Source organism: Mustela erminea, chromosome 7, assembly GCF_009829155.1.
Source record: "Mustela erminea isolate mMusErm1 chromosome 7, mMusErm1.Pri, whole genome shotgun sequence".
Lineage (NCBI taxonomy): Eukaryota > Metazoa > Chordata > Mammalia > Carnivora > Mustelidae > Mustela > Mustela erminea.
Genome location: NC_045620.1, coordinates 13,928,345 through 14,150,214, shown reverse-complemented (window position 1 = coordinate 14,150,214; position 221,870 = coordinate 13,928,345). Strand labels below are relative to the sequence as shown.

General features: G+C 53.1%; 2 protein-coding genes across 4 annotated transcripts; one reads left to right on the top strand and one right to left on the bottom strand.

Annotated features, from left to right (window-relative positions):
* The first annotated feature begins 17,934 nt into the window (after positions 1–17,934).
* Positions 17,935–28,922, top strand: CD40 (CD40 molecule). Its single transcript, XM_032350476.1, has 9 exons — positions 17,935–17,985; positions 21,142–21,217; positions 21,558–21,683; positions 22,142–22,288; positions 22,617–22,710; positions 25,669–25,730; positions 27,582–27,668; positions 27,792–27,820; positions 28,349–28,922. Exons 1-9 carry the CDS (start codon positions 17,935–17,937, stop codon positions 28,508–28,510), a joined length of 834 nt encoding a protein of 277 aa, XP_032206367.1. The 3' UTR covers positions 28,511–28,922.
* A 40,334-nt stretch (positions 28,923–69,256) lies between these two features.
* CDH22 (cadherin 22) lies at positions 69,257–189,801 on the bottom strand. 3 transcript variants are annotated; one of them, XM_032350474.1, is made up of 13 exons: positions 189,461–189,801; positions 184,787–185,014; positions 137,545–138,200; positions 129,357–129,651; positions 116,148–116,267; positions 107,948–108,115; positions 104,114–104,307; positions 101,343–101,596; positions 92,204–92,340; positions 80,538–80,659; positions 80,306–80,423; positions 73,741–73,992; positions 69,257–70,610 (listed from the first exon to the last, which is right to left on the bottom strand). In XM_032350474.1, exons 3-13 carry the CDS (start codon positions 137,797–137,799, stop codon positions 70,045–70,047), a joined length of 2,481 nt encoding a protein of 826 aa, XP_032206365.1. In that variant the 5' UTR covers positions 137,800–138,200; positions 184,787–185,014; positions 189,461–189,801; the 3' UTR covers positions 69,257–70,044. The 3 variants fall into 3 exon arrangements, with proteins under 3 accessions (XP_032206365.1, XP_032206364.1, XP_032206366.1); XM_032350473.1 differs by lacking the exon at positions 184,787–185,014; XM_032350475.1 differs by lacking the exons at positions 184,787–185,014; positions 189,461–189,801 and adding an exon at positions 155,180–155,194.
* Between the last annotated feature and the right edge of the window lie 32,069 nt (positions 189,802–221,870).

The following is a 221,870-nucleotide window of genomic DNA, read 5'->3' as shown; positions in this document are numbered from 1 at the left end:
TTGAACTTCAACAATTCCTTAACATTTCAAACTTTTATCTTTTTAACTCTGCTAGTTTTGCAAAGTTTAACTGTGTTGAGACTTACAACTACTTCTGTAGTCCCTAGACCAGCAAGCAGCATCAGTAACACCTGAGAACTTGTTAGAAATGCAGAATTTCAGTCCTGCACAAGACTCATTGAATTAGAAACTCTGAGGGTAGGACCCAGCCATTTGTCCTTTCCCAAGCCCTCCTTGGTGATTCTGATGCATCCTAAAGTCTGAGAACTACTGCTGTAATGTATTCATTTTATTTGCTGTGTAGTATTATTTTGTATGAATCTGCTGCAGTTTGTTTATCTGTACTAAGGAATGGTTAGATTTTCTTTCGGCTAAAAGTGTGCTGCCCTGTACACATTAGTACGTTATCTCTTTGGGTACATCAAGGACACACACTTAGGAGTAGATTTGCTGACTCTGTAGTATATATCACATCTCGAACTTTAGGAGGGTTAGCCAGACTGCTCTTCAGAGAAGTATGTGTGGTGCATTAATGCATGGTTCTGCCTGCAATGTATAAGTACCATTTCTAGATACCCTTATCAACTTTGGATATTTTTGGATTTTATTCATTTACTTATTTTTTGCTTATGACTATAGGTATGCAACAATATTTTTGTTGTTTTAGTTTGAATTCTCCTGAATTTAGTGATATCAAGCGTATTTTCTTATCCAAGTTTTTCCCGAGTTTCTTCCTTTATGAACTGCCTGTCGGTATTTCTAGACCATTTCCCATTGGGTTTATTTCTGGTTTTCTTATTGATCCATAGGAGTTGTTCATCTATTCTGGATACCGATCTCATGTTAGGGTTAGGTCTTCTCTCTGTGATTTTTCATCTTACTTTGTTAATGGTATCTTGTCATTCACAAATTTTACAGTTTAATGTACTCATGTGTTTCAACCTTCCCCTTTATAATTTGTGGTGTTCTATGTCTTGTTTACGAATTCCTTCCCTTGGGGCACCCGGGTGGCTCAGTAAGTTAAGCATCTGCCTTGGCTCAGGTCATGATCCCAGGGTCCTGGGATCGAGCCCCACATTGGGCTCCCAGCTCAGTGGGAAGCCTGCTTCTCCCTCTCCCACTCCCCCTCTTTGTGTTCCCTCTCTCACTGTCTCTCTCCCTGTCAAATAAATAAATAAAATCTTAAAAAAGCGAAAGAATTCCTTCCCTTTGCTAATGTCATATAGATGGTCTCCTTGGTAAGTACTGTTATTATGTCAGTTTTACAGGTGAGCCAGTTGAGGCACAGAGAGCTTCTATATTATATAGCTTGTCTAAGGTCACAGAATGCTGGAGATGAACAGCTTGGGCTCCTGACCTCTGAGCTGCATTACACTCCCTGGTTTAGGAACTTCTTGCCGTCTTGCTCTGCTAATTGTCTCATGAGAACACTTCTCAGCCTTTTCTGTAGACACATAGGGTGTGCAGAGCTCAGATGTGCTGCCGGTTAAGGCAATTCTCATTCAATACACAATGAAGCACTGTGGCTCTAGATGTCAAAATCTCTAAAAATATGTTTTAAAATGTTCAAATAATTTCAGATTTACAGAAAAGTTGCAAAAAATAGTACAAAGAGTTCCTGAATGTCCTTTTCCCAGATTCCCCAAATATTGAACGTTTTACCTTGTTTGCTCTGTAGCTGTCTCTCTGTTTGTTTCTCTTCCTCTGTGTTATCTCTGTGTCATCTAATCCACAGCCTAATTTGAATTTCACCAGTTGTTCCACTAATGTTCTTGAGAGCAAGAGAAACAATTTGTTTCTGGTACAGGACCCAGTTTCGGGTTACATGTTGCCTTTATTTTCATCTCTTGGGTTTCCTTTGATCTGTGACAGTTCTTCGGTCCATCTGTGTCCTTCATGACCTTGACATTTCTAAAGAGTACAGGCTACTTAGTTTATAGAACAACCCTCACTGAGGCTTGTCTGATGTTTCTCCATTGTTAGATCCAGGTTCTACATTTTTGGCAGGAAGACAGAGAAGCGAGGCTGTGTCCTTCTCAGCCAGCAATTTTCTTTTGAGTAGAACCCTCTGTGATATTATGTGCATAAAATGCATTTTCCAGGCAAAGTGATTACTATCTCTTCTTTCCAATTCCCAAAGGGTTCACACGACCTAACAGAGGCCAAGAAACTCATTTCTCCATGCTGGTCTTGAAGGGATTCCTTGCCAATAGGAGATAGTGGAGGAGAGAGGCATTGGGAGTGGAGGCGACTGCCAGCTTAGCTGGGACCTGCCAGTGCGGCCCTAGCCATCTATCTGGTGGACCATGAACACAGACCTCTGATGCTCCAGCTTTCTTGGCTCAAACCTATTGAAGGAATTTACCATTTATGAAGTCTTGGTAGATCAGTACATAGGCTGTAGAATCAGACTGGCCTATGTTCACAACTCTAATCTTCTACTACCTAGCTGGCAGACTTGGATGTGTTCTTTAATGTCCCATGACTCCTCTTCTTCATCTGTAAAATGGGAATGATGATAATATGTGCCTCATAAGGTCAATATGAAGTATGTTAAATGAGGTAGTATGTACCACGCATAAAGCTCTTAGAATTATGCCTGATTCGTGCAGGCTCAATGGGTCATAGATGTCTTATAATGCCATGGTTTGTGTCTTTCTATAGATTTATTTGTATTTGCAGTTTGTTAGAAATCCTTATAAGACAGGGCGCCTGGGTGGCTCAGTGGGTTAAGCCTCTGCCTTCCGCTCAGGTCATGATCTCAGGGTCCTGGGATTGAGCCCTGCATCAGGCTCTCTGCTCAGCAGGGAGCCTGATTCCTCCTCCCCCTCTGCCTGCCTCTCTGCCTACTTGTGATCCCTCCCTCTCTCTCTGTCAAATAAATAAATAAATAAATTTTTTTTTTTTTGAAAAAAGAGAAATCCTTAGAAGACAAAGGCCCTTGGGTTTTCATGGGCTACTCTGTTCACAAGTGGAATAAATAGAATAAATGTCACTGGGAGTTGAATGAATGAATGAATGTGTCCTGGTTCCCCAGGACGTTGGGGTGGGGGTGGAAGGGACTTTGTTGTGATATTGAGTTCCTGGTGAACCCCAAATGAACTAATAGCTCCTCAGAGTAAGATTCTGCCAACAAAGTGGGTCAGAATGGGACAGCCCCAACTTGGCAAGGTCTGTTGTACGTTGAAAGGAGTGGCTCAGGGAACTGCAGAATAGCCACACTGAGGTCCCTCCCTGCCATCAGGGAGACCAGCCTCTATGACATGCCCATCAGTGTTAGTATAGCTCTGTACAACTGTGGGAATCTGGGTAATGACCTCCTAAAGATATCCATATCCTAGTCTCTGGAACCTGTGAATACATCACCTTACATGGCAATGGGGGCTTTGGATGTGTCATTAGGTTAAGGATCTCAAGATGGGGAGATAATCTTAGGTTGTCCAAGTGGGCCCAATATAATGTAATCACAAGGGTCCTTATGGGTGGGGGGTGGGAAGGTTGGAGTCAGAGAAGGAGATGTGCTGATGGAAGTTTGTTTATTACACAAACAAACAAACAAACAAACAAAAAACTCAAGTCTCTTCCCAGGTTTACAAACTGCTGGGCTTGGTGATTACAGAGATAACATACCTAGAAACCGTTTACCATGTTTCAGGGTCTCTCACAAATTACCCAGACTGAGACTGTTAAGTCTCCTTTATGAGAGTTGGGACTGGATAACTGGCCAAGTCAGTAGAGGCTGAGTCTGAAGGATGAATATTCCAGATTCAAAGCTTAGGGGCTGGGGGGAGGGTGTGGAGGTGGGAGAAAGACAGGGAGAGGGAGAGGGAGGGAGTGGGAGATGTTACTACACTGCTGGATTTGCAGGTGGAGAATGGGGCCATGAGCCAAGGAACACAGGAGGCCTCTAGAAGCTGGAAAAAGCGGGAAAACAGATTCCCCCCAGAGTCTCTAGAAGGAACATGGCTTTGCTGATACATTCTTTTTTTTAAAGGTTCTATCTATTCTTTTGACAGACAGAGATCACAAGTAGGCAGAGAGAGAGGAAGGAAAGCAGGCTCCCCGCTGAACAGAGAAGCCCGACGCAGGGCTCGATCCCAGGACCCTGAGACCATGACCCGAGCTGAAGGCAGAGGCCCCAACCCACTGAGCCACCCAGGCGCCCCAGCTGACACATTTTTAACTTCTGACTTTTCATCCTCCTGAAAACTTGGTAAATATACATTTTCCTTTTCTAATGTTGCCGTGATTTACTTTTCCCCTTTTAATACCTGATTATTTAATCCAATTAATATTGATTTTGAAGCATGATGTCACAGGTAGGTACAATTAGATTCCCTCTTCTTCCAAGCTATTTCAACACAAAATAACACCCCCAAACCACTTTTGTATTTGTTTATCATATAATATTCTTTTTAACAGGAGGATTAAATTTAGGGGTTTTCATTGCTTCTGTATCATTTCCTATTTTTTTTTTCATTTTTTTTTCCAGAAAATAAAAACCCAACGTGGGGCTTGAACTCATGACCCTGAGCCCCTGAGCAAGCCAGATGCCCTACTCTTTATTGATCCTATGATAACCCTTTCTTTTGGGGGCAGTTCACATTGTTTTAATTATTATTACCCTAGATGGCACATATTTAGTTGTTTTATTTCCAGAGCCATGTGAAACATACTTATGAAAATGTTTAAAGAGAATTATCTCTGATGCAGGTAAGTAAATCTTTTTTTGTGCTACTTGGATCCCCAGGGCAATCTGATTAATGCCTCCCTTCCCTTGAAATTCTCAAAGGATCCCTCTCCAAATTTGCCTATATATGTTGGGTTATAGAAATAGAGTATAAGTATAATAATCATAAAAATGGTGAAGGATGATGTCAGAGAGTAGGACAGATGAACCAAGTCCTGGGTCACTGTTTCCTGGTGATTCTGGTTCAGTGAGTTTAGGGTAAAACTTGAGAATATTACACAAACAAACAAACAAACAAAAAACTCAAGTCTCTTCCCAGGTTTACAAACCGCTGGGCTTGGTGATTACAGAGATAACATACCTAGAAACCGTTTACCATGTTTCAGGGTCTCTCACAAATTACCCAGACTGAGACTGTTAAGTCCCCTTTATGAGAGTTGGGACTGGATAACTGGCCAAGTCAGTAGAGGCTGAGTCTGAAGGATGAATATTCCAGATTCAAAGCTTAGTGATATGAAGCAAGTGTTTCATTCTTGTTCGTAGTTTCTGGGAACGAGGAATTCGGGAAGGGCTTAGTTGGGCAGTGCAGGCTCCAGGTTCGTCAGACGGTGTGGCTGCAGCTGGAACAGCAGGGGGCCGGAGCAGCTGGAGGCCGGCGGGACATCTTTCTCTCCTCACATGGCCTCTGCATGGGCCAGCCTGGGCTTCCTCACAACATGGTGGCTTCAGCGTAGTTGTGCTGCTTCCGTGGAGCTCGGTGCCCTGGGAGAGTGGCTGAAAGAACCCGAGAGGAGATGTGTTGCCCTCTCTGACATAGCCGTGGAAGTGGTATGCCTCCTAAGGCGGGCCAGATTCACGGACCCCTCTCAACGGGAGGAGTGGCGAGGGCTCTCACTCTGAGCAGAGACTGCGGGAGGGAGACAAAGCTGTGGCCGCCTTTGGGGAATACAGTGGGCCGCAGAGTTCTCCCTATCCTTATAGTTGGTACACCAGCTCCTTCCCCCTAATGTTTCTCAAATTGGTCCCCCCAGGCCACCACCGACTCCAAGCTGTTGTCACCCCTAGCTTATACTGCTTTCCTTGTCTCCAAACTTGGCTCCTGGCTTTCACCCTTTCTTCTTTCCCTTTCTTTTTCTTCTACAGAATGATTTTTTATATAACAGATCTGATGATCACTTCCCACGGTCCTTGGGACAATGATAAAGCTGCCTTCAAGGCCCTGTGAGATCTGGAACTTTGCCATCCAGACTTAACATTTTGCCACTATCCCTCTTGCTTTCCAACCTGCAAACCCACGGGTAACACTCTGGGCCCTACATTCACCACGGCCTTTCTGCCCCAGGGCCATTATACCTCCTGTTCCCTCTGCTTAAGTACTCTCCTAACCCCTTTCCTACATTTCCATCTTCCCTCCTCCTCTCTCTGTCACCTCTTTAGTGAATTCCTATTCACCCTTAAGGTTGTGAAAGTCAATAAAGGGAAACCTCATGCAGAGTGGAGTTGGGAAGCCCCGAAGGGGATGTTCTCACCCACAAACTTACCAGGGCAGCTTGTTTCACATTCCTAGACAGGAAGACTATCCAGCAGGAGGAAGGAAGATTTTCTCCTCGCCCAGCAACAGCCCAGCCCATGAGAAATGCCCATAATTCTGCCAACGAGGAGTCATCATCACCCTGAGCTCCTGCTTTCCTCCAAGGGGCTTTTGTTCAGAGCAGCCCCTTCCAACTTCCTCCTTTTTCTCCATAGAGTTAAGTTCCTCTGCTTTGTGTGGTTTGCCATAGCCTGCATGTCTCAGATTGCAATTCTTCCACAATTTCCAAATAAACTCATTTTGCTGGTAAATACCCGAGTATTTTACATTTAAGGTTAACAAGATGTTCTTTTCAATCTGAATCCCAATCCCCACTCAAAATAGAAAGATAGCATAGCCTGGTAGCTAGGACCATAGACCAGGGATTCAGACTACTAGAGTACAAATTCTGATTCCACTATTTAGTCACAGTGTGACTTTTGGGCATGTCACCTAACCTCTCTGTGCCTCGGTTTTCTCCTCTGTAAAACAGGGATAGTCCTGGGACCTCCCTGAAAGGATCATTATGAATGTTGCTGAGTTAACATCTGTAAAACACTTAGAACACTTAGTGTCTGCCGTGTACCGCACAGTAAGCATTAGCTAGCCGGTAGTGGTTTGTCAACCTGACACACGCTCTTGTAGGACTATGCTCTCCCATCTTGAAATTACTCTTCCAATCAGAAGCCATTTAATGAGATGTGAGGGGGAATCCTGGGGGTACCTCCTAATCTGTGACTTTGGACCCACAGTTGAGAATAAAGGGGCGCTAAGTATTTTCTTAAGCAGGCGGTTTTAGTCCGGGGTTCATGAACTTGAATGGGAAAAACCTGCTTCTTTGTTCTCATTTACCTCTAACTGAAATTAAGCAATTCTTTCCATTATGAATGTAAGCAACAGAGGTATTAGCAGAGCCCGCTACATTGTCTCCAGTGGAATTCACAGATATTTCATATCACAGTACAGTTATTGCAGATGTCTTATTGTTTGCACTCATCATTACTTTGAAATTATGGAAAGCTTAGACTTGCCGCTAGATCTTACTATGTAATCCATTAATGAAGAAGCTCATACAGGGCTACAGGACACATTTGTCTTTTTACCATTTTGATGACTGTATTTCAATATAATTGGTTTTCTTTGTACCGCTATCATATTTTATGCATTCACAAATGTTTTTCTAAGAAAGGTCCAAAGGCTTCTATGTATGGTCAGAGGATTCTGCAAAACACACACACACACACACACACACACACACACACACACTTAAGAATCCTGCTCTAAAGAAAGAAGTTAATGTCTGGGATGAGAAGCTCTCCTTAGGACAAAATAAAAGGTGAATGCTTTCTTTGAGTCAGTCCCTCTCCGAGGACTTTATATATACATCCTTATTTAATCCTCCCAACACCTTAAAAAGTAGGCATTAGGGGCACCTGAGTGGCTCAGTGGGTTAAAGTCTCTGCCTTCGGCTCAGGTCATGATCCCAGGGTTCTGGGATCGAGCCCCATATGGGGCTCTCTGCTCGGCAGGGAGCCTGCTTCCTCCTCTCTCTCTGCCTGCCTGTCTGCCTACTTGTGATCTCTGTCTGTCAAATAAATAAATAAATAAAATCTTAAAAAAAAAAGGTAGACATTATTATGATCCCCTGTATATAGGCAATAAAATTGAAGCTCAGAGAGGTTGGGAAGTTACCCAATGTCACAGGGCAGTATCCCAGTGGTAGAGTTCGTGCTTTTAAGGCCAACATCCTGCTTTTCACATAAATCTAGTCCTTCACTATTCTGCAAAGTAATTATCCCATTCCTCCCTTTTGCAAGTGTGGAAACTGTCTCAAATAGGGTAAGTTACTCTTCCTCACAGTTAAGCAACACAGTCTGTCAAACCCACATCTGTCAGGCTCCAGAGCTCCCGCGTCCACCGTGCCCTGAAGAGTTAACTAAAGGTGCCATGGAAATGTAGCTTGGACAAGCTGACGGTTTACCAGATACATGGCTTGGGCAGACCTTTCCATGCCATCCATCAGCATTAGATGGTTTGGAGAGAAATGACTGCTTTTCCTACTCCAGCTGTGGGGTTACAGAGCAGTGTGGGGCGCATCTTCATGGATGTGAAATGCACACCAGCATTTGGAAAACTCCGTTAGCCGCTATTGTCTAGACAGAGAGTGAAAGGGGAAGCAGGAGATGTAACAATACACGAGTAGGAAGTTCTGTATCAGGCTCACACTAAAGCGGAAAGAACCATTATTTTGAAATCATTAAAGATGAAGTTGGTAAGGATCAGCGTGGTCTTGTGACCTGTGAATCTAATGAAATGAAAATGAGGTAATGGTATGTTTTATAACTATTGAGGGTCTGAGAAGCTGGAAATTATCTCAGCGTGAACACTTGAAGGGAACGGGGAACAATGGAAGCCATCTAGAAAAGGATCTCTATTCAACTTTATTTATAGTAGGTATTCGTCTTGTCTTTCAACACCAGGACCACAAAGGAGTGTGTTTCACCTTGCTGGGTGTATGAAAATACAGCCACTGTCACAGTCCCTGTGCTTCCTGCCATCGAACCCGGAATGTTCAAAGGAGGGAAAGCTGGGTGCCGACTAGCAGGGAGACGGGACAGGAGCCAAGGGAGGAGAAGAAGGGAGAAGAAAAGAACCTAAGAGATTCTTCTCATCGTTGCCCAACCCCCATTCTCTAGACCTGAGCTGTGTGATTAGCTGTGTGTGACTATGTGTATTAAGAGTAAATGAAATAAAAAACCTAGTTCCTTGGTTGCACTGGTCATATTCCAAGTACTTAATTGGCCCCTGTGGTTTGGCTAGTGGTCCTCACGTTGGATGCAGATATAGAGAATTTCCATCAGCACAGAAAGTTCTGTTGGACAGCTTTGGTAAATACCCAATTCCTCCTGTGAGTCTAGGGACATTCAAAGTCCAAGGCAAGTGATACCCTATGACTGTAACATCCCTGGGCCCCGGGAAGACAGAGGATTAGGGTCTTTCGAAATGGCACATGAGTCCCACGTTCCTATGTGACCTTAGGTGAGCTACTTGTACTCTCTAGGTTGCAGTTTTCTTATATTTCTAATACTAATGATTAATATCACTTCCACTGGATATTATGAGGAAATGGCAAAATTAGTTTCATCCTTATCATAACCATGGGAGCTTTCAGGCCTATTTTACAGAGGAGGAACCAGAGATTTAGAATGTACTCAAGGCCGCAATCAGGAGCAGAACCAGGCTTTGGACCCAGACCTCTGCCTTCAGAGGCCACGTTCCTACCCATCAAGCTAGTTTCTCATCTGCAAACCAAGGGCGCTTAGTTGAAGTCTTGCAGAAACAGAAACTGAGACAAGGATTTGAGGGCAAGTAGTTAATTTGGAAGATGACTCCATGAAGCACCTGTGGGGAAGTGAAATAGGGAGGGAAGGAAGCCCTTGTGGAGTGGGTTCATATGCTGGTTACATCACGGACAACTGAGGCTTCCTCTTGATGGTGGAGATCATGGAGAACACACACCTCTGAGTTATCCCACCTAAGGGAGGAGGGAACTGGGGTATTCATTCATCAGTTCTTTGTCTGTCATTGGTAAAAGGCTGCTCCCAGGGACATTCCCCCAGGCACTTCTGTCCTGCTCCCCTCAAGGGCTAAATATGAACTTGTGGCCATAAAAGGCCCTTCAGGAGAAGGTCACAGGTGCTTGAAGGACGGACAGAAACAGTGAATGTGGAGGGCATAAAAGGGGGGTACCAGCAAGGTGCTCTTTCTGTTCTAACAAATTAATAGCTGGTGGTATTGGTATTAGGTATTTTACATCATAAAACCCAAAACTATAAAGATTAGCAGTCTCCTAGAGCATGGGTATGGGAAGAGCTTGAAAATACAATTGGACATCTGAGCTCATTTTCAAGGTGGGTGACATAGTAAAGGGTTACTATTGAAACCATACAAAGGGCTATTCATTAGGGTTGGGACCTGCCTGGTTCAATACCATAATCCTAACATGTGACATATAGTGAATTCCTTGATGAGTATTTGTTGAATGAATACATGGATAAGTGAAATTGATAGGAAGAAGACATTTGGTAGAACAGGGCGAGGGATATATACAGTTAGCTCATGAAAGAGGAAATCCAAATGGTTAAACATTTGGGAGGATGCTCAATTAATTTGGAAAATATAAATTCAAGCAATGAGCTATCTCTCTTCACGCATTAACTGTCAGATATTGAAATAGATGATAACATCTAGTGGTAGAATGCAAAGTAAAGTCCCTTCATACATGTGAATTTCCCAAGTGTTTTGTAAATACTGTTCCCATTTACAATATACATACCTGCAAATTCCACTTCTAGAAGCCTCTTCTGTAGGAATAGAAGCACAAATGCCCAAGCATAGGGGTACAAGTATGTGTTGTTATAGCATGCTGTTCAGTGGTAAAACCTGGATGTAGCCTGAATGTTTATCAACAGAAGAACCACTGAATCAGTCGTGACAAGCCCACACCTGGAATATTATGCAGCTGCTACAAAAGGAATGTGTTAGATCTGTGTCTGCTAACCTGGCATGATTTCCACAATAGAGTTAAATGAGAAAAGGGTGGAAAATTGGCAAAGATTCCTTTTCTTATGGTATGAGGAAACATATATTTTTTAAAGATAGCACAAGGATGGGGCGCCTGGGTGGCTCAGTGGGTTAAAACCTCTGTCTTCAGCTCAGGTCATGATCCCAGGGTCCTGGGATCGAGCCCTACATCAGGCTCTCTGCTCAGCAGGGAGCCTGCTTCCTTCTCTCTCTCTGCCTGCCTCTCTGCCTACCTGTGATCTCTGTCTGTCAAACGAATAAATAGAATCTTAAAAAAAAAAAAAAAAGAAAGATAGCGCAAGGAGTGGGAGGGGCAAAGGGAGTGGGAGAAGCAGGCTCCCTGCTGAACAGTGAGCCTGACAGGACACAGGGCTCAATCCTAGGACCCTGAGATCATGACCTGAGGTAAAGGCAGTTGCTTAATCAAATGAGCCACCCAGGTGCCCCTGAACAAGGATATTCTTAAATACGTAGAAAGATCCCAACAAAGCTGTGATTGGGAGGGGAGTGTAAGCAGAAAGAAAAATATGGATATTTACAGAAGTGGAAATAATACTTACGATCTAATGGTACAACATAACGTAAAACAAATCTATCTAGGGTATCGTCAGGAAAGAAAAATCTGAAGGTACATATTGTCAAGGTCAACAAGGAGACATGCACAAATAAAACATTGATTTATTTTGGGGTTGGGACCATGGCTGAATTTTTGGTCTGTTTTAAAGTATCTGTTTCATACATATATTTTGAGTGGGGAAGGTTTGATTATTCATTGGCCTTTGGCTCTACAAAAAGTTGCAGAACTGTATCTTTTGATCCCGATTCCCAAATTTTCTCTTCTTTCCCCCCATTAATCCACCAAAAGGAGGTTGCCCTTAGGTATCCCCAGGGTTTGGCATTCTTAAGGCACTCAGACTTTTGACTTTTGAGAATAGTTCCCCTATACTATTGGGCCAAGAGAGTATCTGTTTTCTTTAGTTCTGGGGCCTTGCTGTGTGCCCAAAATTAGGAGGAGGAGGAGAAAGGAGAAAAAGGCCATCCTGTGCAGAGAATGATAACTAGTGGTAATGTTGTGATGGAACATTGCAGTATAGACATTGCTTTGGTTGTTTAGCATATGAGCATCCTTCCTACTTGATAGGAATGGTGGGGGGCAGGACCTACCAGGAGCCAGGAAGGCACAGATAGTTCTTCTTACCCACCCCCCCCCCGGCAACCAGAATATGGGGAGTGAGCCAAGTATAGCCACTCCGAGGTCCCTTCCCAAAACGTTGAACCTAGAGGGGATGATGCTCAAGTTCAGGGTCACTTACTGGTTGTATTATCTATTGCTGTGTAAGAGAGTCCCTTAAAACTTAGTGACTTGTGTCGCTCAGTCATTAAGCATCTGCCTTCGGCTCGGGTCATGATCCCAGGATCCTGGAATCGAGCCCTGCATCAGGCTCCCTGCTTAATAGGAAGCCTGTTTCTCCCTCTCTCACTCCCCCTGCTGTGTTCCCTCTCTCTGTCAAATAAATAAAATCTTAAAAAAAAAACAAAAAACTTAGTGACTTGAAAAAATAAAACATTTATGAGCTCACAAGACTGCAGTCAAGCTGGCAGTCCAGGCAGTCAAGGCTGGACTTCACTTAGCTGAGGCTTGACTGGGACTCGAGGGGCCACTCCTCTTACATGGCTGATGGCCAGAAGCTTCAGATCCTCACTAGGTGGGCTTCTCTATAGACTCCCAAGTGTTCTCCTGAGAGGACAACTGGCTTCCCCAGTGGGCCTGACAAGAGAAGGAAGGAGAGAGGGGAAGAGGAGAGAAAGAGGAAGGGAAGCAAGAAAGGAGGAAGGTGAGGGAGAGAGAGACTATTCTACAGCGCATGTAGGCCTTGACATCTCAGTTTTATGACCTGATCTTGCAAGTGACATGCCATCACTTCTCCAGGATTTTATTGGTTATGTGACCAGCCCTGGTACAGTGAGTGGTGGTGGTGGTGGTGGGGGCCACCGGAAGGTACATAGGCCAGGAGGTAGGGTCGCTGGGGGCTGTCTTGGGGGGTTGGCTAACACAGAGCTGGTTTGTAAGACCTGTTCTGTAGCAGAGTCTTGACTATGTCCTGCTTCCTGTGGCTGCTGCTGGAGCTGGGTCCTTCAGCCTTCCCATCAGTTCTATGAGCCACCTGACACCCTCCAAAGATGTTCTCTTCTTAAGTTCATCAGCTCTGTCTTCTCTTGCTTGCAGTGATGACCCCGACTCGAACAGGTGCCAGGAGAGAGGACAGCAGTGGGGAAGGTGGGTTGGAGCAGAGGAACTCACTTTAGGTAAGGTTATCAGAGAAGGCCTCACTGAAGAGGTGCCATGTGGCCAGAGACCTGAATGATGAGAAAGAGTCAGCAGAGGAACAGTGTGGGGAGGGGCCTCTTGGGCAGAAGGAGCAGCACAGACAAACGCTCCAAGGTGGGAACTGAGAGGTCTAGATGACTGGGGTGTAGCCAGCAAGTAGGTGAGTAGAAGGAGTGGTCGGCAGAAGCCAGATCACGCAAGATCCTGAGACCATGGTAAAGAAATCTGATCCCCCCCCCCCCAACCAAAGCATCGTGTACTCCAGACATCAGAGCCCGAGAAGACTTGAGGACCAGACCCGAGGTCTAAGAATCAGCAACTGCCAAGTCAGTAAGTGGATTTCACCAGATCGTGATAACGAACGTCTATATTTTGTTAACTCACTCATCTGTTTTGCAAGCGCTTGGGTTTTCTTAATCTATAGTTGGGTTCTTTTCTGAGTTTCTTAGTTCCCTTTGATAAATCCCGACCCAATTCTGTTGAGCTGAAAGCAGAGATTTTTTGTTTACACTTGTGCCTGGGAATCCTGGCTAGAGAGCCTGGTCATCTGGTGGAGATAAGAACTCCCCAGACAGTGTGAGAATGAGCAAGTAGATCCTGACAGATCCCTACAGTCTCATCAGTTTATAGTCTCACATTCACTCAACAAACACTTGCTCGGCATCCAGCATGTGCCTGGGCTCTATGTGGGCATCAGGCTACAAAGATCTTCCTCTCCAAGAACCAAGTTAGGTAGGAAGGATGGCCCAATCCAAAGGTTATTGAGTGGAATCTCCTAGTTACTTAAGATTTGGTACTATGTCCCACAATCAAAGCAAACAGGCCCCGTGTACCCTGCATTCTAAATGAAGCCAGATGCATTCCCTGCAAGGTTTACTAAAGGGGGCAGAACTGGCCCTATATCCCCTAGCTAAAAGCTCACTTCCTTTTCCTTGCCCCATAATACCAGGGAGGGAGAAGTTCTTAGGTTTATTGAAGAGTATAGTTTTTATGGTGAAAGGTAGTTCCCTTCTCTTCCCCTCTTCAACTGGGAGTCCCTTCTGGAGATTGAGAGGGGAATGCAAGAAGGGAATACTGGAATGCTATTCCGCAATGGGAGTCTACTTGGCAATGGACTTGCTGATGTTCTCTTGTCCCTATCTGAACAGGGGAAAAGAGAGGTGGGAGAGAGGAGTCACTGTGGAGCAGCTGGCCAGGACATGTGAGTTTCTCTGAGTCAAGCAGACCCTGTAGTAGTTCCCTAAACTGACATTCTCACCCAGCTGGGCTTGTTGCTGAGCAACAGGATGCCATCAGAGGTAGAAGGCTCGGTGGTGGGGCAAGGTAGGGAAGCTCAAGCCTGAGCTGGATGGCCACTGTCAGAAAACTGTGCAGTGGAGAAGCCCACAAGAAATAGACTCACGTGGCCCATGAGAAACCATTTATGAACACTTGCATTCTGGGTTAGCTAGAGAAGCAGGGTCAACCAACAGGGAGGGGTCTATCGCAGAGCTATTCCCGCTCCTTCCTGTCAGTTTCAGTATGGGGGAGGATGCAGGATGCATGTTTCCCAACCAGGCTATATCCACCCCCCCCAAATCTCCCCACCTTTTATTCAAGCAGGAAGGATGCTGGCTCAAGCCAACCCTTGGATGAATAAGGGAGAAGACAAAATGAGATTTAAATTGAGTTTGAGAATAAAGCTTTCAAGGATGGAGGTTTAACAACAGAAAGTGATCCAAAAGTAATGCAATCTGCCCAAGATGTCATTAAGGGATGGAAAAGGGAAATTCAGCACAGCATGGCTGAAGGTAGAGATTAGACGGAAAAGCTTCATTATTATGCCCCATCAAGTTGAGTCGCCTCAGCACACTGGTTCCGTGAGTAAACAGAATAATTGAAATACAGCGTGGTAGGGCTGGAGTCCTGCTTAGGTAAGCAGCCACAGGATTCTGAGAGGGCACAGGGAGGTAGGTGGGCACATTCCAGGTGGCTTGTTCCAGAAGGTTTCCAGAGAAGGGCACCTGAGTTGAAAGATGAGAAAGGGTGGATCTGAAGAAAGGAAAGCGGAGAAGGGCTTTCTGGCAGAGGTCACAGCACAGCTTGGAGCAGACATTTGAAGACAGGAGGACAGTAAGAGATGCAGGTCAGTGAACCCATGGCCTTGAGGCTCCATGAGCTTAAGGAACCAGGTTCTTTGGGGAGTTGCTTCAAACCGAAGAGGAACACAATGGGGTTTGTGTATTAGAATCATCTGCTCACCAGATTCTGGTTGTGCTGTGGACTTAACCTCCAGGCCTGCTTTTTACCCATCCATGTGGCCCTGGGACACCCCCCCCACTCCCCTGCAAAGGCCATTTCCTGTTTTTCCAGAATCCTGGGTCCCCACTCTCGCCCTACTCCTATCATTGAACCCACCCTCCCCGTAAATCATCTTTTCTCCTTCCTTTTCCAGCGTACTCTGTTCAGTCCAGGGAGATTCTATGCCTTCTCTTGGCCTATCCCCGCCAGCACACGTCTGCTTTGGATATGCATATACTAAAATATCTTCCCTTTATCTTATCTGGTCTTCGCCCCATGGGGCAACCCGAAGGCTACTATTTATTCTTTCACACATTAATTTAAGCTGCTTTAATTGCGGCTATGATACGTTTTATATAATATAATTAATGTTTTAATTCTGTGTACTGGCTTCCCAAGGCAGTTTTGTGAAGGGCCCAATTTTGGAATCAAGCAAACAAAGAATAAGTAATGGCTGAAGTTATTATAGCAACGCCCTCCCCCCTCCCAAAGGAATTAAAACTCTACTTGCTTTATGAGGCGGATTAAAAAGGGAAAAGACAGTTTAATATTTTCTTCATCCCAGGCATGTTTGGGTGGCTTTTATGAAGTCCTCTGGACTCTGATTTCAAGGGTTCCTGGCTTATTGGTGTCTGACCACCAGCTCGAGGTGTGTCGTGACTACCAACCTGCTTGGCACCTCCTGTCCCCACATCGTTCTTGATGGAGGGTGTGCTGGGAATGAGAAGCAACAGAACCCACTTACTGACACATTCTTTCAGCCAGTGCATATTGGTATCCTATTATATGCCCAGGACTGGGGTGAATTCAGTCCTGCCCTCAAGATGCTTCCAGTCCAGTGAGGCCAGACCGGTGCAGTTCTAGTCCAGCACACCAATGCTGCAAGAAAACAGGGGGAGGGACTAAGGTAGAGCAGCTACCTCTGTCTTGGGGAGTTAAGCTGAGGCTTAACTGAAGAGGAAGCAAAATTTAAACTGGTTAGGAAAGGAGAGGGGAAAGAAGGAAATAGCAAGACACAGTAAGAAGAAAAGAGTGTTTGAAAATGGGGAGGAAAGTACTGTGGAAGCCAGTGTGCACGGGAGGGCATGCCAGGGAGTGAACGTGGGCAGACAGGTGGGGGTAGAGTGCAGAAGGGCTTTCTGTGTCGTGAGAAGGAGTTTGGACCATCCTGAGGATGGGGATCCCAAAGAGGTTTTTCAACAGGGAAGTGTCCTGATCGGATCAGATCTGGGGTTTGCAAGGAAAACTGCAACAGGATGAACAATTGGGGAGGAGGTTGTTGGGTGTTGCCTGGCTCATAGTAGGGGCTCAACAGGTACCTAGTGAATGACTGAGGCCAGCCCAGGTGAGAGATGATGGGGTTCTGAATTAGTGGCACGTGTTGGAAAAGAGGGTGCCTTTTTTAGCAGAAGCCAGGAAGGTGGGGTTGGTTAGCAGTCTCTTCCTCTCCCATCTTCCCTGATCTATGCAGCCTGGCCTTCTGGGCTGGCCCAGAAACGCAAAACTTGTTGGGCCATCACCCTAACAGCTGTCTAGTTCAAGCTCCTCAGGTTCCATCCGGGACAACCAAGGTTCAACGGAACGCAAGCCATCAGAGGCGGAGCCTAGAACAGAATTCAGGTGTTCCATGCTGCTGAATAGGGAGCGTTAACGTTGGCTGAAGAATAGCTTGGAGGGCCAGAATGCGGGAAATGTAGGCACAATCGTGCGGGGGTTTCTGTAGAACGAGAGGGTCCGCAGTCCCCTGAGATACTCGTGGGGATCCCCGCTCCCCGAAAGGCTGATGTTCTACTCTAATTGCCTGTCTCCAGCCGCTGGACGGGAACGCGGGGACGCATGGATGCACGGATGGATGGCTGGGGAGGCTGGGACGCTGCGCCCACTCGAGGGAATTTCCTCTGAAAGAGAGCGAAACTTTAAACTGGAAAACTCTTTTCCTTGAAACGCCACCCGAGCCCTCCTCTTCCCCACACCCCAGCTGCGGCCTTCCCGCTTTCAGGGATGGGGGGAACTTCCTCAGGCCTCTCCATCCGCGGTGGGGACACTTTCGGTTCTGCCGGAATTCCCGGAGGCTGCCGGGGGAGAACATTTGGGGGTGGTGTCCCTGGGGCGTCTTCGCAGCACGTGGGGATCGCTCTTCTCTCCTTTAGCTCTCGGGGAAGACTGCTAGCTCCCTGCGCCCTTCAGCTTGGCCTCTTAGCCCTAGCGGCGAGGAGAGGAGGCAGTGCTGTTCCTGGGACTACGCGCCCTTCCCGGCGCCAAAAGCGCGTCGCTTAACTCCGGGGAGAATTAGACTCCTAGGAATGTCCAGGGGAAATCCCGGTGCGTGTAGTCGTCAGGAGCTCCGCCCCCCCCAACGAAGCTGACCGCGATTGGTCCCCGAAGACCCCGCCCGTTTCCTGGGGGTGGGGCACGGGCTAGGGGAGTTACTAGAGGCCCAGTGCCCGCGCCCCTACTCCGTCGCCTGGCATTCACCTCGCCATGGTTCTTCTGCCTCTGCGCTGTGTCTTCTGGGGCTCCTTGTTGACCGCCGTGAGTTGAATTTCTGCTCCGACCCGACAAGGGACAGGAGAGGGAGGAAGGGGAAGAGAAGCAATATTTCTGGGAAGGGACCTTCCTAGCTGATTTTGGGAGGACAGATAGGTGGGTAGAGAAGCCGGGGAAGGTAGCCCGGGGTCCTGGCTGTACGAGGTAGGCTGCCTCTGTCTTCTTCCAGGTTGGGGTCCTAGGTAGTCCACAGGGGGCGTGTAGTGGGGGCACTGCAAAAAACGTGCACCTGTGGTGTAGATGGGGATGGGATTTTGGGAGCCTCAAGCCTTTATTTGGTCAAAAGGCTGCAGTCTAATTTTGTTGCTTCAGAGGTTGGCTGCACAGAGACTGGCAAGGGGTTTCAGAAGCCAGAAGGGAGGCTGGACAAGGGAAGAGGCGGGTCTGGTCGGTTTCCTGTCCCTTTTCCACTGTGGACAGATGCCAGCCTCTATGAGGGGTTATCATATCCTGGCCACCTGGGGCTGCCTTCTTGTGGGAATAAGGGTGGGGGCAGAGGGCCAGGTACTGCTGTGAGAAGGGAAGGAGCTTTTCACTCTACCATGCCCACCCCCAATCCTGGGTGATCCAACCTAGGAGGCATACCTCCTGAATTTAAGATGATATAGAAGACCTTTGCTGGGGGAGATGCGTTGCGTAGTTCATGGGACCCAAGAAGGGGCTAGAAGACCAGCAGGGGTTTCTCCAGGCACCAGGAAGTCTCAGTTTATGCCCAGCCAAGCATGTCTCCGGGATTTTCAGAAGCCCACACTTGACTCACTTTTTGTTTAAATCTATTTTGGTAGTTCCTCATTCTGGAGGCTGGGGATCCCCCAAGTACCTGACCCTCTCATCCCAAACCCTCTGGCCTCCCCCTACTTTCAAGGGCTGTAGTTTCTGGCATGAAGTCTGAGTAGGAAAGACCCATGGAGGGTTTGGGGAGTCAGCAGCAGGGGAAGAGAGTCAGTGGGGAAGCTGCTTTGGTCCCAGAACTTTCATTTTCACTCTATGCCATGGTTCTTAGGGAGAAAGGATGCAGGAAGAAGGTGGAGCTGGAGAGAGGAGGAGGGGGAGGAGGTTGTAGGAGGTTACTGGAGGAAGAGCCAGGCGAGGTAGCGTGACGGGTGATCTAGGCTTCTTAAGAACATACTGCCAGTTTGGGCTCCAGGTAGAGACTGGGTGGTGACAAAAAGAGCAGGGACTACTTGTAAGAGCTTCCCATGTGTCAGGCTCTGAGCAAAATCCTTTATAGGCATTCATGGTCGGATTTTTTTCAACTCCCCCATCACACAGTTAAGCCAACTGAGGCTCAGAGAGAGAAAATAGCTTGCCAGAGTTCTCATAGCTAGGTGGAACCTGGATATAAATCTACATCTGCCTGACTGCAGAGCCTTCTTCTCCGAGCCTTGGTCCTGAGCTGCTTTGTGTCAGAAGGACTGGGGCTATGGAGTGGGAGCTGGAGATTGACAAACTTTCAGAGAAGGAGCTGTATTTCCCATGGGTTTGAAAATGACAAAAGATATCCGCTGCTCTGGGAGTCTGGTGGGAAGGTCCACAGGGTTGCAGGAAGAACATTCACAGGATGTGGTAGAAGAATCAACAGACCTGTATATTTCCTTCCCCATTTGAAACAAGAAGCTTCTCTGCAAGTAATCGTCTCGCCCAAGCTGAATGAGAGCCACCAATTAGGCAGAATCCAGGGTGTTCGTCATCCCAGCAGATATCCATATACGTGTGATAATTAAAACTGCCATTGAAATGAGCTAGCTACTGTGCCGGACTGTCTATGGATATTCATTCTGATTTTCACAACCTTATCTGTGGAGCAGGCGCTACTCCCATTTTAGAGATGTGGAAACTGAGGCTAAGAGAAACCAAACTAGTAAGTGTTACAAAGGCAAGATTAGAGCCTTAAGCGGTTTGACTCTCAAGCCTGTGCTCTTTTCACTGGCTCTTCCTGAAGTGTGGCATGATTTTAGGGAACACACAGATATAGAACTAAACAACAGAAATTCACTTTACACTTCTATTACAATCCTCTCTCTCTCTCTCTCTCTCTCTTTTTTGAAGGAGGAAATCTCTGGAGCTTGAATAGAGTTAAAACCTCTCCGGCACTTGCTACTTGTCCTTTTTTTTTTTTTTTTTTAAAGATTTTATTTATTTATTTGCCAGACAGAGAGCACAAGTAGCAGAGAGGCAGGCAGAGAGAGAGAGAGGAGGAAGCAGGCTCGCTTTAACCCACTGAGCCACCCAGGCGCCCCTCTAATACTCCTTAAAAAAAAAAAACAAAACCCAAGCCAAGGGCAGACCTGAAGAGGAGGGGCTTTGCTGGGTTTTTAATAACATTGTTGCATTTCTGTTGAATTTATTTTTAGGGTTACCCTTTATTTATGAGAAGTGATACTGGCTCTTCTCTCATGTCAATGATATAAAGTTTACATTTAAACCCGATGTATTTAAATTAATGAGAGGGAATTAATAGCATGGGTGGTACCTGGATGAAGTAAAAACAGCAGGGGCAAGACCCAAGTTGTTGGAGAGGGGGCAGTATTGAGACCTGAGCCCCGGCAGATTCTATCTTTGTGTGACCCTGGGCAAGTGCCCCACCTCTCTGGTCCTTAGGCTAGTCGCCTATAAAGCAAAAGCATTGGATTGGAATCCTTCCAGCTTCACAGTCCTGGCATTTCATGAGGAAGGGGTTGGATCCGCGGATGATGAGTGTTTGGAGAGGAGAAAAGGGTGGGGAGCAGATGAAGAGAAGGAAGGGGCCAAGTGCTAAATATAGCCCCAGCCAGAACTAGGACCAGCTGAAGCCAGCTAGCTTCATGACTCCAGAGGAGGTTCTGGAGTCCTCCTGTGTTTCTGGGTCTTTGGGAAGAGGAACAGCTCAGGAGTCGAGCCAAAAGGCAGATCTGTTTGGTTCAGGGAATATTGTGATGTTTCAGTGCAATCACTTTGTGAAATGCCAGACCGATCCTCTGGGTCCTTTTATAATCACATCAGTTGGCAGTTTAGTTAAAAACAAACACACCAAGTAATACGCAGTCTCCATTTTTCTGCTCCAGACTTCAGTTCTAACCTCTGTCCTGGCTGATTTCCACCTCTCTGCCAGCTGTAGCAGAGATTGCAAGACCCCCGCCAATCACCCCATTCTGTTTTTAGGTCCACCCAGAATACACTGCATGCAGAGAAAAGCAATACCCAGTAAACAACCAGTGCTGTGATTTGTGTCCTCCAGGTGAGCTGCCAACCCCCTGGCCCTGTAGTGGGACCAGACCCTTCCTGGTTCGCTGGCAGACACAGACTCCATGTGTCCACTGTCCACTCCAGTCTTAAATGACCCCTGGAGATTCTTCCCATCCCTGCCCTGCTGTCAGAATGTTCTGTGTTCCCTCTCTGTCTATCCAGCCCTAGGGTTCCTATCTCTTCTATGGCCTCCACCAGACTATGAAGTCTGGAAGGGTCCAAGACAGTCATCTTTAAGCACCCCCCCACACACACCCCAGCCTGCTCAGTTTTGGATAAGTGTCTGACTAATTGAGCTGGCTGGAACCGCCTCATCTCCCAATGTTTTCCAGGACAGAAACTGGTGAGCGACTGCACGCAGACCATCAACACAGAATGCACTCGTTGCAAAGAAGGCGAATTCCTAGGCACTTGGAACTCAGAGAGACACTGTCACCAGCACAAATACTGCGACCCCAGTGCGTGGGCTGCTGGGGAAGGGGTGCGCTCGAGCTAGGCTGACAGTCTAGCTCATTCCTGACAACGGAGCCCTTACTTTTTTTCATAGCCAGAGTCTGCTCTGATTGGCTGCAGTCTGGGATGTCCGGGTTGTTAAATAATTTGATACTTATCCCTACGTGGAAGATGGTTTAAGAAAATAAAGGCGGGGGTGCCTGGGTGGTTCAGTTGGTTGGGCGACTGCCTTTGGCTCAGGTCATGATCCTGGAGTTCCAGGATCGAATCCCACACTGGGCTCCCTGCCCGGCAGGGAGTCTGCTTCTCTCGCTGACTCTCCTCTCATGCTCTCTCTCTCTAATAAATAAATAAGAAAAATATTTTTAAAAAAGAAGAGAAAAGAAAAGCGGGGCATGTGAGGAGCAGGTCGTCCAAGCACGGCTGGTAAGGTGTCTCTACCCTTCCTACCATCTCTGTTCAGACCTAGGGCTCCGGGTCCAGAGAGAGGGCACCTCAGAAACAGACACCACTTGCACGTGCCATGAAGGTCTCCACTGTACCAGCGAGGCCTGTGAAAGCTGCACCGCGCACAGCCTGTGCCCCCCTGGCCTGGGAGTCAAGCAGATCGGTACGTGGCCTGTCTGGGAGTCTGCTCTGCAGGCAGGAGATGGGAGCTGAGGCTCCAGGTGAGGGGTTGGGCACTGGGCACTCAGTCTTGATCCCCCTGCCTTGGGATCTCTGCTTGGTGAGCAGAAAACAGAATGTTTCTCATCCTGCTTCCAGCCCTGAGCATCTGCCTGGGGTGGACGGTGGGAGGAGGCTTCTACCGGGGAAGCTCTGGGCTGGGGGACAGCCCTTGACACAGGCAGTTTGTCCTGCCCTGCCATTCCACCAGTTCCTTTGCGAGCTGGACAGGTGGTCCACTGTGATGATGAGTGCCGCCTCCTCCCTTCCAGCTACAGAGGTTTCTGATACCGTCTGCGATCCCTGCCCCGTCGGCTTCTTCTCCAATGTGTCATCTGCTTTGGAAAAGTGTCACCCTTGGACAAGGTACAAGGATCCATCCCTTGTGTTTCCGGCCCTAAGAGGGGTGTGGGACCACTTCCATTCTCTCTGACTACCTGTCCTTCAGCCGCTGCTCCCCATGTCCACACACTTTTGCAGTTAGAGAATTCTGGAACATCCTCGTGACCACTTCTCAGCATTTTTTTGCCCACTGTCTCGGTGGTAACAGATGCTGCTGATCTCTAAGCCTTCATGAAACTCGCTTCTTAGGGGCACCATGACACCTCTCTTGCTTTCCTCTACCCCTCCTACCTGGTTTCCTTGGCCTTTGTTCTAGGCTCTACTCTCCAATCACTTTGCCTGCCTTGCCTGAGCGTCTCATCTCTGTCCATGGTTCCCAAACCACATCTCCTGTCCAGATCTGTCTCCTGGGTTCCAGACAGTCATATGCCATCACTGGGGGGTCCAGCTCCATGCAGGTGACCCACAGGTGCCAAATGGGCTTGCTTGCCTGCCCTTTTATCCTCTGGAAAGATACTCCCACGGGTCTGGGTCCTTGTCCCACGGTCCCTCCCAAATCAGTCACCAGGTCCTGTTTCGGGATTCCTTCTTCTTACCTTCACGGTCATCACTGTGGTCTGAACAGTGCCTTTACTCCCCACCGGCCTCCCTGCCTCTGCTCTCTCCCGCCCACCCTCTTGCCACAGTGAGCTTTCTGCAGTGAATTTCGGATCCTGGCGCTCCCGATGTATAACGCTTCATGGCTCCCTGTGCATTTAAGATGAAACCCAGACTCCTTTGCACAGGTCCCAACCTTCAACACGTTGTTGGTTCTCTTGCCTCCAGCTCTCCTGCTTGGAACACCCTTCAGCACGTGCCCGATTAATTTTTACATTTAACTTAAAAAAAATGGGTGAGACAAACTCCTGGGACACGAGGCACAACGAAACCTAGGGTGACCAGTCTCCTTTTACCCTGTTCCTCGGCCACTCAGTCCTCCCTGGAGGTAGCTACTCTTCCTGCGTGTCCTTCCAGAGATTCTATGTGCAAACAAATAAATGCATGCACGTGCAAACACATATATTTTCCACACAAATACCAGGATTCCTTACAATTCTTTCTCATTTGTTTCCTGTCTGCCTTGCTCCAGAAGACTGCCAGTTCCTTCCGTGTAGAGAATTGGCCTTGGTGGTTTTTTTTTTTCTTCCAGTGATGCATTCCTTATGCCTACATCAATGCTTGGTGCACAGTAGATGCTCAATAAATCTTTACTGAGAACTGCTGAATGCTAACTGGGGGCGGCTGGGTTAGTGGAATCAGAGCACTGGATCCCAGCGTCAGTGCAGCTTAGAATGGTTGTGACCCCACATAAGTTATGATCCTTGTCTGAGGCCCAGTGCCCTCATTTAGAAAATGGGAATGACCTTCACTTCACAAAGCATGAGGAAAAACACGTAGGAGTGTCTTGTAGATGCCCAGGCACCCTTATGTACACACTTTCTTTGTAGCTTCTCACCTCCCCGCCCCCCCCGCTTTAGGTGTGTTTTTCTTGGCAATGTTCTCTTTTGTCCACTCCTCCCTACTCCGCCTAGAGCTATATCTTTTTTTTTTAAAGATTTATTTATTTATTTATTTATTTGACAGACCATAAGTAGGCAGAGAGGCAGGCAGAGAGAGGAAGGGAAGCAGGCTCCCTGCCAAGCAGAGAGCCCGATGTGGGGCTCGATCCCAGGACTCTGGGATCACCACCTGAGCCGAAAGCAGAGGCTTTAACCCACTGAGCCACCCAGCCGCCCCTAGAGCCATGTCTTCATCATCCCATATCGAGATGCATGTGCGGGCCTCCCGGCTCTACTTGTCTGGAATTTCTCCTCCTGGGAGCTCTCTGGCCCCCTGAGTCCTGTCACTGTATGGTCTTCTGGTTGGATGCTGACGCAGTATTACCAGCTGAATCCGGGTGAAACCTTCATGGCTGATCACCAGTGATCTGCTTCTAAAGCCCAGTTTTCTGTAGTTCCTTCGCGCTGTCTGGCATGCCCCCCACCAAATCCCTCAAATCACGTTGTCCTGCTTTGGTTTGAAGGTGCTGCTGCTCTAAATTCACATCCTTCATGGGGTGCCTGGGTGGCTCAGTGGTTAAGCCTCTGCCTTTGGCTCAGGTCATGATCTCAGGGTCCTGGATCGAGCCCCGCATCGGGCTCTCTGCTCAGCAGGGAGCCTGCTACCCCCTCTCTCTGCCTGCCTCTCTGCCTACTTGTGACCTCTCTCTCTCTGTCAAATAAATAAATAAAATCTTTAAAAGAAAATTTACATGCTTCAAGGCCACTCAGATCTGCTTTCCCTAGGGCAGCCTTTCTGGATGACCCTTAACCCAGAGGCTCTCAACTGAGCAATTTTTCTCGCCAGGGGACACCTGGCAATGTCTGGAGACATTTTGGTTGTCACAGCTGGAGAGGGGCCGCTACTGGAATCTAGTGGGTGGAGGCCAGGGGTATTGCTAAGCAGCCTGCAGTGCAAGGAGAGCCCTGCAGCAGAGAGCCATGTGGCCCCAAATGTCAGTAGTGCTGAGTGTGAGAAGCCTGCCTTAGCCTGAACTCATCATCCCTCTCGTCCAGCCACTGTGGGCTTGGTCTCCCCTGCTCTGAGTGATTCCCAGTTCACTTCAGCCTATGGGAGAAAGCACTGCACTCCGTAGAGACTCTCTGATTATTCCTCCTTCAAGATGTGCAACAATTTTTTCTCTGCACTCATGAGTTCCATAAGAACAGAGTCTGTGTCATTCCCATAACAGCCAGCATCGGAGGGTGCACACAATATGTGCTCAGTGAACCTGAACTTGTTGGTTTTGACGGTCTCCCTCTGGGGTTGGAAATCTTATGGTTGGAGAAATCTCATGTCTTTTTTTTTTTTCTCTCTCTCTATGTCCGTGGTGTGTGTGTGTGTGTGTGTGTGTGTACGCGCACGTGCACACACACACACACACGCATGTCTGTCTGTGCACAGCTGTGAGACCAAAGGCCTGATGGAGATTCAGGAGGGGACTAACAAGACGGATGCTGTCTGTGGTGAGTCTTGGAGAATGGGTCCTGGGAGCAGGCTCGGGAGGCGAGGAGCTCAAGGCGAACAGAGGGGCACAGAGATGATGGGGGGTGGGTTGCGGGGAAGAGGGAGAGCAGGTGGTGAGAGGAGGGAGCAGTTTTGGGGTTTTGAGGCATCCCAGCTTTGCCACTTATCCTTGGAGCCTGGGCAAGTCATCTCCCTACTCTGAGCCTCAGTTTCTTCATCTGTGAAATGGGCTGATAGCAGCAGCTCCTTTAGCAGCTTGGGGGAAGTGCCTGGCATGGGTTCTCACGCTTTCGAGGTGTTCCAGCAATGCTCTTCAGCCACTCTGCGTTTCAACCACCATCGTGGTGGGACACTGTTCCTCTCAGGGCCTCGGTTTTGATTTTAGAATGAGGGGGTTGGCCCACAGCACAGATCACAGACTCCAATAACTGCAGGGACCAGGCAGGTGCTGTCGAGGAGTTGAAAAGTCACTGCTAAGACAAAGACATTTTCTCTGTTTTTTTTCTTAAGACCTGCTTTCCTCTGGGCAGGGCTGGGACTAGAGTGAGGCACTTGCCTTGGACACAGTGTTAAAGGGGGTGCGAGAAAAATGCAGTCATCAAGATCAATAACACTTGATACATTCTTTTTTAAAAAATCAAAGCTATTGTTAAAAAAAAAAACCCTTAGTGAACAAAATATCAAAATTTACATAAAAATGTGATCCAGCCCTGCCTCACTTGCCTCAGCCTAATCCCAGCCCTGGTTCCAATAAAACTTTATTTAAAAACAGCCAGCCAGGGGTGCCTGGGTGGCTCAATCATTTAAGTGTCTGACTCCTGATTTCGGCTCAAGTCATGATCTCAGTTTCCGCTCAGGGTGGTGAGATCGAGTCCCGCGTCAGACTCCCCCCACACTGTGGGGAGTCTGCTTGAGATTCTCTCCATTTCCTTCTGCACCTCCCCCTACTCGTGTGTGCCTTCTCTCTCAAATAAATAAATAAATCTCAGAAAAAGAAAAGAAAAGAAAAGGCAGCTGGCTTATTGGCCATAGTTTGTTGATGTAATTTTCAAAACATGACACTGAAATACTACTTTTCTTGATTACTGAGTTTTTTGGTGTCCCCTTAGATTTTGTCCCAAGGTGAATGCTTCACTTGCCTTCCCCTAGTCCCCGCCGTACATCTCTCATTTTCCCATTTAGGATAGAGACTTAGGTCCAAGAAATACTTTACTTCCCTTCATTCTTCTATAACAAAGACAACCTGCAGACGTAAGATGGACCTCCGCACCGGACAGAGGGCGGGGAGGTATGAGGCGTGGGGAGACAGAGTAGACAGCTACCTCTCCTCAGTTTTGGCAAGGGGTGCCAGGCAGGGCTGCTGGCCCATTGCGGCTGGATCTTCCAAACTTCTAAGAGAAACCAGATATCCTAATACTCAATATGCCATCTCCCAATTTAAAAAAGTTGGCAAGTATTTCAAGAATTCCTTTTTTTTTTTTTTTTAATTTGACAGAGAGATAGAGAGAGAGAGCACAAGTAGGCAGAGCGATGGCAGAGGCAGAGGGAGAAGCAGGCTCTGCGCGGAGCAAGGAGCCCAGTACGGGGCTTGATCCCAGACCCTGGGATCATGACCTGCTCCGAAGGCAGCCCCTTCACCAACTGACCCACCCGGGTGTCCCTCAAGCATTCTTTTTTAATGTGCTGGTCACACTAAACACATAGGGCCACATTCTCCCAGGGCCACCTGTTTGAATCGGTGGATATGAGATGGGCTCAGCCATTGAAGGATTTGAGAGTCCTTAGGCATGGGGGTTGGGAGGGGGGGTGCCGCTGGCGGGAAGCTGTCACTGAAGTCTTGATTTCTCCAGGTCCCCCACCTCGGATGAGAGCCTTGGTGGTGATCCCCATCACCATGGGGATCCTGCTCGCTGTCCTGCTGGTGTCTGCCTGTGTCAGTGAGTCCCCGGGTGGGGAGGCGATGAGGGAAGGAGGAGGGAGAAGGTACAGAAGGGGCCGCCTGTCTCCTGATCTGACTTCACCAACTCCCCATCTCATTTCTCTCCGCCCCCCCCCCCCAGGAAAGGTGGCCAAAGAGCCAGAAAATAAGGTAGGTCAGCCCTGGGGAACCAGCTCAGGGTTTTGGCAAGCTGGAAAGAAAGCCCGACTGAGTGTTGCCTCTGTGGCAGGAAAACTGCTTCAGCGTCTGCTCCTGTGGCGGGTAGGGGAAGGGACCAGGGCTGGGCTGCAGGGACCCCTCATCCCATTCACTCCTTGGCACCAGCAACCTCTGCCGGCTCCACAGCTCATCTCCCCACAGAGCAGCCCTGGCACCATGGGCAAGATCTGACATTTGCTGGCATTTAATACATGGGAAACCGTGTCTCTGGGGCCTTGGTGCCCCGTCACTGGCCAGGGGCTGGAAGGGGCAGCTCCTTGGATCTGCGGGCTCCCACTCTGGAAGCTTCTTGACACTCCCTGTGTGGCCAGCAGGGGGCAGGAGGTCTCCATTGAATCAGCTCTGACCCTCCCTTTGGGAAAGGGGAAGGGGCTTGTGTTTGGAGGGAAGGGAGCTCCTTCAGAGGGAAGGGCTATTCGGAGGTATTGGAGGGTAACCTCACGCCTTGGCTCCCCTAAGGTTATGTGGATGGAACACAGGAAGGACCCCGTGGAGGACATGGAGGAATCCCCTGTCCCTCCCCACTCCATTGCTCCGGTGCAGGAGACCTTACACGGGTGCCAGCCGGTGACCCAGGAGGACGGCAAAGAGAGTCGCATCTCAGTGCAGGAGAGAGTATGAAGCAGTGCGCTCCCAGGAGCGTGGCTGCAGGGGAAGACGGGCGCGTGGCCGCAGGGCCTGGAGCTGCGGCTCCAGCTGCTGCGCTGGGCGGCAAGAGGCGGGACAACCCCTGCGCATCGCTGAGGTGCAGAATCAGAGAACCTTCCACCCCAGCCCTGGAGCCCATTCGGTCTCTCAACTTGCTGTTAAAGATGGAGCTGAAACTTTTTGGCGGCCGTAGAGTAATATCCACCAAACCCTCCAAACCAGCACTTCAGCGCCCAGAGATGTACCCTGGTGGATTCTACGAGCCCAGGAAGATGCTTACGCGAATATCCATTGAGGCGTTGCTTGTGACAGTGGACAGCTAGAAGCCACTTAACTGTCCATCAGCAGGGGACTGGCAAAATAAAATTATAATTTATTTATACAACAGGATCTCCAAAACACTGTCGTGAAAAAAAAAATCAGGTTGCAGAATGATGCTTAGAAATGGAAACATTTTTTTTCTTAAAGCACATACCCCGGAACGATAGGATATGTCATCTACAGATACGTGTATAATCATAACATACCAGTGTGTATGTAGATTTGACAAGTGTTCTGGAAGGATACACAGAAAAAGCACAGCTTCAAGAGTTGCAATGTGTGGGTTGGGGAAGAAGAGTCGGGGAAGGGTTAAACGACGATTTGACTTTTTTCCCCCAAGAGGAGAGTGAGTTCATATAATGCTTATGTAATTAAAAAAAAAAAAGTCATCAAACATGTATAAAGGAAAACGGGGGTGGAAATGCTGGGTGACATGAGCTGTTTAACTTGCTGCCAGGCTTACAGAATTAGGGCACTTTTCTGAGGATAAGAACATCCCCAGGCTGTTGCCCTTCCCGGCGGTTTCCATGTGTGCTCACATTTGGCATTGTGTTTGCAAAGCACTCTCCTCATTTTATTCGTGTTCATAAAAAACAGCCTTGTGGGCAGGCAGGGTCCAGATCCCTCCCTCTTTAACAGAGGTGAAAGTGGGAGCCCAGAGAGGTGAAGGGATTGGCTTGGGGTCACACAGCAATTCTCAGTGATGGCACTCAGAGTTCATCACTCTTGGTCCTGGGCTGCTCCTTCCCTATCTTCCTGCTCTCTGGAGCCTACATCTGTAGCTCCTTCCTAGGGAGGTCCTCAGCCTCCCACTTCCTTCTGACCTCCCAACTGCTACAGGAGCTGCTGCAGCTTGGTCAGATGGTGCCCCTTCCCCCCCCACCCCCCAGCAGTATCTTAGGATAAAAATAAACCATCCTGTTCTCTTTTCCTGCTGTGCCAACTGAGGGGGAGCCTAGCCAGGAGGAACAGCAGATGGAGTGGGAGCAGAGGGGAAGGGAAGGAAGGGGAGGGGAGGGGAGGGGAGGAAGGTTGTAGGACAAGGAGAGGGAAGAGCCACACAAAGCCCGGCACAAAGATTCATGGCGAGGGTTCAACCAGGCTGGTTCAACCCAGGGAGCTCAACCTGTCCCCCCATTGAGAAGCAGCTTTGGATTTCCTTGGTGTGTCCTGCAGGCTGGACGGTGGGGGTGGAGAGGGCTTGTCACGGATGGAGACTGAGGGCAGCTGCGAGCCAAGAGAAGGGCACCTGGCTTGGCAAGCTTCCCAGAAGAGCTTTAAGAAGCATTGGGATGTACCAGGCAGAGATGTTTGGTTTAGAAAGCAGAACAGGGTGGTTGTGGGGTGGGGGGAGGGGAGCTTTGGGACCTCACCCTTATCCTCTTCCTAGAGTCCAAACAAATCCTAGTGTCACTCACTTCTGGGCCTGGCAGTATGGTGGAAAGAGGCAAAAGACCCTGCTCTGTCACCTGTTGTCTGTGTGACCTTGGGTGTGTCATTTTCATCTCTGAGCCGCTCAGTTTCCTCATCTGGTAAATGGAGACGATACCTGTAGTAGGTGGTATTGAGTCTTCTTTGTGTTCTCCTGGGTCAGAGGTTCTCAATCTTGAGCATGGATCAGAACCACCTCTCAGACTTATTAAAAGATTGCAGGGGCTCACAGCCAGTGTAATGTAAGAGTCGGTCTGGAATGGAGTGCAGCCATTTGCATTTTTAACAAGTTCCCTTGGTGATGCTGAGGCTGCTGGTCCATGGACTTCACTTTGAGAACTACTGCCCTCCCTGGGCATTGACATTTCCAGATAAGCAGTTGGTTTCCTATTGTAAGCACTTGGGATCAATTGCCTTGGGGTTTCCCTGGTCTCGAAAGCAGGCTTGGTGCAGGGGTGCGGAGGGTCCACTGTATCTGGGAGAGTTAATGCCCAGAATACTATCAACTAAATAGGAATGAAAGGTGGAGGACAGAGGCCCCAGCCTCCTTGCCCTTGGGAGGGACAAATCTGAAAGGCGGTGTAGGTTTTTCCAGGTTTTTTAGAGGGATCAAGCCCCAGGTGCCCCTCTGCCGCTGGCTTCCTTCCCTCCCCTTTCCCCCCCCCCCCCGCACGTGTTGAGTTCAACACTGCCCCACCCCCAAATAAGCTACCCGCATTCTTTCCAGAAACAGTCTGTTTCTGGGAGGGGCTCCCCCTAAGAGTCAGCAGAGCTCATGCATGGGAAGGTACAATGTTCTATATCTCAGCGTCCCTGACAAAGGGAAGGGGTTCTTGGCAGCTGTAGCAAGTTCTGGGTTCTAAATGGAGCTCAGCCAGAAACTTTCTATGTGACCTTGGGAAAGTTACTCTCTGGTTTTGGAAATTTTCCCTCCCGATGTGTGATGAAGGGCTGGTGTCCTAGGAGTTCTAAGGGTCCCGTCAATGCTAAAAATAAGTGAAGATTATCAACCCACTAGACAAGCGGCTCTGGTATGTGTTTGGGGGTGGGTGTGGGTGTGGGTGAGGGTGTGAGGCCTGTATCAGCCAGAAGGTGGCGCCAACGTCACGTGCGAAGACCCTGGCCGCCGGTTTTTGCGGACTTTCTAGCTACATCCCACCCTCACTTTGGAGAAGAGGCCTTTCCTGCCTCGGGCCCACTAGGCCTGAGCCTCCTGCTACCTGTACCCTGCATCTTCCTCCATTTCTGGCCTTTTGGAGGCCACCCTCTCCCTTGAAAAGCATTAACTGCATTCCTACTGGGCACGGAGTCGCTGAGAGTGCTCACGGCTTCAGTGCTCTCTATGTACTAAGCACCGTGCTGAGAATTTCCTAGGCATTGTCTTAGTCCAGAGGACGACCGTCCAGAATGCACGGTCTCATGACACCCATTTTACAGATGATGCTCGGAGGCTGAATGACTTGCTAAGTTCTGAAGATTAGAGCCGGGATTTGGGCCGAACTAGGCTGACCCCCAGACTGAGGATTTTGCCCCATGCTCAAGTAGGGGAACAGGTGCGTAAGAGTCAGTGTGACTGTGCAGGGGCAGGTGGAGAGAAACCCCGGAGCGGCTAACCTCCAGGGCAGGGGTTTCAAGGTGACCTGCATAGGACCCACAGAGTGAGGTAGGGCCCGGGTGAGAAGAGTCAGGAAGGCACAAGACTAGGACAAAGTGGGGAGGCTCTGCCTATTTTGGGGGGAGGCAGTGCCGATGGGTCCCTTTCCATGTTGCCCTGCAGGAATGGGAGTTGGATATTGCTTTGAATCCGGATTTCCATGTGAAATCTCCTAGTGTTGAAATGCTACCAGCTCCAAGGATTTAAAATTTTAAAAATTTAAAAAGTCGGTGAGAACCCAAGAAAGTGTGTCATAGGGGGTTGGAATTAAAAGAGACTGGGAACGTCATTGTGCCTGATCCTTTGGTTTATAAGTATGGAAACTGAGGCCCTGGGTAAGGTCCAGAGCTGGGTGAGGCCGCCTGTCCTGCCTCCGCATCCCAGCCCGGAGGCTGGAGGAAGCTCCTGGGGGCCCAGGCTCTACCCACATCTAAGGTATTGAAAAGCTCTAGAACTCAGAAATTGTCCTGGGTCTGCCTTGCGCTGGGTGTCTGAGTCCTTTTCATTCTGTGATACCCCCCTTCCTGCCCCCACTGCCAGCCCACCATCCCCCCAGGCAGGCAGATGCAAAACCCTCCCCGGCAGCCTGCAGGGCCTGCGGCGGCTTCCTTGGGCAGCAGAAGTTATTAAAGACTCTGCCCCAAGGATTTCTCTCCCCCAGAGTGATTCTGGAACAGAAAATTAAAACCCACTGGCAAGGGTGGGGAAATACAGTTTTAATTTACAAAAAAAAAAGGGGGGGGGAATCCCATGCTGTGGTCCTGGAGTCTGGGGGCTGGACAGGAAGGCCCTGCAGCTCTGTTAAGGGAGGGGGGCTCTGGGAGGTGCTCAGTAAGGTCAGTGAGCAGCTTCTGCCCAAACAGATGAGGCCGGTGGGCAAGGAACGCTTCTTCATTCCTGGCCCCCTCCTATCCCGCCGGCTCCCTGCCTCTCTCCCCACAGACCCGGGCGTCCTGCGGGGCGTCCTGCACCGCGACTTCCCTGCGGCTCGCCGCCTCCCTCCGGGACTCCGCCCACCCCACCCGCAGTCCCTGCCCACCCCTCCCCGCCTCTCCCTGCGGTCGGCTCGCTCCTTGCCCATCCGCCTCCTTCCCTCTCCGTGCAATTCCAGCTCCCCCTGTTCTCTTTCGAACAAATGTTATTTTGGCTAATTATGAAAATCATACCGGTGCATTGCACCGCCCCCATCTAAGCAATAAACAGGGAAATAAGACCACCTGTAACCCTCCCCACCAAGCCCACCTGTCACAAGGTACAGGTCCTCCAGGCTTGTTTTCTGTGCCAAATTTTTTTTTTTAACTTTGGCTATTATTACATACACTGAGCTGGAAGCAGCCTTCTCTGCCTAGCAGTATACGGTGGGCGTCTCTCCATGCAGATAAATATAGATCAACAACATACTTTTTAAGTGCTGCATAGGATTCCGTGTGGGGCCGAGCCTGCTTCATGTAAGGACACTATACGGATGGATATCTGCATGGCTTCTCTCTTTCCTTCTCCTCGTGAGGCCCTTCCTGCTGCCTCTCTTTCTCTGGGCCGGTCCTCTCCCGCCTTCTCCCCTAGGGTTCCAGCCTCCTTTCTCACCTCCTGCCTCCCATTCCCTCCAAGCCCTCACCCGGCTGAAGGGTGGGGGGCCCGCCGGTGTTTAACACCCGCTCCCCCGTGTCAGACAGGCGCCAGCTCATTAGGCCCTGTCCCCCCAAGTGAGGCAGGCAGGAGCCACAGTGGCAGCGAGAGGCCTAATTGAATGTAACTAATTATTCACTCCCTTAAATGGGCCTGGGAGGGACAGAATTACTCACTCTGAACTGGGGAGACAGGGAACTGGCCGGCTGGCAAACAAATCCCGGGGCCTGCCGAGCCAGCTCTCCTTGGAATACTAATTAGGCAGGAGCCACAGGATTCAACTGGGAACTGAGCGCCTCTGCGGTCCCCCCTCCTACCTGGGAAGCTGGGGTCGGAGGAAGATCCTTGGGGGAATCCAACAGGAGGCCTGGGCCCACCAGGGACCCCAGGGAAGGGTTAATGTGGGGAGGAGGACTGGGGAAGTGAGAGCTGGAGGCAGGCAGGGAGAGAGGCAGGAGAGCACAGCTGGTGGGGCCAGCGGCAGTGGATGTGCTGGACTAGAGTAGCCGGAGGCCAGGTGGCAGGGTGCTAGGAAACCTCCCCCCCCCCCCCAGAGCTGCAGGGACCCGCTGGCTCCTGGTTCCTAAACCCCTCGAGTGACCCAGGCCTCATCCCTGACCAACGACAGAAAATGTCTGTAGGCTGGGGACCTTGATGCTGCTTCTTCGGGCATCTGTCATTTTTAGGAGCTTCCTATGATGGTAACATCTCCTTCCCCAACCACGAATGAAAACCTTCGTCTTTGGCCTTAGTTGGGGTCTCTGCTCCCAATTTTTGAATTTTTGCCATTGGTGGCTTCCCTTCCTCCACTCACTTCTGTCCTCTTACCCGGCCCATCCCATATGACCTCCAAACCCTAGCCTTCCCCATCACCCAGGAGCATGAAGGTTGGAGGCAAGAGGGGCTGTGTGGCTTGGGCTGATAAAGGTGACTTGGTTGGGAGAGGGAGGAGAGGGCAGAGGGCCTGAACGTGGCCCCGGGGGCTCTGAGCTGCACCGTTCACGGCTGTTCCTGGAGTTGGGAGGTTGAAAGGTCAGTTCGGAATTGTGCACAAATGGGAAGAGAGATGGATCAGGCTACGGAGAGATGCAGAAAGTGCGCGTGCATGCGTGTGGAGGGCACGGTAATCATGACTCTGCCTACCGTTTATGTGACTCACAGAGCGTCTCATTTGATCCTGATAACAACCCTTGGAGGGAAGATGGGTCATCCTTACATTGGAACAAGGTGAAGCTCCGAGAGGTTGTGTTAGCGGTCCAAGGGAACGCTGGGCAGCCAGTACCCGATTTCTGGCTCTCCTAGATTCTGAGTCCCATACTCCCTTTTTCTACGCTGCTTCAATTCTGCTACTGCATTTGTAATCTCTTTCTAGCAGGTGTTGGTGTGGGCGTGCTACTATTCTGTGCGTGTGTGTGCATGCTGGTTAGATGTGTGTGTGCGTGTGCTCTCCCTCCTGAAAGGGGCTAGCTTTCCACGAGCCTCCCACTCCCTCCCAGCACGTGCCTCCTGCTGACCAGTAAGAGCAGGAAGGAGGCGGCAGCCCCCCCCCCCCACTGCTTCTTGGCCCCTCTTTCCTCTGCCAGCTCAGTGCCCTCTCAGCGGGAGAAGGCGTCCCCTTGTGGGGGGCGCTGGTGAGGGGTGGACGAAGGTGATCATCCTGCCAGCCAAGTGACAAATAACCTCCTTTGTAACAAGGGAGGAGAGAGAACCCCACCAGTTCTAGGGCAGGGAAACTCCCCCCTTTGATATGCTTTCCTGTTATACCCCCCTTCCCCAGGTGGCAGGGAGGGGACAGCAGTCACATTCTCCCCTCTCCACGCCCCCCCCCACCAAGTGTGGGACATTACACAGGAGCTTCATGGAGGGGCAGCAAATTTATGAGCCCAACACAGATTCCCCAATCACCTCGCTGGGCAATCCATCTTTCCGGAGCCAGGGACGAAATGAAATTATCGTGAAATAAATCTGTATAGATGATGGAGGTACTTGTGGGGGCGGGGGCGGGGGCAGCCACGAGTGTGAGCGGCAGAGGAAGCTGGGGCTCAGGCGGGGTGCCCTGTCCCTCCTCCTCGGCTGGGACCCAGAGAGAGGACTCTGCTGACTTTCCTCCCTTTCAGAGCTTCGGCTGGGGGCCTGTGCTTCTTCGTGTGTGCCTCCAACTCTTATCTGTGGGGCTGGAGGCAGGACCCTCAGGCTCATGATTGGGTCTGAGTCAACCATGCTTCTGGACTCCCGAGTCGGGGGTCCCTGAGAGGGGCAGCACAAACCCAACTGGGCAGCTGGGCCAGAGGCGGGGGGTGGGGGGTGGGAGTAACAGAGTCAGGGGCAGGCCCCCAGTCCTGGGTGACACTCCACATCTTCAGTTACGCACCTGCATGGAGGTGTTAACTCCGTAATTCCCAGGAAGGAGGCTCTGGAGAGCCAGGAAGGGACCGGTGTGTCCGGGCTGCTGGGAGAGCTCAGGGCAGCCTCCGTTTGACAACATGGTGGAAGTCGTTCAGTTATTTTAAGTTATTTTAAAATACTCTACGGCAGGACTGGTGTGTTTTAGTTGAAAGTCAGGCTGGGAACAGAGTAAGGGTTGGGGCGGCAGGTGCCCAAAGCCCTGGAGCCCCCCTCCCTCTCTTTTGGTCAGCATGGTCTGCCCACCCCCCAAAAAGACACTGCATGACCCTTGGGATTTAGGCCAGGTGCATCAGGGGAATGGGCCCGGTGCTGAAGGGCACACAGAGACTCGCTGAGCCCAGAGTGCCAGAGCATTCCTGCCTCCCCCTCCCGGCTCCCAGGGGACCCATGTCCACCCCGAGCACTGAGCTGGAAGTGGACGCAGCCAGCCGGCTGGGATGCAATCATTCGCCTCCTGAGCAAGGCTGGCCCTTGCCAGAGGGGAGTAACGAGGGCCGAGGCCTTGCTGGGGTCGCTGGGCAGGACAGGCTGTCCCCAGGTTGCCCCAGTCTTGCCCTGGGACCCACTTTGCTTCGCTTTCCCAGGAAGAATTTGGGGAATGATAAGAACCAGACAGCCAGTCCCTCAGCCCACCACCGATGTAGCAGGCGGGTGGGGGGCTCGTCGTGATGCTGCCCCGAGGTACATGGTGGCGGGGGGTGGGGGGGGGATGGCATCCAGACGCACTCTCACTCTGGAAATGAGATTTGCCTTGTTATCTGTGCTCGCTCAGGCCGAAGGCCTTGGGCATTTACTAACCCATCCACAGAGTTAAGAAGTGGGGAGGGGCTAGAAGCAGAAGGGTTGGGGGGAGCTGAAACAGGCTGGAGTGGATCGGATACCTGCTGCAGTGTGCACATGTGTGTGCATGCATACGTGTGGGTGCGTGTGTGTGCACACTCGTGTGCACCTGGGTGGTATGTGTTTGTGTGTTTTTGTCTCTGAAGGTGTGTATTGTCCTCATTTGTGGGGCTGTCCATGTGTAAGTGCTTTGCTTCCTGCCCATATGTGTTGTCATTTCTTTTTAGTGTGTGTGTGCTTATGTGCATGTGTGCACAACCACACACTCCTGGTGGTTTTGTTGGCCCGCACGCCCGTCACAGTCCAACCCCCTCTGAAGCCTACAAGCCTGGAGATAGCCTAGGGGATGTAGCCAGGTGGGCTGGACACCCAGGGTGCCGTCTGGGGCGAGCTGGGCCCTGGCAGTGGGGGCCGGCCTGGTGGGCAATCACTCAAGAGGCCAGGAGAGTGGAGAGTGGACTGATTGAGGAAGGGGAATTAGTGAGGAGATTTGCAGGGCCCTGCAGGGGGTGGGGGGCCCTGGCGGCTTGATTAGAGAGCAGGTGCAGCTGGGCATACCTGAGCCACAGCAGGGGCAGGGGGCAGGCAGCCTGGGGGTAGCAGGGAAAGTCCAGGGATGGAATAGGGGGGCACTGGTGACCTTGAGGGGAAGAGCTTGGGGTCCCGGGGGGAGGAGGGGTTGGCCTGTATAGAGCAGATATCACCATCACCCCCCAGTTCTCTCCTACCCAGAGCTCACAGCGGACTAAGATTCTGTCCCCAAATTCTCACAACACGGAGGTGGGCTCTGTTATTAGCCAGGTTCCCAAATGAAGAGATAGATGCCCAGAGAGGTGAGGGGACTTGCCTAAGCGGGCACAGCTATTAATCCAGGGCAACTGGATTTGAGGGCCCTCCTTTTAAGCGTTATGTCACTATGCCTGCCCCCCTCGCCTTTTGCTGTATCACCTGTAGGGAGAAGGGACAGGGGACAGGTTGCAGGGACAGAAAAAGAGAGATTGAGGAATGAACCTCACCAGCAAAGCAGACTGACTGGGAGATGATGAAATGCCCATCCCCGGAGGTATGCAAGGTGTGACTCACTGACAAAGGACTTCTGGCAGGATAGGACACTGGGTTCCATTTTCTCCACCACGGTAATGTGGATTTGAGTCAGAGCTCCTGGGTTTGAATCGCAGCTCCTCGTTTGTGTACTGTGTGACCTTGGGCAACTTGCTAGTCCTCTCTGTGCTTCCATTTTCTCCTGCGTAAAATGGAGGGGTGTGAGGATTGAATGGGAAGGTATGGAAAGTGCTTCGAACAGTGCCTGGCACATAGCAAGCACTCAAGAACTTTGGCGTGGTAGCATTTGGGGCGGAGTGGGAATGGATGGGAGGGTGTGGAGGGCCAAAGAGAGCTGGTGGGAGGGATAGGACTCGGGCTAAGCAGAAAGCAAGGTGGAAATGCAGGTATTGTCTCTGAGTCGGGGTGCAGGTGACCCCCTGAAGATCTCTAGGCTTTGTCTACTCTGTTTTCCTCCAGTCCTCACATGTCCTGGGGCCAGTCTTCCTCCTTTCTCTCTTCGCTTCCTGCCTGGTTGTGGAGGCCGAGAAAATTAAGGCCATCCCACCTCAAGTTTAGCTGATGTGGGAAACAGAGGCAGAAGAAAATCGTTAAAATTCCGTACCTACTGACAAGCCCTTGAAACAGACAGAGTGGCTCTCCCCTGGCGACTTAACTGCCCTCACCTTGAGATTTTGCAAAGGACAGTCGTAGCCTGACCGACCTCCTACCCCAACAGGTCTGACCAGGATCCTGTAAGCCTACTTTAACAATTCCTTTATCTCTAAACCTCCAAGATAGTGTCAAGAATCATTCCCAAGTATATGGCCCACTGATACACATCTAAAGGGTCTCACGAGAAGATTTTTATTATTGGTAATAAATAACCTTTCTCCCAACAATAGCTAGCCCCTCAAGGTCCTGGAGACCTTATTTCCAAAAATCCTTGGAGACTTAACATCATCCATAATCCCCTCTGTCCTCACCCACTGCCGAGTCCACCCCTACTCTGCCTTTAAAAACTCTGACTGTAATCTGGTTCGGGGTCCAAGTCCCTACTCCGCTGTGTCGGGTATACTTGGGCCCAAGCTTAAGCTTGTCATATAAATCCTCGTGTGATTGCCTCGGTGCTTGGCTCCTTGGTGGTCTTGGACGCGAAAACTTGGGCATAACATGGGCTCTCCTCCTCCAATCTATTCTCCACCCTCATTAATCTGACCCCATCCCTGCCCTCATCCACAGCCTTCCAGGACTCCCCTTTGCCTACAGAAGTGGTTCTCCAAGTGCGCCAGGAGAACCCGGGAAGTTATGGGATACCATCAGGCAGTACATGATCTGGGTCCCTTGGGAAGTCCCCAGTTCTCCTTCAGTGCTCGAGAGGACATCTCGGGTTGGAGGTGGTTTGTCTTTCACAACTCTCGCCATAGAGAGATCGGGCTGAGATCCAGAGCCTCTAGCAAACAAACCAGTGTATCTGGTTAGAACTCAATAACACAATGTGGTTTTTGTTTTGTTTTGTTTTGTTTTGTTTTTGTTTTAAAGACTTTATTTATTTATTTGACAGAGATCACAAGTAGGCAGAGAGGCAGGCAGAGAGAGGAAGGGAAGCAGGTTCCCTGCCGAGCAGAAAGCCCGATGATGCTGGGCTCAATCCCAGGACTCTGGGATCATGACCCAAGCCAAAGCCAAAGGCTTTAACCCACTGAGCCACCCAGGTGCCCCCACAATGTGTTTTAAAACTAGATTTTCCCAACCATTTCCTTCTCAAAACACCTTCTGCTTGGGTCTCCTTTCCACCATTGTTTCTTGTCTGCTTCCTCTTCACTCATGGGCTGCTCCTTCTCAGTATCCTGTGTTGGTTTTCCCTCTGCAGCTGGCCCTTTAGAGCTGGTGTACCAGGGGTTCTGGACTCTGTCCAGTCCCATGGCCTTGAACACCATCCATGATTCCCAGATGCCTCTCTCCAGACCCAGAATTTTCTGGCTGTCTTCTTGACATCTCCCCTTGGAGGTCAACAGGTATCTGAACCGGGAAGTCCAAAGCAGAGCCTGGAGTTACCCCACAGCCCGCCTCCCCTCTCCCCACTTGCGGGCTGTTGCTGTAGACCGCTGAAACCTTCAAGAGTGCTCCTTGATTGCGCTCTCTGGCTTGCCTGCCCCGTCCAATCCATCAGCCATGCCTGTCAACTTCACCTGCGGAACATATCCTGAAACAGCCACTTCTCTGTATTGCTTCTGGCCCTGGCCCGAGCCGCTGTCATCTCCCCTCACCTGCACATCGGGGTAGCCTCTGCACTCGTTTTGTGCTTCTACCTTGCACCCCAACAATCCACCCCACAGTCGCCGGAGCAGCTTTTAAAAACATTAATCAGATTATGTTGCTCCACTGCTTAAGTCTCAAAGGGCATTTTCTATGCTTACAGCAATTCCAAGCTCTTCACTGAGGTTTACAAGGTCCTGGGTGGACGGGGCTTTTTTGTCTGTTTCTTCCTCTTTGTCCCATATGATTTTCCCCTTATCCACGCTGTTCCAATCACAGCTCAGGTCCGCCTTATTCTCTCTGTTCAGAATTCTCTTAACCTTGACCTTTGCATGCCTGGTGCCTTCTCTTCCTTTAGCTGACTGCCCGAGGGCCACTTCCTCAGAGAGGCCTTTCCTGATCATCCAACAGCAAAGTCACCCCAAACGTAACCACAGGCACCCCGTCTTAGCAGAGGACATTTTTATTTATTTCCTTTATTTGGTTTTTGCTTTTCCCCAGATCAGTATACACTTGAAGTTTAAGTACCAGCCCATTGCTGTAATTCCCAGTGTCAAGAATGGTGCCTAGGTCATCAGAGATGATTAATGTTTATTGACTGAATTAATGGACTGCATTTATTTTTAGAAGTGCCTTTGATTTATGACATCTGTTACTGTTTTTTTTTCCATTTTAGATAGTGACAAACTTTCTTTTGAAGATAAAACAAAAAAGATCTGAGAAAAGACTTGTATGCAAAATGTATAAAGGACTCTTACAACTCAACCGTAAGGGACAGATAGCACAATTTAGAACTGGGCAAAGGATTTAAATAGACATTTCTCCCAAGATGACGTACAAATGGCCAATAAGCACAGGAAAAGCTACTCAACGTCATTAAGCATTAGGGAGATGCAAATCAAACCACAATGAGCCACCACTTCACACCCATCACAATTTAGCTACAGGAGGGCTAAAACGGAAGAGACAACACCAAGTGTAAGCAAGGAGGAGAAACACTGGAATGTGCTTGTCCATGAAATTGTAAAACAGCACAGTCACTTTGGAAGGAGTTGGACAGCTCCTCTTCCTCCAAAGGTTCAACATGCGGTTACGGGATGACCCAGTAATTCCACCCCTCGGAGCTGGGTACCCAAGAGAACCGAACACACACAAATGCACAAAAACTTGCACAGGAATGTTGATAGCAGTATTAGTCGAAATAGCCAAGAAGTGGCAACGGCTCAACTCCATCATCTGAAGACTGGATGTACAAGGTATGGTGGACCCATACCCGGGAACATTAGCAGTAGAAAGGGAGGGAGTCCTGATGTGTGCTACAGTGTGATGAATCTGGAAACCAGTTTGCTAATTTAAAAAAGCCAGTCATGGGGCGCCTGAGTGGCTCAGTGGGTTAAAGCCTCTGCTTTCAGCTCGGGTCATGATCCCAGTGTTCTGGGATTGAGCCCCGTGTTGGGCTCTCTGCTCAGCGGGAAGCCTGCTTCCTTCCCTCTCTGCCTGCCTCTCTGCCTACTTGTGATCTCTGTCTGTCAAATAAATTAAAAAAAAAAAAAAAGCTTTAAAAAAAAATAAAAAAGCCAGTCATTAAAGGCCACACATTGCATGACTCTGTGTGTATGAAGCATTCAGAATAGACAAATCCATAGAAACAGAAAAGAGAATTAGTGGTTGCCGGGGCTGTGGAGTTGCGGAACAGCAAGCGGAATGGGGAGTAACTGATAATGGGTACACAATTTCTTTTGGGGCTGTTAACAATATTCTGGGATTAGATGTGAGCCGTGTACAATTCTGTGGGTATGTTGAAAACCACTGAATTGTACACTTTCAAAGGGTGGATTTTAGGGGTGCCTGGGTGGCTCAGTTGTTTAAGCATCCGATTCTCGATTTCAGCTCAGGTCATGATCTCAGGGTTGTGAGATCAAGTCCCGTGTTGGGCTCTGCGCTCAGTGGGGTATCTGCTTGAGATTCTCTCTCTCCCTCTCCTCTGGCCCTCTGCCCGCTCACACTCTGTTTCTAAATAAATAAATAGAATATTTTTTAAAAGGATGGATTTTATTAATGTGGATTATATCTCAGTAAAGCTTTTATTTAAAAAATAAAGCAAAAAAAGTTACCATTCGAAGAAAAAAGCCAACTGTAGTACAGAAATACATGGCTTTTTGACAAAATTATGGAAGAGGAATGTGAGTGATTGAAGTTGGCTTATAGGCTTAATAAGGATAAAGTCCAGACATTTCAGTTTAACATTCAAGGCTTAACTCGGGCTTCGGACGATGCTCTTCTCTTTAATCCGGCCACATCAGGGTTCTCCTTATTTCTGAATCACTTAGGAATCTTTCAAGCTGCCTTGTCTTTGCAAATCTTGGCCTCTGGCCGGGATATCCTCTCTCCTCTTCTCTGCTTGGTTGAATTCAGTGCAGTCAATATCGGTGGGCTGTGGGATCGACACATGCCAGGCACTGTGCCTGGTGCTGGGGACAGATACATTGTGCAGGAACGGGACAGACACTGTCCGGGCCCTGCGCTGGTTCCCACACAGGACGAGGGAGACAGAAGCATCTCTGGCAACAGCCAAGCTGGAAGGGGGGGACTTGGGATGCAGGATCCTGCAGTGGAAGAAACGGAACATGGACTGAGGGACCCAGAGGGGACAGAGAGGGACATTTCAGCCAAGGAGTTAACCGGCAAACAATAAGGGGAAGAGTGTGGCCGGCCGAGGGAACAGTCTCAGAGCAGGTCTGAGGACAGAGCCTGGCAGGTCGGAGGAATTATCAGAAGGTGAATGTGACTGCAACGGAGACTGGGAAGTGGGGCGTGGCAGGAAATGATCCTACAGAGAAAGCTGGGCTCTGGCGGGCCGTGATGGAGACTCTGGCCTTCTCATTTCGGAGCTCAGATTCCACACGACACAATAGGATAGGCAATTTTTTCAAATCACTGATCACCTCTGCCATGCCACGTCCATCTGCTTATTGCCTCTCCCCCTGCTAGAAAGGACGTGGGCTCCGCGCTGCTCACTGCTGTGTCCCCCACAGCCAGAACAGCCCACGGCGCATGCAGTCACTCAACAAATCCTCACCGAGTGCGTGATTTACATGCCTGTCTCCTCTGCTTGACTGAGTTATTTAAGGTAAGGGGCGGGATGGATTCATTCCTGTGTTCTTGGGGTCTAGCCCAGGCCTATACATGCTGCTTAAGAAATACTTAAAGAATAAGGGAATGAATGAATGTCCCCTTGCCCCCAGTGGGCTACAAATTCCTGAAGGGCAGGGACTGCCTGATGTCTATCCCCAGTGCCCGATACGTGGCCTGGCAGAGAGCAGACACTGAGGAAAGGTTTGTTGAATTAAACAAGTATCTCCTCCAGAGGGGGGCCCCTGGCAGGCCTGCAGTGGGAGCCAAAACAAGCATATGATGATACTGGCCCCCAGGCAGGATGAGGAGATGCCCCGCTGGCAAAGGGTCTTAGGACCTGAGGGTCATTGGCAAGCCGACAAGATCAGCCTAGGTGTGTGGGGTGGCCAGAGAGACTAGGAGTCCCAAAGAGGGCTTTTTGGGAAGGGGGAGGCCGGCAGGTTCAGGGACCCTACCCCCAACCACCTCTTCAGTGCCCTAGCCCCGCCCTCTCCTGGAAACTGGCAGGCAGCTCCACCAATGAGGTGTGGGTGCTGCTGGGGCTTGGGGGTGGGGGTGGGATGGGACAGATGGTAGGAGACAAGGAAACCCCCATGTTCTCCTCCATCTGTTACATTTAATTGACTTCCCGCAGAAAGAAAAAAAATAAACCAGTTGCAAAGATGAAATTGCTAATTAAAAGGCCCTCTGATTAGATAGACAAATATTTACCAATTATGTTTGACCCTGTCTGTCCCCCTTCTGTCTGCAGACACACCCCCCCCCCCCATCAGCACCATAACGCATGACACCCAGCTGGTGGCTCTTCCAGCAATTGTTCTCCTGGGGCTTAGAATGGCTACGGGCGAACCATGGTGGAAGAGCCGCAAATCCTGGCAAGTAGTTGCTCAACGAACAGGGTGCCTGCTGCATGTTCAGGCCCGGTGCTGGGCTCTAGGGAATCAGAGCGGGATTTCTATGGACCATCATGCAGGTTGTGAGCTGCCCAAAGCCTCATCCCCGGGAGAGCGGGGCTTCCTTTGTCAACCTGGACCTCCTGAGGCCAGAAGGAGTTTTCCTTTCTCTGCCCACAGCTCGCCATTAGCTTGGCGAGCCACACTCACAGGATTGCAGCTGCTTTTATCTAATGCCTGCAGAGTGGGCTAGTGACGGCTCTGGAGAGAGGAATCGAATTCAGTTCCTGATCCAAGGGTTCCTGGAATAATGGGGGAGAAAAATGGGCTCATGATGAGTAAATAGTCATTTCACAAATATTTATTGAGCACCTAATGTTTGCCGAGCACTGTGTTAGGTGCTGGGGAAAAGAGATTTGAATAATACAGATTTCCTGCCTTTTGGGAGCCCAGATTACTTGAAAGAGATGGATATACACAGCTGGGTCTGCCCTTCCTTTTTTCCTTTCTGTCCTTCATTTCAAATAATCTTTAGGACTACCTGGGAAATGAGAGTAATAGCTCTGGGCTCACACTGCTCTACCATGCTCTGGCTGTGTGATCTTGGGCAAGTCACCTAACCTCTCTGTGCCATAGGTTTCCTCTCTGTAAATTGGCGATGATAACAGCAACAGCATCTCAGGGTTAATATGGTGATTAAATGAGTTAATGCATGTAACTCATGTCTGACACGTAGTCAGTGCTCAATAAAGGTTAGCTACTGTTTTTTTGTTTTTAAAGATTTTATTTATTTATTTGACAGAGAGAGACACAGCGAGAGAGGGAACAGAAGCAAGGGGAGTGGGAGAGGGAGAAGCAGGTTTCCCAGTGAGCAGGCACCCTGATGCGGGGGTTGATTTCAGGACTCCAGGATCAGGACCTGATGCTTGACGACTGAACCACCCAGGCCACCCCCCTTTTCTTTTCTTTTCTTTTCTTTTTTAAATTTTATTGTGTGTTCCTTGGGAACACAGAGCTACACTCATTCAGTTTCCCTCCCTTTGGAACTCATGGTGTGGAACACACACAGAGAAGTCCATTAACACATACAGGTTCACATACACTCAGGCTGTGCTGGAAGAAAGCTATGGTGAATGAATGAGTCTTAGCTTAGGAGTCAGATAAGGTGAGGTTGTTTTAAGCCCACGTTGAGGAAATGAATGATTGCCTGGTCAGGTCAAGTAGTGAGCTCTCCATCACTGGAGGTATGCTGCAGTGTGAGGTTGCCACAGAGAGGATCCCAGCTGTGAGAGAAAGATAGGTCAATTCTATCAGGCAGATACTGCTTGGGGTCGGACAGTCTCCACCCGGGACAGTGTGATAAGTTTCCCAGAGCCAGCTCAGTACTGGGTAATGTCCTAGAAGTTCATTCCACTAGCAAAGGGACAGCCAAGCTTTCTAGCACACACGCCCATTCCCTAGGACAAGGTGCTAAATGGTAGGACTACGGCAGAGGCAAGAACATGGCAGCCTCCAGCCCCTCTGGGGGGGTCCACGCTGGGGTTGGAAAGAGTTGGGACTGCTTGGTCTTAAAGGGGTGACTTGGGAACCCACTCGATAAAATGGGTAGAGAATGGGCCGGATGCTATCAGCGTCCATCCTCATTTCCCTTCTCCCATTCTCAAATGATAGGGAACAGGCAGGTCGCTCAGGACATGCCGTGCACTGAGCTAAGCCCGTTGGATGTAGCATCTCATTTAAACATCACAACAACCCAGGGAGCAGGCATTGCTATTGTCCCACCCACTTTACAGATGAAGAAGCTGAGGCCCTCGGAAGTAAAGTTAAGTTGTTCAAGTTCATCCAGCACGGAAATGACAGAGGCAGGTCTCAAATCCATGCCTGGCTGGAATGCCGGTAACACTGTCCAACTGTCCCTCAGTCCTCCAGGCTCTCCAGGACGGCCCCCACCCCGTGCCACATCCCTAGGAACACTCCCCCGCTCCCCGTTCCCCTCCTGGGCTCATACCATGAAAGTCCCATGCAGAGCCTTCTACTCTAGAGGGATATATATTATCTAAATTTGATAAGACAACTTAATTTCACTCCGTGTCTGTTACCGGCGATAAAACCAGGAGACTTTTATGACCCAGCGTCCTCGGCAAGATTGTCAGGAACTTATTATACAAGGTCTAACTGGATTTCTCTCTGCAGATGGCTGGGAGCCATGGGCTGGAACGCAATTCGGCAACACATTTGGGGGAATAAATGCAAAATGCTTGTTCCAGAGAGTTAGATAAGGCAGCAGGCCTCTGAGCTCCCCCAAGAATAGGTTCTGTCTTTCCTGGGCCCCAAAGGGTGCTTTGGGGAGGATTTGCCCTGTGGGAGGAGGAGGGGAAGGTGGGTTCTCTCTCCGCCTCATCTCTTCATCCTCCTCACCCCAGGGAAAGAATGTGAAGGCTCCTGAGGCTTGGGGTTCAGAACAGCACCTCCTGGAGAGTCAGCAGTTCTGGGCAGAGGTGGGGGTGAAGGAGTGGGGCCGAATGGGTTGGTGGAAGGCGAGACCAAAAATAGGAGATTGTGTGCGCTGGGGAAAGGGGAAGGAAGAAACAAAAAGTGGGGAGCCTGGTGGGTCTTCACCTGCTGCCCAGGGAATCACCCAAGACTCACACCTTACTGCCCTGAGTTGCCTGGCTCCTTCCTAAACACAGCAGGGCTGGAGCTCACATACTTGGCTACAGATACACCAAGGTTTTGAGGTTCACTATCAGTGTACCCCAATTCAGAGCTCACTTCAAATTCTGATATGTTCCGGGCTTGGGCCAACAGGCAGACTTGGGGCTCAGCTTCATCCTGATAATACCAAAGGTGGATGTGCAGACCCCCAAACCTGGAGCATCTCACCAGGGTCAGCCCCAAGTTCAGAGCTCACCGTCCAGCGCTGGCATGACCCAAACCCAGGCTTACGCACAGATTTAGCACAATTGCAGACTTAGACATCTTCCTAAACTAGACTCCAAACCCTAGCTTGGGCTCCCCTAGCCTTGGGTAAGCTACCAGCAGAATCTGAGGGGTCACCCCAGATACGCCCAGATAAGCTTGTACCAAGACTCGGGGATCCCTGCTGGCTCTGGTTCTCCCACTGCTTCACTGGCAAGGGCCTGGGATATTTCAGGTCTGTCCTGGCCCTTCTTACCAGGCTAGAGAGGCAGCACCTGTCACTCAGCCCACGGTGCTTCATCTTTTCCCCCTTTCAGTGGACTTGGAACTCCATTAAAGAAGTCTTGTCTCACCCTTTGAGCCTTCTCTTGCCTCTTCTTCCTTCTGGGATCCTCGTCCCAGCAGGGCCCTTGACCTCCCGGTTTTCAGAGGGAGGAGGGTCACATTAACTAAGCAACTGATGTGCCGGGGCCTTGCATGTCTGTGGTCTCATGGAACCTTCCCCGCAACCTCTCCAGCTCAGTTTTTATTATCCCCTTCTGTGGATGAGGAAATGGAGGCACAGAGATGTTAAGTCACTTGTTCAGGGGCACACAGCTCAGAAGGGTAAGGCTTTGTCTCTGCCAGGATTTTGCCCCAAGGCTTGGAGCAGAGCTTTGCACACAGGTGCAGGGCTGCGGACCTTGGGGGTTGTGAGGCTTGGACAGTATGCAGTAGGTGCTCATTCAGAAAATGGTGCTTTACATTATCAAGGGCTTACCACGTCTACACTCTAATAAGCAGGCCCTGGAAATTGCCTCCAACGAGGGTAGTGTCAGAACCCAAATCCCTCTGCTGAGAGTGATTTGATTTTTTTTTTTTTTAAAGGAGAAAGAAGTAATGTAATCCTCAAAGGATTTTTTTCTCTCTTGGCTCTAAAGAAAAAAATAAAAAAGAAAGAAAAAAGAAAAAAAAGCTAATATCTTCATTTCCACCCCCTCCCCTTTTAAGCTAATTTGTGGAAAATTAAAATGGGGAACTCACAGAGGCTGGCATTTTAATTGGATCTTGTCTGGCGTCCTCTCTAGGATTCCCTGATTAGCTTCCTCCATTAATTCCTCTGTGCTCTGTTTAGCCAGTTTCCTGCCCTCCGCAGTCCCCCGGGGGCGGGGGGGGGGGTCTCCTGACACAGAGAAGGGGGCTTCAGTCTGCTGTCCAAGCTGCCCTCCAGGCTCTGGGGTCAGAGTGGCCCAGATTGGAATTTTGACTCTGCCTGGTGATCTGGGAAGGCACCCTGCTGGCTAGGCCCAGGTCCTCATCTGGGATTCACCTGGACGATTTTACCAAGTACGTACAATCGATACCTGGTGTTTCCCTCTTCAGCCCACCTCCAAGGTCTGGGGGTGGGGGGGCTTCAGATGGCCAGAGGAGGGCTGCTCCATCCCGCCTTTATGGCCTGGGGCCAGAGCTTCCTCCCACATCCCTCAGCCATCCAGCCTCACTGTTTTTCTCCCTTTCAGGGATTTGAGTAATTAATAATGAAAACGATGTTGGGGCGCTGGGATGGCTCAGTTAAGCACCTATTGATTTCGGCTCAGGTCATGATCTCAGGGTTGTGGGATACAGCCCTGAGTTGGCGGAGTCTCCTTGTCTCTCTCTCTCTCTGCTCCTCCCCTTCTCACGCTCTCTCTCTCAAATAAATAATATCCTAAAGAACAAACAAACAAAAAATACATAATAAAAATGATGCTTCTTGAATGCCCATGTCCTATCAGGCATGTCACCTGCAGAAGCTTATTTTGTCCTCATGACAACGCAGAGAGGAGGGGACTATTATCATCTTCTCATTTGATGGATGAAGAAACAGGCTCAGGGAAGTTAAGTGATTGCCACATGGCTAGTTTAAGCGGCAGAGCCAGAATTAGAATTCAGGGGCTTTGGCTCGTGGAGACTTGGTCAAGCCAGCTTCAGTTTCCCAGACTTGGATTTAAGGGCATGTCTCCTGGTCCAGGGTTTCTGGCCCATCCCTCTACAGCTCAGATGGTAGCCCCTAGGAGCCAGCCTCCTGCAGGGATGGTGAGAGAAGGACCAGGTGGATCCGAGGGACCCCCGGTGCCCTGCATTCCCCCATCCTGCAGGCCCAGCCCTCCGACAGGGCTCCCTCTCTGCCCTGCAGGGCGGGAGCTGCCGTCAGTGCTAATCAGCCTGGCTGATTACTCAGTCCATGGGGAGGTGAGCAAGCGGAGATGCTAGGAGGGTTCCAGCCACGTAGCTCGCTCAGTGGGACGCTGGCACAACATGCTCTTCCTTTCTGGGTTTCCCTGGCTACGCACCGGCATGGGTGAAGGCAGTAGGTGTTTAACTCTGAAATGCAAGGGAAAGAGCCTAGCCTCCTACCTCAAAGAAAGCCAGGTGGCTGCACAGCTCCTGACCCGAGGGGCGGGCTCAGGCCAGCTGCCCTGAGCTGCTAGGGTAACTAATTTAGCCTGGTCTCACTTTTCCCATCCATCAGATGGGGAGAAGCTTAAAGTTCTGACATCGGCTTTGATATTTTGTTTATTTATTTGAGAGAGAGAGAGAGAGTGAGCGGGGGAGGAGAGCAGAGGGAGTGGAACAAGCAGACTCTGCTGAGCACAGAGCCCCACTCAGGCTCAATCCCACGACCCTGAGATCATGATCCCGGCCGAAACCGAGAGTTGGACGCTCAACTGACTGAGCCACCCAAGTGCTGTTGACATGTGCTTAAAATGATTGTTATGAGGATGCAAGACAGTCCTCAGAGTCTTTCCTGACATGTAAGAACCCAGTAAAGAGCAGCTCTGGCTAGGGAGTTTTGCTTGCATTATCTCATTTAATTCCCAGAACAGCGTGGCAATGGAGGCATTGTTACAGATGAGGAAACTGAGTCTTCAAGAGGAGGAGCCCCTTGCTTTGTCCCTCAGAGCTCCAAGCCCACTGCTGCAACAGAGAGACGACTCCCACCCTCTTGGGGCTCAAGTTCCAGCAATTTGAGTCACCCCCCCCAACTCCAGCGCCCCCCTCCCCACCGCCACAGAGGGATATTTCCTCACTCCCCTTGTAGTGGCTGGGGAGGAAATAAAAGAGGGGGGTCCCTACAAATGGATATCCTCGGGGTTCGGGTGCCTAATGATCCCCTCCTCATAAACATCCCATGTAAATTTCTTTCATAATTACACTGAAAGCTATCAAACTATCTAATTTAATTTCTTTGTGAAAATAAATAGCTAAAGTGGCCCTAGGTACCGGCATAAATACTTCAGGCAGAACGGTCTGGGATTGCTGCTTGTGCGGGCCTGACGGGCCGCAATACACACTTAATAAGTACGTATTTATTGGGCCTGTCCTTCCCCCGCTCCCGCCCCCACTCAGAAGAGGCAAGGAGGGATTCTGCTGACTCAGCCAGAAGGAGAGGAAGGCAATTGGGGCCACGGTGGCAATGTGGGAAGGAGGGGAGGGAGCCGAGGGAAAATATGCTGGGTAATTAATTATCCATCTTTGTACATCCATAACTTTTTATTAAACAAATATGCAAATGCTGCCTAACCGGCTGCCTTCGCTGGGTCTGCCGTGGGGATGACGGTTAGTCTGTGGCCAGGGCCGTGGGGAGGAATCCTGTTCTCAAAGTAGGTCAGGGCTGGGCCAGCCTCTCTTCTCTCCCTTACTTGCTAGGGCTCCCCTGGTCCATGGGGGCCGCCGGGCATTGTACTCAGATTTGCTTACCCAGAGCCGGTGGAGTCTGCCTTCTTCCTGCTGCTCCTCCGTGTTCCCGTCACTAGTCCCTGCTGCCAGAGCTCAGCATCTGGCAACATCCTCTTTTGTTCTGGCTTCTGTTTACTTCTTCTCCCTCTTGGCTGCTATGCCGCCACCATACCAGCCTTGGACCAAACCCACTCCACCCCAGGACCTTTGCACCAGCTGTTTCTCTGTGTGGAACGCTATGTTCCCATAGCCAGTTCTTTCTTGTCTTTCAGGTTTAAAGTCAATGTGGCGAAGGCTACTCTGCTTTTTTCCTTCATGGCATCTATCGCTTTGGTAATTTTCCTTTTTACTTATTAGTTTTGTAAGTTTAATTTTTTCCTTCCACTAGAATGTGACTTCCAAGACGGAACAGCCTTGTGTTATTGACTGCTGTATCTCCAGTGCCTAGAACAGTACATCGGTGGCCTTGCTAAATATATATTACCCGAATGAATGAACAAAGGAGGAAGAAAGAGCCTCCTCACTCTCCCTCTTTGTCCCAGGCACCCTCTGCCACTGCCCGTACCATTTAGGATGGTCTTTACAAAACACACATCTTACTGTGGACAACCTTCCATGGCTCCCTAGTTCTTTGGAATAATACCCACTTTCTTTTACCTGCCCCTTGGCAACCTAGCCTGTTTGCCTCTCCTGCTCTTTCTCTGCCCACCCCAGCTCTCTTCCTCCTACATACACTTTGGCCTTCGCACAAAGCACCAATCTTCCACACTTAGCCTTGGCACAAATTGTTCGAGCTGCCGAATTCTCTCCCGTACTTCTCCTTGCTTGGCCAACACCACTTTGTCTTTCTGTTCTCAGAGCGGCGTCACCTCCTCCAGGCAGGTTTCCTGCTTAATCTGCTTTGCCTTCCTCCATGAATGCACTTGCATCTCACTCTCTTTTCTGCTTCCCTCTAGATGGAGAGCTTCGGAAGGGCGGGGATGGTGTCTCGATTCTCATAATTCAATCATCGGACAATCGTGGAGCTGATCTGGATTAATAACAATCTGGATTAATAACATGGACTCTGGAGCCAGCCTCCCTGGATTCATACCCCAGGTCCCCTATTTACGGACTGTGCTAGTCACCCACTAAGACGCCCCCACCCCATGGAGTGGTGGCGTCTGGTACCCCTGCCTTTGCATAGCACCTTTTTCTTGAGTGAGGTTTGGACCTAGTGACTTGCTTTGAATAAACCCAGTACAGCAAGAATGATGGGCTATCATTTCCGAGGACGGGTCATAAACAACTGGAGGCTTCCGTCTTGGACACCCTCTCCTGCTTGAGGGAAGCCAGCTGCCATGTCGTGAACTGCGCTACGGGGAGGGCCACATGCCAAGGAGCTGATATCCCGGCCAGGAGCCAGGAGGCCTGAGGCACCAAGCTTAATAGTGTCTGGATTCCTGACCTCCAGAAACAGAGATAAAAAATGTTGATTGTGTTAAGCTGTTAGGTTTTGATCTAATTTGTCATACAGCAGTGGGTGACTCCATACTGACGGGGTGATCCGGGGCAAGTTACTTGACCTGTGTCTCAGTTTCTATGTCTGTAAAATGGGGTTAATAATCACACCTATCGGGGCACCTGGGTGGCTCAGTGGGTTAAGCCTCTGCCTTCGGCTCAGGTCATGATCCTGGGGTCCTGAGATCGAGCCCCGCATCGGGCTCTCTGCTCGGTGGGGAGCTTGCTTCCCTCTTTCTCTCTCTCTCTCTGCCTACTTGTGATCTCTCTCTGTCAAATTAATAAATAAAATCTTAAAAAAAATAATCACACCTATCTTGTCAGGTTGTTGTACAGACTAAAGGAGTTAGTATTTAGGACAGCGCCTGGTATACAGTAAATGCTATAAACGTGTAGCTATTATCACATTCTCAGCACTCTGGAGATGTCTAGTGAGCATGGAACAGAAGTAAACATGGTAAGAATAATAGTCACTGTTCATTGCTCTCTAGGCACGACGTTCCGGCTTCTCAAGATGGCACTCAAGGCCCTTTATGCCTCCTCTGACTTGTGCCAGCTTCGCGGCTGGAGTGCTGGCTATAGTGTTCAGCCTATCCCATCTCATCTCATCCTTACAGTATCCCTGTGAGGTAGGGACTATTTTATGATACACGTGGAGACCTGGGTACAGAGAAGTTAAGTAACGTGCCTAAGGTCACACAGCCAGAATGTGATTAAGTTCAACTTTGAGTCCAGGAATGTCTGGCTTCTGGTTCAGCCTATCTGCATGTCCTCAGTGCTTCCCACCGGCCCAGCACAAAGGAGGTGGTAGGTGCCTGGTCCCGAAGGGGTGCTTGCGCGCTGGGATGAATATCGCCCCTTCTCCTGCCTCCCATTTGTCAGGGGAAAAAGCAGCAAAAGAACTCACCCTTGCCAAGAGACGTGGAGAGTGATGTCTGCCCCAGGGGACGGTCTGGCCAACGAGCCTGGGGCATCAGCCCAAAGACCCTGCTCAGTGGCCTGCTTTCTAGAGGAGGAGGCGGCCCCGGGAGCCAGCGGGGAGAGCTGCCCATTAGCCCTAATTAGCAGCCCGTCTGGAAAAGAGCTGGGGCTGAAATTAAGATGCTGTCAGTGGGTCCCAGCTGGGTCGTAGCAGAGTGGCAGCTGCAACATTTCCGGAGCCTGAGCTTGAAACACTCAGCTGGGAAGACTTCTCTGCCTGATTCCACCTGAACCCAGCGGCCCCTGGGAAGCAGCCAGACCCTGTCCTGGTCAGGCAATGATCACCGAGACTCCCTCATCCATTGGAAGACTCGCAAAGCCCCTGCCACCCTACTGTCTCCTCCCACAGTGCCGGGAGATGGCACCTTTTTACTCATTTTGCAGAAGAAGAAACAGAGGCCCCGAGAGTTCTAATGATATGCCCAAGGCCACACAGCTAGGAAGTGGTAGAGTTTCAGGGGACCCTTGAACCTGTGCCCATCCGAGGCTGGGGGTGGATGGCAAGGAGAGGCCTCGAAATATGCTTACTGGGGCTTTGGTGGGGGTGGTCACCAGGAGGACAGGGGACAGTGCCTGGAGTCCAAGTCACTCACTTTGATTCCAATCCCTCCTCCCGTGCCAGGGCAGGGCAGAGCAGAAGTCCTTGTGCTACCCCCTTTGGGGGAAGAGACAGTAATGTGAGTAGCAGAGGTGGGGTGGGTTTGGGGCTTGGGAGGCCGGGGAAATGGGGTGGAAGAGTAGGAAAATCAAGCATCAAGAAAGCTCCAGATTGCCTCCAAATCTCCACTTCCTCTTTTAAGGCACTAAGAATAAACCAGGATTTAAAAATCAAACTAAAAAAAAAAAAAAAAAAAATCACAAAACCCCTAAAGCGGTTTTCCAAGAAATCGATGGCTACGCTTTGTGTAGCAGGTGTGTGGCGGGAGGTGGAGGGGGGTGGGGGAGGCGGTGCAGGGGGCGGGGCAAGCCCTGATGGACAGCAGGCGGGGCTGTGTGGTAGGAGCTGGGCCACCTTGTGTTGTTGTTATTGTTATTCATAATAATAACAGGTAACGTGTGGAGAGTTTAGCGTGGGCTAATACTTGCTGAGTGCTCTGTAAAGAGAAATTTTTTCCCCTTTTCAATTAACTTTGTCGGGATGGGTATGTATCAGTCCTTTCTTTTATGTTTTATAGTTGGAAACACCAGGTCCAGAGGGAAAAGACACTTGTCTTCGTGACAAGTGAGGAAGGGGAGTGAGATTTCAGGTCCACACTGGGCAGTGTCCTGAAATCTGTGTGTGTCTTGGCTACGGAGGACAGGAGCGCCCTGTCAGCTCTGAGGGAGTCCACGATTTCACCTCGAAGAATGACTTTGATCTTTTCCTAGGAGTAATAGGTTTGAAAGGGGAGAGAAGGGAGTAGGATCCTGGCTGTCTGGGAAACTTGTGGTGGGGTTTCCTGGAGGGGAGGTGGGGGCCTCACGGTGGGGGGCTGTACCTGACCCATCACAGAACTCGACCCTGACTGATTTCCCCTGATCCTGGGGCCTCCTCCGTTCTCCCACATCTAGACCAGGGTTTTGCCAACTACCACCTGTGGCTGGTCCTTGTCTGTGCTTCCCAAGAATGGTCTACGCCCACCGGCATGGTCTGTTCACACTACCATGGCACCGAGGAGCGGTTATTAGATACGGCATAGCTCCCAAGGTGGAAAATGTTTACTATCTGATCTGGCCCTTTACAGGAAAAGTTTGTCAATCCTCGACCTAGACAGTATAAGAATCCCCTTTTAGATCTCAGAATTTTAGACTATCAGAGCTGAAAGCAGCTGTAGAGTATGTTCCGTCTAACCGAGGCACAGCGTGGGGCAGGGATTCACCCAAAGACGCCCAGCCAATAGTGAAAGAACCAAGGCTTGCGAGAACCCTCCTCAGCTCTTGTGTTGGGCCACAGCGGTGGCCAGGTGGGTCAGTCCTGGGAAACCCTGACAGCCAGGATTTATAAACAGCATTAAATAACACTGAGCTACCACCTGGCGAGGGAGGGGGCTCCTTCTCAGCTCTTACTCCTTCTTCTCTGACCGGATCAGAGAAATGATGGGCCAGGCGCTGGAGTGTCTGGGGCACCTAATTCTCAATAACTTCCCTTTGTTATAAAGTGTGAGACAGACTGAGGGAGTCGGTGGGCCGTGATGTCAGAGTAGGCCATGGTAACAGCGTTTTACTCGAGTGTGTTTGTTTTTACGTCTCCGTCTATGTCCTGCGTTACTGTTTTTCCATTTAATGCATTGACAAACGTTTTGCTTCCCAAATAAAATTAAGTATAAAAAGGGGGTCATTGGAAGAACACGATTCAGTAAATAATAGTCCAGGTGATACATGGATATGGCAGAAATCATGAATATGGTATTCGAATGGCTGAAATGGGGAAAACCCAGATCGATTCAGTATTTCTAGAGCCAAAGTTCCAAGGTTCTGAGATTTAACAGCAGAATCTCATTTCAAATCGGACGTAGGGCGGTTGTGCAATGAGGTGCAGGCTGGCCACTGCACAAGGTTGCGAGGTCCTCCTCTGGACAAAGGGGGTTGCTTTTTCTAATTCACGGGAAGTTGTGCTGTGGGCTAGTGGACCCCCCGCCAGGCTCCATCAGCCCTGACTTCTGACTTGATGTACGTATCCTATGGGGCTCAACTCTGGGAGACAGCCAGGTGACGGACAGAGGTCAGAGGTTCGATGTTGCCAAGAGAGAGAGGTTGTTCTCTGTTGCCACGTGGTCAATGCTGTCTGCAGTGAGAGTGCTCTCACCCCAAGCTGCTGTGTGGCAATGACCTTGGTGGCACTGGGTGACCTGGCTTCAGGGGCTGACAGCCGCCACCCACAGGAGCCAGGCTCTGGAGTCAGATCAGTTTGGGGTCAGATGCTGACTTGCCACGTCCAGGCAGTGTGACTTTAAGGAACTTCCCTCGCCTCTCTGGGCTCATGTCCTCAACTGTGAAACGGGGCTCCTTAGTGATGGTCCTGACTCCTAGGGTGGCCCTGAGGGTCTAGATCAAGTGGTATGGGGAGCAAGTGGCCTGAAGTGCATGTGGAATGCATGGCAGGTGGACCAAGTGCTCCCCATCCCGGGGTGGCCCTCTCGGAGGTACTGGGCATTCAGCTCTGCCAGGGGTCATGGCTGGATCGGCACAAAGCTGGCACCTGCAGAGAGGCTGTGCTGAGGTCTGGAGCTGGTGTTCCCCCGCCTCAGCTCAGCTGCTCACCCTGCTGCCAGGCCGAGTTGATGGCAACGGGCTCCCCAGCCAGCAGGCAGCTACTGATGTTTTTATGGGCAGATCACAGGTAATGAGCTTTCCCTCCAGTACCTGGGGACATTCTAGAAAATGGTATTCGAATTGGACAGTGGGAGCAGGGAGAGTAGGGCCGGGGGGTGAGAGGCCTTCCCTGCCTCTGCCCATCTCCATCCCTACCCCATCTCCAGTGCAAAGGAGAGAATCAGGTGAAGCCATTGGGCTCGCATAGAACCACTAGGGGTGGGGCAGTAGTTGGCCTTGTCTTCTGTTTCAAGATTACTTCATATTGAACTCATCTTGGGGGCTGATTGCCTGGAATTACAGATGGCACTGACTTTCCTCCAAGGGTCATCCTTTCTTTCATCCTTCCTTCCTTCCTTCCTTCCTTCCATCCACCCATTCATCCATCCACCCATCCATCCATCCACCCATCCATTCATCCACCCATTCATCCATCCGCCCATTCATCCATCCACCCATCCACCCATTCATCCATCCACCCATTCATCCATCCACCCATTCATCCATCCACCCATCCACCCATCCATCCATCCACCCATCCACCCATCCACCCATCCACCCATTCATCTATCCACCCATTCATCCATCCACCCATTCATCCATCCACCCATTCATCCATCCACCCATTCATCCATCCACCCATCCACCCATCCATCCATCCACCATCCACCATCCATCCATTCATCCATCCACCCATCCACCCATTCATCCATCCACCCATTCATCCATACACCCATCCACCCATCCACCCATTCATCCATCCACCCATTCATCCATCCGCCCATTCATCCATCCACCCATCCACCCATCCATCCATCCACCATCCACCATCCATCCACATTCCATCCTCCATCCATCTACCCACCTGCTTGTCCACCCAACAGACAGTTATGGAACATTCTCCTTGGCTAGGTACTGGGTAAGTTCTGAGGAGAAGGTAGTAGGGTGGCCAACAGGGAAAAGAGGAAGTTCCTGTCCTTCCCTTTCACTCATGTATTCACCTACTCAAAGGATATTTATTGAGCTCCCGTCAAGAGCCAGGCACCCTGGCTAATGGAGATACAGTGATGACTAACAAGGACACGGTTCCTATGCTTGGGGCATTGGTGAGGATGTCTACCCAAGGCTTTGGAGATGCACACTGATGGGTACTCCTGAAAATATAGATGACAGGCTCGAAAGGCCACTGGTGAATCTTGGTGGTGCCCCAAAGTTACTGACAGTGTCCTCAGGGAATTGATGCTAGGCATTGTTGCACTCCCAAGGACATTGGTAATGACCATGGATGGTGCTCTTATTATAGAAGGGGCAGGTACTGGTGCTGAGCCCCAGTGGTGCTCTTGGGGACATTCACCATGAACACTGCGAGGGCTCAGTCTTTGCTTCTGCTGGAGATCTCAGTTCACCTTCCCCATTTTGGTCTCCCTTTCCCCAATCAGTGACAGCTCCTGCAGGAAGACAGACCTTGGGATGACCCTGTGGTCCACAACGTGATGTGATGGTGGTCATCCCACAGTGTCCTCCCACTGGCAGGCCGGGCTCGCCAGCCAGAGGCCAATTGATCCCCTTGCCTGGGATTCTCTCTGTGGCTAGAATGTCATTTTCCACAGAAAAACCCTCTTTCTTGCAATTACTGAGAATTACTTATAAAGAGAGAGAGAGTGTGCGTATTGATTACCACCCCCGAGAAGCTCAGGAATCATTTAGAGTAGATTAACCTAACTTTCTTTTGCCTTTTGGGAAGTTGGACTGTAAGTTATTTAAGGAGATTAATCAGCTCATCAGAGAACCAGACAATCTTCCCGCCTCTTCTATTCTTTCTGGGCTACCTGGGACCATGTCATTTTCACTCTGCCTTTGAAATATCTTTTTTCCACCATGCTGCGTGCATTTCCACCATTACCGCCCAGGTCAGTTAAGCGGGGTCCTCTGTGGGCTCCTCTTTGGGGAAAAGATAGGCACATCTCTAGCTGCCATTCGTTTACCGGAACGGCCCTATTGCCCAGACCCCATCTGGGCACAACCTCAGAGAGGCCTGGGCCACCCCAGGCAAGGCTCCGTCATCCAAGCCCTGCTCTGCAGCTGTCGCATAGGAACGGTCCAACCACTCCATTTCCAGCGGCTTTTCTGTGAGGCTCGCACATCAATTCTGCAGCTGTCAGTCCTCCCCATCCACACCCCTGAGTTTCCAGGTGCAGCTCAGGCCCTCCCCCTCCCTTCCAGGAAGCCATCCCAGACTGTGCCATCCTGCTCAGAGAGATGGAGAGGAGGGGCGTTGAGAGGGGAGTAAGGGAGCCGGAGAGAGGCAGCAGAGAAGACAAGACCGGAAGGAGGAAAAGGGAAAACAAGGGGGCCAGGGGAGGAGTCAACATCCGCCCGACTCCGCTGCACACCTGATGTCTTCGCCCCATGCAGGCAGAAAAAGTGTGGGTATGGATGGAGCCAGACAGACCAGAGTTCAGATACCTGTTCCCCCCCTTTCCTGGCTGTGTGACCTTGAGCAAGTCACTTCACCTCTCTGAGCTTCAGGTCCCTCATCATTTAAATGAGACCATAGCAGCTCCTACCTCCGAGGCTTTGCGATCCCCAAAGAGGTCATGTATATAACATGCTTAGAACAAAGCTTGGCACTTAGTAGGTGCTGGACTGATAGCAGGCAGCTGTCTCCAGACCCCAGACCTGACGAAGAGACCCCCCAGTGCATCATCTGTGAAGACTTGCTGTGTGGTCTGGAACTTTGTCTCTGTCTTGGGGACCCCCCCATTGCTACTCCCCATCCCCCTGTCCCCAGGTAGATGCTGATGGGGCCCACCAGTGCCCCTGGGTCTCTGGGAGGAGAGGCTGAGAGTCTCAGCTCCCGGGGTCTGGGCTGGGAAGCAGCTCCCTTTCAGAACACTGCAGACCCTCGCTGCCCCCTCTCTGCCATTTCTCTCCTTTTCTGGGAAAAAAAGTTTGAAGTCGAATGGGTCCCGAGGTGGGACATTTTCCAAATGTCAGTGCAATCTGTGGTACATTACAGCTAAATGTGATCATCTCAATGCTGGGCTCTGAATGTCAGCGCACCGGCCGGCTGGGATGGAGTGACAAACAGCAGATTGACGGCTGGGTTGCGCTGGTGGGAGTGGGGGTGGGGTGAGGCGGGGGCTGGGCTCCCCCTCTCCTGGGAAATCACCCCGGGTGGTAAGAGAATGGGGCCATTTCTGGGTTCTGCTGGCAGGGACATGGGTCTCCATTGGGACATGCAGAGGGCTGGCGAGGTGGCCTGTGTGTTTTGTGCATGGGTGTGTATGCCCTGCTCCTGTGTTTCTCCACCTGGACACAGTCTCGTTGTCATCGCGTGTCGGTGTCACACCTCAGCCACCCTGGGAGCATGTTCATGAGGAGAGGCTGAGGTCTGTGTGCGCCTGTGTTTGTGTGTCCTCCATCTCGAGGGGTCACTGTCTGTCAGTCCGTGTGTTCAAACTCAGAAGCTGAGCTCTGTGAGAGAGGGAGGTACACGTTGTCTCCCGAATTGCGCACGAAGCTGTGTGTATCGGGGTGGAAACAGACACGGGCTATCTCACGGTGCCTCTTCTGTGCTGTGTACACGCTCCTCTGTGTAGCTGCGTGTGTGTGTGCAATAGTGAATGTTTCTGTGTATGTGTGATAGTGTGTGTGTGTATGTGTGTGTGCGTGTGTGTGTCTAGGTTTGCAAATCCCCTCTCAACTACAGAGGTAGAGGGGCGGGGGCTCTCGGCTTCGCTGCCCTCGTGGTGGGGCGCCGTGATGGCCGCCTGCTCTGCAGAGCCTGTGATTGGCGGGGCGGGATGGGGATTAAATTGCCTCCAATTACTAGGGAGTGAGTGGTGAGCTGTGAGGCCACAGGGATGCTGGGTGCACGCCAGGATCTGCCAACCACAACGGGATTAAAAAGTCCTGTGTATGCAGACAGCCTGTGTGTGTGTGTGTGTGTGTGTGTGTGTGTGTGTGATGGGGGTCCGTGAATGCCTGTGTTCTTGTATTTTGTGTCTTTGTGAGTGGGTGTATAGACTTATGAGAACGCACACAAACAGATGTATGTCATGTGTGATTGCGAGGTCACAGATGTGTCCCTGGGCATCCGTCTCCACACGGCTGTCATTGTGCCTGTGTGGGTGTGCTAGCATGCGGCTGTGTGTCTGGGGGATGTGTGTAAGTTGTGGTGTGTTACCAGTGCGTGTCTCCAAGGCTCTGAGCAGGTGCCTAAGATTAAGATGCGTAAGAGTCTGCGTGTGTCTTTGTGTGTGCGGGTTCTGCATGAGTGTCTTTGTGTGCCTTGGTGTATATGGGTGGGTCTCTGAGGTTTTCTTTGAATGGAGAGAGAGAGAGAGAGAGAGTGTGTCTGTGGTTAAATGTGAGGTTCTGAGTGAGTCAGTGGCTATGAAGGAAGGACACTAGAGGAAACTCTACCCCATCCTAGTTGGCCTGGGGCTCCCAAGGCCTCCTCCATCAGATTGCACAAGCCTACACCAGAGGGCAGAGGACACACACAGCCCCAGTAAGGGAGCCCAGTGAGGGGCCTGTGGTGACAGTTGCTGCTGAGCCTGGGATGGGCGATGTCCCCTTAAAATGCATATGTTGCTGTCCTAACCGGCAGCACTGAGAATGTGACCTTGCTCGGAAATAGGGTCGTTGCCAATGTGATTGGTCAGATGAGGTCCCCCTGGAGTTGGCCAGGGCCCTCATCCTCCGTGACTGGTGTCCTCAGAAGGGGAAATCTGGAGGAGAGACACAGAGAGGGAAGCCAGTATGAAGGGACAGGGGAGAAGGCAGCACGCAGAAGGAAGCGGGGAGAGAACCTGACTCTCACAGACCTTCCCTCCCGGCTCTCCGAAGGAACCACCTCTGCTGACACCCGCGTTTCAGCCTTTCCTCCTCCAGGACGGTGAAATAATAAAGCCCGCTGGTTTAGACTACTCGGCTTCTGGTCCCTTGTTGCTGCAGCGCTACCAAACCGAGGCGGGGACCTGTAAGGTTAAAAGTGCTTTTCCTTCCAGCCTCTTCTGCTCCCAGAAGACCCATTTCACAGGTGTCTCTGCAGTCCTCAGCTGGCCGGCACATCTTCATTCTGCCCATGGGATCCAGTTCGGGGCCCTCAGCCCCAAGACGCCTTGTCTTTGATCCGCCCTTCCTCTGGGCTAGATAACCCTGCCTCTCTCCCAACACCTCTGCTGTCCCGGGATCTTAGCTTACCTCTCCTGGTAAGGCTGGGCTTTATTACCTTTCCAGGGGGAAGCACGTCTTCTCTCCATTTCCCCCCACCAACTCCCACCTGGCTCTGTGTTCTGCATACAGCAGGTGCCCACAAGAGATCTTGGCAAAGGACTCCAGGCTTGCAGCCTCTTTCTGGGCTTGGAGTGGAAAGAGGACTCACCCCACTGCTCACTCACCCACACGAAGCCTCGTGTCCATGTCCTGACAGCTGTTGTTAATTTTGCTCTTACACTGTGCTGTGGCTGAACAGGGCACGGGTGTCGGTCACTTTGTCCTCCAGACAACCCTGTGAGGTAGGTACTATTTTTAGCCCCATTTCCAAGGGAGAAATTGAACCCAGGGAGGGAAAATAAATGGTGTAAGACCACACCTTAGAATTCTTCATGTTAGATTGGGAAAGAACTTTAGGGATCATTTAAGTTATCCCTCTCCCCGTCCCCATTTTACAGCTGGAGAAACTGAGGTCCAGATGGGTCTTCTTCCTCCATCCATATCTGATGCTTTCTCAAGTTCACCCAGACCCTCTGATCCCATGACTCTGCACTCTGCTCAGGCCTCCCTTGTTCTTATGGCTCTCACTACCCTGGAGATGAGGGTGACCTGTAGCGCTCATGAGCCCCTCCTCTTTCCTGAGCACCAGTCCTGAATTTCCACATTTAGTGCATATGGCCTGTAGACCCCTCAAGCTCAACTGACTTCCCATGACCCCAGATCCTAGGCTTCTCCTGAGTTCCCTGGCCCATTACCAGCTCTACTGTCCTTATCCCTCAAGCTTGACCTTCTCTCTCCTTTGACGTTGGACCTTCTCTATCCCGCATCCCTATACACCCACCTACTCCTACTGGGTCTTCCTCTTAAATATTTCTCAAATCCATTGCTGGCCCAGATTCACTCTCAATATCTCTCACTTAGATTCCTGTGTCAGGTACTCGTATCTGCTAGAATTGGACTTGGCTGCTCAGGACAGAAAAACAAATTAACAGTGACTCCAACAATTAGAAGTTTATTTCTCTCTCATGGAATCCAGGTGTGGATAGGGGCAGTTCAGGACTGGAAAGGTGACCCCATGAAGTTGAAAGGACCCAAGTCTCCTTCCAGCTCATTATTTGGCTATCCCTGAGGTACAGCCTTTGTCCTTGTGGTCCAAGGTAGCTGCTTGAGCTCCAGCCATTTCAGCTGTGTTCACCCAGCAGAAAGGAGGTAGAGCAAGAAAAAGAGGCAAAAGGCATTGGCCAAGAGTCTTTTGAGGAGGTTTGAGGAGGTTGCCAGAAGATGGCATGTAATAATTCTGCTTCGATTATACTGGCTACAACTTAGTCCACACAAAACATGGTTGTGATGGAGGCCAGGAAATGTCATCCTTGTGATAGATGACCATACCCAGCTAAAAATTGGGGATTCTTTGATTAAAGAGGAAGGTGAGACTCTGACCTCCTTATCTCTTCCCAGGTCTCCCTCTCTCTTCTCCCACCCTCTAACCTACCTTGGACACAGCAGCCAGGGGGATCTGTATAAGGTGCTAATCTGTAGGGGCACCTGGGTGGCTCAGTGGGTTAAGCCTCTGCCTTCGGCTCAGGTCACGATATCAGGATCTTGGAATCGAGGCCACATCGGGCTCTCTGCTCAGCGGGGAGCCTGCTTCCCCCTCTCTCTCTGCCTGCCTCTCTGCCTACTTGTGATCTCTCTCTCTCTGTCAAATAAATAAATAAAAAGCTTAAAAAAAAAAGATGCTAATCTGTAATAGGGTTGCCAGATTTGGTGAATAAAAATACAAGATTCCCAGTTCAATGTGAATTTCAGATAAACAATGACTAAGTGTTTTAGAGTAACTGTGTCCTGTGCAATATTTAGAACATAATAATGCTAAAATAGTTATTTGGTATTTATCTGAAATTCATATTGAACTGGACACCCTGTATTTTATCTGTCAGCCCTAAGTACCTTTTGTGATTCTCCACTGTTCTCTGGAAAAGGCCTAAGCTTGTTGGAAGGGTTTTCTGGGTCCCTCCACCTGTCCTGCCCAGCCCAGTGTTTCCCGGACAAGCCCTGCACCAGTACTGTGTCTCCAAGCCTTCCAGTCTTTGCTTAAGTTGTTTCATTGGCCTGGAAGCAATTCTCCATCCTAGAAGCCCCGTGCTTTCAGGAGGAACCATGGCCTCCGTGTTTCTGTGTTCCTGTGACATGGGGTGAGAGATTATTTGATGGATGAAATAAGTCCAAGGCTGCACAGAAAACAGGGGGTGAGGTTGGAGCGGCTGCCAGGACTCGTGACCCTCTCTCCAGTGCTCTCTGCACCCTGGCTGGCTCATGTGGGCCCAGAGCTGGGATTCCTCTCCTGGGCTTTCGTTCTCTGCGAGCATGGCGCCCCCGGCACACAGGGGGTTAAGCCAGCCTTGGAGTTGGGCGCTGGAGCCCATGGAGTCCTTCCTGACAATAAAGCTAATGAATCCCTCCTTGCCGGTTTCTCTTGCACAATAACATTTAATCATCATTTGCACAGCAGATGAGAAGTTTGCGGCAGATGCAATTCTGCATGAGTGGCGATTTCTGTGTGCGGGTCCTATTCCTGCTGTCCCCAGCACACCTGACAATCCAGGACCGGGGCAGGCTACACTCTCGCGGGGGATGTGTGCACCCGCGTGCCAGGGCTCGGACCCCACGCACGAGTGGGAGACGGGTTTCAGAGGCACATGTCTGTGTGTGTGTGCATGTTTGTGTGTGGAGGCAGGCTCGTGTGGTGTGGCGGATGTGTGAACCACGCTGGGCCTGACTAAAGGTACAAGTGACCAGAGGTGCTCAGGTGCCCGAGGACTGTGGTCTGGAAGTGGACGTAAACACACGTAGGCAGGCAGAAGTGGGGGAGTATACTTGTTTTGTTTTGTTGTTTTGCTTTTCTTTCTTCCTTCCTTTCTCTCTCCCTCTTTCTCTTTTGAGAGAGAGAGAGAAAGAGAGAGGGGAGGGGCAGAGGGAGAGAGAAACAGAATCCCAAGCAGGTCCCACCCTCCACGCAGAGCTGATGCAGGGCTCAGTCCCATGACCCTGAGATCATGATCTGAGCTGATACCAGGAGTTGGACGCTTAACCAGCTGAGCCACCCAGATGCCCCCATTTGGTGTAGCTCTGCACGTTGGTTGGAGGATGCCTTGCTGTTTAGATGTTTACGAGTGAGACTGTTTATTACCTCCTCACGGGCTCACATGCGCATGCATGCAAGCGGGTCTATGGCATTACGCCCTAGAATTTAGGGTTTGTAACTGACTCTTCCTTAAGGGACACGTGCTTTCCCACGCAAGCCGGCAACTGTGCAAACAGCAGCATGAATGTGTGCGTGGGGCTAGGGGATCATGGGCAGAAGCACACCTGAATGAGACCTATACACGGTGGGTAACTGCAGGGGTGTGTTACGAATGTGTGTGAGTGCACGCTTACACAGGGAAATGGAAGTGCATCAGCGGACACATGCGCACATGCATGTAAGCAAACACACCTATGGAAGGTATGTGCATGTTGCGTGTACACATGTGAGTGCACACGTGAGAGCTCGCCTCCAGTACACTTGGAGGGTGCGGGAGTGTGACCACAATTGCAGAGCGGCCGCTATGCCCTGTGCACATGGCTGTGAGCATGCCTGGGTCGGCACTGTGCGCCCCGGTGGGAGCACGTCCGAGGGCCCGCACGTTCGGGCATCCCGTGCTGGCGTGAGCACGTGGCCGCACGCGTGCTCCCACGTGCACGCACTGAAGCGTAAACCCTCTTCCCTCAGAGTGAGGGCTGACAGGGTTACATTTTCCAAAGGCTCCGCGGCCAGCGACAGAGCTGGCCCGAGAGCGCTTGCTGGCAGGAGGTAAGTGGAACTGCTGATTCGTGACCCGGGGGTGGGCAGCGTTGACGGCTGGCTGACGGATGCGGGCACTGAGCCGCCCCCTGTGACAGCAGCTGGCTCTCTCGGCTGCCTGAATCGGGAGGTGGGAGGTGAGTTCTTGACCCGTGTGCTCGGCGCTGGCTTCCCACTTCCCCCGTGCGTGCCCACAGCCACACGCAGACACACGCCCCTCGGTACACACCGGAGATGCAGACCTGGGCCGGCTCGGCCGCCTCAGCCCTGCAGCCACCTTGCTCCCCAGCTCAGCCATCTGTCTGCAGTGCCTCCCCGTATCCCCTCCACCCTGAAACTCTGCTCAGTATCTGAGTCGTCCTGGTCCTGTGCGGACTCGTGGGGCAGTGTGTGTGCGATGACCCGTCCTCACGAGCTCTGTGCCCTGGAGCGAGCCTCTTCTCGTCTGTGAGCCCTGGATACCTCATCCATAAAATAGGGCCAAATATGTAACAGCTTAAAATTAAACAACGCAACCTCTGTAAAGGGCTAAGCGCAGTAAACACAGAGTCTACCTCTATGGGTTTTACCTGTGCTGGTGATACGTATACGCAGGGCTTAGAACAGTGCCTGGCATGTGGCAAGGGCTAGGTAAGTGGGCTGTCACCGTCATCAGCATTACCGTCGTCATTGTCATTAATATCCCTGGCTCTAAAACTGCTGGCCAATTATACACCAATTCTTGCTCATGACCCTGAATCCTCCTTTATCCCATGATGATGACGGTGATGGAGACAATGACAGGAAAGGGGAATTCTTTTCATCTTCCCTGATGCTGTGAAGAGAGGTCAGACATGGTAAGTGAAAGGCTCATTGCTTTCTGAGCTCCTCGGAAGAGTTGGGTGTGGCCAGTTACGGCCTGGAGCTGGGGGAGTCTGGGGTGGCCATGCTCTCTGCTCCGCACTGCGAGAGGATTTGGAGCTCCTCGGGGAATTTGATGGGAACCCACGAGGCAGATGGCCAGAGGCTGCGTACTCCACAACAAGACCCTTCTCTGTGACCCTGATTGTCAGAACAGTTGCTCACAAACCGCTTGCCATTCTGGGCATCCATGGACACCTTGTGATGCCGGACTCACTGGATTTCACTCTTGGGCTGGCTCAGAGCCCATTGGGGACCCAGGAGTCGGAAGCAGAGGGGACTGAGAGAACATTGCCTTTCCCTCCACCCCCCCCCCCCACTTTAGAATGAGAAGAAATCGTCAGAAGGCTTGAGGACTCCCACAGGCCGGAGGACACAGCAGCGAGCGGAGAACAGGCTCTCCCAGGCCACATCAGATGGCCACATCAGCCCAGGCCACAAGTCCAGGCCTTCCTGTGTGCCCAGCACTGTGTGTGCTGCTGATGTGGGAGGTGCTGAGGGCCAGAGCACTTCTGTGAACTCCTGGCCCCTGTCTTTACCAGCTATTTGATCTCGGGCAGGGGACTCAACCTTTTTGTGCTCAGTTCATCACCCATAAAAGGAGGGCTTCTTATTGGGAAGCCTAATTGTGGGATTAGGTGAGTTAGTTCACGTGACGTGCTTGGAGCTGTGCCTCGTGCGTGGGAGGTGCTCAGTAAGTAGCAGGTATCAGCGGTCATCCCTGCATTTTATCCTCACTACCACCCTATGGAGCAGGTGTTCTGAGTATGTGCACTTTATGGATGAGAATACAGAAGCACAGAGAGGGACAATAACATGTCCGAAGTCACACATCTCATAAATGGAATAGAGCCAGGGGCTCAGAAGGTGAATTTGGATGAATGATGTTCTTTATTTCTGGCAGGATCTTTAACTCTGTGTGACCGCGGGAAGGTCATTCCCCACGTGTGGGATTTGGAAGGATGCCTGTGACTCCATGTTTATACGTCCCTCTGGACACATAACCTAACTGTAACCTCTTTCTCAGCAGGGTCAGAATCTGTCAAGGCAACCAGCAGACGTGGAGAGAACGGAGACTTGGAATTAGGGATCCCGTGTAGTCCCAGCTCTGTCCTAGACTAGCTAGGTGATCTTGAGCCAGTCACTTCACTCCTCTGCATCTCAGCTTCCCCTCTACAATGGAGAGAGCAAAAACCAACCTGAGAAATGTTGCTGGGATTCTGTATGGGACAGCTGAGCACATGCGTTGAGAGAGGGGATTGCATGTGTCCCCAGGGGTCCCCGAGTGACCATACCCACAGGTAGAAGAGATCAATACAGGAACATGGACCAAGCGTCCCACATGGAATGAGGGTCCCAGTGTCACCCTATTTGGGACTACCTCGCTCGGCCCATATACCTGCCGTCCAGAGACATGCTCAAGTACAGCAAAGCATCCAGTTCCTTGGCCTGGCCTTTCAGTGCTTTCTCCACCTGCCTCCAGCCCCACTGCCCTGCCTCACATCTCGCCATCACTCCACCCAGTGATCCAGCCCCTGGGACCACACACAGTCCCCGAAGCCACCACATGCTTCTGGCCTCTCCTCCCCCCAACCCCCACCCCACTTGCAGATGCTTTTCTCTCTGCTTGGAATGCTCGTGCCTGCTTGGTCATCTCATACATCGTATTCTTCAAGATGCAGTTGGAGTCACCTCCTCTGGGAAGCCCTCCACAAATTACTCAAACTTCCTTCAGTGTTTTCAGGATCTTGTTCTGTTAGTTCTGCTATGAGTCTTATCAAGGGCATTATTATTGGCTACTTCTGCCCACCACACCTGGCCCACTGGGACCTTGAATTGCTGGAAGGCAGGAAGTACTTATGACCTGTGTAAACTTGGGTGAGTCACTACCTTCTGGGCCTCAGTTTCCCCACCTGTGTAGTGAGGCTGACAGTATCTAATTTACATGAAATAATACAGGGAAGGCACTTATAATACATAATGACCATCTCTGGATCTGTCACAGTGGACCTTGGCAGAGGTGGAGAAATCAATGAATGGTTCCTGAGAGATTAAAAAAAGAAAAGAAAAGAGAAGAGAAGAAAAGGCTAATGGCATCCATTGAGCATTTTCAATGCGTCAGGAAGACACTGGGATCAGAGCTTAATAGGCATTAACTCCTTTAAGCCTCTTAACAACCCTTTAAGGGAAGGACTATCATTAGCCCCATTATACAGATGAGTAAACTGAGGCTTCAGCAGTTGAGGACCTTGATGAAGGCTGCCTAGGCAGCAGGAGCTGGAATTCATGGCTGATCAATGCTGAATGAATGACTCACTTCGGGGTGGGGGTTGGGCTGGGAGGACAACTATCCTTTATCTTGTCATCAAAGGGTTTTAGAGCTGGAGGCTTTTAAAGATAACTTAGCCCTGAAGTTCTTAACCTGGAGGGGGCGGGGCATGGATAGGGTGACTGATAGTCTCCCCGACCAAACAGATAAGGTCCCTATCACGGCTGTTGGCTTCCAGCCCCTCCACCTCCTGCCAACCCTCCTATGTCACCCCAGTCCCAGAGCTGCCCAGCTTGTCCTCTCTTGGCACCTCCAGTGGGGGGGGTCCTCTCCCATCCCCCCTGAGACTCCAGAAGGGTCCATAGTCACTGGCAATATCCCTATCCTCTACTCTGGGCAGAGCCAAGAGTTGGGGCCATTTCCTTCTCCATTGGAGATGTTGGGAGAAGGGGGACAGCCCCGCCGGTGGGCTTCTAATAATGACAAAGATAACAATAGTATCAAAGGCTAACATTTATTGAACACCTACTATGTGCCAGGCACTGTCCTAATCACGTGACACATATGACCGTTTTTTATCCTCACAACTCTTCGAGGTAGGTTCTGTTATGAGCCTCATGAGACACACGAGGGAACTGAGGCCCAGAGAAGTGAGGTGACGTGCCCAAGGCCAGGCAGCTGGGAAGTCAGTGCCAGAGGCTCCACCGTTCTGTCTAGGTGTCCTTGGACAGGCCAGAGCCACTTCTCCGGGTGGCCTTCTCCATCTGTTACCTGCTGGGCCCCACCTCATGGTGTCTGTGATGACTAAGATGGTCTCTCTAGAGTGTCCCAGCACACAGTAGGCGCTTAGTAAATGAACAGCCTTCCTTCTCTCTTAACTCTGAAGGGGAGACCTGGGAGGGGGGTCACCTCAGCAGCACCCTCCCTTCAGGGTTCTTCCCCCAGCCAGGAGTGAGTAACCCACCCCTTCTCCACACAGCAATGCGGCGCCAACTCCCCCTCTATCCCGGGAGCCACGCAGTGTCTCGCTGCACTTTTAATGATGTTGCTGGTAATTCCTGCACGTCTGGGCAAAAGCTGCACCACCCCCCCTGGGCGGGGCGTGGCAGGGGATCCGGGAGTCCATCCCCTGACGAGTCTCCCCTCCTGTCTGGCTGCCCTGGGAGGGTGTGAGGGCTGGGGAAGGGGGTGAACCCGGGAAATGCTTCATCCTGGGGCCCCGTCGGGCCCTGGGTGGGCCTCGAGGCGCGCCCTGACGGCAGGGCCGGTGGGGGGCTAGGAGGCTTGGGCCTCGTCGTCCGCGCGGTGGCCGGCGTAGAGCGCGGCCAGGGGCCGGAAGCGCGGGCCCCAGCCGCTGAGATAGGCGAAGTCCTGCTCGGAGCCCGACGAGCCGCTGTGCAGCGAGCTGAGCGAGGCGGCCGGCGAGTCCGCGCCCTCGAAGGCGTAGGTCTGGAAGGCGTCGTAGGGCGGCACCGACAGGTCCCCGTCCGCCAGCGCCACCTTGCGGCTGATGAAGTCCCTGAACACCGAGAAGTCCGGCTCGGGGCTCGGTGGCCCCTGCGGGAGCGAGTGGCGCTCCGAGGGCAGGCGGGCCTGCGGGGGGCTGCCTGCGCCCCCGCTCCCGCCCGGGCCCCCGCCACCGCCGACCCCGTCGCCGCCCTTGAGCTCGCTGCCGAAGTCGTAGAGGCTCCTCAGCGCTGACATGTCGTAGGCCTCCGTGTCCTGCTCGCCGCCGCCCTCGTCGTTGTATTTGATGACGTTGTCCCGCATGTCCTCGTCCTCGTCTGAGCTCAGGTGGCTCTTGTGGTGGCGTCTGAGGGTGAGGATCAGCAGTACCAGCACTGCGGGGAAGACAGAAAGGGAGAGTGAAGGCCGAGGCCCGCCCAGGACATTCCGGGGACCCCCACCCCCATCTTACCCTTCACACAGCGATGCCGGCCCAGCCTAGCCGCTGGTGCAAATTTCCTAGATTTCTGTGCAAAAAGACGTTTCCTACAGTCAGAACTGCACTGGCTCTATGGATAGATAGTGAGCTTCCCATGTTGGGAGGTGTGCAAATCGAGGCTAGACCACCATGCTGTGCCAGCAGCACAGATGGCAGTGTTAAGAGATTTCATGGGTGGGTGCCTGGGTGGCTCAGTGGGTTAAAGCCTCTGCCTTCGGCTCAGGTCATGATTCCGGGGTCCTGGGATCGAGGCCCACATTGGGCTCTCTGCTCAGCGGGGAGCCTGCTTCCTCCTCTCTGCCTACTTGTGATCTCTGTCTGTCAAATAAATAAATAAAATCTTTTTAAAAAATTAAAAAAAGAGAGAGAGTTCATGGGTGCTGGGAGCTGGAACCAACCTCTGATGTTTCCATCTTCAACTCTATGAAGAGATACAACTTGAGAGGTCTCTAGACCCCAGGGAGTGCAAAGAGGGCAGCTTTTAGGGGCGGATGGGGCTGGGGGAATGAGAGATGTCTTGAACCTGACTCTTCTTTTATTCTCGCTCTCCCCTGACTATTCCAGAAGTCCTGAGCATCTGCTTAGCTGTTTGGGCCTCAGGTCAACATGTCCCCAGCAGGAGCCCCCGCCCCTGCGAGCTCCAGGCCAGGTTCAGTGCCTTCACCTCCAAGTTCCCCTGGTGAGGAGCTCTTCTCTCTGTCCCACGGGTTCTCAGAGCGCAATTGCTGGACCACTACCAGCAGCATCTCCTGGGAACTTGCTAGAAATGTGGCTTCTCGGATCCTGTCCTAGATCTTCTGGTGGTCTGTCTTGAAGAAGCCTCCAAGAGATGCCCAGGCAGGTCAGGTTTGTGAACCACAGCTTCTCCCACCCCGAAACACACACTCTAAACTCCCCCTTGGGGCCCGGGGAGTGTTCCCCTAGGTCGGTGCCCGGCAGGCAGTTAAGCCTTTGAAGCGTTCTTGCTGAGCGAATGACTGACTGAAGAAGTGGATGGAGACGTAGTGAGTATTAGGATGAAGAAGAGAACATTGCTCTTTCTTTGCTTTCTGCACTTGACTTCCGGGACTCCACATTCTCTCCTCCTCCTGCCGCCTCGCTAACCCTCATTCTCCGCCTTCCAAGCGGCTTTTCCTTGCCTGTCCAACCCCTTAACGTCAAACATCCTTGGATTCGGTCCGTGGCCCTGCATCCACACCGCTCTGCGGGCGCTACCCTGCAGTCCATTTGGGGGCTGACTATGCCCACGTCTCAGCCTCCTCTCGGACTGACTTCTCGCCTGCAATCTAGATCATCCGTCCAGTTTCCTCCTCAGGAAGTCCTCCGGGACGACCAAGAGGATCCCACATTGAACACGTCCAAACTTGAGATAATCCTCCCCTTCCCTACTCTGTCTCCCCCATCTCCGTGATGGCAACCCTAACTTTCCAGTTACTCAGGGCTTTGTGGGGATTTTTGTTCGTGGGTGGATCCCAGTGCCCACAATGGTTCAGTACGAGGGCTGGGGGGAACTTGCTGGACGGATAAATAAGGCGCTGATGAACCATTGAAAGAATTAAATGGGTAGGTGAGGGGGTGGAGGAGAGACACGTGCCGGGTACCATGCCGGGCCCTGGGTGCTTCTTGTTGCTCCTAACATCTCCCCGCCGGGCCAGCGACCAGAGCCAGCTGCAGGGGCCAAGGGGCCGGGTTCCAGCCCACGACCTAACAAGGTGGCACATGACAGGGAAGGGGGTGGGGCCGGGGAACAGGTCTGGAGGGAGGGGAGGTGTCAGGAGAGAAGTGGGAAAGATGGATGGACAGCTTCCGGAGCCGAAGCTGGGAGCTGTGGAGGGGGATGCCCGAGAGAGCAGATGGTGGGGAGTGCGGGCGGCGGGCAACAGATGTGCCCGGCCTGATCAGCGATTCCGCCCGTCACCTTTAGAGCACTGATGTGCACTTTCTTCGTTTGTGGGCAATTAGGCAGAAATTTGTTTGCACTGCCTTGGAAAATGAAACCGCTGTAAAGTGCACCCTCTGGAAAAAGAGTTTCTGAGCCATGCATGGGCTGGGGAGGGGAGGGAAGGGGGGCCCAGAACTCGCAGCTAGGAGAAGCCTGCCCAGGGCCTCTACAGGGACCCAGGGAGGTGCAGCTCGGCCACTGGCAGGTTCTCGGTGGGGGGTGGGCAGTGGCCAGCACGCCAGGGGCGGGGGGCAGGCGGCTGATATCGCCCAGGGAACGGAGCAGAACTGTTCTCTGCAATCTGGACCATGCTCGGGTTCCCCGAGCTCTGACTGATTGCTAAAGTCCAGCAGCCAGAGCTGAGGTGAGGCCTTTCTGCTGTGACAGAGGAGGTGGCACAATGGCCACTGGATCCAGTTCCTAGAACTTGACCTCTTCACTGGTGACACTTTGTGGGTTCGATCTGGCTTCTGATGGGGTAGCTACCAGAGTAGGTGTTAACTCCCCAAATGTCTTAAGATTTTGCCCCGGCTGCCCCCAGGGTTTTCCCCAGCTGAGAATCATCACAGTTGGTGTAGTTAAAGGGAACACAAGGGGCGGAGGCCTGATTTCAAGCTGGAAGACTACGTACCTTTAGGCAAGCCACTTCACCCCCGTGAGCCTCACTTTGGTCCTCTAAAAAATGGGGATGAAACACCTGGCTACGGGTTGTGAGGGTCAAAAGATCCCCTTTTTTACTAAAAGGACTTTACTAAAAGTCCTCCATAGAGTATAGAACAGGACAGTGGACGTGAGAGAATTTTCTTATAATATGCTTGTTTTTAAAACCTTACGGAGTGGCTGGGCTGTGTGGAGGGCCATCAGCACCCAAGGGGTCTCAGGTGGGGTTGACGCTCCCTGAGCCGGCAGTGGCGCTGCTCTGTCCTTAGGAGACTTGTCCTGGGACCTACCCCGTAAAGCTCGGGCATCATTTAGGCCAACCTTCCTGATGGAAGAGGGAAGCTGAGGCTCCACGGGCGTCACCAGGGCCCCAGGGGGAAGGCTAGCAGGGCAGGGGAGTGGCTCTGGGGAGAAGGGGACTCACCGACTAGGATGAGGACACAGACCAGGAGGGCGATGAGGGCACCGGGGCTGAGGGTGGCGGCCATGACGAAGGCCGTGGTGTTGCAGGACTGGATGGCGCCCGAGCTGTCACAGCCGCAGATGCGGATGGTGAGTGTACCGGTGCTGCTCAGCGTGGGCGGCCCGCTGTCCACCACCAGGATGGGCAGGAAGAACACGTCCTGCTCCTGCCGGTTGAAGCCCAGGTGCTGCGTGTGCACCGCAGCCGTGTTGTCTGCTCCGGAAAAAGGGGGTGGCATGTGACGGGGGGTGGGGGTGGGCGGGCCAGTCTCCCCCTACCCCGGCCACCTCCTGAGGCCACCTCGCAATTTGTCTCCCTCTGCCCCAAGCTCCTGCCTCCCGGGTGACCCAGGGCTCTACTCGCCCATCTCCGCAGCTTCTGCTCCCAGCTGCCTGAGGATCTTGTTCCCTCCCAGCCCTGGAGCCCACAGTTCTGTCCTTAGCTGTCACAAGATGCTATTCCCAGCTGCCTCAAGATTCTGTTTTCAGCTATTCCAAGGTTTTGTCCCCAGCTGTGCCAAGGTCCTGTCCCCAGCTTTTCCAAGATTCTGTCCCCAGCTGGGCCAAGGTCCTGTCCCCAGCTATGTTAATATTTTTCCTCATTCCTTCTTTTGTTCCACCTCAGCTACCCAATGCACCCTGACCCCAGGGTCCCGGGTTCCTTGGGTTGTGGCTTCCTGGCCCCTGACAAGTCCTGGGTGACAGAGAAGACTGGGAGTGTCTTCTCTGGCACCTGGCTTTGGCTGAGAGGGGCTTTCTGTCGGGAGTGTAAGAGGCCGAGCCTGGAGGGCTGGGGCATGGCTCCTGGGGACCCGAGCGCACCGAGGTCTCCTTTCTACATGTGTGAGCAGAGAGGACAGTGAACTAACACAAGTCAGACTCACTACACCACTTCAGCCAGTTGCTGGGAATGCCAGGCAGGACTCAGGTGGCTCTCTGTTCTCAGAGCCTGGGCTTCTGCGATAGGGGGTGCCCACCTGCCCTGCCGTTCCTGCCTCTCCCACCCTCTCCTGTATGGGTCAGGCTATCCGTGAGCCTCCGTCGTCTTGATGGTTGACAGTGTAGAGGCTCGGACTCAGAGCCTGGCTGGCTGCCGCCCCCACCCTTCACAGCCCCTCCTGGGTTCCACTCCTGCACTCACAGCCTTCCGGCTAATCTCTCTGACCTCAGACTTTGGCAGTCTGGATCCTTCCTTGCCTCTGTGGCCCCCGCCAACCCAATTCAGTGCCTGGTCTCCCCTAATCGTGGACACAACGCAGGAGAAAAGAGCTGACCTGTGACCCTGAACACATCTGTCAGGCGAACTAGAGGTTGAGCTCAAACAAGACTGGTTGTGGGTTAAAGCTCATGTGACAGTATCATGCGGTTTCATGGTGTTACTCTATCTACTTTTACGCATATTTGAAAATCTCCATTAAAATGCTAAGAAAAAAAAATTATGCCGAGTCAATCCTTTACGAGCTTGGGAGCTCACTTAGCTTCTCTGGACCGCAGTTTTCTCATCTGTAACTGAGGAAAAAGTAGCACATCGGTGTGAGGATTCCATGGTGAAATTCATGCCTAACACTTCGAATCGGTCCCAGGCCCTGGAAATTCTCCATAGATGCCGGCTGTTCATTCCACCCCCAGGCTCCCTGTGCTGCACCCTGGGCCCATTCTCTGCGCCAGCTGCCCTGCCCCAACTCACCACGTTCCCACTAGCGGGAACACCCTCCCTGCCTTCCCGCCTGGGCAAATTCCTCATCTGTCATACTCCAGCTAAATGTCACCTCCTTTCTGTGCTTCCCTGGGAAGGAGGGATTTATGGTGTCCCCCTCCCTGCCCTGACTATGCGGGTGCCACGCACACTTCTGCTGGAGCACTTGTCACGTTGCGTTAGGTGAGCGTGTGCCCGTCTCTGCCCTGGCACCGAGCCAGGCCTAAAGAATGACACTTGAATGAACCATAACTGGTGGTCCTGGGTCAGCTGCTCCAGCTCTGGCTTCCACTCCAGCCTGCCCGTCAAAGGGTAAATTAACCCCAGCTGTGAAGATATCTGCCCTCCCGAGGGGAGGAAAGGAGACTCAAGGGCAAGACGGAGGAAAGGGAGTAATGTGGGACTCCTCTGCACTCACGGCATGCTTTCCATACATCAAGGACTATGTGGATGCTTGAAATATACAGTAATGTTTAATTGTCCCAACCACCAATAGTTGTGACATTTTTTTCCATTTTATACATGTAGAGATTGAGGTTCAGCGAGAAGTGACTTGTCTGTGTTTATCCAGTGAAATGATCCACCCATCAAATCATCCATCCATCCATCCTTTATCCATCCATCCATCCATCCACCCATCCTCCATCCACCCATCCCTATATCCATCCTCCGCCCATCCATCCGTCCCTACATCCATCCATCCACCCATTCACCCATCCACCCATCCATCCATCCTTTATCCATCCATCCATCCCTCTACCCATCCTCCATCCACCATCCATCCTCCACCCACCCATCCATTCACCCATCCATCCCTCCTCCACCCATCCACCCATCCACCCATTCATCCTCCATCCATCCGTCCACCCATCATCCATTCATCCACCCATCCATCCACCCTTCCATCCACCCATCCTTCCATCCACCATCCATCCATCCATCCACCCTTCCATCCATCCATCCACCCATCCATCCATCCATCCATCCATCCTTCCACCCATCCATCCGTCCATCCATCCATCCATCCACCCATCCACCCATCCATCCACCCTTCCATCCACCCTTCCATCCATCCATCCACCCTTCCATCCACCCATCCATCCATCCACCCTTCCATCCATCCATCCATCCATCCATCCATCCTTCCATCCATCCATCCACCCTTCCATCCACCCTTCCATCCATCCATCCACCCTTCCATCCACCCATCCATCCATCCAACCTTCCATCCATCCATCCATCCATCCATCCACCCATCCATCCATCCATCCATCCATCCATCCACCCTTCCATCCATCCTTCCATCCATCCACCCATCCATCCACCCACCCACCCATCCATCCATCCATCCATCCATCCTTCCATCCACCCTTCCACCCATCCATTCACCCATCCATCCCTCCTCCACCCATCCACCCATTCACCCATTCACCCATTCATCCTCCATGTATCCGTCCACCCATCATCCATCCATCCACCCATCCATCCTCCACCCAGCCTATCCAATAAATCTTTATTGAGTAACTACTATGTTCTAGGCACCATGCTAGTCACAGGGAGAGAACAGTGGAGAGCTAAGCCAACCACAGCCCTGGGATCCGAGCTTATATTCTAATGTGAGAGACAAATGTTAATTGAATAAATCCACAATTTAGTCTACAGTTACAAACCATGGTGAGTGCTAAGAAGGAAAAGTACAGGAAGAGCACCTAACAGAGGACCTGGCTCAGTCTGAGAGGTCAGGGAGATCTTCCTGGAAGAAGTGGTATTATTGCTGAGTCCTGAATGATGAGTTCAAGGAGAGGGGACTGCTGATGCAAAGGCCTTGAGGTTGGAAGAAGCATCATCTACTCAAGGAACTAAAACAGTGCTTTGTGACTGGACAGAGGAAGGTAATGGCTAGAGGGAGTCAAGGTCAAACTGGGGGCAGGGTGAGGCAGGAGTCATCATGGAAAGTCTTAGAGGCCAGAGTAAGGAATTGGGGTTATTTTCTTAAAAGCAGTGGGAGGCCTTTGATTGGTGGATTTTCAGCAAAGAAGAGACCAAACGACATATCATCCATTCACACCCTCTGGATGTCAGCATTATCCCAGCCCCTGAGGCTAGAGCAATGAACAAGACAGACACGGTCCCTGCCCTTGCTGAGTCTCCATTCTAGGCAAGGGCGCTTCTGATCTAAAACACAAGAGTGGATGTGGAAGATGAGTTGGGAAGATATTGTGTGTTTTAGATGGGAGAGGATAGTGGTAGTAGAGGCACAGAGAAGTAGACAGATTTGAAAAATGAGTGGCTGGCTCTGGCTCAGCCTCAAATTCCCAAGCAAGAACAGAGGGGTGGAGAGGAGATGTTTGCTTCTCAGGGTTGCTGTCTTTGGTCATGGAGCCGTATGTTCTGAGAGCTCGGGTCCCTGCCTCTCCTCCACCCGACGAAAGGGAATCCCTGGGCATCATCTCTGAACCTCCTGAGCTACCCTCCCGGGCTGCAGCTGCCTTCACCTGGGGAAGCCGCTGGTCACCCCGGGCCCTAACCCCACCCTCCCAGGCAGGATCTGTGCCCAGCATCTGCGCCCAGCACTGGATCCATCCATCTGCACTGACATACATCAGTGTCAATCCCTGGCTGCAAAAGCAATATTTATAAATCACGTTTCCAAACTGGCTACAAATGTGTACAAAGAAACAGATGGGTTGGGGTGGCTGTTTGTCACCCAGGATATTTATACGGTGAGGAGGAGGGGGCTTGGCAGGCCGTGGGAAGGGGCTAGGGGGCTGGTGGAGAAGCCCTACCACGGCCGTGCTGAGCTCAGCACACGGCTGCCGCCCTCGCTCCTGGAGCTTCTTCCAGGCAGTCACGAGCGATGGGAGCACCTGGCAGCTCCCCATCAAAGAGAGGCAGTTGGGACAGAACTCCAGGCCCCTCAGTTTGGAAAGACTTGTGAACTTGGCGAGGTCAAGCTAAGGCTATTTGTATCTCCTGGGGCCAAGTCAGGATACTGCTGGAAAAACGCGTGGGCAAGGCACTACCAGTTGTTAAAATATTGAAATGCTTCCAAAAAGGTTTAAATAGCTCTGTCTCTGTGTGCCCCAAGTCCCTCTCTGCTGCCTCAGCCTTCTCCCCATGCCCACCCCCAACTCTGACACAATCAAGCCACTAAGGGGGTAAAGCCTGGCACAGCAGGAGCTCCAGGGTCCTGCTCCAGGTTATTTATGGTCGGCGTCCCTTTCGGTTGCTGAACTGCACTGGTTGTGAAATATTTTTAATAGGACTCTTGGAAATACAGAGGGTCTGGCTTCAGAGGCCCCTGAGGTCCCTCCTTTTGGAGGGAAGGGTTGTAAGAGTCTTGGGGGTGATCCCAGACCTGTTCCAGGGTCAGAAAGAACCAACATAACCTGATCTCCTAGTCCTGGCATCCACTCATTCCAACCATGCAGGCCTGCTGTTCTTTGAACATCCTGGGCCTGTGCCCACTGCAGGGCCTTTGCACATGCTGTTCCCACCACCTGGATCATTCTCGGTCCAGTTATCAGCATGACTCACTCTCTAATTTCCTTTAGATTCATATTCACTATCCCTTCAGAGAGGGCTTCCAAGGCTCCCTTATTTAAAATAGCTCCTACTCTTACTCTGCTTTGTTTTCCTCTGTTTTGTTTGACAAAGTTCATGGTACGCCCACGATGTATCAGGCACTGCTCTAGGCACTCAGGGCCCAGCGCTGAACAAAACCAGATCTAGACTCTTGTTGAGACTGCCTTATCTACCTACCCTCCAGCTACTTAGCAACTTCAACATATGATTCATTTATTTAATTTCTACCTCCCCTCACCAGAACGTCGCTTCCACGAGGGCAGGGATTTTGTCTTGTTTGCCACTGCATTTCAGGACCTAGAACAATGCCTCGGGCACTGTGTTTCAGTAAATAATTGCTGAATGCAGGAAATGACATGTTCCATGTACAAACAATATACCTAGGTAGCCCTCCTCTTGCTGGGGCCACCTCGCCAGCTCAGGGGGCAGGGCCTTTTTAACCCATTTTACAGATGACAAAACGGAGGCTTAGGAGGCGCCGACCTTTCCGGGGTTGCACAGAGAGTCCCCCAGCTGAGCCTGGCCTGGGACCCAGGGCCCTGACTCCCAGTCCACTGAGCACCTACCCTCACACGCACACCCCCCAGTTCAGGCCTCAAAGGCCCAGACTTTGGCTTCTGGAGGAACTTGCTAGGGCACATCTCCCTGTGGCATCAGCTCAGGCTGGGCAGGGCAGTCACCTTCAAGGTGGTGACCCAGGGAAAGCAGGAGGCATGCTGGATCAGAGACACAGGTGGACTGGAACCCCTGCTACCGACTCCTTGTATGGCCCGGGTGGGTCCCTTTCCCCCTAGAGGCTCCTTCTCATTGCGGGTAAAATAGGGAGGGTAAGAAAACCACCTCCGAGTGCGGCCGTGAGGACGCAAAGAGAAACATGAGTGGGATACAGCACTTTTTAAACTGCAGGGTGGGAGTGCGTGCATGTGACTTATTTCGATCTTCAGTTAGACCGGGGGCTCTTTCCACCCAGGACTCTGGCCCGCCCACTCCTCATCTGTTCCCTCTCTGTATCTTTCCATTCTCTTCTCTTGGGGTGCCCCCTCTCCACTCCACCAGCCGCCCCCAGCTCGTTCTCTGGGGTTTGGCCAGTGGGCTGGGGAACAGCTCTAGCTTGACCCAGATTTTCTTTGTGATCTTGGACGCAACACTGGCCCTCCGGGTGCCTCAGTCTCTCCACCGGTACTACGGGAAGGGGAGAGGAGGCTCCCTCCTCATCCAAGGATTTGGCAGTTCAGAGGTAACTCACCTTGGATGTCAAGCAGGGAGAAGTGAGGGTTGCTGGGAGCTTCGGGCACCAGGCGGAAGTAGAAGCGGTGCCCACCCTGAGGCTCGTCTCTGTCCACCACGCTGATGGTCTGGATAAGCTGAAGGATGAGGATGGGGCAAGGAGCTGATGGGAGGCCAAGCCCAGTCTGGACCTGGGGAGAGGGTGTCCCGGCCAGTTCCAAGAACCTCCACTGCCCAGCCCCTCCAGGTACCTGTCCTGGCTTGGCGTCCTCACACACAGCTGCCTCATAGGGAGTGGCCAGTTCTGGGGGATTGTCGTTCACATCCAGGATTCGGATCCTTAGGGATGCCCGGGAGAGCTGGGCATGATTGTCTGCAGTGAGAGCACAGGAACGGGATGAGAGGCATCAAGCGTGAGATCTAGACAACCCCCCATTGGCCATGAGGGCAAGGCGAGGCAGTGGGGTCACACTGAGAGATCTGTGGGTTGACCCAGCAGGTAATAGGATCAGGACTGAGGACATCTGGCATGAATGGGTCACCATCGCCACCATTAGGTCATCACCGTCATCCTCAGTGCTAGTGTCACCATCACTGACACCATCGCTGGCATCACCGTCACCACCACCACCATCCCAGTGCCACCGAGCACCATTGCTGACACTATCCCCATCACCGCCACCAGTCCTGTCACCGCTACCCTCATTAGCCTTATCTTGGTACCAACACAACCACCAGTACCGCCATCAACCTCACCACTCCCGCCGTCACCAGCCTGCTATCTTCACCATTAGACCATCACCGTCATGACCATCGCCATCAGAATAATGGTGTCCCCACTGCCCTAGCCAAGGCACCACCCTCCTCATCTCTATTATCACAAACACCAAGGCCATCACTATCAGTGCCTTACACCACCACCACCATCAATATCACCACCATCATCACCCACGGGGGTGGTCACTGTCTCCACCACAACGATCATTACCAGCCCCTCCTTATGACCATTAGCCCCGCCATAAACACCCACGTCACCATCACATCAGGACCCCTCGCTCCCACCTCCGGCAACATGATCATCACCCCTGCTGTCAATCAACATCCCAACCTCAACATCCCATCACCGTCAAGGGCACAGAACACACCCAGAGCACATACATCCATTATTTCAGGAATCCCATGGAAATCCTGCACTTGGGTTCAATTTCTACCCCCACACTGCAGAAGAGAAACAGAGCATGAGAAACTTTAAAGAACGGTCAGCAGGCAACTGAACTCTCAGACCTTTGCTCTTTTAGGACTTGATCCTGAGAGGGCAAGACCAGTCCACTGGATGTAGGTCTTGGCCAGCGTCTTCAGCAAAACCATGACACCCCTGCCTGTGATATCTTTGAGGTCAAGGTCCCTGATGTATTAATCTCCAGGTTCCCAGCACCGTGGGATACAGCACAGAAGAGGTTCTAATACATTCGTTAAATGCGTGAATGAAGACTAGAAGAACATAGACGGAAAGAGGCCTGCGTTCCAGGGATGGCTCTGTCCTTGACCCAGTGTTTGGTCCTCCCTCCCTGATATCCCCTCCCACATCTGGAAAATGAACAGAGCATAGTGATTAAGAGTAAAGTCTCCGAGCCAAGTTGTTCCGATCTCAACTCTGCCACTTAGGAGCTGTGGGGTCTATGCCAGGTCTCTTGGCCTCTCTGTGCCTCTGCTTTCTCTCCAGCAACATGGAGCTACTAGTGATGGGTTGCTTAAGAGGACAGATTGAGTTACTATCTGTAAAGCATTTTTAAACTGTGTGTATGTCTATTAAAGTTTTAAAAATTCTCTAAAAAAAACTGTGTCTATAACACATAGCAAGTGTTCTATAAGGATTTGTTAAATAAATAGACATCCTTGGGGCCTGGGTGGCTCAGTCGTTAAGCAACTGCCTTTGGCTCAGGTCATGATCTCAGGGTCCTGGGAGGAGTCCTGCATCAGGCTCCCTGCTCAGCAGGAAGCCTGCTTCTCCCCACCCCACCCCCCCGCCCCCTCTCTCTCTCTGCTTGTGTTCCCTCTCTCGCTGTGCCTCTCTCTGTCAAATAAATAAATAAAATCTTAAAAAAAAAACAAAACAAAACCCAAAACAGACATCCTCGAAGGGTCCTTTCAGCAATGACTTCAAGTGATTGAAGGGTACCTCATCCCAGCCGGACCTCTCTGAGCAGCACCCTGAATGTCGGCCTTTTCCCTTGTCTCCCGGACCTCTTGGGTCCTCATTGGTGCCCTGCTCTCAGCTATCTTAGTCATGAGTTTGTGGCTGACAAGCTCTATCCACCAGTGACCTCAAGGACTAGGAGAGGAAGCCATTCCCTTCCAAGCACAGTGACTGGGGGAACTAGCCTGGCTGGCAGGGAGCTCTTTTGGTAGCAGCCTGGAAGCTTTCTAGTAGCCAGGAACCCCATGAGTTCTGGGGGGGGGGGATGGGGCTGGTCGGCTGCCGCTTTCTCTGAACTCAGGGGCCACTGCGGGCCGACGCAGCTGCTCGTGTGTTGATAAAGAGAAATGAGATCGGGAGGTAGGTGCAGCCCCCTCCTGGGGTCAGGGAAAGGAGGGGGGCAAGTCCTTAATTAACGCAGACCCCGACCTCTCTCTGGAGCTCCCCTTAGCCAGGGGCACCTTATCTTTTCAGCTCACCCAGATCTGCCGCTTCAGTGATTAGAGGGGGCTTTTCTGGGGGCGGGAGATCGGAGTCGTGACTGGGAATGCCGGGCAAGCCGTTATTTTTAAGAGCGTGTTGCTGGAGAACTTAAACAGACAGAAGGTGGGTGCATTTGGGAAGAAGGCAAGTGGGGAGGGTGAGGCCCACTGCCAGGACCAGGCACCTCTCTCCCGGCTGAGGTGGGGGGCGGGCACAGGGGCCCATGTGCCATGCAGAAGGGCAACCCTACAGCAGGGCCAGCCCCTCCGAGGGGGACATGCTGCGGGGGAGGGGGGGCTGGGTCCGCTGCTGGCAAGACCCCCACTATTGAGCCATTCCTTTAAGATCTGTTGGACCTGTTCTCGATGCTCTTTTTTTTTTTTTTTAAATCTCTAGCTTTATTGAGATAGAACTCATAAATAACATGGTATAAGTTTAAGGTGTGCAACATGGTGATTTTATTATATACATATATATTGTGAGATGTTTCCCATAATCAGGTTAGTTAACACATCCTTCACCCCATATAATCACCTTTTTGTCATTGTCCTGTCTCCTCTTTTACTATTTTATTTTATTTTTTGGGAGGGTGGGACCCAGGGAGAGGGAGAGAGAGAATCTCAAGCAGGCTCCTTGCCCAGCAGAGTCTGTCTGACGTGGGGCTCGATCTCATGACCCTGAGATCATGACCTGAGCTGAAACCAACAGTCAGACGCCAAACCAACTGAGCCACCCAGGCGCCCCGCTACCTCCTTCTTAAAAATGTTACAGGTCACCCCCTGGGAAAGCCCTGAACCCTTTGGTGTGGCTGTGGATCTGGGTCCTGGAGGCGGAGCGGCTGAGTGAGCAGGGAAGGGATATGCCTCTCTGCTGCCAAGTTGTTACCGGCAGAAATGATCCTGGGGACCCTTGAATTTGGGACTGGCCTGGAACCCCCAGAGCCTGTGTGCCCATGACATCACAGCCACCTCCAGCCTGGCTGCACATTAGAAGCACCTGGGAAGCCTTTAAGACACACGGATGCCCAAGGCTCTGTCACTGAGGTTTTTTAATGGCTGTAGGAATTTACTATGTGGCAAGGGTTGCCAACCACAGGCAGGTGGGCCAGTCCAACCTGTTGTCTTACTTCTGGTGGACTTCCTCTACACCTCTCCTGATCACAGTTAACAGCATTTGTGATCATTGCTAATAATTAATTCATAAGTTTACCATCTTCAGTGTTTCTGGGATAAGACAAAGACTCCATCAATTAAATAATCTTCACCCCTGCACAGGACTTTCCAATCGATAACAAACTTTCTTATCTATAATCTTTCTTTTGACTCTCAAAACAATCCGTAAAGGAGGTCTTGTTAAATCCATTTTGTAGATGAGAAAACTGAGGCCCAGAGAGGCCGGGACCTTGCCCAGACCTACAAGGGAGTCAGCACAGAACTGGGTTAGGTCCTGGGTCTCCTGCCTCTGGTCTGGCCAGTGCTTGGTCTAGATCCAAGGCCAGCAGGCCCTCCTGCTGCCTGGGGATTAGCACCAACTACTCTCGGACTCAGGTCCAAGCAGCCCTTTCCCGCTGCCCGGCAGCAGGTGCCCTCTCCCGGGGCTGGGTCCTTCATGGGTCCCAACCCCCTTCTTGGCATCTCAGTTCAGCTGACTGACATGCAAATTAGTTTAATTATTTCTTCTTCTAAAATAAATTATATTTTGCAGTAGCTGCAATATGTTGTGTCAGGCAAAATTGCATTCAATATTTTTAAACTAATTGATGCAGCCTTGAGGAAGGCTGATTGACAGCCCAGAGCTGAGCAGGCCCACAGCCTTAACCGGTTCCTAGATGAAAATTAAACGTGCTTCGGCCTGGGGCTCCTTCCCTGAGCTAACTTGCTAGGAGCCCGGGAAGGTGTCGGTGAAGCTCGGGGGGGGCCCCAGGGCCGAGGAGGTGGGCTGTTCAGTGGGAGCCTTGGGAAGAGACTGGACTGGGTGGGGTGTGGTGCTGTGCACCGTGGGCAGGTTGCCTTCCTTCTCTGGGCCTCGGAGTCCCTTATGCATAAAGGACATGGGATCGGACTAAGCCATCTGGAGCTGAGGCTTCTGGGTTTTGCTGACGACTATGAATTGAGCACCTTCTTTGTGCCAAGGACATAGCAGTGAGCAAGACCTACACGGTCTCTCAGTCTAGCGGCAGGGACAGACAGTACTCAGGACTCCGATAAGAGCTAAGAGATAAAGGTTCAGGAGCCAGGCGGGTGCAGGGATATTTTCCCTGGAGTGACCTTTAGACTGAGATCCAACTAGGAAGGAATCACGTGATGCGGATGGGAGGGAAAGTGTGCCCCGGGGAACAGCATAAGCAAACATCCCGGAGGCGAAGAGGAGAAGGTTGTCTATAGTGAGACTCTCCATCCCTTCTAAAGAAGACCCCAGCCCCCGGCAGGCACTCATCCGGTATCTGAACCAACCATGGACTTGAGGGCTGGGGACTACTGGGAAGGGAAGAGGAAGCAGAAGCCGACCTGGTGACTCTGTTAAGGGCACTCCTTCCCGGAAAGACATCAGCAAGCACTTAGGGAGCATGCACTGTGGGCCAGGGTCTGTGCTGCCCATTTTATCTTGTCAACCATTGTGGGAGGTGGAGACTAGGATGACTGGCATTTTACTGAGGAGGAAACCCATTCAGAGAGGTAACAAATTAGCCCAAGGTCTCATAGGGAACACATGGTCAATAACCTGGGTCTGGTTCCAAAGGGGGGAGTTTCTGATCATCGGGTGATACTGCCTTTCTTGCCATCTTCATCTGTCAGTCCTACTTGCCTCCAGGTCCCAAACAAATATCTCCGCCTCCTCCTGGAAGCTTTCCCTGACTACGTCCGTCCTGGGCTATCAGAATACCAGCAGAGTCCCACGTGCTCACAGGCTGCACGTGATCTTCCAGCGATCTCCCCAGCCTGGACCCTTACCCCTCTCTGGAGCTCTTCTCCAAGTTTGCTCCATTCTCTCCTTCAGATCATTGCCCAGATGCCTTCTCAGAGAACCTGCCCTGATGACCTTTAAATGTGTCCCTTGCCATCCCTTGCCAAAGGGTCTCAGACACCCCTTTCCCTGCTTTCTCTCCATACCACTCATCCAACACCCCTGAAGGTTTTGACTCACTTAACGTGCTCATTGCCTGCCTCCCCCACCAGAAAGTAAGCAGAATTCCTGTTTTGTTTCCTGCTATGTGCATGGAACATAGTAGGTGCTTAATAAAGATCGTCGAATGAATGGGTTTCATTGTCTGTGGCATCCCTGACTATGCCACAGGGAGAGACGAAGACCTCCTCAGATGGACTGATTCCGGGGGGGGGGGTTTGCACCCCCTCCAGGATCCCTCCATCTGGGAAGGAATCAAGCTGTGTGATGCTGTTCCTGCCTCTCTCTTCGGACTCAGGTTTTCTTATCAGTAAAACAAATGGGAGGAGAGAGAGAGAGAGAGAAGCCCAGAGAGAAAGAGGCAAGGGAGGTTGTAAGAGTGGGTAAGAAAGGTGAGGGCGGGGAGGGGGGGCTGCTGGAGAAAGGAACAGGGGTGGGGGGAGGGAAAGAGCCAGAGGGGAGCTTGAAGGCCCCTCCTTCCCACTCACTTGCAGTGGAGGGTGGGCAGCTGAGCCGGACCCTCTTCTCCTGTCCCCCCATCCCCTCCCCCTCCAGAGAGAATTAAATTGCATCCAAACACCAGGCTCTGATTAGAGCTGGCCAGCTGGGCAGGAAGATTTATCATCCCAATTACCCGCCGGCCAAGACAGGGAGGGCAGGCCGGCGAGGGGGCTGGGTGAGCAAGTGGGGGTGCTCCAGGGGAGGGGTGTCAGGGCTGTCAAAAGTGGGCTCCTTGCTCCCCATGCCCCATCCCGGCTCACCTTTAATGGGAGTGGGAGGTTTGTACATACTTCTCTGTCTCAAGACTTTGATGATCTCTTTGGCTTCCCAGGGGAGACTGGAGGATTGACTTTGTTGCAGGGGGGTATGTGTAGTCCTCCAAAAGGGAAGGGAGGACTTCGGGGTGAATCAGGAACTCTGGAATGGGGTGGGGGAGAAAGTTTTCCTTCCTAGGCTGAGCTGGTCCTGATGTTCTGGGCTGTGCTGGGCTGTGCTCTGGAGACCCCACGGACATGACAAAAGCTTTATTCCGGTCAGCCTCTGTTAGGTACTCAGCAGGCACTGGATTCCGGGAGTTACCCAGTCCAAGAGGGGCCCCGGCCTCATTTACACACTTCTGTTGATGGGAAGTTCAGTGCCTCTTGAAACAGCCCCTTCCAGGCAGTGCTGGGCCAATCCTCTTCCCCAGACGGCACCACACTCAGCTTCCCTGCCCGTCCTAGCTCTGCTCGGATACCCCCAGCTCATGTCTAAGCCTGAGGCTTCACGACAGCCTCCTATGTGTCCTCCTGCTCCAGGCCAGTCCCCTCCTGTTCACCCACGACCCAAGTGAACATTGCAATGGCACAGCAGACCATGTCACTCTTCTGCTCAAAGACCTGCCTTGGTTCCCTGCTGTCTTTAGGAGACGTCTGGCTCCTCAGAGGACACCCAAGGTCCTTCCTATAGAGGATCAGTGGGCATCTCCATGCTCACCTCACCCCGTCTACTCCAGCCGCCCCCACCCTAACCTCTGCCCGCCCCGCCCCACCCCCCAGCTTCCCCATTCTCAGAATGGCCAGTGGACAGCTGAGCTTCTGGGTCTTTCTGCCTCGAGCACCCCACCCCCTTTCCTCAGCCTTTGAGACCCAATTCAGATGTCCCCTCCTCTGGGAAAAATTTTTGGCCTCCTTCCCCTCTGGGTGGGCAAGTCCCTCCCTGCTCCTCCTGAGTGCCCACTGCCCCCTTCTGCTCTGTGGAGCCACTGTCGATGCGTCTCTCCCCTGCCTACCTGTGAGCTCCAAGATCAGTGGCCAAGCCTTGCCAAGCCAAGCCAAGCCAAGCCCAGCACCAGCCCGGGATGGGCGGTGAAGAGAGGCCCTCCGGAAACATTAGCTGGGGGCAGACATGAGGGGGGCGGAGGGTGTCCTTGTGGCAACTGAGCACTATGTCTCTCACCCCACCGCAAGCTCTCACCCCCACCCCTATTGTCCTCCTAAGGAGCACTGGACTGGGAGTCATAAAGCCTCACTGCTGGACTTGGGCATGTTGCTTCCCTTCCTCGGGCTCAGTCTCTTCAGCTGTAAAGTGGGGAGGGGGGATGGGGACTGGAGTCCATCATCTCTGACGTTCCTTCTCCCCTCAGCTATGAATCACACATAACGTGGGTCAGGAACCACGCTAGTCACCGTACAAACACAGATTCTAATGTACATGACATGAGATGCTTTATATACAACCTTCGGTATGACGTCGGGCATATCGTATGCTTCAAATAAACAAAAGCTGCTCTTATTGTAAAGATATCGTAAAATTATTATCTTTACAGCCATCAGACACAGTGCCATTTTACAGATGAGAAAAGTAAGGCAATGAAAGCTATCCGAGCTCACACAGCTGGGAATGGAGCAGCTGATCCCAGTTCTCACCGGTCATGCCACCCTGCTTTCCTAACCGGGTGGGCCAGCCCCTTTAGCCATTCATTCAGTAAGGATTTACACACGCCTACTAAGTGCCAGGCTCAGTATGAATAGCGCAGATGCGGACGAGACCCTGCCCTAGTGTCCAGCTTCCTGGGGAGAAGAGATTAACTAGATACTCACATAAATACATATATAAATCATGATGCATGCTCCATGGTTTGCAGGAAAAACCGGGGTGCTCTAAGACATATGGGGTGCTCTAAGACATACTGGAGTGACCCAGATGGGGAAGCTTCTCGCTAATCTGCTTAACTCCTGGATATTCCTGGTGGCTAGCGACCCCCACCACCCCACACTCCAGACCGGCTCACGGCCAGACAACCCTGGAAGAGGGGGGTCGAATGCGGCCCCTGGCACCCCCACCCCAGCACTAGCCTTCCAAGTCCGCACCCCCGTCTCTTTGAAGACTGTCCCTTTACAACTGCCCTTTCCACCGAAGGATTCAGACACAAATTGTACTTTAAATTCAATATTGGTCATTAATATTTCATGATTACAAAACGTTAAAGATAATGTCAGTGGAAGGAGCGTCTGCATGGGCAGAATGGATGACTCAGAAGTTCGGGGAGAGGGGAGCCGGCATACTAAGTGGCTGGGAGTCTTTGAGGTAATCCAGTATGACAGTGGCGGCTCTCAGTGCAGCCTTCTCCAAGGTGTTCACCAAGCTTGGCCACTGTGTATACATTTTCCCCTCAGATTCTTGTCCCCTCCTGTTTGTTATGCCCAGAGCAGGTAGGGCCACGTGACCCCACCAGCATCCTCTGTTTCTAAAGAAGCCAAATGGATGCTTTAGCAGGAGGCCATGGGCAGGCAGATCCACTGGCATTGCACTTGGGGCTGGGGCAGTCTGCTGGGAAGCAGGAGGTGTGGCGGTGGAGCCCTGGTCCTGCATGGATTTGCCCTGGTCCTGCATGGATTTGCTCTGTGACCGTGGAACCATCGCTGTTCCTCCCTGAGCCTTTATTTCCTCATCTGTAAAGGGGGGATAATAATTTTTCCCTTGTCTCACAGAGATGCCGAGATGCTGGAGTGGGTGGGTTATTTGTGACACTCCTGGATTCGTGCCTGGCACCAAAGAAACGTGACTTGAGGGGCATCTGGGTGAGAGCCGGGCTTTGGAGTCAGACAGATTGGGGCTGGGAATTTGGACAAATGATTTCCCTTGTCCTTCCTACGTTGGGGATAAGGGCAGAACCGATATCTCTTAGGTGGGAAGAGTCAACCAGCCGGCACACCACTGTAAAATGTCTTGTGCGGAGTTGGTGCTTAAGTCAAGTGCACAGAGTCAAGATCAATAGATACCACTAATTGAGCACTTATTAAGTACTAGGTAAGTTCTTCCCATGCATGGTCCTATTGAATCTTCCCACTAGCTCCCGGGAAGCAGGAGCCATTCGTTTTCTTATTGATTGATACCTGGTGAGGGTTGGGCGGGGTTGTTGATTGCAGCTCAGAGGGCTGGGTCTCTAGCCCAGTGATCAGTCTCCTATCAGAGCCTTATCTTCCCCAGGTCAGTTGCTAGGCACTGCTGTGTGGGGGAGAGGGGCGGGGTTCAGACTGCAGAGAGGACCCCGGAAAGGGAGCTCACCTGGCCATGCTGCGGAGGGAGCCAGACAGACTTGCCCCAAATCCCAGCTCTGCCACAGCACATCCTTGGGCAAATTTCCTCTCCGAGCCTCAATCTTCCCATCAGTCAAGTGGGTGCTGGCTGGTTACTGATCATGATTCAATAAAGGCACTGAAAAGCCTCTAGCCCAGAATATGGATGAGTTAAACACTGTCCAATGTTTGTGGGCGAGTCCCCTCCACATTCTTTATTCCGTGAAATGGCAGCATTACAGACTTTGTATGCCACTCGAGCTGCTCGCTGTAAGGAGACCCACTCGGCAGAAGAAGCATGATGCTTAACCCAAGAATGGGATGTGAGACAGGGTGACAGGCTGTGGGGGAGCTGTAGCTGTGGGCAGGGAGAGGCGGCGTCTCTGCCCAGCAGCCAGGCCAGTCCCCCCCACGGCTGCCCTGGGAACAGGTTCAGGGAAGTAAGGAGGGGGGCTTTCCCCCCCCCCCCAGTCCAGCCGCCACTTCCTCTCCAGCCACCTTTTGTTACCTTCCTTTCATGCGGTGGAGGAGTGGATTCAAAGGCTCCTGAGCAGCAGGCACTGAGGTTTGAGCCAGCTTTGTATTTTCTTTTAAACTGAAGTTGAAAGAGATGGAGGGAACTTCAGCCTAGGGACTTCCTCGGCCCACGGGCTGTTGGGGCGGCAAAGTGGGAGGGCGCCAGCAGGGGGAGGAGGAGGAAGGCTGGCAGGGGGCTCACAGGGCCAGGAGGGGCTAGGGCCCCCCCGCCCCGAAGTGCACGCAGGGGCAAGTTTGCACGTCGCCCCCCCCCCCGCCCCCCCCCCCCCAGGCTCAGAGGCTCTGAGTTTCTCTGTTATCATGACGGCTTGCTGGCAGCTGTGCTGGCTCCTGGACCTCGAGAGCTGATGGGGGTGCGGGGAGGGGTGCGGAGGATGCCCGGAGACCAGGCCCAGGCAGCTTTGCTGTGGTTTTGGAGGACGCCTGGAGCTGCCCCTCCCCTCTCCTGGGGCTCTGTGAACCCCGCGGTCTCAGCTCCTCACCTCCATGGCCTTGCTTATCTGGACCCTATGCATAGACACACGCCCCTGCCCCTTGCAGCTCACCTGTGCCAGCTGCACCAAACTGCCTGTGGTGCACACACACAATCACACACACTCTTCCTGAAAGCCAGGCCAAGCACCTTGAAGTAGTCCCGGATACCTCTCTTATCTCCACGTCAGTCATTCCATCATAAAATCCTGGGATGTCATTTTCAGCCTGCCCCCCAAAGCCGACCGCGTCTCACCTCCACGGCTGTCGCCCTGGGCCAGGCCATGTCTTCCTGCCACTGTCACATTTAACTTCCTCCCTCACCCCTCAAAAGATCTATTCTCATGCAGCAGCCAGAGATATCCTGTCAGGCAACGTCCCTCCTCAGCTCTGTCCTATGATCCCCACGTTATTCAGAGTAAAGTCCAAAGAACTTACAGTGGCTGAACACTCTGCCCCTCACCAACCACACTGGCTTCCTTGCTGTTCCTCCAATATGCTGGGCAAACTACCACCTCAGGGCCTTTGCACTGGCTGTTTTCTCTGCTTACAACACTCTTCCCTCAGACATGGGCATGACTCCCTCACTTTCGTAAGGTCTCCGTTGAAATGTCTCCTCAGAGAGGCCTTCTTCTAAAAGGAACAACACCATCTTCTTCCCAATCCCCTTCCCCTACTTTCTTCTTTGCCGGTTTCTCACTAGCACTTCACATCATATGACATAGGTACACCTGTTTGGGGACAGTCTAGCGCTCCCCCACAAAGACAGGAGATTTTCTGTCTTCAAGGGCTGCATCCCCAGTCCCTAAAACGGGGCGTCGTATGTAGTGGGCGCTCAATAAATGCTGAGGGAAGAAAGCCAGCTTCACGACCAGCCTTCGCCCTTTGGCGTGGGATCCTTCCCACGTCTTTGCTCCTCCCTCTCAGCTCTTGCCTCTCGCAACCCGGCCATCTGTGCCCGGTTCCTTTCTTTTTGCCCCGCCTCAGCCCCGCCCCTCACCCAGCCTTCGTCCCTCCCCCAGTGATAGCCCCGCCCCCGACTCACCCGCTTCCATGGCCAGCACGGTGATATTGTGCCAGCCGGCCGTCTCACGGTCCAAGCCCTTGCCCGTCACGATGGCGCCCGTGTCCGCATCGATATCAAAGATCTGGTCCAGATCCGAGTCGCGGTCAATGGCGTACCTGAGGGAGGCGGGGCGGGACTGATTGAAGGTGCCCTGGCGCCAGGTGGAGCCCATGCCCAAGTCCACCATTCCCCCCCATCCCTTAAAGAGGGATCACCTACCTGCCTGGGGGACAGGAGGAGCAGAGAAGCCCTTTCCAAAAGAGAAGGGGTGGAAAGGGATCTGGGTTTGCCTCTCTGCTGCACCGGCACCTGTTGTGTGACCACGGGCCTCCCTCCACCTTTCCTGGCCTCAGTTTCCTCAGCTGGGTAATGGGGCTAATAATTTGCACCCCACAGTTGTGAGGCTGGAAGTGGGCGAAGTCCCTGGCACAGAGCTAGCACTCACTGTATATTCGATTCTTACCTTTCCCTAAGAGCTGACCCTAGAACTGGGCTTGGGAAGGGGACCGGGCTGGCACAGGTGGGCGGGTGCGTGGGAACAGGTGCAAAGATTCATTCAGAGAATGGTGGGTAGAGATTATTCAGAGAATGGCAAACGTAGGACGGAGAAGCAAGGCGGGCATCCGCACCCGCGGGGCGCGGAATTCAGGGCTTGGACTTGTCGGGGGTAGGGGTGGGGGCCGAGGGGAATTCTGAGCAGGAGAGAGGGGGTCGGCGTGGAGGCCCCAGCCCGGCACACAGGCTGAGCGAGTGCGGGGTGTGGGGGTTGAGGGGGATGGCCGGCGGCCCCTCCCCGCCTGCGCAGCACGCGCGAGCTAATCTGCCGCTTTTCAGTTGCCGCGTGAAAAAGCCCTTTGTTCCGCCTTCTTCCCGGGCCTTTGTGCAGCGGCTCCAGGCCTGAAAGGCCCGTGTCCAACACATGTCTCGGGCGGCGGCCCAGAGAGGCCCCGCCAGCTCGGACCTCCGCTTCCCTGCGCTGATAAATGCGGGCGGGGGCGCCGCCAGGCTGCACGGCCCACAAAGGCCTCGAATGCCAAGCAAGGGCGCATTGTGCGGCGAGGACAAAGAAGCTTGGCGGGGCGGAGCTCAGCCTGATCCACCCGGCTCCTCCCACAGGGAGGAAAGGGACCCTTTCCGCATCTCCTAGAGGAGGAAACTGAGGCCCAGGGAGGCGAGGACACCAGAAACGCCCCCTGCTGGAGGCGCAAGGCCCCAAAGTGACCCTACAGTGGGGCTTAGCTGCATTACAACTGCCCCAGGCCTCAGTCTTCTCATCTGTTGAATGGGAATAAGGACACCCAGTGGGTCTGTCCGCATCTGGAGAGTAGTCAGAGCTGCATTTGAATCCTAGGCTACTTAGTCTACCTGTGTAACCTTGGGCAAGTCATTGGACTTCCCTGGCCTCCGTCTACTTATCTGGAAAAGGGGATGCTGAATACTCCCTCATGCTGGTGTGGGTTAGAGGAGCTAATGCATGAGTCTGGGCATAGGCACAGGTGATATCCCTTACTCTTTTCATAGTTAAAGGGGTGGAGGTGAAAATGGTGAACACTATGGCCAACTGGAAAAGGTTGTATGTATGGGGATAGCGGGCATTACAGCTAGTCTCCTGAGCCCCCATCAACTCTCCTCCCTGTCCCTAAGCTGCTAAGCCCACATCCCCCTTGTCCCTAACCAACCTGGGGGGGGGGGCTTCAGACCCAAGATGATACTTCCTTCCACTAGCACAGCACTTAATAGTTATAGCCTGCTCTTCCTTTAGCCATCCTTCCGTGCACTCCTTCATGCCTAGACATTAACTCAGTGCCTTCTCTGTACTGCCCTGTGCTAGGTCCTGGGGATAAAAGGGCAAACGAGACACATGAGGTCCCTGCCTGGCATCCTGTGAAGCTGATGGGATCTCCCATTTTGCAGATGAAGACACTGAGGCTCAGAAAGGAAACCTGCCAAGCTTAGGACGGCCAAGTATGGTTGAGCAGGCTGTATCCTGCACAAATGTATGAGGCTGAAGGGTGAAATGGGGTTAAAGTCTACCCAGTGTTCAGCTTGCCAGGTGTCCTAGGGAGGATCTTCTCAAAAAGGGATCTTTTCCTTATTTATGTGAAGCTGCCATGAGGGCTAGTGATGACCATGCTCAAAATTGCACAGGAACTGTCACAGAATTGGAATTTGTACCCAAATTTGGGACTCTCTACCCAGAGTTCTTTTTTAGCTCATTGAACTACCCAAAGCTGCAAAGCATGGAGGCTCAGGTCTCCTTTGCCCTCAGCCTGGGCCTGTCAGATGTTTGGTCCAAAGGAGGTAGAACCGGAATCCAAGCGTCAGCTCGGTTGGAAGGAACCTCCTGATTTTACCAGTACAGGAAGAGAGTCCAGGAGAGGGCCAGGGTCTGACATAGCCTGGGCTCCTGATCGCTGGGTCAAGGCTGGGGCACGAGACAGGGCTTGTGGGAGGAAGCCTATCACCTTCTTGCTTCTCCTGTTCCTGCTTAGAACTCCCTCCTTTTTTCTCTCCTCCTAGTTTTCTCTTTTGTTTCCTCCTGGAGGGGAAGGGGGGAGGGCGGGCCCTGAATCTAAGTGGAGGCAGCTGTTCCCAAGGCCGTGGGGTGGCCGCAGGGACCTGCCATTAACCAGCAAAAGACTTGGGGCTGCAGGTCAGTGTGGTTGGCTGAGCCCAGGTGGTTTTGTTCCAGCTCAGGAAGCCAGCCAGTGAGTGGGAGGGAGGGAGGGGTGTGGCATGAAGCGAGGAGTGGGGCCTGGCAAAAATGGGGGGGTGGCGGAGGCGAGGCTTAGGGACCTCACGTGTAGGTGCAGGAGTTGTGTGTCTGGTCGGTGTTGTGGGTGGAAAGAGTGTGTGTGTGTGTGTGTGTGTCCTGAATATGTGAGTGGTGTGCGTGCCTGTGTGTGCGCCTGTGTGTGTGTGAGATACTGTTTTGCTGTTGGAAAAGCTGAGGCTCGAGAGGCAGCTGCTTAGCCCTGGGTGTGGATCCAAGTCCACGATGTCCCCGACAAGTCACTTCAATCTTTGAACTTTAATTTTGAGCAAAATGGAGATGCTAATCCTACCTTGCAAGTTGCTGGGAGGATTAAATGCCTAGCAGGGGGATAAGGTGCCTAGCTGAGCTCTGGGAAAATTACTCCAGGAGAGACAACGATTGTTATTCTAATTATTATTCAGAATGTCTGGTTAGGGGGACACAGGAGTCCCTCCAGCAGGTGTGTGGTCCGTGTGCCCAGGGTGGGGGTGGGGGCTGGGAGGCCCTATGTAGGGAAAGTGGACCTCGGAGTATCTCCAGCATGTTGGGGAGGGTGGGGGGCAGCTGTGGGTCTAGAATGTCCCGTTCCTCATTCAGTCAGCAGGACCAGATGGCAGGGAGGGGAACTGGAGCAGGTTTGGGTGGAGGAGGGCAGAGAGTGTGGAGGGGTGTCAGCTAGTGTGTGGTGCGTGTGTGTACATGTCTGCGCACACTTGTAAGGGAGGCCCTGGAATGGTGGTCTGGAGTGCAGATCAGGTGCCCATGTGCCTAGGTTTGAAACCTAGCTGTGTGGCCTCGGGTAAATCACTTGACCTCTCTGTTCTTTGGTTTCCTCCTCTTAAAAATGGAGACAATAACAATGTCTATCTTACTAAGCAGCTGTGAGGGCTGGACAAGTAGATTTCAGTGGAATACTTCTGGCAGTGCTGGGAGCCGCCACATGCCCCATGGATTAGCTCCTGTGTTTTTTTGCCAGACAAGACTTCGTGCCAGGCCTGTAGGAGGCCTTTCCGTACATGAGCTCCTCCCATCTTCACAGGCACTGTTATAACCCCCATTTCACAGATGAGGAAACTGGGCTAAAAGAAGCAAGGGTCCTTGCTCTGGGTCAAAAGGGCTGGTTAGTGGACACCCATGTCTGTGCGGGGCCTTGTTTACGGGCATCCGGCTGAGGGCCAGCCAGGCACACCTGCAGACACTCGCACACACTCCAAGGTCACAAATTGCTGCCATTGTCAAGGTCAGGGTGGGGGATGTGGGGAGGGTCCTGCTTGAGGGTCCTGCTTCCTGGCCTGGGCGTGCACTATGTGGTTTCTGTCCGTGTAAATCTGTGCATAGAGTGTGCACGCAGGGAGCCGGGAGGCAGCAGGCTCGTGTGTGCCGCGCTCCGAGGCTCCCCGGTGAGGGGGCTCACGTACATATGTGCCTCCAAGGCTGGTTGATGCAGCCCCCACCTGAGCTACTAGAGGGAGAGTCTCTTCAGATGCAGAAGGGGCTCCCTGTCCCCCCAGTCCCCACACCGGGGATTCCTCTCTGCTGACTCTACCCCATCTGTGATTCTTTCTCACGTACTGCCCCCACCCCAACCTTAAGACACATATCAAAGCCCAAAATTTGTATGGTATTAATACAGGCTGCAGATTGAAGGGGAGAAATTGGTGTCCAGGCCACAAAGGAACATAAAGGCACCGAGTGCAGATCCTAGTAGAACACAGTAGACATTTAATACCTAATTTTGGGGGGCGCCTGGGTGGCTCAGTGGGTTAAAGCCTCTGCCTTCAGCTCAGGTCATGATCTCAGGGTCCTGGGATTGAACCCCGCATTGGGCTCTCTGCTCAGCAGGAAGCCTGCTTCTCCCTCTCTCTCTGCCTGCCTCTCTGACTACTTGTGAGCTCTGTCAAATAAATAAATAAGTAAATAAATAAATAAATTTTTAAAATACCTAATTTTTGAATAAATGAATGAGGCAGGTACTATCATGATGCCCATTATAGAGATGGGAAAACAGAGGCTTATTGTAGGTCCAGTGATCTTCCCACAGTTCTACAACTGAGCTGGGATTCCGACCCAGGTCTTCTTTGATTCCAGAACCCCCATACTTTCCGATGCACCCCACTGTGGAGTGCTGGCAGGAAATGAGGGTTTGTTCCCTCCGGTCCAGTGTGGGCTTTGCTGGTTTTGATGTTTGAAGAAGGGTGTAGGGAGGACTGGGCTGGGCTGATCAAGGGCCTGACTCTCTGCAAGGCTGCCTAACCCAGAGGTGGGCCTGTCTGAGCCCCTCTGAGCACTCTCCTCCCTCCCTCCAAAGCTTCCAAGGTTTCCCTTTGAAGCAAGGAGTCCCGCTTCTCCACCTGCCGTTCAGGGTCCTTCCCGGGCTGGCCCAAGTGTCCCTCTGTCCTCATCTCTGCCCACCTTGACATGCGCTCACCCACTGATCACGCTGCTGCTGAACTTAACCTCCCGGATCTGCAACTCTCTTCCTGCTTCCCGGCCCTCACCCTCACTCCAACCAGGAGCATCATCTCCCTGTGCCAACCTCACCTCTTCAGCCTTGCTCAGGGGCCACCTGGGGAAGTCTGGGCTTGTTCCTGTGCCCTGAGCACTCGTCCCCCTGTGGAGCTCTGTAGTCCTCAAGCCCCTGCCCTCAGCCCAAGAGCACTCAAACTTAGATCTGTTACTAGAGGCCTTCAACTGGGGGCCTAGCCTTTGTGTTGGCCTATGTCTGATTCATCTCTGTGCCTTATGCACCAGGGAGGACACCTAACCACAGAGAAGGTAAGAAGCTGGGGTAAAATTCCAGGAGGCTGAACTCAGGAAGCAGATAATCCTGGGTTAGATCACGCCCGTCCCCTTCAAGCTGAATGATACTGGGAGAGTCACTTCTCCTCTCTGACCCTCAGTTTCTTCATCTGTAAACTGGCAATAAGATGAGGTACTTTTCCACTCTCCCCAGTGCAGGAACTCAGAAAAACTGCTCTGTATATCTGCATCTCTGTGTTCTGCAGGTGCCCAGGTAAAATCTCCCAGGATACCACTTACTGTCTTCATCTCCAGGAACACACCAAGCTGCCTCTGCCCCAGGACCTTTGCACTTGCTGTTCCCTCCACTTGGAATGCTCTTCCTCACATCTTTGCAGGCTGGCTCTCACTTTATCATTCTCCATCCACAGTAGCCCCTGTTGTCCCAATCCTCCTTATCCTACCGCCCTGTTTAACTCTTTCATGGCTCTTATGAGCAGTTATTTCCTGACTGGTATCAACAGATGTTTTACTACTCGATGAGTGTCTACCCCTGGGAGAAGGCAAACTCTCTGTGGGCAGGGACAAGGTCTTATTACCACTGGTTCCCCCTTGACTCAATGTGCAGGCACTGGCTGAGTCCACGAGCCTGAGGACTAAGGAGCTGAGGAGGCCATCTGGGCTCTGGGTACCACATGTACCCTGGGAGGTGCCCTTCAGTCTCTCAGTGGCCCCTCACTGGCCTCCTGTTTCCATGTCTGTCCCCTGCAGAGAGGGCGCTCATCCCCAGCTCTGCCCTCCGCTGAGTCATCCCTGCGTCCCTGGGCCTGGCTCGGCACACGAGGAGGAGTTGGGTAAATGTTTGTGGTGTTAAATTGGAGCTGTCTCAGGCTCCTAGCCGCCTCCCGGTCTGAGGAGCCCCAGGGAAGGGGCCGGCAAAGAGAGATGAAAGAAGGTGAGAAGCTGGTTTCAAAGTTGGCCCTTTCAGTGCAGATAAAAGCTGGAGGGAAGGGAAACCAGCGGAGGGAGGAGGGAGTCTGGGAGTCTCAGTGCCGGGGAGGGGAGTGCACACAGAAGCACTAACCTGGGAGGCGAGGACTCAGCTCCTACTCTTGGCTCTCAACTCCCCCGGGGGGAGCCCAGGAATGCCTCCTCCCCTCCCTGGGCCTCGGCTTCCTCACACACATGGGTGATAATCCCTTCCAGGAGGGAGAGAGGTTCCTGGCCCAGCAGGAGTCAAAGGGGGTTGCCGACAGACCTACTGACAGCCTGAGTGGAAGGGCAGCAGAGGAGCTCAGAGGAAGCAGGACGGTTTGGGCAGTGAGGAAAGCAGAGGCAACCCCGGTCCTCTGGCCCTCTGGCCTGAGTCTGAGCTCCTCAGCCTGCCCTTAAGGCCTGCCAGACCTCACTTTCGCTGCCTCATCTCCCTCAGTCCACTGTAGCCATCACGATCTGCTCTTCTGCGGGACATCTACCTCTGCCTCCGTATGTCCGCACAAGCTGTTCCTCTGCCTAGAATGCCCTTCACCTCGTATTTACGCCTGACCATACCAGCTCAGTTCATTTCCTGCCTCCTCCAGGAAGTCTTTTAAGACCCTTGAGGGTATTTCCCAATCTGGGAGCCCATAGGCAGTTAGGCAGGATGGCAACTCTCTGTCGTCATCCAGGGCTGCCATGTAGGATGGTATAGGCTGTGCACTGCACAACCCAGAGAACCATTCACGTAGATGATGAGGGGAATGTTTCCCATCTGGAACCATGTAATGCAGCGATCCTCAAACTAGTTCCCTCTCCCTCTCTTCAATGCTCCACACAAAGACTGGCAAATAGTAGGTTCAGGGATTACCTACTGATTCTGTCCAGGGGTTTCAGGGAGGAAGCACGGAGCTCGGGAATCTCCTTCTGGTCCGTCCAAAAACGGCCCTCCCCCAATCCCTGGCCTCTGGATTATTTCTGCTACAACCGTAGCTACAACCGTTCTTCCGGTCTCTTCTACCTGACCTTCTTCCAACTTGAGCCACAGTTAGGGACTTCCCAAACCCTTCCAGAAACACTGACAGAGCTTCAGCATCCCCTCCCCTCCACCCACCTGCCTCCCTCCCTGCTCACCCCTGTCTCTCCCTATCTTTCCCTTTCTGGCTTTCTTAGCAAATCTCCTGTTTCTACATGGCCAGGAGGTCCTCTGCCTCTTTTAGTTCCTCTCACGGTCTTCCCACCGGCTCCCCCGCCATCTGACCTCCTCCTCTTACTGTGGGTCTCTCCCCAGGCTCCTGAGCCTCTGTCTCTCTCTTTTCTCAGTTTTTCTCTGCTTTTTATGTTTCATTCACTCACACCAGGGCAGTCAGCGAGTGTCCACTGAGTGCAGGCTTTGGGTTGGCCCTGAGGGTAGAGTGGTGAGCACACAGAACTCCCTACCCTCACGGAGCTTATCTTGTAGCGGAAGAGACACACAGGGAGCCAGAAAGCTAGGTAGCGTGTTAGACGATGACGAAGGCTACTGAGGAGGGAGAAACATGCAGAAAGGGAATGTGAAGTGTTGGGCTGGGGGTTGGGGTGGGGTTGAAATTTTAGAAAGAGTGGTCGGGAAAGGTGACTCTTGAGCAAAGGCCTGGAGGAAGCGAGTGGACCAATAGTGGGGATATTAAGGGCGGGGGGCGGGGACGTTCTAGGCAGAGGGATCAGCCGTTGCAAAGGTCCTGAGGTGGAGTGAGCCTGGTGCATCTGCAGAGCAGTGAGGAGGCCAGGGTGGCTGAGATGTGTGAACGAGGAAGGAGGGCCTTGGGAGGAATGGTCTGAAAGCCTACAGGGAGGCCAGATCTCATGGGTCTGGGGGCATTGTGAGAGCTTGGTCTTTTATTCTGAGCCCGATGGGTGCCTCTGGGGGCTCTGGGCAGAGGAAGGCCCAGAAATGATTTCCATTTCGACAGGATCAGTCCGGCCCAGAGGCAGTTCTAGATTAAAGAGGGGCAGGGCAGAAGCAGGGAGACCAGTTGGGGGGCGGTAGGGGAGTGCGGGTTCTGGTCCGGATCTGGGTGAGAGAAAATGGGGGCCTGGACCAGGGGATAGCAGCGCAGGTGGAGAAAGTGGTTGGATTCCGGATATGTGACTAAAGTGTGGATGACGGATCCACTGATGGGCTGGAGGGAGGTGTGAGACAGGAGGCAGGGTGTCTCCAACATTTTTGAGTTCAAGGACTGGAAGGCTGGGGTCCTTGTTTTTGGTGGAGGGACCTGGAGCTCGGTTCTGAACGTTTTGGGTGCCTGAGGGAGCCACGGGGAGCCGCTGAGACCGCAGGGTGGGCAAAAGAGTGGAATCAGGGGTCACAGGCTTGTGGATGGAAGGGCCGTGGGCACCGAGGGAGTGAGCCACCGTGGACAGAGAGGAGGACCGGGGGCGAGCCGGGTTCACTCTGCGACGTCTGCCAAACCCGGGTCTCCCTCCTTGCCCCGGGTCCCCTGACTCTCTGTGATCATTCTCACATCTGTTTCCTTTGTCTCTGAGCTGCATCTCTGCGTCCAGATCCCCCTTCTCCGCCCCCCGCCCCTCCCCCTCTGCCCGCAGTCCGTCCTCGGGGGCGGTGGCGGGAGAGCAGGCAGCAGGCGTGGCCCCGGGCGGGGGTCTCACCGGACGGGCCGGTTGGCGGCGTCGGGGTCCCGCGCCGTCACCACGCCGACCAGGGAGCCCACCTGCGCGTCCTCCTGCACCTCCAGGAGGCCGGAGGGCGGCCGGAACTCGGGGGGCTCGTCCACGTCGGTCACGGCCACGCGCACGATCGCCTGGTCGCGGAACGTGCCCAGGTCAGCGAAGCGGGGATCCACGAACTTGTTGAGGGCCTCCAGGACCACGGTGTGCACGGGCTGGGACTCAAAGTCCAGACGCTGCGGGGAGGAAGCAGAAGGCTGGTGAGTAGGCCCCCCGCAGGCTCTGTGCCTAAAGAGAACGTCAGGGAGGTGAGCCCAGAGGGGGCGGGGCCGGCCCAAGGTCACGATGACTCAGCGTGGGGGGGTGTGTGTGGCACCGGGAGTGGTGGGCTGCACTAGGAAACCTGCTGTTGGGAGACCCAGACCAGCCCTTCCTGGTTACAGGTGGATGAAGCCAGACTGTGGGGGACAGTCTTGCCAAGGGTCACACAGCCCATCAGGGTAAAGGACCCTGACGTCTGACATCTGACTTCCCACCCCAGAAGCACAGTATGTTGGGGCATTTCATAAATTTATTAATTCACGGAACACTTAGTGTGCGCACCAGTGCTTTAAATACATTAACTCATCTAATTTGACAACATCCCTAAGAGGCCTGCATTGTGGTTATCTCCTTTTGCACCGGAGGAACTCGAGGTCACTTAGCAGTTAGGCAGAGGCAGGATTCAAACCCAGGCAGTGCTGCTCCCAAGTCCTGGCCGTTAACCCCGGGCAAGGAAAGCCCACTGTGGCTGACTCGCTGTGTGTCTATGGGCAATCAGTTTAGCCTCTCTGGGCCTTGGCTCTGTGGTTTAAGGAGACATTTCCCAGGTCCGCAGGCGGCAGCAAGGAATGTGAGTCGAGCCTGTTAAGCCACGCTGCCCGAGAGCTTTCCTTGGAAATCTGGCTAAACCCGTGCTGAGCCTCGCTTCTCATCAGGGAGTGCTCACGGGTGACCTTCTGATGAATGAGCTTCGAGGCTGTGTGTTGGCTCCAGCCTTCTAAAGACAACACCCAGGGACATAGCAGTGGTGGGGCTCAGGCGCCTCTGTCGCGTGGGGGGAGCTATCTGGGTGGCAAGGGTGATCTTCCTGGAGACCTGCCCTGTGCCTAGACACCACTGCTTTGCTCTCAGAACCTCCTGCCCCACCTTCTCCAGCAGAAGACTCGGCCACCTCCTTCTTCCTTCCTCTGTCTTGTTGCCTGGGAAATCAGGATGCAGGGAGGCAAGCCAGAGCCAGGCGTGAGTGAGCGATGGGCTCTGGAGCCAGGTCATCAATCAGGCTTGGGCTCTGCGCCTCCACTGAGATACCTCTGGCGCCTCTGCTGGAGCCCGGGTGTTGGGGGGTGGTGCCTGGGATGGGGGGAGGGGTTATGGGCAGCCTGGGGATTAAGAGCAAATGCAGAGGCTGGGCTTGGGGTCTGACTCTGCTGCCCTAGGATGCTGAGCCCCATCTGGGAAATGGGCTCATCTTCCAGAAGACAAATGGAACTCAGAAGACTGAAAGCCACATAATACTTAAAGGGGTGGATTCTGTAGCCAGACTGCCTGGGCTCGTAGCCCTACTGTGTTTTGCGAGATGCATGCCCTTGGATGTGAATTGTTGAATGCCATGGCCTCAGTTTTCTCATCTATAAAATGGGCAATAATAGTACCTCGGAGGGTTGTGGTAGGGATTGATTAAGTTAATACATGACGAGCAGCTGAAAGGCGTCTGGTAGCTCGGATACACTTTACTATAAATAATAGCTACTATATTTTAATCTTCTGGGGAGTTGCTGAAGAAACTGGGAGTCTTCACTCTTTTCAAACCCTCCAGGCCAGGTAGAGAACAGGTCATTATGTGCTTCTTGAGTGAATGAAGGGCTGTAGAGCGCAGACACTGCTGTGGGTCCCAGACAGCAGGGCCCAGGCTGATGAGAGCAGATTCTGATCTGCTGATGGAAACACGTCCTGGCTGAAGGGGAGGAGAAATAGCTGGACGGTGGCAGGGAGTGAGCACCCCAGCCTGGAGGCGTACAAAGGCCGACCAGCACTTGCAGGCCAGCCCAGGGGATTGGCCTCTCATGGGAAAGCAAGGCTAGGGTGGTGGTCTCAGAGGCCTGTGTGGCGCTGAGTTGCCAAGCCCACGACCAAATCCTGGAAGACGGATTTTTGCTTCTCATTTGATCTCCATACACTTCCCCTAGGAAGCCCTGAGCCTGTTCTTTTAGCTTTTGGTTCCTGGGCTAGTCAGTAGGGGAGGAGGGCTGTTGAACTCAGGAAGGAAAGAGCTTGGAGTCACCAGACTGGGGTTCAAATCCTGACTCTGCCCCTTACAGCTATGACCTTGGGCAAGCCCTTTTCCCTCTCTGTACCTCTGTTTTCTTGCTTGTAAAAATGGGCTGAAGGACTGATGTCTCTTCAGAGGGAAGCATGAGGATGAAAGGAAATGAGCATGAAGGGCCTGAACTTGAAGGAGCTCAATGCAGTGATTCTGAGCACGGATCCAAATCTGGTTTGAATCCGGGCTCTCAGAGCCAGCTGTGCCACTTATCTTCTTTGTGCCTCATTTTCTCATTTGTAAAATAAGACTGAGACCATCACTGTTTTCCCCAGGTTGGTTTTGGGTCCCCAGAGAGATCAGGGCTATGTGGCAGCTCTAAGGCCTCCCTAACCCAGCCAACCTGAGTCTGCACACCACACCCCCCCCCCACCTCCTGGGGAAGCCGCACCTTCTGCACCACGATGATGGCCTCCTGAGTGTCGCTGTCCGTGGTGACCTTGAACACTTGGCCGCCGCTACCGCTCTCTTCCTTGAGGTGGTAAGTCATATCTGTGTTCTCACCCACGTCCGAGTCCTCAGCCTTCACTCGTCCCACAGCTGTGCCGATGGGGGCTGACTCCTGAATGCTGAACTGGTACATCTCTGTAGGGGATACAGCTGTGAACAGAGATGGGGGGGCAGCCCCTACCCCCAACTTCCACCACCTTTAGCGGAGACGAGAGGGGGGGCCCAGATGGGCTCCTGGGAGGGCAGTGTCTGCAAAGGGCTCCCAAGGGAGCAGAGTGCCAAGAGGAGGGTCCTAATTCTGACCCTGAGCTGATTTGCTGACTGATAGGAAAAATGCCTGCCATGGCTGGGGCTTCGGTTTCCCCGTGTGCCCAAGAGGGGTGCAGAGGAGCAAAGTGATCAAGGCTCAGGTCCCGGAGTCAGTCCTGGCTGTGTAATCCTGAGCCTTGGTTTCCTCATCTGTAGAATGGGAACAGCGCCTTCCTGGCGGCACCGTCATTATGCCAGTTAACTTAGACGAAGAGGCGTGGGAAGTGCTTAGTACAGTGCCTAGCTCATAGTAGCTGCTCAATAAATGGAACAAATTATGGTAAAAGAGTGGGGCTTTGCATCGATTTCTTACTGCTCTTGATGTTAATGACGTTGATTTCTTCCTTCCCATGTATTTGTTAAGCATCTATGGGGTTCCAGGTGCAGTTCGGGCACTGGGGTCATAGCAATAAGCAGAACAGACCCAAATCCCAGTTCTCACAGGGCTTTCCTCTTACCAGGCAGAGAAAGACACAAACAATCACATCAGTAAAACATGTGTTGTATCAAATGGTGATAGGTACTTTGGAGAAAAATAAAATAAGGGAAAGGGCCTGGGAAAAGCCCGTGAGGGTGTGTGTGCAGTTTTAGATCGGGTAACTAAGAATGACGTTTTTTGCAAAAGCCTGAAGGAGGTGAGAGAGTAAGTCAAGCAGATTTGTGGGAAAGAGCATTCCAGGCAGAAGGGACAGCAGGTGCAAAGGCTCTGGGGTGGGTGCGATGCCCCGTATGTTTGAAGAATGGCAAGACTTCATTGTGGCTGGAGAAGCAGAGCAGAACTGCGAGGGAATGAGGTCAGACGGGACACAGACGGTACCCGCCTCTCCCAGAGCTGAGGTCGGGATGAGGGTTGTTCTGTGAGGGGCCTTGCGGGTGACGCAGGGCCTGTGGAGCTCAGGATGTGCCTCTTGCATTCCCCAAGGTCTGGATACCCCTTCTGTGGAGCGGTGGCCTCTGAATCATTCTCACACGGCAGCCAGAGGGGCTCTTTCCAAATCACGTGGACTGTGCCACTCCCCGACTGGACTCCCTTCCATAGCTCCCCACTGCTCGGCGATGGAGCCCTCCAGCCTTCTGGCCTGCCCTACAGGATGCTTGCTGCCTGGTCCCTGCTGACGTCTGTAGCCTCAGCCTTCCTCTCCCTGACCGCAGCTGCAGCCTGCCTGAGGTCCTTATAATTCCTCATCTCTAGGCATTCCCCTCTTTATTCTCCTTTCTGCTGTGCCCTCCCCAATTCCTACCCTTCCTTTAGTCTCACAGAACATTCCCTCCTCCAGGGAGCCTTCTCAGACTGACCTCCAGGCTCCCGTCTTGTGCCCCAGGGCCACCAAGCTTATCCCATTGTTAAGGATTCCTACCTTTCCCTATCAGTTTCTGCTTCTTCTATCCCTGCTCTCTCCTGTCTCCTCTGTCCCTGGTGTGAGCTCCTGGAAGGCAGGAACCACATCTCTTATTCATCAGGCATTCTCCAAGCTTGGCAGAACACCAGACTGTCGCATAAATGAAATGTGTGAGTGACTAGGGAGTGAATGAATGCAAAGGACCATGGGTCTACGCTCACTGGGTTAACACAGATTAAAGAGTCTGACAATAGCAAGTGTTGGTGAGGATGGACTACAATGGACACGTGCATTTTTTTCCATGGGGGGTGCAGCTGGGCTTTTGTTTAGTAAAGCTGAGGCTGAGTATATCCCACGAGCCAGCTATCCTGTTCCAGTGTGTATATACACCAGAGATATGCATGCAAACCAGCACTTTGAGAAGTTCGCAAGGTGCAGCAATGTTCAGGACAGTGTCCTTCATCATAGCCTCAAACTGGAAACAAACCAACCGTGCATCAACACAGAACAGATAAACGATGGACACCGTGCAGCCATGAAGATGAACGCATTAAAGCAACGAGCAACAACCTATGATTTCACGAACATAATTTTAAGAGGAAAAAAAAAAAGCAAGACACAAAGAGGTTATATGGTATGAGTCTGCTCATCTAAGGTTAAACAACCAGGTGAAATTAAGCTATAGGGTTCGGTGATGCGGATGTAGGTAAACTGACTCTAAGGTAAGGAGGCGGCAGTCACAACTGCGGATCATGCTTGACCCTGGAAGAGGGGGTGTGGGGGACAGTCGGGCTCAGGAAAGGCACGTGGAGGCTGCTGGGGTCCAGGAGTGTGGTTTCCAGGAAGGTTCGCTTTATAGTTAGTTGTCAAACTGGCCATTTTTACTTTCCAGCCTTCTGCTAGGGTGCATATTTCACAATAAAGAAGTGTTAAAGATAAAGAGGGAACGAATCAATGAATGAACAAACAAGAATCTTCCTGGGGCCAGGGTCCCTCTTCTCTGCTTTGCCCCACTGCTTCCCCCTCAGAGCCGGCACAGAGCCTCACACAACTGGACAGAAACCCGGGTGCGCCCCACCCCTCCACCCCTCCACGCGGTGCCTCAAAGCTCCCCACTCCACGTGGGGGTAGGGGTTGGCTCTGCCCCCGGCTCCCTGGCGACACAGAGCTGGCTGGCGGTTCCGCCCACCCAGCCCAGAGCCTGGGCTGAGGCGCTAGGCCCGGATGACGGTGCGCTCTCAGCTAAGGGATTGGATTCCCTTATCTCTCGGGGGTCAGTCCCCTGTGGCGGGCCTAATGTGAGAGCAGCAGACCTCGAGTAATGACTCCCCGATAGGGATCAGCCCGGCTCCCTGCCGCATTTAGTCTCTGCCAGCTTTGGCGGCTTCCCGGCTTCCCCAGCGCGGCTCTGGGCCCAAGGCTGGGCAGAGGGGTTGGCTGACCGGGAGGTGGGGGACTCCGCCAGAGAACCAGCCCCAGTGCCCTGTTGTTCCAGGAAAGGCAGAGAGTGGAAAACCTCCTAATTCAGAAGCACAGCACCCTGCCCTCCAGGCTAATGGGGGGGGGGGGACAGACCTGTCATTCCAGCCCCCACCCCCACCCCACTTCTCTGTGCAGCATGGGCAGGCCTTGGCCTGGGTCTGGCCACAGCCTCTGTTCACATCCCTGTGTCTCCCCACCAACCCCCTGGCCAGCCCCCAGCCCTTCCCTTTGCAAGCTTGGGTCAGGGGCAGGTACATAGACTAAGCAGGAGTAGGGTATGTGCGGGCCCAGTGAGGGGCTGGAGGAGGTGGGACAAACGGGGGCTCCCCCGTGGCAGGAAGCAAGGTGAGGGCGGTCAGTAACGGTGTTACTTGGCTGTGTGGAAAACCAGATAACTTCGAGGACTTCCTCTGCGAGGAGCATGATAGGAGGGGCACTGCAGGGAAATGGGTGGTTTGGGTGGATAGACAGATTCAAGTCCCTCTTCGGTGGACACCTAAAGGGAAGCATGAGCTTGGTGGGCGGCTGGAAGGATGAACAGACGCCCACGGAATCCCCGCCACGGAAGCTCGATGCAAGGGGAGCTGGGGGTCTACCAGATGGACGCAGATGCTTCCCTCGCCTTCTGGGAAGGCCCCACTTACTCTGAGGGAAACGGGGTGGGTTGTCATTGACATCAGTGACCACGATGGTGACGGTCGTGGAGCCGGAGAGGCCGCCCAGCTGGCCCGCCATGTCTGTGGCCTGGATCACCACTTCGTAGCGCTCCTGGCTCTCGCGGTCAAGGTCAGGCACAGCTGTCCGGATCACACCTGTGGGTGAGTGAGAGTGAGGCCAGGGATCTCCCCCCCGCAAGCTGCCAGCAGACACACAGACCCCTCCGTAAGCAGAGGCGGGTCTCAGGCAAGTTAAGGAGGGGAACGTCAAAGACATGGGTGTGGGGACGATGCGGATACAGGCTTAGCAGCCCCATGCACGCTCACGCACGCTGATGCACACTCACGCACGCTGACGCACACTCATACCTGCTCAGAGAGATCCGTTCTTTCCTCTCTCTGTCAGTGGCTCTCAGCAGAGCCAGGCATGGAGCAGCACCTTGGCTTTGAGTGTTAACATGGTGAACGAGACTCACGCCCACACTCATGCACACTCACTCTGGAGTCACACTCACCTGTATGCATACACTAGGTATGGCTCGCACACTTATATAGTACGTACATAAGAACACACATGAACTCACACACACGCGTGCACGCTCACAGCTGAGAGCACACTTATTTTCACTCTCCCTTCTCTGTGTTGGAGTCGACCCTCAGCCCTTGGGGTCCCCGGGCCCTGGCCCAGCCCTAGATTCTCTGTCCAGGCACTAGCGAATCACTGATCAGACAGCCCTTCAAGCTGTTGAGGCAAGAGGGGCAGGGGCAGCAGAAATGGGGGTGGGGGGTCACCGCAAGATTAATTCTGCCGAGCGGAAGGCCGAGTTCTTGTCTCCCTGCCAGTGGGAGACCGAGGTGGAGGGGAGAGTCGATGAGGCATTCAGTGCCTCCCCCGCCACTTACTCCAACCTGCCGAGTACCAGGTGGTGACAGGTGGTGCCCGGGGCCGGCACGCCAGGTGGAGTCATGCACCAGCAGCCCCATGATGCGCCCCATAAAACCCAATCTTAGACTCCTGATGTCTCCAAACAGCCCCCAGACTCCAATAGAGGCGCTAGAATGAGGGAAGAGGCTGCGGTGTGTGCGTGTATGTGTGTATCTGTATGTGTAGCTGGGGGTGCTGGAGGCAGGGCATCTAGGAAGTGGCCCTGCTTTTGTGGGATCACATGCAGATATGGAGAATGTGTAGTCTGTCTAATGAAGAGTCGCACAGACTCTCCATCGGTGGCCTCTGAGACCCTTCTATGGGCTCCCCGCTGACCCCTCCTTTCCTGAGGGTGGCCTTTGCAAGGATGGAGGAGTCTTGGAAGCCCATGAACTTGGGATAAATCCCAGCTCTACCATTTTTTTGGCCATGTGATCTTGAGCAAATCCCTTCCTCTGAATCTCAGTTTCCTTCTCTGGAAAATGGGACAACTGCAGTGCCTCCCTACAGAACAGGAACGATCAACCCCAGCACTATGGGAGTTTCAGGCGGAATAACATTACCCGCCACCTGCCAGTAGCAGCGTGTTCCATACCAGTCTCGGTTCTGGGCACAGCAGGCCCTCCTTGAGCTGCCCCAACACTGACTGTGAACGGGGCACCCTTCTGGCAATGAGGCTGGGCCCAGGCCTCTGCTGGTCTATCAGCTGAGGCTTTGCAGCCCTGGAGTGGGGGACAGAGAGCAAGGGAGACCTAAAGAGCCAGGAAAGAGAGAAGGAGAGAGGGGAGTGGTCAAGCCGGAGAGAAATGCGTACTCAGGAGGGGATGGTGAGAGAGAGGAACAGAGCTCCAGAGCCCCAGAGAAGCGAAAGAGAAAGAACTGAGAGAAAGAACCAAGGGGAGAAAGGAAGGCAGGAAACAATAGAGACTGAGTAAACAGCCTTTCTCGCAGACAGCAGGGAGGCCCAGGGTCAGGAAAGAGGGAAGAAAGACAGTGGAGGGAGAAAGGGAGAGGGCAGACAGGCCCACTGACGGTGGAGCGGGCACCAGGCCAGAGACGGGGGCTCCCTGAGTGAACCAGTCAGAAGGGCTGGGAGGAAGCCAACCAGTGGAGCCCCTCCTGCATCCCTAAGCTTTGCACATGTCCTTGGCCTCCAGGACCTCACGGACTGTAGAGGCGGTGCTGGGATTTGGGACCACCGTGCGTCTGTGAGCTTGCGCACCAGAAGCTGGTGAATGGGGCTTGGAGCACGGCTCTGGCTGAGGTCCACCCCTGGCGGGGAGGAACCCCGCTCATGGGGCTGCCTCCTTGCTGTCACTGCCACTTCTAGCTCTGGAGGGATGTAGGGCCACCAACCTCTGTTCACTTGGCAACTAGCCATGAAGCCTTGTAGACGATCAGGGGCCACTGTTGGGAGACTAGGAGGTGGGAACCCAGGGGCCCTGCTGCCTCTGGACCCAACCCTGGGATCACACCCGGTGACAGCCTGGGATGACTACAGCTCCCAATAGCGCACACCTGTGATTAGGCACACTCTTGGGTCACCCCCTCTCATACTGATTCAGGCCTTGGCTCTGCAAACTTGTTTTGGCCAATGGGACATCAGCAAACAGGACAAAAAGCAGAGGCTTGATAAGCCCTTGTGTGCGGGGGCCTGTCCTCTGGGAGCCTCAAGACCACTGTGCTGAGAAAAAGCCCTAGGCGGACGGCCACAAGGAGGGAGGGGCCCAGCCACGCTGGCTGTCCTAGCAGACCTGCCAGCTGACTGTCGCCCCATGAGTGACCCTGGCAAAAAGACCTGTGCAGCCAACCCACAAGATTATGACAAGAAAAAACTGTTGCTGTGTTAAGTCGCCGTGTTCGGGGGCAGTTTGTCAAAGAGCAGTAGATATCTGATGGCGAAATCATGTTCTCCGGACTGTCTCTCTCCTGGGCTCGCTCATGCAGCCACATTTCCTTAGAGGCTCCCCTGGCCAGAGGCCCAGCGGGGCCTGGCGCATAGGTCTGGCAGGTGGTCCCGGCCGTGAGGGGGCCGTGAGGGGGAGCGTGTCCGGTCTTCAGCAGGCTGAGCGCGTTTCCTTAGATGGTGGTCTTGGGAGAGAGGAGTGAGGGTGAGGATTGCAGGGCCTCTTAAGGCCTAACCTGGGACTTGGCAGAACATAATTTCTGCTCCAGATTCAAGACTCCACCTCTCTCTCTTTAAGTAAGCTCCATGCCCAACATAAGGTTTGAACTCATGACATTGAGAGATAGAGTCCAATCTCTATCTACACTCAGCCAGCCAGGCACCCATCTAGACTCCGTCTCTTGATAGGAGCAGTGGCAAAGTCACTTTACCTAGCGGGGTGGGAGGAATCCGTGGCATCTTCTGTTACCTGCTACGTTCGGCCCCCACTCCGCCTCCTGATGCAGGGAGGAGCAGCCTGGGGCTGGTGCCTGTCTCCCGGCTTGGGGGGTAAAATTCTCACACCGGCCCCTGCAATTGTTCTTGGAAGCTCTGGCCCTGCAAATCGCTTCATTCACTCACCTATCAGACGCTTACTGAGGAGGTACTGTGAGTAGGGGCACGGAGTCAGATTTGAGGCTGTGCAGAAAGGAGGGATTTTGGGGTCAGACTGACTGGTTTAGGTTCTTCTTTCCATCATGTACATGTTATCTGACCTCGGGTAAGTTCTTGAGTGCCTCTGAGTCTCCGTTTCCTATTCTATAAAATGGGGCTACCCAGTTGGAAGGCTTTTAAGGGAACTAAATGAGACAAGGTTTCCAGCGGCAGGTCTCACATTCTGGGGATGCCATGATGTTCCCTCCCTCAAGTCCTGGATCGGGTACCCGATCCTCCTGGCCTTGTTCATCGTCTTACCTAGAGGGTCTGGCACGTTGTAGGTGTTCAGTAAACACTTGGACTGCCTGACCTACTGCCACAGACCCTCTGTCTCCCCTCTCACAGGCTGGGTGTCGTTTGTTTCTGGCTTCTCTGTTGGAACAAAAGTCCCGCGGGGGCAGAAGCCAGATCTGGTTATCATCCTGACCCCAGGATCTGGGACTTAGAAGGTGCTCAGCAAAGGTTTGTTTCATTCATCCCAGGAAAACAGACATCTCTGACCCAGTTGAGAATTCTCAGCAGATAACTTGGAGTCTCTGAGCGCCCCTTTCTAGTCTTGCGGGAGTGGAGGTGGGCGGGGGGGGGGGGGGGGGGGGAGGGGCTGAAAGTCAGAACCTGGCCAGGGCTCCCAGAAGCCTTGTCCTCACCCATCCCCCTCAGTTCCAGCTGTTATCCTCACCACCCCTGCTGTCCCTTCCAGATTCTGCAGAAGGGGCCCTGGAGCCCAAGCGATGCCTCATTAGCCCGCAAATGCCATCCCTGTCGCCCCTGTGGGGGGCTTGCTGGCAGGCCTGGCCTTTAAAACACACAAGTTAATTCCTCCTCTGGCACTCGGCCCCACGGAGCCCCGCCTCCTCCTCTCCCTCACACCTTCCTCTCAGGGCCCGTTCCGGCTCTGCTCCCTGCTATCTGCACAGCGAGAACAGACTGTACCTCGCAGCAGCTGCTAAATATAGACCCGCATCAGCGGAATATTCCTGGCTGGGGAAATGGAGCTGGGGCTGGGAATGGCACCAGGGCGGCTCCTGCAGTGGGGCTGAAGCCAAGGGGAGGAACAATCTGGTCCTTCCTGGGAGGTGTCAGCAAAGACCCTCTCAGACTGAGAAAGTGAAGGACCCTAGGACAAGGACCTCAACTGTGCTGCTTCACCTGCCTTGTCTGGTGCCCATTCTCTGGCCTCCTGAGAACGGTTCCTGCCCTCCTGGGCTCTCCGAGGCCTCCCACGTGCCACCCTCTTCCTGCCTCCTTGCAGCGGGGGATGCTTTTTCTGAGAACCCGGCCGTCCTCTTCACTTGCTTGAAGTCTGGTCCCCCATCTGCTCACCCCTGCCATCTCCCAGACTCAGTCCTGGCCCCTCCCTTTTTTCTGTCTCTTCCTCCCTTTCTGGAAGGGGAATCAACTCGAAGGGCCCCCTCCTCAGGCTGAACGAATGAAGGCGTCAGTAGCAACAGGCAACAGCAGCCCCTCGGCTTGCCAGGAGGTACCAAGGATTGCGCCGGGCACTTTGTACCCTCGTTGTTCCCTTGGCCTGCACGTTCCTTCCGAGGGGGCTCATACCCTCCCTTCACTCACGTCTCTGTCCAAGGTCACCTCCTTAGAAAGGCCCGTCCTGATTTCTTCATCGAAGTCTACCCCTTTATCCTGCTTTCTGTGTCTTCCTTATATTTGTTGCTATGATGTTATGTTATACCTGGATAGGCTTATTTTCTGCATTTCTGTATTCCCTACTTGAATTAAAGCTCCATGAAGGTATGGATTTGCTTCCTGCCATATGCTTAGAGCCTAGAACAGAGCCAGGTACATAGGAGGCACTGGCTGAAGAGTTGTTGAATGAAGGAAGGAACTCTCCTGTTGGAGCCTCGCAACAGTCACTTGTGATGGGAATTATTATCCTTCTTGTGCATGTGGGAAACCAAAGTTTAAGGAGCCCCTGCTATTAAGAGAGCTCCAGGCCCATATTTCAGACAGCCTGCTAGATGTTCTAGATGTTTCTTTCCTTCTCCTCTCCCCTCCTAAAGGCCCTTTGGTTAAAATGGAATGAATTAGCTCTGCACCAGATCCCAGGGCACATTCACTAATTCTTTTGGTCCTAGTTTTCTTAATCAACATTCCTCCTTCTGTTTCTGTGGATGGTGCTCTTTCCCATCCCAGGTCCCAAAGTTGGGAACCCCCAGATTCTTCCCTCAGTCCAGTTCCCTACCCCCAAGGTCTGCCCTTGGTAGGATCTCACTGTCATCTCTTATTCTCCCTCCTCAGCATCTCAGCTAACCCTCGCCACCAATCCTGTGTCATTTCTGGCTCCTGAACTAGATGGAGCAGGTTCAGGAGTCTGGGTGGGGGTCGGGGAAGGGCGCAGGCCTTGGTGTTTATCATTTGGGGCTCTCTGTTGGGCACCCTAGGCTACTGAGTCTCCCTGAATTCAATTCCTGTCTCTGAGCCATGCTAAAGAGAGCAGCCCGAGGGATCTTGTTAAAATGAAAACCTGAGCATGTCACTTCCTTGCCTAAAAGTCATCAATGAGCCCAAAATGTTGGTGAGGAGGAGGGGAACAGGCGCCTTCCTATGTGGCTCTCGGGAGTGTAATCTGGTACATTTCGGCATTATCTATCCGGATTCCAAATGCATGTGCTCTTTGACCCAGCTTTTCCTCTTCCCGAAAATCATCCTGCAGATACACTCACACAAGCACAAAATGATATATGTATGAGGTTATTCACTGTAGCATTGCTTGTTGTAGCAAAAGATTGGAAACAGCGTAAGTGTCCATCAATAGGGGACTGGTGAAATAAATTTTAGTGTATCCACAACAGCTGTTAAATAAAAGAATGAGGAAGCTCTTTATGTACTGATATAGAATAATCTTCAAGATGTATTGTAAAGTGAAAAAGGCAAGCAGTGTATATAGTGTGTGTTTATAGCTACCATTTGTGTAAAAAAAATAAAACAAATACATGTACCTATTTTCTTGTACATGCATAGAATAGCTCTGAAAGGGTACGCAAGGAAATTACATTGGTTGCCTTGGGGACCCAAACTGGGTGGCTGGGGGACTGGAAGGGGTGAAGAATGTCCACTAAATACCTGTTTGGATTACTTTTTAAATTTCGAACCTTGAAATACGTTATTTATTTTTAGAAACTTAATATTTTTTTAAGTGAATGAGTCCAAGATCTCATAGGATATATGTACCAAGTAGCTACCTTTGGGGCTGTAATTAGGGGATGAGGGTGGGAAGCATCTTCCTTCCTTTCTTTCTTTCTTCCTTTCTTTCTTTCTCTCCCTCTTTTAACATTTAATGTTTGAATTTCCAAAATATATTACTTTTGCAAGGAGAAAAAAATGACAAAGATATTTTGCATAAGATAGTACAATTATAACTGCTCATAATCTAGAATCCTCAATCCCACACCCCAACAAATAAAATACACAAACAAAAACCCAAAATGCAGATCCACCACACACACACACCATTACCTTTAGAATAATCCTTAGAACTACCTTTTACCCCCATTACCCTTGGAAAAAAATTCCCTCATTACCCTTAGAATAAAATCCAAGGTCTTAAGCCTCACTTCTCCTGGGCCCAGTTGGGCCCCTACCAGCCAGCCCTGATCCCATCTTAGGCCTCCTGCTTTTCCCAGTCCTGAGTTGCTTACAATTCCCCTCATGCCTCAGGGTGTTCTTCCCTCCTAGTTTTGCCAGCACCATGCCCTCTGCCTGGAATGCCTGTCTCTGAATCCCCATCTGGGTCTGGCCAGCGCCTTCTTATCCTTTGGAGATCAGCTCCTTCCACCTCCCGGAACTTTGCATCCTGATGGCCCATGCATGTGCCTGTCGCCCCTGCCCCCACTGGACTGTGAGCCCCAGGATGGCATCTGATAAACATTGTGTGGTGGGCGGTCTCCAGTGAGCCCTCACTCCTGGCCTGCCCTTCCCATCTCAGGGACAGGGAGAACACCTTCCTTGGCATCGGCAGCCACGCCCAGCTGTGCAACAACCTCTGTGAGGCACTTCAGTTCTCTGAGCCTCATGTCCTGCTCTGCCCTCCCTGCCGCTCTGGCAGGGCCCTTCAGAGACGTAATCAGGCTCTAACCTCAGAGAAAGTGAAATGAGGACTGTGTTCGGTGGTGTTGGGGGAGGGAAAAGAAGCCAACAAGCCATTCTCGCCTGTCTCTATCTCTTTCCATCAGACCCTTAACAACTGTCCTTTGAACAGAGCTTTCACAACTGCTGAAAAGGCGCCCTTCACCTGCTGACCCCTAAGGGCTGCAGACACGCTTGCTTCAGTTAAGCTCCAAGGACAGGAGGGTCGCTTACGTGGGACCTCTGAAGTCCCCTTCAGGGCGCCCATGTTGGCATGGTGGAGGCATCCTGCCTTTTTGTTTCTCTTCCAGTATGGCAGGCGCTCCTCACCCCCCCCCCCCCGCCCTCAAGCCCCATCTTTTTCTGTTCCTCAGCCCTTGTCTCTTTCTGCCTGGCCGTCCTTTCCTCTCTGAGATCCTGGAACAGGATAGATGCCACTTCCGGGCCCGTCCTACCCTCAGCGATGTCTGGTTAGAAGGCTGCCAGCGGAAGTACCCCCACCCTCTAGCCCCGCCCCTCCGTGCCCCTCCTCCAGTCTTGCCCAGGCCCCGCCCCTCCGGCCCGGCCCCGCCCCTTACCTGTCTTGGGGTCCACGGTGAAGTGGTGCTCGCCATCCAGCACGCTGTACACCAGCCGAGCGCTGCTGCCGTACGTGGGGTCATCTGCATCAGAGGCCATCACCTGCATCACCGACGTGCCTGGACCCGGGGGACCAAGCGAGACGGGGGTCACCTGGGGCCGCTGTGCTTGTCCTCCCCACCCCAGGGAAGCTAGGAGAGGAGATCCAAGCTGGAGGTCGTGGAAGCTAGTCCCCTCACAGTCCTCATCCCCACACCGACTCCCAACCCGCTTCCTGATCTGGGGGCTTCCTGTGACACAAGCATGACCATGGAGTCAGATCTGGGTTCAGATCTCCTTTGGTGGCTCCCAGCTGTAGGATTCTGGCAAGGGAAGACAGCCTCTCTGAATCCGTTTCCTCTTCAGCAAATGGGGGATAATCCTAGTCCTTGGTTCTTGATGTTGAGGAATGCACTTTAAATTCTCAGTCCAGATGGGGCTCAGTCTCAGCGGGTGATGCAATGGTCATCGTCACCAATTAAGTCATCACGGTCAGAGTTAGAGCCAAGACTGGAAACTAGGCACCCGACTTCCAAAACAGGGGTCTTTCTACCCACCCCCGCCCCTCCTGATTTCTCGAGAGAATTCTGCCTCTCTTCCCTCCCACCTTACCACCCCCCACAGGATGGGGGTTGGGCAGCCCAGAAGGATAACCAAGTTCACTGGGGCTCAGAGGCCAGTAGCTTTTGGATTGGGGGCAGGAGGATGGTAAGGCCCAGCTTTCCCTGTGGGAAATAGTTGGCTGTGGGTCCTGGTGCCCTCCTCGCCCCTTCCCCTGGGTGTCCAGACAGTCCCCCGCCCCAGACACACACACACACACACACACACACACACACGCACACACACTTCACATACTCTGCATGCTCTGCACGTAGGCTGCTGGGGAGACTATAAATTGGATAAAAGTCCATCAAACAGCGGCAATTAAGTTATTGATTTTCGACGCTGCCTCATTAAACTGGGAGCTTCTCTCGGCCTGTCCCAGAGATGGCTCTAATTTGACATCATGTTCAATTTGACGAAATCAGGGCTTGGGATGTGAGGCTGGACAGGAGGGGGTTGAGGGTGGGGTGGGGGAGGGTTGGATGGGGAGGTGGGCAAAGCCTTCTGGTCCATCTGAACCTTTCCAGAAAGGAGGGGGTGAGGTAGAAGACCCAAGAGGGAGTCTTGGGAGCTCAAGATATGAGCCAAGAGGATAAGACTCAGACGTCATTTCAAGGTGATGCCTTCTTTTGAATGCCCTGCTGGTGAGGGGATGGGACCCAGACCTGCTGAGGTTCTGGGTGGGGCCTTCCCGGGGCTGGGTGGTACTCTCTGGGCCAGAAGGGTGCCTGCTAGGAAGTAAGGCCCATTCACAGCTTGGCTAATGAGTGAGGCTCTGGAAGTGCTACTGCAGCAATTCTGCTACGCCCAGCCTGCCGCCCGCCTCTCCCGCCTCCAGCCTGGGGCCCTCGATCATTCCAGACAGACACATGTATTTATTTTTCACTCTTTTGCATTCCTTATTTTCCTCTCTATATCCCCCCTCCCAGCCTGAGCCTTCTAAACCGGCCCCGCAATGCGCCTCTCTTTGGCAGCTCCTGCTCCATGTCAGCCATGTCAGGGTTGCCCAGAGAAGCTAGGGAAGGTATCTGAGCAAGCCCTCTCCCCCTCGATGCTTGGTGCCCAGGGTCTCCTCTCAGGGCCAAGGACATAACCCCAGGTGCCTCATATTATACAGAAAGAGGAAAAAGGAATAAACTCTTAGGGGCACCCACTACATGTCCAGCTTCACTGAGCACTTAAATTCATCATCTCTGGGGCACCTGGGTGGCTCAGTGGGTTAAAGCCTCTGCCTTCGGCTCAGGTCATAGTCTGGGGGTCCTGGGATTGAGCCCCACATCGGGCTCTCTGCTCAGCGGGGGGGCCTGCTTCCTCCTCTCTCTCTGCCTGCCTCTCTGCCTGCTTGTAATCTCTGTCTGTCAAATAAATAAAATCTTTAAAAAAAATTCATCATCTCTAATCCTCATAGTATTTCTGAGAGCCAGAATGTTCCCCTCTAAGTTACAGGTAAGGAAACAGGTCAGACAAGTAGGAAGACTTGACCAAGAGCACTGAGAGAGGAAGTGGTGGGATTTGAACCCAGGACTCTGAGGTCAAAGCTCTCCTGGGGTGACAGTCAACGCAGGCAGGCAGAGTGGCTCTGGGGATGGTGGCTCAGTGTAATGAATCACAATCAGTGATGACTCTGCCATTTACTAGCAGTTTGACCTTGAACATGTCACAACCCCCTTGTGCCTCAATTTCCTCATTTGTGAAATAAAGATGAGCATATTACCAAACTCCTAAAATTGTTTTAGGAATTTAAACAGACTTCATGTTCAGCACCGAGGACAGTGCCTGCCCCACGCTAAGCACTCAATAAATGTAGGTTGTTGTCTTGGGAGGCATGGCATGTTGAGTATATGAGCACAATCATGCCTCCCTCACAGACACACTGAAAAGGGAGAAGACACATAAAGCATCAGGCTCATGGTGGGTGCTCAATAAATAGTGGCTGTTGTAGCTGTTATGAGAGAGGGTCTCCCTGCCACTCCCCTCTGCTTGTCCCCCCCCCCCTTGGGCAAGGCACAATATCCAGCTGAATGACTCCCCAGGGTAATGGCTGATCTCTCTCTCTCTCTCTCTCCCTGGCTGCATCCCAGGGACTCCTGCGGGGATGATGGAATCATTTCCCCAATCCCGGATTCTTTATTGCAGCCATTATAGTTAATGCCGACACGTGGGGATGGTGAAGGGTCAGTGATTCACCACTGGCTCCCCAGGCTCCAGACCCCCTCCTACCTTCTTCACAAGTCAGCAGCTCCCCAGAATGAGCAGATAAAAGGGTGCCAGGCTTGTGGCTGCTACGGGACCACCGCAGGGTCAGCTTCCCTCCATTCAGCAGTTTGATTTTATAATGACCATCACATCCACTCCCTCCTTTAATTCTCAGTCGAATTCTAAGATGTAGTTGCAGTGGTATGCTGGTAAATGTTTAACCATCAGCTCAGAGGGCTAGAGGGGTGGGGAGGAACGCCCTGCCTTGTTGTATTTGTTGATTTCCATGGTATAGAGACTCTCACCATGGCCAATTTCAAGCTACCTATGTGATATCAAGTGGCTCACAAAACAGAAAATCAATATTTGCCTATTGTGAGTGGATATGAGCCAACACCATACAATCCTGCATCATTCCCATTTTACAGATGAGGGAACTGCTATGCACAGTGAAGGGTGAAAATGTGAATTAATAACAAATGCTGATGAAACCTATTATTACATATTGTTATTCGAAGATCATGATAGATTATGTTTACTGAATAATACTTTGTGCTAGATCCTATGAGAAGCCCTTTATGTCTGTTATCTCATGGAATTATAAAATAAGCTTGAAGTAAGCTCTATTGAGATTCCCACTTTACAGATGAAAAAATGAGGCTGAGTGAAGTTAAGCAATGAAGTCCCTTGTGCCTTAGTTTCCTCACTTGTGAAATGAAGGTAATATTACTGCCAAGCTCTCAAGATCACTGTGAGAACTCAAACAGTTCTCCATGTTCAGAACCCAGAACAATGCCCGGTCAAGTTCACCTGGCAAGGAAATAGGAGAGGCAGGATTCAAACCCAGGTTGATCTGATGTCAAAACCTACATATGCCTGGACTTATGAAGTGTGGGGGGGCGGGCAATAGGCGTAAAAGGAGACAGGCAAGTAAGAGAGGGACGAGTCAGAGAAAGGAGGGGAATGGCAAGGAACAGCATCCGGGATTTTCCCTGCCACAACTGGTTGAAGCTCGGACTTCCAGAAGCAGGGCTGGGATTGGCTAGGGTGGGCTGGTTGCTGTCCATGGTGCTGCCAGCCAACTCTTAAGCTACATGGGGTTAAGGGCCTCTATCCAGGCCGGCATAGGAAGTATTGCCCAAATGATTCTTGGGTAAACAGGATTTCAGAGCAGGGTTCCACGTAGAATGTTAAATGTGGAAAGGCTGGTCCTCAGAGAGCATGGAAACCAGTGTGTCTTACCCTGGCTGCATATTAGAATCTCTTAGGAGCTTTAAAATAAAACTGATGCTGAACCCCACCCCAGACCAATTCTGTAAGCCTCTCCTGGGGTGAAGCAGAGACAAGGGCATTTTAAAAAACTGCTGCAGTGATTCTAAAATGAATCCCAGGCTAACCACCGGCCAAACCCCTGACTGAACTCAGGAAACTGAGTCATGGAGTCTCTGCTCAGTGACTTTCCCCAGGTTCTATCAGTAGTAAGTGGTAGGGAAAGACTGCAGCCCAGGTCTGTGGAGCCAGCATGTCACTCTTCTGGACTCACTGTGCCAGTTCCGAGACTGACCCTAGGAAGGAAGAAGCAAGGATGACACATGCCACCAAGTCAGCAGTGCTCCTCCCAGGCAAAATCAGCATGAGACTTCAGACTCCTGCCAGGAGATGAGACTGGCTGGGCTTTGGCATCAGAGAGTCTAGGGTTCGGATCCCACCGCTTCTTCACTCTGTGCTCTTGGTCAAGTCTTTCTCCCTGTTTGACCTCTTTCCTCACCTTTAGTCTAGAGGAGGCCCCTCTGCCTCCCAGGGATGCTCTGAGGACTAGAAATGATGGATTTACATGGCTGGTAAAGCTGGGCATATAGTAGCACTCAGTAGTTTATTCCTCTTGTCTCTCTGCAATGGTCAGAAGGTCTCTGGGGCTGTGCCCTTGGCCTGAAGTAAAAAATTCCTGGACACCATTATCAGGAGGGAGGGGTCAAGCTCACCCCTTATCCTTGGTTTACCTGGATGTCTCTGACATGGTTTGACATGGAGCCAGAATTGGAACCCATGGCCTGGCTCCCAACCCAGGATTCTTTCTTTTCTTAGCTCTTGTCTTTGATATCTATGAGGTCCTACTGCCACCTAGACTTGGGCTCCAGAGCCCCCAGGAGGAGTCCCATTGGCTCAAGGAGGAGGTGGTGCTATGGGGAGGGGAGCTCCAGGACTGAAGTCATCGCAGCACTCTCCTGGGCTTTGTGGCTGTGGGAAAACTGACCCGACTGGGCCTCAGTGCCCCTTCTGTAAAATGGAGATAATACTTCATCCTTCTGGACTCCCTGGAAGAGGGAGGCCCTTTAATGAGATGAAAGAGACGAAGCACTTTGGAAAGGAACAGAATCTTCAAACGAGGTGACCAAGTGTCATTATTATGAAGATGTTTGTAATTATTACCATCATGCCTCTTCCCTACTTCCCTTTGCTGCCCTGCTGGGCCTGGGGAAACCCTCAGCTCACATTTAGCTTCTCAAACATTTATAAAAAATGAGTCCCACCCCCTGCTGCTGCCAGAACTGCACGGAATGCTTTCTATTAAAAATTAAAAACCACTTGTCGAGTCCCTGGGAACGTTCAGATTACACAGGAAACAAACCCCTTCTCAAACTCTCCCTCCCAACTCCCTCTTTGATCATCACTTATGATGCTGGCTCACTGGGCTGGCCTCCACAGCTTCCGGCCGCCCAGCCAGGGCAGCCTAATGATATGCAGGAGATGAAGGAACATGGCTGGGGTGGGGAGTAGTTGGGAGGGAGGGGTAGGAGGCAGGCCCAGAGACAAGTGACAGAGAAGGTGTCACTAAGAGATGAGGTTAGAAAGTGGGTCAGAGACACAGACAGAGACAAGGGACAGAGGGACAGGGATTCAGAGAGACAGGCAGGGAGAAAGTGGGAAAACAGATACCCAGACACATAGGAAGAAAATAGGACAGAGACAGAGATATGAGCATCAGAAAGGCAGAGATACATAGAGACAGGGAGAAAGTGGAACACAGAATGTGACAGAAAGAGGTAGAAATGCAGAGATAAAGTCAGAAAGTAGACTTATATAGAAACAGAGACAGGCAGAGATACATATTAAGCAAGAGGAGAGTGGGAGAGAGTGGGAGGGGGGACAAAGAGAAGAAGCAGTTTTGGCTCAATGGGATAAGAGTGCCCTATGTTGCAAATACGCTTCTCCAGAGTCTCCAGCGAAACTCTGGGACACAGTCCCCTCCCTTTGTCCTCATAGATCCCAGCCATGGACTCACCCATGAATGTGTATGGGAGCTCATCTGTTCCCCTGAGAGAGAGGACTCCCCTACCATCCCAGTTTGAGACACTTATGCTCTTCTGTCCTTCCCACATTTAAATGGGACCGTCTAGTATGTAGTCTGGTCACCTTGTTTGTTGGGACAGCAACATTTTAAGTATCTGCTGTAGTAGCAACGGTCTGCCTGTTGCAGACAGCAAACATTTTTTTTCTTATTTGCTTCTATTCAGTTACCCGACATCTATGGAGCACCCACTGTGTGCTAGGCCCTTGAGGGCAGGATGGTGGCTCGGTCACCTTTGTACTCACTGCTATGTAGGTATAGGGCCTGGCTTAGAGAAGGTGCTTGTGTGTGTGGAATAATTTGTTGATGGAAATGACAAAGAAAGACATGGATCCACTCTTCACTGTCCAGGTTCCCTGGGCCACGGGGATGACTCCTGAGGGCCAGGGCCTCTGCTCTTCCTTGCCACTTTCTCCACCAGAAATCTCCTGTCCTGTTTCCCCCGATCTTGGGTGGTGAGAGCCAGTGCCGTTGCTAGGCAAGGAGATATTGCACATATAGATCTTCCTGGACTTTAATTAAAAACATCTTTAGAAGTTGTCTCTGCAGAGGCCAGCGATTGATTCCTGGCTTGGGCCTGAGGGTTGCTGAGCCACACTCTCTCTGGCTGCAGACAGGACACTCAGAGGCTCCCAGCTTGTTGCTGCCCTCCCCAAATGAGACCTTTGGGGAACACACTGCCTCCTTCTTTCCTCCCTTCCTCCTTGCCCTGTCCCCCGCCAACCACTGGATTCAACAATCAGTAGTGTGCTCTTCCAGTGTTACCTTCTTCCCCTCGTGAGCCTCAGTTTCTCCAGCTATAAAATGGGTGTGTTAACACTTGACCTGAGAGCTTCTGGGAGAATCAATTAAGATCAGGGATGTGAAAGTGCTTTGCAAGCTATACAGTCTCTGTGCATGGCTGTTGCCCACACAAGCTGAGGCAAGTGGCTTGGGTTCTGCTTCTGGGTTCGGGGTCCAGTTCTGGCTCCAGCTCTCACTCTGGAAACTCAGGCAAGTTACTTTATCTCTCTCTGCATTTATTTCCTCATTGGTTAAATGAGGACAGTAATACCTGCCCTGCTTATTCCCCAGGATTGTTGAGAATAAGGGGAAATAGCTCTGTGAAAGCAGTGTTGGCTGACAGCTGTTATTTAGTAAATGTCCCAAGAAGTGCAGGCTATACTACAAAACAGCGCTTCTGTCTGTTAGAGATGCTGCTCACAGAGGAACTGGAATACATGGGAACCCCGCTCTGGCAGAGCCCCTGCCCATTTCCACAGCTCACTGAGTCCCAATCCCATGGTCCAACAATGCCAATCCAATGCCAAATGAACCATTCCATTGGCTTGCCTTTGCTCTCAGCAGACATTACTAATCGTTTGCAGCATTTTCTCCTGAGCTTGAATGGGAGGGGCCTCAGATTCCTTCTCAACACAACCCTATAGTCACTACCATTTGAACAAAGTTCACCCCAGAGATGAAACTGATCTGCCATCACTTTAAGGTCAGGGGAGGGTCTTGCTCTTCTTTGCATCCCCACATACCTACCCAATTGCCATGTACACAGTAGGCACTAATACATGTTTATTGCATTGAAAGCAACTGCTTATTTTTCTATCCCCTTGGGGCTATATATAAAGTAGGTGCTAATAAATGTTTGCTAAGTTAGGTGACTCATCTTTGCAACCCCTACAGAGCCAAGTACACTGGAGGCCTTGTACATAATGGGTGCTAATAAACATTTGTGGATTTAATTCAATTACTTATCTTTAGATCCCCTGCAGTGCCCGGAATAAAGTAGTGGCTAATAGATGCATGTTGGATTGAAGTTCTCATTTCTGTATCCTCAACAGTGCCAAGCATATCTTATACATAGTTGGCATTAATAAGTAGGTAGAGTTGAACTGGGCATGAGAGCCCTGTGAAATCTTGCTGTCCACTGCTCAGGTTGTGAAACTTGTGGGAAGGGGTCTGGTGCCCCCAACATTAGGAGATTATCTAGTCTAAATCTTTTCTCTCAAAACTCACTTTCTTGTTGGTTTTATCCAGCCTTGAGCTTTAAATTCCTTCTCTCTGCTGATGACCTTCAAAATTGTATCTCTGACCCTGATAGTGCTCCTGACCGCCAGACTCAGAGACCCAGCTGTCCCCTTGACAGCTCCACCCAGATTTCTAGTAGACATCTCAGTCTCAACATACCCAAGAGTCTTAATTTTGTGCTGTAACCTTGCTCTTCCTGGAGCAGACCCCATCTCAGCAGCTCCATCCACCCATTGCTCAGGACACACTTGTCAACAACATCCTTGCTTTGTCTCCCTCTCACTCCTCTTATCTGGTCCCTCACAAGCCCCGTTGGCTCTACCTTCAACATACACCCAGAATCCCATACCTTCTCACCTCCTATGCGGGTCTGAGTCAGCATCACCTTTTGCCCACATGATTGCAGCTGCCTCCTCACTGATCTCCCTACTTCCAACATTGCCCCCTTATGGTCCATTTTCAACATGGTGGCCAACAAGTCAGCCTTTAAAAGTATAAGTTGGATCACATCACTCATTGACTCTGTATCTCACTCAGAGTACAACCGAAATCCTTTCAATGGCTACAGTGTCCTACGTGATCCTGTTTCTAGTATCTCTTTCAATCTCATTGGACTCTCTCCCTACATCACTTACTTCTCTCTTCACCCACACTGACCCCTCATGACAAACACACTATGTCTCAGGACCTTTGCACTTGCTGTTTCTTCTGCCTGTACATTCTTCCTCCAGCTTAGGGATTCTCCAAGTGTGGTCCCTGAGCCAGCAATAGCAGCATCACCATGGAATTAATTAAAAAATGCAAACATTTCTAATAACCAGACCTGCTGAATCAGAAACCCTGGGGGGAAAGGGCATCAATCTGTATTTTAGCAAGCTCTCCAAGTAATGTGGATGCACAGTCAAGTATGAAAACCACTGTTTCACATAGCTCCTTGGTTCCTTCAGATCTTTGTTCAAATATGCTCTTTTGTAAAGAAAGGCCCTTCCTGACTCCTCTATCTAAAACAGCACTCCCCCAGTATAATGCAAAAATTCTCTAGGCTTCACAGCACTTAGACCTGTTATTTAAGGGCCTATAATATATTGGCTTGTTTATTTCATTCCTGTCTGTCTCTCTGCCCTGTATGGAGGCTTCCTAAGAACCTCCAGTGCCTGGAACAGTGCCTGGCACAGAGTAGACCCTCAGTAAATGTCTATTGCATGAATAAACCCCTTCAATGTTTCGAAGGGAACCTGGTGCCCAGAGAGAGGCAGGGACTCGCCCAAGGTCATGTAGGGAGCCAGGCTTCCTGACGGTCAGCTGTAGGACCTGCTTCGCTGTGTTAGGCTCAGCGAGGCTGGTGTGCCCCTCCTCAGAAGCGTGGCTCATCGGAGGCCCCCGGCACACTTCCCTTCCTTTTTAAGCTGTGAGTGGTTTAATTTGCGAGCCCCGCTGCCTTTCATGTCCCAAGCTGTGTCCCTGCTCCCTCTGATCTCCGAAGCTGCCCAGACCCTGGTGCCGCTTGTCCGCCCCGCCCTCCTCAGCCCAGATCAGGAGGCTCAGTAATTGTGACTGATTTTCAAAGCTGCCTGGAGTCTCCACAAGCACCCCGGTGTCAGATTTGCTTCCTCTTCAAAAAGTTGCTTAAATGAAATAAACTAATTTAATTTCTGCTTCCTCCCTCTCCTCCTGGCTTCCTTGGCTTGTCCAAGTTGAATCCAATGCCTGACTCTTTCCTGAGCTGAATGTCAGAGTCAGTGAGCTGGGAGGGGAAAGGGAGGCAGGGCAGGAGCTCCTCAGGCTGATTGATATTCATGAACCCGGGGACTGGCTCTGCCTCCTACAATCTGGGTGACCTTGAAAGTGTCCTTGTCTTTCTCTTGGCCTCAGTTACCCCGAGTGTGTTGCAATGACTCTTGCCACTCCGACAGTCTAGGAACCAAGACTTGACTTGCTCAGTCACTGACTTGCTATGCAATGGTGGACATATTTTCTCCCCTCTGAGCCTCAGTGTTCCCATTTGTTCGATGGGGATGCCACCATCAGTCCCATCACCTCTCAGAGTTGAAGTGGGAGTGAAGTGATGGACAAGCACCTTGCCGATGCCTCCCTCTGGAGTCCCCTATCCCCACCTGTTCTCCAAACCGTAGCAGAGAGAGCTTTCTAAAATGCACCTCAGGACCTTTGCACTGGATTGGCTCCCTTGCTTTATCCTTTCCCAGGTTCTGTGCTTCCACCAGGTCCTTTGGGTATGGCTCTTGCTTCCTTCTCCAGCCTCACCTTGTGTCACCTTTCTGGTCTTTTCCATGTGGATCCATTTGGGATGAAGAGACACAGGGCCAGGGTTTGAGTCAGTGAGTAGGGGCTGCTGGATGGGGGGACATCAGGGGCTTTCGCTGCCCCTGACTTGCTGTGTGATCCTGGACACATCACTGCTCCTCTGAGCCTCAGTTTCCCCCATTTGCAAAATTAATTTCTAAGTAATCACTAGGCTCTGAAAGTCCATGGGTCTTTGCTACCAACAACTTTCAATGATCTCTCCATCGAACCCGTACATTGAAGATGTCCACTTGGCTGTCTAGTAAGTACTTCCAACTTTAGCTTTTTCCAATGATCTCTCCACTGAACCCGTCCATTGAAGATGTCCACTTGGCTGTCTAGTAAGTACTTCCAACCTTAGCACAACTGAAACCAAACTCCCGATTTCGCACCGTCCCCCAGATCTGCTTCTCCCGCTGCTCCTCCCATCTCAGCAAATGGAAACCCATCTATTTAATTGTCCAGGTCAACACCTCAGTAGTCATCCCTGAATTGTCTTTCTTTCACACCCCACATCCCATCCATTAGCAAATGCTTTTCAGCTCTCCTTTTAAAATAGATCCCAAAGTCCACCTCCTCTCCCTACCCTTTCTGATCCCACCTTGTTCCAAACCACCATCATTTCCCACCTAGGTAATTACAGTATGCTCCTCTGCTTCTGTCCTTGCCCCACGCCCCAATCCCATCACCACCCGATCTTCACAGAACAGAGTGAGGTCCTTTTAAAACTAAGTCAGACCATGTCACTCTTCTGAACAAGCCTCTTTGCGGACTGCCCAGCTTGCTCAGCGTAAAAGACAAAGGCCCGACTAGGCTCCCTGGGGCTGCACAATCTGATCACCTCTCCACTTCTCCTCGGAGCCTTTGTAGGTACGGTTCCCTCTGCCTGGAATGCTCTTCCCCCCAGGGCCCACCCTTTCCTTTCTTCAGGTCTCTGTTTCACAGTCACCTCCTCAGAGAAGCCCTCTAGCTTCACCTCCCAATGCTCTGTTTGTTTACTCGCTCACTGCCTGCCTTTCTCAGCCAAAAGTTACCCTCTATGAGAGGGAAGCTTGTCTGTCTCTTCAACGGCATGTTCCCAGTGCCCAACACATAGTAGGTTCTCCTGTACCCCTGTCGAATAAATAAATGGATACTCTCAAACAGACACATAGTATGCCGTATGCACACAGAAGCCATAAAGTGCCTTTTGCCTAGCCATGTGCGTGCACACACGTGTGTGAACGCATACGTACACCAGGCACACGTGCACACCTGTGCCTGTGTGCGCACCAGCCCACACCCGCATCCCCGCCCTCACTGTTCCCTGGCCTCCCACCGTCCTTCTGTGCCCACCCGTATCTCTGGTCCACTTCTCCCTCTCCATCCCTGGCTGCTGGCTCTCTCCCCACCAATCTGTCAGATTTAGCCCCATCTGGGGAAGCGGGGGCTGCCCGCACCCTCTCCGAGCTCAGACACCCCCTGCCTCTGACATGCCCTAGTAGGACTGGAAGGCCCAGAGAGGGGCAGCCCTGAGCCCTCGACCACAGTATGTCAGGGATGGAATGAGGTGTCGAGGACTGAGGACCACTGCTCTCCACCCAGCCTGGCATGCGGGTGCCTGGGGTAACTCCCTGCAGAAGATGGCTGAGCCCCTTGCCGGTGACTCCGGCTTCTCCTGGGAGTCCCGGCCTCAGTGGGCCCTACCACAGGAGCCAGTATAGTCATCCAACCTCTCGCTCCAGTGTCCCGCTGCTGTGTGGTGGTGAGCTTCCGAGTGTGGCCTCTCCTGCGGTCTTCTCACATGCAGGGGTTCTGGTGTGTGGGCTCCTGATCTACCCATGCCATGGTGCGTTCCCGGTGCCCCTGCACTCTAGCGGCCATACCCAGCTACGTGCTGCTGACCTGTGTCTGGGGCTCAGCCGTCTCTGTGAACCTGTGTTTCCAAGTGGCTAGGTCTTGGGACCTAGGTTGGTGTTGAGGTCTCCCGTGGGCAGGAAACGAAGTTGTCTGGATGCTGTTGCCCCTGTTGCCCCTCCCCACTGTGGCTGCTCTCCGCTAGAGCCTAGGCCCAGGTGGGTCACCTCTGTTCGTGGCTTTAGCCTATGGCTACGTAGGTGGTCGTTTCTGTGCACAAGCTCCATACGGGCGAGGTGCTGTTTCCTGAGGGGCTTTGTAGGAGACTCTGTCGGGTGTGAGGCCGTGTCTGGTTGTGTGCTTGGGCCTCGTTCTAGCTGTGTTCCACTCTGGTTCTTTCCAGATGTAGGTGTGCCCGTGTTCAGTTGTGCCTGCCCCTGTGTGGGACTGTGGCCAAGGGCTGTGCAAGGTCAGCGTGGAGCTGAATTCTGGGCAAGGCTGCGTACAGGGGAGCTGCTGAGCCTGGAAGTGGGGCTGGGCCTGTGGGAGTGACCGTGGCCAAGCATGTTGCTCTGGCTACCCGCAGTCCAAGTCATGTGGGGTCAGTGTCCATGTACATGGCTGGGGTCATGTGTGTGTCTTAGTCCGGGTGTGCAGCTGTGACCATGTCATCACTCTGCTTGAGCCCGTGTGGGCTCCTGGACTCATGCCTGTATCCCCTGCCTGGGGCAGCACTTCCTGTCTCTCCTGCCTCTCCCCAGAGGATCAGCCAGTCCCCGTAACAGGCTCCCACTCCGAACCTGGCAGCTCCCCTCGCCCCAGCCCCTGACTCTGCCCAGCACCCCCAGGGCCCGCCGCCCACCTGTAGGTGAGAGCTCAGCCACACTTCCAATGTAGGGGCCATGCAGGAAGCGGGGCTCACTGTCGTTGATGTCCTGCACCTTGATGATGAACTCTGACTCTGGTTCCAGCAGGCGGTTGGTGGCACGATCCCGGGCCTGAGCCCGCAGCGTGTAGAAAGTTTTCTGCTCACGGTCCAGGCGCTCCATGGCGTGGATGTCTCCCGTCAGCTCATCGATCAGGAAGATGGTCCCAGCTCCCTCACCTGAGATGGTGTACTTGATGGCCCCGTCACCCTCGTCGGAGTCCGAGTGGATCTGGAGAGGCAGAGAGGAAGGTCAGTGGGTGCGGGGCGGGCCCTCGGAGTTTGCATTTCTAACAAGCTTCCAAACGGCTGTTTCTGACCCCGCTGGGAATTATGGGTCCAGCCCCACCTGCCCAGACTCTGAGCCTGGCCCACGGCGCGGGCAGGGGGTGAAGGGAGCTAGGACGGAAGGGAATGCACATCACCGGAGCCCCTGCTCTGTGCCTGGGGCCGTGCTAAGTGATTCACATACTCATCCATTCAGAGTTTTCGAAAAAAGTGTTTAAAATCTACAGAAGGCTCTAATACCTGCCTGGCACCATGGGACACACGAAATTCACCAGCCAGGCCAGCAGGGGCACTGCCACAGGATCTTACGGCTGCAGGACCCTAGCTGGGCCAGGCAGGACCCTCTGGCTACTGGGTCATGGAAAGGTCGGGGGAGCTGAGGGAACTGGGGGAGGAGGGAGAGGAGGGAGACCATTTACTATGCGTGGGGGGAGGGGGCCTATGTCACTATGTTCACGACGGGCACAAGAACACTGGTATGTACTAGCTGAAAATCAGCCCTGCCTGAGACATTATAAGTATCCAATAAATGGGAGCTATCGTTACTGTTATATTATTTACTAAATGTTAGCTATATATAAGTGCGATTTAATCCAGGCACCACCAGGCTCCAAGTCCCAGGCTGTTTTCACTGAACTGAGATCTCTTAGGCAAGGAAGCAGTAGCAAGAGGGTTCTCCCAAACAGATACACCTAGGTCCTGATTCTCCGATTCCCAAATTTCCGAGGCAACTCCAAGCAGAGGGAAAAGTGTCCCATGAAGCGGGTGACCTTGGGTGGGTCCCTGCTCCACTCTAAGCTTCCGCAGAGATGTAACGTCAGTGACAGAATCCCCAAAGCCCCCTTCAGGCCAGGATGCCACGTACCCCAGCCCACACAGCAGGACAACAGGTGCCAATGAAGTCGTCACGGAGGGGGATGAAATCCCACCCCTTGCCACGCAGGAGGAGCCCGGGTATAAATTCTGCTGGTGGAACTCTGTGTCTGAAAGGTGGATTATAGAAGTGCCATTTGGAAGATTGAATGGCCCATAAACATTTTCATATTTCATTAGCCGATTAATGGGCATCTCTCTCTTTTTGGCGAGTCTGCTGATTCTCAGCAGAAATTGCGGGGAGTAAATGGAGGCGTCTGGTGGAACCTTCCCGGGTCCCCGTCCTGTTATAGATTGCCCCAATTAATGCCCGTTCTGGGCTCCACTGAGAAGCCTTCTTCCTGTCCAGTTACTGTTAATAGATTTCTCATAAGTGGCTGTATTGTAAAAACCTCATAACTCAGTTTAATGCCCCCAATAAAATTATCTCAGGACGTCAGCCCTGAATCATTGGCAGTGCTGGGGATGAGGAGACCTGTCTCTCCTGTTTGCTGTTTATGCTTTCGCTCCACCTTAGCCCAGGGGACGTGGGAACAGGAGAGGGTAAACTTGTTCCCTCTTCCAGCACCTCCATCCACTTTCCAATCAGACTCGGCGTGTGCTTACGGAGTCAGCAAACACCGCGGTGCGGTGGGATAGACACCACGTGGGGCGACGCTTAAGAGCGATAACCTTAGCCGTCTTCACCTCTGCCCTATGAAACATCATTCTTCCCATTTCTCAGGTGAGAAAACGGAAATGCAGAGAGGGGAAGTCACACAGCTGAGTTCAGGAAGCCAGTCTTCTGATCCCATGACTCGCTGATGTTATGATCATTTTTCCTCTCTGTTTTCCCCCAAGAAACCAGATCGAGCCCTCCCTAGCACAGGTGCGGTGAGGATTCAATGAGAGCATGTTTGTAATGACCTGAACCCGAGGTAGACCATTGTTGCCTTCCCTTTCTGCCCCCCTGGGTCTCTATCATGTCCCGGCAGACCTTCCTTATGTGTGAACTCAGACCCTGGACAGGGACGGACACTCATGCGGGACGGGTGGGGAGGAGGGAGTGGAACCCGGCGGTGATGTCACTGATGTGCTTCTCCCGTGAAGGATGACATAGCGCTCATGCGGTGGCCCAATGGCCACTCTCTGGGGACTGCAGAGTCAGACAGAATGGAACGGGTGGGGGCAAGGGGTAGGAGTTAAGAGTTCAGAGCTGTAGGTCTGGGCTGGGCTGCGGCTGCCTGCCCTGCGCACGTGGGTCCTGGCTCCAGAGAGAACATTTCTACCCCCAGAAGAACATTTCCCAAGACTCTCAGCTGTGAGGGGAGGCTGGAGGACAGCACTCTTGCTTATGGAGCGCCGACCATGGGCCAGGTGTGTGGCGGGCCTCTGCGGAAATCTAATTCAACATTGGAGCACCCGTCCATGTATCGACCTTTCCCAGGTGAGGATACTGAGCTGGGCCCAAGTCTGTTTGACTCCAAAGTGCAGTCTGTCCTTCTGCAGCCTCTGCAGATCTGTCAGTCTGGCTGGGGGAGAGGGCTGGACACACCTTTTGCCTTGTATCGGCCACAGTCAAAGGCAGCCTCTTCTGCCTGGGCCTCTACTTCATCATTTGGAAAAGGACTGCAAATCACATATCGAGACAGACAATGGGCTTGGGGATCGGGAACAGCTGGGTGCCAGCTCAGGCTCTGCCACTGGCCTGTGGTATGGCCCTGAGCCTCAGTCTTCTCACCTGTAAAGGACACACTATGGCTCCCACATGTTCAGATGATTCATAAGATAACGTGTGGAAGCTCCTGGCATGAAATAGGTGTTCGTGCAGACCAGTTCCCTCTCCTTTTCCCACCCTGGGCTCAGGAGGGACCGAGGGTCACGCACTTCATCTCCCAATGTCTGACACAAAACCGTAGGCTGAAATCCTGACCCACTGGAGAGACAGCAGCATCATCTAGTACCTTCTTCCCTTTTAAACTGGGCTTGTTTCCTCCTTCAGGCAGTCCTCTTAGGTGCCCCAACCCATTTGGTTGAAGAGCCTTCATCCTGCCCACGCACACTCCCTTCTGCTCCACACTTCCCCATAACACCTCAGTGTTGCACATCTGTCTCCCCAGCTGTCCTGGGCCTCAGGGGTGTGGACTAACTTTGATTCACACCTTCTGAAACCCCCATGCTTGGCACACATAGGTGTCCTGAGTAGGCCTGCAGAGAAAATAAGAGGGGAAGTGAGAGAGTTGAGTGTGTGTGTGTGTGTGTGTGTGTGTGTGTGTGTGTGCGTAAGGGTACATGCATGTGGGAGTGTGAGATGTAAGCTCCTTGAGGACCAAGTTCCTTCTACCCAGTACCCAGCACAAGGCATGACGCCAAACATATCAAAAATGAAGAATGAGATATGAAGAATGAAGAATGAAATATACGACAGTCACTAAAATGCCCCACCTGCCTTCTGGGATTTCTGGAGGATCCAGTCACTGTCAAATCCCAGGTACACATGAGCTAGACTACAGAGAAGACTCATTAGACACACTTCTAGACCGTTGACTGTGACCTCATGGATGTCTCATTAAGATCTTGTGAATCAGAGTTTATTTCCTCCCTACTGCACAGGTTGCAAGCTGAGGATCAGAGAGGGCCTAAGTCTCCTCTAAAGTCACACAGCCAGCAAGAGGCAACCCTGAAGCCTGAGTCCACAGCCTGGGTTCTTTCCACCGCCATCAAGGGTGGACAGCCCCAGAGGAGAGCCCGCTCCCCAGGCCCAAGGCCCAGATCATAAACAATGGGAAAAATACAAGAGTGATGGCTTCTCATCCCGGGGGGAGCTGAAAAATGGGATTTACGAGGCCATTAATTACTTCCTCCTAATTAAATCAAAATTAAATGCGAGCAGAAGTACGTTTTCCTTATTAAAGACAATTAAACGGACAGCGCAGCTACGCAAATAAAATGAGTCCAGGATTTAAACGGAAAGCAAATCAAATAAAAAGCCTCCCCCCGGAATGAGGGGTCTGCTCATGCCTGTGCTACTCGTAAACCAGGAGTTCATCAATTTTCTTTAAATATTAGCAACTTAATTAAATCTGCTCTCCTCCCCACTTTAATCCTGCTGTATATCTAAAATAGATCTCACCGCCCACAGGAGTTGGTCATAAGTGCTGACCCCATAATTCTATCTTTTTAGAAAAAAAATTAAAAATCTTACAAAATCCACATCCAGCTGACAGAAGCCTCTGGGGAAATTACAGTTCGGAAAAGGGATTAGTCAAAGTACCCAGATTGTATGGAAATCTGGGAGGCTGCTTGGAGGGTGGGTATTGGGGGCAGGTGAGGGGAAGAAGTGGCTGGGCTGTCCACGGGGCAGGACTGGGGAGGGAGCCGTGGGTGTTCGGGCCTCAGTGACAATCACGGACCCCAGCGGTTCCTGCGGGTGCCGACAAGAGCGTGGCGGTGAGTGATGGAGAAGGCGCGTGTAAAATAGGTTACCGTTGGGCGCCCGGGGTTCACTCTGCGGATGGTGTTGTTGCTAAGCTACCTTTGGAATTCGACAAGGACGGATGCTCCGAGTGGCTCCCTGGGGCGGGGGACCGGGAAGCAGCGAATTCACTGAAACCGTGGAGAAGGCCTTTCCCCCAAAGAGTGAGAGAGTGTGGTAAGAGTGTGTGTGTGTGAGTGTGTGAGTGTGTGTGTTTGTGTGCACATACAATGGCCTGCACAAAGGTGGGGCTCAGCTTGCAAGGGGACAGGTGGTTTTTAAAAGTGCAAACCCGTATTCCTCATATTCCAACTGCATACTGAGTGAGGGGTGGGCTAAGCGACCACCTCTCCCCGCCCCACCCGCCACCACTTGGGGTGGAGAATCCTGGGACATGGGTTGCCCAGAAGGCTTCCAGGGTTTGGGGAAGGGGTTTGGGAGTGTCTGTGTAGCTGGGAGGCTCAAGCTGGTGGAAATAACAGGCGAGACCTGTAACTACAAAAGCTAACACCCAGCACAAGCCAGGTGCCAGGCGCTGGCTCTTCTTGGCTCTTGACCTATACCAGCTCGGTAATGCCTCACCACAGCCCTTTGAGGACAGGCTAGTAAAGGCCTCACTCAACAACAGATAAGGAACCTGAGGTTCAGAGAGGTTCAGTAATGTGCCCCAAATCAGAGAGATAATAAGGGGCAGAGCTGGGATCTGAGCCCCCAGCAGCTCTGGCTCCAGCTGGCCCCCTCGAACCACATACTATATACCACCTTTCCGAAGGCAGTATGCTCTGGGCACATGTTCGCAAAGAGATGGAAAATTCTCTTTCTTCCCTGCAGAGGTGCGCTCTGGGAAGAAGAGAGGGGGGCTCTGGGTGAAGATGATGGAAGAGGGGGATAACATGGTCATGGTAGCCATGAGGATGTTAGGAGATGTTGCCCCAAGGAGAAGAAAGACACTCTGGCCTGGCACAATGCTTGGCTCATGGTCAAGGGCACTCACATTGCCCTGGGCCCCAAGCTGGTGTCCAGAAATCTGGTTTCTAGGGTTGGTTCTGTCACTGTGTTGCTGGGAGACTTTGGTCTGATGTTCTCTGCCTCTGGCCTCAGTTTGCTGGTGTTATAATCAAAGGACTTCCTAAGGCCACCGACTCTGGTTCCTGGAGTTAGGGATGGGGTTCCCCTTAGGCTGTTGAGATGCCAATGGCCAGCCAGCTACAGGCAATGTGCTGAGTCAGCAGTGGATTCTGCTGGTTTCAGGACTATTGGGGGATGGGGAGGCCTGGGCGCCCCAACTGCTGGGCAGACGACAGAGCTCAGGTACCTGACAGTACCAAGCTGACATTTGGGCAGATGTCTTTCCCTGCCTCTCTGGGGATTTTCTGGACTCAAGTCCACCTCTCAGGGCCGGACGTCTCAGAGATGTTAGGAGAATCAGACTGGGACTGGCCTCTGACCCACACACAGGTTCAAGCCTTGGCCAAGTTGCTTGTCCCCTTTAGGACTTTGCCCTTTCTCAGTCTTGGTTTCCTTGCTCCCAAAGGGAATGATGATTTCTACCTTGTCGTTTACGGATTAAATGCGTCATATGAGAATAACGAGAAAACAACGAAGAACAGCTAATGTGACTGAGGTCTGAACACCATATATGCTGTCTTTTTCCTTAATCCTTTCAGCAACTCTAGGAAATGGGTTCTCTTAGCCCCCCATTACAGACGAAGATACAGATTCAGGAGGTGACGTAACTAGTTCAAGGTAATACAGTCTGGGTTGGCAGAGGCAGGCCTTAAGTTCAGGTGCATCTGGCCCCCAAGACCGCATTCCTGGTCTCCTCACCCTCAGCTGCGGCCTGGCCAGACTTGGTCCCTCCTTCTGCCAGCTCCACCATCTCACTGCCCTGGCTGAAAATCAGGAGCCCTAGGCTCTGCCACTAGTTTGCCAGGTGACCTTGAGCAAGGACATGGATGGAGGGGAAGGCAGCCAAGGATCAGGGATTACTGTGTCTAGACCAGAGAAAATTTAGGTTTCCTGCAAAACAAACCAGGAGATTTACATCAAGCCCTTCCTCCCCTCCCTGATCCCCGATCCCTGATCCCTGAGCCTCTGACCTGAGAAGGTTGATCAAACTTCCAATTCTCAGACCCATTAAGCACACAGGAAACTCCAGAGTTGGTCCCCTGACCTGTCTCTGCTGACCAAAACTTCCTGGAAGGCTGACGGGCAGAAATCAGAGAGTTCCAGCACCCTCCACCTCAGTACCTCAACTGCTGACAAGTCTCTGACTCAGTCAGGCTCCCTCAGGCCTCCACGTCTTTGCACGGGCTATGTATGCCCTTTTCCTCATCAGCCCCAGGAGCACCTATTCATACATCAAAACCCTGCTCACGTGTGTTCTCCTCTATGAAGCCAGCCAACAGATACCATTTACTGAATGTCTGCTCGGCGCTAGGTGCCCACCTGTGAATCATGTATCAAAGCTCTCTGCTACTCTGGGGAGCCCCCAGATGGAAGAAGCTGGATCTTACTTGCCTCTGCCTCTCTGGCATTGCACCCATGAGGGGCTGAGAATTGAATGGCTGAACAAAAATCTCTCCCAGCTTCACATACTCCTAAGGCACAGATGCTTAGCCTCACTAACCATCATTTACTCAGTTTGAGAGAGTAGCTTTCATTCATTCATTCACTCATTCATTCATTCATTTAATACGAACAGTTTATGAACAATATGTGTGCTGAGTGCTGGATGTGACAGTGAGGAAAACAAACACTGTCTGATAGGAAATATACACATTAACTGCATAATCAAACACACACATGCATAATTAAGTGTTATGAAGGAACGCTATGGGGACGTTGGAAGGCATCGTGACAAGGATGGATGGCCATAGCCAGGGGATCTAAGCCTGGTGTGGTCAGGCCAGCCTCTCTGGACATGTGGCATTTGAGTGGAGACCTGAGTGTCAGTATAGATTAATCAGCAGGAGCAGGAGTAGGACTGACCTGTTCAGGGGGAGGAAATAACCCAGACAAAGGGAAGGGGCATTCGCAGGAGCAGTGCACTGTGAAGACCGTCAGAAGAGCCCTGGGCCTGAAACTCAGAGGAGTGTGCCAGGAGGTAAGGCTACAGGGGACCCAGATCTTTGTAGGCAACCCAGTGAAATTTGGACTTGACCCCAAGTGCATGGGAAGCTACTGAAGAATTCTAAGCAGAGTGGGGACAGTATGTATGTGACATGATCAGATTTGCAAACTTGTTTCTACATTCTAGATGGATCCAGCTGTAAGACGGCCTGGGTTTACCTACTAGATCTCTCGGCTCTGCTCTGAGAGGCGCACGGGAGGGGGATGGGAGGAGGGCTTGGGACAGGAAGGGACGAGCAGAGCGCGCCACCCTGCTGTCTGCCCCAAGCCGGGAGCGGGCTAGGAGTAGGGACCGGGGACCGGGACTTGGGGGAACCGGGTCCCTAGCGTCCCCGGGGTCCTGGGCGCGGGGCAGCGGGTGCGGGGGGCCCACTTTACCTTGCCCACGTACAGGGGCTCGGTGCCCGTGTACTCCTCCACCACGAAGAACTGGTTCCACACCCAGCCGCGCTTCACGCGCCCGGCGCTCGGCGCGCCGTCCTGCCGAGCCCCGGGTGCCGCCGGCGCGGGTGTGCCCGCCACCCACAGGCGTCCCGGCAGCGGTGGCGGCGGCGGCAGCAGCAGCAGCAGCAGCAGCGCGGGCGACAGCGCGGCTCCCGCCCGGAGCCCCCGACCGTCGGGCCGCGGCCTCATGCTTGGCCTGCACCGGGCCGGGGCTCAGGAGCCTGGACGGGAGGCACCAGGGCGTCGCCGCTCGGTGGCACGACGGAGCGGCACCACGTCACATGGTGGCTTCAGTGCGGCCGCCGGGGCGCCGCCCCCGACGGGGCACCCGGACAGGCCCGCCGCCCTGCGCGCCGCCCAGCGGCGGGGGCGCCCGGCTGCAGGGGGAGGGGGCGCGGCCGCACCCGGGGCATGGACGGCTCCCGGGGTCCCCGCCCGCGCCCCCCTCGCTGCCGCCTTGGCCGGATCACCAGGCGGCGCCTCCGCGGCTCCCGAGGCCTGTGTGCGCCATGGTCCCCGCGCAGAGGGGTGCTGGTAGGGGCCCGGCAGATCCCTGGAGGGCTAGGGGCGGTCCCGACCCGGCCTGGAGCCTGCGAGAGAAACAAGAGAACATCAGAGGAGGCGCCTTGTGGGGGCAGGGCAGGTTGAGTGGACCTCTCGACGTTTAGGCGTCAGTTAAACACCCGTTGTGATCCTTAGGGGTCCCCCACCTTCTTGGTCCTCCGGTCTAGTAGTTCTGCCCCTCCCCTACCTACCCCCCAACTCCAGCCCTGGATGCTTCCTTTCAACTCCCATCACACACCTGTCCTCCCCCAGCCTGCCCCGACTTTCTTAAGACCCCTGGCTCAGCTTCTCCGGAGTCCTCCACCAGCCCTCAAGCCCACGGGAGCAGGGACCTTCCCAGCTGCCTCCCCTTTCCCTGGCTGGCAATCTGTCCACCCCAGCCCACCCCCTGGAAATCCCCCACCCTAGACAGGGAGCAGGCCTTTCTAGAAGGGGTCTTCTAGGGCCCCCAGGACCCAGGCTTCCTGGGTGCCCAGAGTCCCGGACCCAGCCTGCCACCCACATTCACACCTCCTCAAAGCAGGTGAGAGGTCATTCCACCCAACACAGAAGCCCAGGAAGGGCCCTCTGTTCTCTTGCTAATGGCTGCGTGGGCCCCTTCAACGGTGGGGGACCTGAATCCCAGGGGGCCTTGCATGGAGGTTCCCTGAGTGACTTTGGGCGGGGCCACAACCCCTCCGAGCTTGCCATAATGTCTCCCCGTTCCCCCAGGAAACCTTCCTTTTGCAGCATCTGAGAGACACTGCTCCCCCTTCCTGGACCAGCACTGCTGTCCCCAGATCAATCCATCTCTCCTTCCCTCACCTCCATCAGATCCTGCTTTCAGCACGAAAGGATCTGAGGGACTAACTCCTACTCAAGCCATAATGATGAATAATGGCTTAATGTGGGTGTTTACAGGGGACAGCAATGCTGCTTTAATGGAGGGATTTCAGGCACTGACAAGAGTGCGTGGAGGTGAGAGGCTCAGTCCCCACTCTTCTCCCCAAGCCCAGTTCAGCTCAGTTCAACAACTCAATTCCACTGAGCTCGGCCACGTTTGGGCTGGAGGCTAGGACAGAGATAAATAAGCTTCCAGTTTAGCGGGGTGGGCGACGTAAGTGCAGGGTGGTGTGTGAGCAGAGCTCTTAGAAGGACTCAGGGAAGAGAGTGGGCACCGGTGTCTGGAAGGGGATGGTGGGTGGAAGGGAATCTGGGTTGCTTCTTGGAGGAGGGGGCTTCTGAGTGGTTGGGAAGAAAGGGATGGGCATCAGGGCCAAGGAGTGTGCAGGCTGACTCGGGGGCATTTGGCTGGTTGGGAGAGTTCAGTTGCAAACATGGGGTGTGTGGCTAGGCAGGGGATGGACCAGGTCCTCTGGCAGAACAAAGAGGCGGCCAGAATCTTTGGGGCAGAAGAAATGTGATCCAGCAGCACAGCGGGCGGCTGTCTTGCCTTTAACTAAGTTGTGTCAGTCATAGCAACTGTGAGACTGGTTTTTTATACCCATTCTGCAGATGTCTGATTCCCCAGTGTTCCTTCCCCACATGGGCAAAGGAACTTCCTTAGAGAGGGGTTCAGAGTAGGGAGTCATCTGTGGGAAGGGGGGATGGTGATGAGGTTAAAGCAGCATCTCAGGGCAGTGAGAAGGAGAAAACCTCACAGCCCCTAGGGAAGAGAGGAGGGAGGAGTCCCGAACATGGCACCATGGTGATCCCTCTTTCCCTGCAGGCGGCACCCTGAACGAATGGAGCCCAGGAGGGCCCCTGAGACTGGTGTGAGCGTCCCCAGCGCCCCGTCTCACCCCTTCCGCACCCACTCTGTGGGGCCTAGGCATAAAGGCAGAGCCAAGGGATGAGGTGCCCCCCTCCCCTGGTGGCCCTGCTCTGCGATCCTGGAGATGTGCCGCCTCTGGGGATCCGGCTTTGATTCCCCACGTTACAGCCTGGGCCGGTTGTAATGAGGCTGGAGTTATGGGTGAGGAGGAGGCATCGCTCCGCAGCCTTCATTTCCTGGAGCTTATGACTTCCCTGCGGGCTCGGCAGGAACTGTTCCCCTGACTCCATCAGGCAGTTCCAGGACCCATCACAGCCCTGCAGGGATGCAGAGGGGAGGGGCTGGCGGGAGGGTGGGCATGGGGGGAGGCTGGGACCACGTCTGGGGAGAGCTGTGGGGGTGCAGGAGGTGGGAACAAGGGCCATCCCCAGTGTTTGCAGGCACCCTGTTACTGCTCTTTCTCTCTCTCTCCCTCCTTCCTTTTCTTTCTTTACACCCCCTTTTCAAAGATTCTGTCATTCATTCATTCATCAAACATTAGCATCTACTACAAGTGGGGAGACAGAAATGCATACGTTCATTCGTTCCTTCAACATACTTCAAGACAGCAAGATACAATCAGTTCCTCAGTTATGTATCAGGACAAAGATGCATTTCTCCTGGTTCGTCATTTACTCCTTCAACAAATATTTACCACATCTCCCTGATGCCAGTGCCTGCATTGGGCACTGGGAACAAAGCAAGAAACAAAAAATCCTGGTCCTCACAGGGTTGAGCTTCTAGTTATAAAGGAAAGAAATCTACCATATAATTTCTGGGGGCGATAAGTGATGAGAAGGAATATAAAACAGGAAAGGGGGAGGAAGAGAATGATGGAAAGGCTGGAGTGGGTGTCTTATTATAGATGTGCTATCAGGGAGGGCCTGTCGGAGGAGGTGACATTTGGCTGATTTGGAAAGATGAGAAGGAGCTTGGCACAAAATGGTTCCACGCAGAGAGAATAGCACATGCAAAGGTCCAGAGGCTGGAATAAGCTGCAGAAGAACAAGAAGGCCACTGTGGCTTGTGCAGAACAAGAGCATGGCTGAAGATGAGTCAGGACTGAGGGACGCAGGCCAGATCAGGCCGAACTGGGAGAGGGAAAGCAGTTCGCATTATATTCTGTGTGTGCAGAGAAGTGCTTGGAAAAATTTAAGGAGGCAAAACCCACAGGAGACTGAAATGGTCTCTGGCCATAAGGGGATTTCATGATGGATGTCCTTCAACACAGGAGAGCCAAGCACAGCACAGTGGGGCACAGCGGATGGACTGCATTGTAGAGAAGGTGGCTCTTGAAGTCATAGTGAAAGAAGGATTTGGACATGCGGGATTTGGGGTGTGGGGAAGAGAAGGAGCTCTCTGTGGAAGGACTGCCTGGGGCAAAGGCCAGCTGTCGAATCCCACTTTCGAGAGGGGCAAAGTGAAATCCAGAATGTTGTCCAAAGTTGTATAGGATGCTTGGTGGCCGAGTTTGGTGTGGAACCAGGCTCGGATTCCACTGGGTGTAGGGCACCTTTGAAGGAACAAGAAAAGTCGCCCCTCTCAGTGGTGCAGCCCAGTGCCAGGGGCCACGCTTGGCAGGACCCGGGTGGCTGCATCCCACTTGGCTGGTCCCACAGGATGGGTTGAGAGGCAGAGCCTCCTAGCCCTGGCTCTCCCTCCTCCCCAGTCCGTCCCACCGCCCACGGGGCCTCTCTCAGACCTGTTGGCCAGGCTTGCTGGTCACCTGCCAATTCACAGCTCTGCCTGGCCCTGCCAGGCCGTCTGCAGACAGTTCAGCCTCCTCTCTCGCTCCCTTTCTCCTTTTCCTGCTGCAGCTGCGTTTTCTGAGTGGTGTAACTGCAGGACCCTACCCTGGCCTTCAGTCCTTCAGGGGAGGCTGCTGGGGAGACTTGGGCCTGCTGTGGGATCTGCCAGGCCTTCCCAGGAGATCGTGAGCATGTTGGTGGCTTTCTCTGGGCCACAGGTCTCAACCTACTGCACAGTTGTTTCATCCCATGGGATTAAATGTCAAGCACAATAAATGTTGGTTTTGCCCTCTCCACTCTCCAGCTTCAGCCCCTCTGATCTGTGTGCTCTCACCACCTCGTAGGCCTACGTGATTCCTGTGTGCATGCGGGCCTGTGTCTGCAGTCATGGAAGTCATTCATTCTGTAGGCATTTGTGAGTTTCCACTCTGCGCCGTTCTAGGCACAATGAAAAGAAATGGGTAGAGTCTTGCCCTTGCAAGTATAATGGGGGACAGACAATAAACAAATAAATAAATAACATGACAGTTTGTGGTAAATGCTGTAAAGAAAAACAAAGCAGGGTAAGGGGCATGGGAAGTGCTAGAATGGAGGGGGATTTGTTCTCTCTCTCTCTCAATCACCTGTTACAAATGATAGTTTATAGAAGGTGGTCATGGAAGGCCTCATGGCTAAGGTGACATTTGAACAGGGGTCCAAAGTTAGGGAAGGAGGGAGCTCTGCACATCGCTGGGAGAAGAAAATTCCAGACTGGGGGAACAGCAAGTGCAAAGGTCCTGAGGTCAGTGCATGTTTGGTGTGCAGGAGGAACAGCAAGAAGCCCCTTGTTGCTGAAATGGAGTGATGGGGTGTGAGTAGCAGGAGATGGGGTCAGAGATAATATGGAGGGGGGCATCAGGGTTTGCAGGGTCTCCTTTGGGTTTTTACTGTGAGATGGGTCCCCTACCCTGGAAGGGTTTGAGCAGAACAATGGCATCATCTAATTTCTATTTTAAAAGATCACTGTGGCTAGCTATTGTGTTCAAAATAGGGGGAAGCTGGGGGCCCATTTCAATAATGCAGACAAGAAGTGAGGGTGTCTTGGACCAAGGGGGAGCCGTGGAGGTGCCAAGAAGTGAAGCTGTGCCGTGGGCTACGTTGTGGGTCCGAGAGGGGATGCCAGGGAAAGAGGAACCAAGCATGGTCATCAGGCCGCCTCAGTAAGGGGAATGGTGAGGTTTCCTCTCCCCAAGCTGAAGGCAGCTGTGGGCAGAGCAGACATGGAATGTGTTCCATTCAAATGCCTCTTAGATATCCAGTAGCCACGTGGAGCAGGCCAGGGCACCTAGAGGCAGGAGCCCAGGATGGGGTGCCTGGCTGCAGGGGCGCATCTGGGAACTTGGATGATACTTAGAGATGAGCTCGGACAAGCCCACAAAGTCTTGAGTGCAAGTGGAGAAGAGACCCAGCACCTTCACTACAGAGTTCGGGGAGGTGAGGACAGCCGCGTGAAGGAGGCTGAAGAGGAGGAAAGAGAAAGGCAGGGAGGAGTGGCCGGAGAGAGGAGTTCTCCTGGAAGCCCACGGAAGACCGTGCTCAAGGAGGAGGGGCCATCTACTGTGCCCACTGCTCTGTCGGGTGAGTGACCATCTGCCCAGCCTTGCCTGTGACAGTCGAGCTTTACATCTGTGGTCCCGGCATCACGGCCAATAGTGTCCCACCCCCTCTTCTCCCAGTTTAGATGATGAATTGTATGGTCATCCTCCTGCCAGGTCAAGTCAGATGTGGACTTCGAATTGACCGTTGGTTCCAGCAACATGGAGGTCATGGGCGGCCTTGATCAAAGCTAGTTTGGAGGCATGGGGGTGTGCAGGCTTGAATGGAGTGGGTTCAAGAGAAACTGGGAGGCAGGGAGGCAGAGACACAGGTGGGGGTGGGTGACAGTGCCTTTGGGGATTTTTTGAAGATTCCTTTTCCCTGCTCCCCCAGCCCCCACCCATAGCTGAGCAGTCTAGGGTCTTGTGATATTTAAAAGAGATGGAAGGGAAGTATAGATTAGCCAACTGCTAACAGCCAATTCATTTCCCAGTCCTTTCTTGTTTCAATTCTGTTTCAATATTCACTCCCAAGCTTCGCCATGTGCTCTGCTCCGCCTCTGTGAACACTGCTTAGTCTAAACCAAGGAGAATCATTCCTCTCTCCCCACCAGTGATTGGTTTAGAAAGTATCACATGACACAATTCAGGCCAGTGAGATCTAAAGGGATAACTGTTGGAGAGCGTCTGGGAATTGTTTTTTGTTCTCTAAAAAGAGATGCCTTTTGGCCCCTGGGTGGCTCAGTAGGTTAAACATCTGACTTCCTGGGGTCCTGGGATCAAGCCCCGCATCAGGGTCCCTGCTCCACAGGGAGCCTGCTTCTCCCTCTGCTGCTCCCCCTGCTTGTGCTCTCTTTCTTTCTCTCTCAAATAAGTGAAGTCTTTTTAAAAAATCATAAAAAGACATGGTTTGAGGAGAAACTTTTCATTTTCTGCATGTCTGAGGAGGTGATGGCTGGAGCTATAGCAGCCATTTTGGAACAACGAGGGAAGCCACTACCGCTAAGAGACCACAGGGACTTACTAAGAAGGATGGTACAAATCTGTGCCTTGGATAATGTTGTTGAACCACTGGCTTTACCCATTTGGGGCCTTGAAGATCCAGTTCCAGCTCCTACTTTCTCCAGATTCATTCACTCTCCTCTGAACTCCCTCAGACCCATCTGGCTGAGTCTTCTCTGGGGTTTGGTGTCACTTGTGATGGCAGGCTCTGGAGGACAGAAGCCATGACTCTCCTTTCTTCCATCCCTCCCTGCTCCTTCCCACACACGCCTGGCAGGGCCAAGCATAGAGCTGGACCCTGGAAGGAACTCTGGAGGGTCTTGCCTCAGAGAGATACTGGGAACTGCCTGGGCAACATTCTACCACTCATCAGTTACCCTCTCTGAGAGGACCTGCCAGCCTTGCTGATTTGCTGTGGCCTCATCTATGCTCTGGGCATCACTGTCACTGTCCACACTGTGTCCTTCCAGAGTCTAGGCTGGGTGGCCTGCGTGTCCTTTCTTGATTTCTCAAAACCCTGGTATCATTGCTGCCAAGGCTGTATGACTGCCAGCTAGAGGCTCTGGGCCCTCCTTTGTCATCTGGCCGTCTCCCTGGGGACAGAGGAAGGGCTTCTTATCCTACCCATCGGCATTCATTTCCTAGCCTCTCTGTCTGCCAAGACTAAGAAGGGCTGGGCACAGTGACCCGCAGGCAACATAAAGCAGGGGACACTTCATGGTGCAGCCTGGACCTTCTCCCCTCTGCCTCCTCCCTAAAGTTCCTGACCATCTTCCCAGCCCCTCTCTCTGGGGCAGGATTTAACATTCAGGGGAACTACGATGATGAATGAGGTCCAAAGTCAGACCAGGCTTTGAGTCCCAGTTCAGTTACTGCATGTTTGACGTTGGTCATGTGCTCCATTTCTCTGAGTCTCTGTTTTCTCATCTGAAAAGTGGGGCTAACGGGGCTTCTCTCCTAGGGTCCATGGGAGGATTCGCGGGGATGAGGCACGTGGTGGGATCTATGGCGTCTGGCAATAATATTAGCTGACGGGAGAATACTGACCATCGTTCTCATCTGGTCACCTGACAGCTGCTTACTGGACCCCCACTTTGTACCAGGTGTCCTGACCAGGTAAAAGACTTCGCAGATATTTGTCTGCTCATTCCTTTATTCACTCATGCGGTTATTTAACAACTGCCCTGGAGCCCACAAGCACACCTCGTTCCAAGAAGAGTGAAGGCTTGTCCGGGCCAGGGCGGTCCTCCCCCTCCCCGCCCCCGCCTCCAGCTCCAGTGGTGAGGCGGGGCTGCCAGCAGCAGCTGGACCTGGCAACCTGGCTCCTGTCTGCCCTGTCTGAGTCCCCAGGGGCACTATGCCCGTTGGATCCTGAGCCTAGAGCTCTGCACTTGGCTGCTTTCTTCTCCCTGGGGGAAAATTATCTCTCCAGCTCAGTGCTCTCCCTTCAGGCCAGAAGGGATCCTAGTGCAACACGGGAGCTGTTGAGGCATTGTCCAAGGGCTGCCTCATCTCTGCTCACCTCTCTTGCCCCGCTCCCACCCCTCCCAGGTGGAGGGCACCATGAAGCCCTAAACTAGAGTGCAGACTAGTGATTGCCTGGTGTGCCCTGGCATGCGTGAACACACGTGTGCCTCTGTGTCAGTAATGATGCGTGCTCTGCAGCCCTGCACACTGGAAACGCTCCCTAAGTGTGGGGTGAGGCACCAGGTGGGAGTCTGCTCTGTGTGGGCTGAGCCCATGGGCTATTTCTGGGGCCGTGGGTGTGATGCCATGTCCTCTAAGCTCAGCAGTGTACTGCTGGGGTGGGGTGGGCTTGTATCTCTGAGTGTGTTGGTGTGTGGGGTAGGAACCTCCGAAAGCTTCTGGGCTTGATAGCTGGACCATCACCTAGGGGGGCAAACGTGGGAGATCAAGGGAGAGGGGATGAGCACAGTTGGGGCTATACCCACGCCATTCCCATGGTCACCCCACCTGCAAAGGCTGCTCCAAGGGCCCCCCCAGTCTTGTCCCCCAGTCTCGGCTGAGCACGGGTATGTTTTTGTGAAGACCAGCTCAGTCTGGAAGGTTCTCCAGTTCAAAATCCTCCCTGACTGCCTTTCACCTTCGAGATAAAGTTAGTTACCACTCATCAGTTACCCTCCAGAGTCAAAAAGGGCTCTTTGTGCTCAAAACGCGTCCACATAACCCTTCGAGGCAGGTAATCTCCTCTGCCCTCATTTGCCAGATGAGCAAACTGAGGCAGAAAGAGCTGGGGTTTGAGCCCTGGGCTGTCAGCTCCAAGGCCTGTACTGTTAGCCACTCCACCCACGGCTGCCCAAGGCCCTGTGAGATCTGGACGTGCCCACGCTATGTGATTGCCACCACGTCTTCTCCTGTGCGCGTCTGCTGGTCAGGGACTCCACCCACTGTTCCCTACTTGCGTGCCTCGGGGCCTTTGCCCCTGCCAGGAATCTCGTCTCCTTTGCGGCCTCATGCCCAACTCTGGCCCACCCTCCCGCGCCCAGACCACTTGCCTTCTCCTCCTTGCGGTCTCTCTGCCTCCTCCCGCAGACCCCTATGAGCTCGCTCATCAGAGCCCTGGCTCAGAACCAAATTCTCCCTGAATTGGCCTCAGCAGCCTGCCTGCTGGCTCTGGGCGCCTCCATTACCACTCTATGCCCTTGGATCCATACCTCTGTGCTGTGCTCTGAGTGGGCGCTACTGAATGTGAGTATGGATGAAAGAATGCATGGATGGACAGACAAACAGAAGGACAGATGGTGGGGCTGCCTGGTTACTGCCACACTACCCTCCCCCAGAATGCCCTTGGATGGCACTGTTTCCTTCTGCTTCGTCTGCTTACTGAATCATCAAATATTTATTGAGCGCCTACTGTATGCCAGGCACTGTGCTGGAGGCTAAGTATGGAGCAGTGGGTGAATCGAAGACCCTGGGCCATGGCTTTCCATTGTGTGTGTATGTGTGAGTGATGTTCACTAATCCAGTAATGTCACAGGTAAATGTACAAAGTTCCACAACCACAAAGTATAAGAACCCCTGCACTTTGCAGGGCACACAATCTCATTAGGGACGGATGGGGCCGGTAAGGGGCCGTCCCCTGAGAAAGGGATTTTGAGCTGAATCTTAAGGAGGAGAAGACAAACAAGTTGTGAGTAACAGACCCAGCAAAGCTCCATTCCAGGGCCTGCAAGCTCCGGGGCCAGAGCACAGCGTCGGGGGCGAGACCACTTACAAGCAGCGTAAGGACTTTAGATTCTGGCTCAAGAGCCATGGGAAGGGATAGAACGCAGGACATGTGATCAAATTTGTGTTTTCAAGATCGCCGAGTCTGCCACTTAAGGGCCACACGGCTGATATGCAGGACAGGAAGCAGGGGACCAGTGAGCAAGGTGGTGACGGTGTCGCCAGAAGTTGGGGGGAGGGGGCTCAGACCAGGGAGGCCACCGTGGAGTGGGGAAGAGGTGACAGATAGGATATATTTAGGAAGCAAATAGGCCAGACCTGGCTATGGATCAGACATAGTGAATGGGGGGGACGACATCAAGAATGACTCGGGGCTTTTGTTTTGTTCTAGCTGATGTCTATCGATCACCTGCTAAGAGCCACGCACTGTTCTATTGCTTTGGGCCCACCGTACCTACTGCTCACAATACCTCCTCCCTTCACATCTCACTTGCCTCTGGTAAGGCTGAAGGGGCAGTGGGACCCAGTGGGGTTTGTCCCAAGCCTTGCTCCTCTGGAGAAACAGCCCTGGCAGATATAAGGAATTGAAGGCAGAGAGGAAGGCAGGTTGCATATGTTGAGCAGATACCGAGTCAGTGGGAATAAGGACAGACAGCAGTACTACATTGTGCTTTTACTGTGTGCCAGGCGTGGTACCATCCAATCAGCTAATCGTAAGAGGTAACACTTAGTTCTATGCAGAGCACTTTAATGTCACTGGTCTGATTGAATTCCCCCAACTCACAGCTCTCTTCAACATTTCTGAAGAAAGCACAGCGGCTCAGAGAGGTTGAGGGACTTGTCCAAGGTCACACAGCTAGTTGGTGGTAGATCTGGAATTCAAACAGGCTGCCCTAGGGGAGGGAAAGGAGGATGGGCAAAGCGGGTGCTTGGTGACTGCCGGGAAGGACAGGCTTGCGTTCGGCTCTGAGTGGGAACCATGCCCTTCCCCACGCCCCAGCTGGGGAAGGGCATGGTTCCTGACTCCTGACAAAGTTCACCCTATGCCTGTGTCTCTTCTCAAGCCCCAGCCTCCCATGCAAGCGAAGTACACACAGGTGCATGCACACACACACACACACACACACTCACACACACACAGACATCCACACACATGCCCCTTGGCTGCCACTGCTTGCCTACCCAGGGCTGACATGCCCAGAACCTTCCACCCCAGATGCCCCCGGCCTGCACCTGTCTCCCCGCCCCGCGCCCGCCCTGCCCCTGCCCGCCGGTGCCGCAGGCAGAGTCCGCTGTACATCATGTTGACAGTAGAAATTACATCCCGGGCTGCTGTTTTACACCGCGTCCTGTCAGAACTCACCGCAGCCCAGTGATCAGGACAAATTGAATACCATCCTGGCCGTGTCAATATTTATTCCATTTTACAAACGCGGCCGGATGGGGGACAGGGCCCTGCTGTGGTACCAGCCAAGCATGGCCCCAGGAACCCCTTCTCCCTCTCGCGCCGGAGCCGCCTCGCCTGTTCTTTCTCCCTCCTCCTCTTTCATCGGTGGAAATCGCGAAATTCAACATTCCTGCCCAAAAGTGCCCAAATCATCAATGCGGAGTTTAACAAATGATTAAACAAAGTAATTCAGGTATGGTACGTAACACAGGAGTCAGTGGTCACTAATAGAAAAGGAAACCTGTGGATCCACCTGTCCATCAAAATACCAAAAATGGGTCCCCCTTTTTAGGATTCCTCTGCTCTGTCCCCCTTTTTTAGGAGCCCCCTGCTGTGTCCCTCCCTGACCGCGACCCCTTGCTTTCCTCCCTCCTGGCTTGTACGATAACTAGTTCCTGGCCTTTCCTTATAGTTTATCACCCCATTATGACCTCCTAAAGTCTCAGTTTAGATTTGCTTGTATTTGAGCCCGACGCGGGTGGAATCCTCTTTTGCATTTTGCTTCTTTTTTCAGCGTTATGTTTTTGAGATTTGTCTCTGTTCTTGCACACGTTCCTTTTCACTGCTGTATAGTACTCCAGGGCACGGACGCACTATGGCCTCTACCTCCGTTCCAGCCATGTTCCTTCTTCCTCTCTTTCCCACTTCCTCCTGCTCTTCTAGTCAGTGACTCCCTCCCCTTCCACCTCCTTCTCCCCCATCCCACCTCCTTGATGGTCTGTCCACTTCATCGGCTCGCACAACATGATCCCAGCTCTGCCATCTAAGCAGGGGCCCAGTGCCCCCTCTGGGTCTCCCCCTCCCCCACCCAGTTCCTGGAACACGGACTCCAGCCGGAGGAAGGGTCCCCCAGACCCGAGCCTACAATAGCTTATTTGTTGAAGCGGATCCCTGGGGCAGAGACAGGGCTCGCCAGCAGAGACCCTGCCCTGGAGCACCAGCTGCCGCGCTAGCAGCGTTGGGAGAGGGGGACTCACCTCTCACCCTCCCAATGGTCAAACACTATCCTCTGGCCTAGGGTTAGAACTGAGGGGGCCCCAAGTGGCCCTGCCGCTGTCCGTAGGATGCACAAAGAGCGGCAGGGAGAGAGGGCCTGGGCTGGACAAGGGCCAAGCCCTGTCCTCGGCTCTGCTCACTCAATCCCGTGTAGCACCCACCTGCGCCTAGCGGTGAGTCTCACCCCACCCCCCAACAAGAGAGGAGAGCAGCAGACGGTGGGGGTCCCCATAGGGGAGGGGGCCTTCCAAAGAGTCCCTACAGACCCTGCTTCTGTGCCCCAAGAGCACATCTGATATATTTCATCTGTCTCCCTGAGTCCCTGCTCTGTCTTGGAGCTGCTCTGATGATGACATATTCAGGGTAGTTAATTTTTATTACAGCCCGAGCAGATGACATTAAGGAATCTGTCCCTTTACAGTACAGGAGAACGCTCTCCAGACTGGAAGGCCAGTGGACGAGGTTAGGACTTGGCTTTGATCCTGCCATGCTGGGTGACCTTGGGCAAGTCCCCGCCCTCTCTGGGCTTCTTTACAAGGAAAGGTCAAACTGTGATTTCCAGGGGTCATCAGAGGACCAGCGTCATGCTGGCAGTGTAACAAGGCAGACTTGTTCAAAATGCACATCCCCGGGTCCCCGGAGCATCTGGCTCAGGAAGGATGATAGTAATGCTAATAGGGCAACATTTATAGGGCACCAGGTACGCCGGTGCTGGACGTAAGAAGCTGTGCTTACTGACCACCGTACTAAGCACTTGACACGAGTTCCCTTGCTTGCTCTGTGCCACAGGCTGATTACTGTTTTACAGATGACAAAGCCGGGCCACGAAGAGGTGAAGGAGCTCACTCGGGTTACAGCCAGCAAGTGGGGAAGCCAGGCCCTGAACAACGAAAGTCTGAGCCTGTCCTCCGTCTGGGATAGCTCCCGGGCACATTCTGATGCCGGCCTGGGAGCCCTGGGCCAGGTGGTCATGAAGGGGCATAATGGAGACCCAGCACGGGGCACCTGCCGTGAACAGCATGACCTTGTGGTGAGTCATCAGGACGTGTGTGAAGTCACCCCCCCACACGCACAACCCGCATGAGCTCTTACGGCTCATTCTCTAGGCCATCCTCACACCATGCTTGCAAGATGGGCTTTAGCCTCTCCTGCTACTGAAGAAAACCAGAGACGAGGAGAGGTCTTGCTCTAGCCCACATGGCTGAGAGTCCAACTCCGAAGCCATGGGCTTCCACCCTAGCACGCTGCTACCGTGACCCCCCTCTCCTCTGCACCTGCTAACAGAGGCTGAATCACACCCCCAACCCTCTGGGCCTCGGTCTTCCCAGCTGTGAAATGGAGCTGTTGCATGCACGTTCTGTCTCTCTCAAATAAATAAGTACACTTTAAAAACAAAAAATAAAACAAGCCTCCTCCTCGTGATGCAAGGCCTCAGGTCTGGCTCCCTGGAAATAGGCCCCGGGGTGGAGATTCGCCTGCAGGAGGTTTACTGGGGAGAATTGTGGGGAACAGTGCGGAGGGGGTGAGAAGGAAGTTGAAGGGTGATGCTGTCCCAGCAGAGGCCTCAGCCGGTCCAAGGACATACAGAGCAGCGATGCTCCCCACTGAGGGAAGGGACCCAGCCTTCGAATCTATGCATCTACCAGACACTTGACGTGGGCTGCCCACTCCTCCAGAGGGGGTGACCTTGAGCAAGACGGCTCCCTTTGGCTGAGGACAGTCCCCAGGAAGGGGCTCGAGCTGAGCTGTCACAGCCGTCCCGGGCAGTACATTCTGCTACATAAAATCTGCTGAAAAACCTGGGGCCTGGCCTCAGCTCTGGAGATGACAGCAGATATGACGTGTCCTGAGCCCTGGGCTTAGCCAGCGTGGCCCTGGCCCGGCCCTGAGCCCGGTACCCTGGGTCTGCCGCCTGCTGTGTTCACAGCGGGATCAGCGCCCTAGAGCTCGCTAACAGCCCGGCCGCCGCCACCTGCCTTGTGGCTCATCTCCCGTGCCTCCCCGAGGTCCCAGCGATTATGCCACTGAAAATTCCGCTTTCATCTTGTCAACCTCGCAGTAAATTACAGGCCCGGGGAGGCGTGGGCCTCCTCCTTAAACAAGATTCAATTCTACTTAGCTGCCCCCCCTTCCTGCCCCACACGTGGGGCCCTCCCTCCCACCACCCCGGGCACAAGGATTTATGGCCTCTCCTTGCAGGCAGCTGGTAACCATGGCAAGCTCCTTAGGGAGGCTTCAGGCTGGAGCCTCGTCAGCCCCAGACTCCAGTGCGACCGCTTCCTTCTAGGCTGGAGGAGAGAAGAGAGGCCAAGCCAGCGGAAGAGGCTCCCGGAGACCGAGGCAGAGGAGCCACAGTAAGCCCAGCGATGACAGGCACACAGATGCTGTCCCATTGAATCGTCACAGCACCCCTGATGCAGATCCTGTCATCACCCCCATTTTATAGATGGGCAAACTGGGGCCGATGAGTGGGAGGTCACTTGCCACACCAAGGAAGCAGTCGAATCCAGGGCTGGGCTTACTGCTGCCTCTTCCCCCAACGGCTGCTCTTGGAGGGGCGTAGAGTCTTTCTGGGGGTTTCAGGCCCTTTAAGACCTTGGCTCCTCCACCCGATGTCTGGTTCTGTCTTAGATCTCAGCCCCTGCTCCTATCCTCCAGGAATAGAGAGATGGCTGCCTCTCTGGAGGGCCCATTATCTCCCTAATGACTAGACACAGTCTCCAAATAATTGATCAAGCCCTGTCACCTCTCAGAAGCATTGTTTTGGCATTTAAGGTCCTCCGTGATCCGGCTGCTAACTCCCTCCCTCTACCTTATCTTTCGTGGCTCACCAACACTCTAGGCTGCCTGGGGATCCCCTCGGGCTGCTTAGTGCTCGGCTCTGCCCTTGGGTCTTCTCTTACACCACTCTCCACCTTACAGTGCTACCTCCCTCATTCCTACCCCAGAATATCGGAGCTGGAAATGCACTTGCTCCTCATTTTCCTGATGGAGAGAGGCTCGGAGAGGGGGATGAATTTCCCTAGTGCACAGGGGGAGCTGATGATGGGCCCAAATCTTCTGCCAATTAAAATAACAACTAGTCATAAAATAGCGAACATGCACTGAGTGCTTGATACCACCATTCTAAGCATCTCACATGTGTAATCCACTTAATTCTTGAACGACACTACAAGGCAGATACAATTCTATCGCCACTTTGCGGAGGGATGAGGCATGGAGAAGTCAGGTGACTTACCTAACGTCCCCAGAGCCCTCTGACATCAGAGTCATACTCCTAACCGGGTGCTTCCTCCGCTACACGCTCCCCACCCCCCCCCCCCCCGCCACCTCTGCATGGCTTGTTGGTGAATGGCGCGGCACACACAAGCACCCAGAAGAGCCAACAGACCAGCAAGAAGCAAGGATGGCGGGTCTGCTGTGGGAACAGCCTATCCCTTGGGTTCTTGGGCCTGGGACCTAAAGTCAACACTCCCCCTGCCCCAAGCCTGCCCATGTGGTGTTGTCACTTCCCACGTCCTCGGCAACTTCCCATGCACGGTCCCAGGGATACTCAGCATCGTCACTTCTCCCTCCCGGAGGCAGGACCGGGATCTGCTGTGTCTCTACTGCATCCCAGAGCCTAACTCGGGGACCAGTGCATAGCAGGTGCTCAGTAAAGGCATGTTTTTATCTAAGGGACTCAAGCAGGGCTTCCCGCAGCAGGGGACATTCGAACTGCTCCTGGAAGGAGAAGTACGGGTTCGCCATATAGAACAAGGGGGAAAACCGATGCCCGGCAGAGGGACCGGCTGGAGCGAGTGAAGTCTTGCAGGAAGGGATATTCAGAGTGCGGGAGTGGGGGGTGGGAGGGATGGTGAAGAGGACAGAAAAGCAAGGTACAACCTTGGCAAAGAGCTGGGTCTTCACTTGGACGTGGGAACACTCTTTATGACTTGTGCCTGGGACAGATGGGAAAAAGCAACGGGGCGAGAATATTTCTCGCAGGTTCTATGTTCTCAGGTGGGGGCTGCTGGGGCTGGAGTCTGCAAACCAGTTTGGCCAAATCACACCGCGCCCCCCACCCCGGACGACGCACGGGGCCCCGTGTGGGGTGACAGATAGACAGCGCTGATGCCGGGGCTGAGGGAGATTTTCCTTTATACTCTCTCCTGACAAGCGATGGAGCTGGCAGATAGAGCATCTTCCTCCTTAATCTCCCGTCTGGGGCTGCAACGAGGAAGTAAGTTGAGCCTGGCACCTTGTTCCGAACTTAATCCTCTCCTTCCTGAGTTTAAAGCTACAGATTCTAGTCATGGGTTCCCCATCTCCAGGGAACAGAGAGAGCATGGAAGAAAATGGAGCTCACGCACAGGGCCAGACCGTCGGGGCCACAAAGGAGGTGGTGAGACCCGGATCCTGCATCGTCTTTACGGAGTGTGCAGGAGCCGGACCTGGACTGGACTCCTGACTCTGCTGCTCCCAGCTGTGTGACCCCAGGCAAGTTACTTCACGTCTCTGAGCCTCAGTGTTCTCCTTGGTAAAACGGGGAAGTTAAATCTTTCCAGGTTTGTTGGGAGGCTCCAATAGATGGTGAATATAAAATAATCCTCTGGGAAGAGTTGAGTGCAGGTGAGGTTTGATTATTATTATCCACTTGTGAGAGTAATAATAAATCTTTCCGAGTTGTGAGAGTGAAAGATAATAATAGTGACTCTTTGTAGAGCTTTTATCACCTGCCATTACCTCCCCAGGCTGGGCCTGTTAGAACATCCATTCACAGAGCGCCCAGCCCACCCCCCCCCAGAAGGCAGGTTCTGTTATATCCCCATCTTAGAGAGGAGGGAGCCTGGCTATCCCCATCTGCACTGCCCTTTGCTATGGAGGGAACATTCCTCTTGTCCCCTGATCTGGGTTCTGCAGCCACTCACACCTCCCTGGCAGCTGAGAAACCTTACATTATGAATTCTCACTTCTCCTGCCCTATCTTCACCCCTTTCTGATGGGCTCCTGGCATTACACGTGCTCAAGTAGAATCCATCTCAAAAACAGTAGCCACAGGGACACCTGGGGGGCTCAGATGGTTGAACGCCTGCCTTGGACTCAGGTCATGATCCCAGGGTCCTGGGATCCAGTCCCACATAGGGCTCTCTGCTCAGCAGGGAGCCTACTTTTCCCTCTCCTTCTACTGTGCCCGTGCTTGTGCTCTCTCGCTCTCTCTGTCAGATAAATAAAAATAAAATAAAATAAATAGCAACAAAAAAGAAGCGCACGGGGGCACCTGGGTGGCTCAGTGGGTTAAAGCCTCTGCCTTCGGCTTGGGTCAAGATCTCAGGGTCCTGGGATCGAGCCCCACATTGGGCTTTCTGCTCAACAAGGAGCCTGCTTCCTCCTCTCTCTCTGCCTGCTTCTCTGCCTACTTGTGATCTCCACCTGTCAAATAAATAAATAAAATCTTTAAAAAAAAAAAAAAAGAAAAAAGAAGCACACACCTCCCGATACCTCCCAGCCCCATCCCTTATCAACCAAACTTCTCTGAAAGCTGGCTATATGTACTTACTGCCTCCTTTACTCACCTCCTAGTCACTTCTTAACCCACTGTCCACCTAGCTCCCATCCCCCAGTGTTTCATTAGGATGGCTCACAGAGGTCACCAATGACCTCCATCTTACTAAATCCAATGGATGTTCTCCACCTTTTACCACTGGACCTTTGAGCAGTATTTGAGACATCAAACTAGACAAGGGTTTCTTCCTACCTTCTTAATTATGCCTCTGCATTTCCTGGCTTTTGTTCCTGTAGCCGACGGTCAGAAGCCCATCTTTACCTGCACAATCTCAGCCATGACAATGGCTCCAATTACCCTGAACACTATGGTGACTCCCAACTTAGGCTCAACCTCCTTTCTGAAATCTACAGATAAAAATACATGGGGCACCTGGGTGACTCAGTGGGTTAAAGCCTCTGCCTTCGGCTCAGGTCATGATCTGAGGGTCCTGGGATCGAACCCCACATCGGGTTCTCTGCTCAGTGGGGAGCCTGCTTCCTCTTCTCTCTCTCTGCCTGCCTCTCTGCTTACTTGTGATCTCTCTCTGTCAAATAAATAAATAAAATCTTTAAAAAAAATACAATTGCCCATTCAACACCTCCACTTAGATGCCTCCGTGAAACCTCAAACCAGACATATCAAAACATATGTTCTTCTTCTTTAATACTGGCCCTTTGCCTGGGTGCCCCATTGCATGAATGGCACCCATCTCTGTCAGGTGGTCCAAACCAGAAGGCTGTAAGTCATGACCTTGACAGTTGTCCTCTGCACCCCCAATGGGCAATCCATCTATCATTAAGTCTGATTCATTTTACAATTTAAGTAACTCCTAAAGTTGGCCACTTTGTGTCATCTCCATCACCACCCTGATTCAAACCAGGGATTCAGGATGACTCTTAGATTTTTGGCTTGACCCTGGATAGTGTGACACTGACCATGATGGAGTGAATGAGGGGAGGGAAGCTTGGGGAAGGAAATAAGAATTCCTTTTTAGATAGGTTTGAGACATTCGTGAGACATGTAAGTAGAGATGTGTCGCTGGCAGTTGAATGCAACAGTCTGGAGCTCCAAGGAGAGGAGACATAAATCTGAGATCATCAGCATGTAGTGATATTTAATGCTGAGGAAATGAATGAGCTCACTTGGGGAGAGACAGAAAGTGGGCCCAGAAGTGATCCCTGGGGCACTCCAATATCAGAGATGAGATAGAGGGAAAAGGAGTCACAAAGACTGAGAAGAACCTGCCAGTGAGGTTGGAGGCCATCCAAGAGAGCGTGGTGTCATGGAAACCAAGAGTGGAACTAGAGATCATCATGTTGAAAGCCGCAGAGAGGTGAGGTAAACTGAGGATGGAGAAGTGACTCCTTTAGGCAATGCAGAGGGTGTTAGTGGCCTTGACGATGTCTATTCTGCTGTACAGTAAGTCCCACGGGGCAGGGAATATCATTGGTTTGCTCATGTTGTACCTCTAGTACTTAGCTCATTAGCATTGTTTTCTGGCATGTCTGGTTATCTTTGACTATGTGTTGGCCATTGTCATTGGATTTTTTTTTTTTTTTCTTTAGGAAGAATTTCAAATTCAGGATGAAGGTATATATATATATATATATATATATTTTTTTTTTTTCTAAAAAGGATTTGCATTGGGGTGCCTGGGTGGCTCAGTGGGTTAAAAAGGATTTGCATTTCGCTGTGGTGCTACCATTCTGGGATTGCTTTAAACAAAAATCCAAGGCTTGAAGTTCCCTAGAAGACCCAAATAGTATGGACGAGGATGCTAATCCATTATTCAAGGCTGGGCTACCTTTGGTTCACCCTTATCCCAAGGGTGAAGCCCTCTGGAGCCCCAGGTTATTTCCACAAGGATCTGCTACTTGACTGCCCACCTTATGCAGGCCATGGACTTTGATTTCAATTCCTTTTATGTTGTGAGATCATCAAAAAACAAATTCAGAATTTCTGAGATCAGCAAATGCCCTCAGGATAAAAGCAGATTCTATGCTCTCTAACTTCTCTGGGTTTCTGTTTTCCCTTCAGTTTTGACCTAATAATTCCTGGTAATTCCTTACAAAGAGCTTACTTGTCAGTGCTTTGATGCTTTAATAAGATGTTTTTTCTATTTTATCTAGCATTCTTAGCTCTTTTCAGCAGAAGGGTTGGTCCAAAAAAACCTAGCCTCTTGTTTCTAAACCCAGAAAATGCTGGTCTCTAGGGCTTAGCACCGTGCATGGCACATTATAATGGCTCAAAGAATATGTATGGATTGAATGGATGAAGTGGACCCAGGTTTCCACCATCCCTGTCTCTTCTAATGCATCAGATATCACACTCCCAGGCCAAGATACAACAGAGCACTGTGGTCAGAGCTCAGTGAGCTGTGCAAAGAGGTGGGGCTCTGAGCTCAGAGGAGGGGAAAGATCTCTGTAGGATCAGGAGGGACAATGGCAGGGGATAGAGGATAGGACCGGGGTGAGCACAAAGAGAGAACATGACAGCAAACTGGCCTTTGGTTTAGGAAAGGAGGACTCGTGGAGGGTGCCATTGTAAGTAAGTCCTGAAGTGAAGGCTGGAAGGTATAAGGGATTCAGCAACCAAGAGGGGGCAGAGAAGCACCGGCCAGCCAGGGGAAAGTCATGAAGGCCAAGGTGGACCCCTGATGTGAAAGCAGAAGCAGAGCCCTGGCAGAAGGAGGGAGGAGAAACAGCTTTTGTAAAAATGCACACATGGTAATTGCTGAGAAGAGTATCTCCCCCAGTTGAAAAATGCTCTCTCCTCTGAATTTTCCTTGGTCCCAGTTTCAAAGGAATTTTAATTGCAAAGAAAATTTGTCATCTCCCTGGGGGGAGAGGGCTCTGTAGCTTCGGATAGTCATGCCTGATGCTGATTCTTTCTCCAAACTGGAGATTTCCACGCTTTGGCTGCGTGGGAGCTGTCTGGGGATTGGGCAGTGCGGAGGGAGGGGTTGGGGTGGGACACGCTTCTCTGTGCCTTTCTGTGGCCAGGAAGGCTGGGTTTGCAGCCCAGGGTTTCCTGGCCTGGGTCCTCCATGAGGGTTTTTTGGTGCCAACCTGGAGACGGTCCTAACTTCTTTCTCCTCGAACCCAGTGGGTTTATTTAATTAATTATGTTAATTAAACAACCGGTTTCCTGGCTCCCATCCTTGCTTTACTGTAGGCTATTCTCTACCCAGCAATACATTTGGAAAACAACTTTGGTAGTTTCTTAAAAAGTTAAACATAAATTACCATACACTCCAGCAACTTCTCTCCTAGGTATCTACCTAAGAGAAATGAAAACATATGTCTCCTCAAAGCCTTCTAAGCAAATATGCACAGCAGCATGATTGAGAGTAGCCACGAAGTGGAAACAATTAAAAATCTACCGACAGATGAATGGAAAAACAACAGTGTGGTATATCCACACAAAGGAATACTATTAAGCAATAAAAAGGAACAAACGGTGAATATATGCGTAATAAAGATGCATCTCAAAACCATTATGCTCAATGAAAGAAGCCAGATTCAAAAAAAACCCCACATACTGTGTGACTGCGTTTACATGAAATGTCCAAAAGAGGCGAATCTATAGAGACGGAGAACAGATTCTTGGTTGCCTAGGGCTGGTGGCGGGAACGGGGATTGACTGCAGATGGGCACGAAGGATCTTTCTGGGGTAAAAGAAATGTAAAACTGGAAAGTGGCAGCCGTTGCACAACTCTGTAATTTACTAAAAAATCTGTGAATTGAACGCTTACAATGAGCAAATGTGATAGTATGTAAATTACACCTCAATAAAGCTGTCGGAAAAAATGGCTCCCGTTTCTCTCCGAATAAAAGCCCGAATTTCTACAGGGCTCCAAGGCTCCACATGATCTGTGCCTGTGGCCTCTCGGACCTATTGTCCCCACCCCTGTCAGCTCCAGCCTGAGGACCTTCTGGCTTAGCCTGGGGAGGGACATGCTCCCACCTGACAGCCTTTGCAGGGGCTGTTCCCTTGGCCTGGGATGTTTTTCCCCCTAGACAGTTGCCAGGCTTCCTCCCTCACCATTTTAATATCTTTGTTCAAATATGATCTTTTCAGTGGAAAGTAACCCAGGCATTCCATCTAAAATTGTACGCCCCTCTCTAGGGTTCTGCCAAGCACCCTTTCCTTACTTTTTCATAGTTTTACCTATGATTCAAACCCACGATTTACTTATTTATTATGCTTATTGTTTGTGTGTCTCTCTCTTCACTGGCATATACACTCCCCTGGGATAGGAATTCTTGTCGGTTTGGTTCACCGACCTTCACTTAGGGCACTTAGAACAATGTCTGGCACAGAAAGGTGCTCAATGAACATTTGTGGGGTGCATGAGTTCCTACGTGACTACTACGTGCCCTCGCTGTGCCAGGAGGTGGACACACAGCAGAGAACTGGAGGAACAGGGCTCTCCACCCCGCAGGGCTTGCATCTCAGCGGCACAGACCCGAGGCAAGAAAATACCGTAAACTAGTAGTGGCGGGAAGCCCCATCACCAAGAACTCAAGAATACGATAAACTTTATAAAAGGCTATTATGGGGGCAGGTGGAAGAAGGGTCTTCTTGGCAACTGGCCTGATGGATAAGTGGGGATTGGCCAACCGGGGAGTGGGGAAAGAGGACTTCTGGCCCAGGGAACATGAATGCCCCGAGGCCAGAGAGAAAGTGTCTTTGGAAACGTTGGAGAAGTTTGCTCCCGTCGAAACATAATCTGTAACAGGGAGACACGGGGCTGGTGAGATGGGCTGGAGGCATGGCATGAAACAGAATCAGAGAAGGCACTGGCCACAAACAGCTGGGACATTCCAGCCGCATCTCTGTTGGGCCTTACGCCACGAAAGAGAGCCTGGAGTTCAGATGTGTTAGTGATCGCTGGAGGGTTTAAACGGGAGAGTGACAGCTGTCCAGCTGCCAAGGGCAGAACAGATTGGAGGCACTGGTGCTGAATTGGGGGAGGCTGGGCAGAAGGCTTCACGGCACTCCTGCTGGGAGAATGGCCGGTTGGGGGTGACCGATGGAACACAGGCGCTGGGGAAAGGGAGGGATCGTGGATGGTAATAACTGCTGCAGAATTTGCTGAGCAGATACTATGTGCCAGGGAAGGCTCCGAGCACCTGGCCAGTACTGTCTCTTAATCCACAGACTTACATGAGGGATCTGAGCCTCAGGGAGCCTCAGTGACCTACATGGGGCACAGCCAGGATTCAGACGCACTCTACAGCTGACGTTCGTCTTTCCAGGGTGATCCCCAGGCTGCTGGCTTGGGGGAGAGGCACAGCCATTTGGGGAGACAGGGCTGGGGGTGGGAGGGAGAAAGAGGGAAGCCAATTTGTGCAGGAAGATGCTACACCCACAAAAAGTGTGAGGCTCTGGGGACCACCCAAGTGGAGATGCCAACAGGACAGTTGAATATGGGGGTCCGGAATCCAGAGAAGAAATTAAAGGTGACAGCAAGTGACTTGGGTGTCATGCCCCCAAAGACACCATCGGATGGTGGTTGAGACAGCTGGAGAACCGACTGAGGAGTGAGAAAAGGCCCAGGGGAGCCCCAAGATATCCAGGGGGGCAGGCAAAGAAAACAGGGTGTTGGCACCATCTCTTCACAGTAAATAAAATCACAGACCAACATAGGTGCTGGAGTATGGACAAAATATTTTTCTAGAAGGAATTCGGAGAAAGTGTGAACAGGGTTCACCTCTGGGGAGCGGGGAGGGGGGCAGGGTTGGGAGGGACCCTCCTCCTACACATATTCCCAGACATGTGATTCTTGGGCCGCATCTATTTCTCAAAAAACATCAACGGGAGAATGGGTGGTTGGTGAGATTCAAAATCATGTCTACATGTTTTTTCTCTATATATTTCCTTGTTCTTGGTTTTTTTTTTTTTTTTTTTAACGTAATGGTATTTTTAACAAATGAAGGGGCAGGTGAAGGAGGGGATGGCAGACAGGTGGGGAGAAAATCCGACAGCGTGGGGTGGGGAGATCAGAAGAGGGAGATTTGGGAGGAGGCCGGGCTGGATGTCCAGGTTCATAAGAGGCCCAGCACGGTGAAGGGATCCTAGGATCGCAGGGTTCAGTGTGCCTGCCAGTCTGTGCCCCTGATGCCTCAGCCCCGACATCTGCCTTAAAGGAAACCTCATGAGGGGTGAGGCGGTTCTCCTGGCCCACAAGACGAGTGTCCTGGCCCAGAGATGACCTGGAATCCCTTCATATCACCTGAAGATGACTGCCACTGGGAATTTTGTGGGTTCTGGGTTCAGAATGGCCTCGTTTGCTTTTCCTAGATACTCCTGCCCTCAAACAGCCAGGTCCCGGTCCACACTCTGTCCCCATCCAGCTCCATGGCCATCAGGAAATCCCTCGGGGCTCTGGGTCTCAGCCTTCTCATCTGAGACGTGGACGTGATCATTGCGCCCAGGTGGTTTTACTCCAAGGGTTCAATGAGGCGACGCACGTGATGATCCTACCATACAACATAAGCTCGGTATCTGATAAGTCTCATTAACAAGCTGCACCCGCATCTACGAAAATTGAAAATGTCTGAAACCCGCAACCCGGAAGTCTGTACGAGGGAAACACCAGCTCATGTTCTAGGAGATAGGTACACAGTCGCCACAGCGCTGCTGATAATAAGGGGAAAAGGGAAAACATTCTACATGCCTCTCAGTAAGGGAGTGGACAAATAAAAATGGAGTATATTCGCACGATGGAATATAGCCACTTAAATGGAATAAGCCCGAGCTATATAGATCAACATTGATAGCTTTCAAAAACATTGTTGGAGAGAAAAAAGCAGGTTGCAGAATGATGATACATCTAGGACGAATCCATTTATATTAAAAAACACAAAACAATGCTACTAATTTTCTAAGGGTGCGTATCTTGTACGCCCAAGTATAAAAACAGGGTGTGGGGCTACATACCCAGCTCATGGGACGAGTGACCCCCGAGAAGGTGGGAAAAGAGGCCAGACTGGAGGTGGTGGCAGACGGGTCCTCGGCTTCGCCGGCACGGTCCTGATTTCTAAGAGGATGGGTTCGGGTATTTCTTATAAAATTAAAATTAATTTTTGAAAAGAAATTAACTTAAAAAATAAAATCCCGGCCTGCCTATTTCACTAAATTGTTCGGAGGATCGAATTATATGTGCACAGAGAGTATGTAATTCATTTTCTAGTTGACAGAGTATTTTTTTTACCCACATGACCTTACGCCAGCCTCTCAACAAGACTTGAGATGGATGGACTACAGTGTCTCCTGAGGAGGAGATGGGGCACAGGGAGGTGAAGTGGTTGTCCCAGGTCACACAGGTGGGGTGGCGCTAGAGCTAGGATTCAAGCCTGAGGCTGTCAGGTTCTCTAGGTTGGCCCTACTTTCTACTGCTTCAGGCTCTGGGGTGAATGCCTTTTGGATGGTCTCCCGGCCAGTCTGGTCATCAGGATAATGACAATGGGGCCACATCCCGCCGCTAAGCTCCCTCTCAGGGACAAAATCCCTGCCGTCTCCAAGCAGAAGCCCTATAGCCCCACCTGAGCTGGCCCCAAAGACCTCAGCCTCATGGTTTGGAGGCTGCCTTCTCTCTTGAGACCCTCGCCTACGAGTTTCTGCGAGGCAGTATGGTGCTAAGGATAGACCCTGGGGGTTGGTCTCATAGAGACCTAGACTTGAACCCTAGCTCTGTTACTTGCCAGCTGGCAACCTTGAGCCGGCCACGTCCTTGCTCTGCAAAGTAATACTGAGTTTACAGGTTTCTGTGCACAAAGTGTACCTAGTAATAAGCACTCACGACTGTTAGTTCCTGCTCTTTTGTTCCCATGGCCTTCTCAGCTCTAAGCAGGGGCCTTACTCACCCTGGAACCCTCTGTCAGGCACAGAGCTCGATATCAGGAGGTGCCCAGGGAAGCTTGGGGCTTGGCTTCTCATAGGATTAGATTATTGGTGACAACAGATAGTCACCACAGTCTAAACAGTCCTCATAAGCAAGGGTCCTCCGGGATCCTAGCTGATTCCTGGGGTTAGGTTATTGGGGCCATTTTTGAACTCTACCTTGAGGATAATGGGGAGCCACTGAAGGTTTAAGCAGGAGAGTGACATGGTGAGGTCAATCTCAGAAAGAACACACAGTGTGGAGTGTGGATTCGAGTGGACCAGCCCAGAGGCAGAGACACCTGTGACGGTGCTGTGGTGAACAGCTCAGGTAAGAGCCCTGAGGTCCCTTCTCATCTGAGATACCTAGGGGACAGGGGGAAGCCAGGAAAAGGGTGGGTGGCTGGACTCGATTTTTGAAAGATGCCAGGATTTTAAAGGAGACAGAGATAAAAACACGTGATGTATATGAGAATGTATTCTGTAAACTGAAAAAAAAAATTCAGATACATCCACCCTGATCTCATTGTCATGGCCACAGCCTTTCTTGGGCATACAACATCCCTGCCCCTTTGTATTCAGGGAGCATCAACACAGGTCTCAAGCAAATTCCCAGCTCACCTGAATCACTTGGCAGAAACAAGTTTTTATGTCAACTCACAAAACCGACCCGTGTAAGCCCTCCGACAAATACAGCACATTATTGCAAAAGCGGGTAGCCAGCTAAAGGGAATGGCCAGCTCTCCTTTTTCTTGTTTGTCACAGACGCGTCTGTTGACCTACACCCGGCATTCAGGATAATATCACACATGCCTGTAACTTCAGATTCAAGGGAAAAGCAGGAAAGGCAGGTGGGAATAGGACATTGTGGGGGAGGGAGGTTACCGCTTCTAGTAAAAACACACCTGCCATTTTTCGAAAGCTTACTATGTGCTGGACACATCCACTAAGTCTTGTCTCAATCTCTGATGTTTGTATACACGCCTTTTACAGACCCAGGGGGAGGCAGACCTAGGCGATCGAGGCATCTCACCGAAACTCACAAAGCGGCTGGGTAGCAGAGCGGGGGTTTAGAGCTCATGGATCTCTGAGGTCCACTGTGACAGCTTGTTTTCATCACCAGACTTGATGAATAACAATACTTTCCTTTCTGTCCCCAAAGACACTGATACTGATGATTTTAATGATGTCGCTTCATTTATTCATTTAAAAAATAATTATGGAGTACCTACTCTCTGCTTGGCAATGAGGAAGAAGGATAGCAGGGGAAGGGTGCGGGCAGAGGTCGGGAGCAGAGATGTGTGTGTGACGTACCCAACACACCGGGACTTGCCAGGTTAGACCCTGGCCGGGTGGGGAGCGGTGCTGGGCAGAAAGGGGTCTGTAAACAGTGGGCGGAGATGGGGGTGGGGCACGAGAGCATGGAGGGAGCGGAGAAGGAGCCTCGCTTCCTTATTTATTACCTCTGGGCTCTCAGATGCATGACTACCAGGCAGAAGTGACAAAATAAAAAGGGAAAGGAAAAAATGCCAGCTACAGCCAGAATAAAATCAGGGCAAATAGAATAAAACCTGACAGCCAAGTATAAATAAATATTCGTAAGAGAGTTAAAGGACAGATTAAAATAAAAACACCAAATGCAATTCTTACCCCTTGACAAATGCAGTGTGAATTGGGTTCTTTTAATCAAATGTTTGGCAGGTGTATGAATTATTTATAATTCAATATCGGGTGGTTAAATGGAAAATGGAAGATGTTCCCGTCGTATTCTCGGAGCTTATCCGCCTCCCCCAATGAGCTCTCCCGGGAGATGGGGGGAACCCCCCTCCCCCACGCCGGGCATAACCCCGGACCCCGAGCCCTGGAGCCCTGCCTCTTTCTGGTTGTCACCAGTTGTCCACTTGATCCCTGGTCACAAACGTTCATGTTGCTCTGAAAGGAGCCCCCTCAACTCTGGGAACAGGAGAGGGAGCAGCTGACCAGGGGTAGGGGAGCTGGGCGTCCGGAGACCCGGGTTCTTGTCTCCACCGTGCACATACTCAGAACCTGCTCTTGGGCAAGTCTTTGCCCCTCGGGGTCCTCCTCCCTCACATGAGCTTCTCTGTTGCCATCTTTTACTTTTTCACCCCACATTTCAGTTTCCAGGATGCATTCTGACACGTGGGCCTCACCACATCCTTCCAAGGCAAGGAGCGTGACAGCCATGCCCGTTTTACAAAGCAGAAAACTGAGGTTCAGAGAGATGCCTGGATGTGCCTCTGGTCACACCACTGATATGAACCTGAGGTGCCCCTGGAGCCCAGGTTTTCAGACTCCACGTTCACTGGGAGTGTGATTCTGGGAGCAGATGGAGGTCTAGAATCCGGGGAGAGTGGACAGGACATGAGCTCCAGAACTGGACAGACTCCGGTCCCAGTTCTCCAGCTCTGAACTCACTGTCTGTGTGATGGGGGCATGTTACCTAACCTCTCTGGTCCTCCTCTCTCTGCTCAGTACACGGCACTAAGGGGAACAGCTACCCCGGGCCACAGTGAGGAGGAAGGGTGCGTGGGGTCCCCTGCAAGGTGACAGGCCTCAGTGAATGCCAGACACAGGGCTGCTCTTGGAGCGACAAGAAACGACACTCATTTTACAGATGAGCAAACTGAGGCCCAAAGAAACAGTGACTTCCCCTAAAGTCATTCCGTGAATCAGTGACAGAGAACCTAGGTCTCTGAGAGCTTGTGAGACCTTGTGCTGCCGGCTCACCACCTGCCCCCCAACCCCAAAGCTGAACTGGATCCCTCCCCTCCCAGCACCGCCCACAGGACATTCTGCTCTTGCCTGTCCCATTCTCCATTTCTCTGGTTCTCTTTCACACACACACACACACACACACACACACACACACACACACACGTGCACACACACGTCCTGTGAGTGAAAACGGGCGTGGAGATGCCCTGCACAGCGAAGGTTGCCTGACTTTCCTGAGCTTCAGATGAATGAGTCCCAGCAGTTAACAAACGGCTCTCAGAAAGGTGGGAGAATGAAGGTAATTAGTCCCCTTAATGCCGATTTCAGACTAATCTTTCACACTTAAGGAAATTGTTCCAATGATTTTCTTATTTTCAGGGGAGCTCGTTAAGTAAGAATTAGAAAAATAGATATGGTAAGAGATAAGAAAATGGATCTGGTAATGACAAGCCGCCTGAACGCACCAACAGGGGGCCCGCCGGGCTGGGTTGGAGCGACAGACCCAGGTCCCTGGGAATGCGGGGCAGCTGGATGTCCCAGGGCTCCCCCTTACACCAGGCCCCCACGCCACCCAGGCAGGACAAAGAGCCCTGGGAGCCTGAGCTCGGGGCCTCTCCAGAGTAGATGCTCAGTGAACCTGCTGTGTTTGGATCCAGTGCATCTCCATCGGCCTCTGCGCTCCTGGGCCCTGGCCCCAGATCGGCGGTGGGGGGGACAGAGCACTCATCAGACAACATCCCTAAACATCTGGAAAGACAGACGTCTTTGCCAGGATCCGGGACATACCGTAGGGAATTCCAAATTCAGCACCTTCTAGATCCTCTAGGGAAGCCAGGGTATACGCACTGCTTGCCTGCTGGTGCAAGCTGCATTGAAGGCACACTTTATCTCCATCGCCACCCCCCCACCCCAGAGCCCCAGGGGGTGGATGCCAGGGTTGAGTGTCAGCGTCCTATACTATATGGGCAGAGATGGGAGGCTCCGAGGCAGAGCTGAGGGAGCTCAGCCCGGCCTCCTGGTACGGGCCGGTGTTCGGTTCTCTGCTCAGAGCCTGTGCAGTTCCAGTCACTCAAGGCTCTGAACAGTGCCTTAGGTCACGTGACTTGGTCACCCTGGAGCGCAGGGTGTCCCCCACAGAGGCACACACCGTTTCTGCCCCTCTGTGTAATGAGTCCAGGGTGGGGGTGCACTCAGAGGGGATGACTTGGAGCCAGGAGAAATGGGGTCCCCTGCGGGAAAAGGGGGGCTTCCCCAGGTGGGAAAGTGGGAGCAGAGCCTACTGGAAAAGGAAGGATGGCCTGGTGTCTGCCCTTTCCAGATGGGTACAGGCTATTTTCTCCCTCACTCTCCTCTGCCACTGCGTCTGCTGCCTCATATCTGTTAGGCTGTGGCTGCCCCCTGACCTGCCGCTGGCTTCCCCTTGTCTCTCCAAACCCTCCGGAGCCTCCCTGGACTCCGGCCTGATCGCTCCTGGCCCTCATCCCCGACAGCCTCGGCTTTCTCCCTCACCTTTGAACCCAGAGGGGACCCAGTGGTCCCACTTCTAGCCGCAGTGCATTGTGGGAAGCTTAACCTTGCACATCCAGTGAACGCTGGGTGAACCAGGTCCGTGCCAGCAGCAGAAAGTGCCTGGTGATTGGCTCTGGCCAGGACAAGAACTGCTCTTTCACAAGCCAAGTGGAAAGACAGGACTTTGCGAAAATGTCAATATAACATTTCCCCTCTGGTCATGGGCTAGGTCGCACATTCAAGTCTTGTGTCCCCTCTGTACCTCCAACCATAAGGGAAACCTCTGCTGTTCAGAATTTGTGTCCCATTTGGAGAGAGCGCCTAGAGCCGCGGTTGTCAAGCAGGGGTGATTTTGCCCCCCACAGGACATGTGCAACGTCTGGGGACATTTCTGCTTGTCCAACCAGGGTGAAGCGCCTGGCCTCTAGCAGGTGGAGGCCAGGGAGGCTGCTGACCACCCTACAGTACACGGGACAGCCCCACAACCGAGAACCATCCAAGCCAGGCTGTCAGCAGTGTCAAGGTTGAGAAACTCCTCCCCAGAGTCATTTGATTCAATGGCCCCATTAAGTAGCTTACCTAAGAGCTAGGACTCAGCTCTTCCTCTTTAAAAAAAAAAAAAAAAAAAAAAGATTTTATTTATTTATTTGACAGAGACAGAGAGAGAGAGCTTAAGCAGGAGAAGAGGCAGAGGAGGAAGGAGGCTCCCCACTGAGCAGGGAGCCCGATGGGGGGCTTGATCCCAGGACCCTCGGATCATGACCTGAGCCGAAGGCAGACGCTTCACGGACTGAGCCACCCAGGCGCCCAAGGACCCAGCTCTTCTCACTATGCCCCCCATGCGGTTAAATAGTAGAAATGCAAGTACGCCCCCAAGTCGAAGATACAGGGTTCTGACCCTTTTTGTTTTCAAATCAACAGACGTACATTGTGTTCCTATTTCGGGCCAGGCATTTGCAAGGGGCGAGGTATTCAGTAGTGGACAAAACAGATGAACCCTCTACCCGTGGGGAATTCACAGGGTGGTGGTCTCTGAGCTGGGTCACCTTAGACTTGTCTCTTTCCTTCTCGGAGTCTGTTTTCTCGTCGTGAAAGTGGGCACCATGGTATGTCTCTTTCTCTGTTGTTCTAAGCCTTTCTGAAATCTAAATGTCAAACACCACCATAGACCCTCGATAAACACTTACGAGAACCGAATGCTTCTCCTTTCTGGAGAAAGGTGGTGGAGATGGTTTTTGTAGGTGGTAGGGACAGTTTTCTATTAGGAGAAGAGAGAGGGGAGAAACCGAAGCTATTCCTGAGTACTAACTCTGTGCTTCTCATAGGTCTTCCTATCACCCCTGCAAGGTGCGTGTTCTTTCCCTCCAAGTGCAGATGGGGAAACTGAGGCTCGGGGAAGCAAAGAGAGCATGCTCAGGCTGGTCAAATGGAGCCCCTCGGTCTGAACCCAGCTCCCCTGGCTCCTTTGCCTCTCTCCTTTTTGCCATCTGCAGGGCCTCTTTAGGGGGTGCTGGGCAGGGAGGCGAGGTCTGAGCCTGACCAGGCCTGGCCTTCAAGCCTTATTCCCCAGCATCCCCCCGGGGTCTCGGTCTCACCCCATTAGCGCTGCTTTAAAAAGTGCGGACCGACCGGGGCGCGTTATTGCCCACATAAATCAGGCGGCTCCGAGTACCGAACACCTTTAAACAAACAGCTGATGGGAGTGAAGTTCCAGGATCATTATTAATAGCTTTTCATTTCGGTGGCCGCTGTGCTGTGACATGCCTTCCCAGCAGAAGCCCCGCGCAGCCAGCCCCCGATCGGCTGATCCCCCGAGTCCGCCAGTCAGAATGAATGACTGTACCTTTGTGTTAATTGTGGAGCCCAAGCCACATGCGGAATGCTAATAGGGCCAAGTGGGAGGGGGCAGGTGCCAATCTTGCCTGGCTGCTGGGCAAGGAAGGACCCCACCTCTGGCCCTCCTCCACACCAGCCAGCAGCGGGCTCTTTCTAACATAATTATCTGAGCTCCGCCCTCCTCTGCTCCAGAAAGCCCCAGGGGTCCGGGGGCCCCCAGAGCCAACTCTGGCCTCATCCGACTGCCATTCGGGGGTTCTGTCTCCTGCTTCAGCCTCCTTGCTCGCTCTCCCACACCGCCAAGCCTGTGTTCGGCTCCAATTCCTCCTCACTTATTCATTCATTCATTCAACATTTACTGAGCTCTCTGAAGGATGCTGGGGACAAAGCTATGAACAAGACAGACAAGGTTCCTCGTCTTGCGGAGTTGAACATCCAGCAGAAAAGACACATCTGTGGGCTCTGCGGCCAAGCTGCCTGAGTCCACATCCCAGTTTGCCTCTTTCGTGTCTGTGACGTTGCACGCAGAACCTCTTCCGGGCCTTGGTTTCCTGCTCTGTAGGATGGGAATAATAATAGTAGCCACCTCGGAGGGTGGTAGGAAGAAGTAACTAAAAATATACGAAAAGATGTAATACGCTTACTACCATTTATTGTTGAGCGTGAGGTACTCAATAACCGTGAGTTATTATTACCGTTAATTCACGACTTCATTAAATCGCATGGTGATGGCTACAAAAGAAAGGTCCAGGGAAAAAACGGGGTATCAACCAGGAGGGCCAGCCCCATTCGGGGCCTGGGGAAGGGTCCCCTGTAGAAGTCCAACTCTCCCGGTTGGGAGGGATGAGTGAGTGATGCTAAGTGAAGTGGCAGTGGAGTGGGCATGGGGAGGGCAGAGCCGTCCGGCGGAGGGGACAGCATGGGTCAAGGTCCTGAGGCTGGCTGAATGCCCAGGTTGCTGAGAGGCAGTAGGAGGTAATGGGTTAGGAGAAGTAGGGGGGAATGGAGCCGAGGACACAGGGCCTCTTGGGCTGGGGTACACTTTACATTTTGTCCTGAAAGCGATGGTAAGTGATGGAAAGCTTCTGAGGCAGAAGATTGGCAGGAACCATATTCTGTTTTCAAACTCACCTAGGACACTGTGTGTGCAAAGTAGACTGGCCCCCCTTGCCCAGTGGGGACCCTGCTGGGATGGCTGAGAAAGAAAGAGGAAGACAGGAGAAGAGGCTACTGTCCAGGGGAGTTGGGGGCAGTGAGGGTGGAGAGGAGAGGCCTGCTCCTACGGATGAACAGGAGGCAGAACCCCCAGGACACAGAACCCCCTGCACCTGTCAGGGACGCCTCTAGGATGGCCCACTGGTGACATGGGGGACAGAGGGAGAGAGTGGAGTGTCGGGGACCACAAGCTCCGTTTGCATGTCCTGGTGGCTCTAGGCCTCTGAGACTTTGCATATGCTGTTCCTTCTCCCTGGAATGCACTTCCCCAGTCTTGTCTGATGCGGGGATTTTTAAATGACTCACTCACAGCCAGCTTCTGACCTCACTTCCAATACATGAAGCCTTCCTTGGCTATCCCAGATTGGGCCTCTCCCTCCTGTGGATCAAGTTCTTTTTAGGAATTCACAACCTCATGAAGTGTGGCAAAGACAGCAAAGAGACGGGACATCACACGGTTCTCCCAGCTCCCCACGCCTCCGTGACCTCAAGGCTCCTTCCCCTTTGCTGCCTTCACCTCATCTCCCTCTGTAGGTTGGAGGGTCCCAGGCTTAGTCTTTGGGTCACTCTGCTTCCCCATCAACATCCACTCCCGAGGTGACCGCGTGCAATCCCATGGCTTGAAAGGCCAGCGATGCGTTGTTGACCTCCAAGAGTGTGGGTCCAGCGGCTGTCCGGGCCGGCATCCTCGCCTCCTCCCTCCCCTTGCCTGCAGGTCTCCAATGCACTCCGAACTCATCACACCCGAAACTCAACTACTGACTTCTACCCCCAACATACACACACATAATAATAAAATTAAAAACAAATTTTACACTCACTCCTTGTCCAGCTTCCCCTTTTCAGTATCCGGCAACTCCAGCAACTTCCAGCAGTCTCTGCCAAAAACCTTGGAGTCATTCCTGACTTTGCCTCACCCCCCAGCATCCAATCCATCAGCAAATCCCGCCTGCTCTACCTTAAAATAGATCCAGAATCTGGCCCTTCTCACCATTTTTAACAGCCTGGTCCAAGCCACCACCATCTATCTCTTACCCCAGTGACTGCAACCCCAGTGATGGCCTCCTCACCCACCTCCCTGCTTCTCCCTCTGCCCCCTACAGACTGTTCTAGGTCATGATGTCGTAACATAAATCAGATCATAACACTCCTCCTCTTAAATTCCTTCTGTTTCTTGTCTTCGAGTAAAATGACTCATAAGACCCAACATGACTTGGCCTCTTGTTACTTTGCTGATCTCCTACCATCCCCACCCCCCACTCCAGTCACCCTGGCCTTCTGGCTCTTCTCTGACTATAACAGGCATGTTCCCACCTCAGGACCTTTGCACCTGCTGGTCTTCTTGCCTGGAACACCCATGCCCCTGATATCTGCCTGGATCCCTCTCCTCCTTCCTTTAAAGGTTGGCTGGCTTGGCTGAGCGCCGTGAGGCTTGCCCTGACAACCTGAGCTAGACCATCTCCTCCATCTCCTGCCCTCCCCGTCTTCTCAGCCTGCTTCCCTCCCCCCCTAGAACTTTGCGCTGTGGTATTTTACACTTCACTTAATTCTGATCTGCCTCCTTGCCCTTTCACGGGAGCTCTCTGTGTAAAAGCTTTGCCTTTGTGCTCAGTGCTGTATCACCAGCACTTAGAACAGTGCTTGGCAAGGACACGGGTGCTCAGTGGTTATTTCTCGAATGATGCAGGAACCACTGCCTTTAACTATCTACTTGTTCGTCTACTTCTCTGTCTCCCCCACCGGACAGTGGGCAGCAGTAGAGTCCAACTTGCCCCTGCTTTTCCGGTGTTCAAGACTAGAACATAGAGTGGGTATCCATTAAATGTTTGAACAAACAAATGGATAAATAATAGAATTTCCAGATGGGTTGCCTGGGGTGCTCTGAGAGGCCTTATGAGACAGAAAGAATTGCCTCCTGGAGCCTCTTATTCCTGCAGCTCTTCCTGCTTCTCCCCCCATGACCTAGGGCTACTTTGGAGGGAAGACACCGGAACCTTGAGTCAGAGACTCTCTGGAGGCCAGAGGGACAGGGACTGGATTTTAGGAGCTGGTGCTAGAAGGATCTAAAAGTGCAGGTTTCTTACTGGGGCTAACCTTTGGACCAAGAATTCTGGGGGTGCCTGGGTGGCTCAGTGGGTTAAGCCTCTGTCTTCGGCTCAGGTCATGATCTCAGGGTCCTGGGATCGAACCCCGCATCGGGCTCTCTGCTCAGCAGAAAACCTGCTTTCCCCTCTCTCTCTGCCTACTTGTGACTTCTCTCTCTGTCAAATAAATAAATAAAATCTAAAAAAAAAAAAAAAAGAATTCAGTTTGAGGTTAAGGAATCTGAAGTTTTGAAACAAGTCAAGGGTTTAGGATTAGGATTTGAGCTAAGGTTTGAGGTTGAGAATAAGTTGAAATTTTGGATTTGAGGCTCAGCTTCAGGGTTTCTGGTTGAGCCCGAGAGTCTGGGATTCGGGCCTGACGCTCGTGACCAGCTGGCTTGGGGGATCAAGGACTGGAGCTTTGGTCGGAAAATGGGGTAAAGCTGAGGGCGCCATCAGGGGCCTGAATTGAGGACATTCGTTAGGTTTTAGACGTTTCTCTGCCAGGACGCTTTAAAACAGACACTCACATTTCATAGCAAAGTTCTAGAACAGTGGTTCTCCATGAGGGGCGATTTGGCCACCCAAGGGACACTTGGCAATGCCTGTGCTCATTTTTGGTTGTTGCAACTGAAGGAGGAAGGGAGCTCTTGGAGGGATGCTGTTAAGTAACTTACGAAACACAGAGACGCCGCCTCCCCCGCCCCCCAACAAAGAATGATCCAGGTCCCACCTGTCCAAAGTGCTGAAGCTGAGGAAGCCTGTTTCGAGTTCTGTCTGTTCTCTGGCGCCCATCCAGGGGGGCCAGGGCTCAGATGTGAGTGCTCAGGGCCGACGGCTGGTGTGATGGGGCCCGAGTTAGGGAGGGAGGTGCAGGTGCCCACATCCACCCTGTGCAGCTGCTCTTAGCTCCCCCTGGCTCTGGGGGCGGAGAACAGCATCCTGGAATCACCCACAGGCAGGGTGGGGGCTGCGGGGAGGGAGGCCGGCAGCCAGGCGGGGTGGTCGACCACCACAGCGGGGTCTGCAGGAGGCTCGGCCAGGGAGCAGGGACAGGCGGACGGCCATGGGAAGATGGCACCCGGAGAGGCCAGTGCGGTCCTCGGTCCTCGTTCCAGACAGAACCCCCATAACAGCAACAACAGAAGGAGAAGGAGGAGTGGCCGATGGCACAGAGCGCTTACTCTATGCCACTCCCAGTGCCCACCAAGCCCGTGGGATCACTACTGCTGTCCTTCCCATTGTACAGATGAGAAACTGAGGCACAGAGAACATACGTTGCCTCGGATCTCATGGGTCTGAGTGGCAGGGCTGGCCCCCCGTGTTGGCGCTTAGAGGCTCAGGGTTTGTGTCTGCAGTGGAGGGGCTTGGGGTGGGGGTCCCCCTACTTGCTGTGTGGCTGTCTTTCTGGGCCATCTGCATCGGTGACCTCATCATACCCTCTCCACCGCCCCCTGGGATAGGTAAGGTTATTACCGCCCCTGGTCCAGGGATGAAGTCCTGGCGAGGTTATGTACCTCTCAGCCCAGCCAGGTCTGCCAGACTTGAAGGCCACTTCTGCTCCCCTGCCTTACAGCTTGGGGCGCACCCCCCACCCAGCCCTTGGTGCCCACGCTAGTGGCCTCATCTCATCTTCACAAACAAGCCCCAGGCCCTCTCCACCTTGGCACTGGGGCTGGAACATTCTCCGCAGTGGGGGCTGTCCTGCATGCTATAGGATGTCAGTGGCACCCTTGTCCCTCAACTGTGACAGCCAAAATTGTCCAAACACTGCCAAGTGTCCCCCAGGGTCCCCACCCCCACTATTAAGGACAACCGTCCTGGGGAGTAGCAAGGAGCTGCTGCTAAGACACAGATGGGGGTGGAAACAAAGCCCTGGAGAGGGGTGACATCCCAGCCAAGGTCACTCAGAGAATCGGGGGCAGGACTGCAAGCAGGACTCAGGCCCACGGCGCCAAGAAAAAGGTCTCACAGCCAAGCTCTCCTGCTGGACTCTCACTCCTCCTGCGCCAGCGCCGGTGCCAACAGCGGGCCCGGGGCCGGCCCAGGCTGCCTGTCCTGCCACCCGCACAAATTCCACGGGGGCAGCCTGTCCTTGCCCGCGTCCTCTGCTGTCACGCTGAGCGGAGGGTGCACACGCCCCACCCCCAGCTTTGGTCCTGTGAAAATCACTCAGGCTCTGATACCCGAGAGCCCAGCGTTCAAACTCCTGCTCTGCCACGTCCTTACTACAGGACATCCCTGACCCTCTGTTTCCCCATCTGCAAAATGGGAAGTTTGGACCAGAGTCTTTCAAAGCCTCCACTAGCTCTGGTGCTTTGGGTTTTGGACAAAGTGACATATCATGAGTTTTGGTTCTGGCTGTCCTCCAACTCGAGTTGTCACTTTGGGCAAGTCACTACCCCTCTTTAGAATGCAGTTTCCTCAAAGGCAGCCAACATTGGAGCCAACAGAACTTCTCTCAACTGTGAATACTTCCCTGTCTTTCTTACACTGTCCCCGCTGAAATACTACTCACCCCACTGGCCACTGGGAGAACTCCTATTCATCCTTTAAGACTGAGGGGTGGCTGGGTGGCTCAGTCGGTATAGGGTCTGCTCTTGGCTCAGGTCATAGGATGGAGCCCCGCCTCGGGCTCCCTGCTCAGCAGGGAATCTGCTTCTTTCTCTCCCTCTGCCCCTCCCTCCCACTTGTGCTCTCTCTTGCTCTCAAATAAATAAAATCTTGGGAAAAAAAAAAAAAAAAGACTGAGCCCAAGTCATTTGCTCCAGGAGGTTTTTCTTATTCCTACAAGAAGAGTCAATTACTTCTTCCTCCGTGCTCCCTTAGTACTTACCACCTGCTAACCCTACAGAGCACCAGCAGGTGTTGGGTGTGCGCATGTGTGTCTGTGTGTATATGTGTCTTCCCTTGTAGAATAGAAGAGTCCTTGAAGATAGAGACTGGGTGTCCCTAATCCTTATATCCTCATGGCCCACATAGTGCCTGGCACAGAGTAGGTGCTCAATAAATGTTGAATAAATAAGAATGAATGAATGGCAGGAGGAGATGGTTGCCAAGACCCTGAGCGGTTCCAGCACTCTAGAATCCAGGGAAGGAAGCCAACCTCTCGCTGTCACCCAGTCTCACGTTCAGAAGACGGCCCCCACCCCCACTCCCAGCAAGTGCCTGCCGCCCCAGCCACCCCCGCAGTCTGCAGACCCAGCGAGTGCCTTGGACAGAGACCAGACGCTATTTAAAAAATGCTTTTATCCTCCGTGGAGCCGCCACTACAGGGAGCTGTCTGTGCAGACCTGTATCCCGCGTGCGCACGGAGACAAGGGATGGTAGAAAAGCTTTGCTTCTCCCATTTTTCAGTCCATCCCAGGCTGAGGACCAGGCAGGGACCAGCATTCTGCCCATGTTATGCTCTTACGCAGCCTCAGACCCAAGCTCAGACCCAAGCTCCTGGTGGTGGATGGTGGGCTGGCGGCCAGGACTTCAGAATTCCCTCCCGCTCTTATCTCCTCCAGGCATCTGTCCTCCCCTTCCTCTAAGCCACCCTATCCCCCAGTTGTCCTCAACTCTCTCTTCCGGGAAGTTCTCCCACTGAAGAAAGCAGGTCTCTGCTCCCAGTTGGGGGGCAGTGGTGACAGAGGGAGAGAAGCTCCTGCGCTCTTTGAGATCTAGCCCTCCAGCAGCTATTTTCTGAAAAGTTGCAAGAATGCTTGTCGGAAGCTTAACTTCTTGGGGCTCAGTTTGTTCACCTGTAAAATAGGGTAAGGACGCCTACAAGATCAAGTCCTTTGAAGGGGAGGGCTCTGTGGTTTTCAGGTCAGTCCCTCAAACCAACACATCAACTCTAACTTCCACTGGATAACAGAACTCTGTGTCCCCGTTGGGCTGCGTCCTTCCTGTGTGACTCTGGGCAAAGTTCTGACGGCCTCCGTGCCTCTGGGTACAAAAGGAGCCGGTTTCCAGTTTCAGAGTTCCGGTTCAGCTTTGGGGGCCAGAGTTTCTAGGATGCTATCAGGAAGCCTCCTCCTACCCAAGGAAGGGGCCAGAGCCTCAGAGAGGAGGAGGGTGTAGGAGAGGAGGACGTGTCCTAGCCCGGGTGTGAGAGACGAGTTAACAGCTCAATTGTTATTTCAATTACACGGATTATTTGAAAACAATATTATGAGTTTCTTCACTGACAACCCCAGGAAGTGGCTGCCATGGCAACCGGGGAAAAGAATGGCCCTGACCAGCCAATCAGAAGTTCCCGCCGTGCCCCCAGTTTGTACAAACTCTCTCTCCTCCAGGGCGGCCCTTCCCCTCCTCTGCGATCCGAGGAGCCTTGGAAGGAGGACCACTCGGCAGAAAGGGAAAGGTCCAGTGAGGAAACTGAGGCCAAGGAGAAAAGGAACACCAGGAGTTGGCTGTTTCTCCCCAATTCCTCAAGGTCAAGGACTGTGTGTGGTCCACAGTGCCCGCCCAGGGGCCCAGCACAGGCCTGGCTCAGAGCAGACACTCTGGAACTGGGCTGGCTCCAGGCAGGGCTGGGGTAGATGGGGGGCAGAGGGGGTGGTGCGGGACACCCCTCCGTTCCTGGCTCAGCTAGACAGCAGGAGGGATTTCTCTGAGAGCCCCTGACAAAGTGTCTTTGTCCCCCTTCATCAAGGAGAGAAGGCAACGGGCTTTGCCTTTCACTGATGGGAAGAGTGGTGGGTCCCGGAGTCAGCCCTGGGCTGGAGAAAGGGCAGGTGAAGCCCGGGAGGCTCAGCGGTAACAGCCAATGGCCCAGGACCCCTGTCCCTACTGCCATCTGCAGAGCCCGCTCCAGGTGCGGCCTTCCTCTGCCTATCCTTCTGCAAATGAGGCACTCAAGTGGTCTCCAGAAAAAGCCTTGTTCCTTCAAGAACATCCCGTGCTCTCCTTACTCGGAAAGCGCCCGATTGGACTAGCAGCTGGCTGAGCCCTAGCTCTGCAAAAACTCAAGTCTGCAAGCCCGTTTCCTATCTTGCTCGAGCTCCCCTGCTGCCCACCCCTATGTCCTTGCCTCCCCATCATTTTTTACTGAACAAATCCTTTTATAGGCCTTACTAGAGCCCAGCACTGTTCTAAGCCCTGTACAAACATTCGTGCATTTACTCTTCACCATGACCCTGGGAAGCAGGTACTGTGAAGATCATCCCCACTTTTCAGATGGGGAAACCGAGGAGGTTAAGTCACCGTGCAAGGGCACGCAGCTAGAGAGGAGCAGTGAAGGGACCCAGACCCAGACAGTCTGGCTCGGGAATCGAGGCTCGGATTTCCGAGTCTGTCTCAGGAATTCTGGCTCTCGGCTACTGTCCTAATTCCTCCTGACAGAAGATGACCTGACCCGAGTCTTGCCTGATGGCCAGAAGAGTCAAGATTCCATTGTGATTGCTTTGTCACATATCGGGGACCCCCAAGTGCTTGTCCTGAAGCTCATGCACCCTCTTTTTGCATCTTCTCAGTAGGGGAATGGAGGGCAGTCAGGACAGAGCGGGTGGTGGGGGACATTGAAAAGGGGATATTCATAGCTACGTGCTGGCACTTGCAACCCAAAGATCTGAGTGGGCTGTCAGAAGGTCAAGGGCACCTTCATCAGTTTGGTACCTACCGTGAGCAGCGCACCCATTACCTCATTCATTCCCAGTCACAAACCAGCAAGGGAGGGCTCGCTCTTCCCATTTTACAGATGAGGAAACTGAGGCTCAGAACATCAAAGACACTTGCTTGAAGGACTGGGGACCAGATCTGTCTGCCTCTGTCTGCCTCTAGTACCAGACATGGTTCCTGTCCTCGAGGGACTCTCAGGGAGACAGGACAGCCGACAAGGGCTCATGAAGGGCTGGGAGGGGGCATTCAGACCGAATGGAAGGCAGAGCTCAGCCCAGGTATCAAAGGCCCGCAGGCGGGATTGGACCTGGGAGCAAAGGCTTCGCTGGAGCAGGTGTGTGTCGGGGCTCGGCGGGTGACCATGTCAGACGATGGGATGGGGCCTCTAGTGCCAAGCAGATGGTTTGGAGCGGATGGGTGAGGCCACAGGGAGCCATTGCTGGCTTAGGAGCCTCTTTGCCTCCCTCCCGAGGCGGCCTCCCTCTCACACAGCGGAGCGATTTCCTAGAGCATTTTCTCTAATTTGTGATTGTTTTCCTAACCCAGAAGCAGCAAGAGTCTCCAGATTCTCCCAGCCCACAAGCTGAGCTGAGCGGCCAGAGAGGCTGGTCTCCGCCGCCCCCAGTCCAGCCCACTTGGAGACCTAAGAGTCCCCCCTCCCCAAAGCCCCCCAGGGCACAGAGCAGGCTGTGGGGAGGGTCTGGTGGGCTGACTGGGTCGACTAGAGCCACAGGGGTGCCTTCAGAGCAGGAGCCCCTCCCTGCCTTCTGACAGGGCCTGAAGGAGAGGAGGTCTTTGCGGGGGGGGGGGGGGGGGGGGGGGCGGCGCACAGCTGTGCTCTGCAAAGGGGGAGGGAAAACCCCCTGAGGAAAAGGGGAGAAGATGAGTGTTCAGAAAAGTGACATAATTCTGTTAGGAACAAGGGCTGGCAGCTAAGTCAAGGAGCGAGGTGCTCAGAGAGGGGACACGGGTCTCCAGGAGGGAAAGGACTGGGGGCTCCAGGAGGGGCTGCCGGCTCCACAAGGGGAACGGGGGGGGGGGCTCCCTGCCCTGGGAAGACAGTCTCCACAAGGAGATGGGGCTCAGAGAAAACGTGGGGACTCCGGAGGAAGAAATCTGGCTGGGGGCTCATGGGTTCAGTGCGGGGACCAAGGGCTAAATCAAAGGCACAGAAACTCCAGGAGGGGTCAGGTCTGTGCAAGAGAACCCGGCCGGAGAGAGAAATGTTAGCGTGGGAAGGGCTGGGCTGGGCTGGGCGCTGGGTGAGGAGAGTGGGGGGGGTCCTCCTTGGAAGGGTGGTTTTGAGAATTAAGTACAACTATCCCCTCCCAACCCATCAGATAGCTGTCCTGTTTGGTCCTGGCTCATCCCCACGCCCAGTTTGTTTCCTTGGCCCACACAGGCCCCTTCCTCTAAAGATCCCTCACCTTGGTCCTCGGCTTCCCACACCCACCAGGCTCAGTCACAAGTCCTTCTCCACTAGTCCATGAATGCCCCAGTGGGTATCTGTTCCCTCTGACTCACCCACGCAGGTTCCGTGTCCTGGGCTGCAGCCCAGGGGCATTAGCGCGAGTACTTCGGACACCAGCAAGGATCGGTCAGGTAGTTCTCCCTCTAAGCTAACCTCATTCCCTCCAGCTGCAAGTGCAGCCCATGTCCTCTGTTCTATCCTAGGAATAGAATACAGCTGATCAGCAGGCCCCCTTTTATCAGGGCACCTGTTATAGCTTCAGGCATGATAAGTCTCTTCTCAGATTTCTCTCCTTTAGGAAAATGAATCCAGGTCCCTCCACTGGGCTTTTCTGATTCCTATATTTATTATTAGGCATCTCCAAATGCTCGTGGTTGGGCTTTGCCAGAGCCCGGCCTACCGGAGGCTCACAAGAAGTGTATCTTGGATGGATGAATGAGTTGCTGGATTGATGGATGAATAACAGAGAGGTGAAAAGACAGGTGTGAGTGCTGGTGGGCGACCTGTACATAGACGGAGGGTGGAGGTGGGTGACCTGTGGGCAGATGGATGTTTAAATGGAGGTGGGTGGGCAGGCGGATGATGGGTGGATGGATGGATGGATGGATGGACGGACGGACGGACAGGTGAGTGGATAGATGGATGGATGGATGCACAGAGGTGGGTAGGTGGATGGATGGATGGATGGATGGATGGACAGACGGACGGGTGGGTGGATGGATGGATGGATGGATGGACAGGTGGGTGGATGGATGGATGGACGGATGGATGGTTTAGACAGGATGTTGGATCGATGAATGATCTCAGCCGGCATCTCAACTTTTCCTCATATCTCCCAAATATAGACTCCCTAACTTGATTAATGGCACCCGAGTTCTCTCAGACACCCAGGCCCGAGACCTGTCATATTTCACTTCTTCCTCATTTCCCAGAACCAAGCATTTCCTGGTTGCCTTTTCCCTTTGGCCCCAGTTCTCCATGAACTCATTTAAGGTCCCCAGCTGGTCTCCTGGACGACTTCAGCTGCCCATGCCCTGTGCTTCCTTTCTCCTTCCTTCAACCTGACCCTGAAACAATGTCATTGGCATGACCTTCCTGTAGCTCAACTCCAGTCAACAACGTTTAATGTCTCCTCACTTCCAGGAGCTCCACACTTCCAAATTCAGCTGAATCGTCCCTTTGGGGGCCTCTCTTATTCCACTCCCTGATGTACTCTATACTAGGTAGCCTGGCTGTGGCCCAGACATTCACCACACTTCCCTTTCTTTGCCCATGCTGTCCCTACCACTTGGAAAGCCCTCCCTGTCACCTCCACCAGTGGCAATGCCATCCTAGACTTCAACATACAACTCAAGCACTGCCTCCCCCATGAAACCTTCCCGAGTCCCTTCAACTGGATACAATGAAGCAAGCCACTTCATGAAGACACATTTATTGAGCACCTGCTATGTGCTCAGTTGGCTTAAGGGCCCTAATGATGGGAAGGGGAGGATACAGGATGAGGAAGACACAATCTTTCACAGTCTGCTTCTGAGCGTGGAGGTACACGCAAACACATACAGAAGTCAAGGGGAAAATAAAGGCAAAATAGTGTAATATTCACAGTTAATGAGTACAGAGCCCTCACTTTGGGCTAGGCACTGTTCTAAGGCCTTTCCTCCTAGTAAATCATTTAGTCATCTCAATGAACCTATGAGGTAGGTACAGATGAGGAAACCGAGGCCCAAGCCTGGGCAATTCTTCTAAGATCAGCCAGCTAGTAAGCGACAGAGCAGGGACAGAAGCGAGCAGTCCCACTACTGGTCTGTGCTCCCAACAGGGCACCACAGCAGGTGGCTGGACAGAGACATTCAGGATGTGCGCTCTGACCTCCCACTCCCCCCCACTGTGATTTCCTCCCCTGCTGCTGGAGCCCTCAGCCCTGCCAGCTCAGGCGAGGAGTTTATGTGAAAAAAATGAAAATGAAAGAAAAGGAGACTTGCCGCGGGCCTCAGTTTCCCATCTACCTAATGGGGTTGGGCACATCTGCCCCTAAAGGCCTTTTCACCTCTAAAATGTATCATCCGAAGCCCTGGGAGCCTCTTGGCCTTGCGACCTGGCTGCTTGTCCCAGGAACTCCCTGTTGTCACTGGATCTGCCCCAGCAACCCCAGGGACGGTCACCCCAGTCATCTGAATCTGTCCGGCTCGTCAGTGCCCATCATCCTGTCTGCCCACTGACCTGCATCCTATCTGCCTCGGCTCCCCATCCATCAGCCTGCCTGGGCCCATTCACCTTGTGTTCTCTGCCTGCCTGGTGTCTGTCACTCTGCCCATCACACACACACACACACACACACACACACACACACACACACACACACACGAATCCACCCGCCCACAGAGAGGTAGGGTGGGGCCTCTCCTTTCTTGGTCCCAGAGAAGTCCAGTCTTAACATCAGAACCTACTTCCCAGGAGCCAAAGCCATTCTCTGCCATCCCTGGGGGACCCCCAGCTCCCTCCTTGCCGGGCCCAAGGGCTTCCTACTCAAGGAGTCTGATCAGAGCCACACGCCTTCTGCCAAAATTATCCAAGGGGTCCCCAAGGAAATCACCGGACAAGACCGTGAAGATGTGTGTACAAGGATGTTCATCGCAGACCTGTTTGTAATCACAAAGTGTTGGAAACAACCCAAATGTCCACCAGTGGGGGCTGGTTAAATGAATTATGGGCCAGCCACACAATGGAGAACCACGCAGCTCTTAAAAAATGATGATGTAGATGTATATTTATCGAAATGGCAAGACATTCACAATATATTATCGAGTGAAAAAAAGCAGGTTACAAAGGCATATGTATAAAGCAAGATGCCATTTTTATTTTTTAAAAATCTATATATGTCAAGAAGGATATGCACTGAAATGTTAGCCAAGTGGTGGTGGGATTATGGCTAATTAAAAATACTTTCTTATATAAAAAGACACACACACACACACACACACACGCACAGAAGTTGACACATGCATATGGCGTCACTCTGTAGCTGACAGCCACCAGCCCCAGCACAGCACTAAGTCAGCCTTTGTCTGTACTTCTGCTCTTCCCTCCAATCCTAGAAGGTAGGTTTATTAAAGCCATTTTACAGATGAAGAAACAGAGGCTCATTCAGCTCATACATGGCAGAGTCAGGATTTTTAAACTTGGCTTTCTCTGACCCCAGAGCCCATGACCTTAATCAGGAGGTTGTCGTGTTCTCTCATTTTGTTTCTCTCTAACTTGCCTGTTTTAAGAAAAATGACATATATTTACTTGGGTGAAGAAATGGCAGAAGTTAGTAAGACATGGAGCAAAAAAGGAGACACGGCAGCGTGCCCTCCACCTCTGGCTGGCTTTCTGCTGGGGCCGTCCTTCCCTCCTCCACAGGTGCCCGAGTCTTGGGCCCATACAGCTTGCAGGGGAGGGAATGGGCCGCCCTGGAGAGGACTGGGGCTTACTGGGGAGGACTGGGGCTTATGTATTGCAGACGGCAATGCTCCCCAAGCCCACGTTTAATTCAGCGAGGGTAGGGAGTGCTCGCCTTGTGCCTTATGTCGTCCTAGACACTGGGTTGGCCCAGATGGAAAAGCCTGGTGCCCACCTTTAGGATCTTTTCATCAACGGCCGGATTTCTCAACCTCAGCTCTATCAGCAATTTGGGCTACACGATTCTTGGTTGAGGGGGGCTGTGCCCTGTGCCCTGCGGGATGTTTAGCAACATCCCAGGCTTCCACCCACTAGATGCCAGTAGTAGCCTCCTATCCAGCTGTGACACACAGAAATGTCTCCAGACATTACCAAATGTCCCCTAAGAGGCAAAACTGCCCCTGGTTAAGAACCATGGATCTCAGGGATAATAATACCAAGGAGGCAGTAAAAGGAAATCTAAACGAATTGCTGCGGGGCTCAGTATAGGTAGGAGGCATTTTGTCCTGGAAAGGCCAGAGAAGTCTTCCTGGGGTGCACCTCTCCTTGAAACGTGAGGGTCCCTCAAGGTTCTTTTCATTCTACAGACTATCCTGCATGATCTCGTGCGTTCTGTGGGTTTGAAGATCTACTTCCGGCCTCGAGCTCCCAGGATGGGTCCAGTCCTTCCTGCACAACTGCCCGTCGGGCATCCCTACCAAATGTCCCAGCAGCGTGGCCTCAGCCTCTCTCGAAAGTCCCTCCTCCCAAGACCCTCCTCCCAAGACCCACACAGCCTCCCGAGTCATAAACAGGGCTCCCCTGATCTCCCACATCCAGAAAGTCTCTCAGCCCTGTCCATTCGGCTCTGCCAGCCCTTGTAGGTCTTCCTCTGCTACCCCCAGCCCGGCCACCAGCAGAGCCGGACCCCATCTTCCCCACAAACCATTCTCCAACCAACAGCAGGGCAAGGTTTCTAAAGGCAAACCCCACCATGCTGAAAACCCTTCAGTGCCCCCCACTGCCCCCCAGTCTCCCCGTGTGGTTTCCAAGACCCACGGGGACCTGCCTGCTGTCCACCTTGCTGGCCTTACCTCCTGTAACCCACACTGCATCCCAAACTCTGTATGTTCCTCTTTAGGCAACTAAACTTGCCGTTCCTCCAATATTCCTCCTCCCCTCTGGGCCCCGGTACCCCTTACCTCTTGGCGAGAAGCCTGCTTTCCCTGCCCGCATCCTCTAACCCTGCCCTCATCCCCCAGATCGCTGCTAACCAACCAACAGGTCCCTGCTTAAACACCCCTTCCTCCAGGAAGCATCGGAGGCCCAACCCTTCCCCTGGGGCCACAGTGGGCTCTTGAGAACTGTTTGTCAGTCTCCTTTCTGGGACTACCGGGTTCCTCTTAGCTGGGATCCTGTCTACTCACTCACCATTGTGTCGCTAGCATCTACTACAATGCTTAGCACAGAGTGAACTCCTAGCATGTATGTGTAAATCTCTATTTTTAACGGGATAAGGAACGGATGGACTGTAGACAGACAGACGGGTAGGTAGATGCAAGGAATAGGTCCTACCTGAGTCGGATTTTTAATGATTTGAAAGATCTTCAAGGGAAGGGCGTTCAGGTAGAAGGCAGGTGTGGCTGAACGCGGGAGGGTCGGATTGGAGGCACAGTGGGAGATAAAGGAGGATGCAGACGGATTACAAGGACCTTGAATGTCACGGTGCAGAGTCTGGACTTAATTCAGTAGGCGATGGGGAGCCATGGAAGGTTTTTAATCAAACAAGTGACACGATCCCACCTGCGTTAGAGAAAGATCGCTCTGGCTGCAGTAGGGATTGCGGATCGAGGCTGGGAGACCAGGGAGGAGGCTGCCACCAGGCAAAGTCGGCGAGGTCTGAGTCAGAGCAGGGAGCGTGGGGCGGATGGAAGTGGGGGAAAGGGAGAGACCAGGGTGCAGTGAATCTGTGGGAATCGGGCCCACGTCTGGATGCCCCAACTGCACGCAGGGACTGGGCTGTCCCTTGAAGGATCCTGAGGTCAGAGACGGATCCTGGTGATTTCAACAGAATTCCACCTTCCCGCAGGCGTGCGGGCAGCCAAAGTCAAGCGCAAACCCAGAGGAACACCCTGTTTGGGCATCGGGGGAGCCAAGGGACACCAACAGAGGGATGACAGTGACAACAATGCTTCCTTTACGGAGTATCCCGCATTCCAGGCACAACGTCGGGCACCAGACACACCGTGCACATTGAATCTTTACACAACCCAAAGAGGCAGGCATGTCTTTTTTTTCCCCCCATCCATTTCACAGAGAAGGAAACAGGCTCCGAGAGGCAAAGTAATTTGCCCAAAGTCACACAGCCAGAAAAATTACAAATCCAGGCTGGCCTGACGCCCACGGCCGTGTTCTCAGTCAGTTATTTATATACACAATAGAGGGAGCTGGTAGCCAACGGACGAGGGAAGGTTTGTGGGTCTGATGAGGAAGCAAGAAGTTCCCAGCCCAATCCCAGAGTGAGAGCAGGAAGGGGCCTGCTGATGGGGCCTGAAGGAACAGCGGGGTTGGGAGGAGAGACAGAGGAGGAGAAGGATTTCACCCTGGTCGCTACACTGCCTGTGCTCAGACCCAGATTCAAATATTCAGAAAGGTGTGCCCCACAGTGAGAGAATTGTGAGCAGTGAGTGTGAGAGAAGGAGTAAGCTGTGCTTAATCTCCAGTTGGGCCACCTTAGTGGGAATTAAAGAAAGGTATCTTCCCCTGGGGGCATTAGCCTTACAGACCTATGGCCCGTTAGTATATGAAGACTTTCCTGTAAGTGAGGGAAAGATGTTCACTTCTCCAGGAGTACATGGTCTGCCTTTATGGCACCTGATTTGTTGAGTGGAGTTTATGATGGATTTCAGCCTCTATTCTCCTACACAGAGTGCCCTCGGAGAATCGACAACCTGTGCAACTGTACACGACAGCTATGTCTCCAACCACTCTGTCCTGTATCCATTTCCCAGCAGCCACTCTGCACCATCCTGGACCAGAAAATATTTCCTCTGACATATAGGGCTTGGACCATTCTACAGACAAGTCTCTTTTTAATCCTTGCCTCCTCCATGGGGAAAAGAAAAAGTCTGATTATACCCACTGCCGCGAAGAAAAAGTTGAGGTTGGAGACTGTCCTGATGGTGGGAAACAAACAAACAAACAAACAAAAAGACATACAAGGCCTTCTTCAGAGAGGCCTGTATCAAAACACAAAGTTCCAGGAAGCAGAGGCCTCTAATCACAAGCTCCATCTTAAGGGCGCTCAGATGTGCCCAGGAAGGCGGAGGGTACGCCCACCCTCACTGGGAGGAGGAGGCTTCTCTCCCCCTCCCCTGGGTCTGGCCTAGGTCTTCTCTGTCTGACCCGAGTAGAATCGTGGTCTTGTCCCTGACCCCTAGCGCCCTCTTAGGGTCAACTCCGGGGCAGGACAGGGAAGTCCCCAGCCCAAGCCACCTCCTTAGGATCTCCTCGTCCCTCAGAAGCCCCTGACTCTGTCCTCAGCCCCCACCCCCTCCCAGGCCAAGAGAGCCGGCTGCTGCCCGAGTTATATAAACAGGAGTCATTCTCTCTCTCTCTCTCTCTTTCTCTCTCTCAATACCTGAGGCTGCATTTCCGGATGGAGCTTCCTGATAGATGAGAAAGGAGGAGAAAAGAAAGAACAGAGACAGGACAGGAAATTCAACTGGCAGACTCCTATCATCCATGTGCTAAATAAATGGGCTGTTCCAAACTTGGCTAACTGGGAAGAGACAGGCCCCCCCGGGGTTCCTGCCCAGCCCTGTCGGCAAAGGCCTCTGGAAAGCCAGAGCGATGGCCAGCAGATTGGAAGTCCTACCTCTAGGCATGATCATTCCGGACCACCAGAAACACTGGCGATCACACACTTTATGGAAGGGCTGAGACTTGCTTGGGGCTGCACCACACCTTTAGGGGCCCAGCTATGTCCTCGGTGTCTATTCCTTAGGCTTCTGCACCAAAAACACAGCTTCCCCCTGGGTACTGGCTTAGGAGCTTGGTGGGTTGAAACGTAAACACCTCTTGCATTTAAGCAAAGTATCTTCTTGTTCTGCTTGCCATTCAAAGGCAAGAACCAGCTCCACTTCCCCCCTCCCCCCAGACCTGCCCTACATATAAGGAGAGCTGGTGAGGCCTGGAAGTCAGGGCTCCTGGGCCCCCATTCTGGCTCTGGATGGAGCTTACTTTGTGACCCAGGCTTCGGTTTTCCCTACTTCTAGATGGGAAGGAGGGAAGCCCAGGTGGTCGCAGTGCTGGGAATAGGGGAGGGAAGGGGTTTCTTGTCTGCAAGAGTTGGCTGAGGGAGCCCTGCAGGAGAGGCAGCTGGCCCTTGGCAGAGAGAGAGACCTGGTTGGCTTTGCAAAGTACCTTCCCCAGAGATGTTGGCAGAGGTGGTCCCAGAAGGGCACACAGACTCCCTCATGAAGCAGTGTTTAAATGTTGACAATGGCTTGACCTGCCAGGAGGAATGGAAGAGGAGCTTCCCAGACCCTGGGAAGGGAAAGGAGTCGGGGTGGAGTGGAGAAGTGGCCGGCGCGGGCAGGGGGCTGGGGAGCAGGTGACCGCGACTGAGAGAAACTGGGGCAGGCCCGGTGGCAGATGAGCGGGAGAGATACCGTCATAGGTGAGCAAAGACCAAAGGATGTCCTTACAGGTGTAGAGGCCAAATTCCAAGAAGGGCTGGTGGATAGGAGTAAAAGTTGGAGGGGGGAACTGATGGACAAGTGTAGGAGGTACCAATGAGGAAAAGAGGGGCATGGTGATTAGCGAGGAGCCTCTGGGTTCCAAGGCCATGGTGATGCTGGTACTGGGCAGGGACTCAGACTAGAGGGGGAAGAGGATAAGATCCAGAACCCAGTTAGAGACCCACGGAGGGTGAGCAGCAGGCAAAGCCCTCAAATGGGCCTCGGCCTGTGCTGTGTACCTTGGCCAGCCTCAGGGACCCAGGGAGAGCTGGAATAGGACCCAAAGAAACCGGAGTCGGCCTGCGCAACCTCCGGCCGGCCTGAAGGGCTGGAAGGGCCGACTGTGAAGGAAGAACCAAGAACCTTCCCAGAAGCACGAGTGTTCGAAGCCTCGGGGCGGCTTCAAACTGCGGCGTCTCTGCCCGCCACCAGGGGGTGCCCTGAAGCTCGGGGAGACCTCGGGGGACTCGGGATGAGCTCCTCCCGCCGCAGCCCGGCCTGGAGGTCTCCAGCCGCGCCCTAGTTGGGGTAGGGACCTGACAGTGCCAGATCAGAGGAAGAAGGGAGGTGAAGTCTCGAGGCTCTAGGGAGAAAGGTTCCGGCCGTGCTCACCGCCGGGTGCCCGACACCAAGCGTGCCCACAAAATCTACAACTACCCCTTCAGCGTCCCAGCCCCAGAGGGTCAGTCCCAAGTGGCCGTCCCCTTGGACGTGAGGCCGTCGGGCCCGATTCTTCGCCTATGCAGGGGCAGTGTTCCCGGAGCCCGATCCTAGGGAAGACGGCAGCGCGGCCCCTCGCTCACCGCGGGTCCGCCGGCCGGTCCGACGGCCCGAGGGCGGCCGGGTCGCGCTGATGGAGCCGGCGGGGGTCCCCGTGAGCCTGCTCCCCGCTCCCCACGAGGTGGCCGCAGCCGTGCGTGTCGCCGCGCCTAGAGTCTGCCTCTGGATGCCCCCGGACGCGGCACGACCTCGCACACACACACCGCGCGCTCACGCTCGCGCCGTGCGGTATTTCCCGGCCCCGGACCCCGCCTCTGGGAGGGGCCCGGCAGCCGAGCCCCGGCAGCAGGGGGTGGGGGCGCGGGGAACGCCTGGGTCCCGGCCCCCGGGTAGGAAACGCGCGCCCCCTCCCCAGCCCCTCTCCGCACGCGGGCTCGGCCCCCGGCACTGCCACCCCGCTGCCCGCGGGGGGTCCCGGCGGCTCCGGGCGCGCGGCGGGCGGGGCGGGGTGGGGGGGGGCGGGGGGCCGCGGGCTCCGGGCCGAGAGGCAGCTCGGCTCCGCGCCGGGGAAAGTTTGGACGTGGGAAACTCCCTCCCGCCCGCCCCGCCGAGAGGAGGGGGCGCGCGGGGGCCGGGCGCGGGCACCCGGGCTCCCCCTGCGGCGGGAGGCTCGCCCCCCGCGCCGCCCGCCGAGCCGCTCCCGCCGGCCAGGGGGTTCCCTCCCGGCCGGGCAGCCTCCCCTCGGCGGCGATCCGGCCGCCCCTCCCGCGGCGCCCCGCGCCCTTACCTCGGGGAGCGGCCCGGAGCTGCCCCCAGTCCTGCCGCCTCGGGACGCTGCGTGCGGCGGGCGAGTCCGGAGCCCGGCGGCCGCCCGGAGGAGCCGGAGGGAGAGCGGGCGCGAGAGGGGGAGCCGCGGCGGCGTGTGCGCGCGTGTGTGTGTGTGTGTGTGTGTGTGTGAGCGAGAGAGCGAGAGAGCGAGGGAGTGAGCGAGCGGGAGCGAGGGAGTGTGCGTGTCTGACTAGGGGGGAAGTGTGCAAGGGACGGATCCCTTCCTTCCTCCCGCAGCCTCTGGTGGAGACTCGGAGAATGCAGCGCCCGCCGGGCAGGAGCGCCGCGCCGCGCCGCAGGCGGCCGTGGGGCCGGGACCCCGCAGCCCCGGGAGCCCCGGTCCCCCCCGACCCCCCCGCCCGGGTCGCGCCCCTCCCCCGCCAGGGAGGGGCCGGCCTCGCCAGCGCCCGGGGCGGCCCAGACCCAGGAAACCCCTGGGGTGGGTGGGGGGGCGGCGCCCCTCCTTCCTTCCGCGCCAGATCCGCGCGAAAGGAGCGCCCCCAGGAGGGGGACCGTCTCCCTCCCCGCCTGGCAGCTCCCCAGAGGTCCCGCTTCCAGACCCGACCCTTCCCCCTCACCCGACTTTCCTGCGTCTAGGGCTCCCGGTTTCTCTCCCACTCCTATGGGAGACGGGCTGCGGAGGAGAGGGGGCGCAGGGGAGGGAGGGGGGCATGCTTCTCCAGGGGCCGCCCTGGCTGACCGCCCGGAAAGGCCCCTGCACACAGCCACCAGTTTCAGATGCAATCACTGTGCTTTGAAGTGGACAGAGGCCGGGGGTCCAGTCCCCAGGGAGGTGCTAGGTCAGCTGTCCCAGGAAGGGAACTGAGGCTTTTCCTCTTGGCGGGGTTGGAGAGGTGATGGACATCCCTGCAACTGAGGAAGTAAGCAGGCGAGGCAGCCCTATCCTAAGGTTTAGCGCTCCCTTGACCCCCAGAGCCTCCCAATAACCACCCCTGCCCTCCCCACTTCCCTGAAACACCAAGGAGGCCTGGTTTCCCATTCTCTTGAAACTCCAACCACCGCTGCTATTTCCATCCTGCCCGGCTGATTCTCCCCGCTACAGTGGCTTCCTCTTCAGCCTAAGTGGGGAGACCCCCCCCCACCCATCAGTTCACGCATGAGGTTGTTGGGTAGCAGGTAGGCTAGGACCAGCAGCTTCCATAGGGCCACGCCTTGTCCTGGGTTGGGGGACGCCTGAGAGCCGTCAGATAGGCAGGTGCAGGGTAACCGGGGACACCACCACCATCTTCCTCTGTCCTGCCCTGCTGTCACCCACTACACACAGACCAATGTCTGATCAGCCGCTGAAGTTCAGGGGGCCCCAGTGGGTACACGCACCCCCCCACCCCCCACCCCCCATCCCCCACCCCACCCCCGCCAGGCCCAGCATGCTCTAGCTCACTCCTGTCGCACACTCATCCTCCTCCCTTCTCTAATTTCCATCTCCAGCCCCTTGCCTGCTCCCTGCTGACTGGACTCTTCTCTCCCCCTGGCGCCCCTTCCTCTAAACTCCATCACACTTCTGTTTGTTTTGAGATTTATCCTCCATCCTGCCAGCCCGGTCCCTCCCTCTCTCCCTCTCTCCGATTAGGTTGATCTCTCCCAGCCCTGCTTTGTTTGGCCCTCCTTCGAGCCCCCCCCCCCCACTTCTCTCCTCCCCTCTTCTCTCTCTTCTTAGCCTCCCCTCTTCGGTGCTTTCTGAGACGGGGAGGCCAGCGCTCCCAGAGGCTTCTCTTCACTTTCTGTTCTCTCTCCTCTTGGACTCACTTTCTTTGGCCCTTTGGTCCAGCTGCCCTCCCTCCCTGCCCCCCCTTCCTGACCCAGCTAGAGTGGGCTGTTCACAGAGGGGTCAGACCTACTTAATCATCCACAGGTAGTTCTGGCCTGGGACACTGGCTTTCACATCTGCATACATACAGTAGGTGCTCAATAAATGTTTATTGGATGAATTACTCTCCCATCTTTCCTCTGATCTCTCTCCTCCCTGGGACTCTATCAGATGCCGCACTGCTTTTCCTCTCTCAGCAAGTCCTCTTCTCAGACTCCCACCATTCCCTCCAATTCCTCCTTCCTCCACATGTCCCCGAGTGGCCACTCCATGCCAGGCACTGTGCTAGGCTCCGGGCACACACCGAGGTCCTGGTCAGCGACTACTGAGCCCCGGCTGTGGGCCGTGATTTTGCTTTTAAGTTCTCACAACCAGTTCTAATACGAGCCCTCCCCCCACTTATTTTTTTAAAAGATTTTATTTATTTATTTGACAGAAATCACAAGTAGGCAGAGAGGCAAGCAGAGAGAGAGGGGGAAGCAGGCTCCCTGCTGAGCAGAGAGCTTGATGGGGGGGGGGGGGCTCGATCCCAGGACCCTCGGATCATGACCTGAGCCGAAGGCAGAGGCTTTAGCCCACTGAGCCACCCAGGCGCCCCACGAGTCCCCTTTTTACAAAGGAGGAAGCTGAGGCACAGGGTGTTGAGACCTTAAGGTCACACAGACATTAAGACATGAAGGTCACACAGCCGGCAAGAAGTGAGGTCAAGTTGGTGTTCTCTGGGCTGCACCTGGGCTGGGAGAAGGTGAGTGGGGACTTCAGCTGCCATGTGACAGGGGCGGCAAGAGGCAGGGGTGACAGAGGCGGCCCCAGGCAGAGAACAGTGATGGCCCACGAAGGCTGCACGAAGTGGGGCATGCCACCTCCTCAGTGTTGTCGCGCAGATCGGAGGAGAGGGTAAGAGCAGTAGTTGACATCTAGGGAGCACACGCCCTGTGCTGGCCGGGTCAGCTTCACATGGATGACTTCGGTTAATTCTCATCGCAACCAACTTGTAACGGTATAGTTGGGGAAACCAAGACACAGGGAAACTACACGAGTCTCCTAGGGTCGCACAAGTACTTTGTGGCAGAGCCGGGGTTTAGAAGGAGGCAGGCTGGGGCCTGGGACCAGGGCCTGCCTGAAGCTAGCTCTGTTAACATGGGAGGGTCAGAAAAATGCTTTGTTATGGGGGCTGTCCTGCACGAGGGAGGAGGTTTGGTGGCATCTCTGGCCGCTACTCACTAGGCCCCAGTAATGTGCCTCCCTCCTTGTGACAACCAAAAAGGTGTCCAGGCATTTGTCACTTGGGCGCGGGGGGGGGGGGGGGGGGGGACGGGACCACACAAAATCACCCCCAGCTGGGAGTCACTGCTGTAGTCTGACTGGTTTAAGTGCATGGCCTGCCCCAGGGCACCTGGAGGGTTGGAAGAACTGTAGGGGTGAGGGAGAAAGAGCCGGGACCAGAGGGGAGGGGTGCAGGCTGCTGCAAGCTCCAGGGGCTGTGGCCTCCCTCCCTCTAACCTCCTGGGCTGCACTAGCTCACCAGCCTCGCGGCTCTGTCTCCTTGTTTCATCTCTTTACGTCTGTCCGTTGTCTTCTTACCACTGGCCGCTGTCTCCCCTTCCCAACAACCTCCACCGGTCTCTGCCTCCTTCTCTCCATCAGCCTTCGTTTCTGGGTCTTTCTGACTTGCTATCTCTGTCTCCTCTTTTTTGTCTCGATCTGTTCCTCTCCTCTTCTCTCTGGCCGTCTTTCCCCTGTCCCTCTCTCTCTCTGTCTCTCTCCCTCTCTCTCTCCGTAAACTAGACTCTCCGGGAGTCTTTCTCTATCCCTTTCCTTTGTCTGGTCACCTCTGCCCCTCAGCCTCCTTCTCCCCTCTGTCTGGCCTGCTGGGGCTCTCTGGGTCCCCATCCTCCCTCTGCTTCCCTCCTGCTCTCCCCCCTCCCTTCCCCCCCTTCCCTCCGTCCCTCCTCCCTGCCCCTTTCCTGCTCTGTCCTTCCACTCTGCTCCCTCTCGCCTCCCCTCCTCTTCCTCCCCCTCCTCCTCCCCTTTGTCTGTGGGAGCTGGAAGTTAAAAGCTTTTCCGAACTTGCTCTCCAGTCGCTGTTCCCTGCGCCTTTCATCTCGCCAGCACATTTGTAAAACTGCGCAGACTGAAGGGCCGTGACATGAACAACCAAAGAAATGTCAGCGCGGGGACTGGGGCCGCCTGCCCGCCGGGGACGGTGGGGGGGGGCAGTCAGGACGCACCCCAGTTCCTCCCGGGAAGGGGCAGGGACCAGGATGGGGTTGGAGCCCCCCACCCCATGGCGCTCAAGGAGCTCCCCACATTCGGAGCCTCTGCCCAGCCGGATCTCCCCAACCCCCCCACCCCGGCCGCATTGCGCAGGGGCAGGGATGGGTGGGGACATCCAAATCAAGGAGGGGCGGGGCCCCTCACCTGCGGGGCAGCCACAGGATGCCCAGCACCCCCCCCCCCCCACCTGCTTAGACATCTCCTCGAGGTCACAGCTCAGCCAGGTTGTCTGGGTTCAAATCTCGTCCCCCACCCCTCCCCAGCGGTGTCATCCTGGGCAAGTGACTTCCCCTCTCCACGTCACCTGCGTCGAGGAGCTGGGTGAAGCCTGCGAGAGCGGATCCATGTAAGACACTCAGAAGAAGTGTTTGCTCTAATTAACAACAGCAAGTTGCAAACTGGAATTATCAGCCCCATACTCCAGTGCCCTAAACCCCAGGTTTGGGCGGGGTAAGTGACCAACCAGAAGACTCAGAACAGGTAGGGGCCAGACCAGGGATTAGGGCCTGGGGTCCCTCTCCCCTCTTCCCCTTTCTCCTCAAGGGAGTGGGCGCCAGATTGGAACAGAGCTCCTGGGCTTCAGGACTGAATCTGTTTCGTTCACTGCTGTACCCTGTGGGTACTGAACAGAGTAGGTGCTCAGTAAATACTTGTTGAATGAATGGGGGGGGGAGGGAGGGACATGACTGGAAAGGTGCCAAAGCCAGACCACGGAAAGGCTGCTCGGTTTGTAGGGACGGGCTGTGGGCTGAGGTGGACGAAGGAGCCCAGAACCTAAGGAACTTCTGGGTCAGGAAAGCTGCGCCCCCAGGACCCAAGCTGCAGCACAGGGCCCTGGAGCCCCGTTCCCAAGAGGAGTTATCCCGCTGCCCCTCCCTCCCTGACAGCGCCCCCAACTCCCTGACCTGCTCTTGGCATCTTAGCCTGGGACTGAGCCCCCACTTTCTGCTTCCTCCCATGACACTCTGTCCCCCTTCTCTCTCTCTCTCTCTCTCTGGACCCAGATCCAAAGCCTGGGCAGCCCGCTGGGAAAGGCATGCCTCCCCTTCCTCTCCCTTCCCCAGGAAGCCGCAGCCCTGCAGCCTCGCGCGGCAGGTGGTTGTGAGGAGAGGGAAATAGGGCTCCCCTGAGCTTTCCTGAGAGGCCCTGAAGATGCACTGAGGGTAGAACAGAGCCTGAGCACCTGGACCATCCCTCCTGAACCCCCTTCCCTGGGGTGGGAGGGTGAGACAGCCCCACCACACACAACCCCTTCCCCCCCACCCCCCCACCCCTGCCCCGCCAGACACTTCAAACACTGCCTCTCCCTGAATTATTCACCTGCCTCTCCCCAGGGCCGCTACAGAGCGCCCAGCCCAGGTGCTGAGGAGGAAAAAAAGCAGGAAGGCCTATTAAATTTAAACACCGCTGAGGATTGTCAGATGTGAGGTTCTATTCCTGGCCTGGAGGAGAGACGCCAGCAGGAGGGGAAAAGGGGCTCAGCAGGGGGCTGTGGGGTGACTGGCGATGCACCAGTAGGGAAAGGCCCAGAAGCTGGAGAACCTGAGCCATTTCTCACCTGCTGGCCCTCATCCGTGAGGAAATGGATCTTGGCATAGCATCTAAATCACCTGTTTCTGAGAAGACAAGGGGACTCATCTAAAGAGAGCTTCTCTGCAGTGGCCTGAAAGCCCTGCCTGCCCCCCACCCCCGCCCCCATGACTGCTTTGGTATGAGGAGCAGGGCCTTGCTGCTCCAGCTTCATCTCTAGCTCCCTCCTTTTTGTATCTTACATCCTGATAATGTCAGTGCTTTTATTTTCTTATCAGACTTCAGAGCTCTTATAATGCCGTTCCTGTCCCTTGGATATCTCTTTCTTTGTTTTGCCGGAAAACTCCTATTTATCCTCCAAAACCCCGCGTAAGCATCACCCCACCAGATGGCGTAGGCTCTCCCACCTCTGCACTCCACTGGACCTGGAGCTGCTTTCTTCTTCCTGCCCCCTGTGGATGGTGGAGTCCTGGGCTATCAGGCCTGATGGGGCTGTCATGGATCATGACCCTGTAAGAAGCAGGGAGAGGGAACTGGTTACCCCATGAAGACTGAGATCTCTTCCCAGTCCTGGCTCTGGCCCCAACTCCCTCTCTATTTTTGGGCAAGCCCTTGGCTCTCTATTGGCCTTGGTTTCCTATCCCGTAAAATAAAGGAGAAGTGGCAGGGGATAATTTCACAATGGCTGAGGGCCCTTCCCATGATTAGAATCAAGAATTCTCTGCAGCGTGCATACTGTTTCAAGCCATTTCTTGCTCTCCCCCCGCTATGGATGCTGCCTGGCCAGCTTCCTTATGGACACCTGAAACCCTGATGGGCTGGAGCTGGCTTCTGCTGGCTCATCAAAGCCAATTGTTGGGTTTTTCAGGAATTTGTAACAGTTTTGCAAGTCCTTGAAATTGGCCATGTCCAGAGTATTTACACCATGAAAATTGGCAAACACTACAAATCTGGACTTCCCTGCCGTCTTCCTCCAGAGCCAGCTTACCTCTGCCCAAAAGCTGTCCTGCCGCCTCCAGGCTTTGACCCCTTCCACTCCCCCTATTGGAGAGCACCCCCGCTCCCCGCCGCCTGCCATCCCTGGCTATTGGTCATTTCCCTCGCAGGGTCCAGGTTCCAACTCCCATGTCCTGTGCTCAGAAGGAGTCTTCTCCCTGTCATCTCCCTGCCCCCGGAATGCTCTTTTTTTCCTTTTTTTTTTTTTTTAAACTTTTTATTAAAGTCATCTCTACACCCAATGTAGGGCTAAAACTCACTACCCCGAGAGCAAGAGTCACACACTCTTCTGGCTGAGTCAGCCAGGCGCCCCTCTAAATGCCCAGTTTTAATGACAATGCAGTTTGGGGAAGAAGAGCACACACTTAGGGGAACCCAGGCCCTGCCCCATGCACACACCGCTGTCTTCTCATCTAAGGGGTTTCTGCTCGGGCTCCTCCTCGTCAAGGACTTCCTTGACCACCCAAGTAAAATGGCATCCCCCCCCACCCCGCCATCACTCTCTAGCTTTTCATCTTGGTTTATCTTCTTAGCTCTTGTCCCTTCCCTCAAGGCTGTAAGGTTGGGGAAGGCAGGGAGCTTATCTGACCTAGCCGCTGGGCATCCTCACCTCCCAGAGCCGCACCAGCACACAGTAGGAACTCAATCCTTGCATTCAATAAACGATCGAGTGACTTAGGACGGACGAGTCATGGTGCTTCCTTCCGTGAGTTTCTCCGACATCCCTTGCCTCCCAAGAGAATCACTGGGAGTCAAACGTTCCTGGCCTGAGCTGCCTTAGAGAAGAACCTAGTCCCCCACTCCATCACTAACCCAGGGGGTCACCTTGGACAGGTCCCCCCCAACCACCCTACGTTGGTTTCGCCTGCTTCTCAGGGGTCCAGCAAGACCACAAGCTGATACGCTGCCCTGTGCTATCATGTCCATCTTTGGGCCCCATCTGCCCCCTCCCAGCCCACTCCCATCTCATTTATTCCAGAAATATTTACTGAGCACTTACTCTGAACCCGTGCACCCCACAGAGTCTCTAACAGCGAAAGGGGGGGTGTACCCTCGTCCTCATGGACTTCCCTTCGGGTTGGGAAGACAACCAACAAGTCAGATTAGTAAAATACATAGTATGTCAGACGGTGATGGTGCTAGGGAGAGTTTCAAGCAGGAGAGGGTCACAGGGAGCGTTGAAGAGGGGGTTCCCCTTTTAGGAAGGGGCGGTTTAGGAAAAGATCTCGCTGCTAGGTGAGGTGTATGAATAAAGACACAAAGGAGGCAGCTGGTCAGAGAAAGAATCTTCTGGGCTCTTTCTTCAGGAGCAGGGGAAGGTCTGGAAGAACCAGGGAACCCCGGCGGGGTCTGGGGCCCCATGGGGGGAGGGTGCAGGGAGGGGAGACAGAACGGAATGGCGGCTGCTTCTCTGCCTCCCTCCCTCCCTCACGGAAAGGACAGTCCCAAAGTTGGTGACCTGGGAGTCTGCAGAGGAGGATGGGGGCCCTTCTCCCTCCCTGCCTGCCTGCCCGGGGCCTCTCCACAGCAAGCAGGGAGCCCAGCAGCTTCTGCCTCCATCATTTATCTCCTGGTGCCTGGAGTTTCCTGGAGCCGGGCACTTCCTCCCCGCTCAGCCGGCTCCCCTGAGTGGCAGAGACAGGTGTGAGGAATTAGCTGTGGGGACTAATGCCGTGACAGGAACCGGCACAAAAGAAGAGGACAGAGTGTAATGTTTATTACGTTTGAAGCAAAGCAAACAGGCGGCCTATTTATGTATCTATAGAGAATTAATTGGCGAGCGGCAGCAAGAAGCAGATTATAAATTAGAATCATTTTCGCCAACTGAAACCCATTCATCTTGCTTCAGAATGGGCCTGTCACCTCCTCCTGACTAATTCTTTTTAAATTCCTTGCTTTTCTCACCGGTCCCCTGCAGCTCTCACCTTGAGACCCGAGCCCCACGAGGTCATTTCCACCTCAGGGACAGGCTGTGTTCAAGCTCGGTGCTTTGTGGGTACCCCCTGCTGCCCCACCCCGGGACCTGTCCAGGGGGTCTGAGCCCCTGGTGCCCTGGCCCTCTGCTGTTCTCTCTTCTCTCCTGTGGTCTGGAGCTCCTGGCAGCACCTCTCCTGCTCCGGCTGGTCCCCAAGAATCTGGCTGGAGGGGAGCCCCTGCAGAGGCCAGGGCCTGGCAGGTGGGAGGCGGTGGCCTGAGGCGGCCATCCTGGGGGCCCTGGAGCATGGGCCCTGCTGTTTGCTTTTGATTCTAGGCTCAGCCTCGACAGGAATCAAAGGAAACCAGGCTGCTGGGTCCCTGGTGGGCCTGGCTCCGGCTTCTCTCACCTGGAGCCCGTGAAGATGAAAGACCAGGGCAGGTGCTAGCGGCTTCCAGACCCAGAGCTGAGCCATGCCTGCCCTGGGCTGTGGCCCAATTAACCCTTCCCTTCCTCCACCTTTGAGCTGGAGACCTCGGCGGGCAGGTCGATGTCCAGGCCTTTAGGGGGAAGACAAAAGAGCCAGCGTGAGAGTTCCCTGGCTTGGGACAAGGTAGTTAAACTCAGGAGCCCATTGATCAAAGCTATGAGCCTGCCATGAACCAGACCTGGGTCTGAATGCGGAAGCCCCTCCTGACTGGAGGTGGCGAGTCAGGGCTCCTCTCCAAGCCTCAGTCTCCTTGACAGCGAAGTGGGCATGACAATGAGTCTGGAAGCTGCAGGAGCTTCAGCCAACCTTGTGCAAATATTGCGATCCTCACCCGGCTCAGCAAGGAGGAGCTGAGCAGGATGGCCCCAGGGCCTGCCCGTGGTCCAAAAACCAAAGGTCAAATCCTCTGCCCACCCCCGCCAGGGATCAGTGATGAATGTTCTGGTAGATCCACACAGGCTGAGCTGGGTATTAAACATGTCGCATAGCTGCCCTGCCTGTGCCCCACAGACGTCGCGAAGATGAAATAAGAGGGTAACATACAGCGTCTGGCATCCAGTAGGTGCCCAATAAATGTCGTTTGACCCTGTTAATAATCTGGACCGGGGCTTGAAGCCTGGAATGTCCCTCTTCCTTCCTTGTTCCTCTCTACCTTTTGAAAACAAACTATGGAGAACTTCTAGCACCACCCTGCCCCAGGTGCTAACCTTGGAGAATCATTGTACGCCCAGCCCTGGCCATGGCCGGCTGGAGCACAGACCCTCCTCGGACTGAGGAAAGTTGGCTTTCAGGAATGTTGGGTTTCAGGGGCAGTGCGGGGCTCCTTGAGGGCAGAATCCCAGGTATCCTGATGCCCTGTGTCCCCCTCGCTCCCAGATTGACTGAAGCCAGGGGGAGTCTACCAAGGACTCACTGTTGAGCCGGAGGGACCGACTTGGGCGCAGTCACTGGCAGGCCTCAGTCCCACGTGTGATGCACAAGCCTTCAGAAGGGCCCTTGATCTTCTTGTCAAGGGCTTAAAGACAAGTTCGAGATGTGAAAAGTGGGGAAAAAAAAAAAAAAAAAGATTAGTTCCAAAATACAAAAAGAAAACCGCAAAATCGAAATTAACGAGTGTTTAATTAAATGTCTACAAAACCCGGCATTGTGCCAACCGGCCCACTGCTGCGCAGCTCACCTCTCCTGTACTCATGCATCAAAGATGAGCGAGGTGGAGTTTTGTGCCTTTTCCTGCACGTGGCGTGGCGTGGAGTAGAGAGAGACCCCTCAGAGCAAGAGGGTGCTGCAGCCTGTCTCCATCTTCAGGGGCTCTTGGGTCCCAGCTCTGGCCCACCCCCACTCCATGTGACCTTGGACAAGTCACTCTCACTCTCTGGGTCTCAGCTTTTTCATCTGCCAAATGGGCAGAACCACTCCTAGCTCTCAGGGTGGATGTGAGGATTCTGTAAACATATTTTCGGGGAAGCATGGCAAGCCCTGAACTTGTGGGAATGCAGTTAAGAGGAGGGGGCTTGCCAGAGACTGGCTGGAGAGGACTTGAACTTCAACCTTTAGGCCCGTCTCTGGCTCTTTCCCTACACAGGGTTATGGATAAGAATGATATTCAGGGGCACCTGGCTGACTCAGTCTGTAAAGCATATGGCTCTTGACCTTGGGGTTGTAAGTTCGAGCCCTCACGTTGGGTGTAGAGATTACTTAAAAATAAAATCTTCAAAAAAAAGAATGAAGTGGGGCGTCTGGGTGGCTCAGGGGGTTAAGCCTCTGCCTTTAGCTCAGGTCATGATCTCAGGGTCCTGGGATGGAGCCCCGCATCAGGCTCTCTGCTCGGCAGAGAGTCTGCTTCCTCCTCTCTCTCTGTGTGCCTCTCTGCCTATTTGTGATCTCTCTCTCTCTGTCAAATAAATAAATAAATAATCTTTAAAAAAAGAATGATACTCAAAATATGTACCAGTTGGGGTGGACATCAGGAATTGGAGCAGGTGTAACCCATGACGTGCTGGGTCCTAGGAAAAGCCAGAAGCCCCAGGAGGACCTGAGGGTTTAGGATGTGGGCTGAGACTTTGGGAGACTCAGAAGATAGGGAAGGAGCTCTTTATCCACCAGAGTGGAAAGGTGTCAACATTTTAACACCCGGAATAGCCCTATTTATGTGTGTCAGCTCTCTATGGCCTGTCATCTCCTAAGATGGGTTGGGACATCCTTGTGAGCGACCTGAGTGATGTGGGATTCAGAAATCATTATTTATACACTGACCTTAGGACCCAAGGATTCAGTATAAATCCAGGAAAATCCTTGGTATGTCCACAGGGGTCAAGTCTGGGGGTTACTCATCCCAAAGTTGTCTGTGGTTGGGGGAACTGGAGGCAGCCCTTATCCCCTCCCTGGGAGAGTGGGCAGGAAGACGTGGGGACGCACCATGAGGTCTGGACAGCTGTTGGTACCACAGATGCAGACACAGCACTGGACATGGATGGGTCTTTAAAACACGAAATGAAAAGAGTAAGAAATGGATAGGACCCTTCAGCGTAATAGCATTTCCGTGAACTCAAAGTGCATTCAGATGAATTCAGATGAACTCATGATTACATGAGTCTACATGTAGGTGCTGAAATTTATAGACCTGAACACCAAACAAAGTCAATGTTACTATATGATCAATAAAATAAGATAAAATAAAATAAAGACAAGAGACTCTCTCAGACCACTCACAATCTAGAAAGGAAGACACACTTTAAAAATGCGTTGACGAAAAGCTGTCCTCATTTGCAAAAGCACAAGCACATAAGAGGATCTCTCTTGTCACCTTGGCCCTCCAGGAGCTCTCAGGAGCTCCCAGGCTAATGCAGCAGGCAGACTGAAAAACAAAATAAAACAAAAGCCTAAAACAAACAAACAAAACAGCTGACTCCAGGATCATCAGAGCTGTGCAAATTGACAAAGTACTCTGGGACCACAGAGGAGGAAACAATGTCTTCTGCCTGCAGGAACCCCAGAAAGCGGACCCTGAGAAAGATGACACGCAGGTAGCTTGAATCTTCAAGGCTGTGTTAGAGGAGTTCACAGCATCTGAGGCTTGGGCTCTTCTGGCCTGATCAGCCCTGGGGGGCTGGACCCCCTACAGCTCGAGCTGGGGTTGAATCAGCAGGTCATGCCTCTACCTCAAGGGGCCTGGGCAGTGCCCGTGTGCCTAGGAGAAAGCCAGCCAGCCTCCTATCTGCTGGGAGCCCCCTGGTTCCCACCTCTTGGATTCCACCCTCAGCCTTTTCCTGACCTACCCCCAATCTCCCATGTCTGTGTTCAACCCTTAGTGGTAGAGGGAGGTAGCTTCCTAGGGCAGGTCCTCTGTGCTGCTCTGCTTCTGTGGTTCCCCATGGCTCCAGCATAACCTCCAGCCCCTCCCGTCTCCCCAGCTTGGTCTCTCCCTTCCTCCCACCTACTGCTTACCCTCAAACATCATTAGACCACTTGAGTCCTGGCCTTTCTTACCTCTGTGCTTTGCTCAAGATGCCCTATCTTTTTAGAATTCCTTTCTATCTCCTGCTTTCCCCACCCCACCCCACCCCAAACTAACTCCTATGCAGTCCTCAAGGCCCCCTCAGACCCCACCTCCTTCTCGAAGCCTGTGCTGATCACCCAAGGCATGACATGCTTTCTCTGTCCTCGCATGGCCCACAAACATACCTGATTCTAGAATTGCCCTGGATAAAAACTGCTTTTCACTTCTCTGCTAAAGATTTTGTGTTTGGGGCGCCTGGGTGGCTCAGAGGGTTAAAGCCTCTGCCTTCTGCTCAGGTCATGATCTTAGGGTCCTGGGATAGAGCCCCACAACAGACTCTGCTCAGCGGGGAGCCTGCTTCCCCCTTTCTCTCTGCCTGCCCCTGTCTGCCTGCTTGTGATCTCTATCTGTCAAATAAATAAATAAAATCTTAAAGAAAAAAAAAAAAAAGATTTTATGTTTAAAATAGGTGGGCTTTGGACCCAGGCTCCCTGAATTTATAGCCTGGTTCTGCCCTATGGTGACTGTGGACATACTACTGAATCTTTCTCCGCCTCAGATTCCTCATCTGTAAAATGGGGATAAGAAGAGTCCTTACCAAAAAAAATAAAATAAAATAGAACAAAATTAAATTAAATTAAATTAAAAGCTTTAAAAGCCAGCCTTCCACTGAGAAAGCACGTACCTCACTGGGTTGTCGTGGGGAATCGATCACCATGCTTGAACTGTTGGCATCGTGCCACAGCGCCTGGCATAGGAAATGCCCAATGGGTGTCAGCCATCATTCATCTCACACCAAGTGCGGCTTTCTGGAGATCGGGACAGAGTTTGATGTGCCTTTGGGTGCCCAGCACCTCTCCAGGGCCTGCTTGTTGAGGGGCCATCTGCTGCTGGGGTTCAAAGTGTTTCCACGTAGGTACCCGTCATTGGCCGCTTCTGGTGCCCTGGGTCTCAGAATTGACTCCTAGGTTGGAGTTGGTCCATGCTTTTGACTCGGGACCCTGAAGGGACCACACTGGTGGTCGAGGGGCCATTGCTGGCTGGATCTCTTTCCCTGCCTCCTGGCTTGGTCCCAGTCCCCACCCCTCCCCCCGCAAGCTGTCACCTCTGAATGATGTAGAGGATGAGGCTGAGGACAGGGAGCTCCATGGTAGGAGCTGTCCCCAGCCAGACCATCCTCTATCCGGTCCACTGACCTTTCCTGGTTCCATACCCTCACTCCCAGCTCTGCCCGATCCCCAGGATAGCTACAGCTTTTCCTGCGGCTGCCCCAAGTAGGCTTTCCTGCCTGGGTGGTCCTCAGCTTTGGTAACAAAGAAGTTTTTCTTGGCAGCGTTACTAATTAGCAGTGAAAGGCGATTAGTGTCATTAACAGACTCAAAACATTTGTATTACGAGCTTCTCCGCTGGCTGTGGGGGTGCCCTGGATGGAGGTGGGGGTGGGAGTCTGGGAGAGATCAAGCTCCAGAGGGAGCTGGCGGGAGAGGCCGGGAGACAGAGGGAGGGAGGCAGGGCGATGGCAAGAAAAACCGAAATTTAAAGTGGATGAATTATTTACTGCAGGAAACAATCCCGGACTCACTTACTCTCCCTCGGAACATCCCAAACTGTAATCCGTGGCATTTTTCACATCTCCCTAGCGTGCTGAGTGATTTTCTTTACAACTGGATAGCAGAGGCCAGGGTAAGAGATTGTAAGAGATTGTAAGAGATCGGCTTAGTATTGATCATGTGCCTCTTCTGGGGCTCGAGGCTCCCACCTACCCTGGACATTGGCATCCCCAGTTTGGATCAGATCCCAAGGCTGGCTGCCCCCCGGTGGGAGCTGGTAAGGTGGCCATCGCCCTGGTGAGCATTTGGAGCCACAAGAGTGGGCTCCTTGCCCTCAAAGGGGCTGAATGTCCCTACCTTAGTCCCAGCTGCCATTTTTGGTCTCACCCCAGGATGGTCCTAAATGAGCCCCCTTCTAGATGCTTTGTGTCAGATCCTCTCCCAAGAAGCCCCAGGGGGGACATTTTCGAGTCTCATTGTTTGGGTAATGACAGCAGCTGCTCTTAACTGACCTCCCCCTATGTCCGAGGTACTGTGCTAACCATACCTTTTCCTTGATTATCTAATTGTTTCCTCGCCACTGTGCTGGTTCCTGAGGTTACAGGACTTGCCTGGAGTCTCTCAGCAAGTGGCCGAAGCTGGCCCCTCCCCGATCTCCTCACTGCCAGTATGGGGCACACAGAAGAGGAGTCATGAAGATAAAGGACACAGGTACGGGATGAAACAGCAGGTGTTCTATAGGACTGAGATGGGGGTGGGGCTCCTGGGGACTCAGTGCTTCACCTGCAGGCCCACCGGGCTAATAGCAACCTGGCAGACAGTGTAGGACCCCGGGCAGTCACTCGGGACCGGCTTGCCTTCAGAGCAGAGACAGAGGGAGTCTGCTGGACCTGGAGGCCACTGCTGACCTGACCAGACCCTCCAAAGGCAAGGGCAAGGTGCATATGGCCCTGAACTGGAGGGAACTTCATGGAATCAAGGAATGGGAGTGGAGAGACTGGGAAATGGGAACCAGAAGGTAAAGAGCAGGTGACAGCTGACTGGGGCTCTGCAGCTGCCTCTGGGCCCAGCTGCACTTTCAGGGAGAGAGAGGAGGCAGGCAGAGTCCGAGCTTCTGTCCTGACTGGGCTGGGCGACTTCCCACAAGTCCCTGCTCTTCTCCTGCCCTCTGTCTTCTCATCTGTAAGGTGGGATCTTTGTCCTGAGTCACTGAAAAGGACTCTTCAATCGAGTTCTAGCTGATGATGTCAGCAGCCGCCCTGCTGCCCAGAGGTGGGGGCAGGGAGGGTGGTAGGTGCTGGGTCTCCTCCTGCCACTCACGGCCTCTCCCCTCACCTCCCAAAGCTAGTGCTTAAGTGCTGAAGTCACCTCTGATGTCATTGGTGCCAACCCACCCATTTTACAGACAGGAAAACTGAGGTCCATAGATGGAGGTGGAGGGCACACAACAATCCGGTGCGGGGGTGGCCAGGATCTGTGCCTGGGCATCCTGACTCCCCAGCCATGTTTCTCCCTGGTCTGCCTGATCCGGGCTATAGGGACAACTTGGCTCTAGGGCTACTTTGCGTGGGACCCAGGAACCACAGGCACAGGGCTGGGGGAGGGGGCAGGGATTGGGACCCACCACCGGGCCGTGGCTCTGGCATTTGGCCACCTTCTTCTGTGATTATAACTGTAAATAAGGCATCTGGGAGGACTCCCAGCATTTTAACAGTTTAACAAGCAGTAATGTGTGACCCACACTACAAATGGGTCTTTTAATAATGAATAAGCATTTATTTAACAAGTAATAACAGTTTTACCACCCTTAGGGTCCTCAGAATTCCCAAGCTCTGGCATCAACTCCTTAGACTGGCATCTCCGGCTCTTATCTTTTGCTACCTTTCCTCCTGGTTGTTTATTTTTGCCTTATTGATTGGTAAAAGCTCTTTGTATATTAAGGTTATTAACCCTTTACCTGCTATATGCAAATATTTTCCCCCTAAGTCTGTACATTTATTTTTTTCTTAGGTTTCACAAAGATTAAAACATTTTATGTAGTAAAAAAAATTATATATATTTTATGTATTAATTTATATATATTATATATAAATATATATATATTAACTTTGAGGCTTCTGAGTTTTGAGAATTGCTTATGAACCTGATGGATCCTCTGGCTCTCTTGAGGAATTGCAGGGCAAGACTAAGGCACAGGGCGGGGGCAGGGGGGATGCTCAGCAGAATTCAAAGACAAGAGCCCTGGCCACGTCGTACAACTTCGGGTGAGTCCCTATCTCTCTTGGGGCTCAGTTGCCTTATCCACAAAATAAGGGCATTGAAATAGACAATCTCTTGCTTGCCTCCCAGCACCAATGTGCCGAGATTCTAAGAAGAGGACGTTGTAGGCAAGATGCTGTGGTACACTCTGGGACAGGTCCCAGCTGCACAGACTTCCCTGCATCTAACTCCCCCATCAGATCGCCAGCCCCCTTTAGAGCAGGAACTACGTCTTTTTATTGCAGTATCTTTAGCACCTTGAGGAAAGCTGCTCCAGTGTAAGCCGCCAGAGGAAATTTTCCCAACCAAGCTGTCGCTCACATGTGTCGGTGAATGTCCTGCCTTGCTGTAGAGGAGGCAGAGTGAAATGGCTGAGCGTGGGCTGCCCGAGTTTGGATAGGGACTCGGTTGCTGGCTGTGTGACCTCGGGCAAGTCCCTTCACCTCTCTGAGCGTCTGTTTCCTCATCTGTAAAATGAGGACAAGACTTCCCAGCGATGTCTAGCTTGAATGAGAAATTGATCTAGGAGCCAGGAACGCACAGGCCTGCCACATAGTAGGCATGTGATAAGTGTCGGATCTCTTTGTAGCTCCACTGCTGGTTAGAAGGCATTATATCTTGAGCTGCTAAAAAATGTTGGTGAGTGTCTTAGTTTGGGTTCCTGCTAAAGGAGACCCAAAGGAAAGGATTCAAGGGCGAGGAGTTTGTTGGGGATGTCCTCCTAGAGAGCAGCAGCTGGCGGAGTAAGGAAGTGGGGGGGGGGGGGAGACAGCTAGTGAGGGGTGCATGATAAAATCCGGTATCCCAGAAGACATCTGGAGCTTGACTCCCCCAGGGAATTCTGGGAGCCAGCGGAGAACTCACACCTCAGAGTATTTACTGGCCAAAGAGTGAGGGAGCTGGGGTCCTCACAGCCCAGCCCGGCGGAGTCAGTAATTAGGTGCTCCTCCCCGGACCTTATTCCATGCCTCTCACAGTGGCTCTGGGGGCCTCAGCGGGCCTCAGGTAAAGAGATGCAGGTGTTGGCCTTTGGGAGTGGGGCAGGTGCACACCAAAATGCTGAGAGGGAGGGGATGGGGCGGGGTCCCGACACCTTTTCTGGAAGGGCAGGTGGTGATGTCTCAAGTGGGCTTGTCCCCTGGATCGGTCTAAGAGGGTTGGGTGGCAGAATGGGGGTTCGCCAGTCCTGGTTGCTCACAGATATCCCCTCCGGGCACTGCCTGAAATTGACGGCCAGTTACCAAAGCGTAGACGTGTTACCCCTCAGTAAGATGAAATCCACGGCTCGGGCGGGTGGGGGCGACAGGAAGGTTTATCAAGGCGCTGGGGACATTAACATTTGGACAGGGGACACTGGAAGAGCAGCCTCCAGAGGGGGGTCTCTTTGCATTTTTTTCAGGCCGGTGCCTGCCAGCGGCTGGAGAACAGAGGGCAGCTGGGGTCAGCCATCCAGCTGGCCTCCTAGGGAGGGACGCCTGGACAGACAGATGCGGACACACAGGGCAAAAGGAGACTAGAAGGAGAACCATCACCCTGGCTGGAGCAGGGAGGTTGCCAGTGGACTTGGGGCTGAGTGCTGGCTCTGCTACTGACTTGTCGCAAGCCTGGGCCTCAGTTTCCCCCTCTGGAAGAACTTCTTGCTCTGACAACCTCCAAGACTGAGGAACAGACCACGCTCTTCCCGGGTCTTCTCCAGCAGTCTTGAGCCTGGTGTGTGTTCGTCCGTGGCAAATGACAGCCAGCCTTGCTTGAACACCTACTGTGTGTCCGGCGCAGCGCTAATGCTTCAGGCATCCTTCCTGCATTACGATCACCCCACGGGGCTGGCACCATTAGTATCTGCACTTTGCTGCTGACCTCAGAGAAATAAAATTTCACAGTAAGCAGTAAGTCCGGGGCCAAGTAGAGATTCAAACCCAGGTCCCCCAGTTCCCAGCCCAGAGCGCCTTTCCCTGCTTGTCACCATCTCCGGCCCTGGTTCCAGGACCTCCTCCTCACTGGAATTCGGAGTCCCGACTTTCCTCTTGCACGAGAGAGCATCCTGCAAAGAGCTCACGTTCTGGGTTCGAATCCCAGCTCAAACAGCTCCTCCCCATGAAACCTGGCACAAAGCACACCTCCCAGGAGCCCCAGGTTCTTTGTCTAGAAAATGGTCATGGGAGCCATGACCTTGTGAGCTGGCTCACAAGGCTCTTGTGACAATGAAATGGGGGTGACTCGTGTAGAGGGCCTGCCTGGCTCTTCAGTCACTAGGAACAGGCTCCGGCAGACTCGGGTCCTTTCTCTTGTCTCTCCCTCCCGTCTGGACTTGAGCTGTATGACTTCCGTTTGCGGTTCGTTTGGGAATGAGGTTGTGCTCAGGAAGCGAGGCCCTCTCTCCAGCTCAGCCCGGGTGTGGACCCTGGGATGGGAGGGAATGGAAAGGGGCTTTCCCCGAGAGGAACATCGTCCGAAAGTGAGGGCCCCTGGATGGCTCAGTAGGTTAAGTGTCCAACTCTTGATTTCGGCTCAGGTCATGATCTCAGGGGTCATGAGATCGAGCTCCATTGGCTCAGCGTGGAGCCTTCCTAAGATTCTCTCTCTCCCTCTTCTCTCCCCCACCAAAAAAAAGCCCAAATCTAAGCACAGCTGCGGAAGAGACTTCGGTTTCCCCATCTTCGAAATGGGCACAGAAAGCTCCACCCCACCACCTAGGTCTATTTGAATGTAACCAGGCTTTTAAAAATGGGACTCCGGGCTCTTAGAAAGATTCACTGTGGCTACTCTTTAGCCCCTGAGGTTACTGAAAGCCCCCAGGCCTCAGTTTCCTCAGCTGCCCAGAGGAACATAGTACTTGCTGCGCTGGGCTGGGGAGGGAGTAGAGAGGGTGCTGTCTGTCCTGTCCTGCTCTTGGTCCCCTGCCTGATTCATAGGAAATCAGGAAGGGGGGGGGTCCAGAGAGGGGTGAGGCTTGTTTGAGGTCAGCCCCCCATGTCTCCGCACCTCCCCCCGCCCCCTCTCTTGCCCAGGAGTGAGTGGAGGCCCAAATCCAATTAGCTCGGGAGCCAACTGCAGAGCATCGCCCCTTTAATATAGCTGGAAAAGCTGCAGAGATAAATGGGAAATTAGAATTCTGCTGGGGTCCCTGAGACCCGCCTACCCGCCCAGCGGCCCGCCCTGAGCTGGGGCTGCAGCAATTCTCCCGGGGCCCAGAGCTGTCTGAGCAGTACTGGGGGGGTACCCCTGAGAGGTGCTGATGAAGGGCCAAGGTACCCAGCTGGGCTCTCCCACTACCTGCCTTCCCCCTGACCACCCACCATACCCACTGCTTCCCCAGACAGAACTAACCTCTCCCCACACTTCTTCCTTCCTTAGCCCCCTCCTATCCCTGGATGTGAGGACCCTCTTTGGGGGAGGTTGGGCCTGGTGCTCAGTTCCTGGTGTACCCCTCCTGCCCCCACCCTGGGTCCTAAATGAATAGGAGCCTTCCCTCCTTGCTGTGGTGGGGACTCTGGGAGGAGCAGGAACCTAGGCAAGGACCGAATCTGGGGCTGGGGCCCCCTCTGCTTTGCGGGCTCAGTCACCCATGGGCTGGGACAAGGCCTGGTGGGACCTCTCTAGTCACCATCAAGAAAGAAGGGTCTGCCACAGGGGCTCCTTCTGAGAGTCCCAGAGTGGACGCACTGATGAGGCATCTGCGGCCCCTCCTCCAGGGGGTATAGGCTGTTCTGGGAAGCCCCAGGTCACCACCACTGTGTTGCTGTGATCTTCTACAGCTCCCTGCCCCACTCAAGACTCAGTTTCCCCTCCTGTACAATGGGGTAGGGGAATGCTTCCCTGGGAAGCAGGCAGGTCCCCCTACCATCAGCCCCGCCCCTGCCTCCCCATCTCCCTCCCTCGGGGGACACATTTGCTGCTGGGAAAGTTAATCCATTACAGTTTAAAGGCTCCGTTCCTTGCTGGCAGTAAATTACCTGCTTTGCATTTTGCAGCAACAACTTAACGGTATTAATTTATTGTGCTCTGTCTTTAACAAACATCATTATCATATTGCCAGCCAGGATTATGCAAATGGGAGGGACAAGGGAGAAAGAGGCCGATTCTTGTCCCCAAAGTCACCTTGATTTATTAACTTTGGGGCCCTGCAACTGGCCGGGCCTGGAAGGCCCAGGTGAGCAAGGCGGCCAGGAGGACCTGGGAAGTCTGGGAAGAGAGTCTTTAGGACAATGGGGCTATCAGGGGATGTCCCCCTGGGAGGGAAGGACTGGGTGGGCTTAGAGGGGTCAGCTTGCCGTGCGGCTTTGGACAAGTCCAGTCCATTCCCTCTTTTCAGTCTTGTTTTCCCCACCTGTAAAATGGGAGTTCGATTCAGGTATCTTTGGAGCTAATAATACAGGAACTTGAGACTCACCAACACATTCCCAGCGATGTGAGTGTGTGTGTGTGTGTGTGTGTGTGTGTGTGTGTGTGTGTGTGTGTGTTTGGGGAGGGTGGGCCCAGTGAGCCCAGTGGGGAAAGTTCTGGGGCCACGTGGCCCTGGACCAGGGTCCTCCTGCTGCTGGGCTCAGGGCTGGGCTCCCTGGTCCCTGTGACCGCCCATCCCAGGTCTGTCCTAGAGGTGGGTGCCAACATGGAGGGGAGATGGGGGAACAGGGACTGAGAGAGGGGCTTCTGCCTGGTTAGAGGCCAAAGCCCAGTTAGTGAGGGAGCTTCAGACTTCCAGGCTGGGCATGGGGACGCTGGCTTGGGAAGAGAAACCACAACCAGCTCAGATGGGGAAGAAGCAGCATTTAGCTTCTGATTTTCCATCAGTCCCGAGGCCTGGTCTGGTCTGGCCACGGGGGCCTATGGAGGATTATAGGCTCTGTCCCAGCCCCCTGCTGAGACGCCAGCAGCCCCTCTGAGTTTCCTGGCGCACTGAGCCCCCACGGGATACTCCCAGTTGGCCTGCCTGGGGAGCTGGAGGCAGGTGGGGCCAGAGCGTCCTCCTGCTCGCCTCTCCCCCCTCCCTGTCAAGCCTCCTGCCTCCGGCTGGACCTGGACACGGTGAGAGGCTGCCTGATTACACAGCTGGCTGCCCCTGGCCACCCGAGGCCTGTTCCCCACCACCTGCAGCCTGGCTCTGCCAGGAACTCACTGGGGCTGCTTCCAAGCACCCGTGGGCGCCAGCCCAGGGTTCTGCTCTGGCCACGAGGGCCCTGCTCCGGGCCCAGCAGAGGCGCCAGGGTGGGGGCTGGAGAGGAGCCAGCAGGGAGGAGAAGCCACTGGCCAGGCCGGCCAGGCCCAGGAGCAGGCGGGGGAATGACCACGGCAGCACCCGATATGTCTCCGGTCCCAGCCTTGTTTCTACCTCTGCCTGCTGCTCCCCTAGGAGCTTGGGCTCCTGCCCGCCCCACTCTCCTCTCCCGCCTGCCTCTTTCTGCCTACTTCTCTCCCAGCCTAGCTCTCTGGGAAGGGGTGGGGGCTTGGGTTGGGTGGGGGGGACTAGGAGCAGAGGGGAGGGGGTAGTGGAGGGGACGCAGGCAGGGGAGGGGGTGGCAATGCAATTTCCAGAGTTGGTCCCGGCAATTCAGGTGGTGTCGTGATAAGAAAGCCATTTCAAAATGCGCTGGGTTTCTAATCCACGCCCCCCTGCGTGTGCACAGCGAGGCTCCCTCCCTCTGCCCAGGGCCAGAGGCCAGAAGGGACCGGATCTGCTCCGGATGAACCGTGTGGAGGAGCAGCAGCCCGGCCGGGCAAAAGCCTGTGGAGCCTTTTGTGGGCCAAAGGCCAGCAAACCCAGGAGGAACCGCGATGCTCAGTCACCGAGAAGGAAAAATCCCTCTGTTCGCCGTGATTCACACGGGCAGGCACAGTCGTGATTTAATTTGAGGCACACAGCGGCCCTTGGCATAAGTAGGGATCACTCGGATTTCGTGGAAAGGGAGGCTCCGAGAGGGCGGGTGCTTTGCCTCAGGTTACACAGATGGCAAGTGTAAAGCGAAGAGCTGGTGGGGGGGATGGGGGTGGCTGACGAGGTGTGTTGGGGAAGGAGATGGTGTGCAGCGTTGGTGAAGGTTTCATGGAGCCTTCCCCTCCAGGCAAGAGGAAGAGCCCCTCCTTCGCACTGGGCCACCTTCCAACTCAGCCAGAGCCCCCCACCCGACCCCTGGACTGGACTGTCCAGGTGGATGGAGTAGGTGGTGGGGGCATGAGCCATCCTCGGCCAGCAGGTGCCAATCTCAGATCTCCCAAGGAGCAGCCTGGCAGGACCCAGCCAGGCGTGAAGCCCCAGGTGGCTCAGGACCATCTGAACGGCCTCAGGAACCTGTCACTGCCCGCTGGGCCGGTGGCCTGTGGGGTAGAGAGCCAAGAGGGACAGGAGCAGGAGAAAAGGCTTGAGGGGGCAGCTGGCCCCGGGCTTGGTCAGGGAAGCAGCTGCATCTGTTCTGCTTCCCTAAGAGCCTGGCCGGGGTCCCTGCCCCCTTTACGAGACAAACCCACCCAAGTCCTGTCCTCAGACGCATCCTCAGCTCTCAGAGGCCCTGACTGGGAACTCAGACTTGCTGAAAATCTTTTAGCCAAGTTCCTTTATAGGCTCCTGGGAGCTCCCTACAGGCAAGGGGCAGGGACAAGGGCTGGACTGGGGTTGAGGGGCTAAGCTACTCCCCTTCCCCAGCCAGCAGAGTGGCAGGGAAGCCCTGGGCCAGCGCAGACCTTCCTGCTTGATGCTTGGTGGCCAATGGCCGGCTGCAGGTGGACGGATAGAAACTGGGCCCTTCCTCTGGTGCCCCTAGCCGCTGGCCCCCAGGGATTAAAGAGAGGGGCAGAGGCAAGGTGTGCACCTCCCAGATTTGATGCAGGAGAATTGGCAAAGGATGCGAAGCAAGGAAGCATCTTTAATCCTGTTTGTCTCCATCTGTGCGCCCAACCCCTGCCCCTACTCCAGAAGGTCTGTTGGGGGGAGGGGTAGAGGGTCACCAAAGCTGGACAGGATCCTTCCTCCTCTTTCCACCTGCCCCATACTGACCCCAAGGTTGATGCAGGGAGAGGTGGCCGGGCCGGGGCTGGGCCCCCTTGGCCGTGGGAGGCTCACCACAACAGCTGGTGGTGCGCAGGACCGTGGGTGGCAGGGAGGCGAGCGGGGACTTGCTTTAGCAAGCGAGCTAATCTCATTTGGTTGCTGCAGCCTGAAGAACCAGGGCTGCATGCTAAGTGGCCGGAGGCAGCAGTACGACTCAGGACAGACCCAGGAAGGAGGACTGGACCTGTGTGCAGCCAGGAGAACCCAGAGGCTGGCCCTGCCCGGGGTGAGGAGCTATACCGGGCAGTGGCAGGGGGCAATGAGGGGGACTGTGCGTTCTGGGGGGTACCCAGTGGGAGATGGGGACGTCGGGGTCACCCAGCTCCTCCGTCAATTCTCAGCCCTCCTACTTTGGGATCCCAGAGAGTGCCTGCCACTGGGCAGGGGACACCAACTCAGTTGGCCCCCTTCTAGGGAGCTGTGGTTGCAGGGAGGTACCTGCTCCGAGGGAGGGGAGGAGCTGATGGGGGAGGCCCAGGGAAGGTGCTGGAAGAGAGGAGGAGGAGAAGGCGGGCTGGGGAGATCGTGAGCCTGGAACTCTTTGGGCCCTGCGCGGTCACCCACTGCTCCATGCCTCCAGGAGCTGGTGTGCAGGGAGGCCCAGAACAGCCCCGTCCACTATGGGGTGACTGAGGCTGGGACTCTTGTGAAATGGTCCAAGACCTCGTTAACTCAGAGGGGGAGGGATGGAAGCACCAGGGATGCGGGTCTGGGGTTGGTGGAGGAGCTGGTCTGGGAGCCAAGAGGACCTCCTGACCATCACCCACACTGCCTACCCTGGCCCTCAGGGCTTCTGAGCCCCTCAGCTCCCTAGGAGAATCCTAGAATCACACAGCGAGCTCTGGCCTTTCAGCAAAATCTGCAGCTCCAACATGGGGGGGCTGCTCCCATCACGGTGAGAGATGGAGACCTGCTGACCACCACAAACCCTGAAGGGCTGCGGGCTGGATGGCACGCATGGCACCCTCTGTGACTCAGTTTCCCCATGTGTACGAGGGGCCGCAGATGAAATGAGATTATGCATGCCCGGTGTCCGGCTCAGTGTTCAGTGTCAAAGAAGCCCTGTTATCCTTTTCTAGCACCACAGCCAGGATAGTTCAGGGCACCCAGAAGGCACCCCAACACACTCACCCGAAGCACTGCCAAGGGTCCATCATCACAGTCTGATGGGCCTTCAGAAAGCAGCTCTACCCTCACTTGCTGTGTGGCTGTGGGCAACACAGCCTTCCTCTCTCTGAACCCCAAATTCTCCATCTGTAAAGTGGGAACAAAGATACTTACCTTACAAGAATGTTGGGAGGAGCTGAATAAGAATATACACTAAACATGAATAAAACTGCTGGTATGCAGTAGGTGCTCAATAAATATCTGTCCCTGCCCAAAGGAGCCCCCTGCCCAACACTAACTTGCAGGGGATACACTGCGATCCAGGTGGGGTCAAGGACTCACCCAGGACCCAGGGCTAAGTCTCCTGACACCCATGGAAGAACAAGAGAGACAGGATCTCTGGCCCTCGGTGTTGCCACCTGCAGAAGGACACAGCTGGTTGGATCTACGATTTCCAGCTTGCCTCTGGGCTCTTGGGAGCCAAGAGGCTTAGTTACCGTTAAGCCTCAAATGGGTGATAACCCCGGACTTGTTCATGTTCTAGGATCCTGGCAGCTTAGACCATCTGGGACGTGTCATCTTGTTATGCCCCTGCCCATGCAGACCCTCCTCACCCCTGTCCGGGGCATGGTTGGCTCACCTGAGCAGCAGGGGGTGAGTGGACAGGAGACGGGGCCCCACCTCAGTCCCAGCCGGCTGGAGCCTGGGCCTTGGACGCTGTCCCCCTTGCTTGTCTAATTTAATCACAGCTGTGTGCACGGTGACTCTATAAATAATTTTTAGTGCGACATAACCATTATTTCACTAATTGCTTCACACGCACCCCTGGCCTGTGAGATAAATTAAAGTTTGCTGAGTCAGCACCTTTGGCCGGTGCCGCTTTGGGGCCTGGGAAGTGCAGCCCAACAACTGTTCTTATGCCAGCCTCGACCTAGCACCCTGAGGGGAGGGCGCCACTCACATGAAGGGAACAGGGTGGAAGGAATGAGGAGAATGAGGAAAAGGGGGCTAACAAGAGTTGCCATGTACAGTTCTACAGGTTGTATCCTGCACAAGGATATTTGGCCCGGGGGCATGTGGGGACTGAAATGTAGCCCATATAATGCTCTATCAATGTATGTGCCCTGATGTGGAATTTTGTTGACTCAGTAGCAGCAGATGCCTTTTTGTGATCTGCACAAAGACGCTATGCGGACTAGAAGACCTGAAGTAACATCCATTCGGCAGGTTGTCAGGACTACCCCTGTCAGAAGGGAAACAAAGCAGTCTATGCCTCAAGGGCACCTCTTGGATTTTCAGTCTTGTGGAGATCAGGGTTCTAGGTCAGATGGAAAGCAACCTTGAGCAAGTCACTCTGCCTCCTCTGGGTTATAATGTTTTGACAGTTTATGAAGCTCTAATCCCATTCTGAGGCTGGGCCTCCAACCCTCGGCTCTGGCTCTAGACACTGTTCTTTCCACCATCCTAGCATATTCGGAAGTTGTAGAGGTGGCTTGGAAGAAAGAGTCCCATATTCAAACATATTTGGGAAGCATTGGGTTAAATAGGGTTTCTTTTCCGTAGAACTTTCTAGAGAGGCTATAGTTTGCTTCAAAGCAGGAGATTCCTGAATGCATTGGGCCGGTGGATTCTTTATTTTAGGGCAGGGATCCTAATTTCTATCTCTGGGCTTATGAACGAGAGGATTTTGTCCCTAAGGAGAGACAACTCTCCTCCTCAATATTATTCTTCTGTTTCACTGTTCACGGTGGACACTCTGAGCCCTGACTGGACTCTGGGCACATCCTGACCTGCCCCCATGAGCAGATGTGAGTCTCCCTTCCCACTGGGGCAGCGAGGACCGAGCCTTGACTCTGAGCCCTGAGGCCACCAGGCTCCTCTGTGCTTGAGGGCAGAAGTCATGTCTGAAGCCTAGCTCAGGGGCTGTCTGTTGGGTGAACGAATGTCCAAGGGGCTGATCCGAGCGGTGGGCGCCGAGGAACCTGGCTTCTTGCCGTCCCTGAACCCTACGGGCTGTGTGACCTCTGAGCTGATGGCCACTGGGAATTTGCGCCCACCTGAGCTCCCTGTTTGCAGAAAGTGGATCCAGCACTCAGTCCTGATTATTCAGAGGAGCTGGTAACGCCAGGTGAGCGGGTGTGATTTCCACAGTGTAAACTGCATGACCGAAGCGGGAACTGTTACTACGGTCTGTCCCCTGGGGCCCAGGGCTGGAACTGTGACCGGCCACCAGCATTCAAGGCTCTGTTGACTGAGAGCTCTGCTGGGGTCAGGCCCCATCTCTGGAGCCTGTCACACATCCTTCTTGTCCAGGAAGCCTCACAGCACTGAGAGAAGACAGTCTCATCCCTGTTTTATGGATGAGAAAACTGTGGACCGGAGAGAGGTGATGGAGCTTCCACAAGGTCCCACTGGATTTGAACCCACATCTGTCCGTCTCCAGGCCTGAGTGTTCGCTCCATCCCTGCCTTATTGGCTCCTGCATTACCACCCTTTTTGGGCGGGGAGATGGAGTGGGTTAGTGAGCCCACAGTCCCAGTCCCGCGGTCCCCGTGCGCTGTCATTTGCTGGGTGTTAACAGCACCGAGGCTCTGTGTTGAGTGTCCCTGCACACACCTGGCCTGGAGCTGCTGCTTTAGATCTGTTATTCTCCCTGCGAATCCTCCCTCGCCCCCCGTTTAGGGATGTGGAGACGGAGACGTGGAGTGCTTAGGTGACCTGTTCGAGTGCATGCAATTAAGGAATAGATAGATGGCCGAGGTCGGTCTGATTCCAGAACTTTGCTGCTCCCCCCTATTCTGGGGCCACTGTGAAGTCCGTGGTCCCGCACAGCCAGCCCCCGTCTGGGAGGGGTGACCCACCTCCTCCTTGGCTCCAGGGTCTCACAAACCTGGTTCCTCTGGAGTAGCAGCCGGTAAGGCGTCCCCCAGGCGGGTCATGAGGCTCTGGGCCTCTCCTTCTCCACCCACCCCTATGCCCGCCTCCCCGTGGGCCCTGTCCTTGTCGCTTGGCACACCGCCGTGGCTGGAAACACTGAAGAATGATGGCAGAGCTTTGGCCCAGCTTCTCCAAGGTCTCCGTTTAAGAGACAGGGAGGCTGGAAGGAGGAGATGGAGTGTGAAGTGAGTGCTGACATTCAGGATTGATGCGCAGCTGTCTACACCCGGGCCTCTCTCAGCGGACCGCCTCCGGAAGGCCGCCTCAGCCAGCCTGCTCCTCTCCCCCTCCTATATGCCCGGCCAGGGTGACGCCCTCGCCACCAGTCACAGCCGCACTCCGGAGTGGGGCATTCAAGGCTCCTTGCATCTGGCCCCAGCCTCCCCGGCTCTCCGGCCCCATCCCTTGCTTGCTCATTTATTTAAAAATATATATATTTCTTGATCCCTTCTGTGCCTGGCAGTGTTCTAGGTACCGAAGATACAGCAGAGACCACAACAGTTCCTGCCCTCCTGGGAGGGACTGACAGTGAGCAAGGTAACAGACAAATATATGATGTCGGACAGAGAAAGGGGCTTTTAAGAAACACCAAACCAGGGGCGCCTGGGTGGCTCAGTGGGTTAAGCCTCTACCCTCGGCTCAGGTCATGATCTCAGGGTCCTGGGATCGAGCCCTGCATCAGACTCTGTGCTCGGCTGGGAGCCTGCTTTACCCTTCTCTCTCTCTGTCTGCCTCTCTGCCTACTTGTGCTCTCTCTTTCTCTCTGTCAAATAAATAAATAAAAACTTAAAAAAAAAAAAAAGAAAGAAAAAAAACCAAACCAGACTCTCCACTGAGGAATCTATAGACAGAATTCAGGGGGTCAATGAAGTGAAAAGGGTGCGTGTATATTTTTTATTTCATTACCCTCTAACTGAAATAGCATTTGTTTCTCTTCAATGATAAATGTTGGCAACATAGCACAGAACTATTAGCGATGCCTGTGACGTTGTCACCTGCAGAAATCGGATTTTTCCTATCATGTTACAGTGGTCGGCAGTTCAAAACATCGATACTCCTCACTGCAAAAACTTGTGATAGTTCGGAAAACTGCCGCTAGCCCTTGTTCTGCGATGCTTTCAAAGAGAAGCCTGCATAGCCCTCGACCTCACCTGTGTTTGGTAAATATTTTGAGAACTCCATTTCAATATCGTTGGCTTCTTTGGTGATTCTACGTATTTTCCATGACACATTTAGAAACATTCTGGGACGGGTCCGTAGGCTTCCCCGGGTGCCAAAGGGTTCATGTTCCCAAATGGGTTAACTCTCTGAGTTAAGAAGGACGCAGAGGGGGGTGTCTGGGTGGCTCAGTGGGTTAAAGCCTCTGCCTTTGGCTCAGGTCATGATCCCAAGGTCCTGGGATTGATCCCCGCATCGGGCTCTCTGCTCAGCGGGAAGCCTGCTTCCCCCCCCCCTCTCTGCCTGCCTCTCTGTCTACTTGTGATCTCTGTCAAATAAATAAATAAAAAATCTTAAAAAAAAAAAAGAAGGAGGATGCAGAGGGGCACGGTGTAGGTAAAAGTGTCAGGAGGGCCTCTCTGGGGAGGTGATATGTGAGCAGTGACCGGAAAGGCAGGGGAGCTGCAGGGGAGCTGCTGGCGGGAGCCAAGTGAGGGGGAGGGAGGATGGCTGGGGAGGGAGGGAAGGGGCCACATCAAGCAAGGGCTCCCGGGCGTTAGGAAGCCTTGGGGTTTAGTTCCTAGTGGTGTGAGGAGCTCCTGCAGGGTCCGGTGCATTCCAGTGAACTGATGGGGGAGGCGACTCTGGGTGATGAGGGAGAACAGAGCACCCAGCTGAGTGTGGGTCAGAGGGAAGCTTCCAGGGCAGATGGGGATGTCTTGGAACAGGGGTCAGGGAATGGGGAGGGTGGGAGTGAGGAGGGGGAAAGGCAGCCCCATCCTAGAGACACTTGGAGGCGAGAACGAGCAGGACTCAGACGGAATGAGCCCTGGGCTTTCACGCTCTGTGCTTTCGCTGATGCTCACTCCCGGGCTGTGCCTTCCTGTGGCGTCAATCCCCGGGCCCAGAACCCTCGGATTCTCCCCCCTGTGCGGCAGCCAGCTAGCTATCCACTCTTTATCCAGTTCCCCCTTCTTCCTTACTAACAGATCCCCAGGATTATTTAGGGGAGTAACGTGCCCACCTTAAAAGCCACATCTCCCAGCCTCCTTTGCAGCGAGGCCTTGCCACGGAGATATGATAGGAAGTCGTTGGCTGGGGCCTCCAGGAATAGGCTTTTCAACGGGACGTGGACTCGACCTTTGGCCTCTCTTCTTCCTCTTACTTCCTCCCTGGAACAGGACGTGATGGCTGGAGCCCCTTCCCCCAACAGCTTCTTAGAGACCACGAAGGAGAGATCAAGGCCATGACGGCAACCTCAGCTCCCATATCCCCAAGGACGGAACCTCCATCAGAACTTCTCTTCACGAGAAAAAGAAAACCTTTGTGGATTCGAGCCACTGTAGCTGGCTCTCTGTTATTAGCAGTAGAATGAAATTCCTACCTGGTACAACCACTACACGACGGCCTGTGGGATGTATCCAGCTGAATAACACGAGTCTCTCAGGCTCAATGCGTCTGGGGCTGGGCCCTACCATCTTTCTGTCAATGAACTTCTTACTGGGGAACCCACATATCCGGGGGAAAGAGAACTAACAGTACCAGAGCTGCACCTGCTCACACACCTACCACTTTTCTATTTGCCCAGCCACCCCTGTATCCATCTGTCTGTCCATCCATCCATCCATCATCCATCTATCCATCCGTTTGTGTGCATGCATGTATCCGACGGACTTTAATAAAGCATCTTCTGAGTACCGGGCCCTCTGCTAGACACAGGAGCTAGAGATGTGAATAATATATTTTATTTCATGCCCATTTGCTTCTAGATGAGCAGAATATTCGGAAGCTGGAAACAATGACTGTCCCCACAGAGGGAGATTAGGCATCCGGAAACACGGGCATTTATTCCTTTCGAACCCTATGAGTTTTGCCTCATGCGTATGTACTCACTATGTAAACATTTTTAAACTAAAGATGTATGTACATCTCATCTGGATTTTCAGAATTTGCTTTGCTCCTGAAAGGATTGGAGGCACTTCCAAGCATACACAGAGATGAGCAGAGGCTGCCCTGCTGTCAGGAAGTTGACAGTCTCATGGGGAAGAGAGAAGAGTAAACAATGTCCGTGGAGTGTCATATGAGGAGCAGAGGGCCGTGGGAGGCCACTCGGGCTGGTCTCACATGATCCTGGTGGTGACACCGGGCCGCGGCCTCCAAGCAATGACCTAGCACGGCCACCTTTATCTTGATCCTGTCTGGGCCTGAACACCAAGACGCCCACCTCTGGAACTCAGCGGCATGGCCAAGACACTCTCCCCACCCTCGCAAGTTTAGGCACTCTGGGGAGCTGGTCCCTAAGTCAGTGAGCCACGTGTCCATCTGTCTGTCCAGGGCAGGGAGAGCTATTCTGCAAGAGCCCCGCTGGGCCTGGGTATAAATGCGCGGAGTACAGGAGGGAACTTGCCTCTGGGGCCCTGATGTCCAGCCCGGCCATGATCTCAGGCTGGGAAGCAATGAGGGGGTGGGGGGGCGCCAGGGTTGAGGGAGGGCAGGAGCCGGGCAGGGGGAAGACAGAGAGGACTAGCCAGGCTGCTTGGAGAATGCGGTCTTTTCCGAGCAGCCCTTTGAAATCGAGCAAGAATAACTTTAAACAATAAGATGCTTCTCTCTCCCCCTCGGCTGTTGCCCAGGCAACGCCAGTGCGCAACAACTGTTTAGTTTTTTAAGAAACCAAATCTCCCTCCCTTTGGTCAGCTACCGCCAGGAAGATGAAGAGGCGGCGTAGGCGCCCCTGGCGGCCCATTGTGTGGGGACCGGGGTCAGCCGCCTGCGGCAGTGACATTTAAATCTGACGCTACATATTATATATGAACCTGGAGCGCACTCCTCAGTGACTCGAGCTCTCTGACTGGGGGAGGCTTCCATCTTCCGCCCCAAACTGCCTGCTTGTGGCTCCGACAGTTTGGGGGGTCACTGCAGAGGCCGATCTCTGCCTGCAAAGCTGCTGGTGGCAGCGTGGGTGTGGGGAGGCAATGTGTCCCCATCCTCCGAAGCACCTGACCCAGGAGAGTCCTCATGGGCCAGAGGTTCTTGCAACCTCCTGGGGCAGTGTTTATGGCTCTCCTCTCCAGTCCGGAAAACCCTGCCTCTGTGGGGCCTTGGCCATTCACCCCAGCAGCTCACCAATTTTGCATTTTCCTGCTGGCCAGGCGGGCTGATGCCCATTATCTCTGTGGGGCCTCCAACCCAGTGAGGGAGGCTTCTACTCTCCCCAGGTTACATATAAAGAAACGCAGGGGTGGGGAGCTCTGAAAGAAGGCTGCACTTTCAGACAGAAATCCTTAGGACCCTGCAAGGAGGCAGATGCTACCATGAACCCATTCTGTCAGATGGGGAAACTGAGGCTCGAAGAGTCCACAGGACAGCTAGCTGGCATGGCAAGATTTGGACTCGGGCCGGCCCCACGGCAGAGCCTGTGCTCCTGTGTCCCATGCCAGACCGCCTTGGTGAGGTTCTGTGACGTGGGGACAGAAGGCCAGAGCTTTCCTGTTCCTGAGACTTGGCCCATCTTCTGGAGGGACGACTGGGCTCCCCACGTGGCCTCTGCGGAAGGAAAGTGGTGAGCTTTGGCCTTATGACGTTCTGGATCCTCAGGCAAGGTCAAGGAGCGTCTTTAAACCCTCCCATGCTTGTCTATAAGATGGCAGCCTGGTTGGAGAGGGGCCTGGTGGCCACTTGGAGAGAACTGTCCCCGTGGGAGGCTGCCCGAGGCCCCGTGCTGGGCACTCTCCTATTCTCGCATTTAATCATCCAGCAACTCGGGACACAGGTATCATCATTC

Coding starts and splice junctions, on each gene's coding strand:
- CD40 (XM_032350476.1), top strand. CDS start 17,935: ATGGTTCTTCTGCCTCTGCGCTGTGTCTTCTGGGGCTCCTTGTTGACC. Junction 22,711..25,668: donor AAGTGTCACCCTTGGACAAG/GTACAAGGATCC, acceptor GTCTGTGCACAG/CTGTGAGACCAAAGGCCTGA. Junction 25,731..27,581: donor CAAGACGGATGCTGTCTGTG/GTGAGTCTTGGA, acceptor TGATTTCTCCAG/GTCCCCCACCTCGGATGAGA.
- CDH22 (XM_032350474.1), bottom strand. CDS start 137,799: ATGAGGCCGCGGCCCGACGGTCGGGGGCTCCGGGCGGGAGCCGCGCTG. Junction 92,341..101,342: donor GCCGCCAACCGGCCCGTCCG/GTGAGACCCCCG, acceptor CGCCTCCCTCAG/GTACGCCATTGACCGCGACT. Junction 70,611..73,740: donor CTGTGTCCTCATCCTAGTCG/GTGAGTCCCCTT, acceptor TCTTCCCCGCAG/TGCTGGTACTGCTGATCCTC.